This window comes from Macaca nemestrina, chromosome 15 (genome assembly GCF_043159975.1).
Source record: "Macaca nemestrina isolate mMacNem1 chromosome 15, mMacNem.hap1, whole genome shotgun sequence".
In the NCBI taxonomy this organism is placed as follows: domain Eukaryota; kingdom Metazoa; phylum Chordata; class Mammalia; order Primates; family Cercopithecidae; genus Macaca; species Macaca nemestrina.
In genome coordinates this window covers 98,726,175-98,947,597 of record NC_092139.1, presented here as the reverse complement: position 1 = coordinate 98,947,597, position 221,423 = coordinate 98,726,175, and the positions used below count along the sequence as shown (strand labels likewise).

Below are 221,423 nucleotides of genomic sequence, written 5' to 3'. Positions count from 1 at the left end.
TGAACAATTCAAAATTTAAGTATTTGAGTAGTACTGTATCATATTATTATTGCTGTGATATTTTCAGAAGAAATCTGAAGTCTGGAGTAAGTCTGGAGTAACTATGGGCCATAAAATATGGCCATCTTGCCCCAATAAATGGAGCCAAGTTCAAATCTGGATCATCAGAAAAAGACAACAGGCACATTTCTAAACCAAATCTGATTGTCTTGAGGAAGGAAGGTACTGAACCTGTTAGAGTACATCTCTGAAGGACTGAGAATCAAGTCCTTCATTCCCCCGCCCCCCAAAAAATCCAATCAATCATGCTGATAAATGTCTTAGTTACAGGGGAGAAAAAATAGAGATGACTAAGCCGAAAAACATCTCCTTCTGGCTTTGTATCTTTTCTGGGCAGTGCTGTTCCTGATAAGACACATGACACAAAATATGGTTTTGCTGAATATCAAGGTAAGTTAGGGAAAACGGTAGTTTTTTGAATAGGAAAAATTAGATGACAACAGCAACAGGTAAAGAAGCCTTGGGCTTCTGAGGTAGAAATACTGGCATCCCTACGTAGGCATGGTAGATAATCTGAAAATAGCACAAGTACTGGCCTGTTATAGCCTGTGTCTACCATAAACAGAGGGAAAAGTATTACAATCTAGCAAAAGTAGCCCTTCAAAATCTAAGGAGGAGTATTTCATCAGATATCAATAAATGAACCCTTGCTGCATACAAAGGCAATACATTAGGTGCCGAGTGATCAACTTCAAAGAACCTCCTGCTATTCTGAAATTTAAAACTGTACTCTCATTTCCTCAAGCCTGTATTTTATGTAATGAAACAAAATGCACATCATATATCTCTTGCAGCAGTGTGAGAGTAAACATAGGACCCCTCCCACCAAAAATTGTGCAGAGCCCTTCCCCTTCAGCCTTTTGCTACAGAAATATCCTACTGCTTCCCTAAAAATAGTATATGCTTTCTTTAGCAAGTGGAATATCACCCTGTTACTCTCTCCCTTACTCTGCTTCACTTTTTTTTTGCATAATGCTTATGATTACCTGATATTTTACATATTTATCATGTCTCTCCCAATTAGAATATAAGCTTCATGAGGGCAGAAATTTCAAATATTTTGTTCACAGATGTATTTCCAGTATCTAGAACTGTATTTAGCATGAAGCAGATTCTCAAAAATATTTGTAAAATTAATAAAATTTAAAAATCCCTATTATATTGGAATTGTTAAATTAAAAAAAAATTTAAGACAGGGTCTCTCTTTGTTGCCCAAGCTGGAGTGCAGTGGCATGATCACAGCTCACTGCAGCCTCCAACTCCTGAGCTCAAATAATCCTCCCACCTCAGCCTCCTGAGTAGGTGGGACTACAGGTGAGTGCCACCACACCTGGCTTTTTTTTTTTTTTTTTAGTGATGAGGGTCTCGCTATGTTGCCCAGGCTGGTCTCAAAAACTCCTGGGCTCAAGGGATCCTCCCACCTTGGTCTCCCAAGTGCTGGGATTTACAGGTGTGAGCCATTATGTCTGGCCAAATTTTAAAATTTTGCCATATCTGTGTATGTATATGTGTGAATAAATTTACAGACTCTAGGGTGTAATTCACAGTGTAGAACAAGTCAAGAGGCAGAGGATCCGAAACTTGGGTGGGGAGATAGGAGAGTGACTGCAAAAACAAAGCAATGCATCTTATTACATGGACGAAAGGGATCAAACATTATCAGCAAACTATTTTAAAGACTGAATTAAATTTATCTCTCTATCCTTTCTTTGATTGTAGTGAATTCAAATTCACCTCAGATTACTTGAATTGACATTAGCTTTCTTCTCTGATAAAGCTTTTAAAATTTATTTAGTAAAGTGGCCAGGCACAGTGGCTCACAACTGTTATCCCAGCACTTTGACAAGCCGAGGTGGGTGGATCACCTGACGTCAGGAGTTTGAGACCAGCCTGGCCAACATGGTGAAACTCCCCATCTCTACTAAAAAAAAATTCAAAAAAAAAAATTAGCCAGGTGTGGTGGCGCACACCTTTAATCCCAGCTACTTGGGAGGCTGAGGCAGGATAATTGCTTGAACCTGGGATGTGGAGGTTGCAGTAAGCGGAAATGGTGCCACTGCACTCCAGCCTGAGAGACAGAGATTCCGCCTCAAAAAAAAAAAAAAAAAAAAAAAAAAAAAAAAAAATTGGAAAGTTGTTTTCCTCCTTATATTACTGCCTGCAAGATCGAAACAGTGTTTCCCATTTCTATTTTGGGATCTGACTGAGTCACAAGGTAGTCTTGGCAAATCACTCTGCTCTCTCTCAGTTTCTTAAGGCTGCCTGGGAACTTGAACTGTCAGCCAAACAGGAAGAAGGGTCCTTCCGCCTAACTCCAAAAGGCCTAAGTCAAATGGATATGCTGAGATTTAATGATGGATATAAATTACAGCAAATGGATTCCCTATAGGGTGAGGGGGAAAAAAAGCAAACATTTTACTTAACTTCCTCTATACAATTCGGGGCTGGCAGAAAGGGCAGACTATTACAATGTAGCTGAGCAAATTTTTCCATGTTTGCATAACATGTGTTTTCAACTAAAGATACTCCTTCTATATTACTGCTATATACAACACCCCAAAAAACCTCAAATGTAAGTAAAGCAATGTGACAGATTTGATGCTGGCCAAGTTACACTGTTTTTGTTTTGTTTTGTTTTTTTGTTTTTTTTTAGTGTCAGTGTTCATAAAGGCCCTTTTTCTTTTTCAAGGATGGGGATAAAGTGTTACTTGGCCGGGCACGGTGGCTCACGCCTGTAATCCCAACACTTTGGGAGGCCGAGATGGGCGGATCACGAGGTCAGGAGTTCAAGACCAGTCTGGCCAACAAAATGAAACTCCGACTCTACTAAAAATACAAAAAATTAGCTGGGTGTGGTGGTGTGTACCTGTAATCCCAGCTATTCGGGAGGCTGAGGCAGGAGAATTGCAAGAACCCGGCAGTTGGAGGTTGCAGTGAGCCGAGATTGCACTATTGCACTCCAACCCTGGGCGACAGTGTAAGACTCTGTCTCAAAAAGAAAAAAACAAAAACAAAAAAAGTGTTACTCCACTCCCCACCAGATACTCTTATTTTTGCCCCCTATGAGATCATGAATTCCTCCTGGGTGCACAACTCCCTAAAGTGCTCTGTGTTTTATTGCTTATAATTTCCCACATCCCATGATGCCCCTTGATAGAATTATTTTTTCTGTACTCACACAAATGGAAACAGAAGAGATGAAAAACCCTGGGGATGCAGCCTCGCAGGTCTCAAACTGCTAAGCACAACCTGCATATCTCTTGGCTGAGTTCCTTTCTTGGCTCAGAGTCAGATTTTGCATGACCTAGGAGGCTTAGGACCCAGGGGGCGCCTTTCAGCTGAAAAACAGCTCGCGCTGCAGCAAGCTAGCTGGGAAGCTCCCAGTTCTAAAGAGAGGCTGTTTACCAGAAGAGCATAACAAGGGCAGGTCTGACTGCAAGGCTGGGACCGGGAGGCAGAGCCGCCGCAAAGGGGGCCCCAGTTAAACACTGGTCGTTCAATCACCTGCAAGATGAAGGAGGCAAGGATGCGGTTGGCCTGGGTACAAGCATTCCTCGTCAGCAACATGCTCCTAGCAGAAGCCTACGGATCTGGAGGTGAGATTACAATCTTTCCTTTCCGCAGCAACTTCATGAAACAGAAGAGGTAAAGTCCCCCATACAGGGCCAGGATGACAGGAAGCGAAGCGTTTAGCTGGTTTCTGTTGTCCTGTGAAAGCTTTTCCACCCCTCCTTTCCTTGTCAGGGGCTTGCAGCTCCATCTTTGCCATTAAGAACAAAGGCAAGAAGCCACTTTCTCTTTGCCTTTCCTTGCTCATGAGTGGATGGAGCTTGGGGGTTCATCTCCCCTACTCCCCAAGCCCTGTTCTTTCTAAGACCTTTGCATGGTGTGGTCCTCCTTCCCCAGCCTCCTCCTGTGGTTCTCCTGCAGAGGGGAGTGGGAGCTTGGAGTCTCATCCAGTCAGCGATGAGGCCGGTTTCCTCTGTTTGAGGCTCTCTTGAATCTTTTGCCTGACGGAGTCAAGGCTCCTGGAGAATTCTCCTGGGAGAGAGTATTGCCTGTTAAACGGGCAGTAGGTGGCCGTATCCGTGGACGAAGAAACACCGGAGTTTATGTAACTGACCATTACAACACAGGGATAAATGTCACGTCTGGCCGCCCACCGTCCCAAAACTCCCATCTCCTCAAAGGGACCCTAAGCCAGGCCTCCTTCTCTCCATCTCCTCCTCCAAAGTGGTCACAAGTTCAAGAGTAACAACCCTTTACACTTCTGCAGCGCTTTCCGGGTTTCAAAAATAAATAAATAAAACCTAACAGTCTCTGAACGTTGACTAAGGGCCAGGCACAGGCTAGGGGCTTCACAGGCGCTTTCTTTTCCGTCTCTTTCGGGCCGCACAGCAACCCTCTGAGGTGTGTGTAGGGTTGTGGGGAGGGGGCGGAGGGCGTGGGGTGTTGCCAGGAGAGGAGAGGGAGGCCCAGCAGGGCCCAGGGTCCCCTAGCCAGGCTGGGGCTCGGCCCGGGTGGTCCCAGCTCCCCTGCCCGCCACGCTGGGCGTCTTCCCTTCGCTGCCCGCTACTCTGTGTCCGGGGGCTTCTCTTCCCACAGGTTGTTTCTGGGACAACGGCCACCTGTACAGGGAGGACCAGACCTCCCCCGCGCCGGGCCTCCTCTGCCTCAACTGGCTGGACGCGCAGAGCGGGCTGGCCTCGGCCCCCGTGTCGGGTAAGTGTCCTCCGGCGGATGGCGCCGGGGCTGGCGGGCGGCAGCCGCGGTCCAGGTCTCAGCCCCAGCACACATTTCCTTCTCTTCCCTCTTAGGCGCCGGGAATCACAGTTACTGCCGAAACCCGGACGAGGACCCGCGCGGGCCGTGGTGCTACGTCAGTGGCGAGGCCGGCGTCCCTGAGAAACGGCCTTGCGAGGACCTGAGATGTCCAGGTACCTACCCGGGACCCCGGGAATCCCCGCTCCTGGGGCTGACAGGGAGCGGCGGACAACCGCCGCGCACGTGCAGCCGCGCGATGCCGGCCGGCCCCGCTCCGCCTTCGCGCCGTCCGATTGGCCAGGGCTGTCTCCAGGCCACGGGGCTCAAAGCCCATTGGCCACCGCCGCCACTCGTATGAGCTCATCCGCGGCGAGCGCTTGTAAACAACTGCGCGGGGCGAGGCTAGGTTTTTGCGCGGGGCGAGGCTAGGTTTTTCCGCCGTGCGCCCGGAGGAGTGGCTTTTGGACCTTCAGCGTTTGTTGACCGTTTGCTGAGGGTCTGCAGTGCGCTAGACCCACACTGCTCACAACCCCCGCTCCCCCACCTCCCCCGACACACATCGCGGGAAGAAGCCGTTTGGGGGATTTGAGCTTCAGAGAAGTTAAGCGATTGACCGAAGGCAGTGGCAGGGGACAGATTTGAATTCACATTTCTTAGATTCTAGAGCGCAGGCTTTTTGCTCCCAAAGCAGCAAGACAGTTTTCTAGGATTAAATGGGATAATCAAAGTAAAGCTTTTTTTTTTTTTTTTTTTTTTTTGAGTCGGAGTCTCGTTCTGTCACCCAGGCTGGAGTGCAGTGGCGCGATTTCTGCTCACTGCAACTTTCGCCTCCGGCGTTGCAGTGATTCTCCTGCCTCAGCCTCCTGAGTAGCTGGGATAACAAGCGTGCACCACGACGTCCAGCTAATTTTTATATTTTTAGTAGAGACGGGGTTTCACCATGTTGGCCTGGCTGCTCTCAAAGTCCTGACCTCAGGTGATCCGCCCGCCGCCCGCCTGGCCTCCCAAAGTGTTGGGATTACAGGCGTGAGCCACTGCTCCCTGCACAAAGTGAAGCATCTCACCTAAGGATTGGCACAGAGCATGCGCTTAGATGTGAGCTGCTCAGAGGAAGCATGGGTTATTTCCTGGAGTGGAGATGGGGGGAATCCCCTGCAGAAGACGGCAACCGAGAGGGGCCTTGAGAAATAGCAAGGATTTGTACAGATAAAGACGTGGGATGCAGGAGAGAGGTCCTTCCCTACGGCCTTCCCCTTTCATTTGTCTTGTCCCCGAGATGGTTCAGTCCTCTCAGGCTTGATCTTGCTTCTAGGGCAGAGTTTGACTTTGGGTTGTGTGTGGGGGGACGTTCTTAGGTGACCCACCTACATGTCCCCTAACACTCGGACCAGGTTCAGCTGTGGAATTCACTCAGGGCAGTCCCTGATGAGAGCTGTTTCCCACCTCATCTCCAGAGACCACCTCCCAGGCCCTGCCATCCTCCACGACAGAAATCGAGGAAGCGTCTGAAGGGCCAGGTGTAGATGAGATGCAGGTGTTCGCTCCTGCCAACACCCTGCCCTCCCGGAGTGAGGCGGCCGCTGTGCAGCCAGTGATTGGGATCAGCCAGCGGGTGCGGATGAACTCCAAGGAGAAAAAGGACCTGGGAACTCTGGGTATGACGGTCCCCCACCCCTGCCCTTGTTGGGATTCATCAAGAGATGTCATTTGCTGATTGGGGTGTGGCTAATGGGACCTTGTGTCCTGTCCTTGGCAGGCTACGTGCTGGGCATTACCATGATGGTGATCATCATTGCCATCGGAGCTGGCATCATCTTGGGCTACTCCTACAAGAGGTCAGTAGCTTCTCTTCTGGGCCCTCTTGAGAGGAGGAGGGGGAGGAAGGTACACAAAGTCAAATCAAACTTTGTGGCTTTCTTTCCCAAAAGGAAGCAAGATGTTGAAAATCAGCTCAAGATGTAGAGACTTGGTCCTAGTCTTTATCCGCTGACCTTGGACAAACCCTTTCCTTTGGTGCCTTTACACCTCACTTAAAAGCCTTGTGAGGTATCTTCTTGTTCCCCATTTTACAAACGAAGAAACCTCTGTCAGAGACTTGCTCAAAGTCACACTGCCTGGGAGTGGCAGAACCTGGATTCAGACCCAGCTGTTTTGATAGCAAATTCCCTGCTGTCTGATCCAACATGCCTGGCATTGAAGCGAGTGGCACTGCAGAAATCAGGCTGGACACTGATTGCAGGGACCTTAAGACCGAATTCTTTCTGTGAGTTATAAAATTCTGCTACTAGAAAAGGTTTCCAGCCACTGTTTTTGCAGTTGGGGCTTAAATTTCCTGAGCTATAAGCAGTGGGATCTCCTCTGCTAGGGAAGAAAAAAGTGAGATGGAGAACAGAAAGTCTGTTTGCCACTCTTCACCACATGTGAGAAAGCCAAAGAGGTGACTTATGAAACTCAAGGACATGACCTGTGGCTGGGGCAGCAGAAGAATGCTTATTTGAAAGGTCCCACGAGATGCCCATCAGTGACTGGTGAATGATGGTAAGCCAGACTGGCATTTGTCTTTACATCACTGGCTGATTCTGGAAAATTAGTTGCTATTCTTGGGCAAAATCAGGGGATTTGACCTCTAGCCTTGGGTGTCTGTAATATTCTCCTCTATGGTCTGAGAAATCTTCCTATGAGGAAAGTGACACAGTAGCCTGCATTTATTTATTTATTTAATTTCCTTCCTTCCTTCCTTCCTTCCGTCCTTCCGTCCTTCCTTCCTTCCTTCTGTCCATCCGTCTCCTTTCCTTCATTTCTTTGATTTTTTTTTTTCAGGGTCTCGCCCTATTGCCTAGGCTTGAGTGCAGTGGTGCGATCACGGCTCACTGCAGCCTCAACCTCCCAGGGCTCAAGTGATTAACCCCACCCACCCCCACCGAGTAGCTGGGACTACAGGCATGTCTCACCATGCCTGGCTGATTTTTAAATTTTTTGTAGAGACAGGGTCTCACTATGTTGCACAGGCTAGTCTCAAACTCCTGGGCTCAAGTGATCCTCCTGCCTCAGCCTCCCAAAGTGTATAGGCATGAACCACCATACCTGGCATGCAGCCTGCATTTTCCAGTGGTGAGGGCCATGTCTGAGCCCACAGCCTCAGTGGATCACCCAGCAGGGCATCTTTAGAGGCCTTGTAGTCAACCTCCTCATTACAGATGAAAAAGGGGAAGTTTGGGTATAATAATAACAGCAGTAGCAAACATGTACCATAATGCCAGACACTGCTTCAAACACATGCTTTAACTCAATTCTCATAATCACCTTTATGAGGTAAATGTTATTATCTCCAGTTTACAGATGAGGAAACTGAGGCAAGAGGGGATTATATACTTTACCTGAGGTTACACACCTAGCATTTGGTGGAGAGAAGTCCTCTAACTAGCTATCTCTGTGACCCTGGGCAAATTGCTTCAATTTCCTACTCCATATCATTGTGTGAAGCTAAGGCTTGTGACTACTTAGCTCAGGGTGTGGCACATAGTAAGTGGTCATAGCTATTTTTCTTTTCTATGAAATGTGTGGCTGGGCGTGGTGGCTCATGCCTGTAATCCCAGCACTTTGGGAGGCTGAGGCAGGCGGATCGTGAGGTCAGGAGTTCGAGACCATCCTGGCCAACATAGTGAAACCCCATCTCTACTAAAAATACAAAAAACTAGCCAGGCGTGGTGGCGGGCACCTGTAATCCCAGCTACTTGGGAGGCTGAGGCAGAAGAATTGCTTGAACCTGGGAGGCGGAGGTTGCAGTGAGCTGAGATTGTGCCACTGCACTCCAGCCTGGGCGACAGAGCGAGACTCCATCTCAAAATAAATAAATAAATAAAAAATGTGGGTAATGGGCCAGGCGCAGTGGCTCATACCTGTAATCCTAGCACTTTGGGAGGCTGAGGCAGGTGGATTGCTTGAGCCCAAGAGTTCGAGAACAGCATGGGCAACATGGCAAAATCGTGTCTCTACAAAAAAATACAAAAATTAGCCAGGCATGGTGGTGGGCGCCTGTAGCCCTAGTTACTAAGGAGGCTGAGGTGGGAGGATCACCTGAGCCTGGGAGGTCAAGGCTGCGGTGAGCCATGATTGTGCCACTGCACTCCAGCCTGGGTGACAGAGTGAGATCCTGTCCCAAAAAAAAAAAAAAAAAAAAGTGGGTAATGGACTAGTGCTGTCTGATTTCTTGTGATGCAGGAAGCAGAGGTCCAGAGAGGGAAAGCATTGACTTGAGAGGACATCCTGACTCCCAGTCTGAGGTTGTTTCCCACAATGGGATGGTTGACATGGCAGGTCCAGGGACACCTGCTTATTCATTTCAGAGTTAGTGATGTTGTGGCCCTAGCCTTACAATTCATAAGCAGACCTAAGCCACACTGGCTGAGTTTAGTCCTTGAAAGATTTCCTTTTTCCCCAGCCACTTGACAGCATTCGGCTGTCCTGCAATCCTGTGACAGTTTCCAGGCCTTCCAGGTGCTTGAACTGACTAAACATTCTTAATTTTTTTCTTTTTTTTTGAGACAGAGTCTTGCTCTGTCGCCCAGGCTGGGGTGCAGTGGCCGGATCTCAGCTCACTGCAAGCTCCGCCCCCGGGGTTTAGACCATTCTCCTGCCTCAGCCTCCCGAGTAGCTGGGACTACAGGCGCCCGCCACCTCGCCCGGCTAGTTTTTTTTTTTTTGTATTTTTTAGTAGAGATGGGGTTTCACCGTGTTAGCCAGGATGGTCTCGATCTCCTGACCTCGTGATCCGCCCGTCTCGGCCTCCCAAAGTGCTGGGATTACAGGCTTGAGCCACCGCGCCCAGCCAACATTCTTAATTCTGAGCTCAGTTCTGGTGCCCAGTGGAAGTCTTTTTCTTCTAGATTTGTTCCTCTAGGCTGTCATGAGACTGCCCTAAGGCCTAAAATTTATTTTCCTATAAACTCAGGGCAGGGCACCCAGTCACCAGACTCCCTGTCACTAACGACCAGATCACTCCTTTCCTCAGCAGAACTGCTCTCAGAACAGACTGTACAACAGGAAACCGCATGTGGGCTAAAAACAAGCTTGCAGCCTCCATTTCTTCCTAAAGTCAGAGAGCAGAGTGTCCTGAAAAGAGCTGTAGGGTTCAGGTGTCCTCTGAGCCTTGATATCTTGTCTGTTAAATGGGGATACATCCCCCCTTCACACCCACCCATCTAAGATTATTATAAGTATTAAATGTAAACAGAAACAATAGCACACCAATCAGGTAATAATCACAATAGCAGCCAACATTTATTTCATGCTTTCTTAATAAGTAAGGCCCTACTGTATTATCTTTTTTTCTTCCCTGATTATCTTTTTTTCTTTCTTTTTTTTTTTTTTTTTTGAGACAGAGTCTCGCTCTGTCGGCTCACTGCAACCTCCGCCTCCTGGGTTCAAATGATTTTCCTGGCTCAGCCTACCGACTAGCTGGGATTAGAGGCACCTGCCACCATGCCCTACTAATTTTTGTATTTGTAGTGGAGATGGGTTTCACCATGTTGGCCAGGCTGGTCTCGAACTTGTAACCTCAGGCAATCCACTCGCCTCGGCCTCCCAAAGTGCTGGGATTACAGGCATGAGCCACTGCAGCCAGCCTCCTGATTATCTTGACTAAGCCTCACAACCACACTAGGAGCACTGTTACATCATTTTACAGTGAGGAGCTGAGACCTAACAGAGTTAAGTACAATGGCCAGGCTACGCAGCTAGTAACGTATGTCTGAGGATTATCAGTATCTCCAACAAGTCCAGCAAGGCCCAGTAGCCTCATGTAAATTTGCTTTGAATCACAAAGGAAAGTAGGAAAAATAGAAACTTAAAAAATAAGGCTGGGTTTAAAGTCAGAAGAAACAAGATCTAGTTCTGGAACTTTCACGTGTTCTGGATGTTACACTGGACAAGTTATTTACCTTCTCTGGACTTCAATTTCTTCATCTGTACTGTAAGGGGGTTAGATATGATGATCCTCCCAACTCTATTTCCTAAAAAGACAGTATTGCTGGTGGTAAGACTGGGTTCAAATTCCAGCTCTGCCATTTGCTTAAAGAGTGTAACTTCTCTGCATCTGCCTTCCTATCAAACAGGTCAAAATAGATACCACATAGGTTGTGAGGATGAAATTGGACAGTATAGTTTAGGCATACAATTGGTGTTCCATAACCTGGGAGAGGAAGTTCGAGGCAGCATACAGTAGGGCCTTACTTATTAAAGCAGGAAATAAATGTTGGCTGCTCTTATGATTATTACCTGTAGCTGCCTTGGGAGCTTTTCCTGAGCAGCAGTGTGGCACAGCACTGCTTCTGACAGGGAAAATAGCAGCTCAGAGTAATAATTGAAGAAGACCCATGTAGTCTGAACGAGGTCTGTGGTGCTTCCATACTCTGGGAGAGGAAGTTGGAGGCAGGCAGCAGCTTCATCTACACCTGCTCTCTCTGGCCAGCTGAGCTCCCAGTCCCACCCTGGCCTTGGAGCAAGCAGTCAGGGTAGGTACTGTTAAGCTTTGAGCTCTGCCAAAGGCCATGAGGCTTGCCTAATGGGACGGAGCTTTTCCCTGGCTGGGAAGGGTGGGCAGGCACCAGGCTTCGTCTTAGGGGAGGAAGGGCTGTAAATGGGGGTGGGTGGGAGCTCAGCCTGGCTGGTTCTTTGTCCTGGTAGTCTAGGCCACGAGGTTCAAACAGCCAGTCTGTGACTGAGGAGCTAAGTGTAGTGTCTGCACTAGCTTCAGGGGGAGGTCTTATTTAAAAAGGGGAGGGAAAAACTGTAGGTCAACACCACTCCACCCTCTTAGGAGAGGAGCTAAGTCAGTGAATAAGCCTTTTGTTCTTTCTTGGCTGCCACACAACACCCCGGCTAACCAGCCCCTACCCCAAGCAGTGAGAAGAGGCTAGGCTGCCTGATGGTCAGTGTAGCGGGCCTAGTGGCCTCTCAAAGGTCTCCCGAGGGAGCTGGGAGCAGTCACTGCACCTCCAGGACTCAAAGGTACCATTAACAGCAGGCACATAGGATTGAGTGTGCTTCCGGGCTTGTAAATGGTAAGACTAATCCAGACTAGTCCCAGCATCTGCTTCCTTTACCCTTGACTGCTCTTCCAGCCCTGCTCTGCCCCATTAATACAAATTGATTTTTTTTCCCTGAAGACTTGTATATGATGCAGCCTGGCCATTATCAGCGGCTCAGCTGGCCACAGGTAAAGGAGGTTGCTGAGGAAAGCAGGGTGCCAAAGTTAAACTCAAAAGCCTCAGTTTCTTCATCTATAAAAGGGGGATTAGGCTGGGTGCGGTGGCTCACGCCTATAATCCCAGCACTTTGGGAGGCGGAGGCGGGTGAATCACCTGAGATCAGGAGTTGGAGATCAGTCTGACCAACATGGAGAAGCCCCATCTCTACTAAAAATACAAAATAAGCTGGGCGTGGTGGTGCATGCCTGTATTCCCAGCTACTCGGGAGGCTGAGGCAGGAGAATTGCTTGAACCCGGGAGGCGGAGGTTGCGGTGAGCCGAGATCATGCCATTGCACTCCAGCCTGGGCAGCAAGAGGGAAACTGTACCTCAAAAAGAAAAAAAAGGGGGATTATAGCTGGGCATGGTGGTTCATGCCTCAAGAGGCGGGAGGATCCCTTAAGGCCAGGAGTTTGAGATCAGTCCTGGCAACATGGCAGGACTGATCTACAAAAAAAAAAAAAAAAAAAAAAAAAAAAAAGACATCCAGCATGTGCATAGGTAGCTCTTTTCATCCTGGATGATGGGAAGGCCATTAGGCCATTTCCTGGCACCTTAGTACATACTTAGGAAATGTGAATTACTGCTTTCCCTCTTACTCCAGCCCCTTAGATTTTGAAATTCAAACCTCGGCAAAAGATACTTGTATATTCCATTTTTTTTGTAAATTGCCTTTTGGTCTTCCACAGGCTTAGGGACTCCCTTAATAAAATTAAACCCAGACCTTCCAGATTTCTCCCTACATGAGCAGCCTTGAAGAAACTGGCTTTTATTATGGAGGTGTTTCCTTCTACGTGGTAGCAGCTGTGCTGATGAACAGTGCTCAAGGCTAGTGAATCTCAGGATGTGAGTCAAGGAGGCTTTGATACAGACCACCCACCCACGAACACTGTCCCTTCATTTTCCCTCTGGGTGCTCTGCGAGTTTTTCTGCTGTGGCAATTGATGGTGTCCAGTACAGAAGCTAATGAGAAGGATAGGGCAGGAGCCTCAGGTTTGCATGTTCAGAAACCATCACCCAGGGTGATTCAGGAGGATGAGCTCACAGATTTGCCTCCTCTGACCTTACGGGGAGAAATAGGGAATCAGCATATGTCATGTGAAGAATTTTACAGAGTGTCAGGGGCCCTGCAGATTATCAAGTCCAACTCCTTTTTTCACAGATGATGAAATTAAGGCCCAGGGAAGAAGAGATTACTGGTGTCACATAAACAATACTTGATTTGGCTGGTCAGTAAGAGAATTTCCTCGGAAAATCAAATTAAGATAATGTTGCTTGATGGGTCACGTCATAATTCAGGGCAAATCATAATAACCCCTTAGGATTTTTTCTTTTTTTTTCTTTTTGAGACAGTGTCTCACTCTTGATGCTCAGGCTGGAGTGCAGTGGCGCCATCACAGCTCACTGCGTCCTTGATTTCCCAGGCTCAGGTGATTCTCCTACCTCAGCCTCCCGACTAGCTGGGACTACAGGTGTGCGCCACCACAACTGGTTAATTTTTTATTTTTTGTAGAGCTGGAGTTTTGCCATTTTGCTCAGGTTGGTCTAGAACTCCTGGGCTCAAGCAATCCTCCCTCCTCAGCCTCCCAAAGTGTTGGGATTGCAGGTGTGAGCCACCATGCCTAGTCCCTTTATGAATTTTTATAGCAGTTTCACTATTTTCAAAGTGCTTTCACCTTCATTATCATATTTTGAGGCATATATTGTCTCCATTTCACACATGAAGAAACCAGAGAGGTTGTTTTGCCAAGTATCACACAGCTAAGGCTGAGCTGGTACTAGAATACAAGGAAGGAGAACTGGACGGTTTAAAAACAGGTCTGAGATACCTTCCTCCTCTATCCTCTTCCCTCCCCCACTCCTTTTCCCCAATATTCTTCCCCAGTCTCTAGAAGTCATTCTATTGAACATTCTGATGGATGTGTAATCCATTTGATCTTAGCCATGCCCCTGAGATGTGAAGCAGGCCCCTGTGTTGTTTCAGTCATCCATCAACTGCTCCTGGGAAGAAGCTCTTTCCTCCAACAGCTGGACCCATGTCTAGTTGCTGGCTTTGGAGGATGCTATCTTGGGTCCTGAGTGCTGGTTCTGGTGTGCAGTGTGCCAGGCACTCATCAAGCCCTCTAGTCAGCACTAGCGGTGGCCTGGTCCAGTGGGAAGGACCCTACCTGTGCAGACAGAAGACTGGGTTTGAGTCCCTGCTCCACCATTTTTTGTGGGGTGAATTTGGTCAGGTCAGAACTTCTCTGAGCATCAGCCAGAGACATGGATTTGAGCCCACCACATCCTTGGAGAGTGTTCTTAACATCTCTAGGCCATTTCTTTCTCTATAAAATGAATAAGCCCTAATTCTTAGGGTTGAGCTGAGAATGATGTGGGATTAGGTGTATTAAGTCCCTAGCATGGAATGAGCACTCCATGAGTAAAATGGAGTTATACCGTGGTTTGACCGGGTCAGTGAGCACCATGAAAATTCAGAGGTATGTGAAAACTCTGAGAGGTCTGATGACATTGTTTCATTGTTTCCCATTGACCCAAGCAGCCCTCAGTCCTTTTTGCCCCCTGCATGGGTTAGGGATGGTCCATTTCCACCCTGGGCTCACACCTTCTGAGACTTAAGGATAAGAAGGCTGTCTCACAGCAGGATGATCAGGCCAGTTTTCTGGACAACTTTATAGGTTAGGTCCAAAGTTCAGATAGTTCTCAGGGTCTCTGGGAGCCCTGGGCTGAAAGAACAAAACTGTGTCTTGCTTTAAGAGTCTCTGTCTGGCCAGGTGCAGTGACTTATGCCTGTAATCCCAATACTTTGGGAGGCAGGAGGCTGGCTTGACCCCAGTAGTTTGAGACCAGCCTGTGCAACATGTTGAGACCCTGTCTCAATCAAAAAAAAAAAAAAAAAAAGTCTCTGTCTTCTACTTTATTTTCACTGAGTCCTGGTGAAGCTGTAGGAAGTCCATACTGCTGTCACCCTGTTTTACAGATGGAGAACCTAAGACCAGAGGTGCAGGAGCTTCTTACTGAGTTAAACGCAGTCTTGCAGAATGGATATCCTAGTATCCTGGACCTGAGTTTGAGTCCTGGCTCAGCCACTGATTTGTTGTGATGATGGCAAGCTGCTGCTACTGCTGAACCTCAGGGATGCCATCTAATGAGCAAAACTATGCAGGAGGCATAGCCTGAATTTTTTTTTTTTTCCTGCCAGGGGGAAGGATTTGAAAGAACAGCATGATCAGAAAATGTGTGAGAGGGAGATGCAGCGAATCACTCTGCCCTTGTCTGCCTTCACCAACCCTACCTGTGAGATTGTGGATGAGAAGACTGTCGTGGTCCACACCAGCCAGACTCCAGTTGACCCTCAGGAGGGCAGCGCTCCTCTTATGGGCCAGGCCGGGACTCCTGGGGCCTGAGTCCCCTCAGTGGGCAGGAGCCCATGCAGACACTGGTGCAGGACAGCCCACCCTCCTACAGCTGGGAGGATCTACCACTTTGTGTTCTGGTTAAAACCCTACCATTCCCCCTCCTTTTTTGGTGAATCCTAATAAGTGACAGAAGCAGATGGCACTGTGGGCTGAGGGTAAGGCTGGGCAGGGTCCTAACAGTGCTCCTTCTCCATCCCTTGGAGCAGATTTTGTCTGTGGATGGAGACAGTGGCAGCTCCCACAGTGATGCTGCTGCTAAGGGCTTCCAAACATTGCCTGCACCCCTGGAGCTGAACCAGGGATAGATGGGGAGCTCCCCCAGGCTCCTCTGTGCTTTACTAAGATGGCCTCAGTCTCCATCATGGGCTTGAGTGGCATACACTGTTATTCATGGTTAAGGTAAAGCAGGTCAAGGGATGGGATCGAAAAAATATGTTTAGTTTTTAAAATATTTGGGATGGAACTCCCTACTGACCTCTGAGAACCAGAAGTGAGTCTGTACAGAAGTCAGAAATTTTGGGTTGAGAATGAGATCTAGGTTGTGCTGGTATGCTCCAGCTTGCTAGCAATGATGTGCCTTGACAACTATGGGCCAGGCCTGGGCCCAGGGACTCTTCCTGTTTCACAAGGAAAGGAAGGGAAGAATTGCACTGAGCATTCCACTTAGGAAGAGGATAGGGAAGGATCTGCTCCGCCTTTGGCCACAGGAGCAGCTTTGGCCACAGGAGCAGAGGCAGACCTGGGATGCCTGTTCCTCTTCAGGGATGGATAGTGACCTGTCTTCATTTTGCACAGGTAAGAGAGTGGTTAGCTAACCTATGGGAATTATACTATGGGGCCTTATGAGCTGCTTCTAAGAGGTTAACCTGGAAACTAAGCTCAGAGGCAAGATAATAAAGCACTTTAGGGCTTGCTCCTGAGGTGGGCTTGATTTAGCAGGTGGTCCTGTGGGCCTCCAGGCCAGCACCTTCCTGTAGGGCAGTGGGGCTAGGGTCACAGCCCCTAACTTACAAAACAATCAAAGAATCATTAGAAAGGGTTCATTAAACCTTTTGGACACAGGGCCTCAGAGAGGAAAAAGTGACTTGCCCAAGGTCATAAGCAAGCTACTGGCATGGCGAGAGCCCAGCCTCCTGACTGAGTGCAACATTTCTCCACTGCACTGTGGTAGCAGCTCAGCAGGGCCTCTAAGCCTTGATGTCACACTCGAAGGCCTGGCAGCCCCTGGCCGTAGAGCTTCCTTTTCAGAGCCCTTCCACTGCCCAATGTGGAGATGGGGGTTAGTGGGGCTTTCTATGGAGCCATCTGCTTTGGGGACCTAGACCTCAGGGGGTCTCTTGGTGTTAGTGATGCTGGAGAAGAGAATATTACTGGTTTCTACTTTTCTATAAAGGCATTTCTCTATATACATGTTTTATATACCTCATTCTGACACCTGCATTTAGTGTGGGAAATTGCTCTGCATTTGACTTAATAAAAAAAAAAAAGACTCCACATTGCCAAATTTTTGAGAGGTAATAGGAACATTCCCTATAAGTTGAGAAGCTTTGTGTTACCTTGTTAACACCTGTGTGGCAAGCTCTGGGCCTTTTCTTCATTCATCCTGGCCCTGTTACTAGAAGGTGACAACTGCAGCCTGTGTCCAGATTTTTTTTTTTTTTTGAGATGGAGTTTGGCCCTTGTTGCTCAGGCTGGAGTGCAATGGCGCGATCTCGGCTCACTGCAACCTCCGCCTCCTGGGTTCAAGCGACTGTCCTGCCTCAGCCTCTGGAGTAGCTGGGATTACAGGTATGTGCTACCATACCCAGCTAATTTTTGTATTTTTAGTAGAGACGGGATTTCACCATGTTGGTCAGGCTGTTCTCATTTGATCTCAGGTGATCCACCAGCTGAGGCCTCCCAAAGTGCTGAGATTACAGGCTTGAGCCACCGTGTCCAGCTTCTGTGTCCAGATTATTATCATCAGGAGTCTTTCAGGTTAAAGCTGCAGGAAGGACAGGTGTGCAGGCCTCCCAATAAGGTGGCTGGTCATTGCAAATCCTCTCCCCTTCAGCATTGTTTCCAAGGTGGAGGTAGCTAAAATGAGTATCTAGACAGCCTTTGTCAAAGTCTGGAACACAGCAGGGGTTGAGGGGTGGGTGACGGGGATGGTGTTGCAGCAGCCAAAGGGGGAATAACCGCAGAGGAGGAAGGGTCACTGGGCTGCCTGCAGCAGCCCTGGGCTGAGGAAGTTCCCTGCAAGGTGACTACTATGGCTACAGAAGGAAAGATACCAACAGGTGTGTCTCCTGGACTTTTACCAAGGGATTTCAGCCACAGGTTCTCAGCCTCAGGAATACCCAGATGAACTCTGTCCATGCCCAGCCATTGCTCTGTGGTTCTGCCAGCAATGCGTACTCCAGATCATTAGTTTTTTTTTTTGGGAACCAGATTCTGTCCTTAAGTTGGATTCTTCAAACTTTGAGAGTGCCTGGGAGAAATCACCTTTGGGTTTACAGATTTATATTGTGCCCAAGGCCCCACTAACCAGATAGCATTGTCCTTCCCAGTGGTTACTCCACAACATCCCCCATATGCGGAAGCAACAAGAAACAGGTCTCCTCTCAAGCACTTGTAGGGAAACACAAGGGGTGGGGTGACTTGCATTCATTTCTTCCCATGACAAAGGTGGCACCTAGCACTGAGGAAAGCAAGCCAGGATACCCAGGCTATAGAAGTATTCATATAAAGAGGATGAAAGGGTAGGGCCCCTAAGGAATGACTCAGCTGGCATGTGAGACCCAAGCCAGAAGGTCATAATCACACTTGCTGCAAGGAAGGGGCTGCCTCAGGTGGGATGTACATATTCTCTAGAGCAGATGGGTGTCTACTTGAGGGTTTTAGACTTGGGTGCATGAAAACTCTCTATGGGGAGTTTGTGTGGGCTAGGCCAGAAGGTGGCTAGCAGACCCTCTACATTTACGTCCCTGAGCCAGACATGTTTTTACTTTCCATATTGCCAGGTATGTTAACTGCTTTAACTGCTTAATTTATTTAGTTTGATCAATGGCCCCGTTCAGGCCCACCACTCCTACACTTGCTGGGGACAGCTGGGAAACAACCAGCCACACAATGCTGAACTGTGCTGCTGCTGGGAGTTCAGGGCTCAGTCCTACAGCAAGCTTGCAAACTTCACACAGAAGTACAGTCTATATATCAAGTAAACTCTGACCAGAGATGACATCTGGTCCCACAACTCATCAGGTCTATGTACAATATTTCACATACCACCCAATAGATATAACAAGAAGATAATATTAACAGCAACCACTCCTTTATCAATTCCCCCTGCTCCAATACAACCACCACACATTGCATTAATACACCAAACCCTTTCCCAATTTATTAAATACGGTGCAACCTCACAGACACTTAGAAGAGGCAAATCTAGTTGTGATGAAGAGTTCCTAGAGCTCTGGGAGCCAAGATGGAGGTTTTCTAGTACCTGCAGATGTGGCTCAGGAGGATGCTGCCCAGGAGCTCATGAGCTGGGAGAGCAAACATGGGAGGTAGAAGTCAGATGGCCCAGCTCAGGGAGCTGTCTCTCTCAGCATCTTAGCTTTGGGACTCTGCCACCACCTCTTCCCAGCCCAAGCTGCTGCCTAAACCAGGCATGCTGAAGGGTGAGCAATGGTTGCCATGAGGCCAAGACCAAGAGATTGCTGAGATTCCCACTCCCCTCCCTCAGACTCTAGGCCTGTGACAAGCTACTATCCTCCAGAACCCATCTAGCTTTAGGCAAAATGTCTTAGGCATCTGACTAAGGAGCCCACCAGAGTATGAGTAACAGAAGCCAAGATCTGAGCTTTCTATTCTTTTTTTTTTTTTTTTTTTTTTTTTTTTTTTTTTGAGACGGAGTCTCGCTCTGTCGCCCAGGCTGGAGTGCAGTGGCACAATCTCGGCTCACTGCAAGCTCCGACTCCCGGGTTCACGCCATTCTCCTGCCTCAGCCTCCCAAGTAGCTGGGACTACAGGCGCCCGCCACTGCGCCCGGCTAATTTTTTGTATTTTTAGTAGAGACGGGGTTTCACCATGGTCTCGATCTCCTGACCTTGTGATCCGCCCGCCTCGGCCTCCCAAAGTGCTGGGATTACAGGCGTGAGCCACCGCGCCCGGCCTGATCTGAGCTTTCTAGAGTGCAGGGCCTCTTTCTAGTCCCCTAGCCTCTTCCTGTGCTTGTGACTGTTGCAGACAGAAAGGATGTTGCCTGTTAAGTTCTCAGCCAGTTTCCAGTAGTAAGTTGAAAACATGAGGTGGAGGCTTCCCCTCACATTGATGTGGGCCCTGGGCTGGTTAGAGCCAGTGAGCAGGTAAACAGAAGTCAGCCCTTTCTCTAACTCCTGGCCTGTTCTACCACATATTAAGGGACTCTTCAAGACCTACTCCCTCAACCTTGCTCCAGGAAGGGCAGGATCTGGAGTGGAAAGGGGGAGCATCACTGTCTTTTTCACACCCTTTGAGTGCCTTCTGGCCACCAGTCTTTCTTTCGTCCACACGCTTGAAGTCCTCCTGCACCCAGCTGGACTAGTGACTTCAGAGTTCACAGGCAGGTTCACCCTGGGATCCTGCCCAGCAGGTCCAGGTCACGCTGATTAGTGTAAGCGACAGCCTCCCACAATCCACTGCCAGGGAGTTCCTGGGTGGATCTGAGTAACAGATTCCTCCTGGCCCAAAGGCCAGGCTTTTTTTTTTCTTCTTCACAGCTTTCAGGCAAGTATTGGATTTACAGACAGTAACTAGGCCCCAGAACCTGTGGAGATACATTTCCCTGGTGCTGCGCTCACTTGCCTCCTGGGGAGGTAGTAGGAATGGCTTGTTCTGCTTCTAAACAGGCCGCCAATCCACAGGAAGCCCGGACGGCCCTGCTCACAGCAGGGATGGGGCGCAGAGGGGCAATGCTGGCTGTAGAACACCCCCCTGCAGGGGGCTGGGCCAGGGCTAGGGAGGTGAGTCCCGGGTCAGGCCGTACTGCATGCTCACAGTGTGGTCCAACTCCTCCAGCTCTGCAGGCAGTGGGATGCCCAGCTCCCCCAGGTATAGGGAGAGGGCCTCAAAGGAGTCCTCCAGTTTTGAGAATGCTGGTCTAGAAGGAAAAGAGGTAAATTAGAGGCAGGTGGAATATGAGCAGGGCCATGGGGTGGGTGGCAGGAATCTAGGCTCAGCTACTTCCTGGTTGTATGACCTCAGGTAAACTCCTTCATCTAGTAGTGCCTCTGTGAGAAACGGACATAATGTTACTGCTACCTCATATATCTGCTATAAAGTTTAGATAACACTATGAGAAGGCTGGCCTAGCTGGAGTTAGTACTTAAAAACAATAGGAGAAAAGGTCCCTCCCATGTCTTAGAGAAAATGCAGTCATCAAAGGTGGAACTGGAAACATCAGGCTCCTAGTGCCATGGAAATGGCTTGGCTGCCCCGAAAGCCTAAGACAGCTCAGGCTTACTCTTCCTCCTCCATGTTTATGCTTAAACGTCATGTCACCTCAGTGAGGCCTGCTCTGACTACCATATTGAAAATTGCAACTTGTACCCTAAAAAATCCTCTTTACTTGGCTTGACTCTTTTTCCATAGCATTTGCCACATTCTAATATTCAATATAGTTTATTGTATCTACTGTATGATACAGTAGATACCATGCTACAATCTATGTTCTATGAGGATAGGCACCTTTATTTTGTTCACTGCTGTAACCCACGCGCTTAGAACAGTCCCTAGCACACAGTAGGCATTCAATACTATATATATATATTTTTTAAATAAATTAAAGATATTTAGAATGACTGACAAGAGGTATTAGAAAACAAATACTGTGTAGCTTCACAGTTTCTCCTCAAGCTCTTACACTGGTGTTACTGAAGGATTGCGGTCCTTGGCCTATAAAGGAACAAGGTATAGATTCTCCCACCAGAAAATTTCAACTCTAATGTGGACTGCTGAAAATAATTTTTAAATAAAGATTATGTGCCAACTGGTTATCCTGGGAGGGTGGAGTTGGGGGTGAGGAGAATGTTGAGAGGTATATTGGTTAAGGGAGATTATAGAAGACATATTTCCTACGCTATAAACTTCGGTAATGTTTGAACTTGTTTTTACAAGAAACACGATTTTTGATGGCAGGAAAAAAACCCCACAAAAGATTCTTTTTTTTTTTTTTTTTTGAGACAGAGTTTCACTCTTGTTGCCCAGGCTGGAATGCTATGGCATGATACTGGCTCACTGCAACCTCCACCCCTGGGTTCGAGCAATTCTTCTGCCTCAGCTTCCTCAGCAGGCTGGGATTACAGGCGTCTGCCACCATGCCCGGCTGATTTTTGTATTTCTAGTAGAGATGGGGTTTCACCATGTTGGCCAGGCTGGTCTCAAACTCCAGACCTCAGGTGATCCATCAGCCTCGGCCTCCCAAAGTGCTGGGATTACAGGCATGAGCCACCGCTCTCAGCCAGATTCTAGTTTTTTAACCACAAACTTGAAAAAACCTAGGGTAACTTTGGTAATAATGAAATGATCACCTGAGAAGAATAAAGGTAATTTTGAAAATACTTCTTTAAAGGAGAAATTAGCAAAATGCATAAAACTGCTCACTGTAGTTAATACCTATTGTAAAGAGAAACTGGAAAAACCTGAACATCTACATTACAATATGTTCAGACAGTCTCTCACTAGAATTTCATGTTGTCGACGAAAATGATAAACAGGAAGACTGCATAGTAACAAGGGAAATGCAGGACAAAATACAGAACTATTTACTATAGAAAAAAGTATATGTGTAGATATGGACAGGGGAATATCGAAAGATGAATACACTTACCGTATTCAGTGGGTTTGGGTGAATTTCCTTCTTTTTTTTTTTTTTTTTGAGACGGAGTCTCACGCTGTTGCCCAGGCTGGAGTGCAGTGGCGCGATCTCGGCTCACTGCAAGCTCCGCCTCCTGGGTTCACGCCATTCTCCTGCCTCAGCCTCCTGAGTAGCTGGGTCTACAGGCGCCCGCCACCGCGCCCAGCTAATTTTTTGTATTTTTTTTTTTTTTTTTTTTTTTGAGACGGAGTCTGGCTCTGTCGCCCGGGCTGGAGTGCAGTGGCCGGATCTCAGCTCACTGCAAGCTCCGCCCCCCGGGTTTACGCCATTCTCCTGCCTCAGCCTCCCAAGTAGCTGGGACTACAGGCGCCCGCCGCCTCGCCCGGCTAGTTTTTTGTATTTTTTTAGTAGAGACGGGGTTTCACCGTGTTCGCCAGGATGGTCTCGATCTCCTGACCTCGTGATCCGCCCGTCTCGGCCTCCCAAAGTGCTGGGATTACAGGCTTGAGCCACCGCGCCCGGCCAATTTTTTGTATTTTTAGTAGAGACGGGGTTTCACTGTGGTCTCGATCTCCTGACCTTGTGATCCGCCCACCTCGGCCTCCCAAAGTGCTGGGATTACAGGCTTGAGCCACCGCGCCCGGCCGAATTTCCTTCTTTTAAAGTTTCTTTCCTTTTCTTTTCTTTTTTTTCTTTTTTTTTTTTGAGACGGAGTCTCGCTCTGTCGCCCAGGCTGGAGTGCAGTGGCAGGATCTCGGCTCACTGCAAGCTCCGCCTCCCGGGTTCACGCCATTCTCCTGCCTCAGCCTCCCGAGTAGCTGGGACTATAGGCGCCCGCCACCTCGCCCGGCTAGTTTTTGTATTTTTTTTTTTTAGTAGAGACGGGGTTTCACCGTGTTAGCCAGGATGGTCTCGATCTCCTGACCTCGTGATCTGCCCGCCTCGGCCTCCCAAAGTGCTGGGATTACAGGCTTGAGCCACCACGCCCAGCCTTTTTTTTTTTTTTAAAGACAGAGTCTCGTTCTGTCGCCCAGGCTGGAGTGCAGTGGCGGGATCTCGGTTCACTGCAACCTCCACCTCCCGGGTTCATGCCATTCTCCTGCCTCAGCCTCCTGAATAGCTGGGACTACAGGCACCCGCCACCATGCCTGGCTAATTTTTTTTTTGTATTTTTAGTAGAGACGAGGTTTCACCATGTTAGCCAGGATGGTCTCGATCTCCTGACCTCATGATCTGCCCGCCTCAGCCTCCCAAAGTGCTGGGATTACAGGCGTGAGCCACCGCACCCGGCCATAAACTTTCTTTTTTTTTGAGACGGAGTCTTGCTCTGTCACCCAGGCTGGAGTGCAGTGGCCAGATCTCAGCTCACTGCAAGCCCCGCCTCCCAGGTTCACACCATTCTCCTGCCTCAGCCTCCCAAGTAGCTGGGAGTACAGGCGCCCGCCACCTCGCCTGGCTAATTTTTTTTTGTATTTTAGTAGAGACGGGGTTTCACCATGTTAGCCAGGATGGTCTCGATCTCCTGACCTCGTGATCCGCCCGTCTCGGCCTCCCAAAGTGCTGGGATTACAGGCTTGAGCCACCGCGCCCAGCCCATAAACTTTCTTTTAATGGCTGTGTGTCTGTGTCCTATTCAGCTTACTTGCTGCTATGACTTTACCTCTCTCTTCTCCAACCTGTACATATGAGTTGTCAGATGGCTAACGGGTTGACAGCCACATTCTTGACCTGAAGGCTTCTCTCACCCCTGTGCTTACGAAGCACTCAGGGGTGGTCTTAGACTGAGGCAAACATCCCAGGACCCTGCGATCTGGGAGAAAGACGCAGGATACCAACCTGCTCTCAGGCTCCAGTCTGCAGCAGATGGCGGCCAGGGGGAAGAAGGCTGGGGGACAATCTGTGGGAACAAACTTCTCCCAGAAAAGCTTCACGTTGAGGCCAAAGTCCAGTGTTCGGGGAAGGCAGTCAGGATCTGCATACACCTGCCCAATGATCTGTAGGGTAAGAAGACAGCTGTTTACGAAGGACTACAGAGGTCACAGATACATGGCAAGGGAAAGGGATGCTGGGATGTGGACAGGAAGGATGGGCAGAAGAGGAGGTGGTAAAACAGGTTAGAGAGCTCTCCTCAATCCCCAATCATCTCTCCAAATCTTATAATCCAGATCTGGATCCACTGAGAGTTGGGTTACTGAAGAGGACTGAGAAGGGGCTTCACTGCAGAAGCCAAGTGTTCCAAATCGGCATCTGGAAGCTAGCAACTTCCACTCATCCCACGCTGCCTTGTCTGTGTCTCCTTGTGGCTGTGTGTCTGCCAGAGTGAAGGCTCTCTGAGGTGCTGGATCTGATTCATGTCTGAAACCCTTTAGCACCAACCTAGTGCTCTGTACACAGGTGTTCAATTAATATTAAAGAAAACAATTTTTAAAAAAAAATCTTCCTTCACGGCCAGGTGCAGTGGCTCATGCCTGTAATCCCAGCACTTTGGGAGGCTGAGGTGGGTGGATCACCTAAGGTCAGGCGTTTGAGACCAGCCTGGCCAACATGGCGAAACCCTGTCTCTACTAAAAATACAAAAATTAGCCGGGCACGGTGGCGCGCACCTGTAGTCCCAGCTACTTGGGAGGCTGAGGCAGGAGAATCACTTGAACCTGGGAGGCGGAGGTTGCAGTGAGCCAAGATCGCACCTCTGCACTCCAGTCTGGGCGACAGAGTGAGATTCCGTTTCAAAAACAAAAAACAAAGAAATTTTCCTTCATTATCCTAACCATTCTTGTCTCTCCTCTCCTCTACCCATCACAACTTTCTAGGAATTACAGTAAGGCTTTGAATGTGTGTGTGTTTGAGTCTTTGAGATATGCTGAGATAAGCTGTCACCTGACTAAACTCCTAAAGGTAGGAATCTTTCCACGATTCCTCACTCTGTCCACGTGGTACCTAGCACAGGGCTGGCACTTCCTAGAGTGGCTACTTCTACTTGAAGGGAACTGAGAAGGGCTACATTTGGCCCAAGAGTTAGCTAGACAGCCACATGAACAGTCTCTTGCCCTTCCTTCTGGAATTCTGAGTCTCACCTACCCCTTATTGACCATGTGTAAGCCACTGCCCTCTTCTGAGCCTCAGTTTCCTCAACTAAAAAAAAACAAAACAAAACAAAACACCTGGCCGGGCGCAGTAGCTCACGCCTGTAATTCTAGCCCTTTGAGAGGCCGAGGTGGGTGGATCACCTGAGGTCTGGAGTTAAGACCAGCCTGGCCAACATGGTGAAACCCTGTCTCTACTAAGAATACAAAAATTAGCCAGGCATGGTGGTGTGTGCCTGTAGTCCCAGCTACTTGGGAGGCTGAGGCAGGAGAATCACTTGAACCCAGAAGGCGGAGTTTGCAGTGAGCCCAGATTGTGCCACTGCACTCCAGCCTGGGCAACAAAGCGAGACTCCATCTAAAACAAAAAAACCCTGCCAGTCCTCCTCCTAGGACCAATGAAACACGAATGTGGCAAAGATGTGCAGATGCGTTATAAACCATAAAACCCTACACCCATGTTGATTTTAGTCAAGCTAGTCATCCCTAGAAGGAGAAGCCCCAGTTCTGAGGGAAGGCAGAGCTGCTAGGCCTGCTGCCTCAGGCATGGCCTTGGTGCCAGAGCTCACCTCACAGAGAACGATCCCAAAGGAGAAGATATCCACCGTCTCATCATAGCTCTTTCCTTGGGGAACACAGGAGAGCACGCTGTTAAGTTTACATCCCTTACCTGCTCTGCACTGGGTCTAGGGTCAATCTAAGCCACAGCTAAGAACCACGGCTAGAACAGGTTCTGCAGGGACACCCCACAAGCTGTCCTGCACAGACATCACCTGAAAATAGTCCTTCCTCAGCCCTAGGTGACCTGCCTTGGAGAGCCCTTATAACATAACACTGCCTAGGATGAAACTGCATGTTAAAGTGGAAAAGAACCAGACTAGGATTCATCCAGGCTCTGCCATTAGCCAGCTGTGTGCTCCTAGGCAATTCACCGAATTTCTCTGGGCCTCAGACTCCAAAATGGATTATATTCAGACCATTTCTGAGGTCTCACAACCCTAATTTCAAGAATGCCAACCAGGCCGGGCGCGGTGGCTCAAGCCTGTAATCCCAGCACTTTGGGAGGCCGAGACGGGCGGATCACGAGGTCAGGAGATCGAGACCATCCTGGCTAACACAATGAAACCCTGTCTCCACTAAAAATACAAAAAAATTAGCTGGGCGTGGTGGCGGCGCCTGTAGTCCCAGCTACTCGGGAGGCTGAGGCAGGAGAATGGCGGGAACCTGGGAGGCGGAGCTTGCAGTGAGCCGAGATCGCGCCACTGCACTCCAGCCTGGGCGACAGAGCGAGACTCCGCCTCAAAAAAAAAAAAAAAAAAAAAAAAAAGAATGCCAACCAGCATCTCTGGTTGGTTTGAGCATTATCCACCAGAGGGCACCACACTTCAGTTCTCACCACGGAGAGAGACTGCTAAAGCTGGGACAGTAGCCTGAGCTCTCAGCAATCCCTGAGGCACAAATGCCACAGTCAGACCTCACCTTATCCCCGAGGATGGGACACTGATTAGTTCCCAGCCCCCTAAGCTCAGGGAGCTAATTCGTGAGGCCCCTCCTGGCAAGGGAAAAATATCCTCAGCTCTGGGTATCTGGTCCTACACTTCACAGGCCTCCCCTGGAGTTCCTAGGGCTCTGATGCAAGGGCGGCATCTGTCCTCCCTCTGCAGGTGTCCCCTCCAGGGCTTCAGGACTCACCATTCAGCATCTCAGGGGCCATCCAGTAGGGGTTTCCCACCACCGTGTAGCGCTTCTTGCGGTCGTTCTTGCGCAAGGTGCGTTTCTTGGTGGTGGCCTTCTCCATGGGGGGCCTTTTCCTCTCTTCCACTATGAGCCGTGACAGCCCAAAGTCTGCCACCACCACAGTCTTGTCCTGGTAGAATAAAAGCAAGGTGGGGACTTCGTGGGGATGTTCTCAAACCTGGCCCTGGGGAGGAGGTATAGGCAAGAGAAGCCACTGAGAAGGGGAGAAAAGGTGTACAGCAAGGGAGAATCAGAGCAGAAAGCTCTATCAAATAGACACACTCAGGCCGGGTGCGGTGGCTTACGCCTGTAATCCCAGAACTTTGGGAGGCCAAGGCGGGTGAATCACCTGAGGTCAGTTGTTCAAGACCAGCCTGGCCAACTGGTGAAACCCCGTCTCTAGTAAAAATACAAAAAAAAAAAAAAAAAAAAAAAAGGCCGGGCGCGGTGGCTCAAGCCCGTAATCCCAGCACTTTGGGAGGCCGAGACGGGCGGATCACGAGGTCAGGAGATTGAGACCATCCTGGCTAACACGGTGAAACCCCGTCTCTACTAAAAAATACAAAAAACTAGCTGGGCGAGGTAGCGGGCGCCTGTAGTCCCAGCTACACGGGAGGCTGAGGCAGGAGAATGGCATAAACCTGGGAGGCAGAGCTTGCAGTGAGCTGAGATCCGGCCACTGCACTCCAGCCTGGGCGACAGAGCAAGACTCCGTCTCAAAAAAAAAAAAAAAAAAAAAAAAAAAAATTAGCTGGGCATGGTGGCACACACCTGTAGCTCTAGCTGCTTGGGAGGCCAAAGCAGAAGAATCACTAGAACCCAGGAGGTGGAGGTTACAGTAAGCCAAGATCGCGCCACTGAACTCCAGCCTGGGAAACAGAATGAGACTCCATCTAAAAAACAAAACAAAACAAAACAGAAAACGCATTTGTTTCTGAGGGTCTGGTATCTGAGCACAGCAGATTCCTAGCCCACAGTGGGGTTCATGGCAGAGCCACTAGAGCCCTGGAGGTGAGGTTCAGGGACTTGGAGAGTGGAACTCAGAGGTGGGACAGGGGGTTGCTTTTGTTTTTCCCCGTCCAGCCTTATTCCTAAAAGGATTTCAGGCAGTGGCTAGAACCAGGATAAGACAGAAAAAGGCAAGGAGGAGGCAGTAGGTGGGGAGACTTGGGGGAGACAAGCTCTTTGAATGGCTACAGGGCAGTCATGTGGGAAAGGAATGAAGATTGCGTGGTGTGGGTCTAGAGGGCAGAGCCAGGGCCAGCTGGTAGACACCCAGGAAGTCAGATAGCAAGTCAATAAGACAAATAACATTGTAACCACCACAGCTGAGGCGCAGTGGGAGGAATGCTCGTCTCAAACTGGTCCCTGAAAATTTACTAGCTCAGTGGCCTCAGGCTGAGGCTTCAAGTGCCACCACTGTAAAACTGGGTCAGCAATAAGCTGCTTTACAAGACTATTATGGGGCAAAAGCAGGTAAAACGACAGGGCTCTACATATAGTCAACAAACTTCTGAATGATTTCAAAGGTTGCTAATGAGAGAAGGTAAAATTATGTCTGTGTGTCTCTGGGAGCTCCCAGAAGACAGAGAAGGGCATTGGAAGAAGCAGGATAGGAGCTCCTAGGCAACACCTCTGCCCTCTAGCCAGAGGGGACAAGTCAGCCTCCTTTGTGACAAGGAAGCCAGGAAGGATAGGACCCTGGAGGCCAGGCCCAGAGCAGTGGGACATACCAACTTGATGAGGCAGTTGTGAGAGTTCAGATCCCGGTGGATGATACACATTGAGTGCAAATAGGCCTGGAAAAGAAGCATGAGCTGAGGCTAAAGGACTGGCAAATCAACTAGACCCTGATTCTGGAATTGGGGGCCACAGATGCTCTCCTACCAGGCCATGCCCACCCAGCTTCAGAACCCAACCTGGACAACAGGGCCAGGGCCTCCTGTGGTCACTCCCTTGTTCCAACACTAACAGGAAGCCTGGGCTTCCTCTGCTTCTCTGCTGCCATCTCCTGTCCATCCTTTGGTTCACCAATCACTAGCACAGTGACTGGCCAAAGCCCTCACTGCTCTCTCCTTGTCCACAACTTCACAGAACCCTTGACGTTGCAGCAGTCCCTCCACCTCTACCCACTTTACCCTGATCCAGGCTGCTCCCTCCTCCCCACTCTCCCGATCCCTGGCTTGAGCCACTTTGAATCCTTCCTGCGTGCAACAGAGAAGTGACTTCTTGCTCCAGCTAGCTGTCTTTCAGACATTGACTTCCCCTACGACTCCACTTTCCCCAACTGTCTAAACTTTAAGCTCTCCCCCTTCCTACCAAAATGTTTGTAAACAAATTTGTTTGTTATGTCCCCTCTCCAGGCCTCCACCACTGGTTCTTGTCACTCTCAGGAGCAACTTCCTTTCTCCTTCCCTTCCCTTGCAAATATAGAAGGAGCCACTCCCTGCTCTCCAGCCCCATGCAATACTGCTTTCATCCCTTAGGCTCCTGGAGCTGCTCACACACCCAGGGAGCTCTTCCTGAATCACTACAGCTCATGACCTGCCTGCTTGCCTGTCTGAGGAAGTGCTCCTCAAAGACTGTCTACACCTTTCTTATGCTACCTGCTCCTGAGACTCTTGTGTGTCTGTTTTTTTCTTCCAGCCTTTTCAATGTCAGCCCTGCTCAAAGCCATCTCCTTTTCACAAGCTGAGACACCCCTACCAGCCACATGGATGCCTCTTCTGTCCCACAGCTCCAACTGCCCCTTCTCTGCAGATTAGGTGACTAGCAGCCTCTCCCTAAGCTCTAGTCTCATGGAGCCAGTTTCCTGCCCAGATGATGCTGATAGGTTCTGCTAGCACAGAACAGCAGGCATCAATGTAGCTCTTCCCAAACCGGTTCCTCAACTATCAGTGCCATCCCCCATGCCCCAAAACGTCTGATAAGTGACACCTCAAGCCACTCGTAACTCCTCCTCCTCCTCCTGTTCCCTCACTGCCAACTAGTCTCTCCATTCTGACTCCACCCTGCCTCCCAGGCTCCTGTCCCCACAGCCACTACCTTAATTCAGAAATCTGAAATGTGTCATTAGCCCCCTTTGCAGGTCTCCATTCTCTGGACCCTCTGCATTCCACCTCAACCTACTAACCACATCAGACTCTCTTTTTTTTTTTTTTTGAGATGAAGTCTCGCTCTGTCACCCAGGCTGGAATGCAGTGGTGTGATCTTGGTTCACTGCAACTTCCGCCTCCCAGGTTCAAGCTATTCTCCTGCCTCGGCCTCCTGAGTAGCTGGGACTATAGGCGTGCACCACCGCGTCCAGCTAATTTTTGTATTTTTTTCTTTAGTAGAAACAGGGTTTCATCATGTTGGCCAGGCTGGTCTCAAACTCCGACCTCAAGTGATCCACTCACCTTGGCCTCCCAAAAAAGTGCTGGGATTACAGGCATGAGCCACTGTGCCAGCCCAGACTCATTTTGGAAAAACCACAACTCTTAAGCTTTCTTGCTTAAAAATCTTTTCCTGCCAGGCACGGTGGCTCACAACTGTAATCCCAACACTTTGGGAGGCTGAGGCAGGAGGAATGCTTGAGCCCAGGAGTTTGAGATTAGCCTGGGTGACAAAGTGAGAACCTATCTCTACAAAAAAAAAAAAAATTCAAAAAATTAGGTGTGGTGGTACACACCTCTAGTCCCAGCTACTTGGGAGGCTAAGGCAGGAGGATTGCTTGAGCCCAGGAGGTCGAGGTTGTAGTGAGCCATGATCATGCCACTGCACTCCAACCTGGGCAACAGAGCAAGATTCTGTCTCAAAACAACAACAAAAAAACACCCTTCCTGATTCAAGCCCCAGAAACAGGAAAAAAAAAACAAAAAAACAAAAAAACAAAAACAAAAAAACCAAAAAGCCAGTCAACCAAAAAACTCTTTTACATCTGTCTCCTAAATATAGTCCACAACTCCTTAGCTTAAAACACAGCGACCCTAACGTACCCCCAAACTGTTCCAGACTACTACTATCTTTGTGGACCCCCATGTGAAGGGCAGTGGCTAAAGTCTCAGGTTTGGTAACCAGACTGATGAGCCCAGGATCCCAGCTCTGTCCCTTTCCAGTCCAGCTTATCTGGAAACCAAGGTGGTTATGAGGAATAAACATGCGCATGCACATTAATCCCTCAGTTCAGTGCCTAGCATATAGAGGGCACTCAGTACTTGTCAGCTGTTATATTTCTATGCTTGGAATCATTTGTTTCCAGGTAAAATAGATGATTTTCTCCTCTTTCCTCCCAGGTCTTTGCTCCTGTCACTTCAATCTTGGAGCCTCTCCGCCAATAGAACTTTATCCAATTCTGATCCTTCAGGGCTCCGCTAGAACTCATTTCCCCTTCATTGATTTCCTAGGCAGTGAGGTGCTCTACTTGGTCCAAGGGGCCCTCAGCACCTGAACACCTGTGACGGCAAGCCAGGGCCATCTCAGGCTACAGTTGCCTCTCTAGTTTGCCTTGTCTGTGCCCTGTTTGCTCTTAGAGATGTGTAATTCTTTGAGAATAGGGCTGTAAGCTGAGAACAGTTAGCTGGGGCCAGTTTCAGTGGCAGAGACAAATTCAATGAATAGCTGCTGACCCAGCCCACACAAGTGGCACAGGAAGGGGTCTCTACATTCCAATGAAGCCCACAATTCTCACATCTCTCCCTACTCTCGCCCTGCTGGCAGGTTTGTTGGTGGGACTCACCATTCCGGAGGCAATTCCTTTGGCAAACCTGACCTTCTGCTGCCAGGGGAACGGATCCTGCAGAATGGGGGAAATGATTATCAGAGGTTGTTGAGCCCTATCCCACTCATGGTCCAGGCCCTATGGGTCAATGTGGTCTCCTAGTGAAGCCTCCCTGTCTATGCTCAGTCCCACCCAGCATGGTCCTTTGGGGGCAAAGCAGGGCCCCTCTGGCCTTTGACCATGACAACATACCAAGGCTCCTGGAGACTATGGGGTGGTGTACTCACCATATTGCGCAGGAAGTCCTTCAGTGTGCCCCCCTCAATGTACTCTGTCAGCAGGTTCAGCTTCTTATCCTTGTACAGCACACCAATGAACTTGAGCACATTGGGGTGGTCCAGGCTGCGCATCACTTTCACCTGGGGGTCAGGGAAGCCAAGGAAAGCTGGCTGTTAACTTCTGTCTTCCTTACCCCTTCCCTCCAGGGAATCAGCCTGACAAGTGTTACCACCTGTATCTCCTACTGCCTCTCTTGTGATATGACAGGGCACTAAGATCAGGATGAGGGAAGACCACCACCATATAGATGGAGATGGCTTCACGGACCTTACCCTTGGGATCCTGCCTTTCTAGGAACTGCACTGGGGGAACTGGGGTGGGAGTGGCCAAGTAGCTTGGAGGGCAGTACCCGGACCACAGGTGTCCCCAACTGACGTTGCTCCATGAAGTAACTTGGGAGGGATGGTGAAAACTGTAAATGCCCAAGGAGTGTGAGTGCTCAGGGAGCTCCCCCTCCAGGTTCCCTTAGCAGGGCATTCAGGTAAGGATTATAACATCGAGTTGTACTAAACTGGTGTGTTTTCATGTCCATCATCCTCATAACCTGAGAGCTTCTCTGAACCATGTATCTTTTGTTACTGCATCCCTTGTATCCTCTTTGTGTTGCTTTTAGTAAGTGTTCATTGAACAAATAATTATGCTGTAATTTAGAGGGAGTGGGATATTCCTCTAGGGCTCTTTTCTGCTTAGTCTTTAAGACAGTGATTCCAAACTGTATTTCCTCTTGAAGCCATTATTTGTAAGGTCTTCTCTCTTCCAATGGTGACACCAACCTCCCGGGCCCCCTCCATCTTCTTACCTCAGTCAGAAAAGTTTTCTGGGTCTCCTCATCACATCGAATTAACTCTTTCATGACCATCACTTTGCCCGTGGCTTTGTGTGTCACCTACAGGGAGGGTGACTGTTAACGGTGCTGAGACCAGAAGTTCTGGAGAACTGTTTGAGAAAATCTATGCAGCTGGCCATCCCATCCCTTGGAGGGCACACTGAGCCGGGTCAGACTGACAGAGTTCATGTGTGGAAGATGCAGCGTGGAGCAACGTGGGACTCAGATGGAACCATACCCTCTTTTCTGGAGAGGTGGGCATGCACGGAGGAGAGGCAAGAACCGAGAAAAGGGAAGTGGGGAAGGAGGCAGGAGGGGACGCTGCCAAGCCAAGCAGGGGCTCTGGTCATCTGGCATAGGAGTGAGTCTCTTGAGTGAACAGAAATCTGGGGGCAGGAAGGTCAGTGCCAAAGACATGCACCAGGGAGCTGGGTGGGTCAGGGGTGAGCTCTCCAGCCCTGCTGCCCCTGCAAGCTGAGACACATGGCTTACCTGACCCCCCCTCCCAGTTCTCAGCAGAGGAGGAGGAGGAGGAGAGAAAGAGAGAGGTTAGTCCCTGAGACTGTTCACCAGGGAGGCAGGAGCCATTCCCGTGTGCTCCTTGTAGCATGCCCGGTACTGAGGTCTGTAGGCACCTAACAAACACCCACTGACTGGAGGCAGGAGAGCCACAGGCACAGCTCAACCCAACCTGGATCTCTAGGTCCACAAGCTCACTGTAACAGTAACACTGACCTTAGGTGGCCTGGGTAGGGGTGAAGCCTCTCACACCATCACCCAAAGCCAGGAAGGAGGCCTGGCGTCCTGCAGGGTGTGGGGTGGGGCCAAGTGATGAGAAATCCCCGAAAGACATTGAGAGAGGGACTGGGGGCAGAAGAGCAAAGTATTTGCTACCTGCGCTCACCTTGATAGCCTGCCCAAAGAAGCCCTTCCCCAGGACCTCCCCATGGATTAGGTCACAGGGCCGGAAGATCTGCTGTGAATAGCTGCTGGAACAACGAAGGGATTCTGAGCGGCTGATGTCACGGCTGAACAGCAGGGGCTCCTTTGGGGAGCTGGGGCCAGGGGACCTGGAGATGCTGTTACTGCGCCTAAAGATGAGGAAAGATGGGGGTAGGGATGCGTAGTCCTCAGAGACTGGCCAAGAAACCCTGGAGGAAGGAATCTTAGGGGCACCTGTTCATTCCAGTGTCTATAGTTTAGATGTTATTATTGGGGAACAGGGGCTCTTACATCAGATGTATCATTTTGGGGTTGCTGACATCAGTCATTTATTTAAGCATAGTAAAAACACATTCAAAATGGGAACTCTACGTACATCACACATAGAACAATTAACTAGATTCTACTAGCTTATAATGCTCAGTATATGACATATATGACAAGACTGTAGATGGTAATTCACCATCTCCCATATTTGCTTGATTTAAGGTACTAACTGGTTTAGAGTGATAGTTATACTAGTATCCAAAAAATGAGCAAATGGGATTTTTTTTTTTTTTTTGAGACAGAGTCTCACTCTGTCAACCAGGCTGGAGTGCAGTGGTGTGATCTTGGCTCACTGCAACCTCTGTCTCCCTGGTTCACATGAGTCTTGTGCCCCAGCCTCCTGAGTAACTGGGACTACAGGCATGTGCCACCAGGCCCGGCTAGTTATTACTATTATTTTTGAGACAGAGTCTTGCTCTGTCGCCCAGGCTGGAGTGCAATGGCACGATCTCGGCTCACTGCAACCTTCATCTCCCAGGTTCAAGCAATTCTCCTGCCTCAGCCTCCCAAGTAGCTGAGACTACAGGTGCACACCACCACGCCTGGCTAATTTTTTTTTTTTGACAGAGTCTCGCTCTGTCACCCAGGCTGAAGTGCAATGGTGGGATCTCCACTCACTGCAACCTCTGCCCCCCGGGTTCAGGCGATTCTCCTGCCTCAGCCTCCCAAGTAGCTGGGATTACAGGCACGTGCCACCACGCCCAAATAATTTTTGTGTTTTTTTTTAAGTAGAGATGGGGTTTCACCATGTTGGCCAGGTTGGTCTTGAACTCCTGACCTCACAATCCACCTGTCCTGGCCTCCCTAAGTGCTGGGATTACAGGCGTAAGCCACAGCACCTGGCTCTAATTTTTGTATTTTTAGTAGAGATGGGGTTTCACCATATTGGCCAGACTAGCCTCAAACTCCTGACCTTGTGATCCACCCGCCTCGGCCTCCCAAAGTGCTGGGATTACAGGCGTGAGCCACCATGCCTGGCCAGCAAATGGGATTTTGGATGATATTTTGCACATCTTTGTACCTGTCCATGTTTCCTGAATTTTAAGATGATAAGCATATATGATTTTTATAGCAATAAAGTCACTATGTTTACATTTTCAAAAGCGGTAGATAATAGTCATGGTCAATGACTATAGTTTCACTTACTGAAGGAGGGACAAGAAGGTTGAAGTCCACAGCACTGCAGGTGAACAGCCCTGTGAACTTTCTCTCCGGGGTATGCTCCTGCTTTACTTGGGTTACCCAGAGAGGACTGACGCTGGATGCCTCTTGGCTTGTCCTGCCCTACAGGTTTTCTTACCCTTGTTCTTTTGCTCTGCCTCCTGCTGACCATGCCCACCAGAGCACACAAAGTTAGCTGCCCCCCTCCTCTGCATGGTGGCTTTACAGGTATCTGGCCACTCCCAAATCTTCCCTTTTCCAGGCCATGAATTTCTAGTTCTTCTCTGCCCTATGTTGCCCTGCCTCCCACTAATTTCATCATACTGATCAAGGCCAAGAGGCAGCGGGAGTGAGGGGAGCAATTTGAGGGGAGGGCACTGTTTCCAACACATGCCAGCTGAGAGGGCCCTAACTTTGTTTGGTGAGGAGAGTGGATTAAAACAAACAAACAAACAAAAAACTACCTTTTTTGGGGGGGACAATGTCTCACTCTGTTGCCCAAGCTGTAGTAGTGCAGTGGTGTGATCAAGGCTCACTGCAGCCTTGAACTCCTGGGCTCAGGCAATCCTCCTCCTAAGCCTCTCGAATAGCTGGGATTACAGGCATGCGCCAACATGCCCAGTTAACTTTTTTATTCTTTGTAGAGACAGGAATATTGCCCAGGCTGCGTTTGAACTCCTGGCCTCAAGCAATCCTCTGGCCTTGGCCTCCCAAAGTGCTGGGATTACAAGTGTGAGCCACAATGCCCTGCCCATCTAATTAAAAACAATTTTTTTTGGTAGAGACAGTGTCTCATTATGTTGCCCAGGCTGGTCTCAAACTCCTGTGCTGAAGCAATCCTCCTACCTAGGTCTCCCAGAGTGTTGGGATTACAGGCACAAGCCGCCATGCCTGGCCAAGAACCTGATTCTTAGTGATACTAAGAATGCGTCACATTTATTGAATGCTGTCCCTATGGCAGCACCATACAACTTTATGTCCTTTTCCACATTTAAGTCTTACATAATTGGTGAGACAGCCACCTTTATCTTACCATCTTTTTTTTTTTTTTTTTTTTTTTTTTTTTTTTGAGACGGAGTCTCACGCTGTCGCCCAGGCTGGAGTGCAGTGGCGCGATCTCGGCTCACTGCAAGCTCCGCCTCCCGGGTTCCCGCCATTCTCCTGCCTCAGCCTCCTGAGTAGCTGGGACTACAGGCGCCCGCCACCGCGCCCGGCTAATTTTTTGTATTTTTAGTAGAGACGGGGTTTCACTGTGGTCTCGATCTCCTGACCTTGTGATCCGCCCGCCTCGGCCTCCCAAAGTGCTGGGATTACAGGCTTGAGCCACCGCGCCCGGCTATCTTACCATCTTACGTCACAGATGCAGAAACAGGCTCAGAGAAATGAAGTGATTTGTGAAGGGAGGAGCTCAGCCTGAAACCCCAGTAGGGTATCAGTATTTCTGCCTGGGAGCCAGTGCTCTTGACTTCTTTTCTGTAAGTCTCCCTACTTGGGGCTTCCACTCAAGGTAACTGCTCCTTCTCCATGGACCTGGCAGAATCTGGGGTTTGGGGGTTATTGGTCCCTCAAGTCTAAAAAACTTTCATTCATCTTTTACTTTACTGTTTTCAAAGTCTTTCTACACAATTTATTCAATCCCATCTGTGCCCCTACTCCAGGCTCTGAGCTCCATGCTTTCTCCACAGGCCATGCTGTTCTTCAGGGTATAGCATCACCACCTCCTGTCCAACTTAGGAGTTTAGTGCACAGAGCCTGACCCTCCGGTTTCTAAGGAAACCTGGCAGACAGCTGGTCCACAAAGGCTCTGGCTATAAACTGTGATCCCCACAGGGGCAGCTGGGTCAGCACAATCCTCATAGTCTGTCCCTGGCCAGCTGGTTCCTCTCCTAACTCTGCAGGCTTCTGAAAGCCAGCTCAGCTTCATCTGAGAGACAGACATGGGACAGGACAGAGCCAGGGTGGGAGGTGGCACCTCAGGGAACGTCTCCTCAGTGTCCCCTCCAGATTCTCCTTGGTGTCCAGGGTGCTGAGGGTGTGGGGGTGTCCGGCATTCTGCATGTGAGGAGCGAGCTGGGCCTCCAGCCGCAGCTGGTCCAGGCGTTGGGAGACGGGGTCATGTTCAATCAACAGCTGAAGTGTCTGGCTCGTCTGGCTAATTGCATCCTCCACCTGCGGCCAAGAGCAGTATAAAGCTCCCACAGGCTGCCCCATCCCAGGCCACCCATGGCCAACCCAGATGACTCAGGCACAGTGTGGCCAGTGCTCAACTTGGCTAATGGTGGCCTCTAGCTGTCAGTGGCCTCACAGTGCCCTCTGCCTGGCATCCCGTCAGCTCTCCCATCCGTCAACCATCCCTGCTACCCTGGCAACCTGTTAAGCTGTAATAGGTCATCAGTGGTCACAGGCTCAATGCTAAGACAAAGAGATGGGCTGGCGGTAGGAAAAGGTAAAGGCTATAGCCTGATTTCCCAGAGGATCTATTCCATGTCCCACCCTCACAAGACAGATTAGACACACACTCTACCTCCTCCACTCGAAGTGTGCGGACCGGGGTCCCATTGATCTCCAGGATGCGGTCCCCAGGGTGGATGGCATTGCGATTGTTGGGACTGATGTGCATCCGGTTGACCCTGGGCCAGACAAAAGTTGAGGCAGGGTAAAGATGTCCTAAAAACCTGCTTGACCAATTCTGCTTGTGCAGGGAAGGTCCCAGGCCACCAGTTGCCCCTAAAGGGCCCAGGATATCCACATGGAAAGGCAACACCTTTTCTAGGATGCCCCATCTCAGTGAAGGGAATTGCCACCCACCCTGTGGCCTAAGCCAGAAACTTGGACATCATCTTCCCCATTTGGAGTTCCCTCATCCCTCTCCTACTCCCATCTCTAAGAACTCTGCCTTCTTTCCATCATTGTAGTTATTCGCATCTCTTACCTGGATCACTGTAATAGCTTCTTTTTTTTTTTTAACTTTAATTTTTTTTTGAGATGGTGTCTTACTCTGTCATCCAGGCTGGAGTGCAATGGCATGATCTGGGCTCACTGCAACCTCCGCCTCCCAGGCTCAGGCAATTCTCATGCCTCAGCCTCTTGAGTAGCTGGGACTACAGGCGCCCGCCACCGCGCCCGGCTAATTTTTTTTGTACTTTTAGTAGAGATGGGGTTTCACCGTGGTCTCCTGACCTTGTGATCCGCCCGCCTTAGCCTCCCAAAGTGCTGGGATTACAGGCGTGAGCCACCGCACCCGGCCTTATATCTAGACTTTTAATTTTAAAAAAATAGAGATGGGGTCTTGCTATATTGGCCAGGTTGGTCTTGAACTCCTGGCCTCAAGCAATCCTCCCACCTCAGCCTCCCAAAGTCCTGAGATTACAGGCATGAGCCACCATGCCCAGCCTACAACAGCTTCCTAACTGGTCTGTATACCTCTAGGCTTTCCCCTCTCCAATCCAACCTCCGTACCAGTGATCCTTCTAAAATGTTAACTTGGTCACAACAGCTTGCTGCTTAAACTCTCAATGGATCTGCTGGATCTTCATAATCCAGGCCCTCTGTATGCTTAACAGCCCCTTTTTTGGCCACACCCAACCTACATCAGACATGATTAAGACTCCCACTTTTGGAGAATGTTTCTCCCTCTGCCCTGAACACAATTCCCTCTCCTCTTCATCTAATGAGGTGGTAGAACAGACTTTAGCTGCTCCTGCCTTCCCAAACTCTAGTATCTTTCACCTACTGTGCAAGCACTAGCCTAGTGTCCAACACATGGTAGATGCAAAATCAACATTTACATGGTAAGCAGCCAGAGGTACGACATTACTGGTATTAGATAGACACAGACTCTTTCTCCATCTGGTCTCTGGCCTCAATCTAGGATAGGGTCTTAACTTCTTTTGGGCCATAGACCACATTTTCTCCGTTCACTCTCTCAACTGACAAAATAATAATCAACCAACTCCTACTATATGCCAGGTACTGTTCCAAGCCCTGGGCATGCAGCACTGAACAAGACAGCAAGTTCCTTCTGGAATTTACATTCTAGTGGAGGGGAAAGAAGATAAACAACTAATACACATAATCAAGCCAGATAATTTCAAAGAGCAAACATGATCTGAAACCTGACACCTGAAAGATGAGTGATTCTGGCCTTAAGTATCTGGTAGGAAGTAGCCTGGACAGAGAGAACAATAAGTGCCAAGGCCCAGGTGTGGTTACAGCATAGTGGGGTCCAGGAGAAAGACATGAGATGAGAATAAAGGGAGTTCTGCATGAGACTTTGGAGATCTAAGCCCTCTGAGGCCCATTTACAGACTCTGCTCAAGAACCCCTGCTGAAGGGTTCTCAAAATACTTACTCTTTCACTTGCACAGTGGTGGCGTAGTTGGAGCAGGCACTCTCCACGGACACAGAGAAGCCCCGCCTGCCTTCAGTGGTCGCTGGCATGGAGATGAGCGTGACAGAGTAGGGCAGCTGGTCCTGAACAGACTCTGTGGAGAGTCTCTCAAACATGGGTGCCAGCACCACCTCATTGTGGCACTTCCCACTGGGGAGAGGGCACAGGGGGGAGTATGATGCTAGAGTCCCATGCAGAAGCCCCCCAGCAACCACTGCACCATGTGGCTTTAAGCAACAGTACCTATAGTCTCACTACCACCCTCTTTGTCATGATTCTAGCTGGCTGCTCAGAATGAGGAGCCTGGGTTCTCAGGGTGGGCTGGGACTGGGGGTGCTGAGCTGGATCTGCAGCAAGTGGTATATTTGGAAGAACATTGGCCTGGGTTGGGGTGAGATGGCCTGGGTTCTCTTCACTCTGCCTTTGACTCACAGTGAGAACCTTGCCCTTGTACTATTCTATTCCATGAGCTCCAGGCTGACTTCTTTCATCAACCAAGGTGGTTGGACAGGGTGAGCTCTAAGGGGTCTTTGACTTTAATGTTCTGGGATCCTCCTTGAAGGTGCCTCCCACTGGGAGGATTGCAGGGCAGAGTGAAGACATTTTCAAGGTAGGTAAGAAAAAAGGGTAGAGACATGTGTAAATCATTCTGCTTACAAGTTAAAGAGCTGGTTAAGAGCACTGCTGTGATAGGAATCCAATGCTCTGACTACACTAACACTCTGCCCAACTCACCCTGCCACCGTCCCTCCCCCAGGCCACTCTTATATGGGAGAGGATAGACAAAGGACTACCATCTTACCAGTAGAGGGTGGCGTGCTGCACCAGTGCATATGCATCCCCATCCTCGATGATCACCTTGCAGCTCATACAGGCAAAGCACTCTGGGTGGTACTTGAACTCCCCAGCCACCTGTGAGCAGGTGGGGAGAAGGGTGCACAAAGGGAGGAAGGAAGTGAGTTATCACTGTTGCTGGAGTGAGGACAGGGGTAGGTGAATGACCTCCAATCAAGGCCCCAGTCAAAATCCACTCTTTCACTCTCTGCCCTAGAGCTTCCAAAGAAAGTGTCAGATTGGTACCTCCTGTCATTTCTGAGACTGCGCAAAACTGTTTTCGTTTCAGTTATGAGAACAAGTCCCCAGAAGTAATCATCCCCACTAAAAAAGATCACAGTTCCTCCAATACAGGGTTAGCAAGTCTGTGACTATGCTTAAAGTCCTGTGTCCAGAGCGGGTATAAGAGGTAGCACCTCTCTCTGCCAGCCCATTCCAGAGTCTCCTTTTCTTATTCCCTGAACACAACCTAGGTATACCCTCCTTTCAGCCTATAACAGTCTCCTTTGAGGTCCTTATCCAACTATACTGTGTCTCCTCTCTGCCTGCCTCTCCTCCCACTCCCAACATTAAACTATTTTTTTTTTTTTTTTTTTTTTTGAGACGGAGTCTCGCTCTGTCGCCCAGGCTGGAGTGCAGTGGCCGGATCTCAGCTCACTGCAAGCTCCGCCTCCCAGGTTTATGCCATTCTCCTGCCTCAGCCTCCCGAGTAGCTGGGACTACAGGCGCCCGCCACCTCGCCCGGCTAGTTTTTTTTTTTGTATTTTTTAGTAGAGATGGGGTTTCACCGTGCTAGCCAGGATGGTCTCGATCTCCTGACCTCGTGATCCGCCCGTCTCGGCCTCCCAAAGTGCTGGGATTACAGGCGTGAGCCACCGCGCCCGGCCTAAACTATTAAGTCTTTGAGGGAAGGATCTTACCTTTCACTTAATAGGTGCTCAGCTGATACCTGCTGGTTGAATGAATGAATGAATAAAGGGAGATGCCCTGGCTGATGGAAAGACCAAAAGATGAACAGCCACGGGGAACTGGAAGCACTGTCAATGGACTGAACTGGAAGCACTGTCAATGGACTCTGAAGACTAAGAGGGGCAGATATGAAGGGACTCACTCACCATAAAAGGTCCTGTCATCAGCAGGGAGCACCCATGACAGAACTCCCCAAACTTCCCCCAGTAGTCCTTGGGGCAGTAGAGCTTCCCATCTTTCTCGTAGTACCAGTTGGTGAGGGAATCCTGGCATTCTGAACACCTGAAAGGCAAGACAAGAACTGAAATTCTCCTGGATCCCTGGAACCGGGCCACATAGGCTGTCCCTGGCTCCTAGGTCTGACAACAAAATAGACAGTCCTCTTTGATCCAAAGCCAAGATGGGGGATGGGGGAAAGCTACAGCCTTGTGCTATCTCCCCAAGGGAAGCTGGTTCAGAGTGAATAAGGCCCCAGAAACCAGCTCTGTGTTGCCTGCCTCAGTGGACAGACTAGTGTTTCACAACCTCTTTGGGTCTTGGAGCCCTCTGAGAATTTGATAAAAGCCAAGAAGCCTCCCTTAGAAAAATGCACATATAAGGAAGATGTGTATATAATTTAGGTGGGGGTGTGTGTGTGTATATAAAGGATTCTCTGAAACCTATTTATGGCACCAGTTAAGGACCTCTGGTCTTGACAGATATTTCAATGAACAAAAGCAGTGTGATCATCTCCACTCTTCAAAACTGACCCATCACCAACAGCATTACCAATGTAATGTTCTTGCCAAAAATATGTTAAGTATAAAAAAACTAATCAGGCAAATCTAGAATGTGGGTTATTCTATAACTGGTCTTGACTCTTCTAAAAAGTCATGGGGAGAAGAAAAGTCACAGATTTAAAAAAGCCTAGAGACACAGCAACCAAATATGATGCCTACACCTTGGATTCAAATTTAGATTAAAAAAGGCAACAGCCATGAACATTTTTTGGAACTGAGGAAATCTGGATTTGGACTATAATATTATATTGTAAAATTACTGTGAATTTTCTTAGATGTGATGATATTTGACTTATATAGGAGAATTCTTAGGAGAAACATATTGAACTATTTAAGGGTAAAAGTCAAGATGCATTTAAGTTACTCTGAAATAGTTCAGCAAAAATAAATAAATGAAAGTATATAGACAGAGGGAGAGAGAGACACAAAGTGGCATAACATTAACAAATGATGAATCTATGTGAAAGGTATGTAGGTGTTATTTGAACTACATTTTCAACTTTTTTACATATTTGAAATTTTTTTCAAAATAAAATATTGGGGAAGAAACCCAACATTCTATTAGCAACGTGTAAGATGTATATGTTAGATCCACAGCTTGCTGGGCGGGGTGGCTGATGCCTGTAATCCCAGCACTTTGGGAAGCTAAGATGGGAGGATCACTTGAGCCCAGGAGTTCGAGACCAGCCTGAGCAACATAGTAAGACCCCGTCTCTTAAAAAAAAAAAAAAAAAAAATCCATAGCTCCCTTCTCCCCTAATCACCTGGCTATGAAGTCCCACCTCTCAAAAGTCAGGTGTGTTGTCAGGACTTACCTGCACAACCTCCTCCTTCCTTCTGAGCTTCCCAACACACACAGCTAAGAGCTCATTGGCCTGCTGAGCCCATGCCATTTCTTTCCTTCTAGTTCCTTCTTTTCCCTATTCTCGTTGTCAAGGCCTTCCACCTTCCACAGTGGCCATATCGTTGTTTCCAAGAGGTTTCAACATTGCTTGGGTTGAATCTTGATCCTGCCACTTACTAGTTACATCATCTTGGGCAAGATATTTTACTTACTTCTCTGGCCTAGTTTCCTCATCTATAAAATGAACTGCTGTGAAAATTAAAGGAAATAATATGTATTAAAAATATAGAGAGCAGCTGGGCACAGTGGCTCATGCTTGTAATCCCAGCACTTTGGGAGGCCGAGGCAGGTGGATCACTTGAAGTCAGGAGTTCGAGACCAGCCTGGCCAATATGGTGAAACCCGGTCTCTACTAAAAATACAAAAAATTAGCCGGGCGTGGTGGCACGAACCTGTAATCCCAGCTTCTCGGGAGGCTGAGGCAGGAGAATCGCTGGAACCCAGGAGGTGGAGGTTGTAGTGAGCCAAGATCATGCTACTGCACTCCAGCCTGGGTGACAGAGCCAGACTCCGTCTCAAAAAAAATTATGGATAGATAGACAGAGATAGCTTATATAAAAGACCTAATATAGGCTGGGCATGGTGGCTCACACCTGTAATCCCAGCACTTTGGGAGGCTGAGGCAGGCAGATCACAAGGTCAGGAGTTTTGAGACTAGCCTGGCCAACATAGTGAAATCCTATCTCTACTAAAAATACAAAAATTAGCCAGTCATGGTGGCTTGCGCTTGTAGTCCCAGCTACTCAGAAGGCTGAGGCAGGAGAATTGCTTGAACCTGGGAGGCAGAGGTTGTGGTGATCTGAGACTGCACCACTGCACTCCAGCCTGGACAACAAAGCGAGACTCCGTCTCAAAAAAAAAAAAAAAAAAAAAAAAAAGACCAAATATAGTAGAAACTCAGTATGTGTTAACTTTTATTAAACATGATAATGACAATGTAATGGCAGTTCACATTATCAGCCACTTCCTGTCACTAGCTGGACAACTTCTCTTAGTAGCTTTCTCTCATTGAAAACAACTAATAGCATCCCATTATTACAAAGAGCCAATGTGAAGAGGAAATAAGCTAATGTATGAGAGAAAGTCTTTTGCCAGGCAAGTGCATTATTATAACTTGCTAAGCATTGCAGATATAAAAGATAAATACACAGGGCACCCTACTTCACTTTTCGTGAGCTTATGAAGAGTTGAGGAAGAGAAAGTCTAAATAAAATTCAACAATGCAAGGTGAAAGGACACAATGAGTTCTACTACTTCTGAGCAATGCAGGAGGTAGAGAAGAGGGGCAGGAATGAGTTGAAGCAGCTGAGCTAGGAAGTCTAGAGAAGCAAGTCCCTGAGAATTCCTTTATCTTTCTGGAGTGGCCAATTCCCCCCTGGGTGCTCAACAAACACTGATGGCTATTTTTACCCTATAGCTTTTCCTACTTGTCTTATGGAAGGGGAACTTCAGGGTCTAGAGGGCTGGGTATGGCATGAAGAGTATGGCTGTGAAGTGTCTAAAAACTGCGCAGTGAGGATGTAGGCAGAGGGGAAGACTGTTCTTGGTATGTGGCTCACACTCCTCTCAATGTAAGATACATGTGGGATGAGCTCTAAATGAGGAGGAGAGAGATATGGGTTCAAGTTCTTGGGTGCTAACATAGCCTTGGACAAGCCCCTTTCCCTCTCTGGGTTGTTTCCCCACCTGTGAAACAAGGGGACACATAATACCCTGGGTCCCCTTAACCCTGTGCATATCTGTGTTTTTCCCTAGATGATCTGAGGTTCCACTCTTAGTACCACCATTTACCACCTAAGTGATCTTGGGCTAGCCCCTTCACTTCTCATTTGTGAAATGGCAATGTCATCACCTACTTTCAAGGTAGCAGTGAGGATTTTTTCTTCTTTTTTTTGAGATGGAGTTTTGCTGTTATCACCCAGGCTGGAGTGCAGTGGCTTGATCTCGGCTCACTGCAACCTCTGCCTCCCGAGTTCAAGTGATTTTCCTGCCTCAGCCTCCTGAGTAGCTGGGATTACTGGCGCAGGCCACCACACCCAGCTAATTTTTCTATTTTTAGTAGAGATGGGGTTTCCCTGTGTTGGAGAGGCTGGTCTCGAACTCCTGACCTCAAGTGATCCGCCCCCGCCCGCCTTGGCCTCCCAAAGTGTTGGGATTACAGGCGTGAGCCACTGTGCCTGGCCTGCAGCGAGGATTAAATGTGGTTCTGAAGAACTATGGGGTGCCCAACAGAGGGCTGGCAGTAGGAGCAGGGGCTTCCTTCTTGCCTCCCGTCTTCTGACTTAGAAGTTCCGGGGCAACCAGCTTTCTTCTTCACTAGATTGTTAGTTCCCTGAGGATAAAAACAGCATCCCACTTACTCTTGTTGGACTCAGCACCAAGCAAAGGACCTGGAAGAGCAAAGCTTTAACAAATGTTTCCAAACCAAAAATGGCAGGAGTGGCAAGAACCAGTAGTCCAGGTGGGGGAGCACAAGGGTTCCATGGCTCATGGCCACCAGGTCCTTTTTTTCTTCTGTGTGCAGACATATTTGCACCCAAATGCAGGCCTGGGCTTTGTTACGCCCTTGCAATGGTATGTACGCCGCAGGGCATGGGAGCACCAGAACACACCCTCCTTTCCATTGCCAATATCCTGCTTTTGTTTGCTGCAAGTAGCTCTGGCCAGGCCCAGGAGAGGGAGCAGGGAGAGAAACAAGTGCAGGCATGCAGGAGACAGCCAGGCCAGCCTGTTGGGAAGAACACCTGGCTAGAGAGCAATATCACCAGTCCACACATCTGTGTCAAGAAATGCCTTTAAAGGGCACAGCCAGCTACGTGGCCAAAACTGCCACAGATGTCTCTGAAGAACTGGAACGTGAACAGCTGATAGGACTGGGTATGGGTCCCCAAGCTGTGTTTTGCCACAGAACACAACTGGGTTCTTGGACCACTTAAGAAGTTGCCATGGTAGAGTTCAGAGTTCTAGCTTAGCTATCAATTAACAGCTACTATTTATTGAATGCCAACCATAATCCAGGTCCTATATGAGGTACCTTATTTATATTATCTCTAATCCTGACAACCCTACAAGGTAGTAGGATTATCCCTATTTTATAGAAGACTGAAAAGCAGAGTTAAAGTCAAATAATTCTGCAAAGTTGCCCAATACATAATTGATGAAGCTGGAATGTGAAGCTATGTGTGCTTGGCTACAAAGCCGTATCCACTGTACTATGTCACTGGACTGAGACAGCACATCTCTCAACAGCTGAGCCTCAGGATTCTCACCTGTGAAAATAAGGAGGCTGGAGGCCTGACAGTTCAAGACCCTTTGAGTGTTAACACTTCATGATGCTTCTCCTTTACTCCAAGTACTGAATGTTAAATGGCACAATTCTCCTCCTTCATATACTTCACAGTGTTCAATTCCCCAGCAGTCTCTGTTCTTTTAAGCAAAGAATCCAGAACACACTCTGGAACTGTAAGGTGCTACTCAAACATGTTCCACCTTAGATTCTTAGAGGCCATGGACCCCATACGTTCTTCCGAAAGCCAAGGCTGTTTTTCTACCTTTCAGCTTTTGAAAGTTTCAAGTGAAAGTCAAAATCTGCCCTGGCTGTAGGTAAAAGAGTACCCAGCTGGGAGGTGGTGAAGCTGAGGTCTGAACCAGTCATCCCACTGTCCTGAGGAGCCAGAGTGAATTGAGCTGAAATCCTCAGGTCAGGGGAGATCACCTAGAAGCCTACATACGCTGAGGGTACGCCTAAGGACAACCTCCAAAACTCATCTTCCAAAACTATTAGAGGGGTTCCAAGGGCTTGGGCAGATACAAAGTGCACAGAACCCTGGTGGTCAGTTCAGTGGGCCAACCCAGATCCACACAGAGACCTTTTGAGTCAGCAGAGAACACATGAGTTTTTTTAAAAAAGATAATCAGTTGAGATTTTATCTTTCAAGACCTGGATCCATATTCCTTCTCTGCCATTTACTATCTGTGTCACCTAAGGCCAGTTACTTCATGACTCTGAGCCTCAGTTTCCTCACTTGTACACTGCTGATAGTATCTTATGGGGTTATGAGAATTAAATTATGTATAGATGTCCTGCATGATGCCTGGCTCACAGCAGGCAGCCAGTAAGTATTCATTTATTTCCCTCCCCAATTTGAGAACGCCAAGGGCAAATGCAGACAGACCCCTTTTTCTCCTATGCCTAGCAATATGGACCTGCTTCTCAGCCCAGAATGAGACAGATTTCTGTAAGTAAGGTCCTAAAATGAATTATTTCTCTATTCAATTAAAAATCAACATTTTTTTAAGAGACAAGAGTCTTACTGTGTCACCCAGCCTGGAGTGCAGTGGCACAATCATTGCTCACTACAGTCTGACACCCCAGGCTCAAGAGATCCTCCTGCCTCAGCCTCCTGAGTAGCTGGGACTACAGGTGCACACCACCATGCCTGGCTAATTTTTTATTTTTTGTGGAGACAGGGTCTCCCTATGTTGCCCAGGCTGGTCTTAAACTCCTGGACTCAAGTGATCCTCCAGCCTTGGCCTCCCAAAGTGCTGGGATTACAGGAAGGAGCCACCACACCCAGCTGAAATCAACTGGTTTTAATAGATTCCTAACAATTAGGAAATAGTTACTGTGCATCTACGATGTGTAAGAACAAGCAGGCAAGGTGCTGTGCTGAGAGAAGCCAAGTGAGATAAGACAGAGACCCAGCCCTCACTCACATCCAGATTCTTCAGACAAAAATGTTTACAGGTAAATTCTCAACCTTATGGGGTAAGAGAACCAGTCATTACTGCAGTGGATTTACACATGTTAAAGCATAAGCCCTCCCATGTCCTGATGAAGACCTGGCTGGATGGTCATCCCTTAACCTCCCGGTGAGCAGCCAGTTGTAGAGAAGCTTCTTTCAGCCCCCAGCCTCTGAATTGACTGGGCTGGAAGGAGAGAAAAGGAAGCTCCCTCCACCATAGCCTGAGGGCACCTGGAGAGCATCACAACTTGGGGATGCCAACTTTTCCCCAGGGTCCAGAAGGGCAGATATGACAGGGGCCTAGAGAGACTCTGTTCCATAAGAGCTCAGTCAAAAATCCCTTTATTACTCCTCCTTCCTGCAGATCCTGTAGACTGAAACAGTCTGACAATTAAGCTGTAAGTATTATGGAGTATGTTATTATTGTTTTAAAAAATTAACCAAACACATAATGAAGCCTATGAACAGCAAGAAATAAGTGTTGCTAGAGTGCACTGATTCAGTTCCAACCAAAAACCAGGAAGACTGTAGTTTCAAGTAATTTGTGTAGTTGTACTGCAGTTAAAGACAGGGCCTCCATTATTTGGCAAATAATGGAAAAGAGCTTGTGTGCCTTTGAGGAGCCACATAGAAGTTGCAGAGTTGGGAACCACTCACCTGATCTAAGTCCTTCATTTTTCAGATAAGGAGAAAAAGAGTCCCGGAGGACCTAAGGCACCTGCCAAATGTTACTGTGAAGCTGGGCAGAGCTATGCATAATTATTTCCCTTTAAACATGGATTGCTTTGGAACACAAAGATTAATTTGTTTTCTTCAAGAGATAATGTGTAAACCCAAGCTCATTAAATCAGTATTGGATATTAAGTGCAATTCTATAAAAAGAAAAATGCTTTAAAGATGTCCGACAAAAACCACTCCCTAATTTACCTCTTTTGTAAATTCCAATTTGAGGTATTTTCTTACTTGGAAGTACAGTGGTAATTGCATCTCACTCCTCATGTTAGTGTGGGTAGGAAAGACAGTGCATTCTCCACTGAGTATGTTTGGCCTATCAGGCAGAGGTGTATGGGACACAGAAGTTGTATTCTTCATTCCCTTGCTCCCTCTTTCTCCTTCACATGTCACGCCTGATCATGTCCCCGTGGAATCTGGTTGCGTCACTTTCCTTGCAACCACAGCCCCACAACTCCTATAGATTTTGTACTCCCCCAGAGGCCAAGGATCAAGGACTTAATTTGTTTCACAGAATCCAGCAAGGACCCTGTTCAGGAGCCCAAGAAGTCTGGCTTCTACTTTCTGCCAGGGACGAAACTGAGGCCCAAAGAGGAGCCCTTGAAGATACCCTATAATAAAAGACGGAGGGGCTAATGGCAGAAACAGTTTTCTCACCAGGTAGTGATGTGGCAATGGATTGACACCTGGGAGAGCAGAGGGTCTGGGTGGTCCCTCCCTGGGGGGAAAGAGCCCTGTGTGCCACCTATCTCTTCAGAAGTGACTTCAGGAAAGTGGCCTCTTATATGGGGGAGGGGAGAATGTCTACAGAAAGTCAGTCAGAACCCCCCAGACTCTAGCTGGGCAAACGGAGCTTGGGGGGTGGGGGCAAGGTGATCAGGTTCTCCAGAAAGGCTGGGGCAGAACAAGACAAAGGGCAGGTGGACTTGGGTGGCATTGGTGGCCTGGCCCTTAAAAGTTCAGGTGGAGAGTTCATTATCTGCTCTAGTTCCACCTCCTGAGAAGTTGTGTCCTCCCTGGGTTCCCTGCCTCTCCAAGGGTAAAAGGGGTATAGTTTCTGGCTCCTAAAGGAACAACCCTTCCCCTAAGTGGCCTTCCCAGGATTAAAAGTAAGAGAAATTAATGAGGACCTGAAATGTGACTACTTCAACACTTGGCATCTTAATTCCGCATGGTAAAAGCTTTCTCCTAAAGTCAAGATCAATTTCCATTGGCTCTTTAGAAAACAATATCAGCCATACCTTCAACAAGTCAGGCAAACTATCCCTTTTTCTACTCTCTGCTAGGAAAGGAAAACAAACCTGATAATTTCCTCTCCACTAGGAGAAGAAAACAAACCTGCAGCCCCCGAAGAATGAGAGAAAGTCAGGAAGACAGAAAAAGCTGCCCAGTGAGGCTCCATATGTTAACTTTGTTGAAACTGGTTGCCTCATCTGTAAAATGGGGATATATAATCTCTTTAGGCTGTTGAGAGATTAAAGGATAAAGTGTCCAGCAGGGCGCTTGGTAGAGTCAGCATTGAGGACCAGTTCCCTTCCCCCTTCCCCCAGTCCAGACACCTCCCACCACTCTACCAGGGTCCAGTCATTCCATGAAACCACATGGTACACTGCTTTTCTGCCCAGGGCCTGGCCACCTGACTAGTATCCCGGCAGCAAGATCTGGGCACTGGACCTAGTTTAGGGAAGCCAGAAGGGAAAAGTCGACAAGGACCACTGGTGAGGGGGAGGCAGCCTTTTTGGAACAACAGGCTGCTCCCAAAGAATGAAAACAAGCCCCACCCTAGTCTGGAATGGCTCCATTCAGAAGGGACCTAGAGGGCCAGAAACCCCCTGGGGAGTTTCTATGGGAGGTGGAGTGGGGCAATGAGCAAAGAAAGCCAGGTTGGAGGTAGAGTTTCCACATCTCCCTTTGAGAAGCCCCAGAGAGAGGCTCGTGGAGGTACTCAGGCCTAGGGACTGAGGAGGTGTGGGGGCTGGCCCAGCAGCTCAGGAACACTCCAAAGTCCATTGCTCCAGTCTCAGAAGCACTGGCCCAGGTCTTTCCCCAGCAACTACATTCACCTGGGAGCTCAGAAGCCCCTCAAGGTCAGAGGCTAATGTGCCTGCCATTAAGAGAACAAATGTTTATAAGGTACCTATTGTGTACCAGGCTACCCACACCCAGGACTTGCCAGTTTCCACAGTTTGGCAAAACCTGCCCATCCTGCTTGTTGGGACAAATTTCTGGGCAGGCAGCATGGCCCGCAAGTAAGACATGTGAGAGCTAGAAACAGCACTCTATCTGTGCTATTCCCCCTGGAAGCAGTAACACCTAGAAGGGGCAGGTCAGTGGCATCTTTTGGAGGCTCTTTCAGGTTTGCCTGGGATGGAAGAGGAGCTGGAGCTCCCTAAGAAGTTCCTTCTGGGTATATCCCTCCCCTCACCACTTCCAGGACATAATGGGGGTACCTCACAAGGCCGATTCTGCTTGGGTATAACCTCTCCTGGCTTCTGCCTGGCAGAACTGATGGTAAAGGACTAAGTGAGAAGGAGATTTTGGGAGACCACCCTCTTCTCAGGACCAGGGGCCAGGAGAGAGAGAGAGGGGAACTCGGAGACCAACTCACCGAAATGGGTCTCTGGAGGTGAAGTAAGCCGGGACTGACAAGTAACTCCCCATCTTCTTCCCACACCAGATAAACAGGCTCAGCTGCAAATCCGTCTATGAGTGCCTCGGGCCGGCTGTAGATGGCCACCATGACAGGCCCAGGGCTCCCAACACCTCTGGCTGCAGGCAGGCTGCCCTGAGTTCACCTCTCCCTCCGGAGCAGCTGGAGGAGCCTGAGGACTCCAGGCCACTTGCCCCCCAGCAGATTCCCACAGGGGCTCATGGCTGGGATGGCTCCTCCCTAGTTCTTAGAAGCTCAGGCGGCCCCTCTGGACTCGGAGAAAACGACCTCTTTGAGGAGGCTACATACACACTGGCATTCTTGAGCAAGGGCCGGTGACTAGCTAAGAAAGAAGCGCTGCTGTCAAGTTAGCCTTCTTCTTCAGTCCCACCCCTGAATGAGGGAGGGAGGGAGGAAGAGGAGGAGCTCCCGCAGAACCGAGGTGTGTGGTTGGAGCAGCTGTTAGGAAACAGACCTTGCAGGCAAGGGGTGGAGCTGGGCTGGATCGAGGCTGCAGGCAGGCGCTGCAGACAATAACTGGGACCGACTGAGCGTCCATCCTGAGCTCAGGGAAGGGCAAGGCAGGATACAGGGTGAACATATCTGGCCCCAGATGTCCTCAAGCAGAGGAGCTGCCTACAGGACAGTAATTCTGCTTGGAGGTGGAAAAAAAAAAAAAAAAAAAAAAAGCAGAGGATGCCAGGTCCAGGAAGAGCTACACCAGACAGAGGGACCTCTGGTAGGAGAGGCAGGTCCAGAGAGCCATCCTAGCTCCGAGCTGACATCTGTTCTGTCCTGGCACTAGGGCTCCCATTCATTCCCTCCCTCTGCCTCGCCTGGGGACAGCCTCAAGAGCTGACCAATGGGAGGTGACACTTCCACTCCAGGGCAGGGCTGTGTTGCAAATAAGGAAACGAGTCCCAGGGTATTAACCTACACCTGATGTGTCTCCATGTGGTAAACACTATATGCACTCTTATTTCTCTGAGACAGGAATTATTCCCACTCTACAGACAAGGAAAGTGAGGTACAGAGAGATTACGTAACTCACTCAAGGTCAAAAAGGGAGTCAGTGGCAGGCCTGGGATTTAAATGTAGGCCCATGTGAGTTGGAGTAGGCCCCTAGAGCTGGAGTTCTCCCACTACCAGGCTTCATTCTGGCTCTTCAAGGAGAAAAATCTTTTCCAAAGCCCTCTGCAAATAGGATGGAGCCCAGGTTACTCTCATTCACTCACTATTCACTGGCTGTTCACACACAGAACACCATCCACTGGCCTCTGTGGACAGTAGAACTTCTTCTACTTGTCCAATGATAACCATGCTTTTCAAACTGAAAAATGGGGCGTGAGGGAGAAGGCGGCCTGGGGTGCCAAAAGGGATTGATAAGCCTAAGTATCTGGAATGGGAGCCCGCCTGAAGGGCCCCAGTTGTGATGATGACCAAACCAGAGCTTACCATGGAGAAAGCCCTTGTCTCCCTGCCTGCAGGATTGTAAAGGAAAAAGCAAGGCTGCTGGAGAAAATCAGAATACTAGGACCTCACTATTGGATTTGGGGCAGTGACATCAGCTCTCCCTCACTAGGCACACACCTCTCACCATTGTAAAGGGCCAGAAGTCACCCTGCAGCTTCTATGTCTTACTGTGAACCATGGCAGCAAAGTCTGATAAAGATGGTAGATGGGGTTACAAAGGAGCCTTTTCCCATTCCACCAACGGGGCACAGGGACAACAATGCATGAGATAAGAGCACATGGGTTTGAATACTGATAATAAGCTACCATTTATTGAGCAGTTAATATGTTCTAGGCCCTGTGTTAAGTGCTTAGCATCTATTATCCATCATATTTAAATTGCCAGTACATGGGGTAAATGTCATCACCCTCATTCAACAGATTAGGAAATAGGTTCTGAGGGGTTATGTCACTATCCTCAAGACAAATAGCTGGTAAGTGGTGAGGGTGGGTTTTTTTTTTTTTTTTTTTGAGTCAGGGTCTCTCTCTGTCACTCAGGCTGGAGTGCAGTGGTGCCATCATGGCTCACTACAATCTCAACCTTGACCTTCTGGACTCAAGTGATCCTCTCACCTCAGCCTCCAGAGTAGCTGGGACGACAGATGCATGCCATCACGCCCAGCTGCAAGGCTGGGTTTCAAACCTGGTACATATGTATGGCTCTAGAGCACAGGTCAAGGCACTTTTCCTGTAAAGAGCCAGAGAACAAATATCTTAGGCTCTGCAGGCCATACAGATTCTGTTGTGACTACTCAATTGTGTCATTACAGAGCAAAAGCAGCCATATATAAAACATAAACTAAGGGACATGGTTGTGTTCCAATAGATATTTACTTATGGAAAGATTTTTTTTTTGAGATTCAGTCTCACACTGTTGTCCTGGCTAAAGTGCAGTGGTACAAACATGGTTCACTGTAGCCTCAACCACCTGGGTTCAAGTGATCCTCCTGCCTAAGCCTCCCATGCATCTGGGACCACAGGTGCAGGCCACCATACCTGGCTATTTTTTTTTTTTTGGTGACAGAGTCTCGCTCTGTTGCCCAGGCTGGAGTACAGTGTCATGATCTTGGCTCACTGCAACCTCCACCTCCCAGGTTCAAGCAATTCTCTTGTCCCAGCCTCCCAAGTAGCTGGGACTACAGGCACATGCCACCATGCTCGGCTAATTTTTGTATTTTTAATAGAGACGGGGTTTCACCATATTGGTCAGGCTAGTCTTGAACTCCTGACCTCAGGTGATCCACCTGCCTTGGCCTCCCAAAGTGCTGGGATTATAGGCGTGAGCCACTGTGCCTGGCCCTGGCTAATTTTTTTTTTTTTTGTAGAGATAGGGTCTCACTTTGTTGCCCAGGCTGGGACACTGGTATTTGAGTTTCACGTAATTTCCACATGTTACAAAACATTCTTGTGCTTTTTTCCCCCTAACCATTAAAAATCACAGGTCATGGCCGGGCGCGGTGGCTCAAGCCTGTAATCCCAGCACTTTGGGAGGCCGAGACGGGCGGATCACGAGGTCAGGAGATCGAGAGACGATCCCGGCTAACACGGTGAAACCCCGTCTCTACTAAAAAAAAAATACAAAAAAAAAAATAGCCGGGCGAGGTGGCGGGCGCCTGTAGTCCCAGCTACTCGGGAGGCTGAGGCAGGAGAATGGCGTAAACCCGGGAGGCGGAGCTTGCAGTGAGCTGAGATCCGGCCACTGCACTCCAGCCTGGGTGACAGAGCAAGACTCCGTCTCAAAAAAAAAAAAAAAAAAAAAAAAAATCACAGGTCATATAGGCCAGGCATAGTGGCTCATGCCTATAATCCCAGCAGTCGAGAGGCCAAGGAGGGCAGACTGCTTGAAGCCAGAAGTTTGAGACCAGTCTGGGTAACAAACCAAGACCCTATCTCTACCAGAAAAATCAATCAATCAGGCCGGGCATGGTGGCTCACACCTGTAATCCCAGCAATTTGGGAGGCCAAGGCAGGTAGATCACCTGAGGTAGGGAGTTCGAGACCAGCCTAACCAACATGGAGAAACCCTGTCTCTACTAAAAATACAAAAATTAGCTGGGCATGGTGGCACATGCCTGTAATCCCAGCTACTCGAGAGGCTGAGGCAGGAGAATCGCTTGAACCCAGGAGGCGGAGGTTGCGGTGAGCTGAGTTCGTGCCATTGCATTCCAGCCTGGGCAACAAGAGCGAAACTCCGTCTCAAAAAGAAAAAAAAAAAAAACAATCAATCACAGGCCGTATTAAAATAGGCAATGGGCCATAGCTTGCCGGCCTCTGTTCTAGAGCTACAGAGCTCAACTACTCTATTTACTACCTCTAATAGTGAAGAACAGCTCTTGGTGTTTGTGCAGAGCTCAGCCATATCTATCTACCACCACAAAGACACCACACTCTAGCCCCAGAGGCAGCCAGAAGAAGTAAGGACTGAACAGGTGCTCACCCTGCATTAAGCATTGCTTGCAGCACTACTTGTATGAATGAATTTTAACCCACACTATTCCACAGTTCTGTGATTTCTCTGTTTACAGATAAAGCAACTGAGGTACAGGGAGGTTAAATCACTTGCCTGAGGTCACTCAGCTGTAAATGTGAGAAGTGAAGCCAGGATTTGAACCCAGACTAGACATTATAGACTATACTCTACCATGCTATATCGAAGCTCAGCCTGGGCCCAGAGCCAGACTGTCTGGGTTTGAATGCGACAATGCACTGTATGTAAGCCCTTGGCACAAAGTCTGGAACACATTAAAGGTTGATAAATGTTACCCATTAATATCATTAAGACTATTGTTACAACTACTGTGGGCTAGCTATGTGGCCTTTAGCAAGTCACTGTCTCTGTCTGGGTCTGGGTTAGGTCTCTAAATAGCTCCCAGGATCAACATTTTTCACCCCTGTGAGGTTGCAGAGGGCTCTCTGTTTTCCTTGGGTCTCAAGTTGAGTTTAAACTCTTGAGCAGGAGGTCAGGATCCTGGCCTAGGGGCCACACAAGAGCCACAGAGGAGTTGAGGTGGGCTGGAAGTGGGGAAACAACATACAGGATACTGAAAGGGCTGCCCAGCTGGAGAGCTGGGAGCAATCTTTCTCCCAGCCACAGAATCAACTATTTCTCACCAAAACTCTATTATGTTCCCCTGTAATTCAATCAGGCAAGAAGGGGGCCCCAAATTAAGTCTGGAACTAGCAAATTATCTTTTAATTGTACCCTCTGATTTCCATGTGATGAACACAGCACTGATGGAAGAATATGCAAGCCACAAAGAGACCGAGGCCAGGGAGCCCATGAGCATAACTCCTCTTGACATTTCACACAGCTCTGCTGTTCCAGCGGCGGCGGCAGGCTCAGTGAGTCGGTGTCTAGGAATGTGAGCAGGAGGCTGCAGGCGTTCTCCTCTCCCCCTACTCCTCTTACAAAGGACTTGGTGGGTGGGTGAGGAATAAGGGAGAGGACATCTCAATGCCATGAAAACTGCCTTCCCCTGGAAGAGGAACAGCCTTCTCCCCATGTCCTGCGTTGAAGCAGAAGCCCCTCCCAGGTGGAATCCATTTGACCTCCATAAATCCAGACTTCAGGAGGAACCTTTGAAGGATTGATCACCAGATGTGATAAGCTGCTGGCTGCTCAGACGCAAGCGTGTGGTTCCTCAGAGCCAACTTCAAAGGGCCCAAGCTACCCAGCATTGGGAGATGAAATGTCACATTGGAGGATATATTTTACCCTCCCACCCTTGGAAACTGGTCCTGGATAGAAAACTGCTCTTCTAGGTCCTCAGAGCAGCTGGCAGAAGATTCAGCAGTTATGGCTGCCAGAGGCAACTGCAGGAATCCTTTGACTGGCAGTTATAGTAGGGATAAAATAGCAGGAGAGGTGTTAATCTCCAGCACATTTCATAAGTTGGAAACCTGGCAGGGAGCCGAACAAACTGACTCCTTAGAACCAGCTGAGGCGCAGGTCTTCAAGGAGTCTGTGACAGGCTGGAGAACAATAGCCTTCAAAACCGGCAGCCCCAAGTGAATGTTCAGGCAAGGTGTGGTAAGTGAATGAATCACCCCAGCCTCTTGTCGGAAGAAAACTCTTGCCAAATAATTCAAAACCCAAGGAACTGTGTTTGTGTGAAGCCCTCTATTGGCTGGGAGGACTCCAATCAAGGAAGATAATTTTTGAGGACTCTGAAACCTCCAAATCCTGAAAGGTAAGCATTACCACCCCCATATACTAACCATCTTTCCTGCCCCCCTCCTCCCCTCTTCCAAATCACTTTCTACATTATAGTAGCAGTCATCCTTCTAAAACAAGGGTCCCGGGCGAGCACGGTGGCTCATGCTTGTAATCCCAGCACTTTGGGAGGCAGAGTCGGGTGGATCACCTAAGGTCAAGTGTTCGTGACCAACCTGGCCAACATGGAGAAACCCTGTCTCTACTAAAAACACAAAATTAGCTGGGTGTGGTGGTATGTGCCTGTAATGCCAGCTACTGGGGAGGCTGAGGCAAGAGAATTGCTTGAACACAGGAGGCAGACACTGCGGTGAGCCAAGATCATGTCATTGCACTCCAGCCTAGGTGACAGAGCAAGACTCTGTCTCAATAAATAAATAAATAAAACGTCACAGCAATTCCCAGCTTCACAGGGTTATGAGCATTAAATGAGAACATATGTGAACAAGCCCACTTCAGTATCCGGCTCATGGAACTCAGTCAGTGTTTTATCTGCTTCTCCTGTAATGTGATGTCATGTTCACAAACACCAGGTAAAAGACAGTATTTGGCATCTTAGGTATCACGGAAAGAGAAAAGAATTTGCCATCTGGATAGAACTTTGGAGATTTAGTCTAATCCCTTGCTTTATAGTTCATGAACTTGAAACCAGGAACGGAGAATTGGAAGCCCAAGACATATGAGGATACCAAGTCACATGAAATGTGTTCAGATTTTCAGACTGGGAGAATTATTTCCCAATATATTGAAAAAAGAAAATATGTTGGCACAGTGATGGAACCATTGTTAGTAACTTCGGAGAAACTATGGAGAATGGGGGCAATATTTCCAAAGTATAATGTTCCATATCTACTATATACCAGGTGCTGGGGATGTATTCATGAAATAAAAACGGAGATAGCTAACTGGCCCAGTTTTCAAAAAGGAGGAAAAAGATACTGGAAAAAGTAACCTTATGATCCTTTTGCTTTGATTCCTTCACAAAATTCTAGGCAGATGATGGAGTAAGTGGACAGTAAGAACTTAAAAAAGGAGCTGATCATTAGGAGTCAGCAGTAGTGAAACGGTAGTGACTAGTTAGACTTGACTTCATGTTTTCACTGGGTTACTCATCATAAGACCTTCTCTTGGATTTCCACAGGCATTTGATAAACTCTTTCCTGATATCCAGACAGTAAGAATGTGGGCAGGAAATCTAGAAAAATCACATACAATAACTCAACATACCCAGCAATTTGAGGCTCTTAACTGTACAGGCAGGATTCCTGAATACCCTGCTAGAGCTCATAAGGAAAGGGCATGGGATTTGAGCTCAGAAAAATTTTCTTTTAATTTCAGTGCTGCCCTCCCCAGCAGCATAAACTTGGATAAATTATTTAACATCTCTGGGCTTCCCTTGCCCTGCTTGTGCTGTATTCCTCAAGAGGTTGTTGCAGGAACTAAACTAGATGATGAGTATAAAAGGCCTTTGTAAACTGAAGATGCTTTATGAACATTAGTTATTATCACTGTTCTAGTGCTGTAGTTGCTCATCATGGGGGTCCTGAATTATAGGTTACCTTACTAGGCATCTGTGGACACCTGGTATGGGTCAGGCCTATGCTGGGCACTGAGAGTACCTAGTGCCTGCCTTCACGTAGTTTGATCTGGTGATAGACAGATATGGCCACAGGGTCCTTCCTGGGTGTGATGTGCTTGAGGACACATTGAAGGAACCCTTCCCAGAAGAGAATGAATGCTCTGTCAGAGCAGGGCCTGGAAAAAGGAGAAGACAGCACCTGAAGGAGATGTAGGAGGCTACAGAAGGAGTTAAGAGAGCAGAGGTTTGGGGAACTCCCAGGGAGCCTTATGTGGTGAGTCATCAATGGAGTAGGGCAGAAGGTGACCAGAGACGTTCCTGAGGGAACTAAGGTTCACAGAGAAGGTTGCTGTTTAAGGTCACAGAACGTAGCTTAATAAATAAATGTTTGATGATTGACATTTTGTTAAGTCTTGGCTCAGCAGAGACTTTCACCCTCCTGGTGCCACTCTTACCCATCTGTAACCCCACAGTAGCTGCCTCTCTCTTTCCTCAGTGACACGGCAGCAGTGCTCATGTTATGGTATAAAAAGGTGATTCTAGGTCAGGCGCGGTGGCTCACACCTGTAATCCCAGCACTTTGAGGGGCTGAGGCGGGCAGATCATGAGGTCAGGAGATTGAGACCATCCTGGCCAACACGGTGAAACCCTGTCTCTACTAAAACACATAAAATTAGCCAGGAGTTGGGGTGCGTGCCTGTAGTCACAGCTCCTCGGGAGGCTGAGGCAGGGGAATCACTTGAACCCAGGAGGTGGAGATTGCAGTTTGCGTCACTGCACTCCAGTCTGGCGACATAGCGAGACTCCATCTCAAAAAAAAAAAGGTGATTCTAGAAGATAGCGTCATTCCATGAAAGCGCTATCTCTGGAGCTAAAACAAATTTCAAACAAACAAACAAACAAACATGAGGGATGACATTAGCCAACTTCAGAAATGGTGCTTCTGCAAAAGTCAGTGCTACTGATGAGAGTGGAGCACCCTCTGATCTCAGCAAAATCTCTATAGGGCATCATCGGGAAGTCATGACCAGAATACAGCTGACACACAGAAGAAAACAACCTTAACTCAAGTCTGGCATGAGGTACTGAGGGTTTTTTTTGTAATCGTAAGGAGGATGGAGAAAGAATTTGTTAGCACCTTTCCAGCACTGCCCATGGGAGAAGGGACTCTAGCCTTTGGGGGGAAAATGAAAAACAAGGCAAAATAAGCACAGCAGGTTGCTACAGTTGCAGAAGGCATGCCATTCCTTGAGGCCCTGGTTTTGATGGCTTAAGACTTAGGGATGAGATTTACAGACTGAGGTCTTAGTCTATATAAGTTTGAGCTTATCTTATCACCTCAAAAGATAAGCTCTTGCCTAAAAGAATATTGTAGAGCAAAGAGATGGTAATGGTGCATACTGGATGGGCTTTATTCAAGTGTCCAAAGAGTCGTTCAACAAATAACATCACTCACCCAGCAAACACTCTGAGTGCCCACTGCATTCTAGGCACTTTGCTAAACTCTGGGATACAAAGACAAACTAGATATGGCTCCGTACTTGGAGAATTTCATACTCTAAGAGTGATGCTAGATGTGTAAACAAATATTGACATGGATATAACTGAGGTATGAAGAGAATAACAAAGAGAGAAAAAGTCTCTGATTGGTGGGAGAGGTATGGGTGGATTTGGCGGGGACTCCTCCACAGAAGACGGGATGGTATTGGCAGTCTCTAATAGGCTGATTGCCAGGCAGATAAGAGGCATTCTGGCCTGAAGGAAAAATATGTGCAAATGCGCTGAGGTATAAAGAGTGTGGTACGCTCACATACTGCTGAGCAGGTCGTCTGTAAGCTCTTGTGCAGGGCACCTGTGGGCAGCAATTAGAGCAGAGGCCGGGATGGTGGAAGAGAGTAGGGGCAGAGCACTAAAGACCAAGTCTGCTAGGCTAAAGAGTTGCCTACAGGGAGTGAAGAGCTATCAGAGGTATTTAAGCAAGCAGTGATTCCTAACAGAACACAAAGCCTGAAACGCCAAAGAAAACTCTGATCTTTAGTTGCCAGTTTGGCTCTTTGAATGGGTATAAATGCCTAAAGTCTACAGCTGGCCGTGTATATGCCCACGTGAAATTTGCTGGCCAACTAGTGTTCACTAACAGCAGAGCATGCCTTTGTCCTAGGGCCACATCTCTACTGCCGTTGTCATTTTAACATCTGAGATTTGTCTATATGGGCTGTAAGCAGATAAGTATAGAATTGCAACCCCTTATAGATAATCATTCACTGTTGCTCCATGATACTAATTAGAAAACTGAATGTCTAACATTGAGTATCAAATGCTGTGTTAACATGGACATCCTTCTCCAGGCTGCACTGGGAAAAATGCTTTGGATATCTCAACAAATCTCTAGGCAATTCAAGGAAAAAAGCCCTTGTCTGGCAGGGAAGACCTGAAAAATCGCCCTGGTTAACAGAAAATCTGCTGTGTGGTCTTAGGCAAGCCATTAAATCTCTCTGGGTTTCAATTTCTTCCTCTGTAAAAGGAAGGAGGTAGGTGAGCAAAAAATTCCATACCCATTATAGGTCAATGCTTAAAGAAGCAATGAGGGCCGGGCGGGGTGGCTCAAGCCTGTAATCCCAGCACTTTGGGAGGCAGAGATGGGCAGATCACGAGGTCAGGAGATCGAGACCATCCTGGCTAACACGGTGAAACCCCGTCTCTACTAAAAAATACAAAAAAAACTAGCCGGGTGAGGTGGCGGGCGCCTGTAGTCCCAGCTACTCGGGAGGCTGAGGCAGGAGAATGGCGTAAACCCGGGAGGCGGAGCTTGCAGTGAGCTGAGATCCGGCCACTGCACTCCAGCCTGGGTGACAGAGAGACTCTGTCTCAAAAAAGAAAAAAAAAAAAAAAAGAAGCAATGAGGAAGGGGGTGTGTCGGCTGGTCGACCACGCAGAGAACTCTTCAAGGCTGATGTTATCTTGGTGAATGACCCTAATCTAGGCCTAGCTTTTGGCCTTTCAGGTTTTTGACCTTCCTAATGTCCAGAGAGGTGTAGACATTCTGCGATGGTTCTGACCTAACCATTTATCAACCTCTCTGTATACACTTATGAATTGACTATTAAAATCAGAATACCCATATCCGCTATACAGGTACTACTTCCAGACCCTTCCTGTTATTAAGAATCCCAGGAAGCTGAATTAGGCATCAGAAGGTTATTCGGTGAGCATGGACTTAAAATAAAGGGAAATGAGCAGCCACTGAGAGAAATTTCATCCCGGCAGTGGTGAGTCAGCCAAACTAGCCCTGCTTGCCACAAAGGACCCTATTCTGGTGACCAAATCTAGATTCAGCATCTTTATCTGAATACAGTACTAGTTTTGCTTCACTAACTTTTCACTTTCCATTTCACTGCTGGCCACTTATTTATTATATTGGTGTTTTTTTTTTTTTTTTTGGAGACAGAGTCTCACTCTGTTGCCCAGGCTGGAGTGCAGTGGCGCAAACTTGGTTCACTACAACCTCCAGCTCCTGGGTTCAAGCGATTCTCCTGCCTCAGCCTCCCAAGTAGCCAGGATTACAGGCACCTGCCACCACGCCCGGCTAATTTTTGTACCTTTTTTTTTTTTTTTTTTAGTAGAGACAAGGTTTCACCATGTTGGCCAGGCTAGTCTCCTGACCTCAAATGATCTGCCCACCTTGGCCTCCCAAAGTGCTGGGATTACAGATGTGAGCCACTGCACTCGGCCTTATATTGGTTTTCAAACTAAGTTTTAATTGAAAAAATAACTACTTCTTTAGATATGTGCAACAATCACCAATTCACATATTATTCAGCCCTGGCAGACATTTGTCTCTCTAGTAACTAATAACAAAGAGCAAATATTCATGAGTGCTCTGTGAATTGTGTTCCCAGTGCTACACACACTTTTATTCACAGTAATACTGTCAGGGTAGGTTGTAAGGAGGTAGGTAGTAACTTTGTATCTCCATTTATTTCCTTCCTTCCTTCCTTCCTTCCTTTCTTCCTTCCTTCCTTCCTTCCTCCCTTCCCCCCTCCCTCCCTCCCTCATTCCTTCCTTGTTTCTTTCTTTTTTTTTTGAGACGGAATCTCGCTCTACTGGAGTGCAGTGGCGCGATCTCAGCACACTGCAGCCTCCACCTCCCAGGTTCAAGCTATTCTCCTGCCTTAGTCTCCCAAGTAGCTGGGATTACAAATGCCTGCCACCGTGCCTGGCTAATTTTTGTAATTTTAGTAGAGACAGGCTTTCACCATGTTGGCCAGGCTGGTCTCAAACTCCTGACATCAGGTGATCCACCCACCTCGGCCTCCCAAAGTGCTGGTGGGAGCCACCGCGCCCAGCCTCCATATATATATATTTTTGAGATGGAGTCTCACTCTGTCTCCCAGGCTGGAGCGCAGTGGCGTGATCTCAGCTCACTACAAGCTCCGCCTCCCGGGTTCACGCCATTCTCCTGCCTCAGCCTCCCTAGTAGCTGGGACTACAGGCACCCGCCACCATGCCCGGCTAATTTTTTTTGTATTTTTAGTAGAGATGGGGTTTCACTGTGTTAGCCAGGATGGTGTCGATCTTCTGACCTCATGATCCGCCTGCCTCAGCCTTCCAAAGTGCTGGGATTACAGGCGTGAGCCACCGCGCCTGCCGGCCTCCATAATTTTTTATTTTGTTTTATTTTATATTACGTTCATTTATTTATTGAGACAGAGTCTCGCTCTGTCTCCCAGGCTGAAGACTGAGTTCAGCTACTCTAGCTACCAAGTTCTCCAGGAAACTGCCAACCTATCCACCCCATTCCCCATCACAAATCACCTATAAGTAAAAGATACTATGCAAGTATTCCATTTTTTCCACTCTATACTGAATGTATATCTTTGGTTAATGCCATCTTTCAAATATAAAATTTAAGAAAACAAAATGAAACAAAACAAACTTATGATTGGAATTGAAATTTTTCAGATTTCAGGGCAATTCATAATCAGTTTGGTAGCTAGAGTAGCTGAACTCATTCTTCCTCTCTTGCCCCACTCTCCGGAGGTATCTAGGGCTTGTTCCTGCCTGGATTGTAGCTACAGAGAAGTGCAGCTCAAGACCTACTGCAGGAAAGAGGGACTCCTGGGGTCAGCTTCTCTGGCTTCTACTCACTATGGGATAGCTCCTCTGAGGGCAAAAGATAAAGCTTTAACTTATCACCCTGACACTTGCAGGCAATTTTCTAAAACAACCCAATGTCCGGAACTGATTCCTTCTTGCCATTTACAGTAACTACAGCCACGGTGGCTGCTATAGGAAGGATGTGGGGAAGGGGAAGGGGAAGGGCAGGGAAAAGCCTGACTTACATCATATCTCTCGGCCACCTCTAGCAATTCATTCAACAAATATCCCTTCTATGCCAACAATATGCTCAGTGATGACACAATGAGGGGCAAAAACCCCATAGTCCATGAACAAATTGTTCTATTAGAGGTCTTAAGATATCATTAAGGAGATGATCAAATGAATAAATGTGAGATTAAAACTATTTTTTTAAAAAAGCCTCAAAGGAAAGGTCTATGAAAACATAAAACAGGTACCTAACCTATTTTTCAGGGTGAGGAATTACTTCTGTATTTCTCTGAGCCATCCAAGTAAAGATCTAAATGATAAGCAAGAGTTAAGTGAAAAGAGAGTAAGGGGGCATTCCAGGCAGAGGGAGAAAAATGAACAAAGCCCTTGTCAGAAGAGAAGAGAGGCTGAAATGCAGGGAGCAGGAGGTTGTGGAGATGTGGAGAGAGGCCAGATTATGGAGGGCTCTACTGTAGGCCAAATTAAGGATTTTTTTCTTTTTTTTTTTTTTTTTGAGATGGAACCCTCTGTCACAAGGCTGGAGTGCAGTGGTGTGATCTAGGCTCACTGCAACCTCTGCCTCCCAGGTTCAAGTGATTCTCCTGCCTCAGCCTCCCAAGTAGCTGGGATTACAGGCACACTCCACCATGCCCAGTTAATTTTTGTATTTTTAGTAGAGACGGGGTTTTACCATGTTGGCCAGGATGGTCTTGATCTCTTGACCTTATGATCTGCCTGCCTCAGTCTCCCAAAGTGCTGGGATGATAGGTGTGAGCTACCGTGCCGGCCCAGTTAAGGTGGCAGGTGCCTGTAATCCCAGCTACTTGGGAGGCTGAGGCAGGAGAATTGCTTGAACCTGGGAGGCAGAAGTTGCAGTGAGCCGAAATTGTGCCATTGCACTCCAACCTGGGGAACAGAGTAAGACTCTATCTAAAACAAAACAAACAAAAAAATCACTCCTTCCAACTGTTCTACAGATAATAGATTGGGGGGTGCAGAGTGACTGTGGGAGATGAGGCTATTACAGACATCCAAGTGAGATTATGGTAGCTTGGAACAGGGTGGAGGTGGGAGAAATGGAAAGAAGTAAACCTACCAAAACATAATTCAGAGATAAAACTGATAGGCTTGGATATGCAGGATGAGAGAGAAGAGGTATCAAGGACTCCTAGGTTTCTGGCTTAGGCACTGGGTGGATGGTGGTGCCTCTCAATGACACACATGTTTCAATAGAAGAGGAGCCAGTTTCAGGGGGGAGAGAGTGAAAGTCCAGCAAAGTCTAGAGAACAGAGTCTGAAGTGCCTGGAAGGCATTCAAATGGACAAGCCAGGTTGATAGTACAATATATGGGTCTAGAGCTCAGTCGAAAGGTTTAGGCTGGAGACACTGATTTTAGGGTCATCAGTGTGTGGAGGACAATGGAAGCCATGAGTGTGTGTAAGACTGCCTAGGGAGAAAACAGCACGCCTGAAGGAATGGTATCATCTCAGAGCTGGACAAAGAAGGATAAGCAAACAGGTACTACCAGAGAGGTAAGAGAAAACCAGGACAGTACGGAATGTCACGAAAGCCAAGGGAAGAGAACATTTCAAGATTGACAGATACTAATAATAAATGCTAACATCTGTTAAGTCCCAGTCATGGCCAGGCATTATGCTCAGGACTTTGAATACATGATTGAATTTAATGTGCTTAACAACTTTTTGAGGTGAGAGCCATTTCCCTTTTCACAGACAAGGAAACTCTGGCAAAGAGTGGTTTAAGCAGCTGACTCATGGTCAGGTGGCTGGTAAGTGAAGCTGGCATTTAAGCCCAAGCAGCCTGACTCCAAACTCGATCCACTTTTCTCTAATACAACCCTTAGTGCAGTTTGGGAGGTCATATAAGATGAAGCCTGAAGAGTGGTCAGTGAACAGGCTGATGAGGCTGTTATTTGGAACATTACTAAAGGAATGTTGTTTCAGGGCAGAAACAGAATGGAAGCCAGGCTGAAGCCCATGGTTAGGAATGCTCCATGACATTCTCTATTTCCAGCTGTCTTAGGGAACCAGTTAAGAGACCAGGCCAGGCGCTGTGGCTCATACCTATAATCCCAACACTTTGGAGTTTGAGACCAGCCTGGGCAACAGAGCAAGACCCTGTCTCTACAAAAAAAAAAAAAAAAAAAAAAATTAGCTGGGCATGGTAGTGTGTACCTGTAGTCCGCTACTCAAGAGGATTGTTTAAGCCTGGGAGATTGAGGCTGTAGTAAGCTATCATCACGCCACTGCATTCCAGCCTGGGCAATAGAGCAAGATCTGTCTTAAAAATAAATAAACTAATTAGGCTGGGTGCAGTGGCTCATGCCTGTAATCCCAGCACTTTGGGAGGCTGAGGCAGGTGGATCACGAGGTCAGGAGATTGAGACCATCCTGGCTAACACGGTGAAACCCCGTCTCTACTAAAAATACAAAAAATTAGCCGAGCGTGGTGGCGGACACCTGTAGTCCCAGCTACTCGGGAGGCTGAGGCAGGAAAATGGTGTGAACCTGGGAGGCGGAGCTTGCAGTGAGCTGAGATCATGCCACTGCACTCCAGCCTGGGGACAGAGCAAGACTCCGTCTCAAAAAATAAATAAATAAATAAATAAATAAATAAGCTAATTAATGAATTAATTAAGAGGCCAGGCTAGTATGCCAACCACATCCCCCACAGTGCCTTATTTGATGGCTTTTATATATAGCAAATGACACTTGATATATTTGGATAGTTAATATAAGATGCACAATGCTGCTATATGCTGCTGCTAATCCTTCATGTTAAACCATTCTAATGTTTTCAGAGTCCTTGATCATCACAACTACTCCATGAGATGGATTACTTTTATGACATTTTACAGATAAGAAACTGAGGCTCACGGGGGCTAAGGAACTTGCCCACAGTTACACAGTTAGCCTAGCTCAACTAAGACTCAAATCAGATTTTCTGTCTCCAAGTCTACTGTTTTTTTTTTTTCCTGGGAGTCCTAGTGGAAAGCGGACTCTCTTGGGAGCCAGGGAGACCTGAGTTCAAGTATCAGCTGTGTGACCCTGGACAAGTTAATCCACCTTTCTGGGTCTTCCTGTTTTAGTATAAAATGGGGGTTGCAGTGGCCAGGCACAGTGGCTTACTCCCATAATCCCAGCACTTTGGGAGGCTGAGGCAGGAGGATCACTTGAGCTCAGGAGTTCAAGATCAGCCTAGGCAACATAGTGTTAATAAGACCTTGTCTCTACTTAAAATAAAAAAAATTGGCAAGGTGTGGTAGCACGCCTGTAGTCCGAGCTGCTTGCAAGGCTGAGGTGGGAGGATTGCTTGAGCTCAGGAGGTTGAGGCTGCAGTGAACTATGATTATACCAGTGCACTGTAGCCTGGACAACAGAGCAAGACCCTATCTCAAAAAAAGGTGGGGGTTGCACGGTTATTTTGAGGACTGAATCAGATAATCTAAGTGTGGTTCTTAATACAACGTTTAATTAATATCAGTTATCTATCTCTGGCCTCACCTCTCTCCATTTTTCTACCCCTGCCTTCTATTGCAGCTTGAAGTGTCTATGAGTCCTTAGTTCTCTCTTCCCAAAGTAAAGAGCAGGATTAAGGCACATTCAAGGTCATATGCTGCTGCTACATCCTAGGAGTACCACTCTGTGGTCAGGCTGGAGTCTCTTGTGGGGGCAGAGGAAGACCCAGATGTCTGCCCTTCCTTCCTCTGTCACGCAGGCCCCAGCCCCCTGTCCAATAGCCAGCCTTAATGATCTACTGGCTGCCTATTTCCTAAAACATAAACTGGACAAATGAGTAAACACCTTCCGGAGAAGGCCACAGCCAGAATCAAAGGTTTAGGCTAGTAAGTGTGGCAGCAACATCAACAGCACAACAGCAGATGGCAGGGTTGCTCCACTGACTCTACATCAGGAGCCTGAGACCCAGAAGAAAGTTAACAGCACTTTTGTTGACATTTTAGAGTCTATGAAGCCTTTGAACTAATACCCTTCAGTGTTATCTGACACTACCAGTGTGTAGCAGGCAGGGTGAGGGCTTTTTACCCCATATTATAGAAGAGGTAACTGAGCTTCAGTGAGGTTAAGAAATATGCTTGTATTCAAGAATGCGAAGACTCTTGTAGGCAAGGAGTAAGAATGCCTGAGTTCAAATCCCAGCTATGCTACCTGTTAGCTCTGTGACTTTAAGCAAGTAACCTCCATTTCCCTATTCTTGAAGTAGGTAAGACTAGTACATTTTATTGAGTCATTGTAAGGATTAAATGTGCTATGCATGTCATATGCTTAGGAGGGTGTCTGGCACAGAGTACTCAATAAATGGTACCTATTACTGTAATTATGACTCTACCAGGCTTGCTTGTCTGGCACAGAGTACTCAATAAATGGTACCTATTACTGTAATTATGACTCTACCAGGCTTGCTTAGATGGGGATGAGGGAGAGTAAATGAATGTGGCTTTCAGCATCACAGAAAGTACCCTGCTGTCAGCCAGCACATTACAACACAGTCTCTGGTTGCTACGTATGTTATTTCTTCACTGGCCTTCCTGGAGTCACTAAATTTAGCGGAAACAGTTTGTTGCCTGATGCAGTGACCACAGTCTTCTATCTGCATTAGCCCTTTTCCAGGGTACAGGTATTAGTAAACACTTCTCAAAAGTGAAAGCTCAAATAGTCTTGTGTTTGCGATCCTGAGAAAGGAGGTCCTGAAAGTTCCCAGGAGCCTTAAGAGCGGTGGATTTTCCTTCTGATAATGCTGTTAGGAACCAGGTCAAGCAATACAGACCGAGGCTGGGACCACCAAGACTAATAGGGGTAGCTTTTCTTCCCTCCTCCTAAGCCAAACACCTTTGATCAGGGTGAAGGGACAATCATCAGAAAAGTTGTCAAGGTCCTTTGGTTTGCTAACATGCCAAGAGGCTAGGTCACCATTCACAGCTCCACACTTTAACCTCAGCTACAAATGACATGCTCTCTGGCTACTCTCCTGGCCTCCTCTAAGGAGAGAGAGCCAGGTCCAGAGAACGTCAGAAAGGATTGCCCCACATATAGCATTAATGGCACTGCTCAAGGAAAGGAAAGAGAGGTACTCAGAGTTTTAAAAAAGGCCTGTTGGGTTGGTCTGAGTACAATGGTGTTTACAAGTAATTGATCACTACCAGTTACAGATTTCTTTGTTCCTCTTCCACTCCCACAATTTCACTTCGCTAGCCTAAAAAAAAAAAAAAAAAAAGAAACAAAAGAAAAAAAGGAAAAAAATAAAGAGGCCTGTTGGGAAGGCTTGGGAGGACTGGTCAGCCATGTGTCCAGGAGATCCACAGATCCTGGCCAGCCACCTAATCACACCAGCACAATTACTGACAGAGCTACTTTCAGTTTTGTCACTGGCCTCCATTGTACAATCCCAGGTTCCAGCTTTAAGCAGCTTCCTGTTGTCCTGGGCACCTGAGGGTCTGTCAGAAGGTTAACAGAGGTAGGATTATGGATGTGGCTGCAGACAGGAGAATGGGATAATGTAAGGGGGAGATGAAGGGAGTTTAGGGTGGACCCCAGCAATTTCTCCATTCAATATCCAGCCCCACCCCGTGACAAGGAAAACAAAGGTATTGGGGGAAGGGGAGAAGAAAAGTCACTTCCTTTATTGTAACTGTAGCCCAGCTGGGTAAGAGCAAGGCTGGAAGGGGGCCATGAAGAATGAATTTCTCTGAGTAGCACAGAGGGAGAGTCCTGCTCCCAGCAGGCCTGCACTACTCAGGTACTCTAAATTCATCAGAGAAACACTGGTAAGCTGGTGTGTAAGAGATCTTACAAGACCATTCAGGTTGATGCCCCTTGTTCCTCAAAACCCAGGTTATCTCTGGGGTCAGACAAATACAATCCTTCCTAGACCTGAAGATTTTCCTCCAACTGGGGCAAAAGTCAAATTAGATCCAAAAGACAGTCACTCTTCTCAGGGCAAATTACCAGGCTCTATCTGAGGGTGCCATGCCATCCAGTGTGAATTTACCAGGGGAAAGCTCAGAAGTCAGGAGATGTGCTCCTTCAGTACAGCTAGATTAGAGTCTCTGTCCTCAAGGTAAACCTGCAACTAGGAGACAGAACCTAGATACTCTGTTTCCTCCACGGGAATGATATTTGGCTTGATTGTGTCAGGGCAGTTCAAAGTTGCCCTTAATCCCTGGGGCTCCACATCAGATAACCAATGAACGTGTAATAAGAGAAATGGATACATGTAGGTGTATATAGACACATACTCACAGCATAATATAAAGCGACAGTTAATGATTATTAAGGGTTTTTTTTTTTTTCCATTTGTTTTGAGACGGGGGTCTCACTTTGTCCCCCAGGCTGGAGTACAGTGGCATGATCACGGCTCATTACAGCCTTGATATCCTGGGCTCAGGTAATCATCCCTCCTCAGCCTCCCAAGTAGCTGGGACTAAAGGTACGTGCCATCACGCCTGGCTAATATTTTTGTGTTTTTTGTAGAGGTGGAGTTTTGCCATGTTGGCCAGGCTGGTCTCAAACTCCTGGGCTTAAGCGATCCTTCTGCCTTGGCCTCCCAAAGTGTTAGGATTACAGGCATAAGCCACCATGTCTGGCCCTATTAAGGGTTTTCTATATGTCAGATACTATGCTAGTCACTTTGTATAGGTTATCACATTTAATCCTCACTAACAACCACGTGGCATGAGTAATATTCTTATCCTCATTTTACAGATTGGTGCCTGAAGCTCAGGGAAGTCACTTAAGGCTAGTTAATAAATTGCAAAGTCAGGATTTAAAACCATAGTCTCATTCCATAGCCTGTACTCTTGGTTGCTTTTTTTTTTTTTTTTTTGAGACGGAGTTTCCCTCTTGTTGTCCAGGCTAGAGTGTAATGGCACAATCTCGGCTCACCGCAACCTCCGCTTCCTGAATTCAAGCGATTCTCCTGCCTCGGCTTCCCAAGTAGCTGGGATTACCACCATGCCAAGCTGATTTTTTCTGTATTTAGTAGAGATGGGGTTTCACATGTTGGTCAGGCTGGTCTCGAACTCCTGACCTCAGGTGCTCCACCTGCCTTGGCCTCCCAAAGTGCTGGGATTACAGGCATGAGCCACCACGCCTGGCCTGCCTGTACTCTTATTTACCATGCTAACATATCTTACTTCCTCTTTATGTGTCTGTGTACATGTTTATCTTTCTTTCTGTCTCTGTCTCTCTCTCTCTCTCTCTTACACTCACTCACACACACACACACACACACACACACACACACACACACACACGCATGCACAGAGCTAACAAGCTAGCATCCGACTAGACCTACAAATAACCCAAGACTTCAGTTCTAAGACCAGCTCTTGTCATCTATGGCCTAGGCAACCCTGAGCAAGTCTTTTTGGTTTCAGACCTGTCGTCTATGATATAAATGGGTTACACCATATAGTAGGTGGTTTCTTCTAGTTCTGAAGTTTTTTAGCTCTAGAAGAATCCAGAAATTCCAAAGATTAACTTGCTCTACCCTGTCCTACTTATTTTGGATAGAAAATATTCATATACATAGGAAAACAGCAAAAACATATATGAACATATGGGTTACATGCCAAGGCAAGACCCAATCTGTGAATTCATTGGGCTTTGATGTTACTTATTAGTCTCAGCTATAAAATGAAAGGGCCAGTCAAAGGCTTTAACTATAAGGTCCCTTACAGCTCTGACACTCTCTGCTCCTATCATACTAAATGGAACAGAAAAGACAGAACCAACTTCCCTGGGAGTAAAAGGGGCAAGAACCAAGGCAATAAGATCCACAGAAAAGACTTGAGAGCTCTGAGTCATAGCTGAAAGGAAAGGATAATAATGCTGGTTCCTCTCCAACTCTTCCAGAGGCCAGATGTCTCCAGGCCAATCCCGTACATGGTTCCCAGGGAAAAGGCAAGTGTTGAAAGGTCAACTCAATTACTTGGTATAAGCACAGGGATGCTTTACAACAAGAGCTATGTACGGGAGTTGGAATCTACAACACAAGGTGCCTGTCTAGTCTATCTCACTCTGTGCTCTTATATCTCAGATATAAGTCTATCTTATATCTGTGCTCATGTGATATAAGCACAGCCCCACCACTTCAGACCTTGGGGGCCAGGCATGCCCATTCAGCCTCTGGAGTGGACCGCTCTTCTTTCCACCAACAAATTGCAACTATTTTACGTTGTGAATAATACAAAGACAAGTTCCCACCCTTGAGGATTCCAATTTGATGGGAGGAAAGAATAACCATTCACTGGGTATCTACCACGTACTGGGTACACTGCATGTATTATTTCATTCAATCTCAACAAGATTATTACCATTCATTTTCCAGATGAGGAAACTGAGCCTCAGACAGCAGGAACAAATCTGATTTGAAGTCTGTATAATTTTAAAGAAACTGAGCTGCCTACAAAAATAATGTAGCTATAGGCAGGGCACGGTGGCTCATGCCTGTAATCCCAGCACTTTGGGAGGCCGAGGTAGGTGGTTCACCTGAGGCCAGGAGTTCAAGACCAGCCTGGCCAACAAGGTGAAACCCTGTCTCTACTAAAAATACAAAACTTTGCTGGGTGTGGTGGCAGGTGCCTGTAGTCTCACCCACACAGGGGGCTGAGGCAGGAGAATTGCTTGAACTCAGGAGGCAGAGGTTGCAATGAGCCGAGATCGCACCACTGCACTCCAGCCTGGGCGACAGAGCGAGATTCTGTCTCAATAATAATAATAATAACAATAATGTAGCTATAATAAAGCTAGTAACAAAAAGTAGGAACCTAGGAAGGCATTCTGTGGTGAGGAAGAGCTGGCTCGGCCAACCACATTAAAAACAACTCTTGGCTGGGCGCAGTGGTTCACGCCTGTAATTCCAGCACTTTGGGAGGCCGAGGTGGGTGGACCATTTTGAGGTCAGGAGTTCAAGACCAGGCTGACCAACATGTTGAAACCTCATCTCTACTAAAATACAAAAATTAGCTGGGCATGGTGGCAGGCGCCTGTAATCTCAGCTACTTGGGAAGCTGAGGCAGAAGAATCACTTGAACCCAGGAGGCGGAGGCTGCAGTGAGCCAAGATCGCACCACTGCACTCCAACAGTGAGCCTGGGCAACAGTGAGACTCCCTCTAATAAAATAAAATGAAATAAAATAAAATAAGAATAAAAACAACTCTTGAAGTACCTGCATAATCTGTAGTGCAGCCACAGGAAAGTCACTCTTCCTGGGCCTCAGTTTCCTCACCAATAAAGTGAAGGATATGGGACAACCCTGGAAAGGGCTGCTCTCATCCCCCCACCCTGCCTCCAGCTGGCCCATTTGTGGCTCTTCCAATTTAACCTGGGTTCAGGGGGGCCACACTTGAGGTTTGGTCATGAGCTCTTCCTTGGTACATTCCTTTCCCCACCCTAAGATTGAGATTCTCAACTCAGAAGCTTGTTTCTCTGTTTTCCACCAGAACACGAAATAGTGCTTGGCCCATAGTACACTGGTAAAGACAGGAAGATACGCCCACCTACCGGAAGCAAGAGCCGTGCCAGGTTTCGTTGACAGTCCTGTACCATATCTGGCTTGGAGCAATGTGGTCCCCACAGCCTGGACACCTCCAGACATCTTCACCTGCACACAAAACCAAGAGGTTGAGAGGCCCAAAGCAGCAGGAGGCAAAGGGACAGGGTTCCTACCATGTAGAATAAGAGCATCTCATTTGAATTAATAGCATCTAATTTGAAAGGGTTAGGCCAATGCTCTGCTAGATGCACAGTTTCTGCCTCCACAAGATCTCTGGTAAGCACTTGTCCAACCTCTGCTCATCTCTCCAGGGACAAGGAACTCATGACCTCAAAAGTAGTCTCATTCCATTTTCTAAAAATGGTTCTGATTATCCTTTTTTCTACGGAAACAAAACTTGCCTTTTTCTAGAACTTTCAGCCTTTGCTTATAGCTCTGAGAAGAAACAATCACAATCTCCTTCTTTTCAGTGTCAGCCCTTCCTATGACTATTCCCAGCCAACAGCCAGAAACTTCTCCTCTGTGGGTTAAACACGTTACTGCCTTTTCCTATACCTCAAAAGCCCTGTTTTTTCAGATTTTTCCATCACCTAGTCCCAGGGCTCATTTATTCAACCAACATCATTGGTCCTCTAGATCAGCAGTCCCCAACCTTTTTGGCACCAGGCGCCAGTCTCATGGAAGACAATTTTTTCACGGACCCGAGGCTGGGGGTTGGGGGACACGGGAGATGATTTTGGTATCAAATTGTTCCAACTCAGATCATCAGCCATTAGTGAGATTCTCATACAGAGCATGCAACCCAGATCCCTTGCATGTTCAGTTCACAATAGGGTTCACACTCCTATGAGCATCTAATGCCACCACTGATCTGACAGGAGGCGGAGCTCAGGCAGCAATGCTCACTGGCCCGCCGCTCACCTCCTGCTGTGCAGCCTGGTTCCCAACAGGCCACAAACCCGTACCAGTTGGCGGTCCAGGGGCTGGAGACCCCTGTTCTCTTAGATACAAAGCTCTTTGTACGTTGGAGGCTGTTAGATTACATAATCTCTGCTCCTTAAGAAGGAAATCCACTGGAAAAGAACTGCTCTTTCATACTGTTCATTTTTCACTTGGATGTTATTTCAGAGATAGAATCAAAATACTATTTTAGTTCAGAAAAAGAAAAGTAATGGGTATAAAAGGGAAAGAACATTTAATGAATGCCTCATATACGTCAAGAACTCTGCTAGGTGCTTTCATAGACCTAACCTCATTTAATTCTCAAAATAATCCTGTGAGACAGGTATTATTATATTCACTTAATGGATATGAAAATTAAAACTTGTGGCGGGGGGCAGGGTTGACTGGCTAAGTGGTAGATCTAGCATTCAAACTCAGGTCTGGCTCATTCTAAAGCTTCTGTTCTTTCCATTCTACCGTGTCAACTCTTGTTCACTCCAATGAGGGGAACCAGGAAAGTCTTTGTAGAGGAAGCTGACACTTGAGCTGAGCCTTGCAAGCTAGGGAAGACTTACCTACCACTGGCTGAGAAAGGAGGGTGAAGGGTTGTGCGAGTTGAGAGACCAGCATAGACAAAAGCACAGTCGGTCCATGTACCTTCAAAAAAGAGAGGCCCCAAACAAAATACAATACTCCTGGTATGGCTCAGATGACAACTTCTTGAAATAAAGAGGACAGCTGAGATCAAGCTGTGGTACCTGACTCAGCCCTAGAAAGCAGGACAAGGTTGTTACAAGACTCCCTTGTGTGCTCTGTGTATGCAGCTTTGTTCTCTCTGGGTAACTCCAGACTGCCACAGGCACAGTGACAGTCACCGAACCCTGTTTCACAGGCACAGGGGCCATGAATAGACAAAGCACAGCTCCCGGCACTTCAAGACTGCTCAACATCATTCTGGAGCGGCCAATGTATACAGTTGTCCTCCTTGTTCCCCAGAGAAGAGTTAAACAAGCTGGCAAGAGGCCTTAAAATACCACCTCAACCTACCCATTCCTCTCTTCTCATGCCTCAGTAATGGGATAAATATATGCCCATCACTCATTCTTCCTGGGTCTAAAATCCTCAGACTCCTTGTCAAGAGGGGCCTTTTTGGTTTTTGGGTGGCAGTGGTCAGAAAGTATGCCATCACTCCACAAACTCCAAGGTAGAAAGTCTGAGAGACTCATTCAAACCAATCCCAGGTTGGGTTACAGACAGCAGGCAAGAAATGAATTAGTGAGAGATTTTAATGAACACAAACATCCAAACGAATCTTCCAAGTTTTGGAAATATTTTTGGAACTCTTACATGTAAGAGCTTTCAGGGTCAGTTTATGAGCTGCATGCCCCACCTCCAGCAAATCCCATTATTTTAGAGCCGCACCTTGTTTCTTGTTTTTACTTTTTAACCCAAAAGCAATAGTTTCTAACTTGACCACCCACTTACTCAACAATTCAATCTCTTGGCTCTAAATGACTTCTATTTCCAAAATTCAAACAAGATCAGGACTTTCCACTATGAGGATATTCAAGATAACTTGTTATTGCCACACCCTCCAGAGCTTGCCCTGCTTTCTCCAGTCTTGGGAAACTCAAAGACATTCAGTTAACACTTACTTTAGTACCTGCTCTGGGTTAAGCATGAAAGACCCAAAAATCAAGACCCTCTACTCTCTCCTCTCATATCCACCTGGTTTCACTTTCCAAATGTCTCTCTAGTCCTTCCCTGTCCTTCGCCCCAGCCCTACTTCAGATCTTTGGCTTCTTTTCCCTATCTACTGTACTCGTAGCTGGCTCATCCACACTGCAAGCTATCTCAGCTCCAGGTTAGACTCCCCAGTGTCCACTGAACACAGGCTGGGCTACTCAGTATGACACGCCTGTTCTGGATCCCATTCCATCTTACTTCTTAGAAGAAGTGCACTTTTAGTTATCTTTACAGCACCCCTCTCCCTCACTGGTTCCTCATTATCATTTAAGTAAGTTCAAGTCACTGCCATCAAAAAAACCTCTGGTACTCTTGCTTCAGCAGCACATACATTAAAATTGGACTGAGACAGGGAAGGTTAGCATGGCCCCTGCGCAAGGATGACATGCAAACTCCTGAAGTGTTCTACATGTTAAATCTAATTTTAAAAAAACCAAACCTCTGGATCCCATTTTCTCCTCTAGCTACCACACTTGTTTCTCCCCTTCACAGCCACACATATGAAAAAGTTGTCTTGGGAGGCCGAGGTGGGTGGATCATTTGAGGTCAGGAGTTTGAGACCAGCCTGGCCAACATGGTAAAACCCCACCTCTACTAAAACTACAAAAATTAGCCAGGTAAGGTGGTGCGCGCCTGTAGTCCCAGCTACTCAGGAAGCTGAGATTGCAGAAAGAATCACTTGAACCCAGGAGGTGGAGGTTGCAGTAATCTCGCCACTGCACTCCAGCCTGGGCGACAGAGTGAGACTCTGTCTCAAAAATAAATAAATAAATAAAAGAGGCCGGGCGTGGTGGCTCACACCTGTAATCCCAGTACTTTGGGGGGCCAAGGTGGGCGGATCACCTGAGGTCGGGAGTTTGAGACCAGCCATGACCAACATGGAGAAACCCCATCTCTACTAAAAATACAAAATTAGCCAGGCATGGTGGTGCATGCCTGTAATCCCGGCTACTGGGGAGGCTGAGGCAGGAGAATGGCTTGAACCTGGGAGGCAGAGGTTGCAGTGAGCTGAGATCTTGCTATTGCACTCCAGCCTGGGCAATAAGAGCAAAACTCCGACTCAAAAAAAAAAAAAAAAAAAGAAAAAAAGTTGTCTACACATCACTGCCCTCATTTCCTCACTTCCCACTTTCTGCATAATACACTGCAATCTGGCTTCCACCCCCACCATTTCTCTGAAACTGTCGCACCGAGGTCAACAGCAACAGTAACTGCTTATTGCTAAATTCAATGGACCCGCTTCAGTCATTCTTTCAGCAAATATTTATTGCATGCCAACTATGCATCTGACACTGTTTTGGGGAAAGAGGAGCAAACAAGAGGGAGATTTAACACAAAGCAAATATTAAACAATAATATAATTATTTATTGAGGGCCGGGCACAGTAGCTCATGCCTGTAATCCTAGCACTTTGGGAGGCCGAGGCAGGTGGATCACAAGGTCAGGAGTTCGAGACCAGCCTGGCCAATATGGTGAAACCCTGTCTCTACTACAAATACAAAAATTAGCCAGGCATGGTGGTGGCCGCCTGTAGTCCCAGCTACTCGGAAGGCTGAGGCAAGATAATTGCTTGAACCCGGGAGGCAGAGGTTGCAGTGAGCCAAGATCATGCCACTGCACTCCAGCCTGGGCGACAGAGCAAGATGCTGTCTCAAAAAAATTAATAATAATTATTATTATTTATTTATAATTGGGTCAAGTGGTACAAAGATATCAAGTTCATAACTAGGAAAACAAGGGCAGGCAAAGTATTCCTTGAGGAAGTAATTTCCAAGCTGAGCTCTAAAGGATAAATACAAATTAACTAGGCAAAAAAGGGGGAAGGAAGTTGATAACACTGGGGGACATGTGTGAATGCCCTGGAGCAGGAACAAAAATTTCTCACACATCATTAAAGTTGGCTATTGCTACCTCCAAAAGACTAGCAAACCATGTCTGGCCCCTGGTCTGCTACAATCCTTAAATAAACAATTACTGAAAGAGCAAATGGTCCTTACAATGTGGTCCCAAAGGACCCTTCTCTCTCACCATTCCTCACAAAAGAAGGCTCTAGTTACATGTTGACCTATTTTCTATTCCTGCCACCTTTATTCATGTACTTGCATCCTGACATTCACATCTCAAGTTATTCTTTATGTATAAGACAGCTTCTCTATCTTTTCCCTTAATCAAATTTCTTTTTTTTTTTTTTTTTTTTTGAGATGGAGTTTTGCTTTTGTTGCCCAGGCTGGAGTGCCATGGTGCGATCTCAGCTCATCACAACCTCCGCGTCCCGGCTTCAAGTGATTCTCCTGCGTCAGCCTCCTGAGTATAGCTGGGATTACAGGCATGCACCACCACACCCAGCTAATTTTGTATTTTTAGTAGAGATGGAGTTTCTCCATGTTGGTCAGGCTGGTCTCAAACTCCCAACCTCAGGTGGTCTGCCCGCCTCGGCCTCCCAAAGTGCTGGGATTATAGGCATGAGCCACCGCTCCCGGTCCCTGAATCAAATTTCTATCCTTTCTTTAAAGTTCCCTAAAATCAGGCATGTTTGTTTCATTTTGTCTTTACCTATTTTACATAATTTGTTATTTAATTACAGTTCATTGCATATGTTTCTGTCTCCTTCAGTCCCTCTATCTCCACTCTCCTCCCCCATACCCCATTCAGAGAACTAAGGTGCAGGAATTGTATCTTTATTATGTTCTTATCTCCAGGGCCTAACCTTGGGCCTGGTACAAAACAGACATTCCTTTGTGTGGTGAACCCAACTGAAAATTTGGATTCAACTGCCAGCTATAAAAGCAATTTCCAAAGATAAGCTCCAAAGGTCAGCACAGATGATTCCACTGGAATAACTGTCCTGGCTCCCAGATTACCTATGAGTAGTCTCATGTGGATAAACCTGGCCTCAGTTTGCCTATTATGCATTCACACTGCTTTTCTGTTAGAAAGTACCTGAGCAAAGATATTCACCCAAAGCACACAGCCTCCTAAGCCCAGACCCTCTTTAAGAGAACACTTTTGGACTCTTTAGCTCTCTTACAGTCTTAAAATTCATTGATCTAATTATCTTACCACCTTTATTCTAGGAAATGTAAAAGAAATGTAATACTGCAGTGCAAAGTCTTAGGGATTTCTGTGAAGCCTAGTGGAGGACCAATCCAAAGTCCAGTCAGCTTGGGAAGTTCTTCCTTAGAAAAATATCTCATTGTACCAGGCTGTTCATTTTCTCCCTCTAGTGTTTACCTCTCATATTTGCAGACTTATCAACAGTGGCTACTGATTATTAAGAGTTCAGAAAAGGAGTTTGATTAAGTAAATGTTCACAGCACCCTCAAACAATAAAGGACCTTATTAGGTGCTTAATAAACAGAAAACTGTTTTCAGTTATTACTGGAATTTGTTGCTTTTAGTAAGTGTAACTGTGCAACATAAGGTGAGCATTGCAACAAATGGCTCATTATAGAGGTTCTCACCTTTAAGACCTTTTCAGTCTTGGTATAAAATACATTCACTTTACATTCACTTTATGTATGCTTCTCTCTCTCAACTTAATTAGCAATGTGGCCCTCAAACAATCTGTGAATCCACTGGGGCAGGCACAAAAAAAAAAGAAGAAAAATAGAGTTGCCTAACCATCACAAAGCTATTGAAAGATGGCCCAGCAGGGACTCAAACCCATGCTCAGAGACTACCACGCCAGTCATATCTTTAATACCCTATGCAGCCTCAGACAAGTCGAAACTTGCTCAAGAACACACAGCTATTCAGTGGAAGGGCTTGGCCTGGTATCCCCGCACAGAGCCAATGCAGTCCCCACAATGTTCACCTTAAACTTGGTCTAAAAGCTTGGTTTCTGCAAATGAGTCCTTTTTAGGCTTTAAAATGGTGAGAAATCCTCAAGTACTGAGAGCTCATGAGACTCTGATGCCTAGCTTAAATCAACATCCTATCCTTTCATTTAAAAAATCTTTGAAGCTTCTCATGTTCCACCAGACAATGAGAACCAGGAACAAAACTCAGCCAGTTCAGTGCAGCATAAAACAAGTATGGTAACCACTGGGCCCCTTGGGAACTGGTGGGTCAGGTGTATAAATCCCACTTGTTCTGGGACAAAGCAGAAAGCAGAAGGGCAGGGCAGCAGCTGCTGGGGAATAGCCAAGAGAAAAAGATCACATTTTAATGAAGTGACTATCAAAAGGACTAACAGTAATGATTAACATTCCTCTAGATACTCTCCCTGTAACCCAAAGGGTTTTCTTCCTCACGAGCTTACCAAATTTTACCAAAAGGAGTGTCTCAGGAAAAAAAAAAAGATTAGATGATTTTTAAAAGAGCTTGCGAGCTTCTCTAAACCTTATTGTTCTTTTACAAAAGGAGGGATAAAGTGATTTCTTCCAGCTCTGAGAGACTGACACCAAACCAAGGGCCTCTCCTTTTTCAGGTTAAGGCACAGACACAGGTATCTCAGAAAGTTTCCTTCTTGCTGTTGTTCTCTTCTTCCCTTCTTTAGTTTATTTGGAAAAATTTGTGAGGGGTAATATATGTGTGTTTGAAACCTGGATCTGTCACTGTTTGCCTCAGTGTCCTTGGGCAAATTATTTGACCTCTCTGAGCTTGTCTCCTAATCTTTAAAAAGAGGATAATACCACCTACTTTACAGGATTACCAAGTGGATTAATAGAAATAATGTAACAGATGTGAAAATATCTCCCATGGTGCCAGGCACTTAGTTGGACCGATTTGTGAGTAACTTCTCTTCCTTCCTGCATGTGTATCTAGGAAGTTGGCGGGGGAAAAGGTTAAGCTGAATATAGAAAATTCTAAAATCTGAAGGGAAGGTTTTCAAAACAAACTCAGCAAATTTTTTCTATGTGCCCATGTGCAAGGCACAGACTAGGACAGGAATTACTGGGGCCCTTGGTGAGTACTCATGGGGTGTGAAGGACATGGATATATACAGAAATAACATGTCAGAGAGGGACAAACCAGGTACTACAGGCAAGGCAAGCTCAGTACAGTAACAGAATACACTGCAGAGTGACAAATGAAACAGATGGTTCTTATGGCTTTCAGGCCACCCAGGCTGTAACTTCCAACCAGAAGTTCACTTAACTGTGAATGAGTAGGCATTTTCTTATCTACGGAGGGCCTATAAAAAAGTCTTTATCAGAGAACTGGTTAACTAATTGATATATTCTCATATAGCAGTTCTCTCCCAGTTGTCAATGATAGGGGAAAAAAAATACTCTGTGCCAGGCAATGTCCTAAGCACTTTGCAAGTATGAACTAACTGAATACAAAGATCCCATGAGACCAGGACTAGTCTTGAAGAACTATTACTGTTCTCATTTTACGGAAGAGGAAACTGAAATACTCAGCTAGTAAGTGTTTGAGCTGGGATTAGACCATAGGTCTAGTCTCCAAAGCCTGTCATTTTTTTTGAAACGGAGTCTCGCTGTCACTCAGGCTGGAGTGCAGTGGTGCTCACTGCAACCTCCACCTCCCGGGTTCAAGCAATTCTCTGCCTCAGCCTCCCAAGTAGCTGGGATTACAGGTACCTGCCACCATGCCTGGCTGATTTTTGTATTTTTAGTAGATACTGGGTTTCACCATCTTGGCCAGACCGCTCTTGAACTCCTGACCTTGTGATCCATCCGCCTCAGCCTCCCAAAGTGTTGGGATTACAGGCATGAGCCACTACATCCAGATCAAAGCCTGTCTTTAACTACATTTTAGACTTTCTTTCCTGGACAAAACAAATTACAGGCAGAAAGACATGATAAAAAAGAATTCCAGGGTGAATGTTCAATGAACACTTTAATGAAACCAGGCATTGGTTTCATGTTCTAGTTAATATTCAATGTAAACTAATAGGTAAAATAGTCTAATTCTTTCTACTACATAAAGATAGATCAAGGATGAGAAGGTAGACTTGTAAGAGACTGCTACAGTTTTAGGTCCTCTCACTGAAATAAGATGTGTGACGGTGGGCCCTATTAGCCCCACTCAAAGTTACAGTAACAAGAAGCCACCCCTGTGCTGGGAATCAGCTCAGCCTCCAGAAGATGCAGAAAATCCACCATGAATGTGGAAAACCTAATACAGCCCCTTGATCATGATAGATTTTTATTTAGTTTTGAAATCTTGTAGTCATTTTGGACCCTATCCTGGTCTATCACATATCCAGGCCCATCCAAGTCACCCTGGCCTGCCTATGTCAGGAGGCATCTTTTATTGGTTGGTGCCTTCTTCATTCCTGCCCTAAGACCTCGTCTCAGGGCCCACTGTACCCACCTCCAGATTGGTGGCCCTGTGCCCACATCATGACTGTTCCTTTCTCTAAACCTATGGTGTCTACTGTAGACTAGAAACTTCCAAAATCCTCAACCTGGCACTAAACCCTCTAGTCTGGTTGCACCCACCTTCTCAGCTGTACCTTCCATTTCCTATGAATCTTCCACCTCCCAATCCTTGCCTCTACCACATGTATTTGCCACCCTTTATGAAGACCTGAAACTTGCCTTCTTTTGTCTCCTACTCCCAAAGTTTCTTCCCTACTAAGATATCATCTTCCCCACCTTCTTTAAGTCTATTTAAGATTTCTAAAATCTTAAACCACTTCAAGAAGTATTCCCTAACCAAAACTGATGGCCACCCTGGATGCCCTGCTATTCTTTAAACATGCCAAATGCATTCCCTGACAACTCACTTCTCCTATCCCCTTATCCTACTTCACTTATCTTCAATGGATTTATCCCTGAATATGATGTTCATATATTTACTTGCTGTCTATCTCTTCCCACCAGAACATACACTACATGATGGAAGGGATTTGGTCTATCTTGTTCCTTGCTGTATCCCTAGGGGCCAAAAGTGTTTGGCACATAGCAGGAACTCAGTTGTGGAATAAATATATGAAGAGAATTCTCCCTCACCTTTGAAATTCTATGATGTTATCATATGCAGGCCTTATAACAGCTTGTCTTATCAATTTTTTTCTTTTTTTTTAAGAGACGAGACCTTGCTATGTAGCCCAGGCTGGAGTGTGGTGGCTTTTCACAGGTGCAATCCCACTACTGATCAGCATGGGACTTTTGTTTTTTGCCTTAATTACCTTAACCAGACAGTAAGTTTCTCAAAGGCACAAACTATATATAACTCATTTCCACAAATACTTATTAAGGTTTTACCATGTGCCAGACCCCATATGTCTTAAGCAGCCTGGAAAAATTGGAAAGAACACTGAAGAACTCCTACCTTGGTTCTGGCTCTACGACTAGTTGAGTGACCCTGGACAACTCCATTTTCTTCCCTGAGCCTCAGTTTCTTCATATGTAAAACAAGGAGACTACATTATCTCAAAACCTCTCCTGGCTCTAACACCTGTTAAAATTTATAAGAGGTAAAACTTGGTCCTGCCCAGTGCCACAGACATCACAGGCACTCAGTAAATATTTGATTTCTTTGTTGTTGATTCTCCGGTTACACAAGGAATCTGAGGTGTCTCAGAACATGGTTTGGATGGAGTAACAAGTGAAAGTTTAAGTCCCACTTCCTTCTCAGACTCCGTAGTCAATTTCATTCTGCTATTTGTGCTACAGAGAGGAGGAAGCACTAAACTTGAAGTTGGAAAATATGAACTCTGACTACCACCACTTATTTAGCTATGGAACCTTGCCATTTCTGGGCCTTAGTCTCCTCATCTATAAAAAAGCCACACTTGGCCGGGTGCAGTGGCTCACACCTGTAATCCTAGCACTTTGAGAGGCTGAGAGGGGCGGATCACAAGGTCAGGAGATCGAGACCATCCTGGCTAACACGGTGAAACCCTGTCTCTACTAAAAATACAAAAAACTAGCCGGGCGCGGTAGTGGGCGCCTGTAGTCCCAGCTACTCGGGAGGCTGAGACAGGAGAATGGCGTGAACCCGGGAGGCGGAGCTTGCAGTGAGCCGAGATCGTGCTACTGCACTCCAGCCTGGGTGACAGAGCAAGACTCCATCTCAAAATAAATAAATAAATAAATAAATAAATAAAAAGCCACACTTGGCTGGGCGCAGTGGCTCACGCCGGTAATCCTAGCACTTTGGGAGGCCAAGGTGGGTGGACTGCCTGAGCTCAGGAGTTTGAGACCAGCCTGGGCAACATGGTGAGAACCAGTCTCTACTAAAAATACAAAAAATTAGCTGGGCGAGGTAGCGCTTCCCTGTAGTCCCAGATACTCAGGAGGCTGAGGCAGAAGAATCACTTAAAGCCGGGAGGTGGAGGGTACAGTGAGTCTGGATCACGCCACTGTACTCCAGCATGGGCAACAGAGTGAGACTCTGCCTCCCCACCCCCCAACAAAAAAAGCAAAAAACCATATTGACCTCCCAGCTCGAAGGCTCAAAGGCACTACATGCCTTCCTACCCTAGGGCCTTTTTATGCTGTTTCCTCTGCCTGGAATGTTCTGTGAGCTTTTTTTGCCAGACTAACTTTTACTTATCTCCAGGGGTCAGCATAAACTTGCAGTTTTAAGAAAAGTATTCCCTTCAAAAAAAAAAAAAAAGTAGAAGATGGGCATGGTGGTTTATGCCTGTAATCCCAGCACTTTGGGAGGCTGAGACAGGAGGATGGCTTGAAACTAGGAATTCAAGACCACCATGGGCAACATAGTGAGACCCTGTCTCTACCAAAACAGAAAAATAGAGAATACCCCTCACCCCTGGTGCACTCTTACAGCACTTATCTCAGTTGTTTACCTCAACTATTATTTATTGCAATTGTTAACATTTATTGCAATTGTTATAATTATTTATTGTCCATTTTTAGGATTATAAGCACCACAAAGCCAAGAACTATGTCACCATTGTACTCTTCAGCATTTAGCTAAGAAGAATCCAACAAATATTCTTTGAATGAAAGAATGCATAAATTAGTGCATCTAGAGGCTTTATGCCTCTAGACTACTGTACTGTGAAACCTTTCACAAATTTCTAAGAAACAGGGTTCAAGACAGGCAACCTATATTACACAGCTGTTAGAAAAAGTTACTGGAAATCGGCCGGGCACGGTGGCTCACACCTGTAATCCCAGCACTTTGGGAGGCGGAAGTGGGCAGATCACAAGGTCATCAGGAGTTCAAGACCGGCCTGGTCAATATGGTGAAACCCCATCTCTACTAAAAATACGAAAACAATTAGCCGGGCGTGGTGGCAGGCCCCTGTTGTCCCAGCTACTCGGGAGGCTGAGGTAGGAGAATCGCTTGAACCCGGAAGGCAGAGGTTGCAGTGAGCCGAGATTGTGCCACTGCACCCCAGCCTGGGCGACAGAGCAAGACTTCGACTCAAAAAAAAAAAAAAAAAAGGCCGGGCGCGGTGGCTCACGCCTGTAATCCCAGCACTTTGGGAGGCCGAGGCGGGCGGATCACAAGGTCAGGAGATCGAGACCACGGTGAAACCCCGTCTCTACTAAAAATACAAAAAATTAGCCGGGCGCGGTTGTGGGCGCCTGTAGTCCCAGCTACTCGGGAGGCTGAGGCAGGAGAATGGCGTGAACCCGGGAGGTGGAGCTTGCAGTGAGCCGAGATCGCGCCACTGCACTCCAGCCTGGGCTGGGCGACAGAGCGAGACTCCGTCTCAAAAAAAAAAAAAAAAAAAAAAAAAAAAGTTACTGGAGATCATTTGAGTTGAGGAATTTTGTAAGCTTAAAAACAAATCTTTTTTAAGAGACAAGGCTTTGTTTTTAAAAGATGAGGTCTCGCTATATAGCCCAAGCCGGTCTCGAACTCCTGGACTCAAGCGATCCTCCTGCCCTGCCCTCCCAAAGTGCTGGGATTACAGGAAAATTTTTTTAGGCATTTCCACCCCCAGCCCTCTCCAGAAGTCTATTATCACCAATGAGGAGAAAATCCCATGCTCCCTTGGTGAGGAAGTGACCCACTGGTAGCCCAGTCCTTGTATTCAGGATGAAGGAAGTGACTGTCCACAGACGGAAAGCCAGGAAGCAGGGGGCAGATAGCCAGCCCCCCTCCACCTCAATGGCCTCTTGCCGCCTCTCCAAAGCTTCTGGACGCTGACCCTGGTGGACCCAGAGGCTGGGCCACCCACACAGGTGGCTGGGAAACATAGGAGACAGAAGGTTCCTGCTGCTGGGGGAACAGATGGGAAAGGCAGGAAGCTGCAGGGTGGTGTGTGAGGTGACGGGGAGGAGACGGCAGGGGCAGCTAACCCAACTCTGAAGTTACCCTTCACCTTCAAGATAACTCTTCCTTCCAGGAGGCGTTTGGCCGCATCCCTCTAGTCTTTAAGTCTAGAGAGGCCAAGGGAGCTTCCGCGGGAGGACTCAGAACCCCAGGCGGTCTACTTTCCTCACCTGTAGCAGAGATCTTTGAGCCCCAAAAAGAATGGTCCGATCTCTCCTTACCCTTAGTCCTATCCTAAACCTCAAGCGGCTCCATACTCCCCTATATTCTGCAAAGAGCTCCCAGCCCCAGGGAAATCCCAGGCACCAAGATGCCCGCGAGAAGCCTTGGGTCCTGGCAGGGAAGTCACATCCTCCTTCATTTCCCTCAGAAAACCCAGAACCCCGGGTAACTCTCCTAATTGTCCTGAACCCTAGAGAATCCTGTACTCCTCAAATTCCACAGAGCTTCCACTCTAAGTGAACCCCATGCTTTACAACTTCCTTAAAAAGGCTTTAATTTGGGAGTCTGCGGCCGCCAGGTTCCTCCAAAAAGCTGGATTCCTGGCAGAGCCAGAATCTCTTCCTCCCGGGGACTTCAACTCGCGGGAAGCCGCCCAACCCGTCTGCCCCTCCGAGCCCTCTGTCTCCAGGATGCCCTGCCTCCCCATTCCCAGAGTCCCACCCTCCAAATGCCTGGGGAGCGCTGTGCCCACCCCGCCTCCCAGCTCTTCTGAGGAGCTGGAACCCACGAGGATCCAACCAGCCCGAAACACCCGAGACCGCCAGTTTCCCTCAGGCGCCATGGACCTGGGCTTCGGAGATAACAGCGGGACAGGGCGGAGCAGCCCTTCCTTACCCGCCAGCGCGGACATGGTCCCGGGAGCGCGGAAATGGGGAGGAGGAGGCGGGGGACACAGCAACTCCCCTCAGCTCTCTACAGCTCCCTTCTGCTCCTGCCGCCGCCGCCTCAGGCGCGGGAGGACCACAGCCCCAGGCGCGAACGGGATGCACTGCCTACGGCGCCCCGGGAGGACCAAACCACACCTGGCACAGGGGACTGCCCGCCGAGGCCCCGCCCCGCCGCTCTCAGGCCCCGCCCCCAGGCTCTGGCTCTGGCTCTGTAGCGGCCCTGGCGCCCCCTAGTGCGAGCGGTGTACCCTCGAGGTGCTCCGGCTGGTAAGGTTGATTCTGCGTGGGCCAGAAGGCTCAACACGGATCTAGTCCGCACCCATCTAGTCGCCTTCATTTTACAGATAGGGAAAGTTAAGGATCAGAGGCCAAGTTCAACTACCTCGAAATGGCTTCGCTCATTAGGAGGAGAGCTGGGATGGGAGCCCAGGCCTACTGACTGCCAGTCCAGAGCTCTTTCCAGTAGTGTTTGAAATCAGGAATATTACAATGGAGGAGCCAGGTCTATCCCACAAACAGCTTTGAGGATGGACTTTTCTTAGAAGCTTCTAGCTCAGAGAAACCACTTCTCTGCGCCACTATGAGTAAGCGGACAGTAAATAATCGCTAAGTCAAAGATGGCTGCAGGCGACCAACCAGCTTTCGAGGAGCAGATCCTCAGCCAGGCCAATTAGGTACAGAAATGAGAACAGGACGCTGGAGCTTGTGCGCCCCATTGGAAGACGAGCACTCCTCTGCAGGAACATGGGCCTACCATTCCCAGGTCTTCCAACTTTTCAAAACATGCCAAAAATCCAGATGTTTAGGTGAAATTTGCCACTTTTAAAAATGTTGATAGCATCAAAAAGGTTTTAAAATGCCATGTAGACCAAATGAAACACACTTGGCCACTAGATTTGCCCTGTGGGCTGCCAGTTTAGAATCTTCTATGAGGAGGAGGGATCACAGGACTGAGTTAGGACAGCTGGACTGGGTTATGGCAGCTGCTAGCTGGCTGAGTAGCTTTGAGAACCACTTCCGCTCATTAGGTTTGGAAGGAGATTGGGGTCCTCTGTGTGATTAAGGTATTAACACATCATCAGCCAGGTCAGCTGGTCCCTGATGACCCACCCTCCCATCGGATTCTCTCACCCTGGGTCTTTCACAATTGTCATTTCCTTAGATCAGATTTAGATCACGGGAAAAGTGTCCAAATGACCAGAAAGAGGATGGGGCCCAGGGAAATGGATTCTGTCCCCCGCGCCCCCCACCCCTAACCAAAGACAAAGTTCAACCCAACTGCCTCTGGTCCCAGCAGTTGGTTAAGTAAAGGCAAAGGCAAAGGCGAGCACAATTCTCTTTCTTCCTGCTCTAATACAAACCGGATGCCAGATTTTTCTCCTCTGGGTGTGGCAGGTGGCTCACGATGTCCTGAGTGTGCACAAAGTGCTGGGGAGGCTCTGTTCCACTTCCGTTAATTCCTGGGAACTCTTTTCAGTACTCAGTTTTATAGTTTCTAAGGAAATCAGTATAGTAAACACAAGATTGTGTACTGAATTAAAGTGACAGGAATCCAGGGACTCTCCTGACAAGCTGCCTCATGGCTAGCAAACAGGGGACAGGGACTTTCCCCATCCTTCCTACAGAAAGATGTAACACTGTATTTTCCCAGGCAACAAAGCACTGGCATCCTGGGAACCAAAACCTCCTGGGTGTCTTCCCTCTCCCTCTGCTCCACACCAAGGCACCCAGGTCTCTCTCTTCTCCCTCCTCATTCCCTCTCACATTCCACTTCCTCCTACCTCCAGCATCATGGTCTTCACCAGCAGGGAATTGGGGACTAGCCAAGTCCCCCAAGTTTCTCCTAGGGAAGTTCAGGCGACTCTGAGAAATGCAAGTTGAAAATGTAATGGAAGGGAATAGCTTTCTGTAGAAATGTTATAGCCAAGAGGTATATTGTTAATGTGGACCCAAAGAACATTCCGGAAATCACCTGTGAACTCAAGGGGGACTTCTGGAGGGTAGAGAAAGCCTGGGCAGGCCGGGCACGGTGGCTCAAGCCTGTAATCCCAGCACTTTGGGAGGCCGAGACGGGCGGATCACGAGGTCAGGAGATCGAGACCATCCTGGCTAACCCGGTGAAACCCCGTCTCTACTAAAAAATACAAAAAACTAGCCGGGCGAGGTGGCGGGCGCCTGTAGTCCCAGTTACTCCGGAGGCTGAGGCAGGAGAATGGCGTAAACCCGGGAGGCGGAGCTTGCAGTGAGCTGAGATCCGGCCACTGCACTCCAGCCTGGGCGACAGAGCGAGACTCCGTCTCAAAAAAAAAAAAGAGAAAGCCTGGGCAGGGAGTAGGCCAATTGAGTTTCAATAGCACCCAAGTTACCTGTCCACAGTTTGTTTCACTGGCCATGGCTTGATCAGTCCCTAGGGCCAGATCCTGCCAGCCACCTCACAGTCAACTCTCTGAGCCTAGGATCCTGAAAACCTAGATCTTGAAAAACAACTCAAGGTTCTGCCCTCTTGAAGGTACTGGTCCACTGGTACCCAACCAGACTTGCCCAGTGTCACCTCCACTTGCTTCCAACTGAGCCAGTCTTGGCCCTCCCTGAATCATCCTACCCAAAACGGACTGGTTAATCTTCCAAAAGTATGTTTCTGGACCTGTCATCTCTCTGTTCAAAACTCTTCAACAGCACCCCATGGCCTACAAAATAAAAGCCAAACCAGTCCTCATGAGCTGACTACATCTCCCACTGTGGACTTGTCTCTCTCTATTCCCTTCACTCCAGGACTCTGCTTTTTCCTGACCGTATCCTGCCTTGCACCACTTGCCATTCCTACAACAACAAGCTCTCCATGTTCTCTGTAATTTTGTGCCCGACTCTGCCCAGAGTGCAGTCTTGTTTCTCAACTCTAGATGATCAGTAGTGGCTTCTATAACATCACAAAGTAGGACTATGAGACATTAGGTGCCTCCAGATGAGACACACCAAGTATATACTATCACCCATGACATAGTCTTTTTTTTTTTTTTTTTTTTTTTTGAGACAGTGTCTTGCTCTGTCTCCCAGGCTGGAGTGCAGTGGCCGGATCTCAGCTCACTGCAAGCTCCGCCTCCCAGGTTTAGGCCATTCTCCTGCCTCAGCCTCCCAAGTAGCTGGGACTACAGGCATCCGCCACTGCGCCCGGCTAGTTTTTTGTATTTTTTAGTAGAGACGGGGTTTCACTGTGTTAGCCAGGACGGTCTCGATCTCCTGACCTCGTGATCCGCCCGTCTCGGCCTCCCAAAGTACTGGGATTACAGGCTTGAGCCACCGCACCCGGCTGACATAGTCTTACAAAACAAAAATAATACTGGCCGGGCGCGGTGGCTCAAGCCTGTAATCCCAGCACTTTGGGAGGCCGAGACGGGCGGATCACAAGGTCAGGAGATCGAGACCATCCTGGCTAAACCGGTGAAACCCCGTCTCTACTAAAAAAAAAATACAAAAAACTAGCCGGGCGAGGTGGCGGGCGCCTGTAGTCCCAGCTACTCCGGAGGCTGAGGCAGGAGAATGGCGTGAACCCGGGAGGCGGAGCTTGCAGTGAGCTGAAATCCGGCCACTGCACTCCAGCCTGGGTGACAGAGCGAGACTCCGTCTCAAAAAAAAAAAAAAAAAAAAAAAAAAAAAAAAAAAAAAAAACAAAAAAAACAAAAATAATAAGCTTGAATCTGGTCAAGCTTCTAGATCTAACAACCAACTTACAGGAAATACATGGGGAAGAGGAACTTAGTAACATTCCCATGACGCAAACAGCAAAACTGACACTGTGGGAAATGCAACAGGACAAATAACCTAGTTTCTTTAACAGATAAACTGCACAGTAGAAAAAATTTCATAGACAGGCCAGGCAAGGTGGTTTACGCCTGTAATTCCAGCATTTTGGGAGGCCAAGGTGGGTGGATCACGAGGTCAGGAGATCAAGACCATTCTGGCTAACACGGTGCAACCCCGTCTCTACTAAAAATGCAAAAAAAGTTAGCCAGGCGTGGTGGCAGGTGCCTGTAGTCTCAGCTACTTGGGAAGCTGAGGCAGGAGAATGGCACAAACCCAGGAGACGGAGCTTGCAGTGAACCGAGATCACGCCACTGCACTTCAGCCTGGGTGACAGAGCGAGACTCTGTCACACACACACACACACACACACACACACAAACACAAAAAATTAGCTGGGCATGATGGCAGGTGCCTGTAGTCCCAGCTACTAGGGAGGCTGAGGCATGAGAATCGCTTGAACCTGGGAGACAGGGGCTGTAGTGAGCTGTGATCACACCACTGCACTCCAGTCTGGGCGGCAAGTGAAACTCTGTCTCAAAAAAAAAAAAAAAAAGATTTCAGAGACAAATAATAGCAATGTATGAAAATGATTTGGATCTCAATTGAAACAACACAAGTTATGAGACAACTAGGGAAATCTGAACAATTGGATATGTGATGATTTTAAGACATTTTTAAAAGGTATTTTGCTTTTTTTTTTTTTTGAGATGGAGTCTTGCTCTGTTGCTCAGACTGGAGTGCACTGGTGCAATCTTGGCTCACTGCAATCTCTGCCTCCCAGGTTCAAGCGATTCTCCTGCCTCCGTCTCTCCAGTAGCTGAGACTACAGGTGCATGCCACTATTCCTGGCTAATTTTTTGTATTTTAGTAGAGACAGGGTTTCACCATGTTGCCCAAGCTGGTCTCGAACTCCTGAGCTCAGGCAATTCGCCTGCCTCAGCCTCCCAAAGTGCTAGGATCACAGATGTGTGCCATCGCACCCAGCCTATTTTGCTTGTTTTTAAAATACTTGAGATGCATATTGAAATACTTAATAGATCACATATGACTGGGGTTTGTTTCAGAATAGTTCAGACAGTGGGAGAGGAATAGTGTGCAGGAGGTATAGATGCAACAAGACTGATCTGAGTTGATAGTTACTGGAGTTCGGTGATGGATACATGGAGGCTTTATTGTCCTGTTCTACTACTGTGTGTTTTTTTCCCCATCAAAAACAAAAACCTAAGGCTGGGCATGGTGGCTTACACCTGTAATTCCAACACTTTGGGAGGCTGAGGTGGGAGAACCTATTGAGACCAGGAGTTCCAGGCTGCAGTGAGCTGTGATCACACCATTGCACTCTGCCAGGGCACCCGAGTAAGACCTTGTTTCTAAAAGGGTCTGTTGCCCTGGCTGGAATGCACTAGCATGATCACAACTCACTGCAGCCTTGATCTCCCAGGCTCAGGTAATCCTCTCGCCTCAGCCTCCCTCCCGGATAGCTGGGACCACAGGCATGCACCACTGTGCCTGGCTAATATTTTTTTTTTTTGTAGAGACGGAGTCTCCCTGTGTTGCCCAAGCTGGTCTCAAACTCTTGGCCTCAAGCGATCCTCCCACCTCAGCCTCACAAAGTGCTGGGGTTTGTAGGTGTGAGCCACCACACCTGGCCTAAACATCTTTCAAAAAAGAAAAAAAAAAAAACCCTCGTTTTTTCTCATTGGGCTTATGAGCTCCTGAAGTTCCCTTACCTTTGCATTCCCCACTGTATCTTGGTACTATTCAATTTGATAACTGTGAGATCAAAATCCAAGAGGAAGAAAAAAAGCTCTTTTCAGAGGAAGTACCTGTAGCTCTGGTATGTTGGGGAGCCTGAGGCTGGGCCAGACTTGTAACCTCAGCAACGTCATCCATCTCACACTACACCCTGCTACTAAGGAACCTTAGGGAGGGACACACCTTCTCGAGAGAGGACTTGGCTGACAGCCCACCTGCCCTGTTACTAAACAGATGGAGAGATGCTGACAGTGAGTAACCTATGATTGTCCTAAAGGCTCTGATAAGCAACAAGCTAAGCTCCACTGTGGCAGCTTGTCACTTATCAAGCTCAGGAATGCCATGTACTTGTCAGGACTGGGGCTGCCTGTCAGACAGGTTTTATCTTGGGCAAGTCTGTGTATGAAGCCAGGCCTCCAGCCTACATTTATCATCTCTAATTATCAATAGCTGTTTAAAGACTTTCTTTCCTTTTTTTTTTTTTTTTTTTTTTTTTGAGACTGAGTCTGGCTCTGTCGCCCAGGCTGGAGTGCAGTGGCCGGATCTCAGCTCACTGCAAGCTCCGCCTCCCGGGTTTACGCCATTCTCCTGCCTCAGCCTCCCGAGTAGCTGGGACTACAGGCGCCCGCCACTTCGCCTGGCTAGTTTTTTGTATTTTTTAGTAGAGATGGGGTTTCACCGTGTTAGCCAGGATGGTCTTGATCTCCTGACCTCGTGATCCGCCCGTCTCGGCCTCCCAAAGTGCTGGGATTACAGGCTTGAGCCACCGCGCCCGGCCTGTTTTTGTTTTTTTAAGAGACAGTCTCGCTCTGTCGCCCAGGCTAGAGTTCAGTGGCATGATCATAGCTCAATGCAGACTTCAAACTCTGGGCTCAAGCAATCCTCTTGCCTCAGCCTCCAGAGTAACTAGGACTACAGGCATAACCATGCCCAGCTTCTTTGAAGACTTTCATCCTCAGTGTGAAATTACCGAGGATGCACAGGAGCCTCCATGAGGGCATACCAGTGTGACTACTCCCCACCCATTCACCCTCCATGGCATAGATAAGAAGTCCAAGCTCATAGTAATGTAAAACCATTTGTTTAATTCTAAATCAAATCACTTTCACAACAGTGAAAATTAGTGACTGGCTAAAGTGTGCCACTGTACATATCATTTTCTGACTGGGGTCAGGACCTGGTCCTAGTCCACAAGGGTGGCAGGAGGGTGGAGGCTAAGAACACAGAAAACACAGAAAAAAAAGGAAAGCTGCCTTGGCAGAAGGATGAGGTGGTGAGCTTGCCGAGGGGTGGTGGGAAGGGGGCTCCCTGTTGGGGCCGAGCCAGCAGTCCCACGTCAGCTCTCCTGCCTTAGCTCCTGGCAGACGGTGAGTGGGGACCTACAAGGTTCAAAATCAAACGGCATTTGGCCAACTTGGCTTTACTAACAGGTTCCCAGAGTGCCTCTGTTGGTTGAGCTCTCCTGGGCTCACTCCATTTCATTGAGTCCAACTGATTCATTTTGCTACCCACAACTTTTCATTATTCTTCTGGAAACCCGTTTTTGTTGAGTCCATCTGACTGAAGTCCTCTCTCCCTCCACTAGTTGGGGCCACTGCACTGAGGGGGGGGTCCCACCAATTCTCTCTAGAGCAGAGACACTCCAGAGGTCCCTTCAACTTTGGAGATTTCCAGAAGGTGATAAAAAGAGCACTCTTGAGTGGGTGCCCAGGAATGTGTAAAATCTATCAGGCACACTATAAAGCTGGTGGCTTCTTCCTACCAAGTGGATGTGGCAAATGAACCACCTACTCAATACTTTATATTTTGTCTGTTTAAACACTGAACTCTGGTGTTGCCAAGTACAAAGGAGAAGGAGTGAGGGCTATGAAGAGGGCAGGGCTTCCCTCATCTTCCTCAAGATCTTTGTTTCCACAAACTATGCAGTCGTAATTGGGAAAAAGCACTAGGTGGGGCTTCCTACCATTTGTTGGTTATTGCTGGGGTTAGCCAGTAGCAGTGTGGATGGCAAAGTAAGAGAGAGGCCCAGAGGAAGCCCATCTCCCCCCAGCTTTGAGATCTCCAGAAAGAGGCTGGATTTCTGGGGTGAAGCCTAGAAGGCAGAGCAAAAACTTCCACCAGGTGAACGGTCCCACCTGCTTGGTACTATACTTCCTCAATAAGATTCAGAGGAAGAAGCCTGTGAAACTGAAAATCAAATCAAGGTATCGGGAAGACTGATTTCCCCTCGATTCCACAGGAGGGAAGACCACACAGTATCATTGTGCTGGGGCTCCCCAGGCCCTGCCACCTGGCTTTACAAATCATCAGCGGTTGTCTGCTTGGAAGTCACATGCTTCCCTGGTCTTAGCACACATAACAGGAGTTTTCAGGGAACTCTATCAAGCCATACCAAAATCAGGGTCACATGTGGGTTTCCCCTTCCCTTGCCTCTTCATGAAGGACAACTTGGCTTTTGAGAATGGTGGTCTTCTGCATGCAGTTGGGCTGACCTAACAAAGCCCCCAGTTTCCTGTGGCAGGTTCTGGGAGAGGATGCATTCAAGCCTCTGCAGCCTAGGGGACAGGGCTGCTTGTTCGGTTATTCCTGCATCGGAGCTCCAAATCCCACCAAAGTCCTGACTCCAGGTCTTTCCTAATGCACAGTAGTCAGTCTCAGCTTCAGCAGTATTCTTGGCTGTATGTTCTCTGGCAGACAGAGGCAGATGCACATAGTTTTAGGGAGAAAGCTGATGGGAAATCTTTGAGTGAAGCCACATGTCCCACCAGGAATAATTTATGCCAGGAAACCAAGAAGTCATTCAAGTTGTTCTCTGAGGTCAAAGACGCTGAGCACAGCCCAGAGCCAATAAAAGATTTGAGTCTCTGGTGAATTCATGAAGTGACCCCAGCTTTAGCTGCTGCAATTATGATTTTTATGGGACAGCAATTTCTTGCATCTCTACAGAGGAAGAGGAGGGGGAAGGGGAGGAAAGAGAACAGAGCGGCACTGGAATTTGAAAGGGGAACCTCTTTATCTGAGGAGCCCCCACTGGCTTCAGAGGCAACTCACCAAGGGGTATTTAAAGAGATGAAAATTTCCAGAAATACCATTTGGTGCATCCTTTTGTTTTTGTAATATTAAACTCAGTTGAAATTATACTCTGACAGTTTCTCTCTTTCTGCCTCTTCCCTCTACAGAGTCAGGACCTGCTGAACTGGTTGAAACAAGATTTCATGGTGTCACCCATGAGAGAGGACTCAATGCCAAGGCCTGAGGTTATAGGGTGTTTACAGCAGTGGCAATACTCAGGGGTCATCGCCAACTGGTCTTGAGTTCCAAAGCTCTGATGGAGAAACAAGACTCCTTGATGTGTTACTGATCCCACTGATTCCAGGAGTCAAGATTAGCCAGGAAGCCAAATACCAGGAGTTGGGGTGGCACATCACCAGTCCAGAGCCCTGCCACGGATGTAGGCAGGAGCCCAGAATTAGGCGATCAGGAGCCAGAACATGATCACCAGGGCCACAAATAGGAAGAGGCGTGACAGGAACTGCTCATCCACATACTGGGGTGTGCCAGGGACAGCTGGAGAGACAGGAGGGAGAAAACAGGCTGTCAGAACACTGCAGCTATGCACACTACCCACTCAGGCCAGAAGTTGACAGCATTAATCTTTTATGTCTTTACAACATCAGAATCCTACACACAAAAGATTTCTTTTTTTTTTTTGAAACGGAGTCTCGACCTGTCATCCAGGCTGGAGTGCAGTGGCACGATGTCAGCTCACTGCAACCTCCACTTCCCAGGTTCAAGCGATTTTCCTGCCTCAGTCTCCTAAGTAGCTCGGATTACAGGCATGCGCTACCATGCCTGGCTCATTTTCGTATTTTTAGTAGAGACGGGGTTTCACCATGTTGGTCAGGCTGGTCTTGAACTCTTGACCTTGTGATCCGCCCGCCTCTGCCACCAAAAGTGCTGGGATTACAGGCATGAGCCATTGTGCCCAGCCTTTTTTTTTCTTTTTGAGATGGAGTTTTGCTCTTGTTGCCCAACCTGGAGTGCAATGGCGCAATCTCGGCTCACTGCAACCTCTGCCTCCTGGGTTCAAGCCATTCTCTTGTTTCAGCCTCCTGAGTAGCTGGGATTACAGGTGCATGCCACCACACCCAGCTAATTTTTTTTTTTTTTTAAATTTTTAGTAGAAACAGGGTTTCACCATGTTAGCCAGGCTGGTCTTGAACTCCTGACCTCAGGTGATCCGCCTGCCTCAGCCTCCCAAAGTGTTGGGATTACAGGTGTGAGCCACTGTGCCCAGCCAAAAAAAATTTCTAAACCCCAAATAATATCAGGCAAAATGAAACTATGTGCAACAATAACAATAAGGACAAGACATGGTTCAATTTATCATAAAAGGTTTGGCCTGCACATGCAAATAAACCAGCTGATTAACAGAAAACTCTTGCAGGAAATAATGAAAGCAAGCCTACTGTTTGTTAAGTATATTCTATCTGCTAAGTGTTTTGTACATGTTATTATTTGGTGGATATTATTATTTCCATTTTGAATAGGAAGCAGCTGAAACATAGGTTTGAGGTGACCTGTTCAACATCGAAAGGCTCAGAAGTCAGTGGCAGAGCTCTGCAGTCTCTCCACACACTGCCTCTCAAGGGCCCCACAGGGATTGCCTTCCTTTTCCAGAAGAGAACTAGTATCCAGACAGGCAAAATGACTTGTCTTTCAAGTTAGTGGCAGACGAACTGGGGTGAGAACCTAAGTCTCCACTCCTCTCTGCTTTGAGAAAAGCTACCATTTAGAGCTCCCTTTCCTGACTTTGGGGGAAGGAGGATAAAATAATCTGTATCCAGGATGGTCAAATTGTACCAAGCATGACAAGGGAAAACTGTGACTGTGGCAGGAGAAAAAAGTGATCCAGAGTCTAGCCTGGCTGTGGAACTCTACTTAGCTGGGGAATCCAAGGTTAGCCTTGGACCAGGTTAGAAGCATGCAAGCTATCAGGCAGGTTCTTGTTGGCTTCACAGGGATATGCCCTTTCTTCAGGGCAGAGTACTCCCTATCTTTTGGGGTATCCTTCCTCTGAAAAAAAAATGTGAACAGAGGATAAAGCTTCAAGGCAGATAAGGTAAGAAAGGGCACTCCCTAGATATCTTGGTGCTGAGATTCCTCAGTTGGATGCGCTAATGGATTCACGAAGACAGGCAGGCAGACAGTCAAGAAAGACTTACAGATCACCTGCTGTGTACCAAGGACCAGGGTGGGGATGAGAATAACTGGGATGACCCAATTACCGTCTTTAGGGCATAAGCTCTTGGCGTGAACCACACAATGGTCACTTCTGTACCATATGCTGTGTCCAGTGTACATGAAGCTCCGAGTGCAGGCAGAGCTCAACCGATCATGGCATCTCTGCAGGCTCCACAGTAAGGATTTTGGCTCGGGTGTCAGACTGTGATAGAGTTCAGGGCACCCACCTCATTGCCTTGCTCTATACTGAATGCAGATGGTACTTTCAAGCAGTAGGAGGGAGAAATGCAGCAGCAGTTGGTGGACCTAGGCATGGTTCCCACAGGGCTGAGGCTGCTTGTGACCAGCCTCATGTTGTGTCCTGAAGGAAGCTGGACAGAGATGCCAGAGAATGGATATGCCCTCACTCCTGATGAGTCATCGCACATTTCCATGTCCCCAGATGGTCAAAGTGGGGAGTAAATGTGCAGAACTAGGCTTTTCCTTAGCTGAGTACCACTTGTAGTTTTTCATTTTATAGACATGGGGTATGTCTTGGTAACATTACTGAGCATTTTCTGACCTGTTAAACAGAGCTAATCACACACTTGTTCCATAGGGTGGTTGTGATGATCCCCTGAGCTTGGAATGGAAAGTGCTATATATATGCCTAATAGTTGGTAAGGGCTCAACATTGTTACCGTGTCTATAAGTGATCTGAAAACAGCTTAAGACATTTTGAAAAGGCTGATTATCCATGTAGTGACAATTATCTGTAACTTATATACTGCTGAATTCCAAGGAGCTTTCAAGCAATATTACTAAGATATCTTCCTAATTTCTCAAGGAAATAGGCTCTTACCTGGAGGAGGCCGCCCATCGTTTATATTAAATGCTGTGGCAAATATCCCAAAGGGAAATGCCCCAATTCCAAAAGACATCTGGAAGCCACCATCTCCAAATCCAAATCCTTGAAATCCCTGTGTGGAAGAAAGGCAATTAAGGGCAGGAGAATCGGGCAGGTTTCTCCTGTGCCTGTTAAAACTCAACATACCTCATGACCTCATGTTGTCTTGCATGTGGCACCTGCCTCTTCTCCCTACCTTGTGCCACATGTTTCCAAGATGGGGGACAGCTTTTCCTCCCATATATACCCTGAAGTAGAGGAACTCTTGCAAGCCTTAGCTTTTAGCTTAACCCTTTTAGCCTTAGCTTCCAGCTAAGAATCTATGAATGGGCCAAAAAGGACTGGCTCTGACCCAGTGTGGAACAGTCTGCTGACATAAGTCAGCACTCTGAGGGCTTGAGGATATTTTCCAGAGTCCCACATTAGCTAGTAACATCTTCCACATGCTTTATAGCAGCAATATTGACAGTCACCCCTGTGCCCAAGGGAACATCAAAGAAGCTACACATTATCTTTAATAGCAAAAATGTTGAAACCTAATTAGCCAACAATGGAAGTCATGATCAAAATCTTGATACATGCATTCAAAGAACCATTATCCTGACTTAAGCGGTTAACACTGAAAAACTCTTGTGAACAAGTTTTCAGACAAAACTGCTTGAACACTGTGGTCACAAGTACATGATAATATGTAGGTATATGGAGAAGTTATGGATTAAAATTTCTTCTAATATTGTTATATAGAATTTTTACATTTTAAAACACTTCAATGTTTTCTGATTATAAAAGTAATATATGCTTGCTATAAGAAACTCACACATTACAGAAATAATTGACAAAGAAAGTCAGAGATATTCTATTCACCTTCCCACTTCACAGCCACTCCACTTTACCTCTGAAATAACCACTGTCAGCAGTTTGGTGTATCACCTTCAGTTTTTTTTCCCTGTGCATGTTCTACACCACATCATCTTTCACATGAAAAGATTCAGTAGGAACAATATTGTGAATAAATAACTCCCTTTTTTAAAGCGTGACCTCTGTGGTAGACACCATTGTTAAGCACTAGGACACATAAACCATGTTTAATTTTTACATTAGCTTCATCTGCATTTCACAGATGACCAAACTGAGGCTTGGAGAGGTGAAATAACTTGACCAGGAGTACTGTTTAGATCTAAAACTAGGTCAGTTTGATCTGAAAACACATGCTTTTCTTTTTCTTTTCTTTTTTTTTTTTTTGAGACAGGGTCTCGCTCTGTCACCCAGGAGTGCAATGGTGCAATCATGGCTCACTGTAGCCTCAACCTCCCAGGCTCAAGCAATTCTCCCATCTCAGCTTCTTGAGTAGCTGGGACCACAGGTGTACCCCTCCATGCCTGGCTAATTTTTAAACTTTTTGTACAGATAGGGTCTCACTTTGTTGCTCAGGCTGGTCTCAAACTCCTGGGCTCAAGTGATCCTCCCACCTCGGCCTCCCAAAGTGCTGGGATTAGAGGCCAGAGCCACTGTGCCCAGCCTTCATGCTCTTAATTACTGTGCGCATCTTTCAAACATTTTTGTCTCTTCCCCTGCATCCCTGCTGAGAAGTTTAGAACAAATGATTTAAAAAATAATAAAAAGAAGACAGACTATTGGGCCAAATGCTCTTCACAAAGAGCTCAATGGCCTTCATTTATGAGTCTTTTGCAAGTCACAAAAGTAGCTGCTCTCTGTCACACACTGAGCAGCCTGGCATCTAGTTCCAAGCTTCTTGCCAGATGGTATCACCTATAAAGCCTAACAGCTGACTTAACGAGAGGGCAAACCTAAAGGGAAACAAAACAGAGTTTCCATTTCCTCAATACAAAATGCCTCCTACTCAGTTCAAGGTTGAATCTAAGGGCTCCTGGGACTGAGGCTGCCTTACTTGGGAAGGTGAAATTGTTTCATCAGGAACCACAGATTCATTCAGTGCAATCCTGAGGACTAACCATTCTGCTTCCCTTCTAGCAACATCCATATGATCTCACCAGTCCACACATTTGGTGGGATTATGTTCCTGGGCCAGAGTATGCAAAAAAAAAAAAAAAAAAAAAAAAAAAAAAGTCACTAGCAGCTGCAAGTGCTTATAAATGCTAGCAGGATGCACTTCGGTCATTAAGACCAGGGCCTCTGGCTTCCAGGGGCCTCTGATTCCTGCATTAGTTGCTAATGCTCTGTAGGAAACCAAAACCTGGGAATGTTAAAGTGGTGTCACCTGGTGGTCAAGAGCAGCGACTTCAATACCAGCCACATCTGGGTTTCAGCACTGTATGTGTGGCCCTGGACAGATCACTTTACCTATTTAGGCCTCAGTTTCCTCCTCCATTAAATGAGTTGATGTGAGGCTTAAATGAGATCATGCATTTATAAAGCTCTTAACATATAGTTATTTCCATATAGTAACAGTTCAACAAGTGTTCACTGCTAGTATTATTATTAAGTGTAATCTGGAGAAAAGCACCTTAAGAACCTTAATTTCTTTCTTTTTTTTTCTTTTTTGAGACGGAGTCTCGCTGCATTGGTGCAATCTCAGCTCACTGCAACCTCTGCCTCCCGAGTTCAAGCGATTCTCCTGTCTCAGCCTCTCGAGTAGCTGGGACTACAGGCACATGCCACCATGCCCAGCTAATTTTTGTGTTTTTAGTAGAGACAGGGTTTCACCATATTGGTCAAGCTGGTCTCGAACTCCTGACCTCAGGTGATCCACCTGCCTCGGCCTCCCAAAGTGCTGGGATTACAGGCATAAGTCACCGTGCCCAGCCAAGAACCTTAATTTCTATCAAGATCCCTGACTCAATAATCCTACTCCTGGAAATCCTAATAAAATGCCATTATTCAAACTCAAAAAAGAAAAAAAGAAAAAAGTGGCAGTGCGCGGTGGCTCACACTTGTAATCCCAGCACTTTGGTAGGCCGAGGAGGGCAGATCATCTGAGCTTAGGAGACCAGCCTGACCAACATAGAGAAACCCTGTTTCTACTAAAAATACAAAAATTAGCCAGGTGTGGTGGCACATGCCTGTAATCCCAGCTACTCTGGAGGCTGAGGAGAACTGTTTGAACCCGGGAGGCAGAGGTTTTGGTGAGCCGAGATCGCACCAATGAAACTCCAGCCTGGGCAACAAGAGTGAAACTCCATCTCAAAAAAAAAGGTGTACAAAGATAGTCACTGTAGCATTATTATTTAAACAGCAAAATGGGGAAACAACTAAAAGGTCCTTCGATGAGGAAAACCCAAATTATAATGAACCAAAACTCAATGAGTTCCCAGTAATAGCATGGAAAAATAAAAAAAAATAAAAAACTCAATGGGATAAATGGCAGCCTAAATAATAAAGAGGACACTTCAGAGCATCATGGAAAACCTGCCAAAATTAAATTTTAAAGCAAACAGAATGGTGATGGCTACATAAAAATACATATGCACAGCATACAGATAAAGAGAACATGAGGAAATGAGAATATACTTGTTCTGGGCTCTTGGCAATGCGGGTAAATATTTTGCTTTTAAAATTTCTTTAACATTTTAACAGAATTTTTTTTTTCTTTTTGAGATGGAGTCTCGCTCTGTCGCCCAGGTTGGAGTGCAGTGGCCGGATCTCAGCTCACTGCAAGCTCTGCCTCCTGGGTTCACGCCATTCTCCTGTCTCAGCCTCCCGAGTAGCTGGGACTATAGGTTCCCACACCTCACCCGGCTAGTTTTTTGTATTTTTTAGTAGAGATGGGGTTTCACTGTGTTAGCCAGGATGGTCTCGATCTCCTGACCTCGTGATCCGCCCGTCTCGGCCTCCCAAAGTGCTGGGATTACAGGCTTGAGCCACCACGCCCGGCCCAGAATTTTTTTTAAGAGTAACATTTGATGTAAATATGCAAAAAAGTTTTAAATGTTTTTGTTCCTAGCCACTAGACCACTAGAGATAAATGTGCAATTTTTTTTTAGCCAGTAATTTTACTTCTAAGAATTTATCCTAAGCTAGGCACAGTGGTTCACGCCTGTAATCCTAACACTTTGGGAGGCTGAGGTGGGAGGATTGCTTGAGCCCAGGAGTTAGAGACCAGCCTGGGCAACATAGTGAGACCTTGTTTCTACCAAACAAACAAACAAACAAACAAACAAACAAACAAAAAACTAGCTGGGCATGGTGCCGTGCACCTGTGGTCCCAGCTACATGGGAGGTTGAGGTAGACTGTTTGAGCCCAGGATGTCGAGGCTACAGTGAACCGTGATCACGCCACTGCACTCCAGCCTGGGCTACAGAGTGAGACCCTGTCTTATTCTAATAAAATAACAGTGAATACGCTCACAAATTTATCTGTAAGTTCATCAGGATATTTTTTAAATTGGAAAAAGAAAGCTGCTAAATGTCTAACAAAGGATTGAATTATGTTAAATCCACACAACTAAATGCTAAACAGCTAGTTAGTAAAATATTGCTGGTAATGTAAAATCTCAAGATAATACTAAGACTCCCACTCACACAAAGAAGGCACTAAATATCTGCAGAACAAATGAAATTTTAAGAGAGGGTTACAAAACAGGAGCCACGTATTGTAAAAAACAAAAAAATTGTAAAACGTATACACACATCTATAAAATACACGCATAGATTTATAAAATTTGTGTGTATATATAATTATAGAAAAATGGAAAAGAAAATAGAACCAAAATGTTTCCAGTGGTTACCTCTGGATTGGTGTGGTTATAAGTGATTTTTCCCCCTCTTTTCCTTTCTGTATTTTACAAGTTTTCCTGTACTTTTATAATCAAGGAGAAATATTGTAAGGCTAAGAAGGAAACTTCTAAAGCCATCAGCTCATTTGTAGAAGCTTCTCCTAGAATGTTCCTCACCCCTCTATTCTCCGGCTCTGGCCTCTGTCCTTGAGGACGAGGAGGGGTCTTCTCTCTGAAACAGAAATGGTGTAAAATAAGTCTATTACAAATTGCTTTGAGTTGCTCCCCGTGAGGACCTGGAGCTCTTCACCAACAGGGTCAGGGCCATAGCCTCTTTCTTGCCCAGGACATGAACTTATGTCAAATTAATTCTCCAAATACTAACTCTTCATTTTACCTGCAACTGTTCTTCCCACCTGTATAGAGGACCAGGGAGAAAATCAGCTTGTTACGAGATATTCACCAGATTGCACTACAGCCTTCTCTTACAGAGATCCTGACTCGGACTGGTTAGGAATCATGGCCAGATGCCTTCCCTGGGCCTGTCAGATACCAGAAATTCCAAATCCATACTGGAACAGAGGGTGGGTTGTCAGCAGTTAAGGACTGAGGTTCATGGTTTCTCTGACCTTCCCCTACTAACTTCAGTTCTATCTCACACTATTCTTGGGCAAATACCCGATGCTATTATTTTTGAGCCTCACCCCCTCTGATCACTCAACCCATGAATACTCAATTGAGGGCTGAGTTACACAATAAGCATTATGCAGGATGCTATAATACTGAGACTGATGACAGACGCAAGAGGTGTTCATGGTTTCAACGGGGATAGAGCCAATCACATGACAGTGCGGTGGGAACTGGGTGAGAGCAACTAATGTGGAGAAGACAGACCGCTTCAAGGAAGAGGGGACTTTAGGGCTGCTCATAAGAGATGAGTAGAAGTTAGAGGAGAAGGTGGGGGTAGAGGGGTAGCTCGAGCAGGACTGGGGAGGGAAGAAGGCAGAAGAGAGAGCAAATACACAGGCTGATAAATGTGAAAGAGCAAGTCCCTTTAAGAGAAGTCTAATATGTTGGGTACACAGCATATGCTAGGGTAGGCAGGAGAAGGTAAGAGATTCTTCGGGAAAACTTGGGGATGCCAGACCATGAAAGGTTCTCGTACTTGTGTTTGTGGAACGCTGGACCCATGCACATCTCCATTTCTAGAAATCCCAAACTCCACAAAGTCACCCAGATCCTGTTTCCTCTCCCCCGATGCTTCATACGTCTCTGATGCAGCAACCCTACTCCCTGGAGCCTCTCCTGCTACATAGCCTGCTTCCCAGGCTGCAGAAGTGCTCTTTCACAGTGCTCTGTACACTTGTGATTGTGATGTCTGTCCACTGCTGGGTCCCAGCAAGCGGCAACTTGGATCCCCTCTCTTCCCTCCCCTCCTAGCTGACTCTCATCTGGATGAGACTGCTTCAAAACCAAGGGATCATCTAGTACTAGGTAAAGGGTGGGGTTAGGGGATGCTGAATGGGAATGAATTCACGTCCAAGGGGAAAAGTGGGTGGGAGAGGCATCCTAAGTCCTCACCTGGGGTCCTGTTGCCCAGTGCTGCCCCTTCCATAGAGGGGGATGACTTTGTCTCGGCTGATGCCAGCTTTGCAAACGGGACACACCTGTCTGTTAGGTCGGGTCTCCAACCACTGCAAATAGGAGAGAAAAATGCATGAATGGCTCAAGACCCACCAGAGTGATCAGCCAGAGCCGCCATAACAACATAGGCCAGAGGCCTCAAACTGGGAAACACCAGCATGAGCAGGGAACACCTCAAGGAATCCGACTCCCGTTCCTTCTCCTAGCATTCAACAAATACTTACCAGTGATAAAATCAAAATTGCCTTTAAATATCATCATAACTGGCTGGGTGCGGTGGCTCATGCCTGTAATCCCAGCACTTTGGGAGGCGGAGGTGGGTGGACCACCTGAGGTCAGGAGTTCAAGAGCAGCCTGGCCAACATAGTGAAGCCCCATCTCTACTAAAAATACAAAAATTAGTCAGGCGTGGTGGTGCATGCCTGTAGTTCCAGCTACTCGGGAGGCTGAGGCAGGAGAATCACTTGAACCTGGGAGGTGAAGGTTGCAGTGAGCCGAGATTGCACCACTGCATTCCAGCCTGGGTGACAAGACTCTGTCTCAAAAAAAAAAAAAAAAAAAAAATCACAAAGCTTCTTCATACTTTGTTTCTCTCTAGGGCCTCCTAGCAACACGGGGGAGGGAAACTGCAAGCCTTGGGCTGTCAAGCCTGCGGCTGTCAAGTCTGACATACCCAGCGTCAATTTAGGCTGCTGGTATAAGTACAGCAAACTTTAAATCCCCACCTTCCCAGTAGGAGCAACTGTATTTTCCTGTCAAAAAGACAAAAAAAACTAGCTGGGTGTGGTGGCATGCACCTGTAATCCCAGCTACCCAGGAGGCTGAGGCACAAGAATCGCTTGAACCCAGGAGGCAGAGGTTCCCGCCAAGATCTCACCATTGCACTCCAGCCTGGGCAACAGAGCAAGACTCCGTCTCAAAAACAAAAAACAAAAAAAAATTAATTTTCTTAAAAAAACAAGTGATAAAAATGTTTTTTTTTTCCCGAAACAGTCTCACTCTGTCACCCAGGCTGGAGTGCAGTGGCGCAATCTCAGCTCATTGCAACCTCCGCCTCCCAGATTCAAGCAATTCTCATGCCTCAGCCTCCCTAGTAGCTGGGACTATAGGCGTGCACCACCATGCCCGGCTAATTTTTGTATTTTTTGTAGAGACGGGATTTTGCCATGTTTGCCAGACTATTCTCAAACTCCTTGCCTCAAGTGATCCACCTGCCTTGGCCTCCCTAAGTGCTGGAATTACAGGCGTGAGCCACCACACCTCGCCAAAATGTGTTTTTATAGACATTCTATAAACATGAATTACTTCAGGGCTGAAGAGATAGCAGCATTGAATGATTTTATTTCATACTCTTGCTGTTCATAGCTCCAAAACTAATGTGTTATGTGTTCTTCATAAACTCACAGTCAATATGTTCTACCAGGTCCTGCTGGGGACAGAATGTGCAGCCCTGTTCCCACCTTCTTTCTCCCATCCAGATTCTGAAGCTTTAGCAGTCTGGAACTTCTGTCCTCCCCTACATTCCTAGGCCACCTACAAGTGTGGTACTCTACTGCTGACAACCAGGGAGACATTTAGCTGGCTGTGATTATTCACAGCCACTTGTGAATGCCAGGCTTTAGCAGGTGCTAAAGCTGGGAAAATAGACTTTTCTCTCCTCACAAAAGCTCTTTGTTGACACCAAAAAAGTTTTCCCCTTCCTAATATTTTCATAAATTTTAAGGGCTGGGGGACTGTTGATATGATAGGAGGTACTGTTTTAATAGAAGCAGAATCTCAAAAATAAAAAGGACCTAACTAACATACTATCAATCCAATCCAATTTATAAACGAGTAACTGAGACCCACAAAGGCCATCTGTGGCAGAATTAGGACCATCCCGATTTCATCAAGTGCCTGTCAGTGGGCAGGTATGTAAAGAAGGCTTTGGGGGTAAGTAAGCAAATGAGCCCACAAGCAGGGCAGATTGCAGCTTCTGACAGTAGTCTCCTGAGACTAGGGCTGTCTTGTGCAACCATAGCTGATGAAAGACAAAGTAAAATGAAATGCCTTACCTGATGTAAACACGGCCAACTGCCGGAGTCCCCAGGGCAACCAGTCATCAAGGAGAAGGAGAAAAGGGGAAAGGAAGAAAAATGCTTTCATTAGCAGAAACACTTGATGGGTGGAGTGGTAGTAGCAGAATGAGAAAACAGGAGTAAACTATGGAACACTGCATGCCCACCGAGGTTCTGTAGGGATTACTGGTATTGGAAATTAGAAAAAACTGGGCTAAAAATCACAGAAAAAAAAATAACACAATGGAGATAAGACCCCAGTCTCTGCCCCTGAGATCTCAGCATATGTGAAATCCCCAGGGCTCAGACCACATAGACCCAGCTTCTCTACAAATCAACCTGTGAGAGGTTATAACATCTGAAGGAATCCAATAAAAGCTAGGGACGCCCTGTGCAAAAAAATTGACGGGAGCATTCACATACACATGTACCACATACTATTTTACACTCAATTTCAGTGGGTTCATAGTCTCCTCGGGTTCACAAGGGATATGTGGATTCTCAGGTAGTCCAGATCCAGTTTAACAAAATCTTCAGGCTATCCTCATCTTTGAGAACTCTCCTAGCAGGAAGCAGCTTAAAAGGTCAGGTCTACTCTAAAAGCATCTTTAAGTAACAGGAAGGATGGGGATGCAATTGACAGAAAGGGCTACCTTCAGCTTAGAGAGCTGCTGTCCAATCTCTCCATTTTCTTTTTTTTTTTTTTTTTTTTGAGACGGAGTCTCGCTCTGTGGCCCAGGCTGGAGTGCAGTGGCGCGATCTCGGCTCACTGCAAGCTCCGCCTCCCGGGTTCACGCCATTCTCCTGCCTCAGCCTCCCGAGTAGCTGGGACTACAGGCGCCCACAACCGCGCCCGGCTAATTTTTTTGTATTTTTAGTAGAGACGGGGTTTCACCGTGGTCTCGATCTCCTGACCTTGTGATCCGCCTGCCTCGGCCTCCCAAAGTGCTGGGATTACAGGCGTGAGCCACCGCGCCCGGCCATCTCTCCATTTTCAAATGAGGAAACCAAAGCTCAGAAACATAAAATGAACTGCATCAGGATTAAAAAAAACAAAAAAGTCTCCTGACTTCTAGTTCATCGCCCTTTCTATAATCTAACACCGCATACAAAAAAAAATGACATTTACAGAATTGAAAGAAAAGTAATCAACTCCACTTTTTTTTTTTTGAGATGGAGTTTCGCTCTTGTTGCTCAAGCTGGAGTGCAGTTCACTCAGCTCACTGCAACCTCTGCCTCCCAGGTTCAAGGGATTCTCCTGTCTCAGCCGCCTGAGTAGCTGGGATTACAGGCATGCGCCACCACGCCCAACTAATTTTTTGTATTTTTAGTAGAAACAGGGTTTCACCATGTTAGCCAGGCTGGTCTCGAACTCCTGACCTCAGGTGATCCACCCGCCTCGGCCTCCCAAAGTGCTAGGATTAAAGGCGTAAGACACTGCATCCGGCCCACATTTTTAATTTCTTTCTCTCATTTATTTAGTCAACACATATCTACTGTGTACCTACTACGTGCCAGGACAGTGGAAAATGCAGGCATAGCTTCTGTACCTCAGATACCAAGTATCTTTAGCTGAGTACACTTTGAACTCAACGGAGAGTTCCTTTTGCAATTCCTGAACCACAGTTTAGCTTTGCAAACCAAATACACAATCTTCCTGGACATAACATTTAACTCCAACATTAATATTGCAATGTCATTCTAAACTGAGTGGAGAACACTCCAAATCATGGCAGATTTCCAGTGGCAAGTTCCCTTAAAGGCTTTAGGGGAGAAGTGGAGGTGAATGAATGACCCTCAGGGGAGAGTTCAGGCTTTATAATAAGAACCATTCCTCCCATTTATTAAGCAAAGATAGTCATGTATCACTGAAAGACAGGGATAGTTCTGAGATATGTGTCATTAGGCAATTTCACCATTGTGTGAGCAGCATCAGAGAGTGTACTTACACAAACCTAGATGAAATAGCATACTACACACCTAGGCTACATAGTATAGCCTATTGCTAATAAGCTACAAACCTGAATAGCATGTGAATGTCATAGGCAACTGTAACAGAGTGGTAAATATTTGTGTATTTAAACATACCTAACATAGAGCCAAGGTGTGGTGGCTCACGCCTGTAATCCCAGCACTTTGAGAGCTAAGGTGGGCAGACTATTTGAAGTCAGGAGTTCGAGACCAGCCTGGCCAACATGGTGAAACCCCATCTCTATTAAAAATACAAAAACTAGCCATGTGTGGTGGCACATGCCTGTAATCCCAGGTACATGGGAGGCTGAAGCATGAGAATCAACTTGAACCTGAGAGGTGGAGGTTGCAGTGAGCTGAGATCATGCTACTTAATCTGGAGTGCCACTGCACTCCAGCATTAGTGATGCAGTGAGACTCCATCTCAAAAAAACCCCAAAACCAGGCTGGGCACGGTGGCTCACGCCTGTAACCCCAGCACTTTGGGAGGCTGAGGCGGGTGGATCACCTGAGGTCAGGAGTTCGAGACCAGCCTGGCCAACATGGTAAAACCCTGTCTCTACTACAAACACAAAAATTAGTCAGGTGTGGTGGCACATACGTATAATCCCAGCTTCTCGGGGGGCTGAAGCAGAAGAATCGTTTGAACCTGGGAGGCAGAGGTTGCAGTGAGCCAAGATCATGCCACTGCACTCTAGCCTTGGGCAACAGAGTGAGACTCCATCTTAAAAAAACAACAAACAAACAAAAAGTCCAACATACCTAACATAGAAAAGGCAATGCACTAGTCTATAACATGAAATCACTAGATTATAGGAATTTTTCAGGTCCATCATAAATCTTGTGGGACCACTGTTGTATATATAGTCCATCGTTGACCAAAATGTCGTTATGTGCTGCATGACTGTACTGTGTGCCACGCTGTGGCTGAATAGCTTTTCATTTCTTAATGTCACTGGATGGTCACATTAACCAATGAGACAGTGCCATTATCCCCATCTTACAGATGACGAAACCAAAGTACAGGGAAGCTAGCAGATTTGCTCAGGGACACACCATCCAGACTGGAAGCATCTGTTCATTTTAGAGTCTGTGTTCTTTCCAATGGTATTCTGCCTTAAAAAAAAAAATGATAGTGGGCGTGGTGGCTCACACCTGTAATCCCAGCACTTTGGGAGGCTGAGGTGGGCAGATCACGAGGTCAGGAGATCGAGACCATCCTGGCCAACATGGTGAAACCCTGTCTCTACTAAAAATGCAAAAATTAGCTGGGTGTGGTGGTGTGCACCTGTAATCCCAGCTACTTGGGAGGTTGAGGCAGGAGAATTGCTTGAATTTGGGAGGCGGAGATGGCAGTGAGCTGAGATTGTGCCACTGCACTCCAGCCTGTCGACAGAGCAAGACTCTGTCTCAAAAAACAAAAATTGACACAGGGCCAGGCATGGTGGCTCACACCTGTAATCCTAGCACTTTGGGAGGTCCACGTGGATGGATCACTTGAGGTGAGGAGTTTGAGACCAGCCTGGTCAGCATGGCGAAGCTCCATCTCTACTAAAAATACAAAAAGAAAATTAGCCGGGAGTGGTGGTGCACTCCTGTAGTCCCAGCTTCTCAGGAGGCTGAAGCAGGAGAACCACTTGAGCCCGGGAGGCAGAGGTTGCAAGTGAGCCGAGACTGCACCACTGCACTCCAGCCTGGGCAACAGAGCAAGGCTGTCTCCACGCACACACACACAAAGATATACAATAGCTGTACATTTAAATATAAATATAGTTATATATAGTTAATATATATAACACATTATACAATTTAAATTTATAATCTTAACATTTATACTTATAAAATTTAATAAATACACACACACACATTTTTTTTTAGACGGAGTCTTACCCTGTCTCCCAGTCTGGAGTGCAGTGGGGTGATTTCAGCTCCCTGCAACCTCCATTTCCTAGGTTCAAGATATTCTCCTGCCTCAGCCTCCTGAGTAGCTGGGATTATAGGTATATGCCACCACATCCAGCTAATTTTTGTATTTTTAGTAGAGATGAGGTTTCACCATGTTGGCCAGGCTGGTCTCAAACTCTTGACCTCAAGTGATCCGCCCACCTCAGCCTCCCAAAGTGCTGGGATTATAAGCATGAGCCAGAATATATATATATATATATATATATATATATATTTTTTTTTTTTTTTTGAGATGGAGTCTTGCTCTGTCACCCACGCTGGAGTGCAGTGGCGCAATCTCGGCTCACTGCATGCTCCACTTCCCGAGTTCACGCCATCCTCCTGCCTCAGCCTCCCCAGCAGCTGGGACTACAGGCACACATTGCCACGCCCGGCTAATTTTTTTTTGTTTTTTTTTTTTTTGTTTTTTTTTTTGTTTTTTTTTTTGAGACGGAGTCTCGCTCTGTCTCCCAGGCTGGAGTGCAGTGGCCGGATCTCAGCTCACTGCAAGCTCCGCCTCCTGGGTCCACGCCATTCTCCTGCCTCAGCCTCCCGAGTAGCTGGGACTACAGGCGCCCGCCACCTCACCCGGCTAGTTTTTTTTGTATTTTTTTTTTTTTTTTGAGACGGAGTCTCGCTCTGTCGCCCAGCCCAGGCTGGAGTGCAGTGGCGCGATCTCGGCTCACTGCAAGCTCCGCCTCCCGGGTTCACGCCATTCTCCTGCCTCAGCCTCCCGAGTAGCTGGGACTACAGGCGCCCACAACCGCGCCCGGCTAATTTTTTGTATTTTTAGTAGAGACGGGGTTTCACCGTGGTCTCGATCTCCTGACCTTGTGATCCGCCCGCCTCGGCCTCCCAAAGTGCTGGGATTACAGGCGTGAGCCACCGCGCCCGGCTTTTTTTTTGTATTTTTTAGTAGAGACGGGGTTTCACTTTGTTAGCCAGGATGGTCTCGATCTCCTGACCTCATGATCCACCCGTCTCGGCCTCCCAAAGTGCTGGGATTACAGGCTTGAGCCACCGCGCCCGGCCTTTTTGTATTTTTAGTAGAGACGGGGTTTCACCGTGTTAGCCAGGATGGTCTTGATCTCCTGACCTCGTGATCTGCCCGCCTTGGCCTCCCAAAGTGCTGGGATTACAGGCGTGAGCCACCGTGCCCAGCCCAGAATATATATATATTTCTAAGAGACAGGGTCTCTCTCTATCACCTAGACTGGGGTGCAGTGACACAACCATAGCTCACTGTAGCGTCAAATTCCTGGGCTCAAGCCTTCCTCCTACCTTAGTCTCCCGAGTAGCTAGGACTACAGGCACCGCCACCATGCCTGGCCAGTTTTTAAATTTTTTTGTAGACATGGGGCCTTACTATGTTGCTCAGACTCATCTTGCACTCCTGGGCTCAAGTGATCCTCCTATGTTGGCCTCTCAAAGTGTTAGGATTACAGGTGTGAGCCACGGAGCCCAGCCATAATAGCTGTACACATTTTTTTGTGTTATATGTGATAATTTGATACATTCATATAATCAAATCAGGGGTATCCTGTCTTTTAATTCTTACTTTTGTCAATCATTTCAAGTCCTGGTTTTATGATACCCTGAAGTATCCTGAATTTCTAGGAGAATGCGGATCACAACAGCTTTTACACAAAACAGTAATTAGGGCAAGAGCCTCAAGAACAAAAATCTCTGCTCCATTCTATTTGTTCACCAATAAATTGATGTTTTATGCTGTTGCCAACTTAAAATTCCTTAAATATTGTTTAAATTGCCTTTTCTTCACATTTCTCTGCTCAAAAATATTCATTACCTCTACGTCCCTTTAGTCGAATCTGGGTTTGATAATCTGGCCCAATACTCCCGTAACCATTATTTTTCCTAACACTCCCAGACCCTCATCCAGAGTGCTGTGAGAGGTATACAGTAGCCTCAAGGGTCTCAGATGAGTCCAAGAGTGCATGCGCCTGTCCCTAGAAACTCCCTGCCTTGGGGGGACACACACACCCTTCACCTTACCTAGCATTTTTCGATCGACCTTTCAAGGTTCAGCTCAAAATCTCAAGACAAAAAGAAGAAGAAAAAAAAAAAAACCAAGAAAACAAAATTCAACCTTCACCTAGGTTCTCAGAGCCAGAAAAGGCTCCTGTAACCATCAAGGCTGGAACAGACACCGACCTTGACACTTCATTTTGATGTGTGTATATATCTATACATAAACATAAAATATAGTAACAATTACAGTCATAGCTAACACATACTATTTACCGCAAGTTATGTGCTCTTCTAAGCCTTTTACATTAATACTTGCATTTAATACTTGCAAAGAACCCTGTAAAATGAGGCGGAATGTGTGTAAGCACCTTGCCCAAGGTCAAACAGGAGGTGGCAGAGTCAAGCTTCAGAAAGAGGAAGCCCAGTTCCACAGTCCTTGTTTATAACCATTATGCTATACTACCTCTAGGCTCAGCACAGCAAGTAGCAAGTAGTAAGTGCTCACTAAATGGTAAGTATTATTACTTTACAGATGGGGAGAAGGAGCTCAGAGCGGAGACAGGATTTGCCCAAGGTCACCCAGCTCATTGGTAGCAGAGCTGGGATGGGAACTCAGGTTTCCTGTCTGTTGAGCCTGAGTGTATTCCCAACGTGAGCAGGAAGCATTCTGCTTCAAACCGTCCAGGGTCACAGGCTTTCCAAACATGGCAATGTGCTCTCTGGCAGAGGAGCAGGGATACTGACCAGAAGAGGTGGCCACACAGGCTGATGACGGCATCCTTGGCTGTGTCCAAGCAGATGTTGCACTCGAAAGTGCTGTCCTGACCTCCACTCTCGCCAGCGCCATTGCTGCTCCCACTGGGGCCCCCTGCAGTGGAGTTCTCAGGAGATGCAGAGGCCGAGGGCCCCTTGCTTGCCATCCTTGGCTGTCAGCGAAGCTCTGAGTGAAGACTCTCCCCAGGGAAATCCTAAAAGGCAGAGAACTCTTGACTGCCCATTTCTGCAGCCCTCTCTCCCCAGATTCCATGCCAACATTCCTGTCTTCTCTCAGCTCCAGAGCTGATTATGACTGAATCCCTGAGCAGACTTCCCAAAGCGCTGCAGAAGATAAGAGTTGTAGGGCACGACCCAGAGGACAGTGACCCAGAAACTTCTCATGAACATGGTCCAGAATGTATCACAGATACACAAACTCCACAAATACAGAGCAGCCTCAAGATAGTTCTCCACAGGAACCAGGACCTTGTCTCACTCATCTTTAGATTCTCCCACGATAATCAACCCAGGTGACAAATATATGCTAAATTAAATGGAATATTCAGGCTGTCCAGCCCCTATATTGGCAGGTGAATCTGTTAAGCCAGGAAGGTTGTGATTGGCATATGCCAGAATTTTTTTTTTTGAGAGACGGAGTTTCACTCTGTTGCCCAGGCTGGACTGCAGTGGCACAATCTTGGCTCACTGCAACCTCTGCCTCCCGGGTTCAAGTGATTCTCCTGCCTCAGCCTCCCGAGCAGCTGGGATTACAGGCGCCTGCCACTACACCTGGCTAATTTTTGTATTTTTAGTAGAGATGGGGTTTCACCATGTTGGCCAGGCTGGTCTTGAACTCCTGACCTCAGGTGATCCACCTGCCTCAGCTTCCCAAAGTGCTGGGATTACAGGTGTGAGCCACCACGCCCAGCCCACATGCCAGAATATTAAGAAACTCCTGTTAACTATGAAAAGTTAGGAAGCTAAAAAGGACCAGAAAGATCATCTGGTCCAAGGTCTTCCATATTGCAATCTTTTTCAATCCTCCTCCTGCCACATTGGAATACTATTCCCTTTATTTTATCTAAATACATCAACTTTTTAGCCTCAGTACATTTAAAGAAGAGGTTTATATCACCGCTATAAATGGAAAACCAGTAATATTTAACCATAAGTAAAAAGGTTAATATAAAAGTAACAAATGAAAAGTTTACCCTCATACACCTGACATCATCTGGCACACTCATACTATGTTTTGGACAATCTTGATCTGGTCCAATTTCTTTAGGAAACTGCAGTTACCTCAGCTAGCTGACTAACATGGGGCTGAGACTGAGACTCATGGACACCCTGTTTGCACCGTACCACTACATACTAAACTGGCCACTAAATGCTGGTATAAACAGACCACTGTTGACTACCACCTCCAAGTCAAAGAACCCAGCCAGGAATTGAACAAGAAAGAGGATAAAACCAACACCAAGCAATACCCAGAAATTCTTGATGCACATTAAGAATCTGTCAGGAGCCTTATCTGGCCACCCTCATCATCTCAGAAATTCCAAGTAGGAAATGTTGGCTGGCTACCACAGTCAGAGAAGTGGAGGCCTGGATACTGGGCTCAGCCTCTAGCTTGCTAGGTGGTTTTGGGAACCTCCCTTCCCCTCTACTGATCATAATTTTCTCATCTGTAAAATGAGGCACTGGACTCCCTGGTATCCTAGGTGGCCCCCTCCAGCTCTCAGACTGTGCCTCTCCAGGTCATCTTAACCTACTATTATCTCCAAAACAAGCGGCCCCTTCACAAGTTTAGGACTTACCACTGGAACACCAGAAGGTCGCCCTGAGGTCAGCTTCCAGAGTATGACAAGACAAGGACCAAAAAGTTACAGCCTTCTCAGACCCAGAAAGCTTCCTTCCTTCACACTCAGAGCTCTGGCCTCATGAGCATCCCTTACCACAATACCAGCTCAGTGACTTGAGCAGGGAGAGGAGGCCGGCTCACCACCACTTTTTCACTCAGTTACATCATTTTACATAATGTCCCAGAAGGGTAGCTGGCTGCTGGCAGCACCACTGCCATGCACTGGCCTCAGCTCCAAGACCTTCTCCCTGACCTTCCTCCTCTCCATATTACATGTGCTCTCTTCATCTTAGGATAAAACCCAGTTTTGAGGGCCGCATTATTGTCTTTCCTCATTATTCCAGCTCAACAATCCTAAGTACCCAACCTATGTGTGTTTCTTTAAAAAAAAAAAAAAAATCTTAAAACATTAAAAATTATGCATATAGATTTTGGAAAGACAACCATAAAGTCAGATCAATCACATCAGCCTCCTGATGTGATGCAACAGAAGTACACAGCACCACCAATGCAGCATGTTTGCTTTAAAACTCAGACACTAATCAAGCATCTAAAATGAATTACCAGCCGGGCATGGTGGCTCACGCCTGTAATGCCAGCACTTTGGGAGGCCGAGGCAGGTGGATCACCTGAGGTCAGGAGTTCAAGACAAGCCTGGCCAACATGGTGAAACCCTGTCTCTACTAAAAATACAAAAATTAGCTGGGCACGGTGGCGCACACCTGTAATCCCAGTTACTTGAGAAGTTGAGGCATGAGAACCACTTGAACCTGGGAGGCAGAGGTTGCAGTGAACTGAGACTGTGCCATTGCACTCCAACCTGGGTGACAGAGACTCCATCTCAATAATAATAATAATAAATAAAATGAATTACCCATTTTCAGAAAATATGGAGGATAGGTGCAAGTATTAAATGACTCAGAATGTGGGACTTTCTACAGGACAAATAATAAAGTTCCACAAAAAATAAATAGCATGGACGGGATTGGGGTTATAGATTGAGATATGAGATATTCTAACCACTTGTAGTATGTGGGTCTTACTGGAACAAGATTCAAGCAAACCAACTGTACAAAGACTCTGGTGACATGACTGACAAAAACTGTTTAGCCTAGGTATTACTCGATATGAAGGAATTATTGTTGGCTGGGCATGGTGGCTCATGTCTATAATTCCAGTACCTTGGGAGGCCAAGGTGGGTGGATCGCTTGAGCTCAGCAGTTTGAGACCAGCCTGGGCAACACGGTGAAACCCTATCTCTACAAAAAAAAAAAAAGTTAACTGGGTGTGGTGATGCACGTCTATGGTCCCAGCTACTCCAGAGGCTGAGGCAGAATTGCTTAAGCTTGCGAGGCGGAAGTTGTAGTGAGCCAAGATTGTACCACTGCACTCCAGCCCAAGTGACATAGTGACTGTCTCAAAAACAAAAAACAAACAAACAAACAAAAAATAGCTGGGTGTGGTGGCACACAACTGTAGTCCCAGATAGTCAAGAGGCTGAGGTGGGAGGATCACTTGGGCCTGGGGGGTGGAGGCTGCAGTGAGCCGACTGTGCTGCTGCACTCCAGCCTGGGTGACAGAGTAAGAGAAACCCTGTCTCAAAAAATATATATATACATAAAAAAGGGAATTACTGTTAATTTTGTTGGGTATGATAATGATATCTTTTTTTTTTTTAAACAAAACCTGACCTGATAGAGACACATATTTTTGAAGGAATAAAGTATTTGGGATTTGCTTTAAAATACTCCAGGGGGGAAAAATAAAAATGGAGAGAAAAGATGAAACAAGAACAAGGAAGTTGGCTGTTGAAGCTGGGTGATGAATGGAGGTTCACTGTAATAGTCTGTGTGTGTGTTTGAAAATTACAATAAAAGGTATTTTTTTCTTTTTTTGAGATGGTCTCGCTCTGTTGCCCAGGCTGGAGTGCAGTGGTGCAATCACATCTTACTGCAGCCTCAACCTCCTGGGCTCAAGCAATCCCCTGCCTCAGCCTCCTAAGTAGCAAGGACTACAGGTGCACACCACCATGATCAGCTAATTTTTAAATTATTTTGTAGAGACGAGGTCTGTGTTGCCCAGGGTAGTCAAACTCCTGGGCTCAAGTAATTCTCCTGCCTCAGCCTCCCAAAGTGCTGAGAAAACAAGCATGAGCCACTGCAGCTAGCTCCAATAAAAGGTATTTTTTAAAAAGATTAAGCTGTAGAAGAGTATGTATATAAACTTATTTGGGTAAAAACTAAGTATGTATATGAGTATGTATGTATGTGGATCCATACACAGACAGGCAGACACACACACACACACACACACACACACACACACACACACACACACACACAGAAAATGCCTAGAAAATACACATTAAACCATCAACAGTTATTTCTGGGACTATAAGGGCTAGGAGACATTGAATTATTATATTCTTATCCTGTTTCAATGTTTTATAACAAACAAGTATTACTTTCTTTTTTTTTTTTTTTTTTGAGATGGAGTCTTGCTCTGTGGCCCAGGCTGGAGTGCAGTGGCCGGATCTCAACTCACTGCAAGCTCCGTCTCCCGGGTTCCCGCCATTCTCCTGCCTCAGCCTCCCGAGTAGCTGGGACTACAAGCGCCCGCCACCTCGCCCGGCTAATTTTTTGTATTTTTAGTAGAGACGGGGTTTCACCGTGTTAGCCAGGATGGTCTCGATCTCCTGACCTCATGATCCGCCCGCCTCGGCCTCCCAAAGTGCTGGGATTACAGGCTTGAGCCACCGCGCCCGGCCACAAGTATTACTTTCACAAGAACATTTTAAAAAAGGAAATCATAAAATGTGAAGTATATTACATATGTTACAATAATGAATATAGGTATTAGAAAATGGCTTTAGGCCAGGCATGGTGGCTCATGCCTATAACCTTAGTACTTTGGGAGGCCAAGGCAGGAGGATCACTTATGCCCAGGAGTTTGAGGATGCAGAGAGCTATGAATGTACAATGTAGAAGAACATACTCAACTGTTAATAGCGATTATCTCGATATCAGTAAGGATGTAGAGGTCATTTTTACATGTATTTTTTTTTACATGTATTATTATTTTTACATGTATTACTGACATTTTTACATGTATTATTTTTTTTGCTTCTCTTTTTTTGAGACGAGTCTCACTCTGTCGCCCAAGCTGGAGTGCAGTGATGTGATCTCGGCTCACTGCAACCTCTACCTCCCAAGTTCAAGCAATTCTCCCTGCCTCAGCTTCCTGAGTAGCTGGGCTTATGGGTGATCACGACCACACCCAGCTAATTTTTGTATTTTTTAGTAGAGACAGGGTTTTGCCATGTTGGCCAGGCTGGTCTTGAACTCCTGACCTCAGGTGATCCACCCACCTCAGCCTCCCAAAGTGTTGGGATTACAGGTGTGAGCCACTGTACCTGGCCTTTACATGTATTACTTTTGAAATCAGTCAAAAGAATAATAATACATAAAATTTCTCCCCCCCCGCCCATGTTCCAGTTTTCCCCAATCCTGAATGTTCTGAGTTCAAGTCCTGGTTCCATCACTGACTGTCCATATGGCCATGGTAGATCCCTTGATGATTTGAATCTCTTTTCTCACCTGAAAAGCGAGAGTATCATGCCTCCTACAGGGCTACTGAGGTGGCCCTATGAAATAACACAGTGACCTGGAGGGCCCACCAAGGCAGGACAGGGCTGTTGCTGTTGGGGAGGCACACATTTCATACCATGTAACCTGGTCCACTGCCAACCCACTTCCTGGACCCAACAAAGCTGTGCATGGCCCATACTCCTACACAGGCATAAGGGGACAACCAGGATCAAGGTAGGTATTGGAGTAGGAATGGTTAAGGGACAGTAACAGGTCAGTTCAGAGTTTGCAGGGAGTGGCAGCCTCGTGCCAGGCCAGGCACTGAGACAGGCCTGCATGTCCCAACTGTAGGCAGGCCGTATCACTCTCCTTGTAATTCTTAGTAGACACCATGTGGTCCCCACCCAGGCTCTAGAGCCTCATCCTAGCAGGCACTCAAATATTTGCTGAGTGAGGATGGGCACACATGACTGACTTTGGTCAACTCCTAGCTGGCTGGTCACCAACTTTTCTTTGTAACATATTTGGGCCCCACAGCTGTTCTCCTGGGGATTGTTTACTGAGCACCTACAGAACCATATGGGCCTGCCAGGACTGGGACAGTGATCTAAAACATAGAGGTTCCTGATTGGCTCAGGAACTAGGCAGAAAAAGAATCAGGTCCTGAGCATACCTATATGGCCGTCTTTCTAAAATTTCTCATGGTCCCTGTAGAAGCTACAGACTTTGACCTGACCACAAAGCAACCTGGCTGTGGCTAGTTCTATGCCCCTGTCCCTACCCTGACCATTCTTTTCTCCTGACCAGAATCCACTCTCTAGTTTTCAAAGCATTTCACATCTATCACTGCATTTTATACTCATGCCATTTTACAGATGAGGACACTGGGCCAGGGACATTAGAGGACTGCCTAAGGCCAGGATACCATGCAGTGCCAAATTCAGACTTCCTAACACAACATCAGCACTCTCTTCATTCCTATGTTACTCTATTACTGCTTTACAAAATTAAATACCTGGTCTTTGTCTTCCCTCAAATTTATTGTGTAATGTTGTAACTTTTGTGCCCTTTGAAATGAGTGCAGAGTAAATTAATCATTCATCCATTTATTCATTCAACCAACCAACAGTTTTCCAATGCCAACTACATTTGAGGTCTGGTGCTACCAACTGTGGGGGAGTTACAAAGAAGAACAAGACCAAGTTGAGGTCTTGGAGTCTAGTACAGGAGCTAAAGGCACATAGGTTAATTTTAAGAACTCTAAACAAGAGGTTCCATCAAACTCACCTGTTTTTTCTTTTGTTGTTGTTGTTTTTGCCTGTTTTTCTTAAACAAAGCATCCTCTCACCCTCCCCCCAAAAGATCTGGTTCCCAGATCCCTTCAGAGATTTAAACAGGATCTGGACCTAGATCAGGCCTAAGAATCCGTATGTTTTTAATGTAGCCCTCACTTTCTACCCTAGACGATTCTCTAATTAACAAGAGTTTTGGAAACCCAGCTCTAGAAGAGGGTACAGCTCTATCAATAGCACAAAGCAATACCAACAAAATACACTATTCTAGAGGGACAGAAACCTCAGGGCCTACCCAGCTACAAGCCACAGGGACTACAGAGAGGTCAGATAAACTTGGGGGGTAAGGGACAAATCTGCTAAATTCAGATCAATCAGCATTTGGTCCAACTGGAACACAGCTGATCATTTTAAGAAATAAGTTCACACCTAGTTTTGAAAAACAGCCCTAACTTTGAGATGTCCAGGGCGATACATGTGGTGCTGGGACTAAGGCAGATTTGCAGTACTTAATGATCCTCTAGGAACACAGAGCCTGGCGGCTGAAGTTGACTGACCCAGTATCTTCAATATATTACCTTCCCAGAGCTGGCCTTTGGTCCACTTGGCCTGGCTCACCTCACAGGAACTGAGCAAGAAAGAGAACACAAGAGTTGAATATCCCTGCAGGAACCACCAGGGAACTTGATCTCATGAGGAAATCTCTCTGTAGCATTCTTAAATTCAATTATCAAGTTCTAGAGAACTGTAGGAATTCATAATCTGCCTTATCTGCCCCTTTAACTCCAAGAATTTCTAGACCAGGGTATAGCGAGACACCTAGAAACGTTAATCTTCGGTATGAAGATTACGAATTCGGGTGATAAATAACTTGCACGATCCCAGCAGAGGTCTCATTTCTGTGGGTACATGCTTATTCACATGGAAGCTTTCTGCCAGGAACCCTGGCGTGCCTGAGCCTGTCTGCACCACTCATTAGACTGCTGCTGGACCACACGTAGGCAGAAATGGGACCTGCATTCCAAGAATGTCTACATCACACTCACAGAAGGCTGGAATGGGAAGAACTCTGAATAAGTTTATTGGAACTTAGAACACACAGAAACCAGCTTTGAAATTTTAAAGTCTAAGTGGTGTTTAGGTCCCGAGGCTAGCCCACGGAGATCTGGCCCTCAAATATAGGATCAGAAGCACAGAGAAGGCTGAAAGGACTGGCTTCTTTTCACTGGGGCTGCACTGGTCCTTTTCTCTGGTTCCCTCTAATCTTCCTATCTACTTAGTAGATAAGAATGAATCTTCAAAGATTCATTGAAGATCCTATTATTTGCCAGGCATTCAAGATACAGAAATAAAACTTTTTTTTCAGTCTAAAGGGAGACACAAACAAGTAAACCAACAAAGGCAACCCAGTGTACTGGGAACTGACAGTGTGTACATGGTACCTGAAGACAGAGAATGCTGGGAAAGATGTAGACACAGCACAAGAAACAAGTGCATAATTCATTGTGCTGAGTTCAGTGTACCCGAAGCCCAGAGCATATATAAGGATGGTAAGGCAGCAAGGGTTGGGACTAAGGCAAGAAGAAAAGCCTTTGATTCTTAGTGCCCTTCAGCCCTGGCCTGCCGGGCCCACATACCCTATCTGGTACCTAACCCAGATCTGCCTAACCTTCCAAAGGGCTCCATGATTTTAACGTCTCTTTTTCTCCCCATCTAGCTCCCATTAAATAAACTGGTACATCCACGTAATAGATTACATAGCCACTAAAAATAATGCTTCCACAGAGATTTTGCTTACATAGGAATTTCAATTACATGACATAATGTTAAGTGAAAAAAGCAGGATGGGCCGGGCGCGGTGGCTCACGCCTGTAATCCCAGCACTTTGGGAGGCCGAGGTGGGCAGATCACGAGGTCAGGAGAGATCGAGACCATCCTGGCTAACATGGTGAAACCCCATCTCTACTAAAAAATACAAAAAATTAGCCGGGCGTAGTGGCGGGCACCTGTAGTCCCAGCAACTCGGGAGGCTGAGGCAGGAGAATGGCGTGAACCCAGGAGGCGGAGCTTGCAGTGAGCCAAGATCGCGCCACTGCACTCCAGCCTGGGTGACAGAGCAAGACTCCATCTCGAAAGAAAAAAAAGAAAAGAAAAGGAGAGAGAGAGAGAGAGAGAGAAAGAAAAGAAAAAAAGGAAGGAAGGAAGGAAGGAAGGAAGGAAGGAAGGAAGGAAGGAAGGAAGGAAGGAAGGAAGGAAGGAGGGAGGGAAGGAAGGAAGGGAAAAGAAGGAAGCAGGATGTAAAATTGTATACAAAATTGAATATATATGTGGCCAGGTGCGGTGGCTCATGCCTACATTCACAGCACTTTGGGAGCTGAGGCAGGCAGATTGCTTCAACCCAGGATTTCGAGCAGCTGGGAGGCTGAGGCAGGAGAATAGCTTGAACCCAGGAGTCAGAGATTGCAGTGAGCTAAGATTGCACCACTGCACTCCACCCTGGGCGACAGAGTCAAATTCCGTCTCAAAAAATTAAAAAAAACTGAATTTATTTGTTATCAGCAGGTTAAAAAGATACCAAAAAAAGAGGTCAAAAATATTAATGGTAGTAGTCTCTGGACAGTGGACTTATGGACAAATTTCTTAAGCTTTAAAAAATACTTACATGTACTTGCCACCTTTTCCATAGTGAGTACTGTGTTAATACTCAGGAAAAAATAGGCCAAGCATGGTAGCTCACGCCTGTAATCCTAGCACTTTGGGAGGCCAAGATGGGAAGATTGCGTGAGGCCAGGAGTTCGAGACCAGCCTGGTCAACACAGAGAGATCTCATCTCAAATTACAAAATAAAAGATGTGAAAGGTCCAATATATTCAGATCTCAGTAGAGGACAAAAAGGAAAGCAATCTGAATTAAGTACATTCACAACTGAGGTGTGAATGGTCCTTAGAATATTAATTATCTCAGAAATTTTAACAATTTTATTTTTTTTAATAAGTAACATGTATACAGGTACAACAAAAGGATATAGGCTGAAAAGTCTCTCCTTATTCCTGAAACCCAACATACCTGTTCTCTACCTTCGAGACTGCTTGACTATATCATTAGTATAAATCCCAGAAGTAGAACTGCAGGGTCAAAGTATTTATATTTGTAACTTTGAGATAGTGCCGAATACCCCCAGGGAAGATGTGCCAATTTATATTCCTATGAGAAATACGTAAGACATTTGTTTCCCTATGTCCCTGACAATGACATGTATGTTTTCCAAAAGATAATATATGTTTGTTTTGTTTTGTTTTTGAGACAGAGCTTCACTCTTGTTGCCCAGGATAGAGTGCAATGGCATGATCTAGGCTCACTGCAACCTCCACCTCCCGGGTTCAAGCAATTCTCCTGTCTCAGCCTCCTGAGTAGCTGGGATTACACGCACCCACCACCATGCCCGGCTAATTTTTGTATTTTTAGTAGAGACAGGGTTTCACGATGTTGGCCAGGCTGGTCTTGAACTTCTGACCTCAGGTGATCCACCCACCTCGGCCTCCCAAAGTGCTGGGATTACAGGTGTAAGCCACTGTGCCTGGGCCGGAGAATATAAGTTAAGTGAAACGAGAAATATAATTTTGGCAGCCTGGGAAGATAGTTTAAATTCACTAACTTGCTAGTAAGATTCATTACGTTCCACACACTGTGCCAGGCCTTAGAGATAGGACAATTTCTAAACATACACACACACAAATACACACATAAATATATTTTGAGACAGAGTCTCGCTCAGGCACTCAGGCTGGAGTGCAATGGTGTAATCTCAGTTCACTGCAGCCTCCACCTCCCAAGCTCAAATGATCCTTCCACCTTAGCCTCCCAAGTAGCTGGGATTACAGGTGTGTGCCACCACACCCAGCTAGTTTTTTTTGTTTGTTTGCAGAGATGGGGTTTCACCATGCTGCCCAGGCTGGTCTTGAACTCCTGGGCTCAAGCAATCCACCTGCCTCAGCCTTGGCCTCCCAAATTGCTGGGATTACAGGCATTAACCACCATGCCCAGCGATAACACATATTTGAATGGGGATTCTAGACTCAGTTGTTCCTACTTTTTCACATTTTCGTCCACTACTTTTTTTTTTTTTGAGACAGAGTCTCATTCTGTTGCCCAGCTGGAGTGCAATGGCGTGATGTTGGCTCACCGCAACCTCCGCCTCCTGGGTTCAAGCGATCCTCCTGCCTCAGCCCCCCAAGTAGCTAGGATTACAGGTACCCGCCACCACATCCAACTAATTTTTTTTGGTATTTTTCGTAGAGACAGAGTTTCACCATGTTGGTCAGGCTGGTCTCGAACTCCTGACCTCAGGTGATCCGCCCACCTCGGCCTCCCAAAGTGCTGGGATTACAGGCATGAGCCACCGCGCCCGGCCTCTTCCATTATTTTCAAATACAGAGAATGTTTTGATCATTTGTTGGGTTTTTTTTTTTTTTTTTTTGAGACGGAGTCTCGCTCTGTCACCCAGGCTGGAGTGCAGTGGCCGGATCTCAGCTCACTGCAAGCTCCGCCTCCCAGGTTCACGCCATTCTCCTGCCTCAGCCTCCGGAGTAGCTGGGACTATAGGCGCCCGCCACCTCGCCCGGCTAGTTTTTTGTATTTCTTAATAGAGACGGGGTTTCACCGTGTTAGCCAGGATGATCTTGATCTCCTGACCTCGTGATCCGCCCGTCTCCGCCTCCCAAAGTGCTGGGATTACAGGCTTGAGCCACCGCGCCCGGCCTCATTTGTTGGGTTTTAAGCTTCAGTTACTTTTGAAAAATTACCAGGTTTCATTTTTTAAAAAGGACAAAATGGAGGCCAAGAATGGTGGCTCACTCCTGTAATCCTAGCACTTTGGGAGGCCGAGGCAGGAGGATCAGTTAAGGCCAAGAGTTCAAATCTAGTCTGAACAACATAGTGAGACCCCATCACCAAAAAATTTTAAAAATTAGCCAGGTATGGTGGTGTGTGCCTGTAGTTCTAGCTCCTTGGGAGGCTGAGGCAAGATGATCACTTGAGCCCAGGAGCTCAAGGCTGCAGTGAGCTATGATGATGCCACTGCACTCCAACATAGGAGGCAGAAGGAGACTGTTTCTTAAATTAAAAAAAAAAATTTTTTTTAAAGAGTGAAATGGGATTTGTACTACCACTGGCACAAACTTTTAAGTGTCATCCAAGAAGTTGCCTTGTCATAAAATGTTCCTTAACTTTTTTCCTTAAAAACTAGCACAGCACAGAGGAATGTGATGGCTGAGTTCAAATCTCAGCTCTGCAACTTATTCTGTGACTTCAGACAAGTTATTTTCTCTCTGAGCCTTTGTTTTTCTCATTTGCTAAAATGAGGCTAATACGTTCCTCAGAAGATAGTTCTAAAAAAGAGAGATAGCCGGGCGTGGTGGCTCACGCCTATAATCCCAGCACTTTGGAAGGCCGAGATGGGCAGATCATGAGGTCAGGAGATCAAGACCATCCTGGCTAACACGGTGAAACCCCGTCTCTACTAAAAATACAAAAAATTAGCCAGGCGTGGTGGCGGGCGCCTGTAGTCCCAGCTACTCGGGAGGCTGAGGCAGGAGAATAGCGTGAACCCGGGAAGCGGAGCTTGCAGTGAGCCAAGATCACACCACTGCACTCCAGCCTGGGTGACAAAGCGAGACTGCATCTAAAAAAAAAAAAAAAAACAGATTAAACAGTACGGGACTAGCATACTGCCTGGCACATAGGTTAAGTACTCATGAAATGTTAATCCCCCTCCTTTTTAAGGTCTCTCTGAGTTCACTGAAGGTAAACTGTTTTTGTATATTCCTCATAGAGACATGCAACCAGCAGGTACTCGGTTAATTTGCTGAGTAAATGAGTCACAACTTTCCTTTCTCAATGAGCATCGTTCCTTGACTGCAGAATAAATGAGACATCAGAACTGTGTATGTTTATGAGCTGAGAGGAAATCTAAAATTAGACACAATTTGACCCAGAGAAAATCAGATTTTCCCCAAGTGTTAAAATTAGGGGACACTTGTTATATATCTTATCACTATAAGTAACATCAGCTAACAATCTGCTCAGCCCTCTACATGAATTATCTCATTTAATCTTTATGGCCTTTAGGTAAACACCACTGTATCATCATTAGTATTGCTTGGGATGTTAAATAAAGGCTCAGAGTAGTTAGGTCACTTGTCCATGGTCAAAGACTTAGTCAGAGGCAAAGCTTCCCAACCCAAGCCAATGTCCTTAACAAATGGTAACTCAATGATCTGTTCTTGGGCGTCTCCTCAAGCGGATACCCAGCTTCCAGGTTCCTTACTCAGCACAGGGCTAGGTGCCTCAGGAGCACCTGATATCCGTGTGTGTGTGTGTGTGTGTGTGTGTGTGTGTGTGTGGACAGACCTGATGCCCAGGAGCAATTAGAACTGTACAACTCAATATAGCCAACTAGAGTTGTGGAAAATCAGTATCCTACAAGAGCAAAACATGCTGTTCAGAACTGGAAATGTTACATAAGAGTCATTTTTTTTTTAAAGTATTACCCAAAACTCTTACACAAATGAAAAAAAAATTCAGGGATCTGCAACTAGAAGTTTCAAGTTTTCTCAAATTGGTACCCCCCCGCCGCCATTAAAGATAACATACACAGAGTTTTGGTTATCCACTGAACTATTACCCGCTCTAGTGAGATACCTCCTAGGGCCAACAGCACAGTGCCTGACAGGAAGTAGATGTTTGATTAAGGTATGTGAATGAATGAAGGGGATTTAATTTCAATCAAACCAATACAGCTGAGGAAAACAGTGTTTTAAAGAAAAGCTCTTCAGACTGCACAGACAACAATTAAGGGCTGTGAATTTCTAGTGTAACACCGTGAAAGGAATAATCTGGAGCCAGAGGACTTAGCCTAAGGCTCAGGTCTGTCACTCACTATGCCAGTATCCTTACCTGCAAATGGGGAACAATTGTTCCTGCCATCCCTTTGTCATGAGAAAAATCTACAAAATAAGGGTTCTGCTTTTTTTTTTTTTTTTTTGAGATGGGGTCTTACTCTGTTGCTCAGGCTGGAGTATAGTGGCAAGATCTTGGCTCACTGCAACCTCCGCTTCCTGGGTTCAAGCGATTCTCCTGCCTCAGTCTCCCGAGTAGCTGGGACCACAGGTGTGCACCATCACAACCGGCCAATTTTTGTATTTTTAGTAGAGACAGGGTTTCACCTTGTTGGCCAGGCCGGTCTCAAACTCCTGACCTCAGGTGATTCGCCTGCCTCGGCCTCCCAAAGTGCTGGGATTACAGGCATGAGCCACCGCGCCCAGCCTTGTTATTATTTTAAATAAGTATGAAACAGTGCCTACCCCCATTAGACAAAGAAACTAAGGAGGAAGCAGTAAGATTAATATTCTGAATTCATGATTGCAGGTGTGCACCACAACGCCTGGCTAATTTATTTGTATTTTTAGTAGAGACAGAGTTTCCCCATGTTGACCAGGCTGGTCTTGAACTCCTGACCTGAAGTGATCCGCCCACCTCAGCCTCCCAAAATGCTGGGATTACAGGCATTAGCCACCACACCTGGACAGGTTTAACTTTTATTTTCACACTGTCAGTGAAACCTCATTAATTCAGATTCTATAAAATGTCATTAATTAATATTTTACCTGAGGTTGAGCTAAAGACCTCTAAAATATTCTGAAGGTAGAGTATAAAAACAATAAGGCTAACAAGATCCAACCAATTAAGTAGAAAACTTTAGATTTTAATACCCTGTATATACTTGACAAAACAATGATCTCACTTCTCCTTTCTTTTTTTTGAGATGGAGTTTCGTTCTTGTTGCCCAGGCTGGAGTGCAATGACGCAATCTCGGCTCCCCGCAACCTCTGCCTCCCAGGTTCAAGAGATTCTCCTTCCTCAGCCTCCTGAGTAGCTGGGATTACAGGCATGCACCACCACACCTGACTAATTTTGTATTTTTAGTAGAGACGGGGTTTCTCCATGTTGGTCAGGCTGGTCTCAAACTCCTGACCTCAGGTGATCCGCCTGCCTCGGCCTCCCAAAGTGCCGGGATTACAGGCATAAGCCACTGCGCCCAGCCTCTCTCTTCTTTCAACAGGAGGTCCTGACTAGGACCAACTGTGATAAAGAGAAAACCAAAATGATTCCATTTTGAAAAGTCTATAATATTGACTTTTACAAATTGGTCTTGTGCCTTGAACCACCTCCATTATATTTGTTACCAGTGCTGTTTGGCAAACACTCAGAGAATGCCAACTACTAGGCCCATGATAAAAATAAATCAGAGGGCCAGGTGCCGTGGCTCACGCCTGTAATTCCAGCACTTTGGGAGGCCGAGGCAGGTGGATCACCTGAGGTCAGGAGTTCAAGACTAGCCTGGCCAACATAGTGAAACCCCATCTCTACTAAAAATACAAAAAAAAAAAAATTAGCTGGTCTTGGTGGTGGGCGCCTGTAATCCCAGCTACTAGGGAGGCTGAGGCAGAAGAATCGCTTGAGCCCAGGAAGCGGAGGTTGCAGTGAGCTAAGATCGTGCCACTACACTCCAGCCTGGGCGACAGAGTGAGACCCCGTTTCATAAACAAATGAATAAATAAATCAGAGAAGGTCCTGGTTCCTGTGCTCAAGGAGTTTATAACCAAGTCAGAATGTAACTATTAAAAAACAAAAAGCTTATCACACTAAGAAGTACCTTGGCAGAGATGATAGTGTTAAGAAAAACACAAGAAACTTCCTTGGGCTTTGCCCAGGATCCACTCCTGTATTCAGAGACCTGATCATCTTTAAAAACCCCCACCATGCCAGGCACAGTGGAACATGCCAGCTACTCAGGAGGTTGAGGCAGAAGGATTGCTTGAGGCCAAGAGTTTCAGACCAGCCTGGGCAGCATACAAAGACCTTGTCTCAAAAATAAATAAATAAATATTAAAAAATAAAAACCTGGCCAAGCGTGGTAGCTCACACCTGTGATCCCAGCACTTTGGGAGTACAAGGTGGGTGGATCATCTGAGGTCAGGAGTTCGAGACCACCTTAGCCAACATGGTGAAACCCTGTCTCTACCAAAAAATACAAATTAGCTGGGCGTGGTGGCACATGTCTGTAATCCCAGCTACTTGGGAGGCTGAGACATGGGAATCACTTGAATCCAGGAGGTGGACGCTGCAGTGAGCCAAGATCGTGCTACTGCACTCCACCCTGGGTGACAGAGTGAGACTCTGTCTCAATAAATAAATTAAATAAATAAAAAATAAAGACCACATCTGGCCAGATGTGCTGGCTCACGCCTGTAATCCCAGCACTTTGGGAGGCCAAGGCAGGCGGATCAGTAGGTCAGGAGATCAAGACCATCCTGGCTAACATGGTGAAACTTCGTCTCTACTAAAAATACAAAAAAAAAACTTAGCCGGGAGTGGTGGCAGCCGCCTGTAGTCCCAGCTACTTGGGAGGCTGAGGCAGGAGCACAGCTACTTGGGAGGCGGAGCTTGCAGTGAGCCGAGATCGCGCCACTGCACTCCAGCCTGGGCAACTGAGCTAGACTCTGTCTCAAAAAAAAAAAAACCACATCATTGTTACATCACAAGGCACTTCTGAGGAGCAACTGGGAGAGTGAGTATCAGAGTCAGGTGCTATAGAAACTATCATAGGAATTAACCTGGCAACTGGACCCAGGACAGAATGGCCAGTCAGTCCCCTAGGCCATTTCCATAGAAGCAGACACAATCTGGCTCAATGAACATAGAATTGCTGCTTTTAATCTTTGCATGTCCTTAGGCCAGCTGGAAGACAGGATGCTTTGTTCCCAATGACCAGTGAAATGAAGAGATGGACTCATGTCATCTACAGCAGAGTAGAGAAGTAGGGTTTGAAGGCCGGGCGTGGTGGCTCAGCTGGTAATCCCAGCACTTTGGAAGGTGGAGGCAGACAGATCACTTGAGCCCACAAGTTTGAGACCAGTCTGGGTAACATGGCAAAACCCCATCTCTACAAAAAATACAAAAATTAGCCAAGAGCAGTGGTGCATGCCTGTGGTCCCAACTACTCAAGAGGCAAAGATGGAGGACTGCTTGAGTCCGGGAGGCAGAGGTTACAGTGAGCTGAGATTACGCCACTGCACTCCAGCCTGGGCGACAGAGAGACCCTGTCTTTAAAAAAATAAAAATTAAAAAAAGAGAAGTAGGGTATGATAACCAGGCAGCAATTAGGGCCACCTCTGAGAATTTTAAACCAGCAGCCACTTGGTCATGACTTTAAAAACTGTATTTCTGGCAATGATTTCTTGGAATGACACCAAAAGCACAGGTAACAAAAGAAAAAGTAGACAAATGAGATTTCATAAAAATTTAAAATTTTTGTGCATAAAAAGACACTACCAATAGAGTAAATGGCAATTCACAGAATGGGAGAAAATATTTGCAAATCGTATATCTGAAAAGGAATTAATATTTAGAATATACAGAGAACTCCTAAAACTTAACAACAAAACAACCTAATTCAAAAGTGGGGCCAGGTATGGTGGCTCAGGCCTGTAATTCCAGCACTTTGGGAGGCTGAGGCAGGCGGATCACTTGAGGTCAGAAGTTCGAGACCAGCTTGGACAGCACAGCAAAACTTTGTCTCTACTAAAAATACAAAAAAATTAGCCAGGTGTGGTGGCACACACCTGTACTTCCAGCTACTTGGGAGGCTGAGGCAAGAGAATTGCTTGAACCCAGGAGGCAAGAGGTTGCAGTGAGCCCAGATTCCACTACTGCACTCGAGCCTGGGCAAGAGAGAGACAGACTCTGTCTCAAAAAAAAATTTTTAGGGCGGGCGCGGTGGCTCAAGCCTGTAATCCCAGCACTTTGGGAGGCCGAGACGGGCGGATCACTAGGTCAGGAGATCGAGACCATCCTGGCGAACACGGTGAAATCCCGTCTCTACTAAAAAATACAAAAAACTAGCCGGGCGAGGCGGCGGGCGCCTGTAGTCCCAGCTACTCGGGAGGCTGCGGCAGGAGAATGGCGTAAACCCGGGGGGCGGAGCTTGCAGTGAGCTGAGATCGGGCCACTGCACTCCAGCCCAGGCGACAGAGCCAGACTCCGTCTCAAAAAAAAAAAAAAAAAAAAAAAAAATTTAAAAGGGTGGAGGGGGCCAAGGACTTGAATAGAGACATTTCTTCAAAGAAGATATACAAATGTCCCAAAAGCACACAGAAGTGTGCTCAACATCACTAATCATTAGGGAAATGCAAATCAAAAGCACAATGAGATACCATTAGAATGACTACTATTTTTATAAAACCGGGAAATAACAAGGTTTGGCAAGGATGTAGAGAAATGGAACCCTTGTGCTCTGTTGGTGGGAATGTAAAAGTACAGCTGCTGTGGAAAACAGCACGGAGGTTCCTCAAAAAACTTAAAAACTGAACTACCATATGATCCAGCAATTCTACCTCTAGGTATGTACCCAAATAATTGAAAGCAAGGTCGCAAAGAGTAGCAGTATTCACAATAGCTGAAACATGGAAGCAATCCAAGTGTGCATCAACAGATGAATGGATAAGCAAAATACATACAATGGAATATCATTTTATCTTCAAAAGGAAGAAAAATTCTGACATATGCTGCAACATAAATGAACCTCAAGAACATCATGTTAAGTGAAATAAGTCAGTCAAAGGAAGACAAATACTAAGCTGGGTGCAGTGGTGCCCACACGTAACCCCAGCTACTTGGGAGGCTGAGGCAGAAAGATCGCTTAAACCCAAGAGTCTGACACCAGCCACACGGTTAGACCTCATCTTCAAAAAAAAAAAAAAAGGACAAACACTGTATGATTCTACTTGTATGATTCTACTTATATGATGTACTTAAAATCATAGATAGTGGAATAGTGGTTGGTAGTGGCTAGGGTGAAAAAGAAATAGGGAGTTATTGTTTAACGGACACAGAGTTTTACTTTTGCAAGACGAAAACAGTTCTGGAGGTAGATGGTGGTGATGCTTCCAGAATATGAACATACTTAATACCACTGAGCTGTATACTTAAAAAATGGTTAAGATGGTAAATTTTATATGAATTTCACTACAATTAAAAAAACTAGGTCCAGGTACAGTGGCTCATGCCTGTAATCTCAGCACTTTGGGAGGCCAAGGCAGGCAGATCACTTGAGGTCAGGAGTTCGAGACCAGCCTGGGCAAGTGGCAAAACCCCATCTCTACTAAAAACACAAAAATAAGACAGGTGTAGTGGTAAGCGCCTGTAATTCCAGCTATTTGGGAGGCTGAGACACAAGAATTGCTTGAACCCAGGATGCGGAGGTTGAAGTGAGCTGAGATGATACCACTACACTCAGCCTGGGTGACAACGGAGTGAGACTCTGTCTCAAAAAAAAAAAAAAAAGAAAAAGAAAAAAAAGGAAAAAAAAAAAAAAAACCCTACATTTCCATAAAAGGTCATATATTGTGTGATTTTCTTATTAGAATCTTATTGGAAATATCTAGAATAGGCAAATTCATAGAGATAGAAAGTAGATCAGAGGTTACCAGGAGCTGGGGGGAGGAGAGAATAAGGAGTTATTGCTTCATGGGTAGAGTTTCTGTTTGGTAAGCTGAAAAAGTTTTGGAAATAGTGGTGATGGTTATATGACATTGTGAATTTACTTAATGCCACTGAATTGTACATTTAAAAATAGTTAAAAATGGCCAGGCACAATGGCTCACTGCTGTAATCCCAGCACTTTAGGAGGCTGAGGCAAGAGGATTGCGTGAGCCCCAAAGGTTGAAGCTACAGTGAGCTGCCACTACACTTCAGCCTAGGCCACAGAGTGAAACCCTATCTCAAAAAAATTTAAATAAATAAAATTAGTTAAAACGGTAAATATTATGCTATGTACATCTTACCACAATAAAAAAAATTATAAGAAAATCTATGCTCCTTATTTAAAAAAATCAAAACTACATTTCTATCCCACTAAGAACATACCAAGTGCTTATTATACACATTATGTCTACATAATAAGACTTATTGAATAAATGAACAGTTAAGGAAATGGAAATCTATGCAGGCCATCAGAAGTAATGCTTATAGGCTGGGCGCGGTGGCTCACGCCTGTAATCCCAACACTTTGGGAGGCTGAGGTGGGTGGATCGCCTGGGATCAGGAGTTCGAGACTAGCCTGGCCAGCATCGTGAAATCCCGTTTCTACCAAAAACACAAAAATTAGCTGGGTGTGGTGGCAAGTGCCTATAATACCAGCTACTCGGGAGGCTGAGGCAGGAGAATCATTTGAACCCGGGAGGCAGAGGTTGCAGTGAGCCGAGATCGCACCATTGCACTCCAGCCTGGGTAACAGAGCCAGACTCTGTCCCCCCCCGCCAAAAAAAAAAAAAAGAAGTAATGCTTATGAGATGGCTGGCAAAAACATGGAGACATTAACATTAAAATGTGTTTTTTCTTCAGTTTTAGATTTTAATAAGAAAAAGCAAGATATGGAACTGTGTACAGTGAGTGATTCCAACTATTACAAATGTGCCCGTGGGCCGGGCACGGTGGCTCACGCCTGTAATCCCAGCACTTTGGGAGGCCAAGGCGGGCGGATCACGAGGTCAGGAGATCGAGACCATTCTGGCCAACACAGTGAAACCCCGTCTCTACTAAAAATACAAAACATTAGCCGGGCGTGGTGGCGGGCGCCTGTAGTCCCAGCTACTCGGGAGGCTGAGGCAGGAGAATGGCGTGAACCCAGGAGGCGGAGCTTGCAGTGAGCTGAGATCCGGCCACTGCACTCCAGCCTGGGCGACAGAGCGAGACTCCGTCTCAAAAAAAAAAAAAAAAAACACACAAAAAAACAAATGTGCCCCGTGGCAGGAAACAAGAAGGAAATATAGCAATTGTAACAAAGGTTCTCTAGATACTAGAGCTAGGGATGATTAGGGTGGGGAGACGAAGATTTTTCTGCATTTTCCAAAATGTCTAAAATGAGCACATTGGCGGGGCATGGTGGCTCATGCCTGTAATCCCAGCACTTTGGGAGGCTGAGGCAGGTGGATCACTCTCATGAGGTCTGGAGTTCCAGACCAGCCTGGCCAAGATCATGAAACCCCCCTCTACTAAAAATGCAAAAATTAGTCGGGCATGGTGGCACGTGCCTGTAATTCTAGCTACTCGGGAACTGAGGCACAAGAATTGCTTCAATCTAGGAGATGGAGGCTGCAGTGAGTCGGCATTGTGCCACTGCACTCCAGCCTAGGCAACAGAGCAAGACTCCATCTCTAAAAATTAATAATAATAAAATAAGCATATATTACTTTCACAATTTACATTACTGAAGTTTTTGTTTCAAGGTACATGTCCAAGATGGTCTGGTTACAGTTGAATGCTGTAGGATCAAGATAGGCCTAGGTGCACTGTAGTTATGTAGCTATGAGCAGCTAGTCCTGAGCATTCAAAACACCACTGACTCTTCGACTCCCTGCCTATAACCAGACATACACCAGAGTAGCACCCAAAATGAAGGCTCCCCAACTGGTCTTATCATATCTTGGTTGACAACCTCATTTCTGGACACAAACAGTACCCTTTCTTTCACTTGACCATGGCCACTCCAACTCCACATGGCCAGAAGTGGCTGGGTTTGAGTCAAGCTCTGCGTGGTCAGTAGCCTCAAATGGAAATTTACTTTGTGCTTCAGTATGTCCAGATCCAACTACATTCAGATCAGGGAGATACTGGCATTGCCTCAGAATTTGCAGGTCAGATCACTGAGTTGTTTCAAGGGATCTGCAAACTCTTTGAATACCTACATTCAAAGTTGTACATGATAACAAATAACTCAATTACAAAATGAGCAAAAGAGCTAAACAGACATTTCTCCAAATAAGATATGCAGATGACCAATAAGACATCATCATCATCGTCAGCCATTAAGGAAATGCAAATCAAAACCACAATGAGATATCACTTTACACCCACTAGGAGAGAGATAATTTTTTTAGTGGGCAATAACAAGTGTTGTTGTGGATGCGGAGAAACTGGAACCCTCATAAATTTGAGTGCAAATGGCCAGGTGCGGTGGCTCACGCCTGTAATCTCAGCACTTTGGGAGACTGAGGCAGATGGATCACCTGAGGTCGGGAGTTCAAGACCAGCTTGACCAATATGGAGCAACCCTGTCTCTACTAAAAAAAAAAAAATACAAAATTAGCCGGGCGTGGTGGTGCATGCCTGTAATCCCAGCTACCCGGGAGGTTGAGGCAGGAGAATCGCTTGAACCCAGGAGGCAGATGTTGCGGTGAGCCAAGATCGCACCACTGCACTCCAGCCTGGGCAATAAGAGTGAAATTCTGTCTCAAAAACAAACAGACAAAAAATTTAAAGAAAATAAATTTTAGTGCAAATGCAGGCCGGGTGTGGTGGCAATACCTGCAATCCCAGAACTCTGGGAGGCCTGAGGCAGGTGGATCACCTGAGGTTGGGAGTTCAAGACCAGCCTGCCCAACATGGTGAAACCCCATCTCTACTAAAAATACAAAAAACAGCTGGGCATGGCGGCACACGCCTGTAATCGCAGCTATTCCAGAGGCTGAGGCAGGAGAATCGCTTGAACCCGGCAGTGGGGGGTTGCAGTGAGCTGAGATCGTGCCACTGTACTCCAGCCTGGGTGACAGAGTGAGACTCCGTTTCAAAAAAAAAAAAAAAAGACAATGAGGAACTGTCTCAGATATCTGATGACACCAGGGAGACTTGATAACTAAATGTGATGTAGGATCCAGGATCGGGTCCTGAAACAGAAAAAGGATATAGTAGGACAAATGGCAAAATTTGAATAAAGTCTCTAGATTAGCTAGTAATATTGTATTAATGTTAAATTTCTTGTTTGGATAATTTTGATATAATTATGTACAGTTTTGACATTAGGTGAAGTTAGATGACAAATACACAGAAAGTTTGTGGATTATTTTTGCAAGTTTAGTATAAGGTTAAAATTATTTCAAAATAAAAGGGCCGGGCGCAGTGGCTCACGGCTGTAATCCCAGCACTTTGGGATGCCAAGGCGGGTGGATCTCCTGAGGTCAGCAGTTCAGGACCAGCCTGGCCAACATGGTGAAACCCATCTCTACTAAAAATATAAAAATTGGCCGGGTGTGATGGCACATGCCTGTAATCCCAGCTACTTGAGAGGCTGGGGCAGGAGAATTGCTTGAACTTGGGAGACAGAGGTTGCAGTGAGCGGAGATTGTGCCATCGCACTCCAGCCTGGGCAACAAGAGTGAAACTCCATCTAAAAAATAATAATAAGGGGCCAAGCACGGTGGCTAAAGCCTGTAATCCCAGCACTTTGGGAGGCTGAAGCAGGTGGATCACGAGGTCGGGAGATCGAGACCATCCTGGCCAACATGGGAAACCCTGTCTCCACTAAAAATACAAAAATTAGCCAGGCGAGGTGGTGTGCGCCTATAGTTCCAGCTACTCAGGAGGCTGAGGCAGGAGAATAGGTTGAACCCGGAAGGTGGAGGTTACAGTGAGCCGAGATCGCGCCACTGCATTCAAGCCTGGAAGACAGAGGAAGACTCCGTTTCAAAAAGAAATAAATAAACAAATAAAATAAAAAGTTGAAAAACAATATATGGCTGGGAGTGGTGGCTCATACCTGTAATCCCAGCACTTTGAGAGGCTGAGGCAGGAGAATCGTTTGAGCTCAGGGGTTTGAGACCAGCCTGGGCAACATAGTGAGACCTCGTCTCTACAAAAAATTTGAAAGTTAGCTGGGTGTGGTGGTATGTGCCCGTAGTCCCAACTACTCAGGTGGCTGAGGTGGGAAGATGGCTTGAGCCCAGGAGGTCAAGGTTGTAGTAGGCTAGGTTTGTGCCACTGCACTCCACCTTGGGCAACAGAGCGAGTCACTGTCTCAAGTACATGATGCAGGTCAGGAATTGGCAATTTTTTTCCGTAAAGGGCCACAGAGTAAATACTTTAGACTCTGTCGACCATACGGTTTTTATGGCAACTAATCAACTCCACTGAGTAGCATTAAAGTACCCTAAGAAAATATGTAAATATATATGTATAAATATAAATAAATGGGTGTGGCTGAAATGAACACTGAAATTTTATTTTCCTGTAATTGTCACCTATGTAATATTATTATTCTTTTATTTCCCATCATTTAAAAATGTAAAAAGCAGGCCAGATATGGTGGCTCATGCCTGTAATCCTAGCACTTTGGGAGGCCGAGGCAGGCAGATCACGAGGTCAGGAGATGGACCACCCTGGCTAACACAGTGCAAACCCAGGAGGTGGAGCTTGCAGTGAGCTCAGATCACGCCTCTGCACTCTAGCCTGGGCAACACGGCCAGACGCCATCTCAAAACAAAAAAGAAAAATGTCGGTGGCTCAAGCCTGTAACTCCAGCACTTTGGGAAGCTGAGGCGGGTGGATCACGAGGTCAGGAAATCGATAGCATCCTGGCTACCACGGTGAAACCCCGTCTCTACTAAAAATACAAAAAATTAGCCAGGCGTGGTGGCGGGCGTCTGTAGTCCCAGCTACTCAGGAGGCTGAGGCAGGAGAATGGTGTGAACCCGGAAGGCGGAGCTTGCAGTGAGCCAAGATGACACTACTGCACTCCAGCCTGGTCGACAGAGAGAGACTCCGTCCAAAAAAAAAAAAAGAAAAATGTAAAAAGCATTCTTAGCTCACAGACCATATAAACAAGCAGTAGGTCCAAGTTTGGTTCACAGGCTATATACAGTAAGAGGATCCCCACTCTAGGTCAGAATTTGCTAATGTGTGCTTCAATTAAAAAAAAAAAAAAGATTTTACATCAAGTAGATTAAACAAATGAAACAAGTTATTATCTTGGCTTATAAAGCACATTTCCTTATTGCAGGACCTCTCAGTGCTTTTAATGTGGTATTACATATTGAGAAGCTTCAAGAAAGAATAATGGTATGTGGCTTTCTCAAACTTATTGTTAGCATCAAATCCTTTTTTCAGAGCCATTTCTTCAGACCAGTGGCCTGAAGAACACACTTATGAGAATGTTAATTCAGATGCTTCTTTAAAAGGAAACTTTTAGATCAAGAAGTTCTAAAAACTCCAACAAATTAAGATCATTTTACCCAGTACCTGGATAAGATCTGAATAAGCATTTCACAACTTTTTTATTTTTTAATCTTGGGAAATACAAGTCGATAAACACTGGCAGGAAGTTTTGGCTCAACCCTAACCTTTTTTTTGTGGGGGCAGGGGAGCAAGTCAGCAGAACTGGGTCATAATATGGAGCCTCTGCTCCCTAAGATAACATAAACATTCCTAAGCATTCTAGCAGGTGTTGAAAAAGTGACTTAGGCGAGCTCTGTAATGCACAAAATAAGGACATAATAATGTTTGATTAGAAAACTAAAGGTATGCTAGAGGCCAGGCACAGTGGCTCACACCCGTAATCCCAGCACTTTGGGAGGCTGAGGCAGGCGGATCACTTGAGGTCAGGAGTTCGAGACCAGCCTGGTCAACATGGTGAAACCCCATCTCTACTAAATACACACACACACACACAAAATTAGCTGGAACTGGTGGTGTGTGCGAACTGGCAAGTCAAGTCTATAAGAGGACTGTTTTTATATGATGCACGGAAAGCTAGCCAACAGACTGCAAAAACTCTCTCACATGTATACACATATTGCTGAAGAGAGGATTCAAGCAGGGATTATGTTTCAGGGAGGAGAAGGCTGGTCTGAACAACCTCAAGGGGTCCTCCCAACTGGGAGTCCTCAATTTTGTGACTGAGAGTTCACTGGCTTCTCCTGGTCAAACATAAAATCTTCAGAGGCATTTCCAAGTTGTTCTTAGAAAAAAGCTACTAACCCATGGGGTGGGACCCAGTTTACTTATTCATTCAACAAACATTTAAGGTGCGTCTATCAGATATTGGGTCATTCCAAAGTCCTTGAAAAGAAGGATGGTGCCCAGGACAACCAGGAAGAGATTACGTAAGGTCAGAGGCATTGGCCTTATTTACAGGAGATGTAGGCTAAAGTGATGGAAGTGTCAAGAAAAGAGAGAAGAAAAAAGTCACATTTGCCCTAAGGGCAGAGTCAGCACCAGATAGATGCAGAACAACTCCTTAGAATCACAGACTTTCAAATTGGAAAGGACCTTCATCTAATACCTATATACCTCTCTCGAAAGGAGGCACGGAGGCAATCCATTCACTCCATCGCTGGTCAACTCTGATGATTCTTCCATTTAAGTTCTTCTATTAAGCAAAAATCTTGTCTTCTTGTAGAATTCACCTGTTAGTCCTAGTTCTGCCTCTTTTAGCCTAAAGATGAAGTGGAAGTCCCCTTTGCCATTAACAATATTTTCAATTTTTTTTTTTGTTTGAGACGGAGTCTCGCTCTGTCGCCCAGGCTGGAGTGCAGTGGCGTGATCTCGGCTCACTGCAAGCTCCGCCTCCCGGGTTCCCGCCATTCTCCTGCCTCAGCCTCCTGAGTAGCTGGGACTACAGGCGCCCGCCACCTTGCCCGGCTAGTTTTTTCTATTTTTTAGTAGAGACGGGGTTTCACCGTGTTAGCCAGGATGGTCTCGATCTCCTGACCTCGTGATCCGCCCGTCTCGGCCTCCCAAAGTGCTGGGATTACAGGCTTGAGCCACCGCGCCCGGCCTATTTTCAATTTTTAAAAAGTTAATTCCCTTCCAGTGCTGTCTTTACTGAGCTAACCATTCCAGTTCTTTCAAAGTTCCTGACCTGGCACCAGCTGCCTCAAAGCGAAGAATGGATATCTAGTGCTCACAGCAGGAAAGCACTTAAAATCAATGAGATTCAAACATCAGTATATACAGGACCCTCCTAGGCATAAGTTCAGATTCTAAACCAGAAGTCTGAATTGAGTCCCGCACTGTAAAGCCGGCATCTCAGAGAATTTCAAAGCAGATGGTGTAAGAACCATATTTTGAGAAACACTGCCCCGTTTTAGACACGAGGAAACTGAGGCCCAGCACAGGAAAGAGATTTGGCCCAGAACGCAAAATTGTCGGTGGAGAAGTCTCGAATCCAGGTCTCTTACTCTCAGCCCAACTCTGTTCACCGCGCTCCCCGGCCTCTGCTTCTCCACTCAGGGCAAACTCGTGAAATGCACTCCCAGATGATACAGGCGGCCTCGCACGGGGGACAGAATGGGAATCAGTGCCCATGCCTCGAAAGGAGAGCTTGTGGGAGCTCTTCTCTTTCTCAAGGCCTCAGTTTCCCCAATCTGTAATCATGGGACGCAGAACCACAACGCCAGCCCGTCCTCTTTTCGGGGACCAGAGGCACCACCGGTCTTGCTGTCTCTGGGCCCCTGGGCTCAGATGTTGAAGCCCGTGTGTCCCGGGAAGGCGGACCCGGGTCTCCCGCCCCCGTCCCTAAACCTTGGCGGTCCCCGCCCCAACCCCAGCCCCTCACATACCTGCCTCTGCGCAGTTAACGCCGTGGGGGGCCGCCCAGTCAATCAGTTTTTCGGCTACACGGCCAATACTATCGCCGCGTCAATCTGTTGGGTAGGACCTCTGACCCCTCCTACGCGGACTCCAGTCACATGACGCGAAGCCGCCTCTCTCGGAGGGACTTCCGGCCCCAACCGGAAGAGGTTTATCTCCATGTCCTAAACTCTAAGGTTCCGCCTGCGGGCAGGAAGCGGAGGAACCCTGGAGCTCTTTGGCAGCATTTCAAAGAACTTGGGTTCGGGGCTCCTGAAAGAAAAAAACTGATTTCCGACCGGGCGCAGTGACTCCCACCTGTAATCCCAGCACTTTGGGAGGCCGAGGCAGGATGGATCACATGAGGTCAGGAGTTCGAGACCAGCCTGGCCAACATGGTGAAACCCCTCTGTACTAAAAATACAAAAATTAGCCGGTCGTGGTGGCGCACATCTGTAATCCCAGCTACTCGGGAGGCTGAGGCAGGAGAACCACTTGAACCCGGGAGGCGGAGATTGCAGTGAGCTGAGATCGCACCACTGCACTCTAGCCTGGGCGACAGAGCGAGACTCCGTCTCAAAAAGAAAAAAAGAAAGAGAAAGGAAGAAAACATTCCGGAAAGTACCAAATAAACTTGGAACATCTTGTTACACCAGAATATAAGGATGATGGTAATAAGAATCAAGGGAATATGTCAAAGAACACAGGAGCTGTCTTTAAAGAGATCTCACTGGCCAAGTCAGGGCAATTTCAGAATCAAAATATGGAGTAATAGTAATACAGTATAACTAATTGAATAAAATAGTAATCCATGAGTCTTTACAGACATAAAGAAGTGAGTATATTAATGGGTGAAGGGAAAGTCTTCCTTTTAGTAGAATGCCAACTAATAAACTGTTGTAACCGAGTGAGTTAGAGAGAAATGCCACACTTTGAGACGAATTCAGAAGTCCTTTATTAGCCGGCGACCGAGAGACAGCTAAATTCAGGAGTCCTTTATTAGCCGGTGACCGAGAGACGGCTAACTCTCGAAATTCTCTCGGCCCGGAGGAAGGGGCTAGTTTTGTTTTTATACCGTGGTCTAAATAGGGGAGGGGGGAGTTTAGCTGAAGCAATTTTTACCCTGTCTCTACTAAAAATTTTACAGAAGCAGAACTGGCAAAAAGTTAAAAAATTAATTGGTTACAAAAGCAGTTACAAAAAAATAAACAGTTCCAGGTGCAGGGGCTTAAACTATCACAAAGAGAGAAATGCAGGGGCTTTGGGTGCCATCCAGGGAGCGCATCCCCAGGAGCTGCTGGTGCAGCTTGCCTCAGTATCTTATCAGTAAGTGCATTTCTGGACATGCTTTGAGTCAGTTTACTCTAGTTATGCCCTTAAGGGAGGGAGGTAAAGGGGCTGTAAGTGAAGGAACTAAAATGGAGTCTGTCTGGCTCTCTCAGCTAAGAGAGACCATCAGGTTAAAACAAGGTAGGGTATGACAAAACATGGTGGAATTAGAAAATCAATAATGTGTGGTAGAACTATAGAAATGGGATGTTTAAAACAGTAAAAGTGTCTCCCACAAATTACCTATTGATTACAAAGGGAAAACGGTGATGTTACAGAGGTGTAACCTAGCAGAACAAACGGATCAAAGTGATCAAAGTTAACACCACTAGTTAGTGGGTCAGATCAAGGGCCTCCTAATAAAATGCACTGAGGATACATCTCATCTGTGGTATTTCTGTCAGAAGTGCACCGTGCACATCTCATGAGGAAGCGCTAGAGAACCCCAAATGAAGGACACTCTCTACAAAATAATTCATTGTCATGAAAAACAGAAAAGCCGAGGAACTGTTCCAGTTTAAAGAAGTTAAAGAAGACTAAAGAGGCATGACAACAAAACATGGTGTGTGATTCTAAATAGGACCCTGGACTGGGGTGGTGGTGGTGGTGGTGGAATAGTTGTAATGGACAATATTGGGACAAGTAACGAAATTTGAATATGGATTGTGGATTAGCTGTTAATACATATTGTATCAAATCACATACTGATAGGTGATGGAGCTTGTGACTTGCACTCAAGCAATAATTGGAGTTCTTGACAGCCATTTCATTCATTCAACAAATATTATGAAATGCCTACAGTTACCCAGGAACTGTTAAGGATTGGACTTGAGTAGGAGGTGAACATAGTAGATAAAGGCCGGGCTCAGTGGCTCACGCCTGTAATACCAGCACTTTGGGAGGCCGAGGCAGGCAGATCAGCTGAGGTCAGGAGTTCAAGACCAGCCTGGCCAACATGGTGAAACCCCGTCTTTACTAAAAATACAAAAATTAGCTGGACATGGTGGCGGGTGCCTGTAATCCCAGCTACTTGGGAAGCTGAGGCTGGAGAATTGCTTGAACCCAGGAGACAGAGGTTGCAGTGAGCCAGGATTGCGCCATTGTATTCCAGCCTGGGTGACAAGAGCAAAACTCCGTCACACACACAAAAAAGTAGATGAAATAAGCTCATAGATGAAATTCCTAGTCTGCCAGCCACCTTCTCAAGTTCCTGTGATCAAGAAGTAATACAGGGGACGTTTCCAGTCACACAAACCTGGATTCGAAACCAGGCTCTAAAAGAAAAACAGCCCCTGATATTCAGGAGATGGTCTGGAACTCACAAATAGACCTTAGTGTGTTCTCTTATTGAACATAAAAACTTCACAGAACAGCATCAAACAAGACCACTATGTGACCATGATGGATCAAGACAATAACAAAACCACTCAAATCATGTCTGAACCCAGACAAAACATGAGCATTGTTCAAACTACAAAAATGGCCAAACATTTCTTTTCTTTTTTTTTTTTTTTTTTTTTTTGAGATGGAGTCTCGCTCTGTTGCCCAGGCTGGAGTGCAGTACCGCAATCTCGGCTCACTGCAACGTCTGCCTCCTGGGCTCATGCCATTCTCCTGCCTCAGCCTCCCGAGCAGCTGGGACTACAGGCGCCCGCCACCACACCCGGCTAATATTTTGTATTTTTAGTAGAGACGGGGTTTCACTGTGTTTGCCAGGATGGTCTCGATCTCCTAACCTCGTGATCCGCCCGCCTTGGCCTCCCAAAGTGCTGGGATTACAGGCTTGAGCCACCGCGCCCGGCCAGAAAACCTCATTTTCTTAAACCCTACTCCAAATCACCTAATGCAAGCCCAAATCCTATGTGTCTTTTGTAACACTTTGTTACTGAGATGTCCCTTGTTTTGTTTGTTTGTTTGTTTTTGAGACAGAGTATCACTGTGTCACTCAGACTGGAGTGCAGTGGTGCAATCTCGGCTCACTGCAGCCTCTACCTCCTGGATTCAAGTGATTCTTCTGCCTCAGCTTCCCGCGTAGCTGGGATTACAGGTGCCCACCATCACACCCGGATAATTTTTGCATTTTTAGTAGGGACGGGGCTTCACCTTGTTGACCAGACTGGTCTCGAACTGCTGACCTCAAGTGATCCTCCCACGTTGGGCTTCTACAGTGCCGGGATTACAGATGTGAGCCACCAAGCCCAGCCGCCCTATTGTTTTTCATGATTCATGTCCTCACACCCTTACCCCATAACAAGTGATAAACTCAATTTGTTTAACCACAGGTGTGTTCCAATTTCTTCCTACCTCAAAAGGTTGTTATGAGGATACTTGGAACAAGTTCAGCACAGAGTGAGCTTTCTCTATCAGTCAATCCATTATCTATTTTTTATTTAAAAAAAAAACATGGTCTCGGCCGGGCGTGGTGGCTCAAGCCTGTAATCCCAGCACTTTGGGAGGCCGAGACCGGCGGATCACGAGGTCAGGAGATCGAGACCATCCTGACTAACCCGGTGAAACCCCGTCTCTACTAAAAAATAGAAAAAACTAGCCGGGCGAGGTGGCGGGCGCCTGTAGTCCCAGCTACTCAGGAGGCTGAGGCGGGAGAATGGCGTGAACCCAGGAGGCGGAGCTTGCAGTGAGCCGAGATCACGCCACTGCACTCCAGCCTGGGCGACAGAGCGATACTCCGTCTCAAAAAAAAACAAAAAACAAAAAACAAAACAAAACAAAAACATGTTCTCAGCCTGTGGCCCAGACTGGAGTGCAGTGGCACACCATCCTGACTCACTGCAGCCTTCAACTCCCAGGCTCAAGTGGTCCTCCCACCTCAGTCTCCTGAATAACTGTGACTACAAGCACGCTCCACACCAGCTAATATTTTTAAATTTTTTGTAGAGACAGGGTCTCGCTGTTGCCCAGGCTGGTCTCGAACTCCTGACCTCAAGGGATCCTCCCAGTTTGGTCTCCCAAACTGTTGGGATTACAGGCATGAGCCACCTCACCCAATGCTTTCAATGTACTTTTTAAAAATTCTTTCTTTCTTTTTTTTTTTTTTTTTTGAGATAGCACCTCACTCTGTCACTCAGACTGGAGTACAGTGATGCCATCTCGCCTCACCTCAACCTCCACCTCCCTGGCTCAAGCGATTCTCCTGGCTCAGCCTCCTGAGTAGCTGGGATTACAGGTACATGCCACTATCATCTAGCTAATTTTTGTATTTTTAGCAGAGATGGGATTTCACCATGTTGGCCAGGTTGGTCTCGAACTCCTGACTTCAGGTGATCTGCCCTCCTCAGCCTCCCAAAGTGTTGGGATTACAGGCATGTGCCACCACATTGCCTCCTCAGCTTGCATTGTTTCTAGAAGAACCTGCACCATACCTTTATCTGTAGCCTTCACCCAGGTCTTAAGAAGCACGAAGTTTTAACTGTGGACACGGGATTTGGTGGAGCAGCAGTCACGACTGTGGGCATGAGTAGCAAGACTGCAGCAGCACATTGACTATAGAATGAAATGCATCCTACAGGAAGGCAGAATCTTCTTTGGCGCCTTTAAGGCGTTTGACAAGCATGTGAATTTGATCCTTTGCGATTGTGATGAGTTGAGAAAGATCAAGCCAAAGAATGTGAAGCAACCAGAGCTCAAAGAAAAGCACTTTTGGGGTCTGGTGTTGCTGCATGGGGAGAACTTGGTGTCCGTGACTGTGGAGGGGCTACCCCACCAAGATACTGGCATTGCTCGGGTACCACTTGCTGGAGCTGCAGGAGGCCCTGGCGTTGTTAGGGCAGCTGGTAGAGGAGTATCAGCTGGTGTATCAATTTCCCAGGCTCCTGCTAGATTAGCAGGCCCTGTCCCAGAAGTTGAGGAACCATCCCAGCAGGTAATGACTCCACAGAGAACAGCATTACTGGAGCCCCAACACAGTACCCACCAGGACTGGGGACTCCACCCCCACCTGTTGGCAGAGCAGCCCCACCTCCAGGCATTATGTTTCCTCCACCTGGTATGAAATCACCCATGGGCCTACCAATTGGGCCTCCCCTTGCTGGAGGGATGCCAGTAGGCATGCCCCCTCCAGGAATGAGACCCCCTCCACCAGGAACGCATCCACCAAGACCCTAGGATACTGCTGGTCCATCTCAGTCACTTTTCCCCCTACAGTGCATCTTGTGAAACTGTGTCCTGTTTGTGAGCTTTTTGTCCCTTTTTTCTGCATTAATCATAGCTAATAATAAATGCCTAAAACAATTAAACTGTGGGAAAAAAGATATTGAAGCCATCAGCTTTCATTAAGATAAATTCATTGATTATATTCCTCTTTGCTCTTTTTGTTGGGTTCATAAGGTGGAAAAAATGGAAAAGAGTTCAACTTTTCCTTAGTCGGAATGAGGTCATTCTCATGGTCTTTTCTGGAAAGCAATAACCACATTCCTGAAACTTTAACATCAGGGAACCAACACTGTTTATTTCTTCATGTTCTTGTTATTTAAAACGTTCCCAAGAAGTAACAGAATTGAAACTACAAAACTTGGAAGCACTTCAGCTTCAAAAATATATCAAGTAGTATCTTCTCTGCTTTAGCACACTAAGGCACTTATAGTCCCTGGAAGCCCTGTTGGTGATGTTGGCATTTATCCTGCCAGAACCCAGCATAGATTTAATATTATTTGACGCCCACAACACATTGTGCTGAATAAAAAAATATTCATTCTGGTGGGGAATAATTTTAAAAATATACATTTTCTGATTTCTTCCTCTGCTTGCTCATGAGTCCCCCTGCCTCCTCCCCTTCTTTGCCTTTACTCCTCTAATAATAACAGTAGCTAATATTTATTGAATGTTTATAATGTGCTGCATACTGTGCCAAGGGCTTTATACAATTTAACCCTCACTCCAGGATTGTGAAGGAAGTCTTATTACAGATGAGACGCTAGAGGACCAGAGAAGTTAAGCAACATGCCCAAGGCCACACAGCTGGTAAGAATCAGGCCCCAAATTGGAATCTGCTCTCAAAACCTGCTCCTGTTGAAATGTTGCTTCACCACCCTGGCACAAAGAGTAGGGTCTGTGAAGGGATGGAGGGAGGGATACGCTGGCAGGGAAGGAAGGGCTTGGGGTAGTGGGTGGGCCTGGTGGGAATGGAAGACCATTCAGAGACATTTAGACCCTCTCCAGAGGGCAGAGGGAAGGGGTGGAGATTAGGAACACAACCCAAATAGAAGGCCCCTGTAGAACCTCAGGGGGAGCCACAAGTTTGGGGGACCAGGAAGGTTGAAGAGTGGGTGAATTAGGCCAGGTGCGGTGGCTCATGCCTGTAATCCTAGCACTTTGGGAGGCTGAGGCAGGCCAATCACCTGAGGTCAGGAATTCGAGACCAGCCTGGCTAACATAGTGAAACCCTGTCTCTACTAAAAGTACAAAAATTAGCTGGGCATGGTGGCGGGTGCCTGTAATCCCAGCTACTTGGGAGGCTGAGGTAGGACAATCGCTTGAGCTGGGGAGGTAGAGGTTGCAGTGAGCCGAGATCACGCCTTTGCACTCCAGCCTGGGCGACAAGAGTGAAACTCTGTCTCAGAAAAAAACAAAACAAAACAAAACAAAACAGAAACAACCAGGGCCGGGTGTGGTGGCTCACACCTGTAATCCCAGCACTTTGGGAGGCTGAGATGGGCGGATCACAAGGTCAGGAGATCGAGACCATCCTGGCTAACATGGTGAAACCCCGTCTCTACTAAAAATACAAAAAATTAGCCAGGTGTGGTGGCGGGCGCCTGTAGTCCCAGCTACACAGGAGGCTGAGGCAGGAGAATGGCATGAACCCGGGAGGTGGAGCTTGCAGTGAGCCGAGATTGCACCACTGCACTCCAGCCTGGGCGACAGAGTGAGACTGTCTCAAAAAAAAAAAAAAAAAAAACCAACCAAAGAGTGGGTAAATTATAAGGTGGGAGAAGGGCATGATTAAGGACAGCGCCACAGGTATTTACTTGCCAAGTGAAGAGAGGCAAGAAGTCTGGGAGACCTTCTGGCCCATGCGATCTTTTTTTTTTTTTTTTTTTTTTTTTTTTTAACAAAGTCTGCCTCTGTCACCCAGGCTGGAGTACAGTGGCACGATCTTGGCTCATTGCAACCTCTGCCTCCTGGGTTCAAGCGATTCTCGTGCCTCGGCCTCCCAAGTAGCTGGAACTAGGCAGACACTCACCACTACACCCAGCTAATTTTTTGTATTTTTAGTAGAGATGGGTTTTCACCATGTTGCCCAGGTGGTCTCGAACTCCTGAGCTCAGGCAATCTGCCTGCCTCGGCCTCCCAAAGTGCTAGAATTATAGGCATGAGCCAGCCCTATTTGATCTTTTAGGACTCACAGGTCCCTGCCCTTCTTGGGGACCAATTTTATCATCTGTTCAGTGCAAGGAGAGAGAGAGGATTCCAGTATCCCAGGGAGCACCAGCTCTGGTAGGTGGTGAGGAGGTAGCATCATTTTCTCCTCGAGTCTCCTCGCCTGACATGGGGGAGAAGGTTCCCTGGACCTGGCCAGTTCACTGCCCCTACCCCACATTAGTCTCTCCTCATAGGTACAGGAGGCTGAGAGAGGAAGACCATGTCTGCAGACAGAAGTGAGAATAAGCCAGAGAAAGTACTCCCTGATTCTCCTAAATCCCAGTGCTTCCACAGAGGAGTGGCCAGGTTAGGAGCATGGCCTCATTAGTCCCTAGATCTAGAGCAAATAGACAAATCTTTGCTGTGTGCCCTCAGACAGGCCACCCACCCCTGGGCCTCAGGCTCCTCTCATTCTCTGTGTATGGGTGCTAGGGTCACGTTGAAGCCCACTGCACCCCTGCCATCAAGCTCCCTGCCCCAGGACAGCTCAGGGTCCATTTATTCTGTCTCCTACTGGGGCTTGGCCCAGGGCTCTGCCCTCACGGTGGCCCTGATGTTCAGGAGCAGAGTGAACCAGCTTGACCTTTCAGATTCAGGTCTGATAGTGATAGTATTTTTTGTTTAGATACATGGCCACCAGGTAGTATCTGAGCCGTATTCTGGGATCTTCTGAGACCTAGGTCAGCAGGACTCTATTCTTGGGAATTAGGCTCTTTCCAGAGGATTCTAGGATATTCCTAGCAAAGATGAGGCATGGCCAAAAGTTCGGGAAGCTGGCCAGGAACAGCAGTTCACATCTGTAATATAAACATTTTGGGAGACCGACAAGGGACAATTACTTAAGGCTAAGAGTTCAAACCAGGCCAGGCAATGTAGCAAGACCCTGTCTCTACAAATAAAACTTTAGCTGGGCATGGTGGCATTCACCTGTAGTCCCAGCTACTGAGAAGGCTGAGGTGGGAAGATGACTTGAGCCCACGAGCTTCAGGCTGCAATGAGCTATGATCATGCCGTTACATTTCAGCCTGTGTGACAGAGTCAGACCTTTACTCTGGAAAAAAAAAAAAAAAAAAAAAAAAAAAAAAAAAAAAAAAAAACCACCACCACCAACAAAAAACTCTGGAAACCAGGAAAAGAAATACTAGTGAAGAGAAGGAGAATATGAAAAGGCACTGAGAAATTATGGAATTATGGGATCCTGGGTAGTGTGGAGAGGGAGGGAGGTGGGGTACTCATTGGACAGTGGAGCTGCCTTACACATCTGGGAGACTGAAGGAAGGGCAGATGTTTGCTCTGGGCCTAGTATGTGCCAGGTATTATGGGCAGGTCCTTCCCTTTTTTTTTTTTTTTTTTTTTCTGAGACAGGGTCTCACTCTGTCACCCAGGCTGGAGGAGGGCAGTGGTGCGATTTCGGCTCACTGCAGTCTCAACCTCCCTAGGCTCAGGTGCTCCTCCAACCTCAGCCTCCTGGGTAGTTGGAACTACAGGCATGTGCCACCATGCCCAGCTAATTTTTATATTTTTTGTAAAGACAGCAACTTGCCATGTTGTCCAGGCTGGTCTTGAACTTCTGGGCTCAAGCAACCTGCCTGCCTTGGCCTGCCAGAGTGCTGAGGTTATAGCTGTGAGCCACTGTGCCTGACCGGGAGGTCCTTTTCTTGTTTTCTTTGTTTTTGAGATGAAATCTCACTCTGTTGCCCAGGCTGGAGTGCAGTGGTACAATCTCCGCTCACTACAACCTCTGCCTCCCGGGTTCAAGTGATTCTCCTGTCTCAGCCTCCTGAGCAGCTGGGATTACAGGCGCGCCACACCACGCCCAGCTAATTCTTTTGTATTTTTAGTAGACACAGGGTTTCACCATGTCGGTCAGGCTGGTCTCAAACTCCTAGAGGTCCTTTTCTCATACTTTTCTCAGTGAGTCTTTTTTAACAGTTCACTGAGGAAATAATTATTTGTGGCCACTTTACAGAGGAGGAAGCTGAAGTTCAGAGAGGTGAGGAAATGTGGCCAAGGTCACACAACAAGGAAACAGAGCCAAATTCAGTGCCTCTAAGTCCAGAAGGATGAACTAGAAGTAGAGTTGCCAGATAAAATACAGGATTGCCCAATTAAATTTGAAGTTCACATAAACATCAAATTTTTAAAAATATAAATATGTCCCAAATATCACCCGGGACATACTTCCATTTAAAAATTATTACGCTGGGTGTGGTGGCTCATGCCTGTAATCCCAACACTTTGGGAAGCCAAGGCAGGAGGATCGCTTGAAGCCAGGAGTTTGAAACTAGCTTGGGCCACATAGTGAGACCCCATCTCTACTAAAAGTTTTAAAAATTAGCCAGGCATGGTGATGCATGCCTATCGTCCCAGTTACTCAGGAGGCTGAAGTGGGAGGATCACTTGAGCCCAGGAATTCAAGGCTGCAGTGAGCCGTGATTGTGCCACTGCGCTCCAGTCTGGGCAACAAAGCAAGATCTTGTCTCAAAAAAAAAAAAAAAAAAAAAAATTATATGTTGTTTATCTAAAATTCAGAATTACCTTGATGACTTTTCTTTTTTGCTAAATCTTTGGTAGAGGGAATGCCTACACCTTGACAGCATAAAAGGGCAGAGCCTAGGACTGTGGGGTCTGGGAGAGATGTGAGAGCGACATCGCGACCCCTTCTCAGGCCTTGAGGAGGAGGCCCAGGCACTAGCACCAGGTCACCAGGGTCTACACAAACCAAGGTCTACACAGCTCCCAGACAGGTGTCTAGAAACTTTCCCAGGGCCTAGGGCAATGAAGACTTAAAGGGACAATGGCCCTCAGACTCTCCCCAACCCTGTACCACATTTATTCACCCTCCCCCCATACCAAGAAATTGCCCTATCCTTTGTCCATCCATGTTCAGGCCAAAAACCTGGGAATCATTCTTGTTTCCCCAATACTACATGTAGAGCTGTGCTATCCAAAACAGTGGTCTTTAGCCTCAAGTGGCTGAGTGCTTGAAGTGGAATCCAAATTGAAATGCACAGTAAGTGTAAATAAAATACACACAGGGTATCAAAAACTTGGTACCAAAAAAGGGAGTAAAATGGCTTGTTAATAATTTTTAAAAATAGTGATTACATATTGAAATATTTTACACATTGGATCACATAAAGTGTATTATTAATCTTTTTTTTTGAGACCAAGTCTCACTCTGTCATCCAGACTGGAGTGCAGTGGCAGGATGGATCAAAGCTCACCTCAGCCTGAACTCCTGGGCTCATAGTGATCCTCCCACCTCAGCCACCAGGGGCGTGCCACCAGGGCCAGCTCATAAAATGTCTTATTAAAATTACTTTCACCTGTTTCTCTTATGTTCTTGATGGCTAGAAAATTTCAGATTACATTTGTGGCTAGCATTGGAATTTTGTTGACCAGTGTGGGTGTAGACATTGTCTGATTTGTTCATCTGTAGAATAGGCTTGGAGAGGTGGAGTCATTGGCTAATAGTCATACCGTGGCAGAGTGGGATGGGAAATCAGGTTATTTTGAACCCTGAGCCCATGGCTCCCCGTCAGTCCCCTGGGCTGACATTTGACCTCTTCCAGAATCATATACCCTCTTGAAACCACAACCAACCCTCAGTGGAGACCTAAGGTATGCTCGCCCATCCTAGTGTGGGGACTTAGGGGTGGGGGTGGGGGTGGGGGCGGGGGCTTCCTGGATGAGATTGTAACCCCCCAACAAATTCACCTTGCCTGCTGCCTAGACAGAGCCAATTTATCAAGACAGGGGAATTGGAACGGGGAAAGAGTGATTCACACAGAGCCGGCTGTGGGGGAGATCCGAGTTTTATTGTCAGTCAAATCAGTCTCCCAGAGCATTTGGGGATCAGAGTTTTTGAAGATAATTTGTAGAGGCTTGGGAAGTGGGGAATGCTGACTGGTCAGGTTGGAGATGGAATCACAGGGGGCCGAAGGGAGTTTTTCTTGCTGTCTTCTGTTCCTGGGTGGGATGGCAGAACTGGGTGAGCCACATTACCAGTCTGGGTGGTGTCAGCTGATCCATCCACTTCAGGATCTGCAAAATACCTTAAGCACTGCTCTTAGGTTTTACAATAGTGATGTTATCCCCAGGAGCAATTTGGGGAGGTTCAGACTCTTGGAGCCAGAGGCTGCATGACCCTAAACTGTAATTTCTAATCTTGTAGCTCATCTGTTAGTCTTGCAAAAACAGACTGGTCCCCACCAGGCAAGAAAGGGGTCTTTTTGGAAAAGTGCTATTACCAATTTTGTTTCAGAGTCAAACGATTAACTGAATTCCTTCCCAAAATTAGTTTGGCTTGTGTCCAGGAATGAACAAGGACAGCTTAAAGGTTAGAAGCAAGATGGAGTCAGTTAGGTCTGATTTCTTTCACTGTCATGATTTCCTCATTTACGGTTTTTGCAAAGGTGGTTTCAGGATGGCTAAGCCAACATCTCAAGGATGAGTAAGAACAAGCCAGGTAAAGGAGGGGGAAAAGTGTTTTGAGCAAAGGGAACAGCATGTGCAAAGGCTCTTAGAGAGCGTGTTAATTGAGGATATTAATGTAGTTCTGTGTGGTTAGAACAGAGATGTGGGGAGTAGGTGAGGTCAGCTGGGCTCAGATCCTGCAGCGCCCAACAGGCTTCAACATGAGGGCCAGAGAGGTCAGAAGACAGATATAGACAGTGGAGAGACCTGGCTATGTTTGTGTTTTAGAAAGATTGGGCCTGCTACCGTTTGGAGAACCCCTGTTCCAAGATATAAAATGGAGAACCAGAGAAGAAAAGGGTTTGTTCAGGGTCATAGAGCGAATCAGAGGGGGTAGGGCCTGGCCAAGAAGGACTTGGCGGGCAGGCACAATGGACCAGGAAAGGGGCAAAGGCAGCCTTGTTCAGGAGTCTCAAGGAGGCACGGGCACAGGGTGTCCACTAGGTGACAGCAGAGGCTGGTCCAAACTCCAGGGGCTTCCAGCAGTACCCACCCTGCTTTTCCACAAGCCTTCCTCTTTCCATTTCCCTGGTCTGGGCATCAGAATGCCTCTCTCCTAACCCTCTTCTCCAGACCCCAGAGCAGCAAGGAGAGCCCTGGGTGTCAGGAGGCTCAGAGACTAGCCCTAGCTCCATTTCCCCTCTGCCATTGACATTGGGCAAATTCACAGATAAAAAATTGCTTGAGAACTTGAGTCTTTGGCTGTAGAAATGGAAGTGGCATTATTAGTCTACCAGGAGCCACATTCTATAGTTAGATCTCCTGCTGAGCCTCTTGATCCTCCTTTAATGCTGCCTGTCCACCCACCCTCTTCATTCTATCTTGTGAGTTAGACTCCCAGAGACTCTCCAGGGCCCCAAGGCCCAGGCCAGCCCCAAGAGGGAAGGAAGGGATATAAGCTAAGTTCTCTGAGTTAGAGCCAACACAAACAGCCCATGTTTAAACCTCAGCCAAGGGACCTTGCGTAGAACAAAAGAGTGGATGGATGTGTCTCAGGAGCTTTGGGCAAATGTGATCTCCTCCTGGGGCCTCCATTGTGAAATGAGTTGAAGAGTTCTTGGGTGTTTTCACTTCACTCCTGCTGGGCAGGGTTACCAGGTATAGTAAACAAAAACACAGGATGTGCAGTTAAATTAGAATTTCAGGTAACTAAAAAAATAATTGCAGCTAGGCGCGGTGGCTCATGCCTGTAATCCCAGCACTTTGGGAGGCCAAGGCAGGCAGATCACTAGAGGTCAGGAGTTCAAGACCAGCCTGGCCAACATGGTGAAACCCCATCTCTACTAAAAATACAAAAATTAGGTGGGCGTGGTGGCGGGAGCCTGTAATCCAAGCTACTTGGGAGGCTGAGGCAAGAGAATTGCTTAAACCCAGGAGGTGGAGGTTGCAGTGAGCTGAGATTGTGCCACTGCACTCCAGTCTAGGCAACAGAGCAAACTCCATCTCCACTAAAAATACAAAAATTAGTCGGGTATGGTGGCACACGCCTGTAATCCCAACTACTTGGGAGGCTGAAGCAGGACAATTGCTTGAACTTGGGAGGTGGAGGTTGCAGTGAGCCGAGATCATGCCACTGCACTCCAGCCTGGGTGACAGAGCGAGAGTCCATCTCAAAAAAACAAAAAAAAATTAAAATCATATGTCCAAAAACTTGTACATGAATGTTCATAGTAGCATTATTCATAATAGCCAAAGAGTGGAAACAACCCAAATGTCCACCAGCTGATGAATGGATAAACAAAATGTGGTATATCCATACAATGGAAAATTATCCAGTCATAAAAAGGAATGAAGTACAAATAGATGCTACAACCACAGATGAACCTTGGAAACATGCTAAATGAAAATTGGCAATCACAAAAGACCACACATTGTACACTTCTTTAGATATGAAATGTATAGAATATGCAACTCTATAGAGACATAAAGTAGATTAGTGGTTTATAGGGGATGGGGGGAGAGAGGAAGGCAGAGTGACTTACAGGATTTCCTTTTGGGATGATGAAAATGTTCTGAAATTAGATAGTGGTGATGGTTGCACAACTATGGATATACTAAAAAACATTGAACTGTATACTTTAAATGGATGCATCGTATGGTATGTGAATTGCGTCTCAAAAGTTCTGTTACCAAAAAAAAAGTCAGATGGGGCTGTACTTATCTGAAGGCTTGACTGGGGCTTAAGGGTCTGCTTCCAAGTAGCTCACTCACAAGGATGTTAACAGCTTCAATTCCTCCCTCACCACATGGGCATCTTCATAGGGCTGCTTGAATGTCCTTTTTGTTTTTTGTTTTGTTTTTCTTTTGCCTTGCTTTTGAGGCAGTGAGATCCTGCAACTCTGTTGCAGTTGGAGTGCAGTGGTACAATCATGGTTCCCTGGAGCTTTAACCTCCAGGGCACAAGCAATCCTCCCATCTCAGCCTCCCAAATAGCTGGACCACAGGTGTGTGCCACTATGCCCAGCTAATTGTTTTCTTTCATTGTTTTTTTGTTTTTTTTTTTTTTGTTGTTTGTTTTTTTGAGACGGGGTCTTGCCATGTTAGTCAGGCTGGTTTCAAACTCCTGGTCTCAAGCAACCCTCCTGCCTCAGCCTCCCAAAGTGTCGGGATTACAGGTGTAAGCCACCACACCTGGTCCTGCTTGAATGTCTTTGTGACATGTCAGCTGGCTTCCACAGAGTCATCCAGGAAGAAGAGCAAGAAGTCAGGCACAATGCCTGTTATGACTTAGTCTCAGAAGTTACCTCACTTCCACCACATTTTATTTGTTAGAAGCAAGTCACTAAATATAGCTCATACTCAAGGTAGGGGAATTAGGCTCCACCGTTTGAAAGGAGGAGTATCAAAGAATTTCTGCACATCTTTTTAAACCACCACAGCTTCTAATGTTGCTCTGTGACCTAGAATGATTTCTGTATTGTCCCTGACTCCCCATCTCTCTCTGTCTCTCTTTCATTCTAGTTTAATATGCTATTGAATTGAATAATGTGTTTCTTCCCATCTACTGAGATGTTTAGTTTTAGACACAAGTTGCGTCTCATTCTTTGTTCCCTCAACTTAGGGCTGGGCTTCGTTGATGGCAGGTATGCTAGAGGCTGAACTACCTGGAAATCTTACAGGCATGGTCCTATAGCCATAGATTTGTACTCCATAACCCTAGGATCTCCTGGAAGAAGACTGCCTTCTGGGCTTCCTCCCCAGAGGCCTGACTCTGTCTGTCTTACTGGGTTTCCTCTCCTGGTCTGCAGTGGAGACTGCCCCAGCAAATGGGTGGGTACTTTCCCAGATGTGGCAGCAGTCTTCTAACAACCTCCAGTCGCAGCACCATCAGGATCTGCAGAGCAGAAGCCACTGTCTTCCTGGGAAGCCCCCCAGCCAAAGTCTGGTCACAGCTGGGACACTAGGGCTTGGCCATTTCTGCCCAACTGTGACTCTTCTACAGGCAGTCTTTGCACCAGAGCTCCCTGTTGGCTGGCTGAGACTTTTTCAGAATGGCACTGCAACATGAGGCTCTTCTCAACCAACCCTCCTTCCCCTCTCTTCCCATAGATGTCAGATCTGAAACATGGTCGGAAGGCTTTCCCTGCCCAGTCCTGCTTCTTCCCCCTTTATCTTTCATAGACATTTCCTCTGATAAATCTCTTGCACCTCTAACTCTAGCTTGGCAGCAGTTTCCTAGAGGACCCAGCTGACACCCAGGCCCTGGCCCCTCTCTGTGGCTGCCAGATCCCAGTTCCCTGGGGACATGAATTCCCTCTCCACCCCTTCTGACTGCTCTATTCCCTCTCCCTTCCTCTCTCTTTCACAGGCTGTGTCCAGAGTCTCAACCTGTGCCTGGTACATAGTAGACTCAGTAACTACTTGTTTTTGAATGAACACAGAATACTCTGGAGCTAGGCACAGCCCGTCCCATTCTCCTGGCATAGAGAGCCACAGAGAGGCCCCTGGGTAAGGCTGGGAGTGCCAGCTCTATGGGGCAGAGGGAAGGCACCCTTCAGGCCACTGGGGAAGGAAGGCCTGAAGCTGGGAGGCTGTGGGAGATCCAAGAGTCTCCCAGGCCCCAGAGAGGCCCTCCCCACACGCCAGGGGAAGTTGAAGCTGGCTTCTCTCTGGATCTGCTGGGTGAGCCACTCCTCTTCTTGGGCCTTACTCCACACCTCTCAACTATGGGATGAGAAGCCCCACCCTGCCTGTCTCCCCAGGGAGGGGCAGGGGTAGTGAGCTTCAGGTGAAGTCATGTCTGGGAAAACATGAATGGGAAAGGGCAGGGCACATGGGGTTAGGGGGTTTGCCCTCTGTGTTCCTGGGCCTGGGGTCACGGTGTGGAGGGGACAGAGCAGAGAAAGGAAGAAGAGAGAAGAATTAGGAGAGAGGGAGAGGTGGAAACACAGAAGGAGAGAGGGAGAGAGACCCAGACACAGACACACGGACACACAGAGAGGGAAACAAAAGACAGAGGAAAAAATGAGAGACAGAGAGGAAGGAAATGAGAGCTAGAGGAGGCGGTGAGGGGAAAAAAGGAGAGAAACCAAAAGACAATGAAACAGAAAGAGGAAAACTGAGAGATGGGGGAGGAAATGAGGGAGGGAAAGAGAGAAATTAAGAAAGCAATGTGAAAGACTGGGTGCGGTGGCTCATTCCTGTAATCCCAGCACTTTGGGAGGCCGAGGCGGGCGGATCACAAAGTCAGGAGTTCAAGACCAGCCTGACCAACATGGTGAAACTCCATCTCTACTAAAAATACAAAAATTATCCAGGTGTGGTGGCAGGCGCCTGTAATCCCAGCTACTTGGGAGGCTGAGGCAGGAGAATCGCTTGAACCCAGGAGGCAGAGGTTGCAGTAAGCCAAGATTGAGCCCTTACACCCCAGCCTGGGTGACAGAGCATGACTCTGTCTCAGAAGAAAAAAAAAAAAAAAGCAATGGGAAAAAGAGGTAAAGAGAGAGAGAAGCACAGAGAGATACTCATAGAGATGGAAGGGCAGAAACATGAGAAAGAGAAATAGGGAGGTAAGAAGCCACAGAGAGAGAGAGAGGCGAGGGAGAATGAAGCAGAATGGGACAATGAAAAACTGTAAAGAGAGAAAGAGGAGAGAGAGACAGAAAAAAATGGAGAGAAAATCAGATGGAGAGTTAGAGAGGGAGACAGAAACATGGAGAGAACAGACTTGGAGGAGGTAGAAAAAAATGAGAATCAAAGCCAGAGAGAGAAAGAGACCAAGAGACAGAGGGATGGGAGAGAAGCCAAAAAGGAGACAATGCGTGCTGGGGACGGATGGCGAGAGACAGGGATAGACGATCACACTGGGAGGAAGCTGGGAGGCTTCCTGGAAGGCAGGACCCCTCCTTCTCTCATGAACCCCCACCCCTACTCCCCATTGGCTCCTACTGCACCCTGCCCTACCCAGACAGGTGGAGAGCCAGAGAAAAGCCTCAGACCCCCTTCCATCTGCAGGACCCAGGCCTTCCTGTCTTGCTGGTTTGGGCCCTCTGCTCCGGGGCCTCTGAGGGACACCCAGGTGGCAGGCAGGATTCTGAGCCTGTCCTGTGACTGACTGACATGTCTCTGGGTGGAGTCTGGACAGAAAGCTCAGTGACACCTTCCCTCAAGGCCTCGGCAAGCTCCAGCCTGCTGCTCTTTGGGACCCAGACTGGAAAAGACCTCAAAGGTCAACTCCACTGTACTTCTCACTGTACAGAGGGGGAAACTGAGTCCCAGAAAGGGACAGGGACAAGCCTGGAGTGACCCAGGCAGGTAGAGTCCTGGCCACTCTTCCCACAGTTGCCATCTAGCCCGAGCTCTCAGATATCACAGATGCTGTGGCTCCAAAATCTTGGGACTTGCTTTCTCCTGAGTAAATGGCTTCCTGGCCAGGGGTATCCTGAGGCTTTAGTGATGGTGTTTTGGGCGCCAGGAACTGTGCTGGGAATCTAACCCAACATCCTGTGAAGTGACTACTGTGATTATGCCCATGATACAGATGAGGAAACTAAGACTCAGAGAAATTAAGATTTCCAAGCCTAGGGTCAGTGCGGAAACCCAAGCTGGAACTGTATGACCTCGAAAGCTGGGCTCCTGGTGTCACACCTCCCAGCTTCCCCAGGTGATGGGCAGGGAAGCGCTCGGCAATGTGGAAAAGGAGGCAGAGGTGGGTGGCAGTTCCTATGATGGGAGGAAGTCTCAGCATGATGGGTTTTCAAACATCAGAACTCTTTGCAGAGGGACTCACTTTTGTTCAGCTACATCCTTGCCCTCGGGGATCCCAAGTGTACCTTCTCTGCCACCAGTCGCTGTGCTCCACACCCCCTTTCTCAGCCTCTGGGGAGAAGGGGCTTGGCCCCTGGACTACCCCTAACTTCTTTCCCTTCTCTTCATTGTTCCTAGCTAGACCCTTTGAGCCACAGGCCCAGGCTGGTTCTGAAACTACAGAGATGGACCTGCCAATCCTGCAGCCCCCTTCCACCTCTGCCACACAGTGAGCTCCCCTTCCCCAGCTCTGCCTCTGGCTTTACCTCACTGGGGTCATCCCCTGGAAGAGACTCAGATGGAACCTGGGGCAGGGGGAGGTTGGGGAAGCAGCAGGCTAATGGGCAGATAGATGACAGACAAGTCACTGTCCTGGCCAGCCCTGACTCCCAGCCAGACCCCCAAGAACTACACTCCCCTCCTCTAAGCCCTCCTCAGCTGAAGCCTGTCACCTGAGGTTTTCCCACCCTCACTGCGCCTCAGTTTCTTCATCTGCACTATGGGTGTAAGCACCCTGGCCTTACTAGATGGTTGGAAGCTGGGCTTTGGGACCCAGGAACAAGCCCTGGGTATAGCCCCTTCCTGATGGAGAGACTCCTGTCTCATGAGGCACACATGATGCCTGCTGTGTCCCCCAGGTGGCCAGCAATGGAGGTGGCCACAGACATATACCGTGGGCCACTCTCTGCCACTCTGGGGACCATAGTTCCTTCAAATCCAGAGCATCAGCCCTGCTCTATGCGGCTCTCAAGGCCTGTTCCCGCTGTGTCTCCCCCAGTTATCAGACCAGGAGGGTTGCTGCAAGGCTAGGCCCATGCTTGGAGTCCTAGGAAGTGGGGAGCCCTGGGGCCCTGTCCCCTGAGTATGCCTTTCTAATAACCAGGACTTGGCAGGGGAGCACCTCAGGTGGCACTCCCTTTCCCAGAAGCCTTGGGAGCTCCCAGGGTGGTAGCTTCAGAGCCCCAGCCCTGCCCTCACCTCCTTCACCCAGCTCTGGCAGAGGCCCATGGCCCCCTGCCAACCTGATGGAGGTGGGTGTGGCAGCCACGACAGTGGTAAGGGTGACAAGGGTGGGTTCTAGGGGACTCCCCCAAGTTCCTGAACCCTTTTCCTTCCCTTCAAGGAGATGCGAAAGCCCCCACCTGGTCCCCATCCCACAGCTTAAGGCTTTGGCTCCCACAGTCCCCATCCAGGCAGGGCTGGCAGCAGGTGACTGGATGGCGCTGGGAAGGGCAGGCAGAATGGGGGCGTGGGCCCTGGCAAGTGCACTCCTCAGCCAATCAGCATCCTGCCCGGCCGGTAGATTCGGTTACAAGCCCAAGATCACCCCATACTCCAGCCTCTTTCCTCCTCCTCCAGCAGCTCCATTCATTGGTCCCGCTGCACCGGGCCTGCTGGGTTCCGCTTCCGTTCCACTGCTCAGCTGCCGCCTCGTGGGGCCACCAAGGGCAGGCATCCCAGGGGCTTTGTCTGACTGGACTGGGCCAGTGCAGAATGGGGGTTCTGGAAGGGCTGTTCGGGATGCTGGGCTTCCTGGGGGTGGCCCTGGGGGGCTCCCCTGCCCTCCACTGGTACAGGACCTCCTGCCACTTGACCAAGCCCGTCCCTGGCAACCCACTGGGGTCCCTGAGCTTCCTGGCCAAGGATGCTCAGGGACTGACCCTGATCCATGCCCGCTGGGATGCGCATAGGAGGCTGCAGGCATGTAGCTGGGAAGATGAGCCGGAGCTCACTGCAGCCTACGGTGCCCTCTGTTCTCATGACACTGCCCGGAGCTCCTTCATCCACGCCCCTGGACCTGAGCTGCAGAGAGCACTGGCCACTCTTCCGAGTCAGTGGGAGGCATGCCGAGGGCCTGAGGAGAGTCCAGCAGGGGCTAGGAAGAAGCGAGCAGCAGGGCAGAGTGCAGTCCCTGGTGGAGGGCACCAGCGAGAGAAGAGAGGATGGATCATGCCTGGCACACTGTGGTGTGGAGTTGGAGACTCTGCTGGGAACTCCTCAGAGCTGGGTGAGCCATAAGGGGTGTGTGGGCTGGGGGTTCTGATCAGGGAGGCAAGGTTTCTTTAGCCCCAGCCCTTACTCTCCTAGGCTGTGTGTCCGTGGGAGAGTGACTTGACCATGGTGAACCCCAATTTCCTTATCTATAAAGTGAGGGTAATCACAAATCTCCTCATGGGGTGCTTAAATGAGGTCATGGTTGGGGAAGGTCTTATTCAAACCTGGGAGTCCTCATTAAATACCATCCAAGGGACTGGGCAGACTGGGGGAGCATCCAGGCTCAACTGAGCCAAAAAGTCATTACCCTGGAGGAGGCTTCGTGGGCACGGGGTTCCCAGTGGAATGGATGCTGAGACCAAAGGCTGGCTTCAAATCCCACCTCAGCACATACAAGCTGAGCAAGTCACTTCCCCTCTCTGAGCCTGTTTCCTCACCTGTAAAGGTGATACCTCCCTTTCAGGGCTGGCTGTGAGCCTGGATATGGGAAGTGCCAGGCATGTGGAAAATGCTTAGTAAAGAGTGCTATTGCTTAGATGGTAATAAACATAGACGAATTTCTTACACTTTCAGTACAGATGTCTGTGCATTTGTGTGCAGGGTTGGGGGAGGACGTGGCACCTGAGTCAGAGCAGGTTGGCATCCTGGCAACACCTCCTTATGCCAATGAGAAAGGTTGCACCCTGCCTGTTTGCCATTTCGTCATACACACATTCATAATTTTGGATTTTATTTGGGGCGCGGGCTTGGGAACTCTGGAGGCAGACTCCAGTTCCCCCGAGGAAGACCTTTCCATGTATTTATGGGTGGCCTGCCTGGCATTTAGAGTTGCCCAACAGGGGCTGCAGCTTGGGTTCTCTTTTCCAACTTTGAAACTCTGAGAGTCCCACAGAAGGGAGAGTGACTGGTCTGAGGACCCCCATGGCATTTGTGTCAGGGCTGGGATGAGAACCAGGTCTCTACCCTCTTGCTACCAGGGGAGCATAGCTGGTGCGTGATGCTTAGGACCCTGCTGAGCTGGTGCCCCCTCCCCTCCCTGCAGGGGTCTTCCAGGGACCTGATCTCTGTTGCCGGGAACATGACCGCTGCCCACAGAACATCTCACCCTTGCAGTACAACTATGGCATCCGAAACTACCGATTCCACACCATCTCCCACTGTGACTGTGACACCAGGTTGGTGGCAGGCAGCGAGGGCCCAGAGCTCAGGGACAGGGCAGAGTTACCCAGTCCCTGGGTAACTAGACATTGGGATTGCAGAGGATCTTAAAGGTCAGCCAGCTTGGACCCCACAGTGCAGGTAGGAAAGCTGAGGCCAGAGAGAAGGGACGCTTGGACCCCAAACCACCCAGCTGGTAGTGGCAGGGTGGGCTGGGGGAGGAGTCAGACAGCCCTCCATGCCCCACGGTCCTGAGTATCTGCTCTGGGCAGGTTCCAGCAATGCCTGCAAAACCAGCGCGACTCCATCTCCGACATCGTGGGCGTGGCCTTCTTCAACGTGCTGGAGATCCCCTGCTTTGTGCTGGAGGAGCAGGAGGCGTGTGTGGCGTGGTACTGGTGGGGCGGGTATGTGGCCACCCCCTTGAGTCCCTTTCCAGACAGAGAGGGATCCCAGGCTCCAAACCTGGTGAGGGAGACCTATCTGTCTGTCTGTCTTCCAGGGAATGATGTCCCATTCTGTATGTCCTCTCCTGAGGGCCCGGGATGCAGACCCTTCTTGGGTGTCCCCCACAACCCAGTGGGATGGGGGATGGGACCGGCAGGGGATTGGTCTCCGTGGAGATGACCCTGGGGGCTTCTGGGAGGGGGTATTTCTAGTCACCAATTGCCACCAACTGCCATCCCCCAGGTGTAGGACATATGGCACAGTGCCCCTCGCTCGCCTTCAGCCCAGGACCTTCTACAATGCCTCCTGGAGCTCCTGGGCCACCTCCCCAACTCCCAGCTCCCAGAGCCCAGCCCCTCCCAAGCCTCGACAGAAGCAGCACCTTCAGAAGTGGCCACCACAGCAGAAAGGGTCCAAGCGCCCCAGCAAAGCCAACACCACAGTCCTCCAGGACCCTATGGTCTCTCCCAGGCTTGATGTGGCCCCCACAGGCCTCCAGGGCCCACAGGGTGGCCTAAAACCTCAGGGTGAGCTCAGAACCTAAGCTTGGGGGTTCCTGACTTGAGGGGGTATCCCTGCCTCTGTTTGGGGGTAGCCATGTGTCGCCTCTTTTCCTGCCCCAGTTTCCTCCTGGGATCTCCCAACCTCTCCCATCAAATCGCACTGCAGCACTGGATTTTCATAATCCACAAATGTGACCACATCACGCCCCGCTGTGCACCCACCACCACTCCTCATCTCGGCCAATGATGTCCCGACACCCGGAGGCCCTCAAGCCTTGGCCCCGCAGACCCTACCCCCAGTCAAAACTCTAGTTTCACGAACTTCACTTGGTTCCTCAAAAGCACGAGGCTCTCCTACCACGAGGCCTTTGCACATGCTGTTCCTCCTCTCCTCCTCTTCTCTCCCAGCCTCAGTTTAGCAGCCTCTGCCTCCTGGAAGCCTTTCTTGACTAACATCAGTATTCTGGGCGTCCCCCATGGCAGTACTACTGTTTGGGGACTTGGCGTTAGTCCCACAAGGGCAGCACACTGAGGGCACAGAGACTCTCAGAAGGCATGAAATGGAAGGAGGCTGTGTGTGTGACTGAGCACATGTGCTGGCGTTTCTCCTGGATGGCACAGGCATTGGTGGGGCCTCCCTGGTGGACTGGGCTCCCATCAACACCACACCCACCCCTCAGGTGCCCGCCGGGTCTGCCGCAGCTTCCGCCGCCACCTGGACCAGTGTGAGCACCAGATTGGACCCCAGGAAATCAAGTTCCAGCTGCTCAACAGCGCCCAAGAGCCTCTCTTCCACTGCAACTGCACGCGCCGGTGAGGCCCCTTTGAACCCCTGTGGGGTGGGCTGCCTGCTGCCAGGCATGGGAAGGGGCCCCTGGCTGGCAAGGCCCTACCCCGGCCTGAGCCTGCCTCTGTTCTCAGTCTGGCACGCTTCCTGAGGCTCCACAGCCCATCCGAGGTTACCAACATGCTTTGGGAGCTGCTGGGCACAACCTGCTTCAAGCTGGCCCCTCCACTGGACTGTGTGGAAGGCAAAGAGTAAGTGATGTCAGAGCCAGGAGGGATGGGGGGCTTTTCTCAAGGGATAGGTTGCCTGTACCCACTTTGGGTGTTTGGGCCAAGGGGGTAAGGGAAGGGATCGGGAGACCTCTGAGCTCCCATCCATAGCCTCATCCCTCTACCCCCTGCTGCCCCAGGTCCAGCGCTGCAGTTGGCCTCTGTGGGTTGCATCTTGGCTATGTCATTTGATTCCCACGTGACCTTGGCAATTGGTTCACCTTTCCAAGTTTTCACGTCTTTGTCTGTAAAATGGTCGTAGGAACCAAGGAAATGGCAGGATGCACGTAGGTCAATCCCTGCCTGGCACACAGCAAAATGTGTACTTAACTCACTCCTAATCCACAATCTCATTTGGTCTTGAACTCCTGGACTCAAGCGATCCTCCCACCTCAGCCTCCTAAAGTGCCGGGGTTACAGGCGTGAGCCACGGTGCCCTGCTTTCATTTGGATTCTGATTCTCAAAGCCAGTTCCTTCTTAACTTTCCTATTTCATAGATGAGGAAACTGAGGCTTCTGGCTCAGGTTTCCACAGCCAGCTAGTGGCAGATCCCAGGCCTCCAGGTACCAGCGTGGTTTATTATACCCTTTCTCCGTGAAACTCACCCCTCTCTGCCTTGCTGGTGACTCTGGCTCCAGCCCTCTCTCTCTCTGGGCCTCAGCCCCCCTGTCTGCAGAGTAGGGTGGGATCCTTGTCAGCCCTGATCATCTGCCCCACTTTTCTCTCCTTACAGCTGTTCCAGAGACCCTAGGGCCATCAAGGTGTCAGCCCGGCACTTGCGGAGGCTTCAGCAGAGGCTACGCCAGCTCCAGCATAAAGGCACAGACGAGAGGCAGGCATGGCCTTCCGAGCCCCTGAGAGGCCCCGTGTCATTCTACAACCAGTGCCTGCAGCTGACCCAGGCAGCCAGGAGACCCAACGGGCAGCAGAAATCCTGGAGCCAGTGACCTCAGTTTCAGCTTTCCTGGGTACCAGCCTGGACCTTGCCCGTGGCTTTGCCAGGCGCTAGGAATCTCAGCCTTCCTTCCATAGGTTAGACTGAAGCATGGCAGAGGCTGTTGTGGACAATCAAGAGGCTGAATGAGGGGATCTCAAGGCCCAAATGCTGGAGCACATTATGACACAACTCTTCTCTGCCTGGATGTGGTGTTCAGGAAGCTCATTCAGATGCCCTAGGCTTTGGTGACTGCTGCAATGTGAAGTTCCCATACAGATGGGAATGGGGAAAGGGTAACTTATTGCAGCAGACCCAGGCACTACCAGGAGGAGGTACATGTATGTCCATGTTGCAAAAATAATACATGCCTCAAAAACCTGCCTAGGGGAGCCCCAGTGCCTGGGTGCTGTGGCCTGGGGTAGCAGATGGGAAGTTAGGATGTCACAGAAATGTCTGTGTCTGAATCCAGAATCGGGGTGGGTGTTGGAGAGGGCTTTCAGCTCCCTCCTTCCAGGGGGGCCCCTTCCTGGCGCAGCCCTAAACCTAAATTCAAATCTCCTCCATGCCCTTGAGCAAAGGACCTCCCTCTTGCACTCTAAGCCTTAGTTTCCTCCCCTGAAAAAAGGGGGTGTCTAAACAGGATCTACCTCATAGGGTTGTTGAGGACTAAGTGAACCAATACATATACAGTGCTTAGCACTTAGTAAGTATTCCCTCCCCGCGACACCTGGCTGAACTATGGTTTGTTGTCTGATCTTGAGAGGTTGATATAACCTCTTAAAAGCCTCAGTTTGCTTACCTGTGAAATAGGTCTAAGAACAGCACTGATCCCACAGGGTTGCAGTGCAAACTAAAGGAGATGGCATGTGTAATATATACAACTGGTGCCTGGTAAATATCGGTTCTGTCATTCCCTCACCTCTTTAGTCCCTGCCTCTGTCTACCCCCATCCCAAGACTACTAACAAGTAGGAAAGAGCCGAGAGTGAGGCTGGAGAATTTAATTCCTAACGGATGACCTCCAGGATTGGGAAATCTGCCAGAGCTCCCCCATTATCCCAGATGGGGGCCTGGGCGGGGCTTTGCTGATTGTCACAGTTGAGGTGCCAGGACTGAGCTTTGGGGGACCCCAGTTGTCCACCCCTGGCCAGGATAGAGAGGCAGGTGCAGATACAGCTAGAGGAGCAGCAGGAGAGAGGCAGGTGGGCTTGCAAAAGATTGAGGCAGAACGGTGGTCACCTTGGCCCATCTGCCTGCCCCACCCTCAGGGCCCCAGGCCCCCTTCCTCCAGCCCCAGATGACCCTGAGGACTGGGAGACAGGCTGTTGGGGGCCAGGACCTCTCGATCAGGTCCCCAGGAGCCACCACCACCAGGGTCTACAGTCTCTAGGCGCAAAGCGGGCAGCAGGCCCAGGCTTCGAGGCACAGCTGGTGGGAAGGCCCAGGGGCCAGGCAACCCAGAGGGCCCCTCTTCACTACTGCCCCGGCTGCTGCCATGACTGCTCCCGTCAGGAGCCACCCGGGATAGGCGGCGGCTCTGGGGTGAGGGGCTACGGCTGGCACCACGGCGTTCACGGGATGAGGGCCGTAGGGCAAGACCAGGGAACCTGGTCAGTCCCGGGCTGCGGCTGCGGTGTCGCTTGGACTTGCCAGGACTGGGGCTGCGGGATTTGGGTGCAAGGAGCTCCAGCGTGCTGTCATCCTCTCCCTCTGAGCTGGTGCCTGAGCTGTCTGTGCTGCTGCTGGCCAACTCCGAGGAAGGCAGCGAGATCTGGGGGAAATGCTGGTCACTGGGGCACCCTGCTCCCCAACCCAGCCACTGAGGCCTGACCTCCCGAGATCTACCTCTCTCGTTGGCAGATCTTGGGAGGTCAGTTTATTTGTCTGAGCTCAAGGAGCAGAAGGTAAGGGCTGTGGCATTTGACAAAAGTCTTTAGGCACCCCCAGCCCAGCAGTCTGGCCTACTTACCTGGAAGGGTTCAGTGACGCCGATGAGGATGCTGTGGTTGTGGCTGTAGTAGCCCAGGATGAAGTCTCCGTGGCCCTTGGGCAGTGATTCCTCACTGAATGTTACCTGGTGGGCCCAGGGGTATAAGCCTAAGTTGGGGGTCAGGGAGGCCACCTGAGAGACCCCAAGGCGAGTCCTGAGGTCCCAAAGGCAACAGGGACTTCCCCTGACTCTTGCTCCTTTTAAGTACCTGGTAGGTATTCCCGTCCACATCTTCATGTTTGGCCCAGACATAAGCCACATAGTCCTTGCAATGGCGGAAACCCACCTGGGGGATCAGTGTTGTGGAATCAGTGTTGTGACCCTATAATGTCTGATCCCAGCAGTCTCCCAGTGTGGCATCAAGATTTGGACAAGCCAGTGACCCCACCATGCTGTTCAGCCGCTCCTCCAGGCCCCTTGCTTCCCTGAGTCGCTGATCGCCACTGCCCCTCTCACCCGGTACAAGCCGATCCAGTCCCAGGAGCTGCGGGCGAACACTGTTTCCATGCGGTACCTCACCACCGCCTGCTCGGGCCGCACCCACTCATCTGCCACCTCCAGCCGCACCAGTGGCATGTCGTCCCTGAAGGCAAACTGTCCAGGCAAGGCAGGGGCAGGGGCCACATCAGGGGAGACCCTCTAGTATCCCACACACTTAGGGCTGTTGGGTCTTAGCACAAATTGCCTGAGACAAAGGGCCACTTTACAGACTGGGAAACTGAGGCAGAACAGGTCTAGTATAAATACCAAGCCCTGTGCTGCCTCCCAGCCCAGGGCTCCTTCTGCCCACAGCCTCCTTAGGGAGTGAGTGAGAACACAGCTTTGAAGCTAGTAGATCCTGGATTTGGCTCTGGCTCTGCGTTGACAGGCTGGGTGAGTTCCTCAGCCTCTCTGAATGCTAGGGCCCTCATCTGTAAACTCAGAGACTCTTTTTTTTTTTTCTTTTTCTGAGACGGAGTCTGGCTCTGTCACCCAGGCTGGAGTGCAGTGGTGTGATCTCGGCTCACTGCAATCCCTTCAAGTGATTCTCCTGTCTCAGCCTCCCTAGTAGTTTGGACTACAGGCACCGCCACCATGCCTGGTTAATTTTCATATTTTTAGTAGAGGTGGGGTTTCACTGTGTTGGCCAGGCTGTTCTTGAACTCCTGACCTCAAATGATCCACCCACCTCAGCCTCCCGAAGTGCTGGGATTATAGGCATGAGCCACCGTGCCCGGCCAAACTCAGAGACTCTTATTTTACTCTTGGAGTTGTTCAGCAGATTCAGTGAGATACCATTTGCAAAGCATCCCATAAATTTCCCAGTATACCAGTAAGTGTTCAATAAATGATTTATCTCTATGCTAGCAAGGAAGACCAGTAAAATCCTATGATGCACTAGGTATTTGGGGTAAGCTGAATATTCCTGAGCAGGCAAGAAGAGCTCTGAGTGGGAGGACGGAGACCTCAGTCCACTTCCAGGCTCTACCACTAACTCGCTATGTGACCTCAGGGCAGGCTCTAACCATCCCAAGGTTCAGTGTCTCCAACTGAGTCTAAGTACTAAGTGGCTACTATTACCTTGTCGTCAGTCCATGAAGGAAAGTTATAACCATGAATATCCTTTCCCCAAGGTCAACCCAGACCCACCAGGGGTACCACCTGAATGGGTGGAGCTGCTGAGGTGGCAGGCTGCCAGGATATTGGCCCCACCTCTGTCCCTCAGGGAAGGGCTCAGTTGGTGCCAATTCCAGATCTTTGTCTGATCCCCTGTTTACCTAGTTTCAGGTTTCCCTCCCTCAGCTTCCGAGCCAAGCTGTTCCAGAAGTAACTGGCACATTCTTTCCCTGTTCCTGTGTTCCTAACAGCAGGGGCAGGCAAGGGTAGACCTTTGAAAAAGCCCTCCAAGGACTTGCAGCGTCAAAACCCCTACTGAGCCCTATTCTGACTGCATTGCCTTGGGTAAAAGATTTAAGTTCTCTGAGCCTCAGTTTCCCTCATCAGTAAAACAGAGAGGAGAACTGGGACATCTCAGGGCCTACTGAGGCATTCAAAGGGATGACATATGTAAAGTACACGACATAGGCCTGGCATGTAGTAGGTACTCATTCAATGGTAATTTTTTTTTTTTTTTTTTTTTTTTTTGAGATGGAGTCTTGCTTTGTCACCCAGGCTGGAGTGCAGTGGCACGGTCTCAGCTCACTGCAACCTCCGCCTCCCGGGTCCTCGCCATTTTCCTGCCTCAGCCTCCCAAGTAACTGGGACTATAGGTGTCCGCCACCATGCCCAGCTAATTTTTTTTGTATTTTTAGTAGAGACAGGGTTTCACTATGTTGGCCAGGCTGGTCTGGAACTCCTGACCTAGTGATCCATCTGCCTTAGCCTCCCAAAGTGCTGGGATTACAGGCGTGAGCCACTGCACCTGGCTGGGAAATGTTTTTAAAGGGACACAGTTGGCCGGGCGCGGTGGCTCAAGCCTGTAATCCCAGCACTTTGGGAGGCCGAGACGGGTGGATCACGAGGTCAGGAGATCGAGACCATCCTGGCTAACACAGTGAAACCCCGTCTCTACTAAAAAAAAATACAAAAAAACTAGCCGGGCGAGGTGGCGGGCGCCTGTAGTCCCAGCTACTCGGGAGGCTGAGGCAAGAGAATGGCCTGAACCCGGGAGGCGGAGCTTGCAGTGAGCTGAGATCCGGCCACTGCACTCCAGCAAGGGGGACAGAGTGAGACTCCGTCTCAAAAAAAAAAAAAAATAAAAATAAAAATAAAGGGACACAGTCCTGGAGGAGGCGGGAGGGACACGGTGGGGTTCAAAAGAAGTGATTTTCCAGGCGAGGTCCCTGATTGTGGGTTAAATCTTCATGCCCGACCCTTTTGCCAGAGGTCATGGCAGGCCAAGCGTGGGGATATTTCCATTCCTAGCTAAAGATATCGGCCAATGTCCCACTGACTGGCCATGTGACAAAGTTACCAGGAAAAACATTTTCTGGCCTACCGGGCTCCCTCTTATCAGATCAAGAGACTCGAAGAGCCCAGAGTTGGGTTTCAGGGCTGAAAAGATGGGATCTACCCTGCCCTGCCACTGCAGAGCCTGTATATGGTTTGGGGCATGTGCCTACCCCACGAGGAGCCTCAGATCCCACCAGAGAAAAAAAGAGAGTTGGACTACATGGTCTCACAGGTCTGGTTCTGAGATTCTAGAATTTCCCCTTTTGATGTCAGCAACCAGGAACCTCAATCCTAAATACAATACTAAATTATAGTAACTACTTAGAGTTTAGCTTTGTATTTTTTTATATCTTTGCTCTCCCTCCCCATCACTACACATTCTCATAATGCTTGGCATATGGTAAGACAGTAAGTACTCAGTAAATAATGAATGAATGAATATGAATGAATGTTACATGGAGTTTGATTTTGCTGGTCTTATTATATATGCGAATTTTTATATCTTATTTGTTATTTTTAAGACACTAGTAGTGAAAACTACGATGTATATGTGATTTTTTTTTTTTCTTTTTTTTTTTTTTTTTTTTGAGACGGAGTCTTGCTCTGTCGCCCAGGCTGGAGTGCAGTGGCCGGATCTCAGCTCACTGCAAGCTCCGCCTCCCGGGTTCACGCCATTCTCCTGTCTCAGCCTCCTGAGTAGCTGGGACAACAGGTGCCTGCCACCGCACCTGGCTAATTTTGCCTAGGTTGAAGTGTAGTGGTATGATCACAGCTCACAGCAGCCTAGATATTCCAAGCTCCAGTGATCTTCCCACCTCAGCCTCATAAATAGCTGGGAATACAGGTGTGCACCACCTAGCTAAATTTTATTTTTTCCCTGAGACACAGTCTTGCTCATGTCACCCAGGTTGGATTGCACTGGCACGATACTGGCTCACTGCAACCTCTGCCTCCCAGGTTCAAGTGATTCTTGTGCCTCAGCCTCCCAAGCAACCGGGATTACAGGCATGCACCACCACGCCCGGCTAATTTTTGTATTTTTAGTAGAGATGGGTTTCACCATGTTGGCCAGGCTGTTCGCAAACTCCTGGCCTCATGTGATCAGCTCACATCGGCCTTCCAAAGTGCTGGGATTACAGGCGTGAGCCACCATGCCCGGCCTTTTTTTGATTTTTTTTTTTAGAGATGTCTCATTGTCTTGCCCAGGCCAGTCTTGAACTCCTGAGCTCAAGCGATCCTTCTATCTCAGCCTCCCAAAGTGTTGAGATTACAGGTGTGAGCCACTGTGCCAGCCTGTAAGTGAATTTTAAGATAAATTGCTCTAAACCTTTCTCAGAAGACAGGAGTTAGAGATTAGTAGAAAAGGCATGGGCTCTAAGGCTGGGTGTGGTGGCTCACACCTTGTAATCTCAGCTCTTTGGGAGCCAAGGTGGGCGGATCACCTGAGGTCAGGAGTTCGAGACCAGCCTGGCCAACATGGCAAAAACCCATCTTTACTAAATACAAAAATTAGCCAGGCGTGGTGGCAGGCACCTGTAATCCCAGTTACTCAGGAGGCTGAGGCAGGAGAATCACTTGAACCCAGGAGGTAGAGGTTGCAGTGAGCTAAGACCACACCACTGTACTCCAGCCTGGGCGACAGAGTGAGACTCCATTTAAAAAAAAAAAAATAAGGCGCCGGGCGCAGTGGCTCATGTCTGTAATCATAACACTTTGGGAGGCTGAGGTGGATCACCTGAGGTCAGGAGTTCAAGACCAGCCTGGCCAATTTGGTGAAACCTTGTCTCTATTACAATACAAAAATCAGCTGGGCATGACGGCAGGTGCCTGTAATCCCAGCTACTTGGGAGGCTGAGACGGCAGAATCGCTTAGACCCAGGAGATGGTGGTTGCAGTGTGCTGAGATTGTGCCACTGCACTCCAACCTGGGGTGGCTGAGCAAGACTCCATCTCAAAAAAAAAAAAAAGTTGGCTGGGCACGGTAGCTCACGCCTGTAATCCCAGCACTTTGGGAGGCCGAGGTGGGTGGATCACGAGATCAGGAGTTCAAGACCAGCCTGGCCAACATGGCGAAACCCTGTCTCTACTAAAAATACAAAAATTGGCTGGGCGTGGTGGCGGGTGATGTAATCCCAGCTACTCGGGAGGCTGAGGCAGGAGAATCACTTGAACCCGGGAGGTGGAGCTTGCAGTGAGCCAAGATTGTGCCACTGTACTCCAGCCTGGGTGACAGAGCGAGACTCTGTCTCAAAAAAAAAAAATAAAGAAAAGAAAAGGCATGGACTCTTAAACCAAACTCACTTGGATTCAAATCCTAACTGTTTCTCTTACTAGCTGTGTGACCCTGGGCAAGTGATGCCATGTGTCTGAGCCTCAGCTTCCTCATCTGAAAATGGAGATCGCAACCCCATTCCCACTCTGTTACAACAAATGGATGCTGCTGAGGGCAGGTACAAGGGGTTATACAAAGGGTAATGGTGAGGGGCAGTGGTGTGCCAAGTTGGGTCTGGGGATATTATGCAGGGAAGATGAGGCCAGAACTCACCTGCAGGAGGAACTGGGCAGCCACAGGCTTATGGTCGCTGACTGTGTATTCCATGTGGCTGCGGTAGCTGTGCTGCGTCACCTGGAGTCGGTGGCTCCTCCGTCCTGAGGGGCTGGGACCCCCACCTGGAGCCTTGACCTTCCACAGGATACGGTCTGTCCAAGCTGGCTTCCGTTTCTTGGCACTGCAGTGAGCAGGGGTACCCCAAGTTTCAGGGGCTGGGGATCAAGGCACAACCCTCCACCTTGCCTCCTGCCCCTCTTCCCAAAGTCTCCCTTTTTGAGAAGACCTCAGCTCACTTCCCCATCCCTCCTCGGACTGAGCTCACCTGGTGTCGTATTTGTTGGTACCCACATCAAACTTGAAGGTGGGAGCGAAGTTGAGGGGCCCCTCCTGAAAGCCCTTCAGAATGGGCCAGGTGTTCTTGGCCATGTTGAGCTGTGGGGGGTCCAGGAGAGCAGATTGGACAACAGCTTGGGCTCTGCTGTGCCGAGGAGGGGTGGGGTAGGTGAGGACAGGGACCATAGCCTAAGGTACAGGCATGTCCTGGGACATGCTCTGGCAACCCGAAGGCTGCCAGGTGCATGGTCACGCCACCCTTGTTACCCTAGGGAGGCAGGGTCGTGTGGCTCATGGGCGGGGCTTAGCTCTGTGTGCTTCTGGGGACAAGGACCCCACCTGGTCCTTCTCCCAGAGCTGATGGAGCTGGTCACTGTCGATGGCAAACTTGACAAAGTGCAGGTCGTAGCTCTCAATGCGGAAGTTCAGGTCCCCGAACCAGAATACGAGGCTGTTTGGGGTGGGGGATGGTGGAGAAGTGGGGGGCAGTGGGGGGTGTCAATGGGTCCATGGGGGATAAGGGCTCAGCCCAGATCTTTCCAGGCCCCATCCAACCCGAAGGGATGTAGTGAGTGGGTGATTAGTGCCAGAGCCTCCAGCCTGCCAAAGAGCAGAGGAAGATCGGGGGACTCGTCTACAGGAAATTAGCTTCTGACCTTCAGCAAGGCCCTGCCCCTCAGCAAAGCTCCACCCCATAGGCTCCGCCCCTCCCCAGCCAACTGTTCTCTGCTTTCATGTTCCTACAAGTAGTCTGGGTGGGCACTCACCCCCATAGGCCCCGCCTCTCTCCATAAGCCCCACCTAAGCTGGTACAAAAACCCCCATCACTAGCCCCACCCAAGCTCCATTTGGCCCCACCCCAGCCCATACTCATGATCCAGGATGCCCTGTGCGCCTGGCCCTTGGAACTGCTGGAGGCTGAGGATGGTCTGGAAGTTGTCCTTGCGCTGCTCCGCCTTGTCCATATGTGCGGGCAAGTGGCAGTTCAGGAAGCAGAGCATGTGCCCGAAGGCTGCCAGGCGCACGCTCACGCCACCCTTGTTACCCTATGGAGGCAGGGTAGGGTGGCTCATGGGCGGGGCTTAGGCCAGGAGGTGAGGTGGGGGGAGGTTGGGGGGGGGTGTCGAGAGGAGATGTGGGTGGAAGGTGGGTGGGTCCTAGGGAAATGAGGGACAACACTGGGATACTAGAGGAATAGGATGAGGTATTGGGCGGTTCATGGGGAGGGGTGGGCCGCAGGGTAAAGGGTGGAGGATGGGAAGGGGACCTTTCTGGTGTATGGGGCCAGGGGACTAATCTAAGGCCCCCGTCATGTCCCATCCCCTTCTGGGACAGCTCGAAGGCTCACCCAGTAGCCGCCCAGGCCAGTGCGCGTGCAGTCGGTCTGCACGTCTCGCAGGAAAGGCAGGTGGTAGTACTTGGCGAACAGCAGCAGGATGACACCCTGCATCCGCACCGAACTCACCTGCAGTGGGAGGCCACGCGGCTGGGGGACAGAACACGACTCCCCCGCCCTCGCGCCCACCTTCAGGTCTGCTCCTCCACCCACCCATGTCACGGACCCGGCCACAGAGGCCCAGCGGGCCCCACAGTGAGCCAGGGTACAGCTGGAGCCAGGAATTCAGCAGGGTCTCTGCCGTCCAGGGGGTGAGGGGTGCGTTACCAGCACGAAGTTGAAGGGCGCCAGCGCATCCATGAACAGCTCACTCCACTGGTCTGTGAAGAGGGCGTCCTTGAGTCGCTTGTTGAGCATGGAGTTCACTTCCTGCAACCTGGAGGGATGGGGGCGGGGTGGCCATGGGATTAGAGAGGCACCCTGGAAGCCCCTGCCATGGGTGGAGAGCCTGGAAGGCCCGAGGGGCTCAGGAGGGGGTCCGCATGCCCTGCCACCTCACCCTATGGCGATCATGTCTGCGCCACCGCTGTCGTCGCCACCGCCCAGGTGGAGGAGGGATGTGACATCGTCTGGGGGCATGGCGGTGCCCACGTTCCATGTGACCACAGTGATCCTGCAGGCAGGGGCATATGAGGGTGTAGTCCTGGCACCACTCCCTCACCCTCAAGCTTCCTTTCACAGGACTCCCTGGGGAACTAAATGGAGGCAGGTGTGGGCCAAAGCCCTAAGAAGGACCCACAGGAGACCCCGCATCTTGTCCCCCTGCCACATTCTCCCTGGGGAGGTCAACTGAGAGGTGGCAAGTTCCTTAGGAGGGGATGCTGTCTTCTGAGAGTTTCAGAGACAGGGAGCCCAGCAAGCCCCTCCCCAAAGACTCTTCCTCAGAGAGGGAAGCTGAAGTAGAGCAGGCCATCCCCCCTGGAAGAATGGCTAACCTCAGAGCTAAGCCCAGCCACCTTTCTTGGGAGAGGGCTCTCTCACCGGAAGCCGGGGTCGCTCCTGCAGGTGGGCTGAGCTGACCAAGGGGAGGATGACAGGGCGGACATAGAAGAGGAGGTGGTGACTGGGACTGGGGCTTCTTGGGCCTGAAGGTTGGGGCTCAGGCACCTGCCAGGCCCTGTACTCTGGGTGCCAAGCCTTGGGAGGGCCATGTCAGGGGCTGGGGGAACACAGGGAGAGCGGTTGGGGGAGCGGCTTGGGGAACGGCTGGGTGATCGGGGTGGCTTGGGCAGAGGTGGGGGCACAGTCTGGCCTGAGGGGGCCCCAGGCCGGAAGGTGGGGGACAGAAGTCCAGGGGAGCGGTTGCCAGGCTCTGGAGGACCCTGGCCCGCATCCAAGGGCAAGGTCTGGGGTGGCCGTGGCAAAACAGGATCCTCAGGGCTGCTGTGGAGGGCCTCAGGCCGGGCTCGGAAGGAGGGGGAGAGCCGAGGGTCTGGGGAGGTTTGGATGGAGGGTGGGGAGCCTGTAGGACCAGATGTCTGAGGTGGAGGCTGGAGATGCCCCTCAGAAGCAGGGAGAGGTCTAGGGGCTGGGGCATCCCTCTTTCTAGCTGGTGTCTGTCCCACAGAGGCTGGGCCTGATGCCACGGATGCTGGAGCCAGGGCCTGTTCCTGAGATGGAGACAGAACTGGACTGGGCACTGGGGAAGGGGTGGAGGGGAGTTCTGGGGGCTGCTCCTCAGAAGCCAGGGCCAGGCTCAGGCCAGAGGCTGCCAGTGTTGGCTTGGGTCCCACGGAGGCAGGTGGCTCCTGCTTCTGGTCTCTGGAGGTTGGGGCCAGACTGGGCCCCAGGGTGGCTGGGGGAGATCTTGGCCCCGCTGAGGGAGACATCACCAGCTGCCCCAGGGACGTCGGAGCCAGAACTGAGCCTGTGGTCGCTGGGGGAGGCTTTGGTCCAGCTGAGGCAGACATCACCAGCTGGCCCACAGATGTTGGGTGGGCAGGAGCTGTTTTCTGCCCTCCAGGGGTACACAGTGGAGCCAGGATTGGTCGGGGAGATGCCAGAGCCAGCCCCGGTCCTTCTGAGGAAGCTGACATAGCTGCCCGTGGCCCTACAGGTGCCAGAGCCAACCTTGGTTCCGAGGGTCCTAGGGCTGCGTTCTTCTTTGCTGGGAGCTGAAAACTTGAGTCCACCTTGTGGAGGACAAGTCAAAGATTCAGAGAGACCCTAACAAGGGCATTGGGCCCCAACTTCCATATAGACCCTGGCAGATTTCATCTAACTAAGAAAGGCACATCTTTCCAAGGAAGTTCTTCCTACTATCTCACCTCAATCTATTCTGCTGCAGGTGAACTTCTGTCTTGGAGGAGATAGGACACAAAACCCTAACCCCTCCTTTAAGTCTGAAACCTCTTTCACAGACGGGGAAACTAAGACCCTGACTCAAATGAGGCAGAGTGTGAACCTGAACCTGATGACTTGCCTTGCCTTCCTGGCTGGTACCCACATCCTGCCCATTCTGGGCAGCTTTCCTGGGCAACCCTCCCACTGCGGTCCCTGAAGCTCCCCCAGCCACGGCTACTGACCTGACATTCCAGGTCTGGGCACACTGGGGGCAGCCTGTTTCTTTTCTTTTTCTATTGCCAAAATATAGACCTATGGGTGCAGCCTGTTAAATACCCCCCCTTCCTTCATGATGCCCAGAAACCCTCAGTTCTCCACCAGCCCCTAAACATCCAAATCCCTTGGTTACAGCCCTCTCTGTTCTCTTACTCATTCCCAGAGCTCCACTCAGGAGCAAGAGCTGGGAGCTGAGACTGGCTGTGTAGATTCAAAGCCCAGCTCTGGGTGACCTTACGCAAGTATCTCTCTGCCCAGGGCCTCAGTTTCTCTGTTGTAAAATGAAGGGATGGGGTCTAGGGACCCTGGTCACATTATATTCTGGGGAATTTTCGTCTCACATTGTCTGCATTTATGAACCCAACATTTGCTAGAATTCCATCCAGCCCCGTGGAAGAGTCCATCTTCACCAAGTGTGAATCTAGCATTCAGAGCAAGTCCAGGATTCTAAGTTGATCCTGGTGTCACATCTCTCTGTGCCCAGGTTGTGCCCTCTTACATCCTCCACCTGAAAGGACAGGCAAGCAGGTATCCTTTTTGTGTCTGGCAGGTGGGAGGGGCGGGGAGTCACGGAGTCCCATAGCGACCTCTCCTCCTTCTCCATCTATTCTCTCTATGTCCCCTGTCTCCAGAAGACAGGATAAAGTGTCCTTTGCCAAGGAGGGCAGAAGAAGGTCTATACTTGCCCCAGGGTGGCCCTGGGTAGGGTAACAGGGCCAGGGAAGCCTTGCCTCTGGAGACGCAGTTCTGTCTCGGTCCCGTATCCTCCTCAGTTCAGAGTACCTAAAACTCCATCTCCGCCTCCCTTCTCAAACTCAGCTCTTTGAGGCTGCATTTTAGGCACCCTCCTTGGCTCCAAGTGTCACACTGTGTGCCGGCTTCCCCCCAACTATCACACCGCCTCCAGCACTAACAACTTAGCCATCCCAGATGTCACAGTTTCAGTCTTCAGTGACAAGCCCCCTCATTTTGCATCGGCTCAGAGAGGAAAAGCAACTTGCCCAAGGTCACACAGCAAAGCTGGAGCTCAGCTGGGTCCTCTGATACCCAGTCCAGGACTCTCCCAAGGGCTTCTGGTGATGGCTAACTTCATCTGTCTCCGGGCATCCTGTCACTGCCCCTCAGCCCCCAGGGTGCTCTCTTTACCTAGCCCCTGCTCACCGAGCACAGGAAAGTATCAGCCCCTCAGTCAGCACCAGGGTGCCTGCAGTGTATGTTGGGGGGGGTGTGGAACCAGGGATCAGGAAAGTGGGGGGGACTGGGTCTCAGGGGTCTTACCTTGGAGGGTGCCCCAGTTTGGGCAACACCCTGGGGCATGGGCAGGGGACCCAGGCCTGCCCGGGTCCCTGGCCTCCTGCTGCCCCTGCTGCTCTGGCCCTCCATGTCTGCAGCCCCCAGCAGCCTGGGCTCCCTCGGGCTCCGGCTCCAGCTCTACCGCTCCCGGGAACCAGTGATGTCATCAGCCATTTCAACCTGCTGAGAATTTAAAGGCACAGGCTCCCACTTCCAGCCTGGAAGAGGCCAGAGCAAGGTGGCTACCCCCTGGAAATCCTTCAAACTGGTTGCTGAGGCTGGAACAGCCATGGGGTGGGGAGGGGAGAGTGTACCCATCTGCCTGGCCCAGGTCCCAACTGGTAGCATGAAGGAGGCTGTCTGTCTACCCCCACCTTTCTGCTGTAGGCCTCGCCAGCCCTTTGCTCCAGGGAGGGGCATTAACACACCTGCGTTAAGGTAGGACAGGTGGTTCAGAGGTCAGCATCCTCTCCAGGGCCTCAGAGACAATTGAGTTCTTGCCCTGATCCTGTGACTTTCCTGAATCCCTGCCAGCTCAGAGCTTGCCCCGGCCCCCACCCTTGCCCCATTTTCAGGTCTTGGTGCCACCACCCCCCACCACTCCTACTGTCAGTCCCAGGCTCTAGCCTTCCCAACCCAGAACCAGACACTCAGGCTCCAGCCACTGCAGCCCTTTCCCACCTCAGGTCTCAGCACCAGCTCCTCCTCTTCTGCAGACACCTAGCTGCCCTCAGATGTCCCCACAGCCAGGCCTGACCCAGCTCGGGTTCTGTCAGTTTTCCTCTCTCCAGTATTCACTGGGTGTGGTTTGGGAGGGGAACTTGCTCAAGGTCACCTGTGGACTGAGAAGGTCTCCTGTGTTTCAGTGAGAAAACTTAGTGACCCTAAGACTAGCACCAGCCCTTTGGGGTATCTGGGGGAAGGGAACTTGGGTGGAGAAGGGCCCCGCAGTGGGGTAAGAGACTGGCAAGAGAGTTAAAAACAGGCCTGAGAACTGCTACAGCCAGGACCCAGCCCAAGGCATAGTCCCCAACAGGCCCACGGGAGTGTTTGTTAACCAACATGGAGCATCTGCATGGGCCTGTGCAGTCTCCTACACAAAGGCAGATGCCTCTCTTTCCTCTCCTGAAGGCACTTCCTACCTCTGCTTGACTGTCTGTAGGTCTAGTCTGTATTTTCAGGCCAGCATCTCTGCTGGAATTTGCAGGGGCAGAGACTCAGGCCATATTAGGGTGTTGGGGTAGAAAGGTCTTTGGACAGTGACGGTGGAGATAGTGACAGTGGTGACGGGGAAGGCGATTGTCGTGGTGGATGTGATGATGTATTTAATTATGATGATGGAAGTAGGGGGCTGGCAGTGGTGGTGGTGAAGGTGGTGGAGGTGATGGTGATGGCAAAGGTAGAGGTGATGATGGTACCAATACTGATAATGGTGTCGTGTTAATGAAAGACATAGTGTTGGAGTTGGAGGTGGCAGTCAGGGAGGATGTGAGAGTAGACCTGGTGGTGATGCTAAGGTTACCAGAAAAAGGAAGATTTGAACTCATCCTGTCTCATCCTCTGACTCCTATTTTACAAATAAGAAAATGGGAGCCCCTGAGCCGGGCCCGGTGGCTCATGCCGGTAATCCCAGCACTTTCGGAGGCTGAAGTGGGCAGACTACCTGAGGTCAGGAGTTCGAGACCAGCCTGGTCAACATGGCGAAACCCCACCTCCACTAAAAATACAAAAATGAGCTGGGTGTGGTGGTGTATGCCTGTAGTCCCAGTTACTTGGGAGGCTGAGACAGGAGAATTATTTGAACCTGGGAGGTGGAGGTTGCAATGAGCCAAGATCGCACCACTGCATTCCAGCCTGCGTGACAGAGTGAGGCCTGTCTCAAAAAAAAAAAAAAAGAAAGAAAGAAAGAAAAAAGAAAAGAAAAAAGAAAAAGAAAATGGGAGCCCCCAAGACTACCTAGCTTCTGATGTAATCCTGGATGAAATGATGGGCAGATCCAGGCCTCTGGGACCAGTGCTAGGGCTCAGCCATCTAGGGCTGAGACAGGGGCATCGGTGCCCTTTGGAAGCCAGGCAAATGTCATGCAAATGTGTCTGCAGAGGGCTCCTCTGCCTCAGGAGGGCAACCCAGGATTTCCCACCACCCGCTCCCTGAGCTCAGACCTTGCAGGGCACTTTGTTTCTGGCCCTACCACTGACTTACTTGAGGAGGTCACTCTGATTCCCAATTTGTGTAAGGGAGATTAAAACAGCAGACACCTCCTAGGAGTGCTGGTGAAGATTCAACAGGATAATATATATGAAATGTTTAGCATAGAGCCTGGCACAGCAAGCTGTCCATAAAGGTGGCTGCTCTGTATTTATCATCATCATCATCATCACCATCGACTTCAGCCTGCCCATGTGGTGGATGCTGAAACTGAGGCTGAGAGTGGTTACTCTCCTGGGAGGACAAGGAAGGGGCTCTGAGATCTAAGCCTGGCCTTGTCAGGAGAAGGGGGTGGGGGGCGGACCCCAGCTGAAAAGGGAGTGAGTTGGAGCTATATTTGAGCTCCTGGTGTGATGACTAAGGAGGTTGATAACAGGCTCTGGGGCTCAGGGCGGCAGGCTGGGGGCCGCTGTCAGGGAGAACCGCCCCCCTGGAGACGGCTGTCTCCGGAAGCCCTTTCTGGCTCCCTCCTTGCCCTCACTCTTGGTGGGGGAGGAGGGTGGGTGTACTGAGGCAGGGGCCAGGGCTCATCCAGCCCACTCCTGGAAACTCAGTGCTGTCCTTCAGGCTGCGTGGGTCAGGGATAGGAAGGGAGGATGCTAACGATAGACAGAGTATTCCAGTTACTCTCCATAGTAACCCTGTGAGGTTGGTAGTGAGGTCCCCATTGGACAGAGGAAGAAACCGAGGCCCAGGGATTACACAGCGAGTAGAGAGAGGACAGAGCATGGAGCTCCTAGAGAGGCAGTGGATAATTCTCCCCAACAGAGGAGCTGACTGTTGAACCCCTTCTTTGAAGGAGAGTCCGTGTTGCCAAATTGAAGAAGAGAAACGCCCTGGCTGGAAAGAAGAGAGAACAGCAGGTACAAAGCATGGATGGGGAAGGAAGGTTCTGGCTGTGAAAGGATGAGAAATTTGGACATGTGCCCTCCGGCCCTTTGGCTTGGAGTAAACATACCATGAGCAGGGAAGGGAGAGAAGTCTTTTTCCTGTCTTTTTCCTCCTCCTCTTCCTCAGTTCACTTTCCAGGGGCACCCAAGGATGGCAATGGTACTGAGGGTCTGTCCTCCTTCCTTTCTCTCCCTGGTCACCCTGACCCAGGCCCACCAGGAGGGAGGTCGTGCTGTGGCTACCATCTGCGAAGGTGTAGTGGGTGATACAGGATATTGTGGGAAGGTGAAAGACGGGGTTATCAGGGAGAGCTTCCCTGAGAAGGAAGTATACAGGGCACAAAAGAGCATTTTTTTCTCCCAAGACTTCACTCCAGGGTTTCTTGTTGGTAACAAGTGTCACATGTTATGTCCCCAGCACTTCATTCTCACCCTCTGAGGCAGATGTCATCCTCACTCCCCATTCTGCCACTCAGGAAATGGGCTGGAGGAGGAGGAGTGACTTTCCCAAGGTCACACAGCTGGGGCTGAGCTCAGGCCTCCCTCCTCCTTCTCTTTGGCTCCCCCTCCTCCCAGGCAGCCCAGCACCCGCTGTCAGCTGCTCTGAAGTGAGTGGCTATTTTTATTCTGGTGCGAGGGGATCTCAAGCAGCAGAGCCATGTAGGTTAGAGGCTCTAGGACACCCGGCCTCAGCAGGCCAGGGGAAGGTTCCTGTAGCCACCAGACCCTGCTAAGCTTGCCTCGGGGCTCTCATTTCTTGCAGACTGACCTGCTCTGGGCTCCCATGCCTCCAAAAACTTCTTTATTGGAGCTCAGAACACAGCATAGAGCCAAATAAAGCCCTGGTCATGGTCCTGATCCTCCCTCTTGAACCCTACTCCTGCTGTTGACTGAGCCACTAGTCCAGCTCTTGACTGAGCTCTGACATCACCTTAGAATGAACCCCGACTCTAATCACCCACTGATCTAAGCCTGAATTAGGTTGATCCCAACTTAAGACCTTGGTTCTGGGCCCAGATCAAGCCCTTATCCTACTCTAAGACTGAGTCTTAGTCACAGACTGAATTATAGCCTCAGCTCAGACTAACCTTTTAGACTGACTCTGGAAGAAGAGTCAGACTAACCTTTTAAACCTGACTCTGGTAGAAGATTGAGGCCTAATCTTGGTCAAAGACTGAGTCCTGAGTCTAATCATTGACTGAACTCTGACCATAGACTGAATTCTGACCTTGGATCATGCAATTCTGGTCACACACTGAGCCCTAACGGAAGACTGTGCCCTGAATCTGGTCACAGACTGAGCCCTGAACTTAGTCATTGACTGAGCCATGACCCTGGTCACAGACTGAGCCTGGCTCCTGGTCACAGACTGAAGACTAAGCCCAATCATGGACTGGGCCCTGAATCTAGCCCTAGGCTACAGATTAGTCAACTAAGGGCTGACCTAGACCCTGTCTGAGCCTGACCCTGTCACAGACTAATCCCCAACCTCAGCCCACCCGAGGAAGACTACTGTCCTAAATTACATGCTGCCACATAAGAGGCATGGATTACGGGCAGAGATCTGTCTTGGGAGATCTTGGGCTTCCCATGCTGCTGATGCCACAATGTTCCTGGTACTATTATGGTCACAGTCTCCACCACTGGTTCCACTGGCTGGTTGGTCAATCCTAAGCAGCCCAAGCTGTGGCCTTTAGGGGCCATAGCATCCGGGCTAATGCAGTGAGAGTGGTTTGGTGGCATCTGTCCAGCAAACAACCAGGGCCCATGGGGTACTGGGGTTTGGCTCTGTCAGCAGAAAAAATGACAACTCCATGGGGCGTCTGGCTTCAGTTACTCTGAGGCTCTTACTGGGGTAGGGGTTGGAGTAGAAGGAAACAGGGGGATATGTTCCATTATTTTTGTAAACAAAGTTTACTGTTTGTGTTTAGGTAATTCATGCCTATTATATAAAACACAGAAGGAAAACATTTACCTATAATTTCATCCACCAGGAAATAATCGTTCTGACTTTTTGGACTGTTTCCTTATAGACATTTTTTGGTGGGGGTGTCTAGGCATATATATTTATATATACATGTTGTATATAATATGCATATATATTTATATATATGTATATTTACATATACATGTTATATATTTTATATATATACTTATTTATTTTTTGAGACAGAGTTTCACTCTGTCGTCCAGGCTGGAGTGCAGTGGCATGATCTCGGCTCACTGAAACCTCCACCTCCCATGTCCAAGCAATTCTCTTGCCTCAGCCTCCCGAATAGCTGGGATTACAGACATGCACCGCCATGCCCAGCTAATTTTTGTATTTTTAGCAGAGACAGGGTTTTGCCACGTTGGCCAGATTGGTCTCGAATTCCTGGCTTCAAGTGATCCACCTGCCTTAGCCTCCCAAGTGCTGGGATTACAGGCGTGAGCCACCAAGACTGGGCCTATACATGCTTTATAAAATTGGTTGGTTACTGTGTTGCCACTACAATGTCCAGCAACACAGTAGGGTTAGGGTTAGGGTTAGGATCCTGTTAAGGTTGCAGCCCATCTCCTTCTTAACAGGAACTGGAATATGGTGGACCCCACCCACAGCTTCAGGAATGGGTCCCAGTTGGTTAAGCCAGTGAGCAATTCCCATTTCCCCAGGCACATGATTAGATCATGAATGGACTAGTGAGATATAAGGAAATTTTTGCTCAGGGCTTTTGGGAAAGGAAGCTTATTTTCTCTCCTGAGGAGGTTGCCAAAAAAGATGATCTCCCTTCCATTAGATGTAAATGAAGAGCTCAATGGCTCTAGTTACTGCTGGCAGCCATCTTGACACCATGCAGAAAATTGGCCTACTGATAAACTGACATTATGGAAAGCAGAATGGAGAGACACCAGGTTTCGGTGGATCATTAACTGGATCAAACCTCACCTGAAGCCCTACCTGCCATTGGACTTTTTTTTTCTTTTTTTTTTTTGAGACGGAGTCTCACTCTGTCGCCCAGGCTGGAGTGCAATGGCGCAATCTCGGCTCACTGCAACCTCTGCCACCCGGATTCAAGCAATTCTCCTGCCTCAGCCTCCTGAGTAGCTGGGATTACAGGCACCCACCACTGCGCCTGGCTAATTTTTGTATTTTTAGTAGAGACGGGGTTTCGCCATGTTGGCCAGGCTGGTTTGGACCTCCTGACCTTAGGTGATCTGCCCGCCTCAGCCTCCCAAAGTGCTGGGATTACAGGCGTGAGTCACCGCACCTGGCCTGGACTTTTAAAATTATTTGAGCCAACAGATTCCATTTATTTATTTATTTATTTAGAGACTGAGTCTCGCTCTGGCACCCAGGCTGGAGTGCAATGGCGCAATATTGGCTCAATGAAACTTCCACCTCCCGGGCTCAAGCAATCTCTTCCTCAGCCTCCTGAGTACTTGGGATTACAGGTGTGCACCATCATGCCCAGCTAGTTTTTGTATTTTTAGTACAGAGGGGGTTTCACCATGATGGCCAGGCTAGTCTCCAACTCCTGACCTCAAATGATCCACCTGTCTTGGCCTCCCAAAATGCTGAGATTACAGGCATGAGCCACTGGGCCCTGCCCCTTTATTTTTATTATTTTTTGACACAGGGTCTTACATTGCCCAGGCTAGAGTGCAGTCATGCGATCTAGGCTCACTGCATTATTTTTTATTTTTTATAGGAGATGGGGTCTCACTCTGTCTCCCAGGTTGGAGTGCAGTGGCATCATCATAGCTCACTGTAGTCTCCAACTCCTGGGCTCAAGCAATCCTCCCACCTCAGCCTCTGGGGTAGCTGGGACTACAGGCACTGCCATACCTGTCTAGATTTTAAATATGTTTTTTTAGAGATGGGTTCTCACTATGTTGTCCAGGGTAGTTTGGAACTCTTGGCCTCAAGTTATCCTCCTGCCTCAGCCTCTTGAGTAGCTGGGTTTACAGACACAAGCCACCACAACCAGCTCCCTTTATTGTTTAAGCCAGTTTAAATTGGGGTTTCTGTAACTTGCAGCCCACAGCATCACAACTCCCAATTGATATTACTATATTACTGCTTTTGCTGCTTTTTTCTTGCTATTGAATACCATAACCACGAACATTCTCCATGTCTGTCAATCTATGCTGCATCTTTTTTTTTTTTTTTTTTTTTGAGATAGAGTCTCACTCGCCCAGGCTGGAGTGCAGGGGTGTGATCTCGGCTCACTGCAACCTCTGCCTCCTGGGTTCAAGAAATTCTCTTGCCTTAGCCTCCCAAGTAGCTGGGATTACAGGCAGCCGCCACCATGCCTGGCTAATTTTTGTATTTTTAGTAGAGACGGGGCTTCACCATATTGGCCAGGCTGGTCTCAAACTCCTGACCTCAGGTGATCCACCCACCTCAGCCTCCCAAAGTGCCGGGATTACAGGTGTGAGCCACCATGCCCAGGCTGCTGCATCATTTTTAACAATTGCATGGTTTTCCATCCTATGGAGGTACTCTCATTTATTTAACTCATCCCCTGCTGTGACATGCTTAGGTTGTATCCCCAATTCTTCACCACAATAAATGGTATTCTAATAAACAAGCTTGACCTAACAGTCCTCTCTCTGATGATTACTTTGGGGCTAATTCCGAAAAATGGAATTACTGGGTCAAAAAATGTTTTTAGGGTTTTGATTTTGCCCTGCAGAAAGCCAGGGTGAATTCATATTCCCACAGCAGTAAACAGAGTATTAGAGATAGCTTACTATGTGAACAGTTTGGACAGGACCAATCATATTGACAATATACTCAAATATTTATAGAAAACAGACATTAAATAACAGCTCTAAGCTTTTTTTTTTTTTTTTCTTCTTTGAGACAAAGTCTCGCTCTATCACCCAGGCTAGAGTGCAGTGGCACAATCTTGGCTCACTGCAGCCTCTGCCTCCCAGGTTCAAGTAATTCTCCAGCTTCGGCCTCCTGAGTAGCTGGGATTATAGGCACACACCACCATGCCCGGCTAATTTTTGTATTTTTAGTAGAGAGGGGTTTCACTATGTTGGCCAGGGTGGCCTCGAATTGCTGACATCAAGTGATCTCCCTGCCTGGGCCTCCCAAAGTGCTAGGATTATTGATATGAGCCACCATGCCCAGCCAAGCCTATTATTTTTATATCTTTACAATCAAGTTAGTGAAGGGGAAGTTAGCAGGGTGCAAACAAAAGACTCAGTGCAGACTTGACTTCTCTAGAAGGCACAGTAGGCTCATTGTCTAGGGCCCACCATACTTTTAGGGGGTCCATGAAATTTTTTTTTTTTTTTTTGAGATGGCGTCTCACTCTGTCACCCAGGCTGGATGAAGTGCAGTGGCGTGAACTCAGCTCACTGCAAGCTCCGCCTCCCGGGTTCACGCCATTCTCCTGCCTCAGCCTCCCAAGTAGCTGGGACTACAGAAGCCTGCCACCACGCCTGGCTAATTTTTTGTATTTTTAGTAGAGAAGGGGTTTCACTATGTTAGCCAGGATGTCCCAATCTCCTGACCTCATGATCTGCCCGACTCAGTCTCCCAAAGTGCTGGGATTACAGGCATGATCTACTGCGCCTGGCCGAAAATGTTTTTAATATCCTTTAAAATGAGAAGGATACACTGGGAAGTTAACGTTATTAAAAAAAAAAAGGAAACGTACACTAATAATAATGAATCCAGCCTAGATTATAGTTATCTTTTTACCAAAGCAATTGAAAGTCAAATATATATATAATATTTATGTATATTATGTATATTTAATGGAGGCATGTGTCCATATCCCAGCTACTCAGGAGGCTAAGGCAGGAGCATTGTTTGAGGTCAGGAGTTCAACACTAGCTGGGGCAACACAGCAAGACCCTGGCTCTAAAAAAAAGAAAAAAGAGGCCGGGCACAGTGGCCCATGCCTGTAACCCCAGCACTTTGGGAGGCCGAGGTGGGCGCATCACTTGAGGTTGAGACCAGCCTGACTAACATGGTGAAATCCTGTCTCTACTAAAAATAATATTATCTGGGCATGGTGGCATGCTCCTGTAATCCCAGCTACACAGGAGGCTGAGACACGAGAATCGGTTGAACCTAGGAGGTGGAGGTTGCAGTGAGCCAAGACTGCGCCACTGCACTCCAGCCTGGGTGACAGAGCAAGACTTCATCTCAAAATAAAAATAAAAATTAAAAAAAGAGAAAACCCTAGCATCCATGAAAGTCATAATGCAGCCTTGGCTCAGTATTGAGAAGGAGTCCCTAGATTCAAAGGGAAAAGAGGACAGTGACGGACTTGGTGTGTTTGCTGAAGAAAGCATGAAGAAGAGAACTGGCATCCGAATCTGGTGATCTGTTCTTTTTTTTTTTTTTTTTTTTTTAAATTGTAGGCATTTTATCTGCAAATGCATATTACATCCTTAGAAAAAGAATCCCAGGATTTTCCTTCCTGTGTGTTTTTGTCTTGCTTCTTTGTGGTCCATGATGCCAGCTGAGGTTGTGAGTACAATGAAACTAAACTGTCAGGATGGGAGCAGATTATTCTGCCATTTTTCTAGATCTTTGAGTTGCATATCACATTTGGGGCTGATTACTTCACACTTGTTTAACCTGCCTGTGAGGTTCACAGCAGTTTTCCTAGCTCTGTGATCATCAATGATTTCAATTTCGCCAATGTAACCATGCTTCATCACCACAGTTAGAAACCAGATGATGACACTGGAGCACGACCTTATAGGTACCTGGTGTTTGCCTCTCTTTTGGCATTGTTAGTGCTCTTGAGAGCATCAGCCAGGACATTCATGCACACCATTATGGCAGCACATAAAGATGGCAGAAAGAGCGATCTGCTTATGCCTGAGATTGAGAGGTGAAGCCAGCTGGACTTCCTGGGTTGAGTGGGGACTTGGAGAACTTTTCTGTCTAGTTAGAAGATTGTAAATGCACCAATCAGTGCGATGTGTCTGGCTAAAGGATTGTAAATGCACCAATCAGCACCCTGTAAAATGGACCAATCAGCAGGATGTGGGCGGGGACAAATAAGGGAATAAAAGCTGGCCACCACCCCCGCACGCCCACCCCCAGCCAGCAGCTGCAACCTGCTTGGGTGCCCTTCCATGCTGTGGAAGCTTTGTCCTTCGCTCTTCAGAGTAAGTCTTGCTGCTGCTCACTCTTTGGGTCCGTACCACCTTTATGAGCTGAAACAGCCTGTAATCCCAGCACTTTGAAAGGCCAAGACAGGTGGATTGTGAGGTCAGGAGATCGAGACCAACGTGGCTAACATGGTGAAACCGCATCTCTACTAAAAAATATAAAAAATTAGCCAGGCATGGTGGCGGGCGCCTGTAGTCCCAGCTACTCGGGAGGCTGAGGCAAGAGAATGGCGTTAACCCGGGAGGCGGAGCTTGCAGTGAGCTGAGATCCGGCCACTGCACTCCAGCCTGGGTGTCAGAGCGAGACTCCGTCTCAAAAAAGAAAGGGGAGGGGAGGGGAGGGGAGGGGAGGGCAGGGGAGGGGAGGGGAGGGCAGGGGAGGAGGCCAGGCGCGGTGGCTCAAGCCTGTAATCTCAGCACTTTGGGAGGCCGAGACGGGCGGATCATGAGGTCAGGAGATCGAGACCATCCTGGCTAACACGGTGAAACCCGTCTCTACTAAAAAATACAAAAAAACTAGCCGGGCGAGGTGGCGGGCGCCTGTAGTCCCAGCTACTCGGGAGGCTGAGGCAGGAGAATGGCGTGAACCCGGGAGGCGGAGCTTGCAGTGAGCTGAGATCCGGCCACTGTACTCCAGCCTGGGCGGCAGAGTGAGACTCCGTCTCAAAAAAAAAAAAAAAAAAAAAGAAAAAAGAAAAAAGAAAAGAAAAGAAAAGAGAAAAAGAGAAAAGAGCTGTATCACTCACCGCGAAAGTCCGCGGCTTCATTCTTGAAGTCAGTGAGACCACGAACCCACTCTAAGGAAGAAACTCCCGACTCTCAAGATGAGTGCAGAGTCATGTTGGGTTCAAGTCCCAAATGCACAGTTCACTCATTTCACCTTTGTGAGCCTGTTTTCTAACCTGCAAAATGGAGTTCACGGGGTCTTTATGAGGTAAGGAAGGAACTGATAATGAAAGCGAACACTGTACTAGGTACTTTTTTTTTTTTTTTTTTTTTTTTGAGACAGAGTCTCACTCCATCGCCTGGCTGGAGTGCAGTGACGCGATCTCGGCTCACTGCAACCTCCACCTCCCAGGTTCAAGCGATTCTCCTGCCTCAGCCTCTGAAGTAACTGGGACTACAGGCGCCCACCACTATGCCCAGCTAACATATATATATATATTTGTTGTTGTTTTTGAGACGGAGTTTTGCTCTTGTTTCCCAGGCTGGAGTGCAGTGGCACCACCTCGGTTCACCACAACCTCCGCCTCCAGGTTCAAGTGATTCTCCTGCTTCAGCCTACCAAGTAGCTGGGATTACAGGCATGCACACCATGCCCGGCTAATTTTTGTGTTTTTAGTAGCAAGGGGGTTTTACCACGTTGGTCAGGCTGGTCTCAAACTCCCGACCTCAGGTGATCCGCCCTCCTTGGCCTCCCAAAGTGCTGGGATTACAGGTATGAGCCACTGCGCCCGTCCTGTACTAGGTCCTGTTCTAATAAGCTTTATATGTATTAATCCCTTTATCCTGCCAACCCCCACAGGGTACACAATATTCCATCACCACAATGTGTGCTCTGGGAAATAAAAATCTTGATTGGAATTTTTGTCCAAAGAAATAAAAAGTCCAGGTACAGTGGCTCACACCTGTAATTCTAGCACTTTGGGAGGCTGAGGCAGGAGGATCACTTGACGCCAGGAATTCGAGACCAGCCTAGTCAGCAACAAGATCCCGTAATCTGCTGAATAAACAAATAGTGCAAACAAGGATTCCCTAGGGTTCAGTTTTCCTATCTCTTTTTTTATGCAACCAAATTGGTTTATTATAGGAATGCAAGGTTTAACATATGAAAATCAGTTCATGTATTTTACCACATTTAATAAAATAAAGGAGAAAAACCACATGATCATCTCAATAGATGCAGGAAAACATTTGACAAAGTTCAACATTCATTCAAGATAAAAGCTCTAAGAAAAATAGAAATAGAAAACTTTCTTTTATAAAACACATCAGTAACAAACCTACAGCAAACATGATCGTTTAAAGATGACATCTGGGGCTGGGCGTAGTGACTCACGCCTGTAATCCCAGCACTTTGGGAGGCCGAGGAGGGCGGATCACAAGGTCAGGAGATCGAGACCATCCTGGCTAACACGGTGAAACCCCCGTCTCTACTAAAAATACAAAAAATTAGCCGGGCATGGTGGCGGGCGCCTGTAGTCCCAGCTACTCGGGGGCTGAGGCAGGAGAATGGCGTGAACCCGGGAGGCAGAGCTTGCAGTGAGCCGAGATTGCGCCACTGCACTCCAGCCTGGGCGACAGAGTGAGACTCCATCTCAAAAAAAAAAGATGATCTCTGGAAAAAGACGATGACCAGTTCTAGTCAACATTGTACCAGAGGTCCCAGACAGTACAATTAAGACAGTGCAATGAAACAAAACCAAGGTATAAGGATCAGAAAGGAAGAAAACCACTTTTATTTCCAGGTGATATAATATGCATATGTAGAAAATTTTTAAAAATCTCCAGTTAAACTATTAGAGTAAGCAATTCAGTGAGGCCACTGGCTGCAAGGTTAATATGCAAAAATCAATTGTCTTCCTATATGCTACTGCCAAGCAACTTGAAAATGAATATGTAAAAATAATAGAGTTTGTAATGCTATAAAAAATTAAATATCTAGGAATAAATCTAATGAAAGATATGCAAGATATTTATTCTAAAAATCACAAAATGTTACTGAAATTAAAGAAGACCTATAGAAAGGGAGGGACTTACCATGTTCGTGGTAGAAAAAACACAATAATGTAAAGCTGTAGAGTCTCCCCACATTGATTTCCCCAATGGGAATTTGAAATCCTGATAGAAACGTGGAAGGTTTTTCTGTGGAGGTTGACGAGCTGGCCTTACATTGTACCTGGAAGTGCGAAAGGCGGAGTATAGTCAAGACAGCCTTCAAGAAGAACAAAGCTAGACTGCCTGCGGTGGCTCACTGAGGCTGTGGGCTTACACATGGCTCTCACCACAGGAAAATGTAGGCCATAGGCCAGGCATGATGGCTCATGCTTGTAATCCCAGTACTTTGGGAGGCCAAGGCAGGAGGATCACTTGAGCCCAGGAGTTCGCGACCAGCTTGATCAACATGGTGAAATCCCGTCTCTACTAAAAAGACAAAAAATTAGCCAGGTGTGATGGCCGACACCTGTAATCCCAGCTACTTGGGAAGCTGAGGCAAAAGAATCGCTTGAACCCGGGAGGCAGAGGTTGCAGTGAGTCCAGATCATGCCATTGTACTCCAGCCTGGACAATGAGAGGGAAACTCGTCTCAAAATAAATAAATAAATAAATAAATAAAAAATAAAGAAAATCAGCTGGGCACGGTGGTGCATGTATGTAGTCCCAGCTACTCAGGAGGCTGAGGTGGGAGGATTGCTTGACCCTGGGAGGTTCAGGCTGTGATTGAGCCACTGCACTCCAGCCTGGGTGACAGAGCAAGACTCTGTCCCAAAAAAAAAAAAAAAAAAAAAAAAAGCCAGCACAGTAGCTCACACCTGTAATCCCAGGACTTTGGGAGGCCAAGGCGGGTGGATGACTTGAGGTCAGGAGTTCGAGGCCAGCCTGGCCCAGATGGTGAAACCCCATGTCTACTAAAAATACAAAAATTAGCTGGGCATGATGGTGGGCACCTGTAATCCCAGCTACTTGGGAGGCTGAGGCAAAAGAATCACTTGAACCCGGGAGGCAGAGGTTGCAGTGAGTCCAGATCATGTCACTGTACTCCAGTCTGGACAATGAGAGGGAAACTCCATCTCAAAAAAAAAAAAAAAAAATTCAGCTGGGCATGGTGGTGCATGCCTGTAGTCCCAGCTACTCAGGAGGCTGAGGTGGGAAGATTGCTTGAGCCTCGGAGGTTCAGGCTGTGATTGAGCCACTGCACTCCAGCCTGGGCGACAGAGCGAGATTCTGTCTCAAAAAAAACAAAAACAAAAACAAAAAAAAACGGGCCAGGTGCAGTGGCTCACACCTGTTATCCCAGCACTTTGGGAGGCTGAGGCAGGTGGATCATGAGATCAGGAGATCAAGACCATCCTGGCTAACACGGTGAAACACCATCTCTATTAAAAATACAAAAAACATTAGCTGGGCATGGTGGCGCCCAGGACAATCGCTTGAACCTGGGAGGCGGAGGCTGCAGTGAGCCGCGATCGGGCCTCTGCACTCCAGCCTGGGCGACAGAATGAGACTCCATCTCAAAAAAAAAAAAAAAGCAGAAAGAACAAAGCTAGAGGACTAACAGACAACCAGATGTCAAATCTGACTATAAAGCTATACTTAATAAGACAGCATAGTTAGACAAATGCACTGGAGGAGTAGAATAGGGTACAATATTCATAAGTAGACTCCCAGATATTTATATGGTTGCTTATTTATTTATTTATTTTTGAGACAGAGTGTCTGTCGCCTAGGCTGGAGTGCAGTGGTAGGATGTTGGCTCACTTCAACCTCTGCCTCCCAGGTTGAAGTGATTCTCCTGCCTCAGCCTCCCAAGTAGATAGGATTACAGGCGCCCACACCACGCCTGGCTAATTTTTGTATTTTTAGTAGAGATGGGGTTTCATGTTGGCCAGGCTGGCCTTGAACTCCTGACCTCAAATAACCTACCCGCCTCGGCCTCCCAAAGTGCTGAGATTACAAGTGTGAGCCACCACGCCCAGCCATGGTTGCCTATTTATATATAACAGAGGTAACACTGCAGAGTAGCACTGAAAAAGACAAGATTTTTAATTGAATTAGATAGCCACATTAAAAAAAAAAAAAGTAAATCCTGATTCCGTAAATATAACCCAGCTGATTTAAGACCCTGTTGTGGCCTAACAGCTGTAACCCTCTTTGCATTTTCCCACCTTTGAGTAACAAATTCCTTTCCTCACCCCAGGACAGAGAGTCTGCTCAGCAGTAGCTGTGGATGGTAGAATGCACGCTGGTAGGTCTCAGTGGCTCCCAGAAGCCGCACCCCCTCTACGGAACCTCACTCTCCATCTCCCACGCTCCAAAGCGAGGAGTCCTCAGAAAGTCCAGTTTCCCTATCTTATTTTTTCTTCTTTCTTTTTTCCTTTTTTTTTTTCTTGGGTGTCCTATCAGTTTCCCTATCTTAAAGTGGCAGGTTTGGCTCAGAAACTCCCGTGTCCCTCAGCGTCTCGCCGGCACCCTCTGCCGGCGTGAGGTGGCGCTGCCTGGCCGCATCCTGTGGGAGCGTCCACATCCTCGCTCTACAAAAGGAGCGTGGACACTCTCGGACCTGGGAAAGTGAAGGCCCAAAGGCCAGGGAGGAGCCGGGACCTCACCCTGAGCAAGCGGGAGGTAACGGCGGGGAGCCGTGGGGCGGAGACCGATCGCTGGGGGCGTGGTCTCCAGCGGGGCTGGGCCTCTAGCGGGAGTGGGGGCGGGGGCGGGGGCGGGGGCGGGGGCGGGGGCGGGGGCGGGGGCGGGGGCGGGGGCGGGGCCAGCCTACAGGCCCAGACGTGGCGCAGGGACTCGTAGGTTCGCCTCCAGCTTGCGCATCACCTGCGGCCGGGTCCTGATGAGCCTCCTGTTGCCTCCGCTGGCGCTGCTGCTGCTTCTCGCGGCGCTTGTGGCCCCAGCCACAGCCGCCACTGCCTACCGGCCGGACTGGAATCGTCTGAGCGGCCTGACCCGCGCCCGGGTAGAGGTGAGAACGCCGGCCTCCAGCCCCGACACTACCGTCCCCCAACCCTACCGTCCCCCAACCCTGCGGCCCCATGGGAGCACCGTCTGCCCTGGCCCCAGGACCACCTCGAACCTCGAGTCCCTGCTTTCCCCCTTGCGCCGGGACCGTCCCTCCTGTTCCCTAGCCCCAGATGACCCCAGCATCCACCGTGGAAGTCTGAGACACCGACTTTGGGGCCTGGAACTCCGAACCCTTCCCCAGCTCCCCCTACCCGGCCCGCCAGCGGACACCCAGACACACTGAGAGAGCAGTCTCCTAACTCTTCTCGTGGCCTATGACTCCCAATCCTGTCCCAACTTCCCATCCCCCACCACTTCATGTTCCTGGAATTCCTCCCCCACCCAGTTCCAGGGCTTGAGGTTCCAGAAAGTCTCTTTTCCTTCTTCTAGGGGGAGAGAAGAGTTTCTTGGTGCCTCCTTCCATATGCAGGAGCCAGGGAAGGGGGCCAACTCGGAGGGGGAACCAAGTTGGGAACTTGTTTGTCAACATTTACTCTGCAGCCGCCTCCCATGCTCCCCCTACCAGGAAATTCCCTTTCGGAGTCCCTGTCTTGCTATGTGACTTTGACCATCACAGCCCTCCTCTGAGCTTTTTTTTTTTTTTTTTTTTTTTTTTTTTTGAGATGGAGTCTGGCTCTGTCACCCAGGCTGGAGTGCAGTGGCTGGATCTCAGCTCACTGCAAGCTCTGCCTCCCAGGTTTACGCCATTCTCCTGCCTCAGCCTCCCGAGTAGCTGGGACTACAGGCGCCCGCCACCTCACCCAGCTAGTTTTTTGTATTTTTTAGTGGAGATGGGGTTTCACCGTGTTAGCCAGGATGGTCTCGATCTCCTGACCTCGTGGTCCGCCCATCTCGGCCTCCCAAAGTGCTGGGATTACAGGCTTGAGCCACCGTGCCCGGCCTCCTCTGAGCTTTTTGTCAGCTCTGACAAAAAGGTGTAGAATGGCTGGGTGCCGGTAGTGCACCCCTGTAATCCCAGCACTTTGGGAGGCCAAGACAGGAGGATTGCTTGAGCCCAGGAGTTCAAGACCAGCTTGGCAGACATAGTGAGACCCTGTCTCTAAGGAAAGGGCTGAGGGTAGATGGAGGAGGGCTGGAGTGGGTGGTCCTGGGGTCTGCACTCCTGCTGGATGGTGGTGTCTCCTCAGGGAAGGCAGGGAGGAGTCCTCCCACCCTCCCATGTCAGGGAAGCAAGCAGATGGTCTGTGGGGCTGGGCCGCAGGTGGCAGGCAGGGTGAGGTCTGCCTGTGTAGAGTAGGGACCAGATGGTAGGTGTCTCTAATGGGGGCCCCCAGGGCCATTCTGAGGTGTTTCCTTCTGGTCTGCCTCCACTGTGAGATTTCAGGGATCAAAGGCCAAGCCCAGGTCTCTACTGCTTAAGAGAAGCAGGGTGATCATTTCCCCTGGGCATTGGGAGTCAGTCAACAGCCAGTAGGATGTACAGGCCCCAAGGCTGGCAGGCACACTGTGGGTCTCTGGCCTTGCTCTTTTCCCCTGATGTCTGTAGGCCTGAGTCTCCCCAGCTGTATACACAGTTCCCCCTTCTGTCCACAAGGGGCCAGCATTTCCTTCACACCTTGGGAACTGCTGATCCAGGGATAACTCACAGACCGACCCAACTCAGGGATAAGGATGTATGGCTTTGGGGAGTTGGTTGGTATAAATGTGAAGGACTTCTGACCTATCCCATTTTATCCCCCTCCAGACCTGTGGGGGATGACAGCTGAACCGCCTAAAGGAGGTGAGTTTGAAGGAAGAGGTCCCTAGCTCTGTTCCCCCTGAGCCTCTTGGGGAGTGGGCAACATGGTCCTAATGACTGGGGCTGGGGGGAGGATCCTTAGGCTAAGAGGAGCCTGCACCTGACTTGCTTTATGACTTCACTGGGCTTCAGTGCCCCGTCTGTACCTCGAGGAGACTGGGGTCATGGTCTCTGATGCTCTGGTTCCTCCCCAGGTGAAGGCTTTTGTCACCCAGGACATTCCATTCTAGTATCCTTCTGTTCTGGGGGAGGGGAAATGGGTTGGGCACCTGGGAGAATCTCCACTTAACTTAAGAAAGGGGTGGCAGATGGTTTTCAACTGACAAGTGGAATTGATTGGTAGTGGCCGCCCAGAGGATTCTGAGGTGGTCTCCATGTTGGGTGGGCAAGAGAGATTGACTAGTGATGACTGCCACAGAATGAACCCTAATTTTCTCACGTATAAGCGGAGACCCTGGCCCCACCCGGGCACAGAGTAAGCGCTCAGCAATGGAGGCAATGCTGTTCCCATCAGTAAGGCTGCGGGAACCACTACCTCCCTCTGCCCACCACCACCCTCCTTAACACCACCTCCAGTCACAACCTGGTGATGAAACACCTCCCTGGGGCCGACCCTGAGCTCGTGCTGCTGGGCCGCCGCTACGAGGAACTGGAGGTGAGGCCGTGGGAGGCGGGCTGGGGGCAAGGCCAGAGGTGAGACCCAGTCTGCTGACCCCGCTCCTCCTCCGCCTCAGCGCATACCCCTCAGTGAAATGACCCGCGAAGAGATCAACGCGCTGGTGCAGGAGCTCGGCTTCTACCGCAAGGCGGCGCCCGACGCGCAGGTGCCCCCCGAGTACGTGTGGGCGCCCGCTAGGCCCCCGGAGGAAACTTCGGACCACGCCGACCTGTAGGTCCGGGGGCGTGGCGGAGCTGGGACCACCCTGCCTGAGTCCTGGAGACAGAATGAAGCGCTCAGCATCCCGGGAATACCTCTCTTGCTGAGGGCCGATGCCCCGTCCCCAGGCCAGCAGGGATGAAAGGTTCTCCCAACCCCACTTTCTTCCCTCCCCAGCTCCACTAAATTCCCTCCTGCCTTAACTGAGGCTCGACTCCTTCATTGCTTGCTGCGGGGGGATGGGGTAGGAGGTCGGAAGAAGAACCTCTGAGGACCCCAGCGGGACCTCGCATTCCCAAGTGCCTGGCTGCTGGAGTTGGAGACCTTGCAGAGCCGCCTTCCGTTCAAACCCCCTCCCCACCCCCAGGAGACGCAGGGAGGAGTCAGAATCGTTGAAAACCAATAATTTATCAAAACGCTGCGTGTATGTGGGGGAAGGGTGTCGCGACAGACAGGGCAGCGGTGGGCGGGCGCACAGGGAGGGGACGGTGCCCGGAGGGTGGGGGCGGCAGCTTGCCACTGGCTGGCCATGCGGGCAGGGAGGCTAGACATTCTTGCCGCGCAGGCGCAGTTCATGGCGCCGCAGGTGGTTGTAGAGCGACTGCACATAGGTGAAGACACACTTGGGGTCAGGCTTCTTGCCCATGATCATCATGTCCTCCACCTCCACCAGAGGCACACAGTCCACTAGCATCCTGCAGGGAGGGGGTACGGGGGTGGATGTCAGCACCGGCCCCGCCTCTCGTGGCGCCCCTCTACCCCAAGGTCTTGTTTATTGCCGCATTGCCTGCTGGTCTTTAATAAACTCCAGGCAGGGAAAAGCCTTCCAGGAAGGCAGGAAGCCCCTGGCTTCATCTACCCAAGCCTAGAGGTATCCCTCGGGGCGGGGGAGCAGAGCTAGGCAGGTGGAGGCGGAGATGGCAGAAGAGAGCCCCATCCCAGTCAGGCAGGTCCTGGGTCTGTTTCCTCCAACTCTGGGGAGGAGCTGGCTCCAAACCCTGCCCGTGCTCTCCCTGGAGGCCGCCTTCTGCTCACCCTCATTGGCACACTTCAGTTGGTAGAAGCCTCTCAGCTGGGCCTTTGCACCCAAATGGGCTTCATCACTGGCCAATCTTTCTCTATGGACATTTCTCACTCTAGTTAGCCTGTGGTCCCCTGATGATTGTCTGCTAGCTCCCTGACCCGGTACTTCCTGTTGAGAGGCCTAGACCCCTGTTCTTTGACAGGGGGTAGGGATAACCCTGCTGCTGGAGATGGAGGCCAGGGAATGTGTGGGCAGCAGAGGGGTTCTCTAATCCTTATCATCTGCCTTGGGTAGAGCAGGGGAGGCAGATGAGGATCCCAGCCAATACCAATGGACCATCTACATCATGCTCAGGGGTGGGACCACCCTTCTGGCCATCCTTCAGAATGCTAGTTGCCCTTCACAGATAAGGAAACTGAGTGACAGAGCAGAGGAGCGACTTGTTTCAAGCCCCACGGTTTAGTAAGTGCAGGTTAGGCCGCATGGGACTCAGGCCCCCAGTTCTGGGTGTTGGCAAAGCCTTTTCCCCACTCTGGAGTGAGTGGGTTGTGCCTATTAAGCAACTGACAGCCCCCAGAGCTCTGAAGCTGGAGTCTGCTCTCTGGCTCCCTTTCCCCTGTCCCTCAACCCCCAGAGCAAGACCTCTTCTGTCTTGATCCCTGTTTGCTCTCTCCTATCTGCCACACCTGGCACATAGCAAGCATTCAATGTTGCAGAATGAGTTTCCTATGGCAGGGAAGGCATAATGGCAAGAATTCCTCCTTATTCTCAAGACACCTGAGAACCCAAGACCACTTCCCATCTTGTGCCCTTATGGACAAACTCAGAACTGTGGTAGGGCTGGGCCTACTCCCAACTCACCTGGACTCCTTCAAAGAAGAAACCTGGGAGGCAGAACACCTCTGTTTTAGTCCAGACTCTATCCCTAACCAGTTGTGGGTGCTAGATAAGGCCCTTTTCTGTGACTCAGTTTCCCCCTCTTTAGAACAGGACAGTTATTCCCTATCTCATTTGAGACCTTACAAGAATTTAGGATGAGTGAGAGGATTCTCAGTCTGCTGCTGATGAGTTACGTGCCCCTGGGGTCATCCCTATCCCATACTGGGCTTGTTTCCCGAGCTATACCATGATGCAGAGGCAGCCTCTCTGAAGCTTCTTCCAGCTGTGGCTATCGTCCCAGGGATCCTGACCTCCCTCTCCAACCTGGTGCTCCCTCCCGCCCCCACTCCCTTCCCTGGAGACCTTATAAAGCCATTGTTTACACTGGGGCTCACGGCTCAGGGCTCAGGGCTCAGGCTGCCCCAGTGACAGGCCAAACACCAGGCAACTTGAGCAACAGAATGGCTGAGTCACACTTTCCAACTGGATCAGGGCTGGGCTGGGCCCCTCTCCCTCCAAGCTGGCTTGTTGGGCAGCAGCTCCTAAGTCCATATATGATCTGGAGATAGCACCAAGCCCATCCTCCCCTCATCTGCGCTCCTTCTCTGAGTGTGTGTGTGCACGTGTGGACTGCCCCCCATAATGGCTATAGGCCCCGAGGGGCATCTGAGTGTGCCCCTACCTGTCACTGACTCACATTCCTTCAGCCAATCCCCTTGCTCCTTCTGGGCCTCTATTTTCAATCCTCTCTACAAAATGGGCGGGAACGCAGTGATGGGGCAAGGAAAACAGCCACTAAGTGGGGAGTCTGGAGTCTCAGTTTCTGGCCCCACCTCTGAACTAACCATCTTCCCTCTCCCTCCCACCCCCAGGACAGTCTTAGCCCCTCTCTCTCTCTGAGCTCCTTGTCTGTAATGGGGTAGTTAGTTCAGGATCTGAATTCTCTACTTTGGTACTGAGGTGAGGTGACCAGAGAGGAAATGCCACAGCTGGCTTAGGATCCAGAACCCCCAGCCAGCAACATCTTCCTGTTGAACTGGTCCTGCCCCTGAGCTCCCCACTTTGGAGTATGGCACCACCAACTCTCCAGTGCCCACATAGGAGCCTGGCAGACTTCTTGACCTTCCCTCACCCTCTCCAAACCAGATCTATTGGGAAGCCTGTCTCTCTCGCTCTTAAGCTATTCCAGCCATCTAGTCCATCCCGTCTCTCATCCAAGCCTCATCCAAGGAAGGTCCTAGAATGCTACATCCATCCCTCCTCTGTTTGGAAACCTTTTATGACTCCTGTTGTCCTCAGGAGGAAGGTCAATTTTTTTTTTTTTTTTGAGACAGAGTCTCGCCGTGTCACCCAGGTTGGACTACAGTGGCATGATTTCGGCCCATTGCAACCTCTGCCTTCTGGGTTCAAGTGATTCTCCTGCCTCAGCTTCCTGAGTAGCTGGGATTACAGGCGTGTGCCACTACGCCTGGCTAATTTTTGTATTTTTACTAGAGATGGGGTTTCATCATGTTGGCCAGGCTGCTCTCGAACTCCTGACCTTGTGATCTGCCCGCCTCGGCCTCCCAAAGTGCTGGGATTACAGGCATGAGCCACCGTGCTCGACCTGAAGGTCAAACTTCTAACTGTGGCCCCCTCCTCCTCCCTCATATCCAGACTCAAGTTTCTTCCTTTCCTGGTGTGCTGCGCTCTTCAGCTCTCTTGCCCTGCTAAGCCTAGGCTGATCCCTCTGCCTGGAACTCCCTCTCCCTCCTTTAGCCTGAACTTGTTCAGATCCCAGCTTAGTTTGCACTTTTTTCAGATGGAGGGCCCAGACCTGGGTCAGGCACCTCCCCTGGGCTTCCCCCATCACAGTGCTGCTCACCTAGGTCATCACCGCCCATTCAGAATGGTCTCGCCTTGGGCCCTGAACTGCCAGAAGACAGGGCTATGTCTGGCTCCTCTGGCTTGACTAAATGCCCCCCTTACTTCTCCCACCCGCCTCCCTGGACCCTCTCTGTGCCTTGCTGAGCAGATTCTGGTGAAATGGGGCAGATGGGAGAGGCGGCGTTTCTCACCGTGGGGCCCCGAGCAGGGGTTAGGACTTTTTGGTTTTTACCAGCCCCTTCTGGACCAGACAGCGGTAGAACTCCTGGATGTACGTGTACACGCACTTCCAGTCAGGCTCTCGAAGCCGCACCATGTCCTCTGTATCCAGGAGCTGCGGGCAGTCCGCATGGGTCCTGGGGAGGGTAGGGGGCCGGGAAGGGGTGGGGGATGGGGGCAGGAGGCCAGGGCCCCAGGTGGGGAAGAGAGGGAAGAGGCAGAGAAGAGAGAGGGGAGGAAACAGAGACACACACATACACACACACACAGAGACATGAGTTCAATTACGATTCCAGTGCTGCAGTCTGCCAGCCCCCCGCATGCCGCCTCCCCACTGTGGACGTGCCGCTCACTACCCATCACTAATGGTGTGCAATGCAAACAGGGGTGGGGGCCAAACCAGTCACAGGTGCAGAGAACTCTAGGGGCAAGCGGGAACGCGGGGTGGGGTAAACGGCGTTGGCACCAAGGTTGGAGAGGAGGGCTGTGCCCCAGGGAGAGGGGGTGAGGGAGGCGTGAGAGGAGGTGGGGGGAGGAGGAGGAGGAGAAGGAGGAAGAGGAAGAAACTTGAGAGAAACCAGAAAGAAAAGGGGAGAGAAGGGAAGACAGATGGAGAAGGGTGCTGAGGGTGAGGTGAGCAGACGGGGCAACGATTCCAAAGTGGAGGGCTTGCTGAAGTCCTATATAAGCCTCTGGCAGCACTATATAGGCTGGGCGGGCACGGTGCCCGGGCCAGGAGCCTCCTTTTGGAATCTCCAGCCGGGATCCCGTGGGAGCAGGAAGCTCTGGTGATAGTGGGAGGAGAGCAGGACAGAGAAAGGGAGAGAGAGGGAGAAGGGGGCAGAGGGAGGATGGAGGGGATATGGACAGGGCCACCTGGTGGGCCTTGGCCCGGGCTGGTAGGCCGGCCTGTGGCTCCTTCGTTCCGGCGGGCACCTGGCACGCTCAGCAGCGGGTGGGCGGGGATGGAGAAGGACGGGGACTCTCTGGGGAAGGGGGTCTCAGCCGCTGACTGACCAAGTGGCCGGCCCGCTCCAGGGGTTCTCAGGGCAACTGGGCCTGGTCCCGATGTCCAGCCCCAGATGTGCAGCAACATTAGCAGGGCCAGGGCCCACACTTACTCCGCAGATGAGAAGGCCACCTCGAAGTTCTGGCGTCGGTTCTGAGGGCTAAGCTGCCCATAGTCGAAGGCCTCAGGGAAGAAGTTGTGCACCAGGGCACAGAAGGCCATCCCATCACTCCAGCTGGAGGAGAAGTTCTGGATGTCGACATGCTATAAGCCGTAAGAGGACGGGTCAGGACCCTGGGGGCAACTCCCCGCTGCTGTCTACCCCTCAGCATTCTGGTATTCCAGACCTAGGGCACTGGGCACAGAGAAGCCCTGTAGCTTGCACAATGAGTGAATAGTTGGAACACGAGCCTCCTCCAAGTGAGTCTGTCAACTCCCATATTTGTGATTTCAAGGGACAGACCTACTGAGAGGCCCAGCGCCACGCAGCTAAGGCCATGGTCATGCCTCATCACTCCTTCCCTGGTTTAGAGAAATTGACTCAGGGCCTCCTACAGAGCAACAAGGAGGGGACTCCAAGAGTGGGATCCGGCCTTGAACCCTGCCCACCACCCAAGAGGCCCTGTTACTTCATCACTGATGCTGGAATCTAGGGCTTGTCTTGTGTCCTCTTTGAGCCTCAGTTTCCTCACCCCAAGAGCCTTTCCATGTTCCTTGTGAGGCCACACAGTGGCGGGAAGTGTACTGGGGAATAAAAGGAGCTCTGCTAAGAGGGGGGTGCTGAGCTGGGGTCTGGGGAGGCCTCCAGGCCCCCTGGCCTCCCGGGGCTCACCTCGTAGCCGCGAGTCTTGGCTCGGCACCAGTCCAGCAGCATCTGCTTGATGCTGTTGGCGTTGGGGACCCCGAAGCTGGTGGATCGCTGCACGGCTGCGCGGGGTCCGCCAGGGCTGCTGTAGGGGCGGTGTCAGGACCAGGTCACACGACTATAAGGGGCGTGCCTCAGTGGGCCCACCCAGTGGATCCCAGGCCCCGCCTTCCGTGACCTTCGGGCCTTTGCACCACAGATCTAGTCGTGCGTTCTTCCCGCCTCTGCCGGGCCAACTATGAAGCCCCGCCCCCCACTGCCCAGCCCACTTCTGCAGCTCACCCGGCCGCGCCCTCCTTCTCCAACTTCTCAATCATGGCCTTGCGCGCCTGGGAGGCTGAGGTCTTGGGCAGACTCTGCGCCTTCATCAGCTCTTTCTTCTTCTCGGCCTGGCGTTTCTCAAGCGCCGCCAGGCTGCCGGCCCGTGGGCTGGTCTGGTCCTCGCGGTCGAAGATGCTAGGGGTTGGGGAGATGCATGTTAGACAGGGAGAGGAGGGCTGCTCCCCAGCCTGGGCCACCACTCGCGAGGAGGAGGGGCTGTCTTGTGGCACACTAGTATCTCCACTGCCACAAATGCCTGCCAGGGAGGGAGGCGTCCTCATCACACCCATTTTAGAGTTCACTGAGGCTCAAATGACAGCAAGGTTTTCAACGGGTTTCCGCCTCCCCGTCCCCCACCCATGAGCAGTTCTCTGAGAAGGCTCATTGTACCCTCAAGTTACAGCTGAGTTCAGCTTCTGGGCACTATCCGCTAATAAAAATGACGACTAACATGGTAATAATTCATCTCTGTTGATCCTTTCCTGTGTGCCATTTTAAACTTCACAAGAGCAGGGAGGGGCCTTACCAATTCCACTAAAGGTGAGGAAACTGAGACCCCCGGCAGTAACTTGCCTATGATTTCAGAGGACGTGATGGCCAGAACTAGAACTTGAACAGTCTCTCTGACTCAGAGTCCCTGGACCCCTTTGATTCCCATCCTGGATTCTGATCCTGTTCCTGCTTTCTGCCAGCCCCAACAGCCTCTGTTACATGCGGGTGCCCTCCTTCCTCATGGGGCTAAGGTATAAAGGTGCTCTGTGACCTGGGACATGGTTTGCAGATACTGGCAAGTGGCAGTGCCACCAGGCAGCTCAGTGTGGTAGGTAGGCCTCTCTAAGGCTTCAATGCTATTGTGGCCACTCAGAGATGTGAACCCCTAAGCAACTCACTGGCCTCCCTGAACATCCACCTCTCCTGTGGTGTGGTTGAGAATAAAATGAGATCCCAAAACGAGCAGGATCCTTAACTCTCACTTTGTCCCTCCCTGGCTACAGACCTGTTACCTCCAAGCATCCCAGTCTACCCCTCTATTTTATTTATTTGTTTGTTTGTCTATTTATTTATTTTTGAGACTGAGTCTCGCTCTGTTGCCCAGTCTGGAGTGCAGTGGAGTGGTCTCAGCTCACTGCAACCTCTGCCTCCCGGATTCAAGTGATTCTTGTGCCTCAGCCTCCCCAGTAGTTGGGATTACAGGTGCCTGCCACCACGCCTGGCTAATTTTTGTATTTTTAGTAGAGATGGGGTTTCACCATGTTGGCCAGGCTGGTCTCGAACTCCTGACCTCAAGTGATCCACCTGCCTCGGCCTCCCAAAGTGCTGGGATTACAGGCAAGAGCCACTGTGCCCGGCCTACCCCTTTGTAAAATGGGTTTGCAGTTAGGTCCCCTGTGGCACTGACTCCTCTATGGTCAGGGATTGGGTGCTGGTGCTCACCTGCCCATCTTCTTGGATGAGGAGGAAGAGGAGAAGGTCTTGGTTTGCATCATGGTGCTGCCACTGCCATCTGCAGAAAAGGGGAAGGGGCACCGGGTGAGGGCTGGGGCTGGACATCAGGAGATGGGATGAGAGGCTGTATGGAAGGATGGTGATAGCCGCAGGCAGAGAAAAGAAAGTGACGGCACAGTTGAAGACACGGAGAGAGAGCTCAAGGAAGAGCCGGAGGAGGTAGGCGGACAGGCAGGCAGGCACAGGGCGACGCCAGGTGGTCTTACTCTCCGAGCGCCTCACGAAACTTGACTCCACTGTGGTGGTGCGGGCCGTCCGTGTGCCATCATCTGCAGGGGCAGGGGATGAGAAGGATGTGAAAGGCATAGGGAGCCGGGGGAGGATGTGTTCCCACCCTGAGTCCTGGGCCCCATTTGGCCCCTTACTGGAGTGGACGAGCCGCTCAGTCTTGGTAACAGTGCTGACAGCAGAGCCATCAGCTGCCCGCTGGCTGTGCCTCGTGGTGGTCTCAGTGGCCGTGTTGCCGCGGCCCTCCCCTGGCCGGCCCCGTGCCTCCTGCAGCCGCCGTTCCCGCTCCTTGTCCCGCTGGTCTGGGCAGGGGATGCCCCGTGCATGCACAAAAGGGCCACCAACGCCCACACAGCACAGATGCACAGGTGCATGGGGCACACAAGATGGGGTGGAGGGTGGCTTGTTAGAAACATGAATGACACAGGTAACAAGGGCCTCTCTAGGAACAGCTGGGGTGAGGGGACAGCCATAACTTGACAGGGAATTGAGTGTGGGAAGGGGCTGATGGACTCAGGCAGAAACTAGAGAATACGGAATAGCTAAACTCAAAGGGGTATGGATCCAAGAAGGGAGTTTCTATAGAAATGCGTAGCTAAGTCAGGAGAGGTATCTAGATCTAGTGAGGGGGTAGCTGAGTCTAAGAAAGGAGAAGCTGAATGAGGAAGTAGCTGAGTGGGCCATCAGTGGGTCTTTGGTTGGAGAAGAGCAGCTGGAGAGGCAGGAATATTTAGATCCAGGAAGGGAGCAATTGATGGGAGCTGAGAAGCAATCTGATCCAGGGGAAGAGTAGTTGGGAGAGAAGCTAGTGAAGGGGGTTAACTGGGCTTAAAACAGAAGTAGGTGGGTAGAGATAGAGACTGGGGTGGCCATCAGTGGGCCCTGGCAGAAGCAGCTAGATTCAGAGAAAGAGTAATTGCGAGTATTTGAGAGGAGAAGCAATTGAACCCAGAATCTAAGGGAATGAACAGATGTGTCCAGGGAAGAACTATCTGGGGGAGGAAGTAGCTGTGTCCAGGAAAAGGGAAGCTGGATGGGGCAGAGGCTAAGATGGCCATCAATGGACTTCAGGGAGAGAGGAGCAGCAGGGAGAAGGAATATCTGGATTCAGGGAAGGAGTCGTTGACAGTACTTTGAGAGGCAACTGGATCCAAGGAGAGAGTAGCTGCGGGAGGGAGTGTCTGGGTCTAGGAAGGAGAAGAGAAGCTGGTTGGGAAGAATAACTGGGGTCGCCAGCAGGAAAGAAGGAGCTAGGGAAGGGAACAGCTGGATCCAGCGGGGAATAGCCAAGGGAACTGCTGGATCTAGAGAAGGAGAAGCTGGGTAGGGCAGTTATTAAGCTGGGGTATCCACAAATGGACCCCAGAGTATGAGGGGAGCAGCTGGGGAATGGGGCAGCTGGATCTAGGGTAGGGCAACTGGCTCTCTACCTCTCTTCCTTTGTCGGAGCTCACGAAGTGCAGCCCGGATGAGCTTCCGCTCTTCAAAGTCCGTGCTCTGATCCAGCTGCATATAGAGCCCGTCATTGGCTACCTGGTGCCTGCTGGCCTCTGCCAACCCCCAGCCCACCAGATCTGGCCATACCATTTTGTCCAAGACTCCTTCGTCCTCAATAGTCATCAGCTCCTCAGCGCTCAGAGGGCTCCGCCCCTCTGGTGCTTTGTTCACTCGGGTCTGCTCGGCCCCATTGGCTGCTTCCACTGCTGCAGAGGGAGGCTCTGCTGGCTCTGGTTCCATCTGCAGGGTGGGGAGAGGGCATGGACTTTAAGCAGGGGCAGGGGTATCCATGCCCCCAATGGATAGGAGAGCAGATCCTAGGGTTGCTGGCATGCCTTGGAAATAACCGCTAGCCTGCCAGCCTGCTTGCCCAAAGATGGCCATGTCAGTGTCAGTCAGGGAAGAGACACTGACAGCCTTGTTGTAGGGCTTCCCATGTACCCAGAATTGTATTAATACAATGGATAGTAATAGTAATGATGATTTCCAGTCCATAGTAACGTTGTATAAGCACTAGGGATTTTACTGTCCCTATTTAACAGAAGGGAAAGCTGGGCGCAGTGACTCATGCCTGTAATCTCAACAGTTTGGGAGGCCGAGGAGGGAGGGACCACTTGTTGCCAGCAGTTTGAGACCAACCTGGGTAACATAGCGAGACCACATCTCTACAAAAACAAAAATAAAAAATTAGCTACGCATGGTGGTGTGCACCTATAGTCCCAGCTACTCAGAAAGCTGAGGTAGGAGGATCACTTGAGCCCAGGAGTTAGAGGCTGCAGAGAGCTATGATCACATAGCTGCACTCCAGCCTGGGCAACAGAGTAAGACCTTGTCGAAAACAAAACAAGACCAGAAAAAACAAAACAAAACACACACACACACACACACACACACACAGAGAAGGGAAAACTGAGGCTCAGGGCAGCTAACTGACTTGCCCACAGTCTCTCTCTAAGTATGACACAGCCTGGGATCTGAGCTGAAGGTAGCCTAACTCCTGAACCTCAGTTCATTTTGCTGCTTTGTTCCCAGCCCCCTCCCAGGCAGGCTCTGCTCTGTGCTGCCAGTTCCCGAGGCCTGGGTCCTCCTGGGCCAGTGCCCAGGCAGCACATGTTGCCCCCCATCTGCCTGCCACCTTGCCAAGGGGGTTGGCCCGGGGCCCGTAGGCTCCTGACCAGGTGTCTGACTGGGGCTGCCCTGAGCCAAGACCTCTATGAAGCTCTCCTCTGTACCACCTCCCCATGCCTCACCCCTGCTGGAAACCATCCTCTAAGGAGTCTCCAGCCCTGTGGCGCTCCCAGGGCATCTCCCTAGCCCCTTGAAGACAAGGCCCCAGGCCAACTATTATGGCCCTTCCTCTCCTGGCAGGGCCTCTCTGTCTGCTATAAGGGTAAGGAGAGCTGAGGTGGCAGCTGTTTCAGGGAGGCTTGGTCTAGCCAGGGTGCAGGGCGGCAGGGAGCTGGGGGCTGGGGCCTGGGTCATGCCAGGGGCTGCCAGGGCAGCTGCCATGCGTGCCTCAGGGCTGAAGCCTGGCACCCTCTTGCCCTAGTCTTAGAGCACTAGTGCCCCAGTCCCCTGTCAAGATAGGTAAACTGAGGCTCAGAGAAGGTGGTGACATATCTAAAGTCACAGCGGAGGCAAAGCCTGGCTCAAACCCTCCCCCTCCCACCAACCCAGAGGGACTTACAAGACTAGTGCTGCGGGTGGTGCAGGTGGAGGAGCGGCGGCGGGTGCTGAAGGCAGGTGGGTGGGCCACAGGGGTCCCAGCATCCTCGGCAGCCTGGAAGAGGGCCTCGGGGTCGGCGGCAGCCAGGAGCAGCTCGCTGGGCTCCAGCTCAGGCTCGAGGCCGGACACAAGTGGGACCCCTAGCCGTAGGCTCAGCACCTCCACCTGCCTGCTCAGTGCATCCAGCCGCCGGCTCAGTGCTGCTCTCTCTGCCCGCAGTTCTTCAGCTGCCCGGGCCACCGGCTCCACGGTGGCTACAGCTACCTCGGCTGCCTGGGTCACTGCCGCCCGGCCTGCCTCAGCCACCGCCCGCAGCTCCTCCAGTGCCCGGCCCAACTGCTCCTCAAGGGCTGAGGCCAGTTCAGGCCCAGGCCCTGGTACCCCCGGCATGGTGCTGGTGGGGACGCTATGGGGGGTAATGGTGGGGCAGTGGCAGGGGCTGCTGCTTCTGGCTGACAGTGTCTGAGTCTTTGCAACTGGTCCGAGGGCAAAGGCAAGGGCAGCGCGGGCCTGCCCCGCCCCTGCCTCCCAGCCCGCCACCAGCCAGCTGGAGCTGCAGCCCAAATAGAAACCTATTCTGGGCTCCTCCGTGGAAGGGGCAGTGGGGGAGGGGGGCATGCCCAAGCAGGCAGATCGCCAGGCCTGGCTCTAGCCCTGCAGAAATCATAGGCCTGCAGCACAGTAAGACTGCCTGGGTTCTGAAGATCACTGAGATCAGGGCCCCATGCCTCACAGGTGGGGAAACTGAGGCAGGGAACAGGTAATGGACCTGAGCCACCATGTACATTAGCTGTGAGAATCAGTCTGCTGGACTCCAGAGCCTGCACTCCTTTACCCTTTACCCTAACTCCAGCTGTTTTAGACAGCTGGAACAGATGGGGGAATGGAGGCACAGGGAGGCAGGACTTTGAGTGATCTGCTACAAAAAGTGTCTTGGTCTGACATAAAAGCCCTCTGGCCTGCCTATGGTGCTCACATCCAACCACAGGCTTTGAGCAAGCACGTTATAGCACATCACCTGTCCTCTTTGGTTCCAGATGAGTAAACTGAGGCAAGTTGGTGGTGTCAGACCCAGGTCTCACTGGAGCACCTCCCATCCACCTCAAGGGCCTCAGCTGGTCCCCCCACTCCACCCTACACAATCCCTTGTCAGAAGGCAGCTGGATCCTGCTTTTTTGGAAAGGAAGGGTGCTTTATTTCCCTCACTCTCTCCCTGTCTCCCATGAGAAGGCCCAAAGCTGGCCCTAGCCATCTCACCTCAGCCAAAGTCCTGTTCAGTCCCTGGTTCAGCACAGAGGGCATTACCTGGGCAGCCGGGTGGCCCGCTTGGGGATCCCTTCCCCGACTGAGCTCCCAGCTAGTGGATCCTGGGCTTGGGAATTAATAATGGAAGCGTGCTGCGTATTCAGTTCCCAAGGCACCTGCTAGGCTGCTGCCTCACCTGATTGGCGCCCCCCTGCCTGTCTGTCCCAGCTTCTGCCCAACCCCCACAGGGGGGTTGACGCAGATGTTAATCACTAATCTCCAATCTCCTAATGGGCCAGGCTGATCTTGGATGAGCAGATGAGCTGCTCTATACCTCAGGGCTGATGTCCAGTGTGGGTGGGCGCAGGGGCACTGGGGCTGCCACAGGAAGAGGGGAGCAAGCCCTCACCACCCTCTGAGCCTCAGTTTCCCCATCTATTCACCAGGAATGAACCAACCAATTTCGGACTAAGGATCAGAGATCAGCATCCAGGAAGTTTAACGCCAGTACAGAGTAAGCTTCCGACACACTTAGGGGCTGATACACTAGGGTCTGGCCTTAGCTCTGCCACCAACTGGCTGTGGTCTGTGAGCAGCCACCTTCCCTCTCTGGGCCTCAGTTTCTCTGTGTGTTCAGTAGGGGAGGAGCAGAGGAACCCTACTAACCCCACACCCTGAAGCAGTGTATGTGAGGCTGACGGATGGTGAGACTGGTGGGGTGAGGAGGGGCTCACCTTGACGCTGCAGCCTCCTCGGCTACTGGGGGGGGCATGGCTGAAGCTGGTGACATGAGTGACACTGCCCAGCCGAGCCAGGGTCCCAGGGCTGTTGACACGAGTGATGGTGCTCTTGCCCCCACTACTGGTGCTGAGTAGGGTCGGGGGCGCCCGCAGCCCCAGTGTCAGTTCTGAGTGGGGAGAAAGGCAGCTGTCAGGAGGATTAGGTGGAGTGAGGGCAGTGCCAGACAAGGTTGATAGTGCCCTCGCTCCCAGCACACCCTTTGGAGACACCCTGAGCTCTGGCCGCAGCACCTGTCCTGTATGCAGAAGTGCGGTTGCAGGCACTCATCCCCATTGGGGAGGCAGTTGGGGGGCCTACCTGCCCTCTGGTTGCCTGTGGGCAGCAGCACGCGGCCTGTGGAGGCCTGGCCACGGCCATCCTTGATCTCGATGGTGAATGTAGTCTTCATACTGCCCCCTGGCTCGGCAGTGCTGACGGCCACGGGCAATGGGGCACCAGGCTCCTCTGAACGTGCCACAGGCCCCCCTGCTCCGTTTTCAAGGGGCCTGGGAGCCAAGCCCCGCCCCCTGGGGCCCTCCTCCTGGGAGCAGCTTTGAAGCTGGGCCAGGGGCTGGGCTACTCCTTGTTGCTCCTTGCTGAACCGGGAGGAGGTATCACTGCGGCCCCGAGAGGAGGAGCCGCTGGAGGAGGAGGCAGGGGTGGTACTGGTGAGGGAGGGGCCCACGAGCCTTGCGGGGGTCAGGGGACTTAGGGCAGCCCGGGGTGTGCCATCCTGGAGCCTAGCAGCCATAGGAGAATCTGATGTGAACTTGTGGACACGGTCCCGCACAGAGCCAGCCCGCTGGAACGAGGAAGGTCTGCTGGCAAGGGGGGTGGACTCTAGAAGGAACAGGAGGGCTGTCAGCAACTGGGTGGGACAGGGTCTGCCCAGGTCCTAGGCAGTGTGAGAATAAGTAGTACCTCGGTTCTGGGCTGGCTGGTGGGGGCTGAGCACCGACAGGGAGCGTTGGCAGGGTCGGGGTCCAGCCACGTCTGGCAGGTTGGGGAGGGGGTGATGGCCATGTGGGGAAAGAGAAAAGACAGGGGATAGTGGGGGTCCAACTCTCATAATCCTCTCCTCTACACCTCCCTAGCCTCCCACCTTTCCTATACTCAACCCCCACTCCACCTCTCCATCCCCTCCTGGATCTCCCACACTCCGGCATCCCCACTCGGCGGCGTCTCTCCTACAGGCACCTCTTCCCCTCCCACACTGACCCTAGGATGACTTGGGACACTCCTGGGGGCCGGGCGAGGCTTAGGCTGGAGGAAGGATGCCCAGATCCTTCCTGCAGATGGGGAGGGGGGACAGCCCCCCTGGCCAGTGCTGCCCACAGCTCCAGCTGGGAGATGGGTGGACTCCCTTATTGGGGAGAAGAATGTGCCTGAGGCCTGTTGCCTTTCAAGGCTGCAGGGGAGGCCTCTAACCATGGGGGTGGAGGGGGAGGTGGGCCTAGCTGGGGGCGGGGACACTTCAGGGGTGGGGTGCAGTATCAGGGACTGCCTCGACCTGAGGAAGTTAGAGCTGCCTGGCACAAGAGCCCATTCTCTAGGCAGGGAAAGGGAGGCTGGGGGAGGAGAAGGCAGATGCCTGTGACTACCCCTGCTGGGACCCTCACCTGCTCTCTTGGTGTCAGAAGGGCCTCTGGTGGGGCTCTGGGCAGCAGGGGTCTCTTTAGGGCCAGACAGAAGCTGCAAGGGGGAAGAACACAGCATGAGCAAGGCCTAACTCCCAGACCTGCTCACTTGCCTGGCATCCCTGCCCCTCACCCAGACTCACCTTGTTGACCACCTGGCCCTCAGTGCTGGTGAGCGTTGGAGACTCCTGAGGCTCAGGGCTGGTGGTCTTGGGTGGGCTGGGGGGTGGCTCTGGGGCGCCTGGAACCTCGGCTGTAAGGCACTGGGCCTCGGCAGGCTCCAATGGAGGCTCAGGAGAGGCAGCGGTGGGTGAACTGCTGGCTGAGGCAGGTGAGCTGGATGTGCTCCCAGGTGGGGCTCGCAGCAGGAGTGTCACTGTGGTCACATCCTGGCTGGTGCCTTCAGGGGTGGGAGTTGGCTTTGAGACCTCTGTCTGCTGTTCCTGTTCCTCTTGCTCTGGCACCTGTAAGGGACCCATAGGATATAACCAAGGCTCCCTAGGCCTCGAGTGCCAACCCCACCACTGAGGGCCAGGCTGGCAAGTGCCCAGGGCAGGGCATGCAAAGCAGAGTGGTGGGTCATGGCTTCCTGTAGGCACACCTGCGCAAGCACTGGCAATGATATGCTAAGGGCAGTCTCTGATCCCCATTTCCCAATCTCTTGGCACTACCTAGCCAAAGGGGTTCAGAGAGAACCCGGTCCTGATGTCAGTGGGTGGGTATGGCAGGAGACCTATTGGGGACGAGAGCTTAATAGATCCCTGGAGTGGAGGTTCCTGACCCCTGGCCTCAGCCTGGTTCATCTGGAGTGGGAGTGGGGTCCTGCCAGGACTGTGGACCCAGCGGCCTCTGCTGGCCACTTAGGGAACCTGCATGGCCTGACCTCTCACCCACACTCTCTGGAGAACAGAGTGAACTGTGAGACAGCTGGGGTCTGACATGCAGGCCCCATAAGCCAAGGTAAAGATGTGGGCTGTGTTGAGGGTGAGGGGCAGCCCTGGGATGGGTTGAAGCAGGGGAGGTGCCAGGGGCGGATTTGCATTTCTGGGAGATCCCTCTGGCCGCTGAATAGAGGCTGGAAGGCAGGGGTGGGCCCCTTACAGTCAAATACCAGCCTAGCAAAGACACACAGGTGCTCTATGCTACTGGCATCCATGGGCACAGGACACTGGGCCACCCTCCCGCCCTCCTTACCTCACACTGTTCCAGCCTGTGTGCCACTCGCCCCTTGCTGTCCTCTCTTAAGCCACTGTTGGGACGCGCGCTGCACAACCTCCCAGCCAAGGTGGCAGCTGGAAGGGAAGCAGCAAGTGGCAGGTGAGTAGTGGGGAGGTGCTGTGGACAGCAGACAGCAGGGCAGGGGTGGGGCCGGGACAGGCCACATACCCTCAATCTCCTGAGCCCGTACGCGGCGGATGGCAGCTCGGATCAGCTTGCGCTCCTCATACTCACCAGCGCTTCGCAACTGTGGGTGACAGGCAGGCTGCGGGTGTTGGGCTGTGGAATCCAGGTCTTCACCTGCCCTGCCCCCATCCCCTGCCCCAGCCTGGGCCTCACCAGTGCAGTCAATTCCTCTACATCGTTCATGGACTCCAGCTGCCCTGCCAGCCGTGCCAGCGCAGCCCGCTGCTCAGCTTCCCGCTGCCGAGAGCTGCAGAGACATCATGACTGTAACCACCACTGCCATGGCCAGGTCGTGGAGGATGTGGGCTAAGGGCAGGAGTCAGAACAGAGTACCCAGAACCTTGGCAGAAGGGCATGTGGCTGTGCACACCCTCTGACTGCACACTGATACACATATGCCCATGGACATGGGCACTAATACCACGCACTCAGACGTGCCGTCTACACCAGCACGGCGGTGACGCCACAATCAGGACATGCTCCATGCCCACAAACATCCCTGTTTTTCCAGAAGCGTGTGTGGACGTACCGCCATTGGCACATGCAGTCCACAGATACACTTGTGCTCACGCCTGCCTGCACACATGAGTTGAGCTGGGGCGCACACTCACCCTCTCACCCGCATGTTCCATCCCCCACTACTCACTGCAGCCAGTTCTCCTTGTTGTCCTGCCGCTCGGCACGGAAACGCTTGGATGCCAGGGCCTCCTCCTCGCGCTCCAGCTCCTGCCGCTGCAGTTCCCGGATGGCTGAGCGGATGCGCCGCCGCTCTGCCAGATCTGCTGTGACCTCCAGCTGCAGCGGGGGCGAGGGGCAAGTCATTTTGGCTGCCAGGGGCGGAGGGCTGGCACCAGCTGCCCACGGGCTCTGCCTGGGGCACAATATGTGGCCTGTGTCCACTCCCTCTGTCCCAAGCTCTTCACGTGCCTGCCTGCCCACTCAGGGTCTCGGGGGTAGACCCAGCCCACTGTTTCAGGACTCTTGGGGAGCCCACTTTGCATTGTGGTTCACAGAGCACACGACTGAGTGGACAGTCAGAAACTGCCCACCTGTGCCAAATGCCAAGCCAGGCACTCCTTTCTACAACTCGATTCCTGCCCCTCAGAGCCCAGATCCCCAAAAGCCAGGGAGCTACTGCAGGAGGAGGAGGAGGAAGGCCACCCTATGAGCCACTAACAGGGTCCCTAAAGGGAAAGGTGAGAGCTGAAGTCTACCCTCTGAGCAACGGAGGCTCCCATGGTCTAGTGACCAAACACCACAGCCCACCTGGGGGTTGACTGGTTCATCCGCAGATGGGGAAAGTGAGGGCAGGTGCTCAGGAGTCCTGCCTGGCTGAGGGCTATTGTTCCCACTGCACTGGCCTGGCCCTAGCCACCATCGAAGGAGCCAGGGCGCAGAGTGGAAGGACCAATTCCCCAGACATATAAGGTAGCTGGCACTAGGGGCCACCCCAGGGCCTTAGAGAGGGCATCCCTGGGTGACAGGTGCTCCTACCAGGTTCTCAGCCCCTCAGTTCCCAGGAAATTGGGGGTGACTGGTCTAACCAGGTTCAGGAAAGAACACCTTCTCTGGAGTGAGTCAGCCAATCCTGTTGCCTCCCCCACACCTCCACCATGTAGAGCCACCCCCTACAGATCCTCAGTCCTCAAGAGGACTGGCCCAGGGTTCCCCTGGAAGATAGTGGCAGAGATAAGCCTCCAGTGTGGCTCTGATAACCAGATGGAGCCAGTAAAGGCGGGGTGATTTCCTCTGTCCCCACCCCCCAAATCATTCAGGGGTAGGGCCAAAGAACCCTCTATCATCTCCCTTTTTAGCACCCTCCCATCATTCCTTTCTGCTTAGTGGGAAGGCCAGGTGGCAAGGGTGGGGATGGAATGGAGATAGTTTTCAGCAGGGAGTGTGGGCTGGCCCAACTCAGCCATGAGCCAGCTTGTCCTAGTCTGAAGAGAGCAGGGAGAGTCTTGGGGGAAGAGCCCTCCAGGGTCCACGTTCCTGAGGAATTATGAGAAGGCCCCCCGAAACTCAGGCCAGAGCCCCCAGTTGGTTCCAGCTTGGCTGGGTGATTAGGAGCATAACCCTTAAACTCTCTGCGTCTTGGTTTTCTCATTCGCCAGTGGGTGAGGTTGGGAACAGTGACTTGGGTTCTCCTGTACATAGCTGGAGTTGCAATAAGCATCACCCTCATACTTGGTTCTAGCCAGTCAGGGGAAGAGAGAGAGACGAGAGGGCAAAGAGGAAGGGCAGCATATCTCAAGGCATCAGTAACATTTATGGAGAGCCTGTGAGTTGAACCCTGTGCTGAGCCCCCTACTTGTCCTAAACCCACAAAAACCCTAGATACTGTGTTATTCCCATTTGACAGATGAGGAGATTGAGGTCCAGGGAGATGTGATTTGCTCATGGTCAAACGACCTGAGCCAGGATTTGAACCCAGGTCTCTCTGACTCCAGGGCCTGCACTAGACTGAGGATAGCTCTGCTATTGGGGTCTGTTTGTCATGGTGGGGACCTCAGGGATCCTGGCACTGTGTTGGAGACCCCTCTAGCCTGGACTAGAGATGCTCTGAGGCCTAAGGAGACCTTATAGCAGAGGCGGGGGGAATGAGGCTCACTCCCCAGCCGCCGGTCCTGGCTGTGTCTCAGGCCTTGAGCCTCCTGTGGTACATTTGGAGACTGGGGGCTGGAGGGGACAGAGTCCAGCCTCTTCTGTACAGAGGGTAAAGAGGCCCAGAGGGGCAAGGGCTAGCCTTTTGTCTCCTAGGTCCCCATTCTCAGTGCTCTGCGCTCTGAGATGGGGTCCTTGTCCCTGACAAAAGTCTGATGTAGGAACTTGGCCACCTCTACAACACAACCCCTGGAGCTTCAGTGTCCCCATCTGGAAAATGGGAGCCTCCCTCTGATCCCCCATAGTGGGTGGGCAAGGCTGGGGACTGACAACCTCATTCCACTGGTCACCCTCTGGCACGACCCTTACCTTTGGGCCTGGAGGCAAAGGTTGGACCACAGTGTCTCCTCTGTTCCACCCTCCCAGGCCCCACCGCTGTGTAAGGAGGGAGCTGTGGGAGGGAGGGAAGGAAGTACAAAGCGCCATTGTCTACTGAGGGGGAAGGGGAAGGGGATGGGGCGGTTTCCGAAACTGCCCAGGGAAATTCTCCCGGGAGGAAAGAGGGTGCTTCCTCCCCCTGGGGGGCCGGCTCTCCGTGTGCTCTCTGCCCTCGCTGCTGGGAAGCCTGGCAGGCCCTGAGGTCTCGCTGGGCCTCAGTCTCCCCAACAGCACAACGGAGGGGACTCTCCAGGGTTTCTCCCAATCCCAGCTCCCCCAGTTGCCCATGGGGGTCCCGCCGGCGGTGGCGCGAGGCCTCGCCAGGGGGCGCTGAAAGCCCGCAGGCTCTGCGACCGCATTCCCTCGCAGGGTGCCTCCCTCGCAGGGTGCCGCCCTCGCCTGGCCCACCCCGCCTCGCGCTAGGCGCCGAAGGGGGAGCCAGATATGAAGACCCCCGCTACCGCCTGCTTCAGTGTCCCGACCTAAAGGGAAGAAACCAAGGTCCCCAGGATACCCAGCTGAGTGACGGAGGTCGAACTGGAACTCGGGACCGAGGGGAGGGCGTCCCGGCTGGTGTGGAGGGGCACGCGGCGTGCAAGTCCCCAGGCGCCCCCATTCCGACCATTCCCCGCCCAATCCTCAAGAATGTGCGGGAGCCGGGGCCGGAAGCGACTGCCCGCATCCCCAAATCGGCCAGACGCCGGGCGCAGGGCGGGCGGAGCGGGCCCAGCTTTTCCTTATAAGGCCCGGCCCCGCGGGGAGGAGCCCGGTTCGGGACGCCCCCGTTCTTGCCACGAGGCCAGCGGGGGCCGGGCCGGCGCGCGGGGCGCAGTAATGGCGGGCGCCGGGTGCTGGAGGAGCCGCTCCCGGGGTCGGAAAGACTTCGAGCGGCACCAAGCCTGAGACCGGGGCAGGTTCTCATCTGTTCTTTCCCAGAAATTGGGGCGTGAGTGGACTGACTTCAACCACTGCTCCAGCTTCTTCTCCGAAACTTTTCTCAGCGCCGCCCGAGCCCCGCATGAGAGTGGGAGGTGGCGGCTGAAGAACTCTGAGCCTGACTGTGGACACCTTGAGATGAGGATGCGCGGGAACCTGGCCTAGCATTCCCTCTTTTTGGGCTGCGCAGACTCTGTGACTCCCACTTGGACTTGGACTTCCTGAGGGGAGGTCGAGCTGACTGGTGGGCACCTTTGGAAACCCAACCCCATCCCCTCCAGGCTGCACACATCCTGCGGTGATAGTGGAGAGGCAGACACCCAGAGAGTCTAATGCACTGGTCTGAGAACATACAGGCAGGAGTGCCTTGGGGAGGTTATGGCAGCAGCTGGGCACTGCCCAGTGGCTGGGCTACGCTAGCTGGTTCCAGCCTCTGCCTGCAGGGGAAGGCATGAGACGGGGGTGGGTCACTTGTCTTCTAGGTAAGGTAAATCTTTAATTTACCCCCATGGACAAGGTTCAGGGACTGGGGAGATGGAGCTCCTCTGACCCCTCCTCCAGGTCAGGCTGCCTGGTCTTGGGGGTTGGGGGAGGAGCCCTGCCCCACCGGGTTGCCCTACAGCCTCTCTGTGCATGGGGATAGACAGGGCTCTCAGGAAGAGGAACAAGAAAGGGGATGGAGTGGGCTCATCTTTCTTCTACCTGAGATCTGGGTCCATGCCTCATTCTGTACCCATGCCAACTCTAAGACCTAGAGCTTGTGTGCACACACATCTCCCTCCCTCCCTCCATTTTACAGGTAGAGGAACTGAGACTCAGGAGTAGAAAAATGAGATGAGAAGCCACAGAATCCATAAGGGCCCACAAAGCCTGTTTCTCTCTTATGGCCTCGTCCAGCCTTGACTTTCCCAGGACTCTGGTCCCCCGTGGCCCACTATGGGGTTGGGATTTTGGCACAGCTCCTTCTTAGATGGGTGTCCTTGAGCAGGTGATTTTAACTCTCTTGAGTTGCAGTGCCCAGGCTTTCAGAGCTGCTGTAATTATTCTGTGACATGGTATATATACCCAGTACCCAGCCTGCCCCCTGCCAGGCCTTGGCATTGTTAATCATTGCTGCTACCATTATCACTGGGCCAGCTTCCAGGGGTGGGCACTGCCCCAGCTATTGCTCTGGAGAGGCATATCCAGCCTCACCACACCTGTGGCTGCACATGGGCGAGTCCACAGCAATTACTGTTTAAACAGGTGGTGGCCATGGAGGGCTGGGAGGGACTAGGCTTCAGCACCTGGCATGGACAGGCACATGCCACAAGGGCCTCTGCATCAGCCACATGGAACTGGCCCACCTCTGTTCCCGTGTCCCCCTCCTCCTGACCTTTCCCCCATCACTTCTTCCTGTTAGCTGAGAAGTATCCTGGATTGACCCTGCCTCTCTGGCTTGGCTTTCCTGTCCCCACAGTGGGTGATGGGGCCACTTACCAGCTTCCGAAGGGCTCCCTCATCCAGCCCAGCTAAGGCCTCGTCTGCCATCTCACTGGCCCCTAGCTCCGTTGGTTCCTTTCTGGTGAGATCCCCAGTGCCTGTGGCACCTGTCACCAGCTCAGAGGATTCTGCAGGGGACAGACATGAATCAGGCATGCTGGGGCTTCTAGAAACCACAGACCCTTAGGCTCTGTGCCTTACTTTCCCTCTCTAACCTAGGAGCGTCCATTACTGTCCCATCCTGTATTGTGGCTCCTGGCTGGAAGTTGCCCTCTGCCCTAGGGTGGTTTGCTGGAAAACTCAGCAAACCCAGCATAGGGGGTCTTTGGTTCCAGCCCTGCCAGCTTGGCCACCAGTCTGCTGTGTGGCCTGGGATGGACTCTCATCCTGTCTAAACCTCAAACAGGGAGGGCAGGGACCTGGATTGAGAAGCCAGAGCCGGGCAAGGCCCACCCAAGCTGTGCTCACCACCAGGGGGTGCACTCCAGTCTCCAGTTTCCTGCCCCACCCACCCATCCCCAGGGCCTACCCAGCCCCCACCCACTCTCCAGGCTCAGCATCTGGCTGTGGGCTGAACCCATAGTTCTCGCTGCCACCACCACTGTCATTCCCCCAGGTATAGGAAGGTACACTTTGTCTTCCAATTCTTGGAGCCAGCTCTGCTGTCCAGACCTCCTGAAGCCAGGTGTCCAGGCACCCAGCACCTCCTGCCAGTTCACACAGAATTCAATTCCCCACCTGGAAGGGCTTTCAGAAGCTGACCTGCCCAACCTCTGGATTTCAGGCAAACTGAGAGGATTGAAGAGGGCCAAGGATTTGTCACTAAGCAAGGAGGAAGCCAAAGACTTAGAGGGCAGAGAAGGATGTAATCAAAATCTTCGTCATCTCCGGCTTCCGAAGCTCCCTTCCAAAGTGCCCTCAAGGGCCTGGAACACTCTCAGTGACAGAGGCAAGAGCCCCATTTCGCCCCAGTGCTGCCTATCAGAATGGACTCCTAAATCCTGGCCCAGCCTCCCAGCGTATATCTCTTCTTCCTCCTGTAGCCCCAACTAATGTCTGGACTTTGAGGGGCCCTGGTCTGGCACACTGGATGCTTAGTTAATGTATGGTGACTGACTAATGTATGGCCCCAGGACTGCCCCCCCCGTCTCCTGTTGATTCATCTTTCAATCATCCCTTCCCTCTCTTCAGAACAGTCACTTGGGAAGTCACCCCATCCAGTGCATGGGTAGGGGGTGAGGGTTACAGCTCCACACAGTTGGGGTATGTGGGTCCCTGCCTGTTTAAGTCACTGCTTGCTCCTCCTCCCATCCTGGTAGGCTCAGAGGTGTCAACCTCCCAATCTCTGCCTGTTAGGATTCTTGCCTCTTACCTAGTTACTCTGTCTGCGTTAAACCTTTTCAAGACTGTACAGTGGTCACCAGCCTTAGGTTCTGCGGACATTCTGATTCCCCCCATGTCTTTTCTTCTAAGGGGCAGGTGTCCCCCTAATGCCTAATTTAGACACCCACGGGACTATAAGAAGATCCCTGCCGCTGCCCTTCTCCAATCCCATGGCTCCCTGTCACACAGTCTGGGGTCGCCGGACATTGTGAGGGGCCTCAGGGTTCTGTGGCAGCTTCCCCAGGGTTTCTGCCGCCACAGACTAGCGCCCCTGTGGGGCGTGGGGTCCCTTAGGAATCCGCGGGCGTCTTCCCCCAACAGTCTCAGAACTTTATCTCATGGCTTAGAGCTCTCGTATGGGTGGGGGCTCCTAGGTCTGGACGTTCCAGAACTCCTGGCTAGACATCCGGGTTCCACCCCCGAACACGTTGGGGCAGCATCAGGATCCCCCCCGCGGTCCGCACACCCACCTCTCAGTCCAGCCCACCCGTCCGGCGCAGGCTCGGCTTAGCTCTTTCGGGACCAGACAGATGGATTAGACACGCGCAGGCGGGAGGCGCCGCGACCCGGTGTCCCAGTCCCGCTCAGCAACCGTCCCCTGGATTCTATGGAGAGCTGCCCGTCCAGCCGCGCCAGCCTCCCGGCTGGCCCCGCCCCGCCCCGACGCGCCAGCCAATTCTCGATCGGGTACCTCCCACTCTCGTGTGCCATTGGGAAAATTCAATTTGACGGCCACGCCCCTCGCAGGCCAGGGAGGTTGGAGATTGTAGTCTTGGGGTCGTCTGCCTCGGTGGCTTTAGCGAGTCGGGTGGGCATCGGCAGGGGGACGCAGGCTCTGCGCCAAGTCGGGGAGGGCGCCCCGAGCCGAGGTAAGTTTCCTGGGGTCGTAGGAGTCTCAGA

The 221,423-nt window shown here is 49.2% G+C and overlaps 7 protein-coding genes, 1 long non-coding RNA gene, 1 other non-coding gene and 1 pseudogene across 32 annotated transcripts; 5 read left to right on the top strand and 5 right to left on the bottom strand.

The window, feature by feature from the left end:
- The first annotated feature begins 3,262 nt into the window (after window positions 1-3,262).
- Window positions 3,263-16,982, top strand: LOC105487204 (phosphoinositide-3-kinase interacting protein 1). Of its 4 annotated transcripts, XR_011614067.1 has the most exons (7): window positions 3,271-3,656; window positions 4,666-4,782; window positions 4,878-4,997; window positions 6,279-6,479; window positions 6,581-6,659; window positions 6,753-7,362; window positions 15,274-15,391. XR_011614067.1 is itself a non-coding variant. In XM_011750565.2 (6 exons), the coding sequence occupies exons 1-6, from the start codon at window positions 3,572-3,574 to the stop codon at window positions 15,476-15,478; spliced, it is 807 nt and encodes a 268-aa protein (XP_011748867.2). In that variant the 5' UTR covers window positions 3,273-3,571; the 3' UTR covers window positions 15,479-16,982. The 4 variants fall into 4 exon arrangements, 2 of the variants coding, with proteins under 2 accessions (XP_070936519.1, XP_011748867.2); XR_011614066.1 differs by having other exon boundaries at window positions 3,268-3,656; window positions 6,581-7,362; XM_011750565.2 differs by lacking the exon at window positions 6,753-7,362 and having other exon boundaries at window positions 3,273-3,656; window positions 15,274-16,982.
- Window positions 16,983-18,493: 1,511 nt separating this feature from the next.
- On the bottom strand, window positions 18,494-87,464 carry LOC105487207 (LIM domain kinase 2). 4 transcript variants are annotated; one of them, XM_011750571.2, is made up of 16 exons: window positions 87,308-87,464; window positions 73,621-73,720; window positions 41,782-41,917; window positions 40,635-40,744; window positions 39,794-39,982; window positions 37,967-38,072; window positions 37,415-37,611; window positions 33,917-34,103; window positions 32,986-33,072; window positions 32,135-32,266; window positions 31,866-31,922; window positions 28,882-28,947; window positions 27,104-27,278; window positions 25,981-26,036; window positions 24,165-24,322; window positions 18,494-20,612 (listed from the first exon to the last, which is right to left on the bottom strand). In XM_011750571.2, the coding sequence occupies exons 1-16, from the start codon at window positions 87,321-87,323 to the stop codon at window positions 20,468-20,470; spliced, it is 1,917 nt and encodes a 638-aa protein (XP_011748873.1). In that variant the 5' UTR covers window positions 87,324-87,464; the 3' UTR covers window positions 18,494-20,467. The 4 variants fall into 4 exon arrangements, with proteins under 4 accessions (XP_011748873.1, XP_011748876.1, XP_011748875.1 ...); XM_011750574.3 differs by lacking the exon at window positions 87,308-87,464 and adding an exon at window positions 87,259-87,277; XM_011750573.2 differs by lacking the exon at window positions 73,621-73,720 and having other exon boundaries at window positions 87,308-87,459.
- Window positions 76,607-76,715, top strand: LOC112427640 (U6 spliceosomal RNA). The gene has a single exon (XR_003019339.1). It is a non-coding gene; the product is annotated as a U6 spliceosomal RNA (small nuclear RNA).
- A 1,114-nt stretch (window positions 87,465-88,578) lies between the features above and the next one.
- LOC139358952 (uncharacterized) lies at window positions 88,579-90,654 on the bottom strand. Its single transcript, XR_011614440.1, has 3 exons — window positions 89,727-90,654; window positions 89,142-89,223; window positions 88,579-88,855 (listed from the first exon to the last, which is right to left on the bottom strand). It is a non-coding gene; the product is annotated as an uncharacterized lncRNA (long non-coding RNA).
- Window positions 90,655-93,980: 3,326 nt separating this feature from the next.
- On the bottom strand, window positions 93,981-141,423 carry LOC105487209 (ring finger protein 185). 4 transcript variants are annotated; one of them, XR_011614065.1, is made up of 7 exons: window positions 141,292-141,423; window positions 114,090-114,313; window positions 107,439-107,457; window positions 105,322-105,434; window positions 103,753-103,972; window positions 99,002-99,119; window positions 93,981-96,483 (listed from the first exon to the last, which is right to left on the bottom strand). XR_011614065.1 is itself a non-coding variant. In XM_011750575.2 (7 exons), the coding sequence occupies exons 2-7, from the start codon at window positions 114,263-114,265 to the stop codon at window positions 96,386-96,388; spliced, it is 579 nt and encodes a 192-aa protein (XP_011748877.1). In that variant the 5' UTR covers window positions 114,266-114,313; window positions 141,292-141,423; the 3' UTR covers window positions 93,981-96,385. The 4 variants fall into 4 exon arrangements, 3 of the variants coding, with proteins under 3 accessions (XP_011748877.1, XP_011748878.1, XP_011748879.1); XM_011750575.2 differs by having other exon boundaries at window positions 103,918-103,972; XM_011750576.3 differs by lacking the exon at window positions 141,292-141,423 and adding an exon at window positions 121,420-122,640 and having other exon boundaries at window positions 103,918-103,972.
- A 3,916-nt stretch (window positions 141,424-145,339) lies between these two features.
- Window positions 145,340-146,882, top strand: LOC105487295 (small nuclear ribonucleoprotein-associated protein N pseudogene; annotated as a pseudogene).
- A 14,255-nt stretch (window positions 146,883-161,137) lies between these two features.
- LOC105487211 (phospholipase A2 group III) lies at window positions 161,138-166,730 on the top strand. Its single transcript, XM_011750578.3, has 7 exons — window positions 161,138-161,741; window positions 162,771-162,903; window positions 163,159-163,293; window positions 163,577-163,860; window positions 164,517-164,649; window positions 164,758-164,874; window positions 165,627-166,730. The coding sequence occupies exons 1-7, from the start codon at window positions 161,228-161,230 to the stop codon at window positions 165,838-165,840; spliced, it is 1,530 nt and encodes a 509-aa protein (XP_011748880.2). The 5' UTR covers window positions 161,138-161,227; the 3' UTR covers window positions 165,841-166,730.
- An 85-nt stretch (window positions 166,731-166,815) lies between these two features.
- Window positions 166,816-194,412, bottom strand: LOC105487212 (inositol polyphosphate-5-phosphatase J). 6 transcript variants are annotated; one of them, XM_071080414.1, is made up of 18 exons: window positions 194,022-194,412; window positions 191,869-192,007; window positions 189,855-190,010; window positions 182,049-182,226; window positions 179,564-179,724; window positions 178,868-179,065; window positions 176,012-177,162; window positions 175,530-175,643; window positions 175,298-175,406; window positions 174,983-175,099; window positions 174,505-174,680; window positions 173,974-174,085; window positions 173,624-173,733; window positions 173,296-173,479; window positions 168,276-168,413; window positions 168,028-168,105; window positions 167,799-167,903; window positions 166,816-167,600 (listed from the first exon to the last, which is right to left on the bottom strand). In XM_071080414.1, the coding sequence occupies exons 6-18, from the start codon at window positions 178,970-178,972 to the stop codon at window positions 167,094-167,096; spliced, it is 3,006 nt and encodes a 1,001-aa protein (XP_070936515.1). In that variant the 5' UTR covers window positions 178,973-179,065; window positions 179,564-179,724; window positions 182,049-182,226; window positions 189,855-190,010; window positions 191,869-192,007; window positions 194,022-194,412; the 3' UTR covers window positions 166,816-167,093. The 6 variants fall into 6 exon arrangements, with proteins under 6 accessions (XP_070936515.1, XP_011748883.2, XP_070936516.1 ...); XM_011750581.3 differs by lacking the exons at window positions 189,855-190,010; window positions 191,869-192,007; window positions 194,022-194,412 and adding an exon at window positions 189,055-189,142; XM_071080415.1 differs by lacking the exons at window positions 189,855-190,010; window positions 191,869-192,007; window positions 194,022-194,412 and adding an exon at window positions 189,055-189,142 and having other exon boundaries at window positions 178,868-179,062.
- A 173-nt stretch (window positions 194,413-194,585) lies between these two features.
- Window positions 194,586-197,677, top strand: SELENOM (selenoprotein M). Its single transcript, XM_011750585.3, has 5 exons — window positions 194,586-194,800; window positions 196,544-196,579; window positions 196,792-196,826; window positions 197,174-197,252; window positions 197,332-197,677. The coding sequence occupies exons 1-5, from the start codon at window positions 194,672-194,674 to the stop codon at window positions 197,488-197,490; spliced, it is 438 nt and encodes a 145-aa protein (XP_011748887.2). The 5' UTR covers window positions 194,586-194,671; the 3' UTR covers window positions 197,491-197,677.
- A 186-nt stretch (window positions 197,678-197,863) lies between these two features.
- On the bottom strand, window positions 197,864-221,131 carry LOC105487215 (smoothelin). Of its 10 annotated transcripts, XM_071080413.1 has the most exons (22): window positions 220,994-221,131; window positions 219,138-219,268; window positions 214,327-214,475; window positions 213,834-213,927; window positions 213,663-213,741; window positions 213,471-213,568; window positions 212,420-212,740; window positions 212,259-212,331; window positions 211,561-211,632; window positions 210,958-211,479; window positions 210,594-210,766; window positions 208,576-208,668; window positions 206,976-207,128; window positions 206,822-206,897; window positions 205,529-205,693; window positions 205,370-205,432; window positions 205,092-205,161; window positions 203,619-203,792; window positions 203,304-203,421; window positions 202,584-202,735; window positions 201,435-201,599; window positions 198,031-198,169 (listed from the first exon to the last, which is right to left on the bottom strand). In XM_071080413.1, the coding sequence occupies exons 2-21, from the start codon at window positions 219,186-219,188 to the stop codon at window positions 201,455-201,457; spliced, it is 2,841 nt and encodes a 946-aa protein (XP_070936514.1). In that variant the 5' UTR covers window positions 219,189-219,268; window positions 220,994-221,131; the 3' UTR covers window positions 198,031-198,169; window positions 201,435-201,454. The 10 variants fall into 10 exon arrangements, with proteins under 10 accessions (XP_011748889.2, XP_011748893.2, XP_011748888.2 ...); XM_011750587.2 differs by lacking the exon at window positions 208,576-208,668 and having other exon boundaries at window positions 197,864-198,169; XM_011750591.3 differs by lacking the exons at window positions 201,435-201,599; window positions 220,994-221,131 and adding an exon at window positions 219,446-219,576 and having other exon boundaries at window positions 197,864-198,169; window positions 219,138-219,269.
- Window positions 221,132-221,423: the final 292 nt, after the last annotated feature.

What these genes read in the sequence shown, in the direction of transcription:
- LOC105487209 (XM_011750575.2), bottom strand. Translation starts at nt 114,265, where the DNA reads ATGGCAAGCAAGGGGCCCTCGGCCTCTGCATCTCCTGAGAACTCCACT. An exon ending in ACTGGGCAACAGGACCCCAG is followed by an intron (nt 103,973 to 105,321) that starts GTGAGGACTTAG and finishes TTTCTGTTTCAG; the next exon opens with AGAGAAGACCCCTCCTCGTC. An exon ending in CAGAGCCGGAGAATAGAGGG is followed by an intron (nt 99,120 to 103,917) that starts GTGAGGAACATT and finishes TCTTCCACACAG; the next exon opens with GGATTTCAAGGATTTGGATT.
- LOC105487215 (XM_011750591.3), bottom strand. Translation starts at nt 219,526, where the DNA reads ATGAGAGTCCATCCCAGGCCACACAGCAGACTGGTGGCCAAGCTGGCA. An exon ending in AGGGAGCCCTTCGGAAGCTG is followed by an intron (nt 214,476 to 219,137) that starts GTAAGTGGCCCC and finishes CCCCCGCTGCAG; the next exon opens with CTGGAGGTCACAGCAGATCT. An exon ending in GTGGCCTTCTCATCTGCGGA is followed by an intron (nt 198,170 to 202,583) that starts GTAAGTGTGGGC and finishes CCCTCCCTGCAG; the next exon opens with GATGCTAGTGGACTGTGTGC.
- LOC105487207 (XM_011750571.2), bottom strand. An exon ending in ACCACTGTGCAAGTGAAAGA is followed by an intron (nt 38,073 to 39,793) that starts GTAAGTATTTTG and finishes TGTCTGGCCCAG; the next exon opens with GGTCAACCGGATGCACATCA. An exon ending in TTGGGATCGTTCTCTGTGAG is followed by an intron (nt 24,323 to 25,980) that starts GTGAGCTCTGGC and finishes CTTACCCTACAG; the next exon opens with ATCATTGGGCAGGTGTATGC.
- LOC105487212 (XM_071080414.1), bottom strand. Translation starts at nt 178,972, where the DNA reads ATGGAGGGCCAGAGCAGCAGGGGCAGCAGGAGGCCAGGGACCCGGGCA. An exon ending in ACCAACAAATACGACACCAG is followed by an intron (nt 173,480 to 173,623) that starts GTGAGCTCAGTC and finishes TGCTCACTGCAG; the next exon opens with TGCCAAGAAACGGAAGCCAG. An exon ending in GCGTCACTGAACCCTTCCAG is followed by an intron (nt 167,601 to 167,798) that starts GTAAGTAGGCCA and finishes CATTTCCCCCAG; the next exon opens with ATCTCGCTGCCTTCCTCGGA.
- LOC105487211 (XM_011750578.3), top strand. Translation starts at nt 161,228, where the DNA reads ATGGGGGTTCTGGAAGGGCTGTTCGGGATGCTGGGCTTCCTGGGGGTG. An exon ending in TGGGAACTCCTCAGAGCTGG is followed by an intron (nt 161,742 to 162,770) that starts GTGAGCCATAAG and finishes CCCTCCCTGCAG; the next exon opens with GGGTCTTCCAGGGACCTGAT. An exon ending in CACTGTGACTGTGACACCAG is followed by an intron (nt 162,904 to 163,158) that starts GTTGGTGGCAGG and finishes TGCTCTGGGCAG; the next exon opens with GTTCCAGCAATGCCTGCAAA.
- LOC105487204 (XM_011750565.2), top strand. Translation starts at nt 3,572, where the DNA reads ATGAAGGAGGCAAGGATGCGGTTGGCCTGGGTACAAGCATTCCTCGTC. An exon ending in AGAAGCCTACGGATCTGGAG is followed by an intron (nt 3,657 to 4,665) that starts GTGAGATTACAA and finishes CTCTTCCCACAG; the next exon opens with GTTGTTTCTGGGACAACGGC. An exon ending in GGCCTCGGCCCCCGTGTCGG is followed by an intron (nt 4,783 to 4,877) that starts GTAAGTGTCCTC and finishes CTTCCCTCTTAG; the next exon opens with GCGCCGGGAATCACAGTTAC.